This window comes from Panthera leo, chromosome C2 (genome assembly GCF_018350215.1).
Source record: "Panthera leo isolate Ple1 chromosome C2, P.leo_Ple1_pat1.1, whole genome shotgun sequence".
Lineage (NCBI taxonomy): Eukaryota > Metazoa > Chordata > Mammalia > Carnivora > Felidae > Panthera > Panthera leo.
The window spans coordinates 55,180,785-55,434,594 of NC_056687.1; the positions used below are offsets into that span (position 1 = coordinate 55,180,785).

The 253,810-nt window shown below is 36.7% G+C and overlaps 3 protein-coding genes across 14 annotated transcripts; 1 reads left to right on the forward strand and 2 right to left on the reverse strand.

Moving 5' to 3' along the window:
* Nucleotides 1-830: 830 nt before the first annotated feature.
* On the reverse strand, nucleotides 831-33,694 carry CIP2A (cellular inhibitor of PP2A). Of its 2 annotated transcripts, XM_042955187.1 has the most exons (21): nucleotides 33,510-33,694; nucleotides 29,075-29,222; nucleotides 26,769-26,881; nucleotides 25,817-25,911; nucleotides 25,214-25,310; nucleotides 23,975-24,097; nucleotides 23,682-23,827; nucleotides 20,069-20,144; nucleotides 18,242-18,460; nucleotides 16,804-16,963; nucleotides 15,142-15,283; nucleotides 13,939-14,038; nucleotides 12,331-12,449; nucleotides 9,180-9,375; nucleotides 8,390-8,464; nucleotides 8,183-8,293; nucleotides 5,682-5,878; nucleotides 3,397-3,510; nucleotides 3,076-3,158; nucleotides 2,140-2,279; nucleotides 831-1,142 (listed from the first exon to the last, which is right to left on the reverse strand). In XM_042955187.1, the coding sequence occupies exons 1-21, from the start codon at nucleotides 33,609-33,611 to the stop codon at nucleotides 972-974; spliced, it is 2,727 nt and encodes a 908-aa protein (XP_042811121.1). In that variant the 5' UTR covers nucleotides 33,612-33,694; the 3' UTR covers nucleotides 831-971. The 2 variants fall into 2 exon arrangements, with proteins under 2 accessions (XP_042811121.1, XP_042811122.1); XM_042955188.1 differs by lacking the exon at nucleotides 831-1,142 and having other exon boundaries at nucleotides 2,247-2,334.
* Nucleotides 33,695-33,713: 19 nt separating this feature from the next.
* On the forward strand, nucleotides 33,714-165,351 carry DZIP3 (DAZ interacting zinc finger protein 3). Of its 11 annotated transcripts, none has more exons than XR_006207127.1 (34): nucleotides 33,825-34,116; nucleotides 49,694-49,792; nucleotides 51,667-51,739; nucleotides 54,042-54,197; nucleotides 59,112-59,228; nucleotides 62,005-62,085; nucleotides 62,593-62,717; nucleotides 65,678-65,792; nucleotides 71,032-71,151; nucleotides 72,546-72,647; nucleotides 74,424-74,516; nucleotides 75,291-75,343; nucleotides 83,680-83,756; nucleotides 85,415-86,032; nucleotides 88,077-88,109; nucleotides 88,967-89,136; nucleotides 89,949-89,993; nucleotides 94,873-94,898; nucleotides 97,136-97,301; nucleotides 98,690-98,785; nucleotides 98,948-99,075; nucleotides 111,047-111,115; nucleotides 114,826-114,922; nucleotides 116,436-116,539; nucleotides 118,082-118,169; nucleotides 119,604-119,705; nucleotides 123,313-123,438; nucleotides 126,298-126,440; nucleotides 127,723-127,843; nucleotides 128,302-128,445; nucleotides 128,534-128,635; nucleotides 130,443-130,562; nucleotides 164,916-165,057; nucleotides 165,246-165,351. XR_006207127.1 is itself a non-coding variant. In XM_042955179.1 (34 exons), the coding sequence occupies exons 3-33, from the start codon at nucleotides 49,761-49,763 to the stop codon at nucleotides 130,551-130,553; spliced, it is 3,633 nt and encodes a 1,210-aa protein (XP_042811113.1). In that variant the 5' UTR covers nucleotides 33,825-34,116; nucleotides 34,233-34,384; nucleotides 49,694-49,760; the 3' UTR covers nucleotides 130,554-130,562; nucleotides 164,916-165,351. The 11 variants fall into 11 exon arrangements, 10 of the variants coding, with proteins under 10 accessions (XP_042811115.1, XP_042811113.1, XP_042811112.1 ...); XM_042955179.1 differs by adding an exon at nucleotides 34,233-34,384 and having other exon boundaries at nucleotides 164,916-165,351; XM_042955178.1 differs by adding an exon at nucleotides 34,233-34,374 and having other exon boundaries at nucleotides 164,916-165,351.
* A 42,286-nt stretch (nucleotides 165,352-207,637) lies between these two features.
* On the reverse strand, nucleotides 207,638-247,813 carry RETNLB (resistin like beta). The gene is made up of 8 exons (XM_042954344.1): nucleotides 247,732-247,813; nucleotides 246,813-247,031; nucleotides 227,519-227,684; nucleotides 222,697-222,753; nucleotides 217,082-217,170; nucleotides 209,437-209,588; nucleotides 208,641-208,700; nucleotides 207,638-208,036 (listed from the first exon to the last, which is right to left on the reverse strand). The coding sequence occupies exons 6-8, from the start codon at nucleotides 209,561-209,563 to the stop codon at nucleotides 207,909-207,911; spliced, it is 315 nt and encodes a 104-aa protein (XP_042810278.1). The 5' UTR covers nucleotides 209,564-209,588; nucleotides 217,082-217,170; nucleotides 222,697-222,753; nucleotides 227,519-227,684; nucleotides 246,813-247,031; nucleotides 247,732-247,813; the 3' UTR covers nucleotides 207,638-207,908.
* Between the last annotated feature and the right edge of the window lie 5,997 nt (nucleotides 247,814-253,810).

The following is a 253,810-nucleotide window of genomic DNA, read 5'->3' on the forward strand; positions in this document are numbered from 1 at the left end:
AGCAAAATTAATGGTTATAAAAAGTAGCAATAAAAATCAACCAAATATCGATATAAAAACTCTTCTGTTTTAAACACCACTTAGAACATTTGATTCAAATGAAGAGTACTGAAAAAATCCCTTTGTATTAAAGAAATACATGTATAAGGATATTTAAACTATGCCTTAAAATTAAATGGCCAAATTAAAAACTATTTCAATGAAAGGCAATATATTAAATGCAACTGACATTAGAATCAACAACATATAACAGATTTCTGAATATGTAGCAAGGGTGGAATCCAAGTTATCCTTATGTAAATCAAAAGAAATTCATAATTGATTGGAAATGATATGGGTATACCAACATAGTACATTTTAAAAAGATTAAAAATTAAGGCTATTCATAATTGTACAAACTATAGTGTTTTTTATGTGACAATGTATTCATTTAACACATCAGATATTTTCTAATTTTCATACATTATTTTTGAAACTATTCATTATATTTTTTCAAATTTAGAACTAATACCATATATCGTACTGTATTTTAAATGCAGTAACAAAATTATTTTAAATTCACTGAATTTTCTTTTGTGCTATTTAGAAAAAAATTTCCCTGGCAATAATATGCCTTCTCTTTTTATACTAGTAATTGTATTTTCAATTTATTAATCTTTAGGATTGTTAAATCAAGAAAGTTTGATTTAAAATCTAATTACAAATGAGAATAAATTAAAAATCAGAAGAAAAATGGAAAAACTTTACAAAAACAATAATGGAGGTCAAGAAAAATATTCTAATATAAGAATGAAAGATAGCTTTAAGCAATAAAAGCCAGAAATAGAAAGTAAAACTTTTAAGACCAAATAAAAATATTTATCAGATCACATTCTTTACTAAATTAATAATTAGACAATAATCTACTACTGTTCTGGGGTCACAAATTACCTTCTCTACCACACCTCCCCAGGAAGATAAATACATAACTTCTATATGCTGAGATTCACAGTTTCTGGACTTATTTTCCCACCACTTAAACTGTGGATCATTGCGATCATATGAGAGTGTTTGTTCAACTCCTCTTGCTGAAGTTTCACCAGCGACTCCTTCTCTTCCAAACGACCTTCTAATTGGGCCTTTTGAACCTCTAGGGAGGAAGCCTAAAGAATTGGAGAAAAGGGGAAGATTTGAGGAAAACAACTTAGCATGTCTTCCCTTCACAGGTATCTTAAGATGTTCTAATTTTCATTTGTAAAACAACCATGTCAAAGGACACATTACAAATATGTACTACATTTAGTTAAATTATATAGTAAGTTTAAGATAAGGAATTATAAATAATACAGATTGGAAAAACACATTCAATGTATCTTTTTAAGTCAATATTAGCAGCTGAAATTTTGCAGAAAATATTACACATTACAATTTGGAATCACTATTAAGATAACCACATTAAAGGAGAACCAGGAAATTGGTAAATGTGGCATTAAATTTTATGCCTCTTCTGTCATTTGTGCTCTGTGGTTGTTCAAATGGTCATTCAATCCTAGTCCTCATCTTCCTGGTAGCAGATGGGCCAGAAAGCACTATTCACAGCTACCACACATAAACAACCAGGACAGGTGGAATGAGACTAGACCAGATTCAGAATACTGCGTATGTCTACTGTTCCACTTAGCTTTGTGACTGACCTTGAGCAAGTAACTCAAGACTCACTTTCATTTGTAGGTTTAAAATACTTATTGATAATTATATATTAATATATGTGTTAGCAGGATTAAGAAAAATGTTTCAAGGGGTCCTTTGCAAATTATAAAGTTCTGAACAAATATGAACTACTCCTAAAAGAACGGAGATGCAGCCATATACAATTATACATGTGGATGTATTTGGCATCCAGAACTGGGAATCCCTTTAGGTATTCTTTGCCTACTTAAAAGGAGTTAAGTGCTGGCACAGAATATATATTTAATAAAGTTTTGGTGATTTTAGGAAATCACCTTTCACATTGTGAAGAGTCTTTATAATAAAACAATTGTCAATTTTGAGATTATAGTATCTTCTAAATGCAATTACTAAGTAGAACTTTAATTTACCCAAATTCATCTTTTTCACAAAATCAGACTTACTATAAATGAGAACTCAACAGATTCTTACCTTAATGCTCAATTCTTTTCTTATCTGTTCTGTTCTGTTTAATTCTTTTCTAAGGATATCAATGGTTTCTTCCTTATCTTCCCTTTCTTTTTGCAAAGCTTTAATCTTTTCTTCTTGTACTTTTGTTTTTTGTTGCATATCTTAAAAACAAACAGAGTCAGCTATATGCCCAGAAGTCCTATAACTGATGTTACCCTGAAAAAGTTTATTAGGCAGTACGTAATTAGGGCAAAAAAACGACAACTAGGAACATGAGGAAATATCTTGCTGGAAATAAAAGTTTTACAGTATTTGATTAATAAAAAACACCACCTAACTCATCCCCTATGCCAGTATTAAACAAAAAATGCCAAATCTCCATGTCTTTCCCTTTTCCTCTGTTCCTATTATATATATATATATATATATATGTGTGTGTATATATATATATATATATATATATACACACATACACACATATATAGTAATGAGGGGAAAGACAAACCTTAGAGCTCAAAGGTTAGAAGAGAGATGGAGAAAAGTATGAAAATTATATAGGCAGATGTCTGTATTCTAAGGCAAGTGAGTTAGAACAAAAATGTTTTTTTGTGGATTTCAGAGCTACTACTATTGAGAAGCTGGTAACTAAAAATTACCTAGCACTGCCACCTGCTGTTACATTCTTTTAAAACTCATTTTAAAAAGAATCCTTTCCTTAACTCCCAGATTAAAAAAATATATATATTGCTTTTTCAATTTAATCAGTCTAACTAAACTGCTCTGTAAAATGTTATGGCAAGAAAAGGGGAGCTGTTTAAAATGTGATTTAATGTTTAAAACAATGAGAGAAGTAGAAAATAATGAAAAAGCAAAATAAAAACCATTCATGCTTTGATTTTTCTTCCAACACAAGATATGTTAAAATATAGACAATTTATTAAATAAGAAGCTACTTACTTGCTAGCTTACATTCTCTGTCTACTAGTTGGTTCTGTACTTCTTTTCTCTGTTCTTCTTTCTCTATTAATTGGGCAATAGTCCTGAAGTTATAAAAATATAGAAGAAAACATCAAGGAAATATTTTTTTCTCTCCAAAAAGTATTTTATGAGACAGTTAATAAGAATAACAATCACCTTCACATTTTGCCAAAAATGTATTTTATATCTAAAATAAGTTATAATTCCATTAATTTATCTGTAAAAATAATGTTCTATATAAAGGGAATCATTGTTTTTGAAAAATCCAAAATAATTAGAATTAAGAACTAGGGATTTTACTTTTCATTTTGTTGCTTGAATGACTCATTCAACTTTTTCACTGTCTCAATTTGTTTATTTAGAGAATCACACGTGATCTGTAAATCTTTATTCTTCTTTTCGGTGGTTTCATTCCTGAAAAGACAAGATGAGTTGATATTTTTATGGAGGCAAACATATGATGAGGAAAACACTGTGTGTCCTTTTATTATTTCTTCAAATCAAACTGCATACACTGAAGGAAAGAAGAGGAATGTTATGAACAAGCAAGCCAAGAAGAAAGAATAGTAACTCAAAAAGACATTAAAGATATGTTTTGGGCGATGTTGGAGGTAATATTTACTATGAAAAGAAAATATGCAGGGCATTTACCTCATATTTATGGATATAGAGCTTTATTTTACAGATAACATTGCCTTACATAATTTGCTATATAGTTATCTTTATAGTTAGGTCCAGAAATTTTTTAAAAACTTCTCTAAAACGATGAAGTCTATTAAAACATAAAACTTAAGTCTGCCATCATTAGCCTCTTGGGCATAATATATGTTTAATTAAAAATGTCAAATTAACAAAGTGGTTGAGGACACAAAACTTCTCTGGTCTCTTTAGAGCTCTGCATCTAATAGTCCTGCTTATTTTGCCTGCAAAGTAAACACAGAAATACTTTCTAAAGTGATACTTTGACACCCAAGTATCTTAAGTATAAAATGTCCTTTTCACGTCATTAAGTACAAACTAGTGGCACTGGGCAAATCTGGCCAGAAGTATTTTATTTGTCCCACACAGTTTTAAAATTTTGAATTTGGGGGCACCTGGGTGACTAAGTCAATTAAGTGTCTGACTCCTGGTTTTGGCTCACATCATTATCTCACACTTCTTGAGGCCCAGCCTTGCTTCAGGCTCTGCACTCATAGCACAGAGCCTGCTCGGGATTTTCTCTCTCCCCCTCTCTCTCTGCCCATCCCCTGCTCACACACTCCATTTCTCTCCCAAAATAAGTAAACTTAAAAAAAATAAAATTCTAAATTTGAATGCCTTTAGGTAGTCTCTACCATTATAAATGATCTTTCCCCAGCCAGCTTCATTATTTGTTACCCACATGGCCCTTTAAGGCAGGAGTTTTACCTCTTGGCCCCTTACTCACTATCTGAACATCAGCAGTTCCTGGAAACCACGTATTTCTCTGGGACCACTGCTTACTTTTTCTCACACCCTGACTTAACAACAATAGTCCACTCTGTCAGGGCTGCCTAAAACAATCAAACTTTGGAGCAAGTTGTTGGGAGAAAATATCCCATTTGGGATATTTTAGCATCACAAATTTTCTAGATGCTATACATTTTCTACACTTCATTTTAGCTGATGGGCAAATGAGCACATGGACCTTGCAGAGTTAAAATTTTCTGTATCTCTGTATTAATAGCGTAGACAAAACATTTTTTCAAATCTTACCAATCTTAAAATGTAAGTTAAAACAAAGAACACGTTAACCAGAATGTTTTAATTTTTATTGTTTGGTAGAAAACACATAACTGTTCCTGGTCTTCTTTATATTTCAGAAGTTTTAAAACTGACCTAAAAGATAGAAAATTTCAACAAAGGAGTAAAACACAATCTCACATTTTGTTAGTGGGCATGTAAGTTACTGTAGCCTTTTTGGAAGGGAACTTGACAATCCATCAAAAATTTGAAGACACATACCCTTTAACCAACAATTCACCTATAAGAATTTATTCCACATATATAGTCATACATATAAGTAAACCATATTAAATGACATTAAGGAGAAATGCTGACAACAAATTAAGCGATGATTTAAACACTAACATCCGAGTTTCCATGCTATTAGGCTGAATACTATGCAATATTCAACACATTCGATCTGCAGAAATGGCCCATTAAATGGTTCAACTTATTACAAACTGTGGTAACTATGTACTGTTTCAGACCCTAGGGATTTGTCAGACTCGACTTTGTCAGACAAAGCAGACTCAACTTGTTCTTGTGGTGCTAACATCTCAGATGACTAATGACTGCATGAATACATGAAAAAAGTACAGTCAACTGGAAAAAAAAAAACAAAGAGACCTGAATTGTTTCTGACTTGGACCCGGAGTTTGAGTAAGCAATACTTCATTTACCTGTGATGTAAGTTTCCTGCCAACTACTTAACTTATGGAATTATCAGAACATAGGAATGCTTACAAAAGGATTTTAGGACCACAGGAAAAAAAAAAAAAAAAACGCTGTGTGTTCATTCTAGATTCTAACTTTACACAGAAATATTTACTTTATTCATTTACCTCTGAACAAGTTCCATGTAGGATTTTGTGAGTATTTCATGTTCTTCAGCCACAGACTCTAATTTTCTATTATGTTGGAAGAGATGCTCAATATCACTCTGGGCTCTTTCTGATTCAACCTGTTGTGCCTTCAGCAACACACCAAGCTCTTCATTTTTTCTCTCAACTTCTCTCAACATACCAGCAAGTGTCCGTGCCTAAAAACAAACAAAACAGAACAGAGGCTTTTCTACCATGTATATAATATGCTCAGTTTCTACAATTTAAAAGGTTTACCAAATATCTAATAGGCTAGCATCTATTGGGTTATATAAAGTTTTATTAGTCACACATACTTATTATTTAACTAGTTCTAACAAATCTGACACTGTTACAGTTTTTTACTTAATAGATTGTTCTGACCAGAACAATCTTGGTATGGTCAGATTCACAAAAATGAACACAATTATAACAGCATGAAGGTAGCTCTACATACATCACTCAATTAAAAGGGTAAGTGTGCTCCTTGGGGCTAGCCATCAACTCCAAACCATAAAATTTATACAAATCAGTTTTCTCCATTTTAGGTAGGAATTAAGAATAAGATCTTAACCATATCACAGATGTTTAAGAAAACGCTTAAAATCAACACAGAGAATACAATCTAAATTTAATATGAAAGTATTTGTGACATGAAACATTAAAGAAACAGAAAACTAGAATGAGAAGTGAACTCTCCCCACCATTCATTAGCCTGAGAAATACTCTTATTTTGAAATGCCAGATAAAAACCTAAGCCCTTCTATATTTTTATGACAGTCTATAAAACAGTTAATACCCCATTATTATTTTTATAAGTCTTTCCAGTAAAATGAGTAAAACATTAAATTCTCCAATAAAATGCAAGACATGTTCAACAGATATAGAATATAAGAATGCGCTATGGGAAGGGAGAGGACAAAATGATTTTAATATCACTAATTTTTTTGTTGGAATTTATGATAAATTCAACATGCTATTAGTCAAGACAAATGAATCTATGTCAAAAGAAAAGGAAAGCATATGGTTATATTTATTCATATTTTTAAAAATATCTGTACTTAAGACTCTAAAGGTATTCTATGTATCATTGATTTTAATGCTTCTCTCAAAAGTCAAATGACTTTATTATAATTCATTACAAATGATATCAAACTGTTGAGATTCCATCTGTGTCTGTTAGGAAATTTCATACTACTGCAGTAAGTTCTTACTCCTAATGATGCACACAGCACAATATTGAACTTTCTGAGCACCTGAGTATGGTGCTTGCTGGGGCCGGGAGATAAATAGTCTCTGACATCAAGGATCGAGGTGGGGTTATACAATTTTCACAAGTGTGGGAAGAAGAGGACCAGAGAAAGCTTCCTAAGAAATGGAGGTAAACTAAAACCTGAAGGATTATTAGGAGTTAGGCAGAGAAAGAGGAAAAGTGTTCCAGACATGGCAGAGCAAGTAAAAAGACAGGGAGACCTAAGAGTATGCCAAGTAACTGCAAAGTAACAGAACTGCGTAAGAAACTGCAAAGTAATCTAATATAGCTGACTGCAGAGAATGCACAGAAATGCCAGGAGATGCGGAATGAGTTAGAATCCTTGTGTGCCAAACTAAGGAATTTAAACTTTCTTCTGAGTAAAATGGATAGCCACTGCAGAGTATTTAACACAGAAGCAATAAAATCAGATTACCGCCTCAGGGCTCACTGTGGAGGAAGAAGGGAGAGTGGAACAAAATACAAGACAGATGACTTGGGATGCATGGGGAGGGTGGTTGAGAAGAGGGCTCCAGCCTGAAGGTAGGAAGTATAGGCTCTGCTATGTTTTCATATAAAAAAATGAAGGATTTGACCTTAGCAAATAGTGGCAAGAACAGAGAGAAGGCAGAAAAAAGTAACATTTAGAAGGTAGAATCAACTGGATTTGGTAAAGGACTCCTTACAGAAGGTAACTGTGTGACTTCCAGGTTTCTTGTCTGGAAAACCCTTCAGAACAACATACAAAAAAGAATAAATTTTTAAAAAGGTTGCTGAGTTCAGGACTGGTTATACAGAATGGGAAGTATTTGCTATTTTTTAAACAGAGCTATATAGGAAGCATTTACTACTGAGCAAAAAGGATCTTGGCTCAGCACATAAAATTGGCGGCATTAACATTCTGGTAATGACTGGAACCATAGACTACCTAATAACAGCAAAGGGCTTAGAACATATCATGGGGAAAAGCCAGTATTTTAGGGTTGAGTGGAGAAAAAGAAACTCATAAAGGATACAGAAAAAGAATAGCCATTAATTCAGAAAGAAAACCAGAAGTTGACGTTGTGACCAAAATTAAACAGGGGAGGGTTTCAAGATGGAGGGAACAGTCGTGTCAAATGCTGAGAACGGTTTACTTCAAATACAGGAACAAAAATAGAACCACAGTTTTGTACATGTACTACTTCATTTATTTTTCTACTTATCAGCTAGATCTTTGTATTGTCCACACCTCGGTCTCAGCTTGAGTTCTTTGGCAGCGGTACTGAGCAATCAGCCGATCAGCCTGGGCCAAGGCTAGAGCTTTTGCTTCCAAAAGATCTTGTAGCCTACTTTCTTTGGACTATAAGAAAACATACCATCAATCTTTATCACTTCCCAGAAAACACCTTTAATAAAGCTTAACAGTTACATATAGTTAAAACGAGCTTGTACTCACAGCTAATGTGGACAGTTTCATTTCATATACATCCATTATGTCAGATATTCTCACATCATTAATCTGATCCTTTACCTAAGTTTTAACAGTCAAAAATCAGAAAGCTTTCACATTCAACAAAATAAAAAAAATAAACGTCTAATGTGAAACTAAATCATTAAAATTTAATGAGTAACAATGTAAAAAAATACGAATGTCCTATCAGGTGGTTCACAAACATTTCACTAACCTGGTTATAGCAGAAGAGTATCTGGGTAGGATTTGATATGCTTGTGGGATATATTTCTTAGATGGGAGGTAATAGAGGGGTAAGGGTGGGCTGCCTGGGGAAGACTAGGGGGAAAAATGATTGCTGTGCTAAAATGTTATAATTTTATGGCTAATGTTTTTCTTTCTTTCCAAACTTTCTAGAATATTGTTATTTTCATATTAAAAGAAAGGTTTCGGGATGCCTGGGTGGCTCAATCAGTTAAGCGTCTGACTTCGGCTCAGGTCATGATCTCATGGTTCGTGGTTCCGAGCCCTGCATGGGGCTCTGTGCTGACAGCTTAGAGCCTGGAGCCTGCTTCAGATTCTGTGTCTCCCTCTCTCTCTCTGCCCCTTCCCTGCTCATGCTCTATTTCTCTCTGTCTCAAAAATAAATAAACGTTAAAAAAAAAAAATTAAAAGATAAGGTTTCATTGCTCAAATTTGCATCTAAAGTTGCTTAAATAAATATTATAATCAGGGCTGATATTTAGTTGTTATGTACCACGCAGAATCCCATTTATAACGCCTATTTGCCACTCACCACCATTCCAGCCTGTAGTTTCTCTATTAATTCCTCAATGTTCAATCCAGGAACTCTAGCTTTCAAAAGTGGAGGAGTTAAACATTTTACCGATCTTGGAACACTGTGATTTAATGATTGCAAGGGCATTCTCCTGGGCATGTGTTCTGTTTCCTGTTGTCTATAGGCATTGTTTGCTGCTATGCTTTCTCCAAGTCTGAATTGGAATCAAAAAGAAAAACAAATGATTACAAAAAATAGAGCAAAAGGCAAAGTTAGTATAGAATTAGGGAATCTCTAGAATGGATCTTTTTGGGAATATAAGCCTTCACATGTTTTTGAAATAATCTTGGAGTTTATGATGAAGCCAAATTTTGGAAAATATCCTAAAAATTTGCCAGAAGAAACTCTTTTCTAGTTACAACCCCTTATAATGACAATTCCACCTCTGGTTTGGAGGCACCGGAACTGGTCTTTGAGTGTGGATTAATTGTAAAAATTAAGTACAGTGATATTGCTATTGGTAAGAACATCCTTCTTACCATGGACAACATCACCCATCCTTTACCTATGTCCTTCAGTCTTGCCCTTTCTCGTCAGTACTTTCTCACCAACCTGACTATTCTGCCCCTTCTATTTACCATATCTTGTTCCTGCCTCAGGGCCTTTGTATGAGCTGTTCCTTTACCAGATCTGCATAGACTTGGCTCCTTCTTATCATCAGGTCTCAGTTCAAATTCACTTCCTCAGAAAGGTCCCTCCGTCCACAGTGAAGTGCACATTATGAAACTTAATTTTTTAAACTTGTATCCCAACTAGAATGTAAACCACATGACAGTGGCTCCTGGTCTAATTTACTGCAGTATCAAAAATGCCTATTAGAGGGGTGCCTGGGTGGCTCAGTCGGTTAAGCGGCCGACTTCAGCTCAGGTCATGATCTCGCGGTCCGTGAATTCAAGCCCCGCGTCGGGCTCTGTGCTGACAGCTCAGAGCCTGGAGCCTGTTTCAGATTCTGTGTCTCCCTCTCTCTGACCCTCCCCTGTTCATGCTCTGTCTCTCCCTGTCTCAAAAATAAATAAAACGTTAAAAAAAAAAAATTAAAAAAAAATGCCTATTAGAGGGCCTGCACATTGCTGGCCCTCACCAGATGTTTGTTAAATGTTTAAATAAAACAAACATACACCAAAAACCTACTTATGTACCCACCCACCCAGCATATGAATTCACCTTATTAAACTAAGATGATGTAAAGAGAGGCAAAAACAGACATAAATAAAACAAATGAATACCTTAAACAGTGTCAAAAGAGAAACATAGACAACACCAGTAAGAATGGGGCAGCCAAGATATAAAGTGGTAGATTTCACATACAGAGACAGAGGATAAGACTCCCACTTTCAGTGAAGCTGAAGCTTTCCATTCTGAAACACAGGGGCTTTCCTTTATATCAGATTACCAAAGCTGGAGCAACCAACCCACCACAAAATGAAGCAGCTTCACAGACCACTTTTTAAAAATTTTTTTTTTTAACATTTATTTATTTTTCAGAGAAAGAGAGAGAGAGCGAGAGAGAGAGCGAGCGCTTGAGAGGGGAAGGGCCAGAGAGAGTGGGAGACAACAGAATGTGAAGCAGGCTCCAGGCTCTGAGCTGTCAGCCCAGAGCCTGATGTGGGGCTCGAACTCACGAACCGCGAGATCATGACCTGAGCCAAAGTCAGACGCTTAACCAACTGAGCCACCCAGGCACCCCCAGACCACTTCTATCTTTAAATTGAGAAGCTCTCTATTTGTCCATTTATTTGTTTAAAAATATTCACTATAAAATGAAGACAATTTTGATTATGTGGTCTTGTTCTCCATAGTTCTTAATCTCTTAATTTAGGATTACTTAAATTATTAATTCTGAAAATGAGTTTGCTAAGTCAGTTAAAGAAAATAGCTGAGGTTAGCAAACTTTTTAAAAGACAATGCAGTAAGTATCTTAGGCTTAATAGTTACAACTACCTAATCCTGATGTCATAGCATGAATGTAGACACAGAAAATGCAGACAATATGAAAATGAATGGGTTATGTTCTTGTTGCAATAGAACTTTATCTACAGCCTGCCTGCTGGCTATAGTTTTCAGAACGCCAGCATACAGGAGTGTCTTACCTGCTTATCAACTTGCTTCAGTTTACAGGCGCTGCACTGACAGTGCAGATGTGGGGCTTGAACTAATGAACTGGAAGATCATGACCTGAGCTGAGACCAAGAGTCATATGCTTAACCGACTGAGCCACCAAGGTGCCCCAAGCCCCTTAAATTTTTTAAAATTAAAGTAGAACACAACTGGACATTTGGTTAACCATTTAGTTTACAGAGAGCCCGAAAATCTCAATTTTTTTCAAACATAACAGCAAATACTCTCTTAATGTTTGAAATTAATGAGTATAGCGGACAATTCTGCCTGACCATTATCTATTCCACTTTCTGAAAAAAAGCACAGGATTTTTCTTTAGGAACACTACCACCACACCCAACCTTTCAGTCCACATAGTTCTTTACGGCTGAACCCTTGGTATCTGTAAAACGATCCAGATCTGGTCAATGAGAGTGATGCTTAGACTTATCATTTATACAACTGGGAAAGTTCTTTGTTTTCTTTTCTGTTTTGTTTTTGTTGGTAGTTTTTTAGTCCTAAAAGCTATGTTCTTTATTAAGTGTTTAATCCTTTAGAGCAGGTTCTCATCATATCCTCTGGCAATTCTGTGGTTACCTACAACCCTTAAGCTGAGGAAGTTTTTCCTCAAATCTAACCTAAATGTCTTTTTACCTTTTTTTTTTTTAAGTACAGCTAACACAGGGAAACTTGTTCTATCTTGTAAGAAATAAACTGATAGGATGTAAAGCATGGTTCAGAAGCTGCTATGTTAATAGAGCAACTGAGAGACAGAGAGGCATAGTGCCTGGATAAAATATTTAACCACCTAAATGTAGTTTTTCTCTGAGTATACACCTGGTCTTTTCAGTTACTGGAATCAAGTTTTCTTTTAATCACTTGAAAAATTACTGACTGTTACAATGTCTTTAATTCACAAATTTTCTAATCTATCTGTATTGAGGACTACCAAAGAAACATAGCAGGATATTCCAGAACCACGAGAGATATACTGCAAATGACTACAACTCACACTAAGGCAGGAAAATCTGGCAGTGGAGCAGCTTCCAATAGTATTCCCAATCCACACTGTACTTGTTCTCTATTATCTGATGTTAAAGCAAAAGCCAAGGGTGTAATCAGGCGTGGATCCTAAGTAAATCAGAAACCAGAAAACAAGAAGCAGAAAGAATAATGTCAGGCTTTTTAGAGCAAGATGAGTAAATAGAGCTAAATCATAAAATAATTCTAGGCAAATTGTGAACAGTTTCTACGTGATGTTCGAATGTATTCATTAGCCTTTACCTAGTTATAGTTATCTACACAGTCAATATGAACACTAGCTTTAAAAATTTCTGGCAAAAGTTTTGAATGGTTTTGTTGTGCCTATGAAAATCATATTTTCAATATTTGGATGAATTTAAAATATCCATAGCTGACTGATTTTTGAATTTTGTTTGTCCAGCTACCCTTAAAAACAAAATCTGGCTATAAGAAATAATAACTAATCATTTCCAATTAAAGTCAAAAGAATAAAATTCAAATTAAAAAAATTCCAATTTAGTAACTGAAATAATTATACTTAAAGCATAAGTCTTTCATGTCAGCAAATATTTTTTATTAGTACTGTAAGCCCCAAATAATTTATTCTGAAAAACATCTCCTAAAGGACATAAAAATCAGTTTGATTCAACTTTTAAGGTGTTAACAGAGAAAAATACTAAAATATGAATCCTTTATAATTATCCACATTTTACTATGTTGAGTGTCTTGTAAGTACTCAGTTACAATTGAAGGCCACAGAACCATGTTAAGAGCTGGGCTTTATCTCCATAACCTTCATGGTAACTCTTTGTAACTGCTCCTATGGAGAGGGATCATTATTTTCATTCTGTAGTTACGGAAACTGAGGTTCAGAGAAGTGAAATAACTGCTCAAGTCCTCAAGTCCACACTAATAAATGGTGGAGTCAACATCTGAACTCCATCTCTTAAGCATTATGCTCTCAGAGTGTGTAAGTGGCACCTGTGTAAGGTTTCAGTTTTGGCTTCCATACAGGCCCGGAGCCATCTTTGTTAAATCATTATAGTAACTTAACTCACACATGTAAGTCAGGTTTTGTGGCTATCAAGGTAAACATTTAGAGCTCTTATTCAGCTACTACTATCATCAAAATTTGCGAGTTAGCTATTTTCTGCACACCCTCTCTCGTCCTGTTATCATTCACAATCAAGTCCTTTTCTTCCAGATGTGTCCTTTATCCTCTTAATATCCTACCTCATCAACCCCAACCAAAACCAAAAACTCCAAAACAAGTACCACCCCCTCTTCACTGCAATACTAGTAGAAATAAACAAACCTGAAGTAGGACACAAGAAAGGAAAAAGGCTGAGGAAGCACTACTATCATAAACAGCCCATACATTAGAATCAGAAGCATTTATGTTCAATTTCTGCAAAACTATGTAAAATCACCATATACTGGGAACATTACAGCTACTTAAGACAACTAACAATTGTCTTCTGATGGCCAATTCTAAGAGAAACATTTTCTAAAGATTAAGAATATTAAAACAGAAAATCACACATTAGGAAGCATTTATGTATGAATAAACTTCAATATTTGAAGAGTTTAAACTCACCTGCAGGATTTTGTAGAAGCTTACTTCCATGCCAGGAACCAATGGTTTAAGCTTGTTCATCAAATCAAGAGTTTTCAAAACTACATCAGCAGCAAGTTTGCTTTAAAAATAAGTCATATTTCAATTCGATAACTAAAAAACTGCTTAGAGATTTATTTCTGTCATAATTCTAAGAAAATTCTGAAAAACCAACACTTTTGTTTCTAAACCTCAGGAAGATGAAGTATTTTATTTATTTTGAGAGAGAGAGAACCCAAGGAGGCTCTGCACGCTGAGTCCGACATAGGCTTGATCTCATGAACTGCAAGATCATAACTTGAGCCGAAATCAAGAGTTGGACGCTTAACCAACTAAGCCACCTAGGCGTACCAAAGTATTGTTTCTTTTGGGAAGTAAAAATACAATAGAGACTAGCATCCTTATAACCCAAGTCCAAAAAAACAAATTGGCATTAATAGTCTAAGTTTAGACAGTGTTTGTTTTTCTAAACTCAAATACCAGCATGCTTCAATTTTCTGCTCCAAATTACTAGCAGCATTGACAACATGACCTATTTAATTCTTAGCTCTGTCATTGGAATATCAACAATAAAGGACAACCTTAAGTGGTGTAGAATACCTAATACACTAAATACCAATACACTAAACCATGTTTTCAGCCTTGTACCACAAGGCAGTATAAAAAAGTAAAAAAAGGTAATCCTTGTTCTTGAGGATCACAAATTATTGACAATTGTGACATTTATGGAAATCAGAACAAATCAGTATGTAGCATTTAGCAGGTCCTCACTAAAGACTTGTTAATGGACTTAATTCATGAGGGAGGAGGGGGATAAAATAATCTCATCACTATCAGAGAAAATCCACCTTTAAATGAAAGTCCTGACATGCCAGTGAAAAGAACAACCTTTGTTAGTACAAAAACTACTAATTTCCTCATAATAAAAAAATGACTCTTTTTCCATGCTTTTTGGTTAAAATGAACATAAAAATAATTCCTGAGGCAATGTCAAAAAAACCTCCTAAAAAGGAGTATAAAAGACCCTTAGATAATAACAAATTAAAACAACACAAAATGAACAATGGAAAACAAATCACATGTTAAGATTATCCTTTCTTTAGAAGCATATAAACTATGAATTGAATGTTTTTAAAATTATTAAAAAACTTTTAATTCTGTCCCATTTGGATTTCATATACGCACCACAAATCAGAATCTGCTACCTTTGTTCCAAACCCCAGATCAATCTTGCCATATGTAAATTGTTGTTCTATCAGAGTGGTACATTTGACAGTAGTCAGAATTTTTGCAACATGCATTTTTAGAGTATCATCTCCACACAGAGGTAAGTTTTGTTAAGGAATACAAACAAAAAATTTTCAAAAAACCGCTTATATTTGTATAGCACTTTATAGTATCTAGAGTGATTTCATACAAAGTATCTTGTCACTCCACTTCCATACAATTATTATTAGCTCAATGGCAGATTAGGAAACTAGACCTCAGAGAATTTAAGTGACTGGTAAGTGGCAAGAGATGGGACTGAGACCAAAAGTCTGTTACTCTGCTGGATGTTAGTATTAGCAGGTTATCACAATGGTTCAATATTTGCTGAACCAAGGGAAGTTATTTTTTCCTATTTTGTATACTACAAGTTAATTTGAATATCTATATTAAAAAGGGGTCGGCTTTGGCTCAGAATAGTACCAGTTTTGAGGTTTGCATATAACAGCTATCTCTAGGATCAAGCAACATAATTATGTGTCTCTACAGCAGTGGTTTTCAACTTTGGCTGCATGTTAGAATCACCTGGGCAGTTTGAACAATCAATCACAACACCTCCCCCTCCCCCCCCCCCCCCCCCCCCCCCCCCCCCCCGGGTTTCACATTACTCCAATTAAATTAGAATTGCTGGAAGGAAGTAAGGTTCAGGTGTATTTTTAAAACATTCTCCAGGTAATTCTAACACATAGCCAGGGCTGGGAATTACTGCGGTAAAGAAAAATTAAGAAGCAGCAGCTCAGAGAAGAGAGTAAACAGATGTGGAATTTGCTCTAGGGCAGGACAAAGTTGAGCAAATTCTTGTTGCTCTGAGATATAAAAAAGAAAACCTGACCAGGTATAATATAAGAGATATGGTTTAGATATAATGGCTCCTTATTGATAATAAAAAGCATTAATGAAATATTTTAAAAATGGAACTTCGGCTTCATATGGACGTAGAATCAGCTGATCTAAAAGAAAACAGCTAGCACAAGGAAAGACCTAAGAAAAATGCATGCAATATGGAAGTTAGGCAGTGACATTAACTGAACTCAAGCTTTTCTTCTTTAGAAATAAATGAATTTGTCTTGACAACATTTGTCTTTTTTATAACCAAGTGTGATGTCATCTTTATTAAAACATTCCTACAGACTTTAATTTTCAGTAAAAATTATAATATAAACTAAACTACTAATGACTCTACTGATGTTTGTTTATTCTCTGATTTGCTGCTACCAACGGTGGCACCACAAATCACCCAGGGACAGCAATTAGCACTAGAGTAACAGAGCGGTTCTGTTACTTTAGAATATATCTCCTAATCTCAAATTATGATAAAAATGTCCAAATTCAGTTTAAAAAGTATTCTAAAAATATTATTTAGTTCAAAAGTTTTACAAAGAAAAATAAGGAAAAAATAAAGTCTGGATAACTTTTTTCACATTCCTTATTGAGGATTAGTTCTAGAGTTTAAACTTCAGTAATTCTGAATAGATGTAAGCGTGAGAAGTGACAAAATTACAAATAAAGACAAAAATGCAGTAAATGTGATGCTAGAAAAAAATGAGCGGTTAGTTTCCATGTTTTAACAGCAAAGGATATTTAACAAAACTTCAGTGGCCTTGACCATCCTTTCGCATTTTTTTCTTAGTAAAGCTTCATTTAGATTTTGTTCTGTGAATTGAAGTTGATCAAGGATTGTAGGCAGCAGAAGGGTCACAAATCGGTCAGCTGAGGAGCAGTTAGCAGTATCTACAACATCCTGGAGAATTAACCACCACCAATGATTAAAAATCAAAATAAAGATGGAATAAAGAACACAGAGCTAGTCATCACTGAGCTGCAACACTCTCATCACATTTCTTATAATTACTTCAATAGTTGATTGACCTGTGTCTCCTATTTAAAATCTACCCAGTTTTGATGGCTATGATGACTTTTTTCTTAAATGGAACAGTAAGGTTTGGGGTTATTCAACTGCAAACAAGACTTAAAAAAAATTTTTTTTTTTTTAAATGTTTATTCTTGAGAGAAAGAATGAGTGGGGGAGGGATTGGGAGAGAGAGAATCCCAAGCAGGCTCCAGGCTTTGAGCTGTCAGCATAGACCCTGATGAGGGGCTTGAACTCATGAACCACAAGATCATGACCTGAGCTAAAGTCGGATGCTTAACCAACTGAGCCACCCAGGTGCCCTTCAACTGCAAAGAAGACTTTTAACTAGACTGTATCTGTGATTTCAAAACAAGAATCCTGAATTTGCCAAGTGAAATTACATAATTAAATAACAATCACTGGTCTTAATACTTTATAACCATAAATAATTCCCATCAAGGATCTTGAAAGGCTTTTTAAAACGCTAAAACTGATTAAGTCAAGACCAACATAAAACAGAAAGAATAATTTGTGCATAATCTTTGACAAATATATTTAATCACTCATATACATTTTTGTTTGTGCCTAGGATCCAGTCATGAAGGGAAACACTCCAGGAAGATACTGTGTTAGGCAGAATGGTATGAAAACAGGGAAAACAGTAGAGAATGCTAAATGACCTAGATAGTAGAAACTACCAGAATGTAATAGCCTCTACAGAAAGAATTTTTGTCTGTATCCTAAGCGCCTCGCATTGTCTGGCATGTTCCACTCCATCTGAGTGACTGAATCCAATGTTCTTATATTAATCCACTCAAAGGATAATAAAGATGGTCAACAGTATCCACTGAGACGGAGAAGCTGAATGTGACTACTGCAAAAGACATAGTCATACAACAATAAACCATACAAATCTCAGCTAATACCTTTACTTATTACACTGAAAGGAATACATATAAGTTATTCAGTGTGAGAAAAGAAAACACTAATGTCCCTGACTTTGCCCAAAAAAAGGAAATTTAGTAGGTCAATGGTAGGGAGCTTGTTAATTGAAAAGTTTTCATAAAGTATATAAACATTTTGAAATTTACTGTGAATATTTTCGAAAGTAAACTGTTCACTGAGAATCATAAAAATGAAGAGGCATTTTGGTTATCATTATATTACCTCAAATATTTCCTTGAACAACTCCAAAGCTAAAATAGAACAGTTTTCTGATCCGTCCAGAGGTTGGCTTGACCAACGAAGTAGAGCCACAGTAGGTTCTAAACATTTAGAACGGCTTCCCAGAATGGTGTTGCCAGATGGAGACTGCTCAAATATCATCTGAGTGAGCACATGGCGCAGCTGAGTCACTGAACAGAAGGCAAGAAGTAATTCTAAAACCTGTGCAATATAAAGTCTTCGTTAAATGTCAATTTCATTGGCCTGTAATGCACAAAGCAACCAAATGATGAAGCTGAAAATGACATATTTTTAAAGAAAATATTCTAAAACAAAAATTAAAAACAGCTTCCAATTTTTTTTACTATTCTTTTTCTTTCTTTCTTTTTTATTCTTTGGTGCAAAAAGGTGATTTTATTAAAGCAGGGGGACATGTGTGCAAGCAGGGGAGGGACAGAGGGAGAGGGGAGAGAAAGAATCCTAAGCAGGCTCCATACTGGGAGTGAGATCATTACCTGAACCGAAACCTAGAGCCAGACACTTAATTGACTGAGCCACCCAAGCTCCCTGAAATGACCATACTTTTAAGACAGCACTGTATTAATCAGGAGACCATATGCTATGGTTTGGTTTGACACTGTACTGTGTTCCAGTCCATCCTTATGACAGTATTGCACTGTTTTAACTATTACAGCTTTACGTTAAGTCTTAATATCTGGTAGTGTTAGAAATCCTCCAACTGTATTCACTTTTTCCAGGATGGCCCTGGTTATTTTTGGACTTTTGTATATCCATGTGAATTTTATAATTAGCTTCCCGATTTCCATATACACCAAAGACAAAAGAAATATAAAAACAAAAAAAACCCACTAAAGCCTGCTATGATTTTGCAAGTGTTTTAATCTATGAACTTAGTATATCTGTATTATTTAGGTCTTTTATAGCTCTCAATGTTTTGAATTTTTTAAAAATATTTATTTATTTTTGAGAGAGACAGACAGAGCACAAGTGGGGGAGGGGCAGAGAGAGATGGAGACAGAATCTGAAGCAGGCTCCAGGCTCTGAGCTGCCAGCACAGAGCCCAACACAGGGCTTGAACCCACAAACCATGAGTTCATGACCTGAGTCGAAGTCAGACGCTTAACCTAGTAAGCCACCCACGCGCTCCTATCTCTCAATGTGTTATAATTTCAGAGTAGAGACCTTGTGTGCGTTGTGTTGAATTTATCCCCTAAGCATCTGATGTTTTAAAAAATCAGAAAATAGGAGTGCATGGGTGGCTCAGTTAAGTGTTCCACTCCTGATTTCAGCTCAGGTGATGATCTGTTTGTGAGATTGAGCCTCATGTCAGGATCTGTGCTGACAGCATGGAGCCTGCTTGGGATTCTTTTGCTCTCCTTCTCTCTGCCCCTCCCTGGCTCACACACAAGTGTGTGCGCTCTCTCTCCCAAAACAAATAAACATTAAAAAAAAAACAAAACCAGGAAATCGTGTCATTTTTAAAGCTGCATTTTCTATGTAATGTTTTGTACATGTCTTTTGATGAGCTTATGGATATGTCTCTCTTAGCTATGTAGCTTAGGAGTGGAAATGCGGTGTCACAGGGTGTATGCATATTCACTAGGCACCGTGAAACAATTTTCCAAGGGGAATGTACCAGTGAATGAAGATTTGAGGGTTCTAGGGTATTGGTAATGCTCTATTTTCTGATCTAGGTAATAGTTATATGACTGTGTTCAGTTTGTAAAACTTCAGAGCTGCACATTTAAGATTTTTCTGCACATTACAGTTTTCAAAAATTTAAAACAAAAAAGTTATGTTTTTACACACCTTTGAAGAAGAATCAGGATCCTTTCCATTAAGAAGACCTAATACTTGATTGAGACATGAAGAAAAGTGCTCATACCTAGTTTAAAATATACATCAAATGATAAATATGAAATTGATACATCAAAAAAGATTTATATACAAGACAATTATAAAATTTAAGTGATTTCTTTCATCTATTTATTTTGAGCTTCTAATATAGAACAATCTTTGCAAAATTTATACTTGAATGATACATCCTGTATTTGGGAGAATGACTCTGTCAGAGAGCAATGGTTATATGACTGCTGCAAAGAGTTCAATTAGTCCTTCACAATGGTTATATGACTGTTCACTTTGTAAAACTTCAGAGCTGTGCAGTTAAGATTTTTCTGCACGTTACAGTTTTCAAAAGTTTAAATATTCAAAAGAATAAAGGCAGACAGAACATATTATGTAATGTAAAATGCAACATTATAATGGAGAAATGTATAGGATGCTGGGAGGATGAGTATCAAACCCATACTTGCTGTGGTAGGCCAGATCAGCTGAGGTTTCCCAGACTTGAGTCTCAAAAAACAAACAGGAATTAGACATCAGAAGGGGAAAGTATTCCAGCCTTCTAGCAGAAGTACTTCAGAGGGAATAGCACATGGTTACACAAAAGGCATTTCTAGCAAGTTGGGGATTCTATTTATCGTCTGAAATGCTTAGACAAAAGTACCTACAAAAACGTAAAGACACAGGGATAAGAGGTTACCAGAGACCAGATTTTTGATGGCTATGCTGGGAACCTGGATATTTACCTTGAATGCAATGGAAGATCACACACTTTAGCATTTTATTTTTTTTAATGTTTATTCATTTTTGAGAGAGCAAGTGAGCAAGCGTAGGGGACGGGCAGAGAGAAAGGGAGACACAGAATCTGAAGCAGGCTCGACGCGGGGCTCAAACTCACGAACCGTGAGATCATGACCTGAGCCGAAGTCAGATGCTTAACCGACTGAGCCACCCAGGCGCCCCAAGAACACAGACTTTAAAGGGAACATACGGTTGAAGGAAAGTTGAATCTAAGTAAAGGGAGGCAATAGAATGGGACACACTGAAGAGACAAGACACTTGAGAAAGAAGACAGAATGAGAGTTAATGCACAGAATAACAAGATGTGTGTTTATGAGCGAAACAGAATGACACCAAATAAGAATTGGTATAAACACAAGTAAATTGGTTCAGGAGCAAAAATTTGAAACAATTCCAATCAGGTAGGATTCAGGTTGTTGTTGCTATTGTTCTGTGAAACAAAGATAAGGTCATCTTCTGAGTGAAAAGTGTCAAGAGGAAAGTAGTAAATATTTGAAAGACCACTGTAGATGGGGTGCATGGGTGGCTCAGGTGGTTACACATCTGACTTCTGCTCAGGTCGTGATCTTGCAGTTTGTGGGTTCAAGTCCCCATGTCAGGCTCTGTGCTCACAGCTCAGAGCCTGGAGCCTGCTTCAGATTCTATGTCTCCCTCTCTCTCTGCGCCTCCCTGCTCATATTCTGTCTGTCTGTCTCTCTCTCTCAAAAATAAACATTAAGAAAGAAAAGAAAGAAAGAAAGAAAGAAAGAAAGAAAGAAAGAAGAAAGAAAGAAAGAAAGAAAGAAAGAAAGAAAGAAAGAAAGAAAGAAAAAGAAAAGTCCACTGTAGGAAATGTAAAACAAAGCTGGGAATAAATATAAATATGAGAGGTGCTGTCCAGATAGAGATAGTGAGTATATGGGATACAAACTCATAAAGTGTGATTTTCCCAGGTTTTGATTGGGAACCCGGCCATTAGACTTTGGGACAGATTCAGGAATAGTTTGCTAAATGGTATAGCAAATGAACAAGACAACACAATTAAATACAATTTCCTTTCCAGAGGTGATTCTGGAGTTCTAGGCTAGACAGAAAATAGATAGTGAAACTGAGAGATTTATGGAAGAAGAGATTAAGCAACCACTTACTAATGCTAAATCAGATTTTCTTTTGGTCCTCCTGCAGAGGTATATCCTGTTTACTTAGAAGTTGTTAAATAAGCACTATTTGATGGTCAGAATGGGTATACTGGGAGGACTCTTAGATAAAGAGAGAACAGGTAAAGGAAGGGCACTCTGGAAGGTTTTCTTATCCACCTATGCTTAAGAAAAAAAAAATGAAATGCTAACATGAATGCTTCTTGGTTCTGAAAAACATCAGTTAATCACATGGATAGTAATCAACCTTGCCCTAGTGGTTAGCTTTTTAAATTTTTTTTAATTTAAATGTTTTTATTTATTTTTGAGAGAGAAAGAGAGTGAGAACAGAGAGGCAGAGAGAGAGGGAGACACAGAAGCCTAAGTAGGCTCCAGGCTCTGAGCTGTCAGTACAGAGCCAGATGCGGGGCTTGAACTCAAGAACCATGAGATCATGACCTGAGCTGAAGTCAGATGCATAACTGACTGAGCCACCCAGGCGACCCAGCTTTTGTTTTTTCAACTTCTAGGTTCTATGTTCCTTAAAATTAGGGACTATGTCTTTATACAACTTCTGGATTCTACATTCCTCAAAGATTAGAGACTAGGTCTTCAAATCCCTGCCTCTGCTAATAATCCCTCCTCCCCCGATACTTAACCACAGGAGGGGCTCAATAATTGGTTTTCTCATTTGTGAACGACTAAATGAACTCTGAAGCAATCCCTACAACTTCCTAATTCATGATTACAAAGTAGCTAAGGCATTGGGAAAATTTAACTTCAGAAATTAAAAGGCCAGGGTGCCTGGGTGGCTCAGTTGGTTAAGCAATGGACTCTGGATTTGGCTCAGGTTAGGATCTCACAGTTGTGTGATCCAGCCCTGCTTTGGGCTCTGTGCTGACAGTGTGGAGCTGGCCTGGGATTCTCTCTCTCCCTCTCTCCTCTCTCTCTGTCTCTCTCTTCTGCCCCTACCCAGCTGTGTACATGCAAGTGCTCTCACTTTCTCTCTCCCTCTCTCAAAAATAAATAAATAAATATTTAAAAAATATTAATGACAGAATCAACATGTAACAAAAAGATGGGTCTGACTAGCAGTTATTTGAGATGTTTATTTAAGAAAAAAGATATAAAAAGGCCATGAGCTCTTTGGAAAACAGTTGCTAACTGATCTCAAAAGATAAATGATTACATGAAATGTCACTGAGATAGAATGGGCATAAAAAATGGGTTCTCATTTTACCTTAAGACACAACAGAGGCAAACAATAATGTTATCCATTTTTATGCAGAAAAGAAAAGACAAACACACTGACATGAATGTTCTTATGGTAACAGTATTCTTTCAAAGAATTCTAATGTCAATATTTAAAACTGGTGTTGGAAAAGATTAATCAAGATGTGTATATTTAAGAGAATGAGACAACTTTATTCATCTAAGCAACACACACACCTGCCCTGTTCTTACACTTTTACATTTCAGGCCCGAAAAGCAAAATGACTGGGAATAAAGCACATCAAAATATTTCAATTTTATTCCTTGTTCATCAGTAGAATCCAAGTTCACTAAATATGAAAAGGCAGTTTTATTAATAACAAACATATGTTGGTTGAAAAGAAAAAAAGAAATACCAATAAGTCTTAAAATTTGTCAGAGAGCCATACCTGGTAAGATAATCAGCAATTTTGGGATTCTTAAGGAGATCCATCAATAGATCAACTGAATACTTCCTAGTAAGTGTGCCATCACCGTTTATGAGAATATTAAATATTAGCTGAAAAGTCTGATGAATGTTTCGAGCATGGAACAGCTTAAAAACAAATTAGGAAAACTATATTATACAAAAAAATTTAAGTTGACACCATTCTAAAGTTTAACAAAGAGTCTCAATGACTTAAAATATCAGAGAATACAAATTCCAGAACTATTTCACAAATAATAAAAAAATCATATTTACCTTTTCCCCAACCTCTTCATTTAATGTCAAACTGGACAATATTGAAAGTGCAAACACAACCACAGTTAAACTACTATGGGCCAGGAAGCTTATAAGAGTTCGATAAAAAGATTTCACATTATTCTGAGAAAGAAAAAAGTTCAAAAATATATTAAAACAAAAATTAGTATTATATTTTGGTTTAGGATGTCTATCTTGAACAGAGTAGTAATCTTTTATTAAACATTATCAAACTTGATAGATCATTCAAAAAGTGAGGTGGCACATTTTCCATATTGCTTACAGTAATAAAAACAGGTACAATCTCAGTGGAAAGTTGAGTCCCATGTTAAGATATGGAACTATGAGGAAATGTTTATCTTTCCCAAACACTTCCATGGCTCAAGATAACCTTCTGTCTCCAAAGCACCTCCAGTACATGAACAAATGAGATACTGTTTAATTTAACAACAGGAAACAGGTGATACTGAGTACTGCACAGCAGGGAAACTGTTCACAAACTAAGAATCAAAGAACTTTCTTGATTTAACATATTTCTAACAGTGGTTCAGTTAACCTCATTTGTTCACCTTCAGTGATCACAAGGGCTGGTGATTACTGCTAGTCATTTATTCATGGATCTTTCTAGCGGAGTTGCCACTAATTTTGTGGAAATAGAAGACTGAGGTAAACGGAATTGCCAGTGATGTGCATCCTTCCTATTAGCACAAAATAATTTAGAATTTCTCTTATTACTTAATACAAGAAATAGTGGGATGCTATAGAGAAGGAAAACTTTTAGTACTCATTTATTAATACTTATCATTTTTTTTTTTAATTTTTTTTTTTTTAACGTTTATTTATTTTTGAGACAGAGAGAGACAGAGCATGAACGGGGGAGGGGCAGAGAGAGAGGGAGACACAGAATCTGAAACAGGCTCCAGGCTCTGAGCTGTCAGCACAGAGCCTGACGCGGGGCTCAAACTCACAGACCGTGAGATCATGACCTGAGCCGAAGTCGGATGCTCAACCGACCAAGCCACCCAGGCGCCCCAATACTTATCATCTTAAATACAACATGTGCAAAGGGTGGAATACTTCAAGTTAATTATGTGTCAATGTGATTGTTCCTTAATTCTGATGAGTCAGCTGGATGAGACATGAGAATTCTTATTAATCTATTTTTAATAAAAAAGATGGATACAATTTTAAGTTTAGAACCCACCACAAACAAGAAAGATTTTACGCAAAACTTCTTACCAAAGTCTTTATGTATGTTTGAACAGAAAGATTGTGTCGACAAAGATTTGCCAATAATCCTAGACAAGGCATTGTTAACTCATCTTCAGGAGACTGACTGTTGTTTTAAGGAAAATAATAAAAGATAAAAGCATTAAGTTCATTTTAAATTACTCTTTTATAGTAATTCACATTTAAACTCCTTTTTATATGCAAAAACAATGTGAACACAGTCAAGCTTTGAGTAGTATTTGGACCATTTATTTCATGTTTTGAAACTAAATGATCTTATTCAATTGTAGAACAGAAATATGGAAATAACAGAATGACCAGGTGCTATCTCATCGGTATATTCTCCTATCAAGATTAAATATAAGCATACAATTGTCAGGTTTGATAGTTTTCTGACCAAATCAATTCATTTTATAAATTTCTGTTATGAAGACTAAAGCTGCTTTATGCACTTGATCCTTGAAACTATCTAAAAGGAGTAAACAAGAATCAGAGTCTCACTCAATTTAAAAAGCTGGAAAAAATTATCTAAGAAAAACTGAACTATTCCACAGTTTTAGTTTGAAAATAAATCAACAAATTATTTGGTTACATGTTTGGTCGCATACTCACATATGATCTATCAGGAATGTAATTAACTCATCTATATTGGCACCAGAATGGAGAATTTTGATGTTATATGTTAATCTTTGTAGAAGTTGAATGCACTGAGAATAAAAAAAAAAAAAATAGTAATAAATATAAACATAAAAACATTTCATATGGACTCCTAATCATATTCTGAGTGTGTCACCATTTTAGGAAGCAGAGTTTAGAGCAAGAACTTTTCGATTTCTTAAATGGTTCATTTTTATTTTTAAACATAAAGTAGTGAGACTACTAAGAATTTTAGGGTTCATTTCCTGATTCCACACATTTCCACATAATCTATTTTAAACAGAGCATCTTGTCATCAACCTGGTTCACTTAACCATCTTAAACAAATATGCAAGCTGAAACATATATATTCCATCAATTCTAAGATATATTTTTTCATATTTTTGCCACTTTTAAAACTGCATGTCAATGTAATTGGTAATGTTTTCCTTTCTTGCAACTGATGGCACTTTAGGTTCAATAAAATATTATCTGTATGAGAACTTCGAGTCTATGCTAAATAAAACTAAATCTATATCTTCAATTTTTTTGTAGAATGTTTCCTCAACAGACTGAGACTAGATGCCAACTCATTTTGCAATTTTAATACGAATAGCTTACATCTCAAAATGCTGACATCTGTGTTTATAAGTCTGTCAAAGCAGTTATAATGTAGATTTGTTTCTCTTCAAAATAATGGTGGATGTGGATAAGCTTCCCTCCTCTAGAAACTTTTAAATTAGTAGTACATGTGTAATCAACCAGCTCTTAAATTTATTAATGGGGAGAACTGGGCCTATTCATGCAGTATTATGCCAGCACATACGCTATAAGCTAGCAATTTACAATAGATACTGTGAATTTTGATCTGCAAATAAGGAAGGAAAAAAGAAGTATTAAGTGAAAAGTACTGTGTGGGTGTATGTACCTGCAAAAACACTGAATCACCATGGCAAGTGCTGCCCCGACAAACCATTCCTGCTAGCACGCTATTCAGGTTGTATGTGTTCTGAAGACAGTCTCTGGTTTCATTGTCTACAGCTGTAAGTGAAGATAAAATGGCACCAAATATTTAAAAAAAAATTTTTTTTATGTTTTTTAATTTTTTTTTTTGAGAGAGAGAGAGCGAGCGAGCGAGCAGGGGAGGGGCTCCCTCTCTCAAGAGGGAGACACAGAATCTGAAGCAGACTCCAGGCTCTGAGCTAGCTGTCAGCACAGAACCTGATGCGGGGCTCGAACTCACAAACCATGAGATCATGACCTGAACCAAAGTCAGACGCTTAACCAACTGAGCCACCCAGGTGCCCCAAAATGGCACCAAATATTTTTATTCATGGTTCTCATGAATAAAAGAGAAATAATCTTTAAGTTTATTTTGTATTAAAGTTACTTATCAAGTATGATATGGCTATTTTACTTATAATTACTTTCCAATTCAAAAGTTTAATCAAAGAAATAGTATGAGCTGTAAAAGGGAAGGGGGTATAAGCTTTTCCTTTTCTGTCAATAAACAAATGATTTTTCTATGTAGACTAATTTAAGGGAAAAACTTGCTTTACATACTTGCAGAAATTTTGCAGTTAAAAGATTATCATCTCAATTTTTCTGTAACTTAAAGCTGCTCTAAGGAATAAAAGTCTATTAACTAAAAAGTAAAACTTAAAAAATAAAAAGACTGTAACTTTAAAAATTTCTAATATATTTAAATGTTGAAAATGACTGCCATTCTCACACAAAAGGTTGGTGGATATTAGAATTAGCATAGCTTTTTTGGAAAGTAATTTAGTAACGATCAAATTGAAAAATGACCTGAAAATTCTGAGAATTAACTCAACAGAAATATACTAATATTTGAGCAAAAAATCCATAAAATGTTCATTACACTATTGATTCTGATAGCAAAAAAAACTTGAAAAAGAGCATACATGAGTTCCCACCATTAGGAGCGTAGCTGAATAAATTATAGTACTCCACAGTGTGGCACAAGGCAGCTATTAGATAACAACATGGAAAGATAGCTAAGATATGTTAAGTGAAAAAAAAGAAAAATCTGATGCTCTACAACACCATTTTAAAAAAAAATAACCAAAATTATCTGTTATAGAATAGAAAAGATCTAGAAAGGGACACCTGGCTCAATCGGTTAAGTGCCGGACTTCGCCTCAGGTCATGATCTCATGGTTTGTGAGTTCGAGCCCCGTGTCTGGCTCTGTGCTAACAGCTCAGAACCTGGAGCCTGCTTCGGATTCTGTGTCTCCCTTTCTCCCTCTGCCCCTTCTCGGCTCACAATTTGTCCCTCTCTCTCTCGAAAATAAATACATGTTAAAAAAAAAAAAATTTAAAAAAAAAAAGAAAATATCTAGAAAGACACCTGTCAAACTCTTAAGAATGTTAGCCACCAACCTAGAAATGATGAGGAGGTGGTGATGAATAAAGACTCATTCTATTTTACTCTGTATCTGTACTAACTTGAGAGATACTGGGCCACAGTGGCTATTTAAATTTAGATTAATTGAAATTAAAGATTTAGTTCTTCAGTGTACTACTCACACTACAAACGCTCAATAGCCTTAATGTGGCTAATGGCTACTATAACAAACGATATACATATAGAATATTTCTATCATCACAGAAAGTCCTACTGGGCATGTTGGTCTATGTTAATATTTTTGGATCACTGAGATTTTTTTTCATAATAAGCATGTATTAATTTTATAATCACACTCAGAATTATTCCCCTCCACTCGCAAGCACACATTTAAAAAAAAAAGTACCCATTAAATGAAAATTTAAAAACTAAAGATAGAAGTAGAAAAAGCAACACCTGCATTTTTACCCTTAGCTCTGAGTTCAGTGTAGCCTATCGAAAAAGAGTGATTTTTTTTATCGCTAGCTATGACTTTTCTGAGTGATGTAGTTAGCCGAGGTAATATGTGCATGTATTTTTTTTTTTAATTCAAAAGTAGGCCAGCATTTCTCAAGGTATTGTTTTCTGTAGACCACTGAACCTTTGATATACTTCAGATTCTTTGTTCCAATAATTTTAAGAATGGATGCATACAATATTCTCTTTACAAGGGATCCATAATGCAAAATAGTTTTGAAAGGTCCCACAAGGAATAAATCTTTTGAATGCGAATCATTCTCCAAAAAATACTCTAACTAAATCCACCTTTTAAAAATATTAAATTCAACATCTTCTAAAAACTGGAAAAGAGAAACTAAACACATTACCTAGTTGAGACAGCAAGCTGATGATACTTAAGACCAGTGGCGCACTTATGCTTGGGTCTTCAAGTAGCTCCACAAGGCAGCTCAAGCATTCACTTGGTAGTATCTGATTTGGTGTAAACAATCGTGTGAGCTTCTGCCCAGAAATTACCTACAAAACAGTCATTAAAATGTGTTATTTAAGATTTGGCAATTTGCATCTCTTCTCCACTTCAAACAAGAACTCAGTTCTTCCAAAGTACCACTGCCTCACTTTTTCCCAATTTAGAAAAGTCATAAATGCTGTTCCCTCTGCCTGGAAAATTACCCATCTCTTCTCTCACTGGCTAATATAATCATTCAGATCTGAGTTTTAATCCGTTTCTGCCTGAAGCTAACCCTCTTCCACCAACTAGGTTAGGTTTGCCTATTACACTATCCTATTGTCTTTTATACTTTTATTTCACAAGCTGGCAAACTTTGACAACCCAGCAATACTTATCCTTACTACACAGAACACTCTATTAAGTCATAGGGTTTAAATCAACACTCTACTACCAACATATTTATTGAGTAAGTTCCAGTATATGCACTCCACCTATTTTTAAGGGAGGCAATGCAAAGTGAAAACTAGCTAAATCCAAAGGCTTACCCATGGGATTAACTATGTGATCACTCCTTTTGTTCCCTCCAAAGACAGTTGCTGAGCCCAGAAGTTAGAGATGACAAAAAACGAAGTTAAAAAAAATTATTTTAGGGGCACCTGGGTGGCTCAGTAGGTTAAGCGTCCGACTTCGGCTCAGGTCATGATCTCACAGTTCACGAATTTGAGCCCACGTGGGGCTCTTTGCTAACAGCTCAGACCCTGGAGCCTGCTTGGGATTCTGCGTCTCCCTCTCTCTCTGACCCTCCCCACTTGCGAGCATGCTCTCACTCTCAAAAATAAATTTTAAAAAAATTTAGAAAATTATTTCAAGTAGTCAGGTCAGGCACAAATTTTATTTTTGGTTATTCAACGTTTTTACTCCCCTCTTAAAACTCTATAAACCACCCTCTCCTTTTCCCCCTGAAAAGGTAAAGCTGAGATTGAAGGCCAAAAACAGTTGTCAGCCATGTATTTTCAAAATGCTTTTTGAATGTTATTAAAAGCCTATAGTATTGGGGCGCCTGGGTGGCTCAGTCGGTTGAACGGCCGACTTCAGCTCAGGTCATGATCTCGCGGTCAGTGAGTTCGAGCCCCGCATCGGGCTCTGTGCTGACAGCTCAGAGCCTGGAGCCTATTTCAGATTCTGTGTCTCCCTCTCTCTGACCCTCCCCCGTTCATGCTCTGTCTCTCTGTGTCTCAAAAATAAATAAACGTTAAAAAAAAATTAAAAAAAAAAAGCCTATTGTAAAAATAAGTATCTTTTCTATAAAGATAGAAAAAGTTATTTTAGAATTAGATAAAATCTGTTTTTTAAAAGGTCTAAGCAGGAATCCTTCCTTTCTATATCTCTCTTTTATTTCCTCACCCAGATGTCAGTTTTTCTTCTAAAGCTTTGCTGATAAGAAAGCTTCAGGATATTTATTCCTAAGCAATATTTTTGTTGTTGTTTATTTATTTATTTGAGGGAGAGAGAGTGCACAAGTAGGAGAGAGACAGAGAGAGGGAGAGAGAATCCCAAGCAGGATGCCCACTGTCAGTGCAGAGCCCAATGCAGGGCTCAGACCCACGAACCCGTGAGATCATGATCTGAGATGAAGTTGGTTGCTTAACTGACTAAGCCACCCAGGTGCCCCTGAAGAGTTTCAACATTAAAGTAAAAAACAAAAAACAAAAAACATTAAAGTAAATTTAAAAAGACAAAAAAATTTGGTAGATATTTGGGGGTAAGGAATCTTCTTATTGCCCTTTTGCTTACTTATATAAAGCTAGTCCTTTAGAAGATGAAGACATTTTCTGGTTTAAAAACTATTTGCCTCAGGACAAGACCTGTATTTCAACAGCATAAGTACTCCAACATGTAATATTTATTACAAGGTAAAACGTAAAAACCACTTTACAAATTTTCTTTACTTGGATGTTTTCATGCAAACAGATTTTAGTAATAACTAATTTTAGCACTTACTTTGGCCTAAGCATTGTTCTATGTACATATGTTAATTCTTTTCATCTTCATAAGAACTCTGTTAGGTGCTGTTTTGCAGATGAGTAAACTGAGGCATACACCAAGACGCAGCATAACTGAAATGCATTGTTCCTGAATCCATGCTCATAATCATTATGTAACATTAGCACTATAAAAAACCACCAAAAGTGAGACCAGCCCAGCTCTGCCAATCATAAAAAAATTCAAAGCTCAGGTCCTGCATGGGGCTACAAAGAAAAAATATAGAAGTACAAAATAGCAGAATCAATCATCTCCTTTCACATGATAGCCACTTCTTTGTATCCTCAGATGTTGCTCTCATGAAGTATGCACAAAGATATTCACCATTAGTATCACCCATCAAAATGGTTAAAATTTAGAAATCTGAAAACACTAAGGATCTGTGTGGATGAGTGACAGCAAATTTCACATATTGCTGGTAGGAGGGTAAAAATGGTGCAACCGGTGGAAAACTGCTTGGCAGTTTCAACAAAAAATGAACAAAGATCCACCAAAAGACCTAACAATTCCACTCCTAGGTATCTAAATGAGTGCATGTATCTCAAAAAAATATAAAAATGTTTATAACATATTTGCCCTGAATCCTACCCAGAACTGGAAACAACCCAACTGCCCATCATCAGAATGTAAGTAAGCTCTTGCCCATTTATACAGTGGAATTCCTACATAGTAATAAAAAAGAATGAAAGTACTGGCACATGTGCAACATGAATAGATTTTACAGATTTGTAGAGTAGAAGCCAGACACAAAAGCACATATTATAGGAGTCCACTTATCTGAACCTTATGAAACGGGACCACTGAAGAAACCTTATAGGGGACTGGAAATGTTCTGTGTCATGAAACAAGTGTACCTACTTGACTATATACGTATGATAAAAACTCAAGCTCTTCACTTAAGATCAGTGCACATTATGTGCTGTATGTATGTTATCTCTCTAAATGGCAAAAGAGTTTTCAGTAAACCCCTTAAAAGTTCCAGAATGCAGTATCAAGCAGTTTCTAAGCCTCAAATTTCTTTGAGTCTCCTTCAATTCACTGCAACATGGCTCTCAGATTCAAGGCATGTTTCTGATTAGTATTTAAAATGATGTACTCCTACTTCTTAAATAAAACTGCTTACTCTGTGGCTTCTGGAGCCCACTATCACATTTTTATATTCTAATTGAGAAGCAAAGCTTTAGCATTTAACAGCTAACACTTTATTCGTTTTGCAGAGATTTGTTGAGGTAATGAATGAAAAAAGAAAATGTACTTAGGAGATGGGCACCTGAAGCGATAAGAAGGAGCATCAGTGAAGCTGGAGGAAACAGGCACATTTAATGCATTCCAGTATCACAACAGTTATCCAGATTGATGTTGCTGTACTATTCACAATAGTCTTTTCTCTCCAGTAGTAATTTGCTAATCTTTGTAATTTAGACTTTATCTCATAAATATAATAGAATATATTTTAAAATTATGTTCAGTTCTATGTTAACAGAACCTGTGACAGATGGAATTAAAATAAGCTTTGGCTGAGCTTAATTTTTTTTTTTTTTTTTTATTAAACTGAGGTTATTGTTAGTTGGAATTCTGTGAATGTGCAAGAAATGAGATTAAAAGCCTAAAAACAAATAGGAACAGAGAAAGCTGTGAATAAGTGACCTAGCCATAAATTAGTGGGAACTAACAGAAAAAGTGAAAGCAATTTAGCAATTCAGGTTTGAAAACTGGGAACAATATATTTTGGTTAAAAAAATTATGATTAGTATTGTGATTGCTTTTTAACCCAAGGAAAGTTAAAAAAAATTTTTTTTTCAAATTCGAGTTCAACATGAGTTATAAGAGAAGCAGCAAGCAATTGGTTCAGATTGTAAACTGCCTAAGGGACAGGAATAAAACAAGTTTTAATCATCCCTCCCCATCACCTTCACTCTCGAGAATTGCTGTGTATTCTGCAAGAGCTCTGTTGCGATGGAAAAACCAAAGAAACGAAGGAAAAGAAATAGCTCCGAACTTTCTCCTCTACCAATCCCCAAAAGAGCCTAAATCCCCCAACATTTTGTCCCACCCTCCCTCTTCCTAGGACTTCGAGTATCAGTCACTCTTCCCTCTAGCTGCAGCCAGCTGAACGCGGATGGACTTGGGCGGAGTTAAGAGTGGGAATTCAAGGCTGACTTTCGCCTTCCTTACTAATACAAAAAGAGACCTAAGGGAGCGATGGGCAGACCTTACTTTGCAGGCTGGGGCCGCTACACCCCGGCCGCACCGTGAACTAAGGGTTTCTACAGGGAAGCTTATCGAGTCCCCATCCCGTAGTCCCTCACCTCCAAGTGCCGCAAAAGCTGGGTGGCATTCGCCTCCGACTTAACGGCTTTATACTGACTGATGGTCAGGAGCAAGGACTTCAGGCAGGCGGTGGAGTCCATTGGCACTCGCCACAACCCCACCTGGGAGCCACTACCACCCTGCCGGGACCGGCCTCCAACTTTCGCGGCCCTTTTTTTGATTTTTCAGCCCCACCCCCCTAAGTCCCGATGCTTCCGGTTCCGGTAGCGCTCCGGAAGTCCCTGGGTACCCTGGGAGAGCTGCTGTCAATGAAGAAAGGAGAAGCGGGAGGGTCTAGTGGGTCTGTGGGTTCTTCAAGGGGGTTGGAAGCTGTCCTTTCCCGAACTTCTTTTCCCATACCCTCAACCCACCGTCGCTTCGAAAAGCCGCGAGCTTTCAACTTCGAGATCCCGTGGAGACGATAAATCTCGCGAGAAATGCGATTGCGACTCAATTTGCGAAGGGGCGGTTAGGCGTAGGGGGGTCCGTGTTCATTAGAGTTCTCAGTTTTCGTTTGCTTCTTCGGCCTTCACGCTGGATGGCCGGTATTTCTTTGTGCACGAACCTCTGCCTGAGAAATGGTCGCTTCCCCGTAGTCTAGACACGGTGAGGAGCTCTGAGGAGAATCTTGGCCTCTAGATTTTGAGGGGGCCTGGGAGGGACCTCTTTTTAAATATTTTTCCTGCGTCCACCCTTTCTACCCAGAAATGTTTGTTTTTCAGAGTAAGCCTGGGGCCATTGGGATTCTGTGGCGAGGTGGTCATGCCCTTAAGGTAGTCGTCAAACTTATTCCAGAAAGCTAGCTCCTGGTGACTTCTGGGCCAGGTATTGCTGCGGAGAGTGTTCTCATTAGCGTCAGTTTTTGTAAGTGAAGGTATCTATTTTTATTTGGCATGATCAATTGCTTTCTAAGCCTCGGTGTCTTCTATGAAACACGGCACCGCCCTTTGCGTTTTTTGTAAGAGATAATATTGTGCGTGTGTATATAATGAAATGAGTTGCTGGCTTTGGAGCTTTTTTTGCTTGAAGTATGCTAATATTGAATTAAGCTTTAAAAACCAGTTTGGAAACAATTGGAAGAGCAAGGCGCATGTCGTTTTAATTAAATCATTCGTCATGGATCATGTTTTGTCAGTTCAAAAAAAAAGTGTTTTTACATTACATTTTTAAAAAGGATTTTTTGTATTAAAAGTTTTTAGTTTGAAAGCTTACAGTAATCCATCCAATTGAGACATACATGTAAAAATAATTAGGTAATTAATGTACATATTCATTCATTCTGTGAACAGTTATCGATTGTATAACGTGGGTTAGAAGTCGCAGGAGAACAAAGATGATGAAGTATCCCTGCTGCGAAGCAACTGTCTAATTGGGGAAATGTACTAAATAGGTAGTACGTATGGAATTCATATAAGTTAGAGGCACCATGCAGTTATGTTGACCAGTGAAGCCAGGCTTTATGTTTACGAACTCTGGTTCCACCTTTTACTCTGTGACCATAAGGCAGATTCTCTCTGCTTCAGTTTCTTAAAATCCGGCTAACGGTAGTACCTGTTCAATAAGTTAAATAAATCAGAAATCATTGAGAGCCTACAGTGTAACAGGTACTTGTCTAAGCACTAGCGATTTAAGTGAATAAAACCTATGTTATGGAAATTACGGTCTGATAGGAAAAAAACAGTTTGTAAGAGGTGAGATGGAGAAAAAATTTAGCAGAATTATTCTTGGAGAATAATGGTGGTTGGGAAGAAGGGAGTTGGGAGGTCAAGATAGAGCAAGCAATATTTGAGGAAGTGCTTCAAGGAGTTGAAGGAGACAGCCCTGCTCTCTAGGGGGAAAAGTAGATAGAAAAGCAAGGGCAGAGATCCTGAAGTGGGACCATGATGTGTGTCAGGAACACCAAGGATGCCACTATGACTAGGGTAGACAGCAAGGGTGAGAGTAGCAGTAAAGATGAGGTCATGTCAGGTGGTGCAAACCATTATAAAATGAGCTAATCAACTTACAAGAATTTAGAGCAGTTGCCTGGCATAATTACTTTCTCAGCAGGTGTTAGTTACATCTTAGTTCATTAGCAAATGCAGTGATAACCTTTTGGTTGGTGTTAGACTTTTCACTAATAATGACAAGTGTCTCATCTTCATACTCATTCTCAGCCAAGGGAAGAGGTCAAAGCTGCTATCTGTAAATGCCATCTTTCTTTACACTCTTTCATTTTAACATAAGTAATTATCCATCTTTCTTTACAATCTTTCATTTTAACATAAGTAATGATACAAATTTTGCATTCTCGTCTGTAAGATACTCATTTTAATATGTCTTTCTTAAAAAATCTTTTTCAAAAATTGATGTTGGAAGTATAGTAGGATGTACCATGATGGTAACTGTGAGAAGCCCTAACACATTTAGGCAGAGATACTTGCACATCCTAATATGAGAAACAGTCTTATTTTAGGCACCAAAAAATGGGGAGGAGGAGGAAATGGTGGTGATGATGGTGATGAAGCTCGGTCCAGATGACTGAAGACCTTATTCTTGATACTGAATTCAGTGGTGATCTTTGGCTTTTAACTGGGGCCTGATCTATTTAGGTTTGTGTTTTAGGTTGATTACTCTGGCAACTGGGCAGCCTGTGATTTTGATAAGGATAAGGGTAGGAGTAAGGAGAATATTTAATTTGCTGAGTCTTTGCAAAGGATTACCAGGGATAATTGGAGATAACAAAGAGGTGAAAAATTGGAGAAATAAGTAGGTGAAATAGGCAGGATTTAATGACTTATTTCAGATGTGAAGAGAAGCATGAAACTAGAAGGGACTCCAAGTTTCTAGTTGGGGTGACTGAGAAGATAGATACTGCTGAGATAGTTAATACTATTCAGGTTGTATTTCATGTTCAGTGAAATTTTATGTAGTTTATCTTCTAGTCTTGTATTAAGTTTGTTCCAGGGCATTGTATAATTTTTGTTAATGTGAGCGGGTTCTCTTTTTCTCCTTTAAAATTTTGTTATTGCTACTGTAAAAAAAAAAAAAGATGCTGATTTTGATACATCTTTTATCCAGACCCTGACTAAAATCTCTTATTAGTTTTTATAGAATTTTGTTTACTCTCTTAGACTTTCTCACTATATATCATCTATAAATAATAATTTCATCTTGTCCAGTATATGTTGTCTTTATTTCATTAGTGCAAAAACAAATTGGAATAATCATGGTGATACAGAACATCTTTGTCTTATGATTTAATTGAATGGGAATGACCAGTATTTTAACACTTAGTATAATTTGTGCTATTGGCTTGTAGTAGTCTTTCAAATGTTTAGATTGCCCTTTATACCTGTTGTACTTAAAGACTTGCCAAAGCGTCTACTTAAAAAAATTATCAAATACCTATGTTTATAGATCACATTTTCCACTTTGACATGATAATGCAATGTATTGTGTTGCTTTTTTGTTCTTGGGATAATAATAGCTAACACTTAGTGAGCATTTGTTAGAAGCCAGGCACTATTCTAAGAATTTTATACTTACTAATTAATCTTCATAACAACTTCATACTTTAGGTACTATTATCTCCATTTTACAGGTGAAAAAACTAAGGAGAGTGAAATAATTTGCCCAAGGTCATACAGATTATAGTAACAAAACTTGTATTTGCTATGATGCAAATATTTTATTCAGGATTTTGTATTTAAAATTTTTTCATTAATTTTTTCTTTTGGAATTTGTGAACTTTTGAAAAATGAATTGGATGCTTTCTAATCTTTTTTTCTGTGCTACAGAATGAGAATCACATAGGAATCAGGTGGTCCTTGTAGATTGTATACCACTGGCCTATAAAATCAAGTAGCTGATTTAGTGGTAGATCTTTTGAAAATATTTGAATTGGTAATATGGTTATAGATCTGATCATTTTTTCCACCTTTCCTTAGGTTTGGAAATAAAAATATTCTAATATAGCAACTATTTCTTTAAATTTAAAGAATTAAAAAAAATTTTTTTAATGTTTATTTATTTTGAGAGACAAAGTGCACGTGCGAGCAGGGGAGGGGCAGAGAGAGTGGGAGGCACAGAATTTGAGGCAGGCTCCAGGCTCTGAACTGTCAGCACAGAGCGCCATGCAGGGCTCGAACTCACAAATGGTGAGATCATGACCTGAGCCAAAGTTGGACGCTTAACCCGCTTAATCGACTGAGCCACCCAGGTGCCCTAGATTTAAAGAAATTTTGATATGAAGTTGCATCAGTATTCTAGTAATTTTCTTAATCTCTTCATTGTAGTTTTAAATTTCCTTTTTCATTTAAATGTTACCTATATTTTTCCTTATGGAAAGTTCCTTACTGGAACTTTCTAGGGGTTTATCTACTTCATTCAGCTTTTCAAGAACCAACTTTACTCTTTTCCTTTTTTGTCAGAATCACTAATTTTATATTTAGGTTTATTAATTCCATCCATATACATATTTTCCCTTATTTTTATTTTTTTTTAAGGTTCAAGGCTTAGCAGATTTACATATATATTCTTTATAAAGGACATTTATGCCCACAGATTTTAAAAGGATAGTAGCTAAAGTGAGCATCTGTATTTCACTTTTATTTTTTTTTAATATTTGTTTGTTTATTTATATTGAGACAGAGAAAGATAGAGGGAGAGGTATCTAGAATCCCAGGCAGGCTCCACACTCAGTGAGGAGCCTGATGTGGGGCTTGGATCTCACAACCATGAGATCATAATCTGAGCTAAAATCAAGAGTCAGACACTTAACCCACTGAGCCACCTAGGTGCTCCTGTATTTTACTTAAAAAAAGAAAAAAATCCAGTTAAATTAGTTTAACCAACACAGGTAAAAAGATTTTTAAATATGAATATTCCTTCATTCTCAAAGAGCTTAGATTCTGTTACACAAATCAGAGTAAGTGTTAAGAGAAATGGAGAGTACTATAGGAACACATTTTTTAGGGCAAAATATTAATATCTTCAAGGTTTGGCTTAAAATCCCTTTTCTCCATAGATTTTTTTATTGACATCCTTTGTATTTGCACAGACATTTTCCCTAATTTATAGTTCCAGAAACATATTAAAGGGAGTTAAAAAAAATTGCTTAGGATCTTAGAACTCAGTATTAGGGCTGTCTAGCTCCTTTATTTCTTTTAGAAAAACTTAGCATACCTTTAATTAAGAGTAAAATAGATTTTTTTAGAGAGAGAGTGCTAGCTGGGAAGAGGGGCAGAGGGAGGGAGAGAGAGAGGATCTCAAGCAGGCTCCATGCTCAGCACAGATCCCATGACCCTGGGATCGTGACTGGAGCCGAAACCAAGAGTTGGAACACTCAACTCACCGAACCATCCAGGCACCCCATAAAGTGGAATTTTTAAAAACGTTTATTTTTGTGAGAGCGAGAGAGAGCATGCACAAGCAGGGGAGTAGTAGAGAGGGAGAGAGAGATTCTTAAGCAGGATCCATGCCCAGCATAGAGCCTTATGGAGGGCTTGATTTCACGACTGTAAGATCATGACCTCAGCTGAGATCAAGAGTTGGATGCTTAACTGAGCCACCTAGGCCCTCCTGAAAATTTTTAACGTCTCATGACCAGAGCTTAAGTCCTGTTAGATAAATCAGACTGAATAAAGATATAAATTTGTGACAGAAGTGCAGAGGTTATAGAATACTGAATGTTGTAATATGAGAATTATACCAACAGTGTGAACACAGAGCTAATTGTTCATTCACTCACCATACATTTAATGAGTGCTTGAGTGGTAAGTACATTTCCAGGTACTGGGGTTATGGCAGTGAATCAGATAGATAAAAAATTTCTATCCAGGTGGAGCTTTTATTTTAACGGGAGACATAGACAACAAATAAGAACTATGAATAAAATATACGAATGTAGTAAGTGCTATGGAGGAAAATAAAGGGAAGAGGGAAAGGAAGTATCAGTCAAGATGGAGTGTTGGAATTTTAGACAGTGTGGCATATTGTTCAGTATTTTCTGCATAGCAAATCACCTTAAAACTCAGTGGTTATAAATCATGAGCATTTATTTCTTGCTCACCAGTCTTTGAGTTGACTGCAGTTAGTCTGATCTAGACCTGGCTTGGCTGAGTGGCTCTGCTTCAGCCATTTTGTGGGGAGAAGGCAGTATCTAGAGCTCAGTTTCAGTTATGTTTCGATATCTACTAGACGTCCAGGAGATGCTGAATGGGCTGTCGAATATATTATTTGTAGTTAAGGGAGAGGTCAAGGCTAAAGGTAAAAATTTAAAGCCTTGAACCTAAATGATAAAAGGTGAGTATGGATAGAAAAACTAAACCACAGGGTACTTAAATATTTAGAGGAAACAACAAAGAACACTGAGTAGTTGCCAGAAGACAGAGGCCCTGTCTTGATTCCATGGTTATCTGCAGGGATAGTTTTACAGTAGTATATGGGCTACTTTTGACCTGTAAAGAAGGGGTCAGGTTGGCAGAGAAGGCAGTCTTAATTTACACACAAACTCCGTCTTCTGCCTTCTGAGGACTTGCGGTATTCAGAGGAAAGGTGGCTTCATTCTTTAAATCAATATTGAGTGCTTGAAGTGTACCAGGTGCTGTTGTAGCCTCTGCAGATATATAGCAGAGGGATTAAAAAAAAATTCCTGACTTTGTGGGGCTTCTATTCAGTGGAGATGTGAGGCCAGATGTAAATTAGGAGATGATTAAGTATGCATAAATAGCAGGTAGAACAAAAGTTCTGTTGGCCCGGGTTCCAAAGATTCAAGGCAAAGAAATCTAGTGGTAGAAAATTGGCAGAGGTCTAGGCATGGACTCATTTGGATACCTTGTCTCTACTGTAGTTAAAACAATATTAAATATTCAAATATTCAAATATTAATATTAAATTGATTTTGCCCTTTATGCAGAGCCAGAAAACTAAGTCTGTAGAATTAATGTCAACTTTGATTTTTGAGAAATGTTACCCTCAACACAAAGGCAAAAAACCTGTTAAGCCAAAATTGCTCTCTTTTCAATTATTCTTCCTGTTTCTTTTCCCAGTCAAGTGTTAAAATTCAACTTACCTCTAAATGATTTGCCAAACCATAAAATTAACTTTTTCACTTTTCAAACAATTCCTGTTTTGTTTTGTTTTGTTTTTTTTCCCTGCACATTTCACAGAATTCAACTTTAGTTTAAGTACATGGTTTGGGTAATTTGGGTAAATGTTTTTTACCCCAATTTCACATCTAATTTCATATCTCAGTATCAGAAGGTTGCCTTTTTTTAAAACATAAATATTATCCATTGTTTCTGAATCCCAATTTTGCAGATAAAGGTAAGTGACATAATTTTATTTTAAATTAAGGTACAATAATCATTTTTAACTATAGTATTTATTGAAGACCTACTTTATACAGAGCCAAGTCCTTTGCATATCTCATTTTTAAATTTCCAGTCTTTCAGAAAGTAGATATTACTATGTTCATGAAAGATATTATTGTGTTCTGTTTCTTGAATTAAATTTGGAACTATTTTCTAAGATAGTGGCATCCAAAGTGGAATATGCACACCTTGGGATATGTGAAGCTATCAGGGTGTGGGAACAATTAGAAATTTTTACTTATTTTGATATCATTCTTTTTTATTTTATATTATAGTAATATCTGTATATAATTCATAAATGAATTGCTATTCATGTATTGTCAGTGTATTCTCAGACTTATTGCTTTAGATACATGGTGATCAAAAAAAATTTGGAGACTTCTCCAAAATTGTTAACCTTAACAGAGCATTTAAACACATATTAATTATTGTTCATTTTAGTAGCACGTGTAGTACTGGCATTTTTCTGAATTGTTTTCTTGAACAGATGGATTTTCTTAGCAAAAACTAATGAGAATAGTATATTATGAAATTATCAGATGTCATGATTATCTTTACAGTATCATTACTAGTCAGTAAGGTCACATAAATAGTTTTGTTTCTAAGTGTTTGTCTTTATGCATATTACTCGGTTTAGCTCAAAATTGAACACCACGCTTAAATAGTTAAATATTGCACTTAATGGGACCTAGTGGAAAGAATATGGAATTTGCAGTTAGTGACACTTGGGCCTGAATTTCTGCTTTTATTAATTTGTTAGCAATATGAACTCTAAATCCCTCAGTTGCTTGCTTTTTAAAATGAATTACAGTAATGTTTATTTCACAGTTGTGTGAGGATCAGATGTGTATTCACTGTACATAGGTACTCAGCCCAGAGCCAGACACATAGGAGCTGATGAAAATTAATCTTATTTTTGATGAAACCACAGTTAATTACACCCAATTAATTTTATGAGAGAAAATTCTTCATAACCAAAACCTTGACCTACCTTCTCAGCTAAACTCTTCTTACAAATATATGTCTTTCTGAGATAATGAGTCTTCTTACATTGGTGGATCAGTCTGGATTTGGGTATTGTAGGCCTTGTCATTGGTGGTGAGAGAGTCAAGTGCATATTATATACTCTACTTCCTGCTTGATTATCATCTCTACATGTGTCATGTGTCAACATTCTGTCTTGTTTCCTTTTTCTCATCATTGTCTAATAACAGTAATGATAACATTGCTGAAAATATTCTGCTTTGGAAAATTTGCTTAGTGGTAACATGCTCCTTCCAAGGGTTTCTAGCTGTGTTTCTGAACAGTGATTTTCGCAGTGTTACCTGTAAATAAAAGGAAACTGATGGGTATTTTAATATCTGGATTTTTTTCCCCAGGTAGATCCTAACCTGTGCGTATTCATTATAGGTTCATTATAGGTACATTCCAAATATTAAAAACAAATTAATATATGTTCTTTAGGTTTGCTAAGTCTTGAAGTAACTGGATAGGTCTGAGGGTCTGAGGAAAATTAAAAACCTTCTCCAAACAAACAAAAAACAAACCTACTCCTGACAAGATGCTGGTTGTGACAAGGATATTTCCTGTTTTGGCAGATTTATAAGGAAGGGTGCTGGGTGTACATTGCAGGGTTCTTCCTTTCTGATATAAGCTGCCAGACAGTGCTAATAATGATTTTTTTCAAGATGACAAGAGCTGAGGTATGACAGTGAATTCCCTGATCTTTTAGGGCAAGAATGCTCTTCAGTTTATGATAACTTTTGCAACGATTTTCCAACCATTATCCATGAGTCCTGGAATTTGCCTTAAACAAACTATTTTTTCTTTGGGGTAAAATAATGTTTTGGCTACTTGTGTCTAGCTAGGTATGTTCATTTTGTGGCCTTGCCAGGAAGTCAGATAAAAAAATGGAAGAAATTAATGGAAAATTAGAAAACCAAATAATCAATATATTTTGTTCACTCTTACAACAGTAACAAAATAATGGTATAACCTGTGTGAGTCTAACCTGATGGTCCTAGCCATTCTTGTCTACCTGGAGCTCACACTTGAGTAATAAAGACTTTCAGAGTGCTAGAGTCATAGAGCCTCTACTTTAAAAGCCACCAAGAATGGCTGTTGCTGCTTGCATAGTAAACATAATCAGATCAATAATATTTAAAATTTTGGTTATAAGGAAACTTCCAGTACTAATGTCTTGCCTTATTCCTAGAAAGCATCCTCTTCGTAATGTTTTAAGCCTTGAAGTAATTACTACTCATATGGAGCAAAACATCTCACATCTCTAAGGAATTTTTTGGAATTCTTTTGGGAAAATCTAGCAGAAGTGTTAACAAGCAGTGTCAGAGATCTGCTTTGCTAACAGACCCCTGAACTTCTGAAATACTTCTGTAATTCAGTGCTGATGTCATAAACCAACTTTTTTGTTCTTGTTTTGAGAGAGCGAGCGAGTGTGAGTGGGGGAGAGGGGCAGAGAGAGAGAGAGAGAGAGAGAGAGAGAGAGGAGAGAGAATCTCAGGCAGCCTCCACTTAGTGCAGAGCCAGACATAGGGCTTTATCTCATGACCTGGGATCATGACTTGAGCCGAAATTAATAGTTGAACACTCAGCCTACTGAGCCACCCAGGTGTACTGTAAATCCAGCTTTTTAAAATAGCTATCAAGATTTTACCAAGTTGCATGTTCAGGTTGTTTATTGCAGCATTGTTAGTAATAGCAAAAGAAAAAAAGGGAAGACCAGAGAGGAAGTGTTAATCAATAGTTGTCTGGTGAAATGATACATTTATACAATGGTATATCATACTGTTTAAGGAATATGACATGTGTCATATGTGCTGATGTGAAAAACCCAAGATGCCAAATGTGCAAACTAAGCTGCATTTGTGCCATGTGGGATATATTTGAAAAATGTGTTTTTTGTCCCAGCTCTCAAGCTCATTATTACCTTTCCTTTCCATATGGTAGCAATTCTCCATCAAGGTAGAGAATTGGAAGAAAAAACTGATTTTGCTACAAATTTAAACAAAATTTGTTGATGATAATGAAGGGATGATAGTAACACTTACATAGTAATTACTTGTGCTAGGTCTTGTTCTATTACATATTTTAAACATTTAATCTTGATGACCCTGTGAAGCAAGTACCATCTTTTTTGTTTTGTTTTGTTTTTTATTTATTTTTAAATTTACATCCAAGTTGGCATATAGTGCAACAATGATTTCAGGAGTAAATTCCTTGATGCTCCTTACCCATTTAGCCCATCCTCCCTCCCACCACCCCTCCAGTAACCCTCTGTTCTCCATATTTAAGAGTCTCTTATGTTTTGTCCCCTTCCCTGTTTTCGTATTATTTTTGCTTCACTTCCTTTATGTTCATCTGTCTTGTGTCTTAAAGTCCTCATGAGTGAAGTCATATGATACTTGTCTTTCTCTGACTAATTTCGCTTAGCATAATACCCTCTAGTTCCATCCATGTAGTTGAAAATGGCAAGATTTCATTCTTTTTGATTGCCGAGTAATACTCCATTGTGCATATACACCACATCTTTGTCCATTCATCCATCGATGGACATTTGGGCTCTTTCCATACTTTGGCTATTGTTGATAGTGCTGCTGTAAACGTTGGGGTGCACGTGTCCCTTCGAAACAGCATGCCTATATCCCTTGGATAAATGTCTAGTAGTGTAATTGCTGGGTCATAGGGTAGTTCTATTAATTTTTTGAGGAACCTAAAGTGGGTACCATCTTTATTTTCCAGATGAGGAAACTGAAGCACAGATGTTAATTAGTTTCAAGCAAGGTTGCATAGCTAATGTGTATCAAAGCAGTTCTGTATACCCTTGCAGGAGTATTCCAATATTTTTGCGCTCTTAACTACCAATGCTATGCAATCTCTCAACTTTTGACATTGATATGAAATCTAAATGAGGTACTTTATGTCATTTTTCTTTCTTGTAGACAAATGATTGTAAATATTACATAATACCAGGATAGTCTTAAGTGTTCTTCCTCAGAACAATCTGTTATGTGTTAATTAACCTTTGTATTTTTTTTAATGTTTGTTTATTTTTGAGAGAGAGAGTGGGAGAGGGGCAGAGAGAAAGGGAGACCAGGAATCCCAAGCAGGCTCCACACTGTCAGCACAGAGCCAGACGCAGGGCTCTATCTCGCAAACCGTTGGATCATGACCTGAGCCGAAATCAATAGTCAGACGCTTAACCAACCGAGCCACCCAGGCTCTTTTCATTTTAAATCATTTAGGTGGTTCTCAACTGGGGCATTTTGTCCCCCAGGGGACATTTGGCAGTGCTTGGAAACACTTTTGGTTTTCACAATGGACCTGAGAGGTGGGAGAGAGTTGCTTTTGGCACCTATGAGGTAGAAGTTAGCGGTGCTCCAAAACATCCTTAAAATGCAGAGTGTATCTTCCATAACAAAGCTTCATCTAGCCTAAAATGTCCATAGTGTCAAGATAGAGGAACCCAGATTTAGTGGGCACAAGAGAAGTTCTCACAACTGAATTTCTCTCTTGAAAAATATATTATTTTGTTTTCAAATTAATAGCATTGAGAAAAATGAGTTGAATTTTAATGTTTTTGCACACGATAACTCCCTTTTTCCATCTGGCATTGTGTGATCTGTAAGGGCCAGAACTGACAAGAGTAGTAAATCCATGGGACATCTATCTACCCACACACTGAAATGTGAACTTTTTGGCTAGTTAGAGCCTCTAACTTGGTCAGATGACTTACGATGAGCACTCGAGTAGATTTAAAAAACAGTGTGCTTTTATAATGTTGAGGTGACAAGTGCTGTAAGGTAAACATTTGAATGAATGATTAAACAATTAGAAACAAAACTGTGCCTGCTTTTTTGTGAATAAGCCACCTTTAAAAGTAGGGGGAGGTGGAATACTTTTGCGATTAAAAAAAGTTTGATACAATTTCAGTAGATAAGAGGGAAGGAGGGAGCTGGGAGCTCAGAGGGAGCAGTAAGAAAGGCATTTTACTGTTGGATAAGGATAAAGATGGCAGGACTTTGTTTTTTACCAGTAAAACAGCCTGTGGATAAGATCATTTTGCTTGGTGGATAAAGGTGTGCTAGAAATTGACACTGACCTTTAACTTGCCCTCTGATCAATTAGCTAGCACCTGAATAGGTTCCTGTGGACAAGCAATCCCTCAGTTCCAGGAAGGGAGGTAAATTTTTAGTTTCCTGCTGACAGGGAAAGCCTGTTGAGATGAACACACCAGGGGAAACCAGATTCATCCTTTATCCCATGTTAACCCTGATTTTGAAGGTTTCCTTCAGCCTCTTCTAGAATGGTAAGAACCTCTGGATTATTTTAGAAGCCGTGTGTTAATGTTTCGGGCTGGCTACTTCCTTTCTGTTGCTAGGCACTTACGCCTTCCTTCCCAGCAGAGGCTGTAAAGTGCCACCGTCACCGCGGCTGCTGCTATTGCAGTAGGGTTTGCCACACATGATCTGCTTAGCTCCTGGGGAAATGATGGGGTTGATGATATTCTCCTGGAAAACCTTTCACCACAGAGATTCATCTCAGGTTGTATTTCTAAGCAGACTAAAAAAGCCATTAGCTTTTCTTAATTCTTAATTCAGGCTCCAAATACCTTCTGATTTATTAATTAATACTATATCCTTTTCTTTTTCAAGCTGAGCACTGAATAGCTTAGCAGAGGCCTTCCATCTTCTCTACCTTGTTGCCAGAGGACTTTCTTCCCTTTTCAGCCTTGTGATCTGTGCAAACAACTGCCTGAAGGAGAGCTTATCAGAGGGGGAGGTATCTGTGTCTGGGCTTTTAAATTCTGGAAATGAGGGGGACTGCTTTGTCTAGAAAAGGTGTGCTTTTGTATAATCTGTGAGATAATGCCTAACTTTTTATTAAAATAAGCAGGGAGGTTATAGAAGCTATAAAAGAAAAGCAGTTTGATCACAGTCCTAGAATTCCCAAAGCCACGTCCTTTTTTATACAGCTTTATTGAAGAGATGAAACAGATCTGATCTAGTGTGAGAGAATAAAAACCTCTTCATCATTAGTGTTAGGTTAGATCTTTCATTGGTATTGAACGAAGAATGCAAATTTAAATTGACATATTTGCTTATTGAGTTTTTAAAAATAAGAGTAAAACTATAAAATAGGAGAACTGGATTCTGCATAGGTGAGATATACTGACAGTAAGACATTTTTGTTAGGGATGGGCAAGAAACTAAGAGGTGTTAGAAAACTGTCTTTTAAATGAGGAAATTTATTTTTTAACCTTTTTTTTAAAGTATAGTTTGCATTTAATGTTATGTTAGTTTCAGGTGTATAACATAATGATTCATTATGTCTATAGGTTATGCTATGCTCATCACAAGTGTAGCTGCCATCTGTCATGATATGTTATTATAGTATAATTCACTATATTTCTATGCTGTGCCTTTTATTCCTGTGACTTATTCCATAACTGGAAGCCTGTATCTCCTACTCCTCTTCATGCGTTTTGCCCATGTGTCTTATCCCCTTCCCTCTGGCAACCATCAGTTGTCTGTATTTATAGGTCTGATTCTGTTTTTTGTTTATTGATTTGTTTGAATGAAATAATGACTTATTTCATTTAGCTAATACCCTCTAGATCCACCCATGTTGTCACAAACAGCAAGATCTCGTCCTTTTCAAATATTGAATAATATTTCAGTGTATGTGTTTATGTATATATATCACATCTGTATCCATTCATCTATTGGTGGACACTTGGATTGATTCCATTTCTTGGCTATTGTAAATAATGCTGCAGGGGTGCAAAGATCTTTTCAAATTAATGTTTTTAATTTCTTTGAGTAAATACTTAGAATTATTGGGTCATATGGTATTTCTAATTTTAATTTTTTGAAGAACCTGCATACTGTTTTCCACAATGGCTACATCAATTTACACTCCCACCAACAGTGTATGAGGGTTCCTTGCGTCCACATCCTTGCCAACACTTGTTAGTAAACGAAGAAATTAGATGGGGGTGTGTGTGTGTGTGTAAATGTTTGCATTTGTGTTTTGATTAGAAAGTATCCATTGGATTGTTGAGAGAATTACCCTTACCTTTGTAACTTAGAGCTGGTGTGAGTCAAATATAGAAAATATCTACAGGCAGTATCATAATTAGGAATATTAGTTTTGCAGATGATCTCCCAGGACTTCTTTTAGTCAGGCACCAAATTGCCCCCTTCCCTATTCAGCTCACTAATGACAGGATACTCAGGCCTCAAGGCTTATGAAGGTTCAGGTCCAGCCGTTACTTCTTTTCTACATGTTTGGTTGGCTTTTTCTGGCTTTTAAGGGAGAGTCAGTATCATGTAAAATAGTGTTTCTTTGAGTAAATACAATCTGAATGAATAGGTGACTTGCAAATGATCTTGTGGAACATGTTTTCTTTATTTGGGAATTACCTATGCTGAACTGCATTTTAATAATGGGCCTTCAGAAGTTCTGCTGATCTAACTTACAGCTGTATATTATACATGCTATTAGTGGGGTTTGTTTTGTTTTATTTTAGTTCTAGTTAATATATAGTGTTCTATTAATTTCAGGTGTAGAGTATAGTGATTCAGCAATTCCATACATCACCTGGTGCTCATCACAACACGTGCACTCCTTAATCCTCATCACCTACGTAACCCCACCTACCTCCCCTCTGGTAACCATCAGTTCTCTGTAATTAAGAGTCTGTTTCTTGGTTTGTCTCTCTTTTTTTTCCCTTTGCTCATCTATTTCTTAAATTCCACATTTGAGTGAAGTCATGTGGTATTTGCCTTTCTCTTGGCATAATACTCTCTAGCTCCATCCATGTCATTGCAGATGGTAGGATTTCATTCTCTTTTATGGATGAATAATATTCCCTTGTATACAAATACCACCTCTTCTTTATCCATTCATCTATCAATGGACACTTAGGCTGCTTCCATAATTTGGCTATTGTAGGTAGTGCTGCTATAAACATCAGGGTGTAAATGTGACTAATTTTAGAAGAGTTACTCTTGGAATAATTGAATAGAGAGTTATATAAATAGATGTACAAATGGATATTCTTTTTATTTTCATTTGTGTGGCGGCAGTTTTTTTTTTTTCTTTCAGGTAACATCCACGACATTCATTGATATTTGAACCAGAGAGTGTACATCTCACCTCTCCTATTTTATGAAGACATAGAATCATGATTTTGGGGGAAGGTGGCTAAATGTTACCTTTAGAATAAGGAAAACAAAACAATTAGTGTTAATGAAGATTGCATTAAACAGAAACTCATGTACTCTGTGGAAAATAAATTAGCATAAACTTCTGGGGAAGCCATTTAGCAGTATGCACCAAGAGGCTTAAAATATTTGTCTTTTGACTGAGAAATTCTACTTATGAGAATTTCTTAGAATAATCATAAAGGTAAAATAGGAAACAATCTAAATGTCCATCTATAAATTAATGGTCTAGGAAACCCCAGTCAGCCAATTCTTATGTAACCATTGAGAATACATACTAGGAGTATAATATCACATGAAAGATGCTTTTGATATAGTGCTCAGTGGTGAAAACCATAATGTAGAACATCATTTATCCAGTATGATTACAAGTTGGTAAAATATACGTATGCTGGAAAAAGTAAAATATTAAAATGTAGGTAGTGACTTATCTTTGGATGGTCAAACTATGTAATTTTCATTTTCTTTTACAACTATTTCAACTATTACAACTATTTCTTTAATGATCATATATATTTTTATAGTGGGGGAAAAGAATGTAATCCTTCTACTTGACCATTAAAAATATTACTTTTCTTGCAGCTTTAAACATCAGTAGTAAAAGTCTGTAAACATTTGAATAAGACTTTTGCAAAACACATTCTGCAGCATGGATTCTCTACCAGAACAGTTTTTTATGAGGTAAGGGATAGGTTGACAAAAACCAACCATGTTTGTTGCATTTGAAGACACAACATTTGTCCTTTCCATATAACCTTGGGAAGCTAGTATAGATGAGACACGTTTATGCTTCAAGACAGTTTAGCAACTTTGATTAGTGGGGGATGTAGATGGGGGGAAATCTAATTTCAGGAAATTTCTCTTAAGTACTATACTCTGGCTAAACTCTAGTTCCAGCTTTGCTACTTTCTAGGTATATAACCTCTCTGGACATCAATTTACCCATCTTAAAGTGACTGCCATAGTGACTGTTGATGTACCTTCCTTTTCTAATATATCAGGAGCATGGTTTGATTCTGTTAATGTATATTGTTCTGTATTAAGTATTAATAATAAACGAATAAGATGAATGAGAGGAAGAGGGGTAGTCAGTGGTACAAACTGAGGAGTAGAGAGCTAGGAGGAGAACCAGCAGCCACAAAGAATGCAGAAGTTTCCACAGGAGGTTGGAGGGTATGATGGGCAATGTTAAATAATGCAGAAAGGCTAGGTAGAATGAAGAACTAAGACAAATCTGTTGACATAACAAGCAGGATTTCATTAGTAACCTTTAATAGAGCCATTTTAATATTGGGGAGGGAGTGAGGATTAGTTAAGCTTACATACCAAATTTGTTAGGAAAACTGGTGAATATAGCAGCCCACATCCTACACTTTGGATTAAGAAGCTCTGAAGTAGGTTGTTCAAAAGCTTCACAGGTGATTTTAATAAGCATCTGAGACTGAGAACTGTTGGCTTGAACTCCATGAAATGGAGTTAGCAAGTAGGGTATGCATTTGAGAACTTTATGTACTCTTCTACAAAAATTGAGAGGCTTCAGAATACTGGTGCACTATTTCTTATTCCTTGACAACACAAGAAAATTCCTTATGTTCCTTTTTGGAGTGGGGCTTAGAAGTGGATAAAAAGATAGTTAAGAGGTTTTTCTTTGCAATGACATTTTAAAGAGCACTGAGAACCATCTTGTGAAGTATTGTTTGTGTGTATAAATCATCTTTCATTGAAACTGTCACTATGTGGATAATACTGTACTGTTTATCTGTCCCAGTTTCCCCTGACAAAATCTGTTGGCATAGCGGAAGATGATAAATGATTGTCTATGAGATGAATACATAAATGTGAAGTAAAATGGGATAATTTTTATAAAGTATAATGCTGAGTAAATGAATTGATATGTTTCTCACCTCAGTTTTATCTCTGCTAGTGTATAGAATTCTTATGGGCCTAATATCATGGTTCTGTATGTAGGCAAAAGCAATAAATTTTTTCAGTTCTGTATGTAACACCATATATGTTTGCATTTTAAACCAATGCCAGAAGCAAAACTTGTCAAGTTATTCATTTTTACAAAAATAGTTGGTTTTTAAATACGATATTCTCCCTCAATTTTAAAAAATTATTTTGGAAAACTGGATGACTATAATACCAGGAAATTGAAACAAAATATAAAAGGATCTACATAAGATAGATCCTTTCCAAACCTTTATTATCTTAATAAATGCATGCACATATACACACACACAACATGAGGCTTCTTAAGATCCTTTTTTCTTTATACTGAAGCAGTGCTATAAAGTTTAAATTTCCCCATTATTTTGGTCTATTGTGTGTCTATTCAAGTAAAGCTTTTTACATCAGCCTTCAGTTCTGTTTATCACCATTTAGTAAGGGACAGCATAATTTTTTTCTTTAGCTTGAGTTATCAGTCTTTGCTATACATTGTTTATACTTTTGAACTTTCAGACAAATTCACTTGTTAGATTCTTTACTACTGCAGTTTAATTGTGTTCTTTGTAAGGAGACCCTCTGAATACACCTTTATTTTTCATTTAAAGTAGGGATCCTCCTGTGGAGGGGCAGATTAAGGAGGACATCAAGAATAAGGTAGAAAAATCAACTGATCAACTGGTAAGAGAAGATTTAATTTTCATTGTTAATTAGTAATGATTAATTAGGTATGACAACATAATTCTAAATCTAGTCAGTTAAAATATTTGTTAAAATTTGGGGGTGAGTCTACTTTCCTTCCTTTACAAGTAAAAGTATGGTCATAATGAAAGCTCTCTGATAATTGATATGTGTGTCTCAAAGTTATTAGAAGCACCAATTCTCACTAGAAGTTAAAATTAGTAGGTGATTGAATTGACTTTCCCAGAACATCCCAACAATCAATTTTAAGAATCTCTTATTTGTCTTTTAAAAGCAAAATCCAAACAAAATAAAAACTATACACATGAAGAGAAAACACACACACAGAATTTTATTTAGTAAGGCATTTCAGAGTTGTTTTGAAATTCTCTTTCCTGTTTTTATCTTTACTGTTAGAACTTCCAGTTCAAAATGAAAGAGAATAACTGAAGTGTACGTTAATATAAGGCTTATATTGGCAATGACAATAAATTTTGTCGTAGCTTAAAAAAGACATATATATGTATATACACATATATATATATATATGAAAACACACATCCACACACATACATAAATATCACATGTGCTTATATTTAACTAAGGTTGGATGAAGAGCTATTTGGTTCCTTTTAGTGCAATTTTAACCATATACATAGTTATATATGATTATTGATGTGCACTGTTAACAAAGCTTATAAGATTATCAAGTAATATAGGAAGAGAAAATATAAACATAAAATAATCATATTCACCTGCATGAGGTTATCGCTACCAAAGCTGTTGCAGAAAAATACAATACAAATACAAAATACAATATATGCAGATGTACATAGGGAAATATACTTGAACCAGGGAGATTAGATCCAGAATATATTTTTCTAACTACAGAACTGGAAATACAGAAATCAAATGCAGTAGAAACTTTGACCTGAATTTGGTTTAGAGGCTAAATTAATTTTACAAAAATGATTTGAGCATCAAATATTTTGATATCTGACTTAAAAGATGGAATTTATATAATTAATAACAACTAACTGAAATCATATTTATAGATAAAAATACTTAATAAGCGTGAAGCTTAGTATGCTCTATTAAAAATTTTTATTCATGCCATAATCTTGCTTATCAATTTGGTAATTAGTATAAGATGAGTTTGTGGTGTTTTTTGACTGCAGAATTGACCTTTAGTTTGAAATGTGTGCAGTACTAACAGTGGTTATTCTTTTTAAGGGTCTACCTATTGTGGAAGTTTTGTTTTTGTTTTTTTGAACTTTTTGAAAAATATCAAACCTACAGAAAAGTTGCAAGAATAATACAAAGGATACTTATATACCCTTCACTGAGATGTAGCAAACTGTTAACATTTTCCTTCATTTTTGGATATAATTTTCATACAATGAAATATTATAAAATGTAAGATTATTTGTTGGGTATTGATGGGAATGGAGGAATCCTAATTTAAGACTCAAATCCAGAAGGGGAGAGTAGGCAGATGGGACTCTATTGTGGACTTTACTGATTCCTAGTCACTTTCCTGGGTAATTCTAGTCTGTTGGAGACCTGATGGTCAAGGAATCACCCCCACCAGGGCATTTCAGTGACTCAAGTTTTGCATGGCTCCTTAGTAAGAAACTGTCAGTTCTGATTATCAGAGGTCAGCAACAACATATTCATATTCCATAAGTTTAAACAGTGTATAGGAACTGAGGTATCATGTTAAGATTTGAAGGAAGGCCATCATCCAGGCACATCTCCCTTTCTATCGCCCGCTCATTCCTCACAACTAATGTTAATAAATAATCCAGCAGGACTTGACTGTATAGCTATTGATTAACCATTAATTATGGCTTCATTAAGTTTGTAAGAATGAGTTCCTGTAGACCCAAGATTATTATGACTTACTCAGTTCTGACCAAATTAAGAGTCATTCTATTTTACTACTTTGTTTATAAGTATGATGTTTTCTAATTCACTACTCTATAAAAAATGGTATAAGTTTCACATCTTAAAATATCTACTTTCATTTATAACTTTCAAATGAATTTATGATGAATGTATTAAATTAATGTATTAAATGAATATATTAAAGCTTCCTTAGTTTTGGTCTTAGATTTCCTGTTATGTTTTAAGTTCCTTGAAAGCAGAGAGAATGTCTTATTCTTACTTGGATTTTCTATAGGTCTGTCACAGTGATCTACATATAGTATGTAAAGGCACTTTTTAAAAATATTTGGTCTTAATATTAGAGTAATATGAACATGTATAATTGTGGAAAGTTTTAATTAATAATGTCTTCTAGGATAAACAGGAAAAGGACACACCTACCGATCTTGTCTCTGTTAACCTACTAGTAGAGATGAAGAAGTTATTGAATGCAATTAATACTCTACCAAAAGGTGTGGTCCCTCACATTAAGAAGTTCTTACAAGAAAATTTTTCCTTCCAAATCATGCAGGTAAGATTATAATTTGTTCTTTGAGACAGAAGTGCAACTCTTTGTATAGGACTCTCCAGGGAAAACATACTATTTTCCTTTACTCTCACACTGCTACTACCCTCACAGCACTTTTGACACTAGATGTGTGGATTTATTCACACACCAATTCTCCTATACTAACTAGTCATCCTACAAGTCAATTCAATTCTAACACTATCTACCTAGAGTTAGTATCAGATCCCACAAGTTAAGGGCTCAGTCCCAGTCCCACAAATTTGCCCCAATTCAGACACCAGTCACAAGTCCTAGGTTGTCTCTAATACTTCTGACCAACTGGCTATAGATTGGGGCTCCCATGACCCCTTTTGGGTCCCACAATTTGCTAGTATAGCTAGCAAACACTTAATGTTTATCAATTTATTATATAATAAAGGCTATGATAAAGGATTTAGATGAGCCAAATGAAGAGATATATACGGCAAGGTCTGGAAGGGTTCCAAGTAGAGGAGCATCTACCTCTGTGGAGTTGGGATGTGCCACTGCTCCCCTGGCATGTGGATGTGTTCGCCAAGCTGGAAGTTCTTTGAACTGTATACTTCCAGGATTTTTTATGGAGGCTTTATCATATCATATCATATCATCATTGATAATTACTAATTCAGTGCCCAGCCCCTCTCCCTCTGGGAATGGGGGATAGGGCTAAAAGCTTCAAGCTTCTAATCATGGCTTGGTGTTTCTGGTGACCAGCCCTATCCAGGAGCCTGCTGAGTGTCATCTCATTAGAACAAAAGATACGCCTATCACCTAGGAAATTCCCAGGGCTTTAGGAGCTCTGTGTCAGGACCCAGAGTCAAAGACCAGAAATTATCAGGAACTAGGAGCAGAAATCATGTATGTATTTCTTATTACTTCACAGTGACTCTTTTCCTCCCTCCTTTCTTTCTCACAATAGTGTAGCTAAAGTCTTGAAATCTTCATCTTACTTTTTGCGAAGGGCCTTGACTTACAGACTTTTATTAATGAAATAAGTTAGTTGGTGCTAGCCTTTCAAGAATAATGGTGGGAATATGGGTTAGTAGCCAGTAAGCCATTGACTGTGAGGTCTAGTGTTTATTTTTATTCTACCAGTAACCCATAACATGCCACCCTGGGACAGGGAATTGCTTTCAGTTTTCCTAATTTGTAGAACGTTAACAACTTTTTCAAGAATGTAAGATGAAGAAAAATAATGTCCTAAACTTTTTTATTTATGAATAAAATAAATACTATAGAGAATATACTGTAGATTTTCATTTTGGAAATAGTTTTTTTAGATAATTTGTGAAACTTTCAGCATAAGATGGATATCAGTTCCTAAATGAATGGAGTTTTTCAAAGTTAAAGAAAATGTTCTACTCATTTCTTTGTAGCTTTTAATTGGGGCAATTCCATGGTTGCCTTTTCTGTGGAAGAATACATTATTAATTATTTCCATGAAACAAATCAATACTGTTATGATTAACAATTCAAACAAGCTCTACAAATATCCAAAGACTACATACAATTATAACCTTAACTGAGATAATTTTCCAGTATGAATTCTGGTTTGAAACTGATGGAATTATGCCACTATTTTCCTCTTATCTGTTGGAAATCACCCAGAAACAACAATCAGTAGCTTTTCTATATGCAAACAACAGCCAATTAGAAGATATAGATGAAAGAGTACTTATTTATAATAGCAATAAAAAAGGGAAAATACCTAGGAAAACACTCAAGAAATATATAAGATATAAACTAGTATTTCTCAAAATTTTTCCTATACCACCTACATGAGACTATCTGAACCCCATACTAAAGTCCTAAAGAATCAAAATCTCTGGGGGTAGGTCTGGGAATCTGCATTTTAGCAAGTATCTACACGTTGATTTTTTTCACATTAAGTTTAGAAATCAATACTTTATATTAAAACTAAATAGAGATTTATAAAATTCTAATAAAGGTAAGAAAAAAAGACCAAATGAAAAGCAATACATGTAAGAAGACACAATGTGATAAAGCTGTCTGTATCTCACATAATTCCAATAAAAATGACCAAGTATGTTGTTTTTGGTTTTGTTATTACTGAAAGCTAATTCTAAAGTTCAGATGGGAAATAAAAGAAAAAATAGCCAAGAAAATTAGAAAAGTGTAGGGGAGACAGGCTGGGAATTTGCCCACTTAGATATTGAAACTTAATGTGAAGCTCTCATAAGTATAAGATTGTATTACTTGCTCCTGATTCAGTTGGCAAGTCTAGAAAATAGAAGCAAATTCCAGAGTAGACTCAAATACATACAGAACTGTTACATATGAGAAGGTGAGTAAATTGATAATATTGAATGGAAACTGGACAAATTAATAATCCCAGTAGATTTTAACATGACTCTCTTAATAACTGATAGAACATGGACACAAAATAGGTAGAATGATAGCAAAGTTGATCTAATTGACGCACACACACACACACACACACACACAAAACATGAAACACGATACCCAACAGTGGCAGAATATACATACTTTTTAAGTGCATTTACAAAAATTGACCATGTGTTAGTCACAAAGCAAGTCTCATCAAAGAATCACAATATATAGAGCATATTCTCAAACTACTGTACAATTCATTTATAAATCAATACAGAAAGATTAACTAAAAAATCATTGTTCTTAAGAGTAACCCATGGGTCAGAAATCACAATGGAAATTAGGTAAATTTTTGAACTGAATAAAAAATGTATATCAAAACTTGTGTTATAAGTAAAATATGTGTTTCAAGGAATATTTATAATTTGAAATACATGTATTAGACAATGAAGCAAGGTTGAATATCAGTCATCTAAACATAAAATTCAGGAGATTAATGGAAGAACGGTAAATTAAAAACAAAGTCAAAAGAAGGAAGTAATAAAGATATCTAAGTTTATTGAAATAGAATAAAAAAGAAAGTCAATAAAGCCAAAACTTGTTTTTTTTAAAGATCAGTAAAATTGATAGCCCCCTGCTAAAAATCTTAAGAAAAGGGCAAAAATAACTTAAATCATGAATGAACATGAAAACATCAAAATTAATTCCACAGTCATCTAAAGGATGATAGAGAATTCTGCTACCTGCAGTGGCTGCTAGAGTTGATTTAGAGCAACCTTGCTTTGAGAAGTACTAGAAGAACTGGACAAAATCTTCCCTTAGTAATGCTTCTTTGTGCTTTTCTGGCAGATCACTTCATTCAACTAGGGATTGAGATGTTTCCAAGCTTCTGTTCTGTGAAGAAGGGTCTATTTATGTTTTCCCTTTTGTAGTAGATACTGTGAGTGTCCTGCACATAACTCCTGGCCCCTTGGACTCTTATTTCAGTATGCTCTGGACAATCCCCAGTTTTCCATGTGTCTATGCCTCAAGGCTTTTTTTTTTTCCCTGAAACTACAGAAGGCTGTACTCATGGCAGTTCAGAAATCCCAAGGAATTAATATTCTCATGTCACCCCATCACCACTCAATAAGCCTTGGGAGTTCTGCAAATATTCCAGTTTTCTCTCCCCTTGAGTTGAATAATACTGCAGCTTGTATTTTTCACTGGTTTACAGAGTCTCTCTGTTCTATTAACCCCAGCTGCCCACTGTGGGTAACTAACTTAATAACTTACCCATTAATTTAAAGCTTGTTTTTCCTTCCCTGAATCACATCTCTATTCTCCACCATTGTTCTCTGAACCTCCCAAATAAACTACTTGCAAACTGGAACCAAAACAGACACTCTTACTTTAAGGGTATATTTCTTCAGGGTCTGCACCAAAGGATGATGTGTTTACCAGGGTCCCTCATCCTTGATAGGTCATACACTCTGTTTTTTCCCCCAGCTTTGTAAGTTGGCTAAAAGCTACGCCTAACATCTTAGCCACAACTGAAAATGTCAATTGCCTTAAGGAGAAAAGTGGCTCCAAAAGTCAGTCTCATGTCTGAATGTTGGCTCCAGAGATTTTCAATGCCTTCGTAGCTTTCTGTTGCTTTCAAAAAATGGCTTTTACATTTTGTCCAGCTTTTTTAGTTCTAAAGGAGGTGGAACTTCAGTGTTAGGTTTTATATGCCTACTCAAATTCAAGAGCTACTGTTGAGTGACTGGTTGGATATATGAGTCTGGAATTAAGGGGATGGTTCTGAGCTGGAAATATAAGCTTGCAAACTGTCAGTACGTAGACACTACTTAAAAACATGACAGTGGGTTACTTTAGGGAATGTATGTGATGATGGGGAAGACGTTCATTAAATTGAGTGCTAGAGAGACGGAAATAAAGTCTCTAGTTATCTAGGAGAAAAACAGAGCAGTATCGTATACTAGAAACCAAGTTAAGAAAGTGTAGGTTAAACTTTCCACACAGATAATATATCATTAAACAGATAATGGAATTTAAGCCAAGCACTTGTAGGTACAAGGCTTGGGAAATGGATGCAAAGATAACACACAGTCCTCCTTTTCATTTCATCCATGGCAGTAACAAACTGTGATATAAGTCGTATATTAGCTTGGTTCCAATCAGATCGTAGCTTAAGATGCCTTGCCCTCATGTTGGTATTAATGCCAAGCATTCCTGCTTCCTGCAGGGTCAGGGCTGGAAGGAAGATTTTAGCTATGCTTAGAGGATAGAAGGTATGAGAATAAACTGGGATTACTAATAGAAGTGGTTGTGGCCAACCCCTCAGCAGGCTTAGGAATGCTTTTTAAGTGTTTTGAGGAAATAGTTACAGAGAACATTTGTCAGACTGAAAAATAAACAAGAAAACAATTGTATCTCGCTGGTGTGGATTTTTTCTTTAAATCCTCTCCAGATTTTCTACAACAAGCATGTATTATTTGTATAATAAAAATAAGTGTAGATATTTGCTTTAACTTAAATTTTGGACCAAATTATTTTCCACAGAGAGAAGTTGCAGCTAACAGTCAGAATGGGGAGGAAATTGTTCCTGTTTTAACTTTACGTTTCTTGATAACACAACTGGAAGCAGCACTTAGGAATGTTCAGGCTACTAATTATACTGTAAGTGTTTTCTTTTGAAAGTTTGAAATAATGGGTTTGGACAACATTTCTCAATGAGAGGGTAGCCAATGCATGCTTGTTTTAAGGTGTAGACCAGTTTGTATTTTCCTTTTACCTCTAGAGAAAAAGTATGCATAAATTTATTTCCTTCCTGTGTCTTGTACTTTTTGATGACTGCATGTCCATAATAAGCCTAATCTAGTCCCTTCCTTACTATAAAATTGTTTATCTTCAATAAAGAGAAACTCAATAAATAGTAAAATTGGACTTTCCCAATTGAAATAGTTATAAACTTGAGAAACTACTACTTGCTTTCCTCCTAGTTATTAATCAGCTCCTCTTCTGATAACTATATTTGTAAAAATTGGAACTTCTGTCATCTGTTATTGAGTACTCATGAGAGATAAAATTAACAAGATATATTTGTATGTTAGAAATAAATAGAAAATCTGAGGAAGAATAAACCTGGCATCAAAAATCAGAACCAATATGGGGCGCCTGGGTGGCTCACTCTGTTAAGTGTCCAACTTTAGTGCAGGTCATGATCTCGCCGTCTGTGAGTTCAGGCCCTGCGTCAGGCTCTGTGCTGACAGCTCAGAGCCTGGAGCCTGTTTCAGATTCTGTGTCTCCCTCTCTGCCCATGCCCTGCTCACACTCTCTCTCTCTGTCTCTGAAAAATGAATAAACCTTAAAAAAAAAATCAGAACCAATAGTATAAGAAAGTAAAAGGAAAAGTCAGTTGCTTGAATAATTTGGATCAGTAAACTAAATTTTGTACACATGTAGAAGATGGATTAGAGTTACTGTCAAGAAAGGACCACCCAGGTACCAACCAAGGTACCCAAAGACACCAAATCCCATATTATAAAGATGTGGAGAAATCATCTTTATTTAGGACTCTCGGGATGGGGGTTCTAAGTGGTGATATATACCACCCTAAAGGAATTGTACATGGAGTCAAAAGAGCCAACAAAAGGGAGTATGTATTAACAAGTATTCAGCAAGAACTTCTGGGATGCTGAAGATGTGCTGTTTCTCCCACTGACCAGGTTGCCAGGAAGTGAAATAAATGAGCATTAACAGATGCTGATTGCTTAGCCTACTGTACTTAGGCATTATTTCAATGATGAGTCTTATGTTAAGAAATGGAAGAGATCCCTCTCCTGGTAGCATTGTTGAGCAGAATTGGAATCATCATGATCAGAGCAGCCTACTGCTGTATCCTATAGCTCTCACTGTTCCTCAAGGCCACCAAGGCCACCAAGGATAGGTGGAACAATTTGGTAGGAGGTGGCAGTGGGGTGAGGGCAGGGGACAGTTGCCAATAATATCTCTATATCCATTGAGTTCCAGTACTTAGAATAATCCCTGCTAATAGTGGGGGGGATGGTAGGAAGGGAAGGGCAGAGTCATGTAGGTCAGAAACCTACCACTTACATCTGTAAATTCCTGAGTTCTTTACCTTTTATTTATGATTATAGCATTACCACAATTCCACATCTTATCCTGTTCTCAAAATGTTCTTTTTAGACTTGTGTGAGCCAAAGGCTCTGTTGTATTTATTTGTGAAACCAATTTTTTTAAAGTTATAAAATAATAGCTTACACTTATTTAGTGTTTGCTATATGACAGACACTGTTCTAAGCACTTTTTGTAAGGATTAGCTCATTTGCTCTTCATAACCACCATCCCTCCACCATTATTCCCATTTTATAGATTAGAAACTGAAGCAAAGAGGTTAAACAACTTGCTTAATTCAGCAGGTAGTAAGTAGTAGAGTCAGGATACAAATCCATGTAGTCTTGGCTTTAGAGTCCATTCTCTGAACTGCATTTTACCTCCTCTGCAGAAATGGAAATTTTAAGATGGAAACCGGTATGTGAACACAAACTCACTTGGTCCATTGAGCGCAAACATGCACGTCTATTTGCCCTGAGATTAATTTGAAGCCAAACTTCTAACACTAGCCAATTACCTCATAAATGTGTACTGTTGGCCATGAGAAGTATGCTAAGTAAGAGAATACAGTTAGATCAGTAAAGAAAAAGACTTCTGTCCTGCAGATGCTTATCATCCCTATGTACCTGCAAAAGATCTTGTTTATGGGACAGTCTTGTAAAAAGCTAATGTGACAAAAGACAGGGTTATGATCTTAAGTCAATAGAGAGCTTACGAACAGAATGTACAATATTGTTCTCCATGGACAATGTTTAAACTTTTTATTTGAGGTAACTTTAGATGCACAGAAGTTGCAAAAATATAGCTGTACAATACAGAAGTGCAGAAAGGTTTTTGAATACCTTTCATTCAGTTTTCCCCAATAGTTAGATGTTACATAACAGTATATATTATCAAAACCAGGAAGTTGGCGTTGGTACAGTGGGTGTTGTGTCCGGAGTCTCTAAGACCACCCTCCTGTTTTGAAGGACTTCAGGGACTCAGAATGTAGTTGTACTCACTGCTACATCTGTATGGAGATCCTTAGCCATTTGTAGCATGTGGGGGCAGGAGGGGGAAGGAGACAATAAATCCTGATGGCTTTCATTTTCTTTAATCACACTCTAGTGTTTTATTTTGAGATTATCAATTATCCTCTTTCTTCTTCAGGGTTGAATTATCAAATACATCTAATGTATTTACTATTTCTCTTATTAGATGATCGATAATATGATAATTTTTACTCTTTTTAATAACTACTGAGTAGCCTAGGATATTTAATTAAACTTACTATACTAAAAACTATTTTCGTCTAAAGAGCCAATTTTTTTCTTTTTAGGCACATCAGATTAATATTGGTTATTATCTGACATTATTATTTTTGTATGGAGTAGCACTCACTGAAAGAGGAAAGAAAGAGGTATGTAGTATGTATTATTGCCCATTGTAAGTGTTTTCACATACGATGACTTGATTTTAACAAAATGTTGATTTTAGAAATTCTCTAACTCTTAAAAACTGAGAACAAACTGAGGGTTGATGGCGGGGGGGGGGGGGGGGGAGGGAGGGAAGGGTAGGTGATGGGCATTGAAGAGGGCATCTTTTGGGATGAGCACTGGGTGTTGTATGGAAACCAATTTGACAATAAATTTCATATATTAAAAAAAAAGAAATTCTCTAAATGTTCATTTTGAAATGTTGGCTAGGGAAGATCTTAAGTTCTTTTGTGAATAGGTATTTTAATAACTGAGTATATTATCTATATGATCACATACACAGATGCTAGGATTAGAGATGTGAATAAATGACTGCATGACTGGATCAATATTAAAGCTGCCCTAATTTCTCCAGTTTGGAAAATAATTCTTGTAATAGAAAAAAAAAAATGCTTTTTACATCAGCCAAACCTAGTTTTATGTTACTACAGGATTATACAGAAGCAGAGAATAAATTTCTAGTGATGAAGATGGTGATCCAAGAAAATGAAATTTGTGAAAACTTTATGTCTTTAGTTTATTTTGGACGTGGTTTGCTTCGATGTGCCCAGAAGAGGTAAGGGTTTTAATAAATGGGTAAATCTTGTCTTTCAACTTTTAGCATTGTGACATGGATAGTTTTTGCACTATACTAGGTATGATGACATTTGTGCTCTTCTGGGTCTTCTTCACCTGTTCCTATAGAAATAATTTCTTTAATGTATTTGAGAATATTAAATATCAAATCTAACAGATCATGGCAGTAAAAGTCAGTGTAGCAAAGACATTAGGGACCATAGGCTTTGGAATCTGACAGACCTGGGTTTAAATCCATTTTGTACTATGTATCTAATCAATGACTCTAAGGAATGTAGTGTTGCTCAGCCTTATCTTTTTTTTTTTTTTTTCCAGCCTTATGTTTTTTATCTATAAAATGGAACTAATAATAGTGCCAACCTTATAGGGATGTTGCAAATGATTAAGTGCTCGGGCATCTGGGTGGCTCAGTCGGTTAAGCGTTAGATTCTTGATTTCAGATCAGGTTATGATTTCACAGTTTGTGAGATCAAGCCCTGCATTGGGCTCCATGGTAACAGCATGGAGCCTGCTTGGGATTCTCTCTCTCACTTTCTCTCTCTCTCTCTCACTCTCTCTCTTTCTCTCTCTCTCTCTTTCAAAATAAATAAATAAACTTTAAAAAAAATTAGTGCTAAGAACACAAAAATGGTAGGCTTAATAAATAAATGCTGGTTGTAGTTATTAATACTATCACCAGTTGAATAGGTGTTTAAGGTATAAATGAGCTTTTAAAGCATTGAAAGAGTCCAGATGCTATGTTTGGGGAACATTGGCGATTATATGTTTAGTGAAATTGTACGGGGGAACTGATATGGATTGTTTCCTTATTTGTACCCTTAGCCATTTGTAGCATAATTCATTAATTTTATTTGCTAAGAACGTATCATATTCTAGAGACTGTGCTAGCATCTCTAGATAGCATTGGGGATACAATGATGTGCAAAACAGTTCCTATCTTCATGTAACTGACACTATAGTGAATCTTGTAGACCTTAATCAAATAATCAGTTATACAACTAATTAATTTGGAAATATAATAAAGAGCTATGAAGGAAAATACAGTGAATAATTAAAGTTTTTACTGGGCCCCCAGTCTAGTTATGGGAATGAGAAGTCTTCTTGAGGAAATAATGTTTGAGATTTGAAAGATGAATTAGGCAGTTTAAATCCTTATGCAGTATTACTGCTATGTCCAACCATGGGATTCCCAGAAGAGTCATCTCTATGGTAGTTACCTGATTCTTTTGTAAGGTTTATCGTCTATCCTCTGGCATGTTTGTTTTTCACTGGGGTACCCAGAAGACTTCCTGCTTCCCATTTACTAACATGATGTCATCAATATAGTGGACTGGTGTGATGTTTTGCAGAATTTTAGGATGATCAAAATCTCTTTATATTGTAGAGAGAATTCTCATAGCTGTGAGACAAGACAGAGAATGTGTATTGCTGTCCTTTCCCCAGATGTGTGAACTATTCTTTAGTCTCTTTACTGATGGGTGTTGGAGAGAATCTGTTTTCCATATCACAGATAACTAGAAACCCCAGTCACATGACAGCATCATTGACTTTCATCCCTGGCCTATAGAAAACAACCACCACTGAACTGCCTGAAAACACTGCTTTAATAGTTAGAGTGTCCTCTGGGCCTTTCCAGGGAACTGTGTTTAGTGGTGGCTTCTCTGGTCTTAGGTAGTAAGTCCATTATAATATCCTTACCTCCTTGAACTTTCTTTAATACTCTGCCTTCAAATTTCCTGCATTTCCACCTTAATTACTATAGGTCAATGTTGGATCCAAGCTTCAAGTAGCCTTCTCAGCAGCATGGTGTCTCAGGTGTCCTAGCTAGGAAAGTAAATCTTGAATTGTGGAAGAGTCCTCCCATATCAACATACACTTCTCTATCCAGTTGTATATTTGTCTATTGGGTCAACACTCTTAAGATCCACTCCCACATATGTTTCTGCCAGTACATACTGGTCAAGTTCTGCAATTCTTAGGGTGAATAAGCTTTTTCTTTCAGGGCAGGAACTCTGTTTTCTTACATGGGCTCTGTTTATACCTGACCCTAGAGTTATTGCTCTATGGGCAGTAAGCACAGATGGGAGAGGATCTTGAGAAGGAAGGGCATCATCTTTTGAGATATGAACCTCAGATGATACTTGGTCAGTAAAGGGATTCTGATACTCCTTGTCAGCCAGAGGGTTGAAGGCAATTTAAGGGTTTTACTTAAATGTCTCCATTTCAGACCTCAGGGTCTACTTTTTCCCGATCAGAGCCCTGATTTTAGCATAATCCACTGAGGCAGTGTTTTTAGTTTTTGCTGCTGTTTTAACCTTATGATTAAATACTGGGCCTCATTTTCAGCACAGTTTGCCCTTATTAGAGTTGGTAAGGGTTCTTTAAATGTTACCGTAGAGGCCTTTTAGCTTTCACAGGGTGTCCTGAATTGGTAATAGTCCTGTCAAGGAGGTACATTTGGTCTCTTTTGCAGTTTGTTTCACCTTGTGACTAAATCTGGCCTGATTTTCAGCACATATTATCTTTATGGCTGCAGGAGAGAGTCTCTTTAAATGCTGCCATAGAGTCCTCTGTCTTTCACAGTGTGCCCTGAGTCAATAGTTGGCTGACCTGTGACTGTCATTCTCTTTCTTCAAGGCTTCCAAGACAGTAGACAAAAGCCAACCAACTCTACAATCCCTTTAATTACCAAGGCCCCCATACTGTTCAAGCTTGAGCTACTACATAATCTATTGCCTCCCCTTCCACCTGTATTTCATCCCAATCTACCACAGGTGAGAGTCCTAGTATTTGTATTTCTATAGCATGCCAGAGGTTATCATCACCCTACTTACCACCAAAAAAAAAAAAAAAAAAAAAAAAGAGTTGCTCATTGTCTTATTGGTAAACTATCTAAAGTCCCATTCAAACTAACCTTATTTTAAAATAAATGCCTTACAGATATAATGGAGGACTGCTAGAATTTCATAAAAGCTTACAAGAAATAGGAGATACAAATGATCATTGGTTTGACATAGATCCTGCGGAAGATGAAGATTTACCTACAACTTTTAAAGTAAGAAATTAAGAACAGCATTTCATCTGTGACTAATCAGAATCCTCTTCGATGAAGTGTGGTCTGTGCTAATTTTGTAGTATTCTATAGCAGCATGTTCTTTTATTGGAAATTAGCTTTTTGTATAAGAAACAACATTAATCCCATTACTTTGTGCAGAATGTATGATTCAACACGTAGAAGTGAGGTAGCTGTGTTAGCAAATAACAAGATTTGTTATTTAGAAACAAGAAGATTAAAAGCTATGCAGGTCCGGTACTTCATGCGGCTATAGCTAAATGTGGTAGTTAATTAACTTACTTTTTTTTCTAATTATACTTACCGTTATTTTGTTGTTGATTTAAATTTAAAAAGTACTAAGAAAACTTAAAAAAATTATTTCAGAAAATTTGAAAAATGTTTAAGTACTGAAAGATAAAATTTATCCATATTTCCTCAAAAGGAGAAACTAATACTAGTATTTTTATTTATGTTTTTCCAGACACACATGTATAAACACTTGTACCCTTTATTTTTAGTAAATTGGTATGTTATATACATTGATATATAGTTTAGAAATATATACTCTGAGTTTCCCAGTAATTAGATTATTCTACAGTATGATTTGTTTTCATGGTTCATCATAAAATCATGCTTTAATTTGCATAACCAGTTTCCTGCTGTTGAATATTCAGTTTATCCTAAACATTCCAGTTTTTCATTATTATGTAAAGTCATCTTTGTGCATCTCCCACATAATTCCCATAGGACACATTTCTGAAGGTGGAATTGTGAAGTAAGTCTTTAAAACACTTGTAAACATGTTGGTATTTGTCTTCATATATCCTCTTAGAAAGTTTGTACCAGTTTGTATTCTTAAGGCAAAGTATGAGGGTTACCATTTCCTCATACTTTCTGGGTATTCTTTACTTTTGGGGTAACTTTCATCCATCTTTTAAGTCATATTACAGTCACTTTTTAATTTGTTTAATATGAAAATAGCTACACTGAGTTTCTTTTGGTTAGTGTTTGAATGACATACGTCTTTTCAGACTTTTACTTTAAACCTTTCGGGATCTTTATGTTTGGGCTGACTTTAAAGCCAAATGCATTCCTCAAAGCAGATGTTTGTAAAGATACAAAATGCAACTTTCTAGTAAGCTGTAATAGGTCAAATTGTATATAGCTAATAATAGAGCCTCGAGATGTATGGGACAAAAGCTAATATAACTAGAAGGAGAGATAGAAAACTCTCCACTCTCAGAGTACTATTTTAATGTAGCTCTCACAGTAATCAATAGAATAAGCAGTTTTTGGCATTTATCAGGATAATCACATGACCTTAAACCTAGACTTAGTAATGATTTTATATATTATTTTTAACATTGAACTTCGCTGCTTGCCTAAAGCAGGCCCTACTTGGTCTTACTTTTCTCTTTTTCCTCCTCCTTTTAAAATATTTTTTGTTATTCAAACTTTTTTTAGTGAATTTTTTTATTTCATGCAAAATAATACATACATGTAGTTTGTCAAATATTAGAAGACTTAAACATTAACAGTCTGTGGTACATCAGCTTTAATTGTAGTTCCTAACTAGAGAAACCTTCTCCCAACTCTCTAGACATTTTTCTTTGATATTTACCTATATTTTTTGAAAAGATGTGCTGCTTTTTAAATATTTCTCCATGGTAGATATTATCTTTGACTACCCATGATGGCAGATGAGGAGGGTTTATTAGCTCTTATACCTCCCCTTTACACATACATTTCCCTTTCCCCAACCTACCAATAGTCAGTCATATGTTTTTATTAAATGTGCCTTAGGTTTTTCTTTTATTCCTTGGAATATCCTTCACTTCTATGTAGAATCGTCTGTTTCTTTGATCTCAAGCTTTCTTTTTAGGTTTACTCCCTTGTTTTGGTGGTACAGCTCCTTCAGCAGCTTCCTAGAAAAGGGTACTTGATTGGGAGGTAAATTTTTTGAGATCTTTCAAGTCTTCGAAATAATTTCTTTTTTGTACACTTTATTTGTATCTTGCCTGGGCATCCAATTGTAGGGTGCAAATTATTTTCCTTTATATTTTCAGTGTGTTTCTGTTACCTTCTTTGCTTCCAATAGTACTTTTCAGAAATCTGATGCTCTGGTTCTCAATCTTTTGCTGGTAACCTGTTTTGTTCTTTTCTTTCTGGGAATTTTTAGGATATTCTGTGTTCTCTAGTGTTCTGAGATTATATTTTGAAAATGTTCTGGTACATTCTAAAAATTTACTTATTTGATAATTTCTTCATTTCCATTTTTTCTTTCTGAAATGTTTATTATTCAGATACTTGACATCCTGAACTGAATCTCTGATTTTATTATTTTTTTCCTTATTTCTTACATTTTATTTTTTTGTACTATTTTCTAGGATATTTTCCTCAGCTTTAGCTTTCTGTGTAGGGCTGATATTCAGCCAGTGCACACTAGTGCTATTATATTAGTTATTATAATGTTAAAATATTTATATACAGCTTCCAAAAATATTTGCTGCCATGAGTTTTTTGGGCACCCAGCCACCATTCCAGCTGCTTTGGACTTTCTACCAGCCCTCACTCCCTTACTTTTTTAAAATCCAATAAAGGTTTAATGTCTGACAGAACAGAATGCTTCAATGACCCTGTTCTGGCTGTAGGCCAGTATGTTCTTAATTTGTTAAGATTGATGCCTGGCAACCCACTGAAAATCTTGCTTCTCAGACATTATGATTAGTTTATTTTTAGGGCAATTAGAGGGCGACCTGTACCCCTTTATCCTGGGTGAGTTCCACCAGAGGCCTTCCCTGCCCCAGTTGTTCCTGTCCTCATATATCCCTTTAGATAAACTCATCCTGGTGGGGCAATATAGCACCCTTAGAGATGCTGGCACCCTAGCCAGGGTGGTGTCCTTTGAAATGCTTGTTATTTTTTAACATTACCATTGTTCCTATCCTTCTATTGAAATTTTAATTTCAATGACTATTTCAGCTATTATCTACTAAGAGTTTTTGTTGTTACGTATTATGTTCTTTGGTTTTTTTTAAATGACCATCTGTTCTTGTTTCATAAATGCATAATATAACAGAGGTAAATGTCAGCCACATCATGGAAGGCCTTAATAAGCCAAGTATGGGGTTCAGACCCTATCTTGAGTTTAATGTGAAACCCCTGAAGACTTTTAAACAGTAGAATGATATAATCAAATTATAATAAAATGAGAAAATGGAGAACATGCACATATACACTTGTATACTGTATGTATCTGTATTTATACGTATATATGCGTATGTATATGTGGTCTCTCTGGGAGGTGATACTCAAGTTGGAACCAGCAGATTGAGACTAGAACTAGCTCTGTGAAGACTGGGGGAAGAACAATTCTAGGTAAATGGAATATAGTGTGGCTTTCACAAGCAAGTCTGAGGAACTGAAAAAGATAAAACTGTGTAAATTTTATAATGAGCAAGGCTGGAGATGAATTTCAAGAGATGGCTAGATATACTGGGTTCAGCAGCACGTTCTGCAGAACCTTGCAGTCCTTGGTAAGGGTTCCCCACTTTGTTTTAGGTACAGTGGGAAGCCATTGATGAGTTTTAAGCAAGTAACTGACATCTTTTGCTTCTGTGTAGAGAGTACCTTGGAGCAGAGTAGGTGGGGAAGAGGGGGGCAGTTAGGCAGCTGTTACAGTTAATAATCTAGGTAACAGCTGCCTAACTGTTAGGCAGCTCCAGTGGTAAAAATGGAGATAGAAATGGAAAAATTTGCAATGTATCTTGGAAGAAGACTCAGCAGTTACTTGTTGATATATTACATGCAAAAGGTGATGGAATCTATTATGCAGTGGCTGAGTTCAAGATTTCTGGCTTGAAGCTGAACAGATAGAGGTAGATGACATTGATGTGAGTCCTATGAGGGCTAAGTCTTAGCCTGCTAAGTTTACTACTGTTACCATTAACATACATAACTTCCATAGCAAGCTGGCTTAAAACAGGCATTTTGTAAATATGTTGAATGAATGAATGCCTAAGATGGGAGGCAAGACATAAGGAATAAAGAATAAGGAACAAAAGGATTAAAAAGGGAAAAAAACCTAATAAAATAGTTACAAATTGTAGTTAGTGTTCTAAAGAAGGCAAGGGGCTGGCGTAGAGAAGATGGAAAACACAGAGATACACACCCCTGTAGCTAGCTGCGTATATCCGTATGTATATATGCCTATAGGCATGTGTGGCATATATTTGGTGGGAGTATCAGTAGATCAATATTGAAGTACTAAGTTTAAGATCTGTGAAACTGCAGTAGTTATATATTTTCTGTGAGTCCTTTGTTGCTGCTGTTGTTGTTTTTAGCATTTCCACTTGGCCATTGGCTATGCTGACAGGATATACTACCCTCATACTGAAAGGTCCTTAAACGCCTCTCATTTCTTTCTCTCTCTTCTTGATACTAAAATGTTTTAGTTAATTTGGTCAAAATATCTTTATTCTTCAATATCAGCCATCAATTTAAAATTCTGAATGGCATCAAAAGAATGTTATGGTGACTAGATTTATCAAATAGTCTATGGAAGCTTATTAGTCATGTTGTATACTCTCAGTATATTAGAAATACTGCTATTTGAAATCTCGTAATACTGTCTCTCTAAGGGATAAGGATTAAGGACCTGGTCAAAGGACCTGTTTAACATAGACCTGGTAATGTGTTTCATCTACATTTAATCAGCATTTTTAAAATAGGAAATTTCATTCCAAGTTGTAACTCAACATTGGAAGCATATTTCTGTACGCTACTTCTGCCCATAATGGCCCCGAGTGGCATATTACACCACTCCAGGAGTCCCACTGCCAATATGGTGTTCTGGAGACCAGTTCTAGCAGACCCTCCTGGGCTCCCAGTGATTTGTTGTCTCTCTGTATGTATATCAGAGCAAGTAATTTTTAACAGGAACATGCTGGGTGTTGTGCCATGAGTTAGGATGGTGAACAGAGGTATAGACTCAAATAAAGACTTTTTCCTTTCTCCATGTTTATGTTCAGTAAAAAACCCAGTATTTCTAATTTAGGGCCTTCTCATGTATTGTTTACTTTGAATGAGGGAAATATGTTCTATACTGTTTTTTAAGAAAACATACAATGCCTTCAAAAAGGGAGATAATAAAACGGACATATTATTTAAGGTAAAATATTGGAAGTGTTGCAGTCTTGTTACTAATAATTCATAAAATTAAAAAAACCTTTTAATCTAGGATCTTCTTAATGATTTTATCAAGACAACTGAAAGTAATATAATGAAGCAGACCATTTGCAGTTATCTAGATTGTGAGCGATCTTGTGAAGCTGACATTTTAAAGAACACCAATTACAAGGTAATATAATTATTAACTGATTTTAAATTAATATAATTAAAAATTAAACTTTGATAAAAATTATTTTTATCATGCATCAAAATATTGTTTAAAAAGAGTACTTAGTTTAATTACAGTAGTAATTCATGCAGTTAAGAAGTTGAGTATCTCTGAGTACTTAGATTCATAGTGAGCAGGAATTATTTAAATCCTGTGAGTCAATAAAAAAATAATCGATTTTGCTAAGGATTTTGTAATATTCAAATGCCTGTAATCATACATGAAAAATATGTGAAATATTCTTTATAGTTAGAAATGTTATAGGTTGAAAATACTAGCATTTTACTAAGGAGAAAGGTTGTTACTCCTCAAGAATTATGTTACTAAGTGAGCGATCATTATCTGTTGTATGGGTCTTGGTCAAACAAAATGAAACCAACCTGGATTTGAAGAAATTTAACAAAGTACTTCAAGTCTAGTTCTCTCTGGATATATCAGAATGAGGCTGTGGGAAATCACAAGATAGGATAAGATGTGACCGTCAGTGCCAATCTGACACCACGTCTGTCATATAGTGGAATTCCAGTTGCAAGGCATGATGTATACAGCGAGTGATGGGGGAGAAATCCAAGATCTATTCATTAGAGTAATAGAAGTTTTGGGAAGTGGACCTGGGGAAGTGGAGTGCTCAACGTGGGGCAAGTTGGTCTTGGTTTAGGTGATATGGTGATAAAAATCTAAGGTTTGCCAGGGAGGCTTCCAGGGTTCCAATCACATGGACAGCATGTAGCAGCAGAACCTCCTGGCCAAAAAATTTATGCCATTCATGCAGTTTACCTATTTAAAGGATGCAGGGCTGTAGTTCCCAGGGAGCTCACACTGGGGAGGACAAGAAATTTAAACACTGGGATAATGCAGTAGCTATCACTAAGAGAACAAATCAGGTCTGGTGATTATTAGCAGAGATGCAGGAGAAAATGGTATGAAATTGGGGCTGGAGGAAAAGAGAAATGTAAAAATGGAGGTGAAGAAGAGGGGCAGAGAGCACGTTCCTCTGAAAAGATCACACATCAAATTTCGGATATTTTGTTGTATGCGGTATATGGAAGATGATTACATTGACTTCAAATTGACTGACTTTTCTTTCTATCCTAATGCACTGTCTTTAGTGATGGGAAAATGGACCTATGAAAAATGACCTATAAAGTTCTTTGATGACCAGTGATCTGTTGATAAATTTTGAATGCCATGTAAAATTCATTTAGTTATAGAATAGTTTGGAAAGTGACTTAAGGTATTCATGTATAAATAAATAAATGAATGAATGAAATGAATGAATGAGACTTATGGTAGTATTTTCTATATCTGTATGAACTACTATTTTCATGTCAACTGCTTACTTTTATCTTTTCCAGGGATTTTTTCAGTTAATGTGCAGTAAAAGCTGCTGTGTTTATTTCCATAAAATTTGTTGGAAAAAGTTCAAAAATTTAAAATATCCAGGTGAAAATGACCAGGTATTTGTTTTTCCTTCAAAGCTTCACAGCATTTCTTCCTTTATCCATTTCTCTTCATTTCTTCCTGTTCATATCCTTTTCTCCTTTTTCTTTCCCCTCTATTTTTCTTTGCCTGTTGTCTCGTGCTTTTCTCCTCATTATTCTTTGTTCATTATCACCATTTATTAAACACATCTTTGTTGGGGATACTCTGCTAATTGCTTTGTTTAGTGATTTTTATCAGTTTGTTTCCTTCCTTTTAGAAGTTTACAGTCCTAAAAATAGAAATATTGTTGCGTGTATTCACATAAAGAACATAGATTCAAAGGATATATATATTTGGTAAACCAAAAAAAAGGAAAGGGTACATACAATTTTAAGGATAGTTTCTATTTTAAGGAGCGGGGGACAATAATAAATGTTATAGCCTTCAATTTTTTATTTATTTGTTTATTTGTTTATTTATAGAGAGCGCAAGTGGGGGAAGGGGGCAGAGGGAGAGAGAAAAGAGAATCTCAAACAGGCTCCATGGTCAGCACAGAGCCTGATGTGGGCTTGATCCCATGATCTGAGCCGAAATCAAGAGTTGGATGCTCAACCAACTGAGCACCCCTATCTGTATTATTTGTTTTTACCTAAGGTAATATAATTAAATTAAATTCTTAAGAAAGTAGAATTCCAAAGCTCAGTTCTATATTGGTTACTCTTTAGTGAGCTAATGGCCATAGGTTGGGTCTGTACTGTTTCATTCTAGAGTGTCTATATTGTGCAAACAGCAGAAAACCCCTTATAAAGGAATTGTGGTATAGTACAAAGAATATTGTATATAGTGTTGAGTGATCTGGGTTCATGTGCAGATTGAGCCACCACTATTTTTTTTTTTTCATTAGGCTGGTGATTTAACGACTCTCAGACCCAGTTTTCTAAACCATTTGAAGTGAGAATAGTAATACCTACCTCTTAAGATTGTTGTGAGGATTGACAGATAAAAAAATATGAACTTGCATCGTACACTAAACATTATTGTATGAAGTTTTATGCTTATTTATTTATTTATTTATTTAAAGCAACATGTGAATAATTTTCACCTTCTTTGATTGTTAGGGCAATCAATATAGCTCAACTTCAAGAAGGAGAAGTAAAAGAACACTAAGTAACTTAACCAAGGGAAATAGTAAGGTCAGAGCCAGAGAAAGGACTCAACATTTTTATTCCTTTCCCTGGAATCCTCATATATCTGATAAAAATTCAGTATTCCTTTTTATACTTGTTTAATCAGTACATTTTACTTGAAGTTGCTTTCCCTGCGGGGCAGCAAATACGTTTTAGGCTGTAATATAGCTGCTTGAAGATTTTGAAGTAGAAATGATGAGAGAGAAAAGTGTGATCATGCATTTTAAATAGGAAATCAATTAATACACAAATTGGACTATCTTTATTTTTTTAAAGTTTTTATTTATTTGAGAGAGAGAGACAGTGTGAGTGGGAGAGGGGCAGAGATGGAGAGGGAATCCCACCCTGCACCGTCAGCATGGAACCTGATGTGGGGTTCGAACCCATGAACCATGAGATAAAGCCCTGAGCAGATACCAAAAGCCAGATGCCAACCTACTAAGCCACCCACGTGCCCTATGGACTCTCTTTAAACAGCTAACTCTCCAGTGTTTGTTCACATCTTTTATCATCTAGCAACATCTGCATTGAACTTTAATCAATTTTGTACATTAGTGATTTTTTAAATTTTTATTTGTATTTTTTCTGTTAATAATTTATTGTTTTTTCTATTGATAACTTTAGAGTTTTAGTGGGAGAAAATGTTTGAAGGAAGGATGTACAGGTGATATGGTAAGGATGCTGCAATGTGATGTACCTGGAATTGTTAAAATTTTGGTAAGTATCTTTTTTCTTATTTTTCTTCCCTTCACTGATATTTTTTACTGCAAACAGACTTGGGAATCATAATAGTATTCTAGTCATATTTTTTCTTTTGATGATGACAAGCTCCCTGACCTTTCTATTGCTTTGATTTCTCCAAAGCAATAGATTTGGACCTTAAGAACAACAAAAATATTTAAAAATAAAGATGCACACAGGGGGAGGGAGGGAGAGAAACAAAGCAGGCAATGACTGTACCAAGAGGGAAAGTCTGTCATAAATCAAAGATGATAATCTAATTCTGTGCCACCTAAGATTGAAATAATTTTAGACTTTCTGAACTTTTTTTAGTTTGTAAACATTTTCCCATGAAAATATCTGTAGAACATCACATATTGTTCCTATTACATACAACATAGTCAAATTGTATCTACTTAATTTTTTCTAGTTATGGAAGTGTCTTGTCACATCTTCAGTTTATAAGCTAATGGACCAAACTAATAAATATGTATTATTTCTTTTTTTGCATATATATTTTTTTGTGTTTTAGATTTGGCATTTAAATCCTATACTGATATAAAGTTGGACTGCTTTTTAAGATCCACTCGTTTGTTGTTTGATTAGGATTGTGTATGGTTCACCTTGTTACTTCTGTTTTACTTGTTTTAAAGTCTGTTTAGCTTCATTCTCATTGTCTTTTTTCAAATGGTAAGGCTAAGAAGTAACATTAAAGAATTTTGAAAATTGAACTACTTTAGGGCTATTTTTTTCTTTTTCCATCACTTGCAGTTTGAAGTTGTGAGAAAGGATGAATATATAACCATTGAAAATTTAGGAGCAAGGTAAGCTTGAAATAAACTCTTCTTTTTCCTGAGCATGTACATATTTTTCAGTTGCTGCTTTTTTTCTTTTTCTGTCAATTGTTGGAGCTCCATTAAGTTTGTGTATTAATTTCTTTTTTGGAGCTCTATTGAGTTTAAAAGAGTATTAGTTGTATGAAAAAAATTGAATTTGATTGACGTTTGTCTTCTCCTCTCTCCCTATGCTGTAGACAATTAAATTCTAAAGCAAGTAAGGGTTAATTATGTGAATGCTTTTCCTGTAGGTATAAAGATAATCTTTTCCTGAAAACAAAACATATTTTTCTTAAAGTCATTTAAATTAAGTTGTTATGATGTAAAAACTTTATCCTAGCTTTCAAAACTTATCCAGGCCTCCAAGCTTGATGGAATGATTAGAATCATCTTATTTCTTGGATGAGAAAACTGTAATGCAGAGGAAGATCTAGTGTTAGTTGGGAACTCATAGAGGTAGAGAGCATTATTGCTATTAAAATTAGAAATTTCAATAGGAAAAGTTCTCCTAATTCATTGATTCTGTTTTCTTCTGTTGAAAGTGTAAACGTCTACCATTTTTCAGACTACCAGGAATATGGCATTGATATCTAAGGCATCAGTTTTCCTTTATAAGATAATGAAACCCAAGTCTTTATCTCTGGCATAGGTTCCACTCCTAAAATTTAGATCTATCCACCGGCATACTAAATAGTTCCACTTTTAGTTTTATTTTTTAAATTTTTTTTTAAAGTTTATTTTGAGAGAAAGAGAGGAGAGAGAGAGTCCCAAGCAGGCTCCACACTGCCAGCGTGAATGAAACCTGATGCGGGACTCAAACTCACAAACTGTGAGATCATGACCTGAACCAAAATCAAGAATCAGATTAAGCCACCCAGGCACCCTTAAAAAGCTCCACTTTTATTTCCAGAAATAACTGTAGTTCAGCATGTCCATAACTGGACTTAGAATCTTCCTTCCCAGCACTGCTGTGTAATTTTTAAGTCCAGTCAATTCAGCTTCTTAAAAATATTGTAAATGCCTCCTTACTTCCACTCCTACATTTGCACTAAACTAAATCACATTATTATTTCTCACTTGGAATTCTGAAACGGCTTCTAAACTGGTCTTTTTGTCCCTAGCCTTACCTTCCTTCAGTCGGTTGTTTACATAGCCATCAAGAATACTTATCAAAAATGAAAATTGAACTGTATCACTTCTCTGTTTAAAAATCTTTCAGAGGCTTCTCATTGCTCTTAATTTAGTTCGGACTTCTTAGGTTGACTTTTCAGACACTCTGTCCCTGCTGCACTCACTAGTGTCATCTCTTGTCATTCTTTTCTTAGTGTATATGCACCAAGTATACCGAGCTTCTTTTAGTTCTTGAGTATACCATCTATTTTACCTTCAGGCCTTGCTTGGAATACTCTACTCCTTTGGTTTTGCCTGGTTAAAAGTTTTGGAAAGACATTAGACATTAGGTGTTTCTATCACGTGTTCCCTTTACTTCTATCAAAAAATTTAATATTGACCCTTGAACAGCATAGGGGCTAGAAGTACCAACCCCACCCCCACCATCCGCCAAAAATTTTCATGTAACTTTTGACTCCCCCAAAACTTAACAGGCTACTAATAGCCTGTTTTTGACTGGAAGACTTACTGATAGCTTAAATAGGCAATTAACACATATTTTGTATATGTTTTATATACTGAATTGACTGGATTTAAAAAAAGTTACAGAGAAGTATATTGAAATTTCTAAGCTAGAGAAAAGAAAATGTTATTAAGAAAATCGTAAGAAAGAGAAAATACATTTACAGTACTGCATTGTATGAAAAAGATCCATGTAGAAGTTTAAACCCATGTTCAATTCAAAGGTCAACTCTATGTACTAAGTTTTATTATACTTTCTTGTCTGTCTTCTCCATTTGACTATAACCTCACTGAAGGCAAGAACTTTATCTTGCTTACTAGCATATTTCTAGTGCATAGCGTAATGGCACATGGGTACCTGACATATAGCTGGTACCCAATGAATACATGACAGATGTAGAGGTTCCGAATTCCGTTATTCTGCAATAGGTAATGTACTTTTGTTTTGACAGTCAATTAACTTGTATATGGACTGTGAACTCTTTTTTGGGGGAGGCAGGTAGTGGCCCCAGTCTCCATTCAGTTCTTTTGCCTTCACCTGAGCTGCTTTGAGTCTGTTCCAAACATGTGGTTCAGCAGTCAGAGGTGTGGGTAGAAATATTTGGGGATCTCTTTCTCTTCTGGGATTCCCCCACTCTCTTCAATAGCCATGGTTCCCTGGCTTCAATTTTCTGGTTCCTACAGCCTAGGAGACTTGTTTTCTGCCAGGGTATAGTTAGCCCCAGGTTAAAAGCTCTAGGATTGGTGAATTTACTAACATTTCACCCAGCCCTTACCTCCTCTCCTCTGAGCACGTACCCTCTCAGCAGAATTGGTCTTTTACTTCTACTATCCAGTGCCACAGGGAGTACTTTTTGTAATTTGCCCAGGTTTTTTTATCTGTTATCTGTGGGAGAATCCTCTGGTAACTCGATCACAATACCAAAATTGGAAGAGCTACTTTATGGAGTTTTACGAATGAATAACAGAATCATTCTTTTTTAAACTTTAAAATGTTTTATGGTTATTAAAGTATAAGGAAAAGCTCACAAAATATAAATGCAGAATTTAAGGAATATCATAAAGCAAACACTGTCATAGCCCTACCCAAGATGGGATTTTGCCCGTACTCCAGAAGCACTCACTTGGGCCCTCTCTCCCTGACTCCTCATCTTCTCCCTAGGTAACCTATCCTGACCTTCACAGTAATCATTTCCTTGCTCTTTTTTATGAAAGTGCCAATTATAAATGCATTTCTAAACACTGAAGTTCTTTTTTTTAGGTCAGTTTTTCAAGCTGTAGTTTATATACAGTAAAATCCACTCTTTAGAACTATACATTTAAATGAGTTTCTTTGTATACATTTGGGTAACCACTACCATGATCAAGATACAGAATATTTTTATCTTCCCAAAAAGTTCCCCCCAAATGTCTTTGTAGTCATTCCCCGTGCCCAGCCTCTAGATGCTGGTAACCACTCATGTGATTTCTGTCCTGATGGTACTGCTTTTTACTGACTGTCCTTTAATAGGGAAGCCTTTTGCATTTGAACTTTTTCACTTAGCATAATATTTTTGAGATTCATCCATGTTATTGCATGTATCACTAGTTTTTTTTTATTAAAATGTTTATTCATTTTTGAGAGAGAGAGAGAGAATGAATGAATGAACGAACCAGAGAGGGGCAGAGAGAGAGGGAGACGCAGAGTTCAAAGTAGGTTCCAGGCTCTGAGCTGTCAGCACAGAGCCCAACACAGGGCTCAAACCCACAAACCATGAGATCATGACTGAGCTAAAGACGGACATTTAACTGACTGAGCCACCCAGGCACCCCAACACTAGTTTATTTTTGTTTATTGCTAAGTAGTCTTCCATTGTATAAATGTACCACAACTTATTTATTCATTCAACAGTTGAGGACATTTGAGTTGTTTCTGGCTTGGCTAGTATGATTAAAACTACTATAAATTTCACTTACATACTTTTTGTATAGACATATTCTTTCCTTTCTCTTGTATAAATTCCTAGGAGCAAGAGTGATGAGTCTTATGGTATATGTTTAATATTATAAAATACTGCCAAATGTTTTTCAAAGTTGCTATACATTTTCATTCTCACCAACAGTGGAGGAGAGTTCTAGTTTCTCTGCAGGTGTGTAATAGTATATTGTGGTTTTAATTTGCATTTGCCTAATAACTAATGAAGTTGAATATCTTTCCACATGTTTATACATGTGTTATTTCACCTATATATCTTCTTTGATGAATTGTCTAGTCTAATTTTTTGCCCATTTTTACATTGGATTGTTTATCTTTGAGTTATAAAATTTCATTGTGTATTCCAGGTACAAATTACCTAATATGTATTTTTAAAATATTTTATCCCAGGCCATGACTTGCCTTTTTATTTTCTAAAAGGTATCTTTCAAAAATCAAAAATTAAGTAATTTCAGTGAAGTCTTAACATTTCTTTTATGCTTAATGCTTTCTGTGTTTTAAGAAAATTTTTTCTGCCCCAAAATCACAAAGATTTTCTCCTATATTTTTTCTAACAGTTTTTTTAATAAAACTAAAAACAGTTTTACATTTAGATTTATAATCCACTTCTTTTTTAAAAATTTATTCATTTTTGAGAGGTAGAGAGAGGCAGAGAGTAAGGGAGAGAGAGAAGCTCTGTGCTGTCAGCTAGGAGCCTGACATAGGGCTTGGACTCACAAACTGTGAGCTGAAATCAAGAGCTGGACACTTATCCGACTGAGCCACCCAGGTGCCTCGGATTTATAATCCATTTCAAGTTAATTTTTGCATGTGGTATGACAATAAGGGTCAAGGTTCACTCTGTCCCATAGATAGATATAGATCTATCTATCTAAAATCTATAGACTATATATAGTCATTTTTGTATTCCATTCATTTGTATGTTTGTCCATTTAACAATACCATACTATCTTCAATACTATAGCTTTTTATTATCTTTTGAAATTAGGTGGTGTGATTTCAACTTTATTCTTATTTTTCAAAACTACTTTGTTCTAGATCCTTTGCTGTTCTTTATTAAAGCTAAGAAACATCTTATAATGTTTGCAAACTTTTTGCTGGGATTATGAGTGGGATTATGTTGAATCTATAGTCCAGTTTGGGGATGATTTGTGTCTTAACAGTATTGAGGCTTCCTATCCATGAATGTGGAGTGTAATTACATTTAATTATAACTTCTTTGATGTCTCACAGGAATGTTTGTAGTTTTCTGTGTATTTGTTTTTTTATGCTGTTGCAAATAATACTTTTGAAATTTTAACTTCTAGTTATTTGTATTATGTGGAATTGGTTTGTATATATTGGACATGTATCCTGTGACTTGGTATTTAATAATTCTAATATCATCTTATAGATTCTTTGAGGTTTTCAACAGATGATCATGTCATTTGTGGCTAAAAACAACTCTATTTCTTTTTTCCAGTTTATATACTTTTTGCTTATTTCTCTTACTGCACTGGCTAGGTCTTCTGGTACAATGTTAAATACAAGTGGTGAGAGTAGACATCGTTGCCTTTTCTAGATCTTAGGGAGAAGACTTCAGTTTTTCTCCATTTAGTGTGTTGTTAGCTATCAACTGTAGTTGCCCTTTTTCTGGTTGAATAAATTCTTTTGTTTTCCTAGTTCTCTTAAATTTTTTTTTATCATGAATGAGTATTGAATTAGTGCTTCTCTGCATGCATTGAGATGATCATATGGTTTTCTTCTTATTCTTTAATCTGTTAATATGCTGAATACATTAATGTATTTTCACATGCTGAATCAGCCTTATTTTCCTGGGGTAAAGAACAGTTGTTCGTGATCTATTTATTTTTTTCTATATTGCTGCTATTTTCTTCCTAGCTTTTAAAAGATATAACTGACATAGAACATTGTATAAGTTTAAGGTATAGAAAGTGATGATTTGATTTATGTATGTATTATAAAAAGATTCCCACAGTAAGGTTAATTAACTGTATGAGGTGATGAATATGTTAACTTTTTTCTTGTGTGTGTGTGTGTGATGAGAACTTTGAAGATCTTTCTTAGCAACTTTCGAGTATACAAAAAATATTAACTGTAGTCACCATGCTGTACACTGGAATTTGACCCCTTATTCATTTTCCCCACACCCTTATCCTTGGCAACCACCATTCCACTTTCTGTTTTTGTGAGTTTGGGGTTTTTTAGCTCCTACATTTATGTGGGATCATACAGTATTTGTCTTTCTCCGTCTGGCTTACTTCACTTAGTATAATGCTCTCCAGGTTCACCCATGTGGTCACAAATGGCAGGATTTCCTTTTTTTTATGGCTAAATAGTGTTCTAGTGCATGCGTGTGTGTGTGTGTGTGTATAAAAATCATATTTTGTTTATCCATGCATCTACTTATAGACATTTAGTTGTTTTCATATCCTGGCTATTGTAAATAATACTGCAGTGAACATGGACATGTAGATATCTCTTCAAGACAGAGATTTCATATCCTTTGGGTATACAATATATACCCAAAAGTGGGGTTGCTGGATTAATTGTATTTTTAATTTTTTTAAATATTTTTTAAAATTTATTAATTTATTAATTTATTTTAAGGTTTATTTTTTGAGAGAAAGACAAAGTGCAAGCAGGGGAGGGTCAGAGAGAGAGGGAGACACAGAATCCGAAGCAGGCTCCAGGCACTGAGCTGTCAGCACAGACTCTGATGTGGGGCTTGAACCTACAAACTGTGAGATCATGACCTGAGCCCAAGTCGGACACTGACTGAGCCACCTAGGTGCCCCATTTAATGTTTATTTTTGAGAGAGAGAAAGAGAGAAGGAGGGAGGGGGGAAGGAGCATGCGCAGGCGGGGGAGGAGCAGACAGAGAGGGAGAGAGAGAATCCCTAGCAGGCTCCAGGCTCTGAGCTGTCAGCACAGAGCCTGATGTGGAGCTGGAACTCATGAAAGAGATCATGACCTGAGCCAAAGTTGGATGCTCAACTGTCTGAGCCACCAAGGTGCCCCTACTTTTAATTTTTTGAGGAACCTCCATACTGTTTCTCCTGGTGACTGTATCACTTTGCGTTCCCACCAGCAGTGCACAGGGTTCCTTTTTCTCCATATCTGGCCAACACTTACTGTGTTTTCGGTAACAGACAATCTAACAAGTGTGAGATGATCTCTCATTGTAGTTTTGATTTGCATTTTCTGGATGATTACTAACGTTAGCATCTTTTCATGTACCTATTAGTCATTTTGTGTCTTCTTTGGATTAATATTCGCATGGTATATATCTTTTTGCATCTTTTTACCTCAACCTAAATACGTCTGTATTTAAAGAGAGTTTCTTATGGACAGCATAGGTCTTGCTTCTTTATATCCAACCTGACAATGCCTATCTGTTAAATTTGGGTGTTTATTCCATGTAGATTTGCTGTAGTTATTGATATGGCTGGATTTAAATCTACCATCTTCCTGGTTGTTTTCAGTTTTTCCCATCTGTTCCTTGTGTTTTATTTCCTGGGTTTGTTTGTTCTTTCTGTCTTTCTGTCTTTCACCCTCTCTCTCTCATGATTGCTCTAAGACTTATAATATATGTTTTTAACTTGTCAAAGTTCATTTTCCAATACTATACTATTGTATGTATAGTATAGGTATTGTATGAACCTTACAATAATGTTTCCATATCATTCCACCTTTGTGCATTTGTTGTCATGTTTTACTTCTGGATATAAATTCCATAATATATTGTTATTTATAAGTATAGTTCAATTTTTTTCTGTTTACACTGGTAGAAATACAGGTTATTTCTGAATTCTGACCATAACAACAGTGCTATGATGAACATGCCTGGATGTGTCTCCAGATGTATATGTACAGAAAGTTTTCCAGAATATATCCCTAGGAATAGAATCAGTAGGCCATCTGACCATATCTTCTACTTTTCTAGATTTTGCTGAATTGTTTCCCACAGTGGTTTTACCTGGTTACACTCCCACCAGCAGTATAGAATATTTTTTATTCAGTATCTTTGCCAATACTTCATATTGTTAGAGTTTAAAATGTTTCCATTGTAGTTTATGGTGGGCAGTGTCTTGGTGCTGGAGATAAAACACCTCTAACAACCTCCAACACCTAAATCTCTGTCCTCATTAAACTTAAAACATCCGGTTGGTATTGCCCCATTTTTGTTTTATTTTGTTTTCTGTGGGAGAGTTTATCTCAGTGCCAAGTCTCAAGTTTTTCATGACAACATTAGTGTTTAGTCTGTTTAATAAATTTTGCTACTTTTACCCCTCATTTTTTTTGGTTATTTGTATTGCTGTTATGCTAATTTCTTTGTTGCCTTTTTTTAAAAATCACTAGTCCTTACATGAGTTTTCTTCTTGGATTAGTGATTGATAAGATCTTATGTTGGAGGAAGGTCTGGGGGGAGTTATAGTTTTGCTGCTTTTTTACAGTATTTCTGTTGCCACACAGCCTTTTTTTTTTTTTTGGTATGAGATTTAGCAGTTCTATTTGTCTGGTAATTCCAACAAAATTGACAGTGTGGGGTTATCCTTGTTGGTGGGTTTTGTTTGTTCATTCCCTTTTTTCCTTTGCTTTTAAATTTTTCCAGAAGGAGGAGGAGAGGACAATATTCACTTATTTAGCCATGCTGATATCAGAAATCTTAAGTAACTTTGGTATTAATTGTAACTTAAGTTTTTTCTACTTGCAGTTATAAAAAGTTGATGTCTCTGAAAATTACTGATACTGATATAAGACCGAAGATCAGTTTAAAATTTAGTGCAAAAGGTACTGTTTTATTCTTATATGTCTCCTCTTGAAAAGTATATTAAAAGTTTTGACTTGCTCTGTACAGTATCATACCACTGACAACCATGTGTTTATGTTTGTCATTCACTGGGCTTATGTTTACACTAAGTAAGCATCACTTGGCATGGGCTGAAATTCATGGACGGAAAGATCAGCGGGTGTATGGGTCTTCCATTACCTTGGCATCATAGAGAAGTTTGCTGGGTCTTGTGTATAACTGTTGACTACACAGTGAGATTGGACTCCAGCAGGTGTTCCCTACCAAACCCTCCTCTCTTGTTGCATTCCCTGTTAATAGAGTGAAATGGAAGGCGTGACAATTTGGGACTCAAGGCCAAGTAGTCTAAACTTAAGTGCCAGCTGTTTAGGAATGCCAGCTGGTCAGCAATGCCACTTAGAGGCTTTTAGGGCTCGTAGTCCCATGGAAGAATAGTTTGATATCAGTCCTTGCTGGGGGGAATGAGTGTCCTTGATCCCAGCCAGCTTCTTACTAGGCTACCCAGAGAAAGTTCCCTGGGTCATTTGCTTTGTAACCTTGCTTGCTTCCACGGTATATGTCAAGTATATCAAACAAGAATATTAGTTTCTAAATTTCTTGAAACACAGAATCATGAAGGATAAAATAATAAAGCTACATTTTATGATAAATACATATTTTGATATTCATACAAAAAGTATACCATCATATATCAAGTTCTTACTACTTTAAATTCACCTCAGTCTACTTTCCTCCTTTGGAAGTGCTATTAAACCAGAAAAATCTCAAATAGTTCATTCTCATGCCTTATTCCATTTCATTGATGAATTATCTACTTAATCATTAATTTATCTTTTGAGAGGATAAGAATATCATCATCAGGCCAGTGTGCCTTAAACTTTAATGTATATTCAAATCATCTGTTATACATTGTTAAAATGTAGGTGCCAATTCAGTAGCTCTGGGTGGGGTGGGGGGAGGTGGTTGTTAAGATTCTGTCTTTCTAACAGGCTCCCATGGGGATGTCACTGCTGGTCTGTGGACTACACTGGGATATCAAGGCATTAGATCACTTTATGTTTTTTGATATAGTTCTCTATTGTCTGATATGGTTGCCACTAGCCATATGCAGCTATTTAAATTAATAAAACTTGGATATAATTTCAAATTCAGTTCATTTGTTAGAAAAGCAGCATTTCCAGTCTTCAGTGGCTCATAGGCACTACAAATCTAAAACATTTTTATCACAGAAAGTTCTACTGGGCAGTGCTGATTAAAATAAAGTTGCCTGAATAAAATATAATTAAACACTGGCAGTTACCATTCTTGAAAGTCTTCAGAATTTCCAAAGGCCTAAAGTTTTATGCCATTTGGTTGCCAAAGCTCGTTTACTTGAACAAAACCCTGGATGGTTGAAAGGCTTCTGTGGTGATTGGTCTTTGTGATTACTTTTGCTTGGGAACATATTGTTTTTGTTGGGATTTTTTTGATAGGTAGAAGCAGCATGCTTATTGAGCACTGGCTGTGGCAAAGCACTATACTGTATTTCATTGTTTTGGAATCGTCCCTGTCCTACAGGAGCTTAGGATGTAATGAGACAGACCACATAGAAAAAAAGCATTAATGTGGAATGTTTTGACTTCTCAAAATTCATTTTCAGATGAAATGCCTATCTTCAAACTTGATTATAATTATTTCTATCATCTGCTTCATATAATTATCATTTCTGGTACTGACATTGTCCGGCAAATATTTGATGAGGCTATGCCACCCCCTCTTTTGAAAAAAGAACTTCTTATACACAAGAATGTGCTGGAACCTTACTACAACCATCTTTGGACCAATCACCCTTTGGGTGGAGCATGGCATCTGCTTTATCCCCCAAACAAGGAGCTACCACAGTCCAAACAGTTTGACTTATATCTCCTATTAGCTCTCATAAAACATTTGAATGTATTCCCTGCACCCAAAAAAGGCTGGAATATGGAACCACCATCTTCTGATCTCTCTAAGTCTGCCGACATCTTGAGGCTGTGCAAACACAGGGATATCCTCCTTAGTGAGATTTTGATGAATGGTCTCACTGAGTCACAATTCAATTCAATTTGGAAAAAAGTTTCAGATATTCTTCTGCGTCTTGGGATGAAGCAAGAGGATATTGACAAAGTGAAGGAGAATCCCATTGAGAATATCTCCCTTGATTACCATCAACTGTCCATCTACCTAGGCATACCAGTACCAGAAATCATCCAGAGGATGTTATCCTGCTATCAACAAGGTACAAAATAATTATTTACTTCAGCTGGTAAACCTTCACTAAATGTCTGCCATGTGCCAGACACAGTGCTAAGGGCAGGAGATTCAGTGAGCTCACATCTTGGGAGGATAGACTCATCAAGAAACTACTAAAAATTATAGTACTAGAGATGTTCCAGAATACCATGGGAGATCCTACCCTGAGAGTCCAAAAAAGCTTTCTGGAGAGTGTAATATTTAAGGAATTCTTAAATGACATGTAAAAGTTAGCCCAGTGAAGAAGATGGAGAAGGACGTTTCAGAAGGAAACAAGAACAAAGGTATAGAAACATAAAAATATATTGTAATACAGGGAACTAAAAAGTTTGGCCTTACTGAGATCAAAATAGGGGAGAGGTAACAAAGAGAATACATTCAAGAGGATTTCCCTGGCCATGTTGAGGAGTTTTTGTTTTCAGAAAGGAATTGTTGAAGATTTTTAACTAAAGGAGTTTTATCACTACTATAAAATTAAGGATGCCTAAAACCATGAAATACAGGTACTGTATGTTTCAAGTATGGCCTTCTAGATAACATGGGTATATGTTTTCTCCTCCTTTCCAGCAGAACCATGACAATTAATTGAAAAGTTTGGCAACTATTCATTGGCCATGCCCATGAGTAATTTAAAAAATCAGGTAATGTTTAAGGTCAGCAGTAGCCATTGTCCAAATGTCCATGAAGGACATTGTCTCTTCATGTGGGAAAGACTTCAGACCTCCTCTCCCACATTCCTGGATAGCTTCTCAGTTGTCATCATGGGGAGTGGAGTTCAAGGCATGTCAGCATCACTGAAACCTTTACTTTGCTATCCCGGGTGACTTTTCCTGGTCCCAAGTTATTAGTCGTACTACCTAGTGAGCAACTGATGACCACACTGATGCTTTGTAAGCATACAACTTAGGGTTCTTGTAATTGTTGAGCTACTATTGTTGATAATTGCTAGGCCTCAATAACATTCCTTTTACTAAGGTCCTGGGATACTGTCGTGTTTTCCTGCTTAACCTTTAAGAGCCTTCTCTGAGTGTAAGAGGAGAGAATGCTGACTTCGATAATATGAGAAAGTCATGCAAGAACCCTTGACTTAAAATAAGAGGCTTTTTTTTTTACATTTACTTTATGAATACTTTATTATTTATTCATTTATTTATTTATTGAGAGAGCATGAGGAGGGGAGGGGAAAAGAGGGAGGGAGAGAGGGAGAATCGCAAGCAGGCTCCACTCCCAGTGCAGAGCCCGATTCGGAGCTTGATCTTACAACCACAAGATCATGACCTGAGCCAAAATCAAGAGTCAGAGGCTTAACTGTGCCACGTAGGCTCCTCACTTCATTAAGATTTGTATTAACAAATGAAAATAAAGGTAATATTTGGGAAATATTTAAGCACTAAATAAATTCAAAGCATTTCAAGTAATTCTCACTTAGACCCAAAAGCTTTAGTCCTAATTTAATAGAGGCTTTCCTATCATCTTCTCTTTCCTAGTAGTTATTACAGTTGTTTTCATTTGTTTAATATCCATTGTTCTCACTGAATCACTGTGAAGGTTCTTATTTCTTCACCATTCAATATCTAGAGCTTAATACAACCTTATGCATTGTACGTGCTTAATAAATATTAATGGACAAGGGAGAGGGAGGGCTGATCAGGATAATTCATATTGCTAAAAAAATCCTGACACTTTCAATGGAGGTTTGCTTCATAATTGACTATTGTTACTTTATGACCTTAGATTTTTAAAATTTTAAGAATCTGCTGCTTGTTTTAAAGTGCTTATATTCTAAGCATTATCTATTATGAACTATCAAAGTTTTGTTTTCTTTGCCTAAACATGAATTTATAAACTTTATGTTACAATTTAAAGATTATGCCTTGTTTAAACTAGATTTATCAGTGAAACTGGTTGTTTTTACAGTTATAAAAGTAATTGGTACAATGTAAAACTCTTCTGACTTTTCTTAGTCCAGTGAGATATTTGTTGGTTCTATTTCCAATTGTACATCTAAATTTTTTCTTTATGTATCATAGGAATTGCTCTACAGTCAATAACGGGCAGTCAACGTAAGTATGTTTAGAAACAAATTGCCTCGGTGACCTTTCAACTTGGAATAGCTAAGGGATACTTATAGGAATTTTACTTGGTCAAATAACTGTATGATAAACTATTATTTGTTACAAGCTTGGAAAATCATGTGACCAAACTACTACTGGTCAGCTGAATGTAGTATGAGCCTTTTTCCTCCACTTTGGTCTTAATGCTTGTCTCCAGGATTTACCCGAGCATAGTTTATTAACTTTTGACACACTGGACACTTCAACAGGCAAAAATGCCTACCTGCTTGCTCTACCTGCTCATATATGCTACTCTTCAGCTTATTTAGCTTTTATCTAATTATCCACTGCTAGGCTGTATACTTTTTGCCAGGTGGTGAGTTGCTAATCTTTTTAATTTCCATTTTTGTGCTGTGGTTCTTTAAATGCAATTCGTATTCTGCAATTAAAATTATACTTTAGAAAACACCACCATGGGTTTTGTTTGAAGTAAAATTATACTTAAACAATAAAAATATTTAAGTTAAAAATAAAAAAAGATATCACTATCCTAAAATTTTACTAGGTGCAGTATTAACAGGGTCAATGTCAGGATCCTCAAAAGACTTAGTATTTAGAATCAACTTAAGTTGTACAATATCTAATATTTAGAGTCTACTTAACAGTAAAGTATCTTAGCATTTGGGTTTGTACTGATTGGTTCTAAGCTAGTATCAGTACCTATTTGGTCACTGATAAATGGGCATTTCATTTTCACCTAGTAATTAAAGAGAATAAGATGTCTTTCTGTTCCCGGGATGGTGTTTTTTAGTGATATGAGGCTAAAACTAAATGCGTCCTGATTTTGAGTGTTATTTAACATTTAGGTATTGAAATAGAAGAGTTACAGAATGAGGAAGAAGAACTAAGTCCACCTCTCATGGAGTACAACATAAATGTGAAATCAAACCCTGAAATACAGTTAGCAGAAATGAATAAAGATGGAGCATCGATACCCAGTGAATCTTCAACAGAATCTACTAAAGATCTCCAGGAAGTATAAGCTCTCATTAATATTTAAATTAAAAGAACTTAATCAGGGCTTTTACTTTGTTACATGTGCTGTATTTACAGCATTCTAGACAATCTTAGTTTACATTTATCAGTGTTCACACAGAGCTTGAATTGGAATGGTTCTTTCTCCAGTACTTCTTCCAAAAATCTTTCCTGCCTTAACCTTTTATTTTGTCAGCATTTACCAAACACTTGTTATGTGTCAGGCACTATGCTAGATTTCTGAATGTTTCTTCGTCCTGAGTGATGGCAATAGAAGTGGGAAGTTAGTAGAAAGTAGAAGAAAACATAGTGGGGAAAGAAGAGAGAAAAGAGAAAAACGTGATATTTCAGTGTCATTTGCATGGGAGTAAAATTAAAGTCATGCAGGATGTAATCTCTGTATTTCTTTAATGTTAATTTTATATGGTCACTAAATTACTCCTGGCCTTAATTTTTCATCTTATTGACTTGAATGTGTTGATTTTTTGAAAGTCCCTCCCTTCCTCCTTTGTTGCTCATGCATGCACGCACATGTGCAAGTAAGGATCTGTGAGCTTTTTTCTGTAGCCTCCTCATTGATATTATGTTATTCCTTTAGAGATCAATGATCTCTCAAGAGCAGAAGACTGAGATTAAAATAAGAGTGAAACTGAAAATAGTTTTCTATAGAATCTAGAATAATGAGAATAATAGAATAATAATCTATAATATTAGAAGATGAAAGATTTCAGTGGTTAGAGGAAATATATTTTGCAAAATAACTTGTTGTGTGATTTGAATTGCATATTAATTAAATTATTTATTTCTTGTCAGGTTAAGAGTAAACCAAAGAAAAAGAAAAAGACTAAGAATAAAAAGGTAAGTGACTATTAGCATTATAATAGAGAGATGTCTGATTATGAACACTTAGGTTTACATATGGATTCGCTGTTAGAACTTAGTTCAAGTAGGTATATAGCATAAATGACTTATAAATGTCAATAGCTTAGGGGTGCCTGGGTGGCTCAATCAGTTAAGTGTCCGACTCTTCATTTCAGCTCAGGTCATGATCTCATGGTTCATGGGTTCCAGCCCCGCATTGGGCTCTGTGCTGATAGCGCAGAGCCTACTTGGGATTCTCTCTCTCTCCTCCTTTCTGTGTTCTTCCCCGGCTTGTGCTGTCTTTCTAAATAGATAGATATAAATATAAATATAAATATAAATATAAATATAAATATAAATATAAATATAAATATAAATATAAAATATATAAATAAACTTAAAAAAAATGTCAATAGCTTATTGAATATGTGGTTATATATGGTAGATCCTGAATGATTTAAGCTCCTAGTATGTCCTGCTTCACTTCCCTAAATCATAATTATACATTTAAATGTACAAATAAGAAACTGAGTTACTTGGAAATTTCATTAATTTCTGCATACCACTCTCATTTAAAAAATGCCTACTCAGGTTTTTATAAAAAGCTTCTCATCATATTTCCAGTGATATATTCAGAAACATTTTTCAAAGCCTTTAGAAGTGTTGATTTTCTTCCTGATATCCAAAATTCTGCCAACAGTGCAATAATGTACAAAAATGGTACAAATGCAAGAAGCTTCCTTCATGCTTTGTCTTTGCTTTTTGCCAATTACAAATGAACAACTTACTGTTACTATCTATGGCAGAGTTTTAGCAAAAAGTCTCTTAATTGCTTGGAAAATTACAAAGGCAAGTTGAGTCTTTTTTAGTTTTGTTTTTTTTAATTTTTTTTTTTAACTAAGGCTATATTTGTAGGGCAATTTTTGTTGTTGTTCAGAGCAAAATTGAGGGGAAGGTAAAGATTTTCCATATATCTCTGACCCCCACATATGAATAACCTCCTGCATTATCAACATCCCCCATCAGAGTGGTACATTTGTTACAATTGATGGAACTACACTGACACATCATAATCACCCAAAGTTCATACTTTATGTTTTAATTCACTCTTGATGTTTGTAGATTCCTATGGATTTGGACTCAAGAGTTTTTTGTTTGTTTCTTGGTTGGTTTTTTTCCTTTAAATCAACTATACAGCTAACTACTATGCTATGCAAACTTTATGGTAAAAAAGAAAAAAAAAAGTGTTGTTTTTCTGGCCTGAAACATACACTTAAAACCTAGATATATTCTGTAGATTATGTTATAAATTAATGCAATGAGAATATTTGACCAACTATACAATCTGGTAAGCCAATGTTATTTATTGGAAGTATACACAAATTTTAGTCATAAATGAAATTTTACACAAGGTAAATTTACAAAATGCTTAGGTGAAGAACAGAATACAGATTATTTATGCTGTGATCAATAAAATATCAATATAGTTTTCGTGTTTATCATAATCATTTATTATAATTTATAATTTCACTCAAAAGTTATTTTGAAAATTAAGATATGTTTTTAAAAGACATGAATAAGAAGACTTACTACTGGTCAGTTCTTATATAATAAAACACAGACTGATCTATTAGTTTAACTGATACTTTTTAATTCTTACCAAAACATTAGTAAATCCCAGGTCTAATACTACAGAAAGCTGGGCAAATAAATCTGCAACTGTCAGACTATAACTCTTGGTTCCAAAGGTATGTAGTTTGTCTCTTACAACAAATTAAAATATGATTGTTCAGATTTTCAATTCTAGTTAAATGGAAAACCCAACTTTTATGTCAAATTGAAATGAAACAGGTAATAAACACAATGGAAAATAAATGTAAACACGACTCAAAAATTCATATGCTAATAATATTAAAAATGTCTTCTTAGGGGTGCCTGGGTGGCTCAGTCGGTTAAGCATCCGACTTCGGCTCAGGTCATGGTCTCATGGTCCGTGAGTTCAAGCCCCACATCAGGCTCTGTGCTGACAGCTCAGAGCCTGGAGCCTATTTCAGATTCTGTGTCTCCCTCTCACTCTCACCCTCCCCATTCATGCTCTGTTTCTCTCTGTCTCAAAAATAAGTAAACATTAAAAAAAATTAAAAAATAAAAATGTCTTATTAAATGTCAAGAAGTTTTTTGTTATTGTTTATAACAACCTAAGTTTTAAAATTTTTTTTTTTTTAATGTTTGTTTATTTTTGAGACAGAGAGAGACTGACCATGAGCAGGGAAGGGGCAGAGAGAGAGGGAGACACAGAATGTGAAGCAGGCTCCAGGCTCTGAGCTGTCAGCACAGAGCCCGACGCGGGGCTCGAACTCACGAACTGTGAGATCATGACCTGAGCGGAAGTCAGACGCTTAACTGACTGAGCCACCCAGGCGCCCCTAAAATTTTTTTTTAATGCTTATTTATTTTTGAGAGAGAGAGAGAGGGAGAACATGAGTGGGGGAGGGGCAGAGAGAGAGAGAGAGAGAGAGAGAGAGAGGCACAGAATCAGAAGCAGGCTCCGGACTCTGAGCTGTCACCACAGAGCCCAATGCGGAGCTCGAACTCATGAAGTGTGAGATCATGACCTGAGCCAAAATCAGCCATTTCACCAACTAAGCCACCTAGGCACCCGACCTAAGTTTTTTCTAATTTATTTTTTTAGAAGAAGTTGAGATACTGTGAAAATAAGATAATTTTATGAAGATAAGATGTGGACATTAGAAGAGAGATCTCTCTTTTATCTAAATTTTAAAGTATGGGACCTAAAAATGCTGAAATTTTCGCGTATGACTATTTCATATATAGTAGTCCTATTAATATACTTCATTATTGTTGATACAAAGAATTGTCTAGTTACAGTGTAAGCAACCAGTTGTCTAGCTAAGTCCATCACATCCTCCAATGAGTTTTCCTCATGAAAAATTCTAGCATACAAAAAATTATCTTGTGTTATACAGAATAACAACAAAGTTTCTATGAATGAAATTGTGTCCTCTGTTAATTATTTGTCTTGTAATATCTCTGCCTAACATTAGCTGAAGTCCTGAAAAGATCTTTCAGGGACTCTGGAAGAAGATGATGAAAAAGAAATATTTGTATAGCAAATAGAGGAGACAGTACAGATAACTTCTAACCAGTATATATAGAGACATTGTAGTTACTTTTTCTTCAGTTAGGAATTTAGTATTTAGTTTCTAATATATCCAAATTATAAATAACTCTTTTGGGAGTTAATTAGCTCCTCCTTCCCACTCCTACCTCCCACCCAGGGGAATTAAGGGTTAAGAATACAAAAGGGAGGTAAAGCAGATGGCAGAAGAATAGAAGGCTTTGTGATGATGCCTTGGGGAAGGAAGGAAACATGGCAGGAAATAAATCTACCCCTTCAAATTGGATGTGCTGTCTATAGCAGGGAAGTTGCTGAGATGCATGTAAAACAGGTTGCTGCATGTGTTGACAAAAAGTTGTCATGGGAAGAACTAAAAAGAAGTTTCAGAAACTATGCAGCTACACTAGATGTTCATTATGAACAACCAAATAAATGTCTTTCAGTTCAGCTATTCAGGTATACTGGAACCAAGGTAGGAGTTGATAATTCTAAATTGTAGAATCAAATTGGCACAGGACATTGATCAGATGCTGAAATGCAAAATTCTCTTAGTTTACAGGCAATAAAGCAGAACAAATTTGTAAATACATCATGGAATCTATGGGGAAGGAGATCCAAAAGTTTCTTGTAAACAAGAGGTGGTGGTAGAAGTTAATACTGTAATTTATATAAAAGTAATTAATACTGTTAATAGGGTAATGTATGAGAGCAATTAATACTACTAATATGTGTTGAGTGTCATTGATATTACCTTTACCTACTATGTAGCTTTTATAGTTTTACTTTAATGAACATAAAATTTAGGGTTTTTTAACATTTCCTTCCAATTGTGATCTCCTTGACACTTCCTTTTCTATAAGATTTCTTAATATATCAATCTGCTTTCACCTTGTATGTAGATTTTCAAGAACTCTTATAGTTAGTACAGTATTCCATAAAGGAGAATTATACATGTCCTGTCCCAAGATTACCAGTAGGTACAAACTCAACCCCAATATTTACTTTCAATATCTGAATCAGTGATTTTTAAGTTATTTCATGATTCAATGGTAGATTACAAAATCAATGTAGCAGGTCACAACTACCATTTTATAAAATAAATAGAATTAGTAAGAGTAAAAAAAGTTTCAGAGTTCATTATGTATTGTCTTAGTTTGGGCTGCTATAACAAACTACCATAGACTGGGTGCTTTAAGCAAGCAAGAAACATTTTTCACATGTTTGAAGTCTGGGAAGTCAAAGATAAAGGTGCCAACAGATTCGGTGTCTGGTGAGGGCCCTCTTAGTTTGCAGATGGCTAACTTCTTACTGTGTCATCACAGCAAGTAGAGAGAGAGCACACAGAAGAGCAAGAGATCTAGCTCTCTGGTCTCTTCTTAAAAGGGCACTGATTCTATCATGAGGACTTCATAGCATCATCTAAACCTAATTACTTTCCTAATTAATTTCCCCCTTAATTGGGGGTTAGGGTTTCTGCATATGAATTTGGGAGAAGCATAAACTTGCAGTCTATAACATATATAATCTGGGTAAAGATTATTTAGTGTGACTTCAATTTCAGTTTTATACTCATGGATAAATATCTCTGAATCAAAGTGCATTTACATCATGATGTAAAATATATTTCTTATTTTGGTTGTGGTCAAAAAAGGTTGAGAAACACCTAAATGCAGTCACATCACTGTGCTGTACTGGCATAGTTGATATAGATTACTAATTCTTGATGCTGTTTTTCAGAATAAGGAATCAAAAGAAGAACAAGTGTAAGTATTTATTTAATTTTTAAATCTTTCCTAGTATTCTCAAAGTGTGTTTTGCCAGTATGACACAGCCTTGCCTTGGGAAATGTTCTGAAAGAAGAAAGTACAGTTACTTTTCTTAATAACTTGTCACTTAAGAGTAACAAAAAGTTAAATTATCATTTACTTTGGGAGAATAGAATCTCTCACCATTTTTCTATAAGGCTACTCAAGAGTCAAAGACTAATTTGGATCCAGCATAAAATCTTCTACAATATAGTCTAGATTGTGGTTAGCCAAATCTAAATATAAGTAAGAATTAACCTTAAAGAACAGATCAGTGTTTGTCCTAATGACCTCTTTTACCAAAGAGTTTGTTTTGTTTTGGTTTGTTTAATTAACGCATAGGTGATGGTGGTTTTTAATTCCAGTTGTTTACCGTGAATTTTGAACCTACTGGAAACCTTTTAATGTCTAAAGATCACTGTGTTATACAACTATGTGACTGATGACAGTGCAGTAGTGGATGGAAGTAAGGGAGATAGTAATGAAGAGGCTCATTATACCCAACAGAAAGTTTAATTGAAAGTTGGTAACTTTGGAGAACTCACTGTGAGGACATAAATTATTAAGATATCTTTAAAATGGTAGCAAGAACATATTTTAACTTGAAAGTCATCACTTGTAGTTGATATTTTCTCATTGATAATGGATGTGATCTACTTGCTAATAGTTCATCATCCAAGGATGAATTTTCACTTTCTCTGTCAAAGAGTTGAGCCACTAGAGTGATAGTTTTTTTGTTTGTTCTACTTTTTTCAAACCATGTCTAGAAGCCATAAAAATAACTTACTAAAGAATCATACAGTGCTATCCATCATTTTGCTTATTTTACCTATAGTGTAGGCACAAACTGAATGATCATCAGATCACCCAGGAAGCTTTGTTTTTGTGTGAGAATTTTCACATATACACAAAGGTAAAAATAATATATCACGTTAATATATGTACCTAATCATCCCAGTTCAACAATTACACTGTTTTTCCACATTTGCTTCACTTTTTTCCCTTAACATTTTGTTCTTTGTTGGTGTTTTCAGTCCCAAATATCATGTAATTTTACCTCTACATGCTTCAGTTTGCATCTCTTACTGATAAGAACATTTTCCTATATTATTACAGTGTCATTATTAAACTTTAAACATTTAGGAATAATCTTCTATAGCTTTTCAAAAATACAGATTCATCTATGTATTTACAGTTGTCAGGATACCTGGAAAAATATAATTTTAAAAAGCTCTTCAGGTAATTTGGAAAATTGGGTTTGGGAACCAGTGGTCTACACAAGCATTTGATTTCATTGAACTTTCCAAAATGTTTGAGTCATTCTAGAATACCTCAGTGATACCTAATGAGTGTTTTATAGTGTTTTACAAGTTACTCTACAAGCATGAGATGCCATGTTGTTTTCTAGGTCTCCGTGGCCTAAAAGAAGTAATAACGTATCCTAGAGTTACCGATTTTCTATTCACTAATCACGTCATTTATATTGTGTTATAAGTAAAAGTACTATTTCTTGTTACCATTTAATGAGATTGGGAAGGAAATTTATAGCCACTCACTACACCAAGTTGAAAGGATAGTAGCATGCATTTACATTTTAGACATAGGTATAAAAATGAGTTAATTATCATTGCACTTACAGCATTTTCATTCTTTTTTTTTAGTGGTTTCTAGTTACTGAAATCCATGTTACCACTACAGTTTTTTTTTAAGTCCTGTTACCAAAGAATCTCCATTTTTAAATCTACTTTATGTTGATATTTGCAGCCCACTATTTAAATGTACACTGGACCTAAGCAATGAAATTGATTAAACCAACCTACTTTTCAAGAATGCTGTGATGATAAAATAATATAGCAGATGTAGAAATGCTTGTCAGTATTTCCCAAAGTATTCTTTCCCAAAGTAACTGATGTTAATAATTATAATTTGAAATATGAACTCTATGGTCTCATAATTCTTGAAAACACTGGGATGAACCGAATAGGTACCTTGATTGAGTGCTGTCTTATATATGATAAGTAAATTCATTATGAATCATCAAGAGAAATACACAGTATAAGCACGGTCTAAACTTGCTTTGGCCATGAACCCTCCTTTCTCATGAGACTAATATAATATTAATTAGGGAAACAATGGCTTAGATGAGAAACCCTATACACCATTATAAAATATTACATTGATTGTCATCACTGTAGCCCAAATATGGTAGGAAAGGAAGAGCCATTGAAGAAAGAGCAAGCACATCTACACCCAGTCAGTAAATTTATGAAAGATGATGCAAGTGATATTCAAGAGGATTCTGCAACAGAAGACAAGTTCTATAGTCTGGATGAATTACATATTCTGGACATGATAGAGCAGGTAAGCCTGACTGGAGAGGGTACAGATCTGCCTTACTTCTTCTAGAAACCATCGTTAACCACTGTTAGCCTAGTGTTTTATGCTGTGCTTGTGAGGGGCAATAAAAAACAAGAAGGGAGGGTCAGAGGGATAGAGGGAAAAAGAGCCTTAGGAGCTGAAGCTTTTCACTTTGGCTCTGAAACCATTTCCTGGATTTAACTATTGGGCAGTGTTGATTATAAATGCATTCCTTGCAAAAAAAAACTTGGATTAATATTCATGAGAAAAATAGTTTTGTTTAAAAAAAGGTACTTGCATTTTTAAAAAATTAAACTGGTTATAGACATGAAATGTCTACAAAAATATTAACATACAACAGGTTTTTTCCCCCCTCTGGTTCCTTTCCTTGTAGCGGTCACTGCTGGGAATGACCTTCCTATATATGAAGGTACATGTGAACATGATTTAAGTGCTCAGCAGAACACTAAATCCGACAAAGCAAAAGACAGATTTTTTTTAGTCACTTGATTTAAATGAGAATTCTATACTAAGGTAATTTTATAACCTGTTCCATAGTACATAGGAATATTGATTGTCTAAGGGTACAGTTAGTAAAAATGATTCTCTGACTGATAGTACAACATTCATATAATTGTCATTATCTTCTTTTTCCCATTGCAATTAGAATATTAGAATATTAGTATATTTTATTTGAAATGACCTATTCTTAGCTTTGGATGTCAGACTAAAGTTTAAATATGAGGCCTTTGGTTTTCATTCAGTAGCTATGAGAACTCCAAAATATAATAAAAATGTCACACACATTTTGGAAAATGTTAATGCCCTCATATATTCAAAAAAACATTTAGCACATGCTTTTTGTCAGAGCTATGCTAAGACATGGTTCCTGTGATTGTAGTGTTTACAATCTGGTGGATAAGTTAAATATTAAACTAAGGTAGTACTGAGTAATAATTAAGTGTTTGGGAATAAAGACTGCCTGAGTTGGAATTCAGGCTTCTCTACTTTCTGTGTAACCTTGGATGAGGTACTTCACAGTTTTATCATCTCTAAAATGGGAGTAAGTGTCTACCTCAGATGATCTTTACACAATAAAAGTTACCAAAAGTAACCAAAAAGTTACCAAAAAAAAAAAAAATCCCTTAAAAATATGGTAAGCATGCAGATAATGTTATCCACTAGTAGCAGCAGTAGACGCATACCCATGGTACTATTTAGTGAATGCTGTAATTGGGGAGAGGTGGGTTTATCTGAACTAATCACAGAAGTGATGTTTGTATTGAGACATAAGCATGAGTAGGAGTTAGATGGCAACTTTAAATCTCCTTTAAAGTCTTAGAGCACTTTTTAGAGGAAAATAAGTCATGTGTATTCCATTTGCTCATTAGGGCTCAACCAGCAAAGTAACCACAGAATATGGAGAAACTGAGAAGGAGAAGCTTGCTCGGCAAAGGCAGCTTTATAAATTGCATTATCAGTGTGAAGTAAGTACTTTTGCCATTATATCTGAAGCAAGTCAGAGGTAGTTCAGTTGTTCAGTTCAATGATAGTTTCTTTTTTTTTTTTAAAGAACACATTTTCTTTTTTCTTTCAATATCTGGTGATTTGAACAGAATTAACTATGAAATAATTTTCATTTTCATCAGGATTTCAAAAGACAGTTGAAAACAGTGACTTTTCGGTGGCAAGAAAACCAAATGCAGATTAAGAAGAAAGACAAAATCATTTCATCTCTTAACCAACAAGTGGCTTTTGGAATCAATAAGGTTTCCAAGTAAGTGCAAATCTGTTGTTCACAGGTAATTCTGGATTTGCTCCGTAATGAATGCCATCTTTAAAAGATAATCCTTGTGTAGCCACTAGGTGGCATTGTGACTACACATTAAGAATAGCTGACTACAGCTCTGTACTTGCTTAAAAACCAACTATATATTTGTCTTGCCAGCTGGATTGAAAAATAAGCAACGGCTCACTCTGTATATCAAGCTTTACATGTATTGGCTGAACAAGTATAATTATAATAGAATTACATGAGAAAGATAATTAACTTTCAGATCATGATTCTAATTTGTAAAAATATGACCAATGATTTGCTGTTTCTTTATAGCATATGATGAATACATTCCTCAAAGACACTGTGAAATCACTTGAATCCTTTTTTATATTGGTCTCTCAGAGATTTTGTGTTCCAAGACCAAGAGATTGAAAATGAATCAAATTCCTGAAGATTGCTCCTTCCCAACAATCTCATTTCCCTTAACAATCTTTTTTATTTGTATGTACTTTTTTTTTAATTTTAATTTTTTTTTTTAAATTTACATCCAAATTAGTTAGCATATAGTGCAACAATGATTTCAGGAGTAGATTCCTTAGTGTCCTTACCCATTTAGCCCATCCCCCCTCCCACACCCCCTACAGTAACCCTCTGTTTGTTCGCCATATTTATGAGTCTCTTATGCTTTGTCCCCTCCCTGTTTTTATATTCTTTTTGTTTCCCCTTCCCTTGTGTTCATCTGTTTTGTCTCTTAAAGTCCTCATATGAGTGAAGTCATATGATATTTGTCTTTCTCTGACTGACTGATTTCACTTAGCATAATACCCTCCAGTTCCATCCATGTAGTTGAAAATGGCAAGATTTCATTCTTTTTGATTGCTGAGTAATACTCCATTGTATATATATAGCACATCTTCTTTATCCATTCATCCATCGATGGACATTTGGGCTCTTTCCATACTTTGGCTATTGTTGATAGTGTTGCTGTAAACATTGGGGTGCATGTGTTCCTTCGAAACAGCACACCTGTATCCCTTGGATAAATACCCAGTAGTGCAATTGCTGGGTTGTAGGGTAGTTCTATTTTTAGTTTTTTGAGGAACCTCCATACTGTTTTCCAGAGTGGCTGCACCAGCTTGCATTCCCATCCCTTAACAATCTTAAGTATTAAATATCTAAGACTTAAAAATTCTGACTTAATAGGAGAAAATGAGTGGCCTTGCTTTACTCTTTTTATACTAATCACTATATCCAACCAGTATCATTTGGAATAATAACATGATTTATAACACATTATTTTAATAAATAGTAATGCAAAAGATACCAGTTGTCCACGAAGTCTAATTTGAAATCCATTAGTTGCTAGAGCTAGTAGGGAGAATAGACAAGTTCTAGGGAATATCTTAGAGTAAGGAGTCTACAATACTAATTATGGAGTTGCAGAAATATTTGGCAGATTTAAGTCTTAAATTTTCTCCCACATATTATGTCATTCATCCTTGAAGGAATTTTTAGGAAGAACTGGATGCCTAGCATTGGCAACATAGTATCAGTTACAAACACTTTGTAACTTATCCCTGCTGGAGTTAGATCCTTCAAGTTTAAGGAGGTGAAGACCTAAGGTAGCTTGGACAAATCTAAACTGGCTACAGTCACTTAAGAACCCACACTTCAGGGTTCAAAACTTTGTATTTTAGCTTAGAAGGCAATGACCAATCCAGATATGTGTTATATAGTATCAGAGATCAGAAAAGTAATGTCATCCATGCAGATGAGCCGTCTCTCTCCTTTAGCATCTGAGGATATCCTTCCTCAACTCTGATAGCTGACCCAGGTGCCCTTGTATGCTTGACCATTTTAGGGGACGCATATATCTTCATACAATGAACCCTCCATGTAGAATATTCAACATTTATCAAGGGCCTACTGTGTGAGAAGAATTCGGGAAGGCACATGTAGAAGATACCAACACATGTCAGACATTGCTAGCTAATGGAGAGTAGAGATTAATGTGAAGGGTTTAAAATTACTTATAACAGAGGGACTTCTAGTTCTACTAAGAAGTAGCTCTATTCCTTGCCATTCATCCTTTTTACTACTAAACTACCCAAGATATAATACAACAAACAAGCATAGGAAGCTCTAAAAGGTAGAAGAAAGCAGACTGTCAAGAAGCTTTGGTACTTGAGGAATGATATGACATGAATTTTCCTTATTTCCTCCTGTATATCCTAGACAGAGTTTGCAGAAATCACCAACCTCGAATAGCCAATAGGCAGAGGTGGTGGGGGGAAGCCCAAGAAAAGCCTGTTTGCTCTAGCCAAAGGATCAAGAAAAGGAAAATACAACAACAGAAAACTTTTTTGGCACTATCCAACTTACTCTAGTCAAGCACCAATGGTCCCATACCACCCCTTGGAACCAGGTAGTGTGATAGCAGATAGCACAAACCAGATTTCTTTACTGAGGTAGTATCGCAGCTGGTCTTCCATTCCCCACGGGGCAGAAGTAGGTAGTGTTACAGTTCCTCTGCCAGGATAGTGTCAATGTAATCTAGCAGCAATCTAAGCCTCTGCCTCTACTCAGCATCAATGAAACTTAAGGTAATCTAACTTGGGACTACTCAATATGGGTTTTACTTCTACTCTCATGGGGAGCTGAGTTTCCACCCTTGGTGCTAGCTGGCACTCTATTCTCTCCCCTCACCCCAGGTGGTGCCAGAGGGGCCCAACAGGGAGCCCCTGCTCTCCATCCTGTAGAAACAAAGTGATATGAGTCATCCCTCTGCTTTCTCCTTCCTTAGTGTCAGTAGGGCCCAGCAGGAAGCTGGTCTTATACCCTGCTGAGGCAAAGAGCAGAGTAAGTTGGTGCCTCCCTTTCATGGGAAATGTCATGGATTGAGGGGACTGAACTTCCACACCACCCATCTGCATCGAGGCAGTGTGTCAGTGTCCACAATTTTGGTGGGATGTTGTAAGTAGGGCCAGATGAGAAGCTAAACATACACACCCACTCAGCCCTCACAGTACACAGCAACAGGGGGTCTTCCTGCTAAAAAAAGATTAACTAGAATCCAGAGTCTCATAATACCCAGAATATCTAGGCTACAATAGAAAATCCTCATTATACCAAGAATGAGGACAATTAGAACATGAAAAAGAAAAGCTAGTCAACAAATGATAACATTAAGACGATTCAGATTTGAGAATTACCTGACAAAGATTTTAAAGTGACCATCATAACAATGCTTCAACAAGAAAATTGAAATCTCTTTAAACAGATGAGAACCTAGAAAGTCTTACAAAAAATATATAATAAAGGATGGAAATTATAAAACTAAAAAATACAATAACAAAACCTTGCTGGGGACACCTGGGTGGCTCAGTAGATAAGCTTCCGACTTTGGCTCAGGTCATGATCTCACTGTATGTGAGTTCGACCCCCGCTTTGGGCTCTGTGCTGACAGCTTAGAACCTGGAGCCTGCTTCAGATTCTCTGTCTCCCTCTCTCTCTGCCCCTCCCCTGTTCATGCTCTGTCTCTTTCTCTCTCTCAAAAGTAAATAAAGATCTAAAAAAAAATTAAAAAAAAAACCTTGCTGGATATAATCACTAGTAAAGATGACAGAGGATTGAACTGGTAAACTTGAGGAAATACAAAAGACATTACCCAATCTAACAGCATAGAGGAGATAAACTAGGGAAAAGATAAAAAGAGGACAGAGTCTCAGTGACTTGTGGGACAATAATAAAATAAGTTCTTGTCAGAATCTCAGAAGGAGAGAAGAGAGTGTGGCGGGGGGAAGGGAGAAGCATTAAAAGAAATGAGGTGAAATACCTAAATTTACAAATTCAAGAAGCTGAATGAACCCAAAGTAGTATAAACTGAAAGAAATCCATGCCAAGACACATCATAACTAAACTGCAAAAAAACTAAAGACAAAAATCTTGAAAGCAACCAGAGAAAACACACATGGGAACATTAATTCAAATGAGTCAAATTTCTTATCTGAAACCATGGAGGCCAGAAGGAAGTGGTACATTATTTAAGTACTGGAAGAAAAAAAAACTGAAAGAAAACAACTATCTTGAATCCTATATCCAGCAAAAATATCCTTTAGGATTGAAGGGAAATAAAGACAAGTCTCAAAGAAAAACTAGAAGAATCCATTGCTACTAAACCTATGATTAAGGAATAGCTAAAGGAAGGTGTATAACCATAAAGGAAATGATAATAGAAACTTAGAACTTCCAAAAGGAAAGAAGAACATCCAAGTGAGTAAAGGGAGGGGTAAATAATAAGAGTCCATCCTATTTTCATTAATTTTTTAAATCATATTTGATGTTTGAATCAAAAATTATAATACCATCTTAGGTGAAGTTTATGTAGAGGAAGTACAGCAATTATATTTTAAAACTGTAGAGGATAAAGAGACCTATATGAAAGTAAAGAAAATATCAATACCAGTAGATTACCATATACATATTGTAATACCAGGTGCAACCACTAAAGAAAGCTACAGAGATATATGTATTCAGATACACTATAAATAAGTCAAGATGGAATCCTAAAAAAAAAAAAAAAAATGTTAACCCACAAGAAGGTAAGAAAAAAGAAACAGGAAACAAACAAAAAATAATGGCAGACTTAAGCCCTAACATCACTGATTACCTTACATGTAAATGATCTAAATACATCAATTAAAAGACTATGGCAGAGTGTATTTTAAAAACAAAACTGTTGGCACAAAAACAGACACATAGACCAATGGAATAGAATAGAAACCCCAGAACTAGACCCACAAACGTATGGCCAACTCATCTTTGACAAAGCAGGAAAGAACATCCAATGGAAAAAAGACAGTCTCTTTAACAAATGGTGCTGGGAGAACTGGACAGCAACATGCAGAAGGTTGAAACTAGACCACTTTCTCACACCATTCACAAAAATAAACTCAAAATGGATAAAGGACCTGAATGTGAGACAGGAAACCATCAAAACCCTAGAGGAGAAAGCAGGAAAAGACCTCTCTGACCTCAGCCGTAGCAATCTCTTACTCGACACATCCCCAAAGGCAAGGGAATTAAAAGCAAAAATGAATTACTGGGACCTTATGAAGATAAAAAGCTTCTGCACAGCAAAGGAAACAACCAACAAAACTAAAAGGCAACCAACGGAGTGGGAAAAGATATTTGCAAATGACATATCGGACAAAGGGCTAGTAACCAAAATCTGTAAAGAGCTCACCAAACTCCACACCCAAAAAACAAATAACCCAGTGAAGAAATGGGCAGAAAACAGGAATAGACACTTCTCTAAAGAAGACATCTGGATGGCCAACAGGCACATGAAAAGATGCTCAACATCGCTCCTTATCAGGAAAATACAAATCAAAACCACACTCAGATATCACCTCACACTGGTCAGAGTGGCCAAAATGAACAAATCAGGAGACTATAGATGCTGGAGAGGATGTGGAGAAACGGGAACCCTCTTGCACTGTTGGTGGGAATGCAAATTGGTGCAGCCACTCTGGAAAGCAGTGTGGAGGTTCCTCAGAAAATTAAAAATAGACCTACCCTATGACCCAGCAATAGCACTGCTAGGAATTTACCCCAGGGATACAGGAGTACTGATGCATAGGGGCACTTGTACCCCAATGTTTATAGCAGCACTCTCAACAATAGCCAAATTATGGAAAGAGCCTAAATGTCCATCAACTGATGAATGGATGAAGAAATTAGGGTTTATATACACAGTGGAGTACTACATGGCAATGAGAAAGAACGAAATATGGCCCTTTGTAGCAACGTGGATGGGACTGGAGAGTGTGATGCTAAGTGAAATAAGCCATACAGAGAAAGGTACCATATGTTTTCACTCTTATGTGGATCCTGAGAAACTTAAACAGAAACCCATGGGGGAGGGGAAGGAAAAAAAAAAGAGGTTAGAGTGGGAGAGAGCCAAAGCATAAGAGACTGTTAAAAACTGAGAACAAACTGAGGGTTGATGGCGGGTAGGAGGGAGGGGAGGGTGGGTGATGGGTATTGAGGAGGGGACCTTTTGGGATGAGCACTGGGTGTTGTATGGAAACCAATTTGACAATAAATTTCATATATTGAAAAAAAAATTAAAATAAAAAAAACTAATCCAACAATACATTGTTTACAAGAATCTTCAGTTTCAGCAACTGAAATAGATTGAGAATAAAAGGATGGTAAAATATATACAATGTAGGGGCGCCTGGGTGGCGCAGTCGGTTAAGCGTCCGACTTCAGCCAGGTCACGATCTCGCGGTCCGTGAGTTCGAGCCCCGCGTCAGGCTCTGGGCTGATGGCTCGGAGCCTGGAGCCTGTTTCCGATTCTGTGTCTCCCTCTCTCTCTGCCCCTCCCCCGTTCATGCTCTGTCTCTCTCTGTCCCAAAAAAAATAAATAAAAAACGTTGAAAAAAAAAATTTTTAAAAAAATATATACAATGTAAACAATAAAAAAAGAAAGCAGGAATGGCTGTATTAATAGCAAAATGGACTTCAGAGCAAAGAAAGTTCTGGAGACAAAGAAGAACATTAAATAATGATGAAAGGATCAATCTGCCAAGAAGACATAACAACCTAAAGATGTATGTGCCAAACAACAGAGCCTCAAAATACATGAGGCAAAATTTGATAGAACTGTAAGGAGAAATAGAAAAACCTGCTATTAGAGTTGTTGATTTCAGCATCCTACTCTAAGCAATTTATAGAACAACTAGATAGAATCAGCAAAGATAAAGAATTTCTACAACCCAATCAACCAAATAGGATCTAATCAATATTTATAGGACACTTCACTAGACAATAGCAGAATACATATGTTTGCAAGTGGCCATAGGAAAATATACCATAATAGAACATATGCTGGCCCATAAAACCTCAAAAAATTTGAGAGAGTTGAAATCATGCAAATCATGCACTCAGATCAAAATGGAGTCAAACTAGAAATTAATAACAAATGCCCCTGTGCATCAGCACTCCTGTATCCCTTGGGTAAATTCCTAGCGGTGATATTGCTGGTTCATAGGGTAGATCTATTTTTAATTTTTTGAGGAACCTCCACACTGTTTTCCAGAAGGGCTGCACCAGTTTGCATTCCCACCAACAGTGCAAGAGGGTTCCCGTTTCTCCACATCCTCTCCAGCATCTGTAGTCTCCTGATTTGTTCATTTTAGCTACTCTGACTGGCGTGAGGTGGTATCACAGTGTGGTTTTGATTTGTATTTCCCTGATGAGGAGTGATGTTGAGCATCTTTTCATGTGCCTGTTGGCCATCTGAATGTCTTCTTTACAGAAGTGTCTATTCATGTTTTCTGCCCATTTCTTCACTGGATTACTTGTTTTCCGGGTGTGGAGTTTGGTGAGTTCTTTATAGATTTTGGATACTAGCCCTTTGTCCGATATGTCATTTGCAAATATCTTTTCCCACTCCGTTGGTTGCCTTTTAGTTTTGTTGATTGCTGATGCATAGGGGCACTATAAACACCCCAATATTTATAGCAGCACTTTCAACAATAGCCAAATTATGGAAAGAACCTAAATGTCCATTAACTGATGAACGGATAAAGAAGATGTGGTTTATATACACAATGGAATACTACTTGGCAATGAGAAAGAATGAAATACGGCCTTTTGTAGCAACGTGGATGGAACTGCTGGAGACTGTTATGCTAAGTGAAATAAGTCATACAGAGAAAGACTGATACCGTATGTTTTCACTCTTATGTGGATCCTGAGAAACTTAACAGAAGACCATGGGGGAAGGGAAGGGAAAAAGAAAAGTTAGGGAGAAAGCCAAAGCATAAGAGACTCTTAAAAACTGAGAATAGGGGCACCTGGGTGGCTCATTCGGTTGGGCGTCCGACTTCAGCTCAGGTCACGATCTCGCGGTCCGTGAGTTCGAGCCCCGCGTCGGGCTCTGGGCTGATGGCTCAGAGCCTGGAGCCTGTTTCAGATTCTGTGTCTCCCTCTCTCTCTGCCCCTCCCCCGTTCATGCTCTGTCTCTGTCTCGAAAATAAATAAACGTTAAAAAAATTTTTTTTTAAATATAAAAACTGAGAATAAACTGAGGGTTGATGGGGGGTGGGAAGGAGGGGAGGGTGGGTGATGGGCATTGAGGAGGGCACCTGTTGGGATGAGCACTGGGTGTTGTATGGAAATCAATTTGACAATAAATTTCATATTAAAAATATAAAGATAACAGGAAAATCTGCTGGAAACTACACAAAACACTTCTAATTAATCCGTGGGTCAAAAAAGAGTTCTTAAGGGAAATAAAAGTATGTTGAGCTGAATTAACATCAAAATACAATAGATCAAAATTTGTGGGAAACAGCTAAAGCAATTCTGGGAAGATTTATAGTACCAACTGTACACATTAGAAAAAAGGAAAAGTCTCAATCTAATCTAAGCTCCCTCCTGAAGAATCTGGAGGAAGGAAAGAAAAAAAAAACCCAAAACAAGCAGATGAAATTAATAAATATTAGAAGTAATGAAATTGCAAACAGAAAAACAATAAAGAAAATTCATGAATTAAAAATCTGTTTCTCTGCAAATATCAAAACTGATAGACCTCTACCAAAACTGACAAAGAAAAGAAGACACATATCACCACCATCAGGAATGAAACCATGGTAACACTACAGACTTTGCAGACAGAATTACGCTGAGTGAAAAAGCAAATCCCCAAAGCTTATGTACTATTTGATTCCATTCCTATATCATTCTTGAAATGACAAAATTTCCAAATTAAAAATTTTTTAAATGTTTATTTTTTTATTTACCAAAAAAATTTTTTTTTAACATTTATTTATTTTTGAGAGACAAAGCATGACTAGGGGAGGGGTAGAGAGAGAGGGAGACACAGAATCAGAAGCAGTTTCCAGGCTTGGAGATGTCAGCACAGAGCCTGACTCAGGGCTCGAACCCACGAACCGTGAGATCATGACCTGAGCCAAAGTCAGACGCTTAACAAACTGAGCCACCCAGGCGCCCCTAAATGTTTATTTTTTTGAGAGAGAGCTAGCAAGCATGCGTGAGGGAAGGGCAGAGAGAGAGGAGACACAGAATCTGAAGTAGCCTCTAGGCTTTGAGCTGTCAGCACAGAGCCTGACGTGGGGCCAGGACTCACGAGGCATGAGATCATGACCTGAGTTGAACTCAGATGCTTAACTGACTGAGCTACCCAGGTACCCCTCAAAATTTTTGAAATGACACAATGATGAAAATGGAAAACATTAGTGATCCAAGGTTATAAGGAGGAAATGGGAATGGGAGCAAAATGAGGTTTGTGATAAAACTGTTCAGTGTCTTGACTGTATCACTATTCAGAATACTGGTTATTATACTGTAGTTCTTCAAGACATTAACATTTGAAGAACATGAGTAAAGGGTGCATGGGATCTCTCTCTATTATTTCTTGCACCTGTATATTAATCTATGATGATCTCAAAAGGCTTAATTTAAAAAAAAAAAAGTACAGTTGACACTTGAACATGGATTTGAACTATGTGGGTCTGCTTGTATGCAAAATTTTTAAATATGGGACAGTACCATAAATGTATTTTGTCTTTATGATCTTAGTAACATTTTCTTTTTATTGTAAGAGTACAGTATATAATACATATAACATACAATATATGTATTAATTGACTATGTTATCAGTAAGGCTGGTCAGCAGTAAGCTATTAGTAAAGTTGTTGGGGAGTCAGAAGTTATATACACAGATTTTCAACTGCGTTTGTCAGGGATAGCTATCAGCATCCTAACTCCTATGTTGTTCAAGGGCCAGCTGTACATGTAAATAACTGTCAAGTGGAGCTATACTTAGTAGGGATTTTGTAGGGTAAAAAGAGTACTTTTGATTGTTGTGATAAGGAAGAACTTCATTGAAGATAGTATTGAACCTCGACTACATAGAATGAGATGGGAGAAAACACAGGGCATGTAGGCTGAGCGGAAACATGAGCAAGCACAGTGTGTGTTCTCATATAGCTTTTAAGCCTTTGCTTTATTCACTTGAACATGTCCCAAAAGTATATGATAAATGTATAAGTATTTTTAAATTATAAAATGTTGATTTCTTTTACTTTAGAACATGATACTTATTAGAAAGCAAAGAAATCTTTTTTCTTTGGCCTAATTCAATGTCAGTCCTACACTAAATGTTTGGTAAATGTTTGTTGATGATAATTGCAGAATTAGCAGAAAGATTTATATAATAGCAACATATTTTGCACAAATTACAATAAGCACTTAATAAATGTTAAGTAACGCTGTCAGTAAAACCCATATAAGAAACATGATAGCCAGCCAGAGTAACTTGAGATCTGTCAGAAAAGAACATCTAATCCTGCTCTAATGTTATTCATGAGAAAATAGGACTAAGAAGTTATGACTGCTTGAACATAGATAGCTGTTTCCTATCCAAGCTGGATGATAGAAACTATGCCTACCTTATCCTCTATTATTTGAGAATCCAGGTCTTCTGAATTCCCCACCAAGCTCTGTCAACTCTTTATTGCCCTCTAAACTATAGTTAGGTAAAATATTGACAAAATGGAGGCGTACAAAGGAAAGGAGGATGTCAATTTAAAAAATCTTATTACCTCTTTTTCAACTCTCTACATACTCCCGCATACCTTGCTTGAGTAACAAAGCTTGTCTTTCTCATTCTTTACTTGAGAACATGATCTTTTTTGTATAGAAACAGACCTGATTTCTTTTCATTGCATTTTTAGTTCAATAGAACATTGATTATAAGTCTCTATAGCTTCTAACAAGCTTGGAGTAAAGGTGAGTGGGTAATCTCTGAAATTTAATAGTAAGCAATGCAACCAACATTTAAAGTCATTGTTTTAGGGCACCTGGGTGGCTCAGGCGGTTAAGCATCTGACTTCAGCTCAGGTCATGATCTCATGGTCTATGAGTTCTAGCCCTGTGTGGGGCTCTGTACTGAGAGCTCAGAGCCTGGAGCCTGCTTCGGATTCTGTGTTACTCTCTCCCTCTACTCCTCCCTGGCTCGTGCTGTCTCTTTCTCTCTCAAAAATAAATAAACGTTAAAATATATATTTAAAAATAATAAAAAAGTCATTGTTTTAAGGCTATCATTCCAATAATTTATATTAACCAGAATTCCTATGTATCTCAAGTGTCTCAACATATCAGAGACTTAACGAGAAATGGACTTTTGCTGTAAATGTCTTCATATTGTAGCAAATTAATGGGTTAGTGTAAAAACTTAGTTGTGAGGAGAAGAAATACAGCAACAAAATGAAGGAGTATCAGAGATGGTTTGTGAACATACATCAACTAAAAAGTATTACTTTTCACTTCTCGTAGTAGCTTCTTGCATATTAATATTTAAGCTAACTGCAAATGATGTTTTCTGATTTATTTTTACCCAGTCTTCCCATGATTAGGTGATGTCGGTGACTCCCCTGTTATAATTTACTATTTTAATTAAAATTCTTATTTGCACACAGCCTCTTTATTTTTATATTTAATATCAGGTTTCTTTCAGACTTTAACCCTTTAATAGTTTGTATGAATTTGTATGACTTGACATAATAACTTTGTAATCAAGTTAAAGTTACCAGTTCTATCACGGGCCTAGAAAATTAAAACATACCATTGGTGTTTTCTAGTGGGTAAACTAAGGTACAAAGAGCTAAAGACATTTTTCTGAGTCTTTGAAGTGGGGGTACAATTCTCTTTAGCACTATTCTAATTGATGGGGTTCGACCTTAGTACTTTCTTTGGGAAGTCAGTAAATCAGACATTGGAAGATAAATTGCAGAAGGTCTAGTTGTAGGAGTCTATTTTCAGGCTTAATATTTGTGGTTCAAAATGGTCATATTTAGTCCCTCCTCAGCTACAAGTAGAGCTGTTCTGACTGTATTAATGACAATTTCTAATATTTATGACTTACATTTTTTCTTAGATTACAGCGTCAGAGCCACGCTAAAGATAATGAAATTAAGAATCTTAAGGAGCAACTTTCCATGAAAAGGTACAAACTTGGTTGTTGATTTGGTTTAGTGTATGTGCATCTCTGAAACTCTTAGGTATTCCACTCAGCATGTTCTGGCCAGGGTAGCCGTATAATTTATTATCCAAACTGGGGCACTTTAGAGCATAAAATTGAGCATTAGCATTATTAATAATTACACTGGGACAACAGTTATAAATTGGAAGTGCCCTAGGCAAATTGGGACATATATTTGCCTTAGTTCTGGCCCTAGAAAACTGCTGAGGGAGATTAGATGAGCAAAGTTGTAGTGCCGCAATAAGCTTGCCAGGGACTAGAGCTTATGTGTTCTTATCGCTTAATAGTGCTAGGTGTGACTGTTTTATGAAACTGGCTGAGTTTTATTCTCATTGACATATTTTTGCCTATAGGTAACTTTTTGGGAACTTAGATTCAGTAAACATAGCATAAAATTCACTGTGTTAAGTTATACAATTCATTGACTTTTAGGATGTTCACAGAGGTATACAACCATCACCTTTGTATGATTTCAGAACATTCTTATCCCCCTAAAGAAATTCTGGATACATTAGAAATCACTCCTCTTCCCCTCCCCCAGCTTCTGGCAGTCATTAATCTATCATTTGTTGCTCTGGATTTGCCTTATTCTGGACATTTCATATAATTGTATAATAAATACCCTCTTATGATTAACTTCTTTAACTTAATGTTCTCCAGGTTCATCCATATTGTAGCATGTTATCAGTACTCATTCCTTTTTATGGGTAAATAATATTCTATTGTAGGGATATACTAAAATTTGTTGACCTTTTCATCAGCAGATGAACATTTGTTTCCTTTTTTTCACTATTATGAATAATACTGTTATGAACATCTGTAAGTGAATTTTTGTATGAACATAAGGTTTTCAGTTCCCTTGGGTGTATACCTAAGAGTGGAATTGCCGAGACATGTAGTAAACTCTGGTTAAATTTTTGAGGAACTACCAAACTATTTTCCAAGTAACTGCACATTTTACAATCCCACCAGCAATGCATGTGGGTTCTGCTTTCTCCACATCCTCACAGATACTTGTTAGATTATCTGTCTTCATTTTACTCATTGTAGTGGATGTGAAGTAGTTGATCATGGTGGTTTTTTATTTGCATTTTCTTAATGATTAAATATGTTGAATATTTCTCATGTGCCTGTTGGCTATTTGTGTATCTACTTGGAGAAATGTCTATTCAAATCCTTAGGCCATTTTTTAAATTTTATTTATTTATTTATTTATTTATTTATTTATTTATTTATTTATTATTTTTTAATATATGAAATTGTCAAATTGGCTTCCATACAACACCCAGTGCTCTTCCCAAAAGATGCCCTCTTCAATGCCCATCACCTCCCCACCCTCCCACCCCCCATCAACCCTCAGTTTGTTCTCAGTTTTTAAGAGTCTCTTATGCTTTGGCTCTCTCCCACTCTAACCTCTTTTTTTTTTTTCCCCTTCCCCTCCCCCATGGGTTTCTGTTAAGTTTCTCAGGATCCACATAAGAGTGAAAACATATGGTATCTGTCTTTCTCTGTATGGCTTATTTCACTTAGCATCACACTCTCCAGTTCCATCCACGTTGCTACAAAAGGCCATATTTCATTCTTTCTCATTGCCACGTAGTATTCCATTGTGTATATAAACCCCAATTTCTTTATCCATTCATCATTTGATGGACATTTAGGCTCTTTCCATAATTTGGCTATTGTTGAAAGTGCTGCTATAAACATTGGGGTACAAGTGCCCCTATGCATTAAATTGGGTTGTCTTTTGTTGAGTTTTCAGAGTTCTACACATGTTCTGGATATAAGTCCTTAATCAGATACATGATTTGCAAATATTTTCTCCCATCCTGTGAGTTGTCTTTTTACGTTCTTGATAATGTGCTTTAAAACACAAAAGTTTTTAATTTTTTCTCTTGTTTTTGTAGGCAATTTTGTACAATATTCAATGGCATAATAATTCACTTTGGTTGAATTAATATATGTCCTTGAATATTTTTTTTCCCTGAAAACACTGTAGCCTTAGTGGTATTAACAATACAGTGTATTGTTTTATCAAGCTTCTCATTAATGTTTGTTAAGTATGCAAGTATCCAAGTGTTTCTAATAATTAAACAATGAGGATAGCCTTTGGAAACATCCCTATTACAAATTCCATTTGTTTCCTTTAAAGTCATAATTTAGGTTGTGTGCTCTAGAGTTTGGGGCTCAGGTGGGGCGCCTGGGTGGCTCAGTCGGTTGAGCGACTGACTTCGGCTCAGGTCATATCTCATGGTTTGTGAGTTTGAGCCCCGTGTCGGTATCTGTGCTGACAGCTCAGAGCCTAGAGCCTGCTTCTGATTCTGTGTCTCCCTCTCTCTGTGCCCCTCCCCCACTCATGCTCTGTCTCTCTCTGTCTCAGAAAGAAATAAACATTAAACAAAAATTTTAGAATTTGGGGCTCAGGTGTAGGAATCTGAAATGGGATGGGAAAAAGTCAAACCTTATAGGTAGTCTTTCTCCATAATGTCCTTCATAAATAATGTCCTCATCATCTCCCTCTCTCCCTCTCAAGCTGTAGGATTTGTTTTCATTCTAAGGTGTTGAATGTGAGGACTGAGGCAACCAGTACAATATTTTAATGCAGTGATGGCAGGGATAATAAAAACCTTTTGTAGTTGCTATTTGGGGATACAGAAAGGTTATAGAAACTTTATGTGAAATTTATAAATAATAATAGCTTACATTTATTTAGTACTTAATGTGTATTAAACACAAAATATTTTTATGTATGTTATCTGAATGAATTTTCACAACAGGTCTTTGAGGTAATTACTACAGTATTCTCCATTTTCACATGCAAAGAAACTGAGGTATAGAGAAGTTAAGTAACTTGCCCAAGGTTTCACATTTATTAAGTTTCAGAAATCAGATTCATCGTCGGACAACTTTATTTCAGAGCCAAGTTTTATTTTTTTTATCATTAAAAAAAAGTTTTTAATGTTTATTTATTTTTAAGAGAGAGAGAGAGAGAGAAAGTGTGAGCAGAGGAATAGCAGAGAGAGAGGGAGACACAGAATCCGAAACAGGCTCCAGGCTTTGAACTGTCAGCACATAGCATGAACGGGGCTCAAACCCACTAACTGCAAGATCATTACCGGAGCCAAAGTCGGATGCTTAACCAACTGAGCCACTCAGGTGCCTCTCAGAGCCAAGTTTTAAATCATAGCCCCTATATTGACAACTTTAAAACTTCTGCACTCTTAATAGTAAAGGATAACAGTAAGGGTTAAGTAAATGTCTTCTCTTGCTTTAAAAAAAAAAAATTTTTAACATTTACTTATTATGAGAGACACAGAGCATGTGCAGGGGAGGGGCAGAGAGAGAGGAAGACACAGAATCTGAGGCAGGCTCCAGGCTCTGAGTGGTCAGCACAGAGCCCGACGCAGGGCTTGAACTCACGACCCTTGAGATCATGACCTGAGCCGAAGGGCTCGAACTCACGAACCTTGAGATCATGACCCGAGCTGAAGTCAGACGCTTAACCACTGAGCCACCGAGGCGCCCCTCTTCTCTTAGTTTTATATGCTGTAAAAGTTTACAAGAAATTATTTCTTACTCATTGAATAGTTTTGTATCTTTCTCCCTCCTGAATAAGGTAGAAAAGTCTATCCTTGCTGCAGTGTTGTTAATTCTTTAATGGTCATATATTTCAGATCTCAGTGGGAAATGGAGAAGCATAATCTGGAAAGCACAATTAAAACATACTTAAACAAACTGAATGCAGAAACTAGCAGAGCTTTAACAGCTGAGGTAATACATAAATACATAAATACATAAATAAGGAGAGAGAGAGAGATGGGGTTGGGGAGGGAAGTTTTCCTTGTATACTAGTATACTAAAGAATTGAAAAAAAAAACCTTATTTCTGAATAAACAAATAAGTCATCTTAGGACCAGCCAGAAAACATAACTCCAACTTTTGTGCTCTTTGACTCATTGCAATTTTATACATGATTACTTCATTGTTGATGACTTTATGTTGTTTTCCTCCCCCAGATGACTTCAGAAGATTGGTCTGCTTCAGTATATATAGGAAATACACACATTTTGGGAAAATTCTCATGAAGCCAGGTCACTAAGCCAAGTTTATAAGAATAACATTTTACTGCTGCTGGAGATAATATCTCCTTTCTTTGTTAGTTCCTATGTAGATCTTCCCAAAACACATATACATCATACACTCCCAATTTCAAAACCAACTTACCTTCTAGACCCCCAGAATGTCACTCACAGTTTGTTCTAAGTTAACTTAGAACACCACAACTAGGGTCTCTTCTAAAAGATATGTGATTGATTATCTGTATGGATGTAATTTTTATTTATAGATATTCAAACTTGATATAAAATGTTTTATATCAAACGCTCTAAAAATTTTTAGAGAGTTCACTAACATTAAAAGGATTATATATCTTCCTACCTCTGTCATGGGTGAGCTCTATTCTTTAGCAGAATAATTGGGAATCTGGAGGTCAACAATCAAGGAATGATACCTGAACCAAAAATAATCTGGAGAGTAAAATGCTAGCTATAACTGAAAAACCAAACCCTCAGATTACTTTAAGAGCTCAAGTTTGTATATTTTGTTTCTCACTGCTTTTACTCAGAAAGTTTCTTTCTGCTTGCATGATTAATTTTATAAACCCTTAATGCTGTCCAAGAATATAATCTACTTTCAGTGAATATTGAGTGATTACTGAGAAAAAACAGAGGCCAAGTAACCATGCAACAGTAATGGTGCCGAAGGAATTCCTGCTGTGGGGGAGACATGGGACCCATTGACCTCCCAAAGTCCATTTGGACTGCATGCTCCTCCTGTGTGGTCTTATTATTTTCTGATCCCTTCCTCAATTAACAAAACAAAACAAATAGCAGGATTCTTTTGAGTTTTCTTAAACTTTGCTGCATAGTAGAGTTACCTGAGAACTTTAAAAAATCCTAGCACTCAGGCTCTACCTGGTATCAATTAAATTAGAATTTCTGGGACCAAGGCACCATTTTTTTTTAAAGTTTCTCAGATGATACCAGGGTATGTTCAAGCTTGAAAAACTAATGTTCTGGAATGGTTACCAACTCAGTAACCATTGACTAAAAAAGTTAGAGTTGCAGAATTAGAGTTTTTCTAATGTATTATGGATGGTCAAGAGGCTCAGGTGCTGGAAGAGATTGAAAAATAGCTTCACCTTTACTAGAAATGATTTAGAAAACAACGTGTTCATTTACAAGGACACCTTCAACTTCTTTGTCTTTCTCTCAAAAATCTGTAGGTGTACTTCTTACAGTGTCGTAGAGATTTTGGTCTGCTCCACCTAGAGCAGACTGAAAAGGAATGCCTCAGTCAGCTTGCCAGGGTGACTCACATGGCGGCAAGGTAACATTTTACTCTTCCTTAATGCTTCTTTATCTCAGAGATACTAACAAGAGGCTTTGAGGTCAAACATAATCTGTGTTTTACATGTAAGACACCAGAGTCTTTGGAGTAAACAAACCCTTATTTTTTTTAAACCTCAAAATTCATTTAGTCACTTTGATACTTTTGCTTGGTTGCTTTTCCCGAAGCACTGAGAAATCTGAGCACAGTAATAGCTGCGGACAAATTTTTCCCTTCCCCTGAAGTGAAGTAGATGAAAAATCTCAGAAACATGCATCCAGACTAGATATTTACAAAACGGGGTGGATTCTAAGTGGAAAACCTTTTTTCTAATAGATTTCTCTTCTAATGCTTGATTTTATATACTTTTGGAATACATTGAGGGAAAGATCAGTATTAACACCTGAAATCCTAAGTTAAAGCCAATTTCTTGCTGTGTGATAATAAGTGATTTTTTAAATTTGGGGCAGGTTGCATGAGACTGTCCTTAAATTTATAATTTTATGGAGTATACCTTCATGCTTAAAGAATTAACTAAATTAGAATTTCTGGGACCAAGGCATCATTATTTTTTTAATGATGATCATTTTAATGATCATCATTATTCTCCAGTTCTAAAGAATCAGAATCTCTGATGTTTAGCAAGATTCCCAGGATATACTGATGTGCATTCGGGTCCGGGAAGCACTGTTGTAAGTGATCAGTCTATCTTTGCTTGCTAGAGGGAGAAGGGGCACTCTATAAACTAAAATATTATCAAGCCTCTTTGTATAAGATGATCTCAGTGATAACTTATTCTGCTTTTAAAACTGGTGTGCTGGGTGACACTGGGGTGGGGATATTTTAATAGAGCCTTTTGAAAGGCCTCATGAAATCTCTTCTAGAGATGGCAGACCTTCCACACCTCAAAGCTGTTCCTACTTAAGTCATCTGGTGGGCATGTTTGGCAGAGCTGCTGTGTTTGTGTAGTTTATGCACTGCATCGAGGCAGCAGTCTAATTCATCCTCGCAGAAGAGGTAGTTCTTTCTGATTTGCCCTCCCATAAGGGTATCTTTTAGGAATTTGCACAAGAGCTGATAGGCCACATATGGCCCTGGGATGTCAGGGCTACTGTGAAGATAGTCTAAAACCTGCTTCCAAGAGGACTCAGCATCTGGAAGGATGCTCTTGCTTTTGATGGCTAGGGCATTTCCCTGTTCGGCCTTCTCTGCTTCCTTACTTCAACAGAGGGATTCCTGCGTAAAGATTTCATATGTCCTAAAAAATATTGCCACGATAGAAAAACACTTGGTGTTGTGGAAGCAGAAGTTGTATTTGCTCTTGAAAAAGAAAATATATTCCCCGTCTTTGTTTTATTTTTAATAACCAAACCCTTCCATACAACTTTGTGCCCATTTGAGGTAATTGTTGGTGTCGGAGGTAATTTTGTTGCTGTTTTATATTATTTACATACATGCTAAAGAATATAATGGAAATTTTTAGAGACCTATGTGGTATATAAAAAGAAAGAATTTTCTCTTGTGTCTCCTTTCCTACATCAGTAACCTGGAATCACTTCAATTAAAGGCTGCAGTAGAGAGTTGGAATGCCATTGTAACAGACGTTAGAAAGAAGATTGCATTCCTCAGGGTAAGTGCTGAAGTATCTTTAGAGTAAATTGAATGTTGTAGGAGGTATATACATAAAGAAAACATGTAACATTAACAACAATTACTGGAGAAATTTAAGGAAGAACATGTTTTTTTTCAGTTATTACAATTTATGCCTTTTTAAGGTTTAAGATCGACATTTCCATGTAGTTGATTGTAGACAGAATCGTAGGCTAATACATGTGGGTTTTTCAGGTCTTTCAAGTCCTTCGTACAATAAAGGAACTCAAAAATTGTGCTTCACACCTAATTTTCCTAGAATTCCAAAGCTGATTCTGCTCTAATCAAAAATAATTGTCATAACTTGGTCTGAGTAATTCTGTGTTTATATAATTAAAAGGACAATCAAGCAGACCTGTCTTGGTTTTCAGTCTTAGATTTTATGTTCTTATTCCATAATGCGAAATATTTATTCATTATTTAATAGAATTAGGACTATGCTTAACGTAATCTAAAGAGGTAACCTACTGAATATTTAATAATTTCTTCATTTGGCCTTAGGATATTTTTGTATTTATATCTTCAGGTAAATATATAATGTTCAGTGTTTTGTGATTTCACAACACTGCTAGCAAAACAATGACATTTAATTGTGACAACTGCCTCAGAGCATTACCTATTTGTCCAGCTTTTCCGGTGGCCGTCTTGACTGTTTCTTTCCAAGACTCTTGTTATGAGGTCTTCAGTGATGCTTAGCATTTCTGTTGGGTTTACTCACTGGCCTCACAAGAGCAGCTACATCTTTGTCTTCTTTCATGCACAGGTCTTCTGTGTGAAGTTTCTAATGTTTTATTTCTTTTCTGGTCTCTGTGGGTTGTTTACAAAATAATACTGTGAAGTAACAATGCCAAAAACTTTTGAGAGTATGTAGTTAAGCTTCAGAGATTGGAGTCTTAGTTTTGGCAAAATCCATGACGATAAAACAAAGGTATATATAATACTAGAGAAAACTAGAGGTATAACTCTGAGATAAACAAAATGTGGATATTTAATGAGTATTCCATAAAATTTCCCCTCCAGTTTTTAAAGTGAACATTTGCCAAGTAGCTCAACTCTTCGTTACAAATACTGTTTTCCCATATTTATCAGCCCGATATTACTTACAGCTTCTTAAATCTTTAGACACTATTCACTTTATATCAGTGATTCCCATTTTGGGGCTGAAAATTATGGAAATACTGAAGAATTATCATAGGATCTGTGAATTATGTGTCTTTGTATCTTGCCAGTACATTTGGGGATAGTGTGTTATAGAATTACTTTATGTCAAAAATCGTTTTTATGTTATTTCTGACATAATTGGTTGAGAATCACTGTTGTGTGTTTTATTATTCAAAACTGCATCGAGTATTCCCATATGCTATTTCTTTGAGGTTTATTTTGCGCTAAAATATTGTTTCTCTTGTTCTACTAGACACAGTACAATGAACAAATTAACAAGGTGAAGCAAGGGTTTGCCTTGAGTACCCTACCTCCAATCCAGCTTCCTCCACCACCACCTAATCCTGACATACTGGTAAGAAATGGGACATTTTGAAAAATTGCCATCTTCATCTTGATGAAGTGCTAAGGGCTATATGTTTAATGTGTGTTCAAACTAGAATAGGCACATACTGTGCATATTGTTTGTAATTATGTCTATTCCTGCTATATTATTTCCAGATGATATAACTAGTTGACTGGCTTAGCCACGCCAATACATAGGTGTATCACTGGATTTTAGTGATGTATTTGGTAGCTAAAGAGGTAATGTATTCTCATTCATCCTGTCAATCTCACCTGTAAGGTAAGAAAAAACTGATGGATGGGCAGAATTCCCAATGCTCTCAGGTTACCCCTAGATGACTAAACCATCTCAGTATAGTACCCTAGCAGTTTAGACTTCACCCCTCCACTTCTACTTTGAACATTCTGTTCCTTAGCTTTTATCCCTATTCTACCTTTAGTAGCTTCCATTTATGCCCCTTTCCTGCTTATTGCTGGGAATCAGTGAGTCTCAATCAGCTATCTCTCTGTTGGACTATTTATATTATCCTTCTGGGAAACATAGTACCTTAACCCAATAAATTCACACAGCTTTTCAAAAGACCTTTCAGGAAAGAGCCATTAGGTGATCATTTTTATTATCAAAACACATCTGGGAATAGGAAAAGGAGTAAGGTGTGAGATATTTAGTGGCCAGTCACTTTCAACCCCAGCACTTCTGCTTGTAGTAGAACTTTGAAAATGTTATTTCTGTAAATAGTTGAGTGTATCAGAGAACTTGAAAATTATGTGAATTGTGTGGAGTTACACTGTGTTTCAAAAACAGAATCCAAAGCTAAAAGCATTATATGGTGTACACCATGGTCTTTAGAATGCAGTATTGCCTTTTATATTTTTAGTTCAGTTTTTATAGGAGCACTACATTATGAACATTATTATTCTAGGCTTGGAACTTCATCATACTCAATTACCCCGATAAGAAATATTATATGCAAATGATGGAGAAATCCAAAGAGTCCTTGTAGTTCTACAGGAAGTAACACATATGCTTGTATGATTTCTAGAAACTGCTTTCTGCCCATTTTCAAACTACCACCTATAGGTTGTAGTTAAACTCTCCGATAACTCTAAATATAAAATGGCTCCAGAGACTCCGAAGCCACATACAGAGTTTTCTTTGAAGTTTCTTGAAACCAGATCAGCACAAGCTGTCTGATACCAGTGATAACTCCATAGCTGACATATGTAGTTAAACTTTGACCTCTAGATCCTCATCACTTTGAAGGCTTTCTTATGTCTGATGGGGCTTAACCCAGGTTTAGTCAAGGGAAAACCCCACTGGCAGTTAAGCTCTGTGCGTCCTTCTGCTAACATCTGAGAGGTACATGTGTATCTTTTGTGCTTCCTAACTAGCATCACCGCTGTGTTTGATCAAAACTAACAGTTGTGTTCAAGTGCAAGCATCAGCGACCACTAAACATTAGTAGAACAGTTTGAGAGTGCAAATGCTAGAAATGTAACGATGCTATTTGCCGTAAGTTAAGATTATTCAATGGAAACATACTAGAGATCTGGGTTTAAGTCCTAACTCTCTGAATAACTATGTTATTCTTGGAAAAATCAGCTATGCTGGACTTTGTTTTTTCCATGTATAACACCAGGAAATTATACTAGATGACCTGGTTACTAAAATACATCTATGGGTATGTATGTAAGTGATGAATCACTAGATTATATTCCTTAAACTAATATGCACTATATGTTAACTAGAATTTAAATAAAAACTTGAAATATACATACATACATACATACATACATACATACATACAAAGAGTTCATCTATCTCTGAGATCCTAGTATTATAAAGAATAGTCAACAGGCTTTAAATGTATAGTAGTCTAACCTGAGAAATCTGAAATAAGGGGTACTCTTCCCAGTTTAACCCAGTATTTTTTATATGTTTTTATTATATCTTGGGTTTTGTACCCTGGCTATCTAATTCTCCCAAGTAGTATTAGGTAGTGGCTGTCTGCAAAGAGAGCAGGAATACTGACTCATACCCACCATCCGTTCATTCTTTAAAAACTTTACATTATGAAAATTGAAACACAAAAATAGAATAGTATAATGAACCTCTGTGAACTAAGAGAGCCAACATTTTGTTAATCTTGTTTCATGTCATCCTCTTCTTCCTACTGGGATATTTTAAAGTACATATCATATAATCTCATCCATGTATACTTCATCCTAAAAGATGAGGATATTATTATTATTGGATATAATGATAACACCATTTTTTTACCTAAGAAAATTAAAAAATTTAATATCTAATATCCATTAGATATTATTATTAGATATAATGGTATCACCATTTTTTTACCTAAGAAAATTAAAAATTTTAATATCTAAAATCCAGTTAAAATTTATATTTCCCAATTGCCTTAAAAATGTCTTTTTCTTACCTAATTTGCAATATTTCCAATTTGATTATAATTACTCTTTTAATAACTTATTTTTAAAAACAATTCAAATAAAGTTTAAACTTCGCATGTGGCTCATTGTTCTTTAAATCTCTAGCAGCTACCCTCCCCCCTCTCTTTTACTCATGTCATTTATTTGTTAAAAAAGTTCAAATTCCCACATTATTGATTTAATTGATTGCATCCTTGTGATGTCATTGTACATGTTCTGTTTTCTATAAACTGTTGATTAGATCTAGACGGTTGCTTAAAATCAGGTTCAGTATTTTTAGCAAGAGTACCTTATAGACAATGATATACACAATGTCTTTCCTTTAGTGCTATTAAATAAGAATCCGGTGTAAACCTCATGTATTCATTTTATTGTTCCCTATCAATCTATGATCTGTGTTGATGTTCATTTTTTTTTCCAATTCAAAAAATATTTGAATTTCTGTTTATGCCAGTGCTAGACTTGGCACATAGTAGAAACTTAATCTGTCCTCTTCTGTAGTCTAGTCAGTAAGGTATCCATCCCATTGCTAGATGCTAAGAAGGGCTAGCTTTCCACAGCCCCCTGGAAGGTGCAGTAACACCTATAAGCGTGTCTACAAGTCATTGTAAGGGGGTTTATGCCCCAGGCCCACTGCACTTCAGCTTTCTGCTCTCATTGGAGCTAACCATAAAGTCAAAATCCATCAGGTGATACAAGTTCCCTGCAATGCGTAACCAAGGAAAGTAATATTTTCTATAGTCAGCTTTGGTCCTTTATAATTTCTGAGTATCAGTATTATTCATCAATGTGGACAGTACTCATTGAGGAGCCACTTAGCATAGTCCTATATTATTATAGTTGGGAGGGAACTTTAAAAATTACTTAACCTAATAACCCTCTGCTTTATAGATTAGTAACTTGGCATCCCTGGTTACCCAGCCAGGTAGAAAGAGAGACTAGAACTCACTTCTCTTCTCTCTCTGCTCTTTTGTATATTCACTACCCTTAGCTTTTCCAAAAATGCATACATTTAACTGTTATGACAACACCAATTCTAATGCTAGTGCTTTGTATCTAGATTTCAAACTGTTTTCCCCCAAACATTGCTCTATGAATTTAGATCATTGCCTATTTAATATATAAATGTATTGGGTTTTTGTTTTTTTTAACCTTTTCTATTTTAGATGCAGCAGTTCTTGGGAAGACCTCTTATGAAAGAATCTTTCTTTAGACCCATACTCACTGTTCCTCAGATGCCTGCTGTTTGCCCTGGAGTCATCTCTGCACCTGGCCAACCTAGAGCTCCGCTGGTACAGATCCCTTTTTGGTGGAATAGTTGTTATCACCACAGTAGACTTCGTGAATGAATGTGTTCTGTTTATTTGATAGGTGGTGATGGTGGTGGTAGTAGTGGAGGGGAGGATAGCTGAATGACAGGTGAATGAATAGTTCCATTTGAAGTGTTGTGCTAAGAGCATTCCATATATTATTTTGTTAGCTGATACTGGTTTAGCTTCTGGAGACAAAGATAAATACCTTTTTATAGTAGACAGTCCTTATAGGATTTTATAGTTTTGCTTCTATAATAGCAACAATATAGGGTAGATTAATATTTTTAATAGATAATTTATATTTAGCATGTTTGATGGGTAATTAGAAAGCAAAGAAGCCAATTCATAACAAAGTTATGCCACAAAGCTAAAGAAAAACTTTATTTATACAAACATACACACACATATGTATAGTAGCACACAAACAGAATATAATTTGCATCACCTTGGAATATACTATAAAGTGATGAATCGTCCTCCTAGCTACAACTAGCCAGATAAGCCTTATCCAAACCTGAAGAGGCAATAGAGAAAATTTAAATGACCAGGATTATTAGTTGTAATCTTGGCAAAGGTAAATGTTTTTTAATAAAAAAAAATCTTGTCCCAGAAGATTGATGTTAATTAACTAAGGAAAATTCTCTAATCTTGACTTTCCATAAGCACATTCTTATCAGTTTTTTATACCTATAAATAGTCTCCCTTTGAAATATATAGTCAGATGGACTCTTTATTTTTGCAGAGGCTGACTCTGCTAATGAATATGTACATAGACCTTAACATGTTAACTGAGTACCACATCTCTTTATTCCCCATGATATCACAGTGTTGTTCATGTGGTTTGCTCCCCCATCATTATATTAAAGATAGTTTTGTGTGTGTGTACATACACACACACACACACACACACACACACACACCCTTATTGAAAACTTTGAAGTACCTCAACCTAATAAGATTATTTTCTGATTCCTGGGGAAAAGGTTGACACTAAGGCAAACCCAGATGTCTGGGCAGTTTTCTCCTCTAAGTAGGCTTTGTAGGAGTTACTTCAGTAGCTGTTAGTAATTGCTAATCTTTCATGAGTAATCTTATATTTGAAAATAACCTGTAAAGCCTTAGGTAAAAGTTGTCATGTTTATAATTATCCTAGTAATCAGCTAAAAGTGTTCACTTCCTGATATTAATTAGAATCTTAAAGTTTCTAAGAAGAAATGCCATAACATATGGCAAAACTGATGGTTTCATGGCTCAGAGGTGTCACTACAACTTGCATACCACCTTTGTCTGTAACATTCATGAGACATGGGGCAGACATTCTAGTAGTGGTCTCATCTTTATTTCTTTGAAAATTCAACTATAGCATAAACTACTTTTATAATTAGAAAAATCATAAAAAATGGAAATGCAAGCTAGTGCAGCCACTCTGGAAAATAGTATGCAGGTTCCTCAAAAAACTAAAAATAGAACTACCCTATGACCCAGTAATTGCACTACTAGGCATTTATCCACGGGATACAGGTGTGCTGTTTTGAAGGGACACATGCACCCCCATGTTTATAGCAGCACTATCAACAATAGACAAAGTATGGAAAGAGCCCAAATGTCCATCGATGGATGAATGGATAAAGAAGATGTGGGGTGTGTGTGTGTATACACACACACACACACAATGGAGTATTACTCAGCAATCAAAAAGAATGAAATCTTGCCATTTGCAACTATGTGGATGGAACTGGAGGGTATTATGCTCAGTGAAATTAGTCAGAGAAAGACAAATATCATATGACTTCACTCATATGAGGACTTTAAGAGACAAAACAGATGAACATAAGGGAACAAAAAGAATATAAAAGCAGGGAGGGACAAAGCATAAGAGACTCATAAATATGGAGAACAAACAGAGGGTTACTGCAGGGGGTGTGGGAGGGGGGATGGGCTAAATGGGTAAGGGGCACTAAGGAATCTACTCCTGAAATCATTGTTGTACTATATGCTAACTAATTTGGATGTAAGTAAAAAAAAATTTTTTTTAAATCATAAAGCAAATAACAGAAATATACAAAGTAGAAAGTAAAATTATTTTGCAGTTAAATCCTAGGAAATAATCAGTTTACAGATTGTTTATAACTTGAGCCCTTTTCTATGCATATGTATTTTTTTAATTTAATATAAAAATGAGCCCTACCATAAATACTATACCACAGACTTTTTAAAAAAATGAAACATAATGGGGCACTTGGGTGGCTTAGTTGGTTAAGTGTCCGACTCTTGATTTCGGCTCGGGTCATGATCTCACAATTGTGAGATCGAGCCCTGCATCAGACTCAGCACTGGGCATGGAGTCTGCTTAGGATTCTTTCTCTCTCCCTCTTCCTCTCCCCTGCTCATGCATGCATGTGCATGTTCCCCCTCTCTCTCAAAAAAACCAAAACCAAATGAAACCAAACAAAAACCTTTCATGGGCATGTCTTCTTCTCAGATATATAGATATGTTTCTAAGGACCTGATTAAATATGCTATAATTCACTCATTCCCCTGTTAGCACACTAGTTGTTTCTTTACTATTCTAAAATACAGCAGTAAATACTCTGTATTTCTGTAATTTCTTCAATTACGGAGACACACATGTCTCCTTTTCAAAATAAGGGTAATTAAAAACAAGAAGTATTATTGTGCTAGTTAAATTTTTTAAAAAATTCTAAAAAGGGAATGTATAGGTCGATATTCTTCCTCTTCATTCTACCCATTTTCTGAGGTATGGAAATACCATGTTGTCATGGAATGTTACTTCCTAATAACTAAAGCTGATGGGTTATAACTCTGCGTTCCTTTCAGATGACTGGTATAGCCTGGACTGTACCGGCGCCTGTGGGAGACGCTGGGCCTCCTCCCAGTGCAGGTCTGGGAAGTGACCCCCCCATGATGAATTGGGAGAGGATTATAGACAGGCTGAAAACTGCTTTTCCACAACAAACCAGGTACCTTAATTTTTATTTAGTTGTGAGTACAGATCATACTCTACGTTTTCCACCACCATAATTAGGGGAATGAAACAAACATACACACAAATATATTTCTTTTCCATTGCCTTGGTAAGGAAAATGAAATTTAAAGGGATAGTGTTCAATATAAATGCTAAGCCTCTTCACTAAATATATTAGTCTTAAATTATGACAGAATAGATTTTTAAATTTAGGTTTGCTCATTTACTAAAAAGTATAACTAGTCATAAGCCTATCCAATTTTAATGCCACCAGTTACAATAATTAATAACCTCTTTCCAAAATGAATTTTGATTGTATGCTTATATATAAGCCCAAACATCAGGTTTTACTTTCCTATTTCCTTAATTTTATTTAGGGCTCTTAGTTTTTGTTAGGGAACACAGTTAAATGCAAGAAATAATTATTTTGCTGTGGTTTTCACAGTTCTGACTTTAGCAGAAAGATATTTTTCTTCTCCAGAAATGAAGTTTTTTATCCTTTTGTATTTAAGGAAATAATTCCAGTTTTTAACCAGTATTTTCATTTGAAGGCTAACACTTTTATTTAATGAACATATTGTTATGCTTCAGAATTACAGTTTTCTAAATATAGTGAACAATGAAAATAGAACTGTAATACAGTTATAAGTATATGTACATATAAAATGTATAAAATGAATAGTAATCCAAGGTAGTTTACCAGGCTGATGACCTGACACTTCATTTGGGAAAGAAAATATTTCATCCTATTCTATCCTACCAAAAATGTATACAGACTTTGAGTCAACGGAATATGGGATTTGAAAAGGAATGTATTGATTGTGTGATAAAGAAACCTACATTATTTTAATGTGTCTTCTAGCTTCTCTGTTCAGTTTTAATTTTGTAAAACTCAGAAACAAAACAAAGATTAAATATTAACACAGAAAAGAGACCTATAGTAACCCAAGTTAAAAGGAGTACTTTAGTCCTGAGTAAGAGCAGTTAGAGACATGATATAAAGAGCTTAGTACATAAGTAAGTAGATAACCTCAATTTTCATACAGTAAGTTTTCAAAAACAGTTAAAGTTCTTTTTTGGAAAGAATAAATATTAAATAAACTTGAGTTTTCATTTTGGTTTAAGATAAATTTAGGTAGACTTTAGATCAGAGACCTAAAGGGCCACATCTCTATTCTACATACCCATCATATGATAGGATTTTGTAACTTGTATGGAGGGCATGCCCTCAAGGCAGTAGGAAAAATCACCACTGCTCTTTATTTGACCTCTTCCAGAAAGGAGCTTACGGATTTCTTACGGAAATTGAAGGACATTCGTGGGAAATCCTTATCTGGACTGACATTTGATGAAATTGTGTACAAGATTTCCCAATTTATTGACCCCAAGAGATCACAGGTAAAAAACAAAAACAAAAACAAACCTGTATCAGGTAGTTAGCAGTCTTAATTATCTTCATGTCTGTTCCAATAGCCTGTAATCACATTAAACATCTATTAAAAATTGAACTTCAACTTAAATGGTATAGGAAGTCTTTTTGAAATACTACCTGATCATTCTCGAATAAAAATGATCCTCTTGGAATTGATTCTAGGTTACTTTGACTCTAAAGGAAGACATTATTTCTAATTTTTGTAAAGACTTGTTTTAATTAAAAGGGCATATAGAGTTGTTTTTAACTTGGCTTTGAGTATACAAGTAATATTACTAACATTTTATTTCAGGATTTTTCACAAATCTAATTGACCTTTATCCTTTTGCTAATTCTCACTGTACCCTATTTTCTATGCTATCCTACCAATTCTTCCTGTTTTTGAACACTTCTGAAAAAAAAAGTATAATATTCTTACTTTCAGAGTCAAGGAAAATCTGTGCCAAATGGTAACTGTGTTTCACCCAGCCACACTCCTCCACAGTCTAATGCCGCCCAGCCCCCCAAACCAGCCTGGAGGCCCCTTAGTTCACAAGGGCCTGCCACATGGGAAGGAGACAATAATTTGGTGAGAATGAGACTGTTGATTCTAAATACATTTAAATTTGGGAGAAAGAAAGGAGCTGAATTGGGCCTTCTGTGTGTATTTTCCCTAGGATGAAGAGGAGGAAGAAAAGGAGCCTTGTGTGATTTGTCATGAGAATCTCTCTCCAGAAAACCTCTCAGTTTTGCCTTGTGCTCACAAATTCCATTCTCAGGTAACCCTTTAAACTTATCTTTTTAAATATTTTGCCATTTAATCAACTAAGCAAGATTCATACTGCCTTACTTGAAGTCATTTATATGTATCATGGCTATAGCTGTGTTACGAATTCCATGGGAAAGAACTCCAGGCTTTGGAGAACCACACAGAAACATTGATGCCTGTTTTCCCCATACCTAGCCCCACTTTGCACCGTGCTTTCTCAGATCTCTACATACCTTACACGAAAAGACAGACAGTGATGAAATTGAAATAATACAGAGTAGTTTCAAATAGAACTGGAGGGAATGTTGATTGACACAGCAACTGTGTCACTTCATCTCAATTTGCTATAAATAACATATAGTGTCCTTTGTTCCCATTTACTGATGACCCCTTCCCTTAGAAAGCAAAAGACTCACCTTAACCGTCTTTCCGGGCCTTGTATTTGCTTTTTAGGTGCTCAAGTTTCAGTTTTGATATTAGAAAAATCTGAGACTGGCATATCTTTTGTTGATTCTTGGCATTTGTATAGATTAGTTTCTGGTGTTGCTGTGCAAATGCTATCGATATACAATTTATGATCCAAGTCTAATGGCGCAAAGATGTAATTTGACCCAGGAAAAGATAATCTTACATACAGTCTTCTCAGGGAAGTGAACAGTAAGTAGCCGGCTCATTCAAGCCGTATATGTATAACGTGACACATAGTTTGTATCTACTCTGATATGAAGAAGTGGACACAGAACGGCTACTCCCAAAAGACCAGGAAAGATACTGAGCCATTTGAAGCTTCCATTTAGAAAATAAATGTTTAATGAAACTTCTTATTCTTTGCCATTGTCTGTAGAATAGAAAGCAGGTGACCCACTGAGGTTACTTTTCTAGGGTTATTACAGTTAGTGAGCCTAATATATAGTGCCTATTCTTTTTCCTGTTTGTTTTTAATTTACATCCAAGTTAGTTAGCATATGGTGCAACAATGATTTCAGGGGTAGATTCCTTAATGCCCCTTACACATTTAGCCCATCCCCCCTCCCACAACCCCTCCAGTAACCCTCTGTTTGTTCTCCACATTTAAGAGTCTCTTATGTTTTGTCCCCCTCCCTGTTTTTATATTATTTTTGCTTCCCTTCCCTTATGTTCATCTGTTCTGTGTCTTAAAGTCCTCGTATGAGCGAAGTCATATGATATTTTTCTTTCTCTGACTAATTTCACTGAGCATAAAACCCTCCAGCTCCATCCACGTAGTTGCAAATGGTATAGTGCCTATTCTTAATCTTCTCTCATCTGACCGGCTCTCATTATTTATACAGGTAAAATTGATTTGTTTTTGGAGAGTTTTTACTCAAGCGAATGACTTAACAGATAGTTCATAGCTAAAGAATACTTCATTTTCACCAAAAAGACATCTGAAAAGTATATCCATCATCTAGGGATTTTAAATTCAAAACACCATTAGCACTTGGTACAAGGTATTAGTCACTTTTGTATTTTTTTCTGGATTATAAAGGAGAACAATATATAATTAACTAGAGGAAAAATATGTGGCAGGTTTCCTCAGCCTCTTTGTTAGGAAGAATTGGTACTCATCCTGAAAATTGGGTTTGGAGAAAGGATCCTAATAAACTGGCTGAAAAGTGTACCAGCTATATTGCTTAGTGAATCAGAGAAGGTGCCATTATTGCAGCAATTGGCTTGGCAATCTACTAGATAAGGTTTTAAGATCCACCAGAAGACAGGTTGGCTGGTAACTGATTATATAGTGTAGCAGTTACCTCTGTTAGTCTGAGAGTCTGACATGAATATTTTTGCTCCTTTAGTGCATTAGACCTTGGCTGATGCAACAGGGGACGTGCCCAACCTGTAGACTCCATGTTTTGTTACCAGAAGAATTTCCTGGTCACCCCAGCCGGCACTTACCCAAGATCTGATCCAAGAAGGTGACTATGCAAAAGAAGTTCAGTTATCATATTCCAGAATTTAGTTTTGCCTTATTATTATGAGCTGATAGTGTGAGTGGTGTGAAGAAGTGTGTTCTTTAGCTAGCTTCTTTTGCACGATACTAATCTCATCAAAGCTGCAGCCAAAGAGGACAGGATAAATCTTCAGGACTTGGAACTGAACTGAAAGGGCTTAAATTTTAAAAGTTATATTATATTTGCCCTTATCTTAGTAAGCATTTTCTTCTGATGGAAACATCACTGTTAACATAAATCTTGGGATGTTTTTTCTTGTCTTTTTCCTTCTTATTCCACTTACCCTTTACTGAAAATATGCTGCATTTTAATTTTCTGAAATTAAAAGGAAAAGTGGAATAGAAAACAAGTACAAAAATTCCACAGATTTTGTTCCTTTTGAGTTTTAAAACTGCTTACAAATTCTGTAACTGAATTATTTAAATTTTATCCCTATCTTCCCTGTTCTTGTCTAGCCTCTTAAGTGTGTACCCACAAAGAGATTACGAGCTACTTGAGGGTGGGGACCATACAGTAGTGTATTGGAGCTTAGCTAATAATAGTTTGTAAGAGATGACTGTTGAATTGTTAGGAATTTTGTGAGCCAGTTACCAAATTGTTGGTAGCTTGAAATGGGACATAGGAGTATTTATACCATAGGGATCCATAAATATTATAAGTAAAGGATTCTCTTCCCAAGAAGGGTTTTGTTAAACGTGTACCAGCCCACCACTGAAACCATGTCCAATCCTCCTCTGTGTTCTCAATGCCTTGCACAGTAGGGTAAGCATAAATATTCCCAGAATCTGAAACAGGAAAGGAGTTAATGTGTAAATTAAGTCACTTGCTCAGTTAAATAATTGAGATCTTATGTTCATTTGTAAACATTGTCATTGGACCTTACACTTGTAGGATTCTTTTTTTCTGCCTTAAAACTTTCTTAATATCACTTTTGTCTTGCTGCAGGGTATGAGGGACTGTTTATATGTAGCTGCTTCTTAGAACAAAGTTAATATCCACTGGGCTAAGCTGCTGCCTAAAGTTTGTCACTAAGAACTTTTATTCTTAGAGGTCAAAACCCTATTTTGAAAATAGTATTGTGTAAATGTTGTAAGTGTTATACATGTCTCTAGTTAAATATAAAGAATTCAGTTACCATGTAAGATGTTACCTGGTTCATATTTAAATAGTTTCCATAAATTAATGAAATTGAGACTGTGAATGTGTGTTTTGACTCAGCTATTTTCTCTGTATATTTCAGTGTAAATGTATCTTGAAGTTACTTTAAATCTGGTTAATTATCTATTTCTGTAATTGTATGCTAAATGTTTTCTTCTGTAATGATAATAGACTGGAAAATGTAGAAGAAAATATCCAAAAATGAAGGCAGTCTTCTAGACACTTAAAATGCCAAGAATCTCTCAATTGAAAAATTCAGAAATTATAAGGCCTTTAAAAATTGTCTAACACCTTGAGGTCATATGGCAAATTATCTTGTAAAAAATGTTTCTTAGTTTGTTTACAACTACGATTTCACTGCATGTGGAAAAGATTTTATCTTTTAATCAGTCCCAATGTATCCTGAAACTGTTTTAAATCTATTTAAAACATCTATATCTGCTTAACTGTGATTTTTTTTTTCTGTTATGACAAAGAATAGGAAAATACCCAAGATGGTAGTCATTGAGACTTATAGAATGTCAGAATGATCCTCTAAGACTATCACCTCATTTTATAAGTACATCTTGCCTAAGATCATATGGATAAGTAGCATCTGGGCCAGTCCTAATTCTTGAAGGTGCTGGCACTTGGTCACAGGCATTCTTCACAAAATCAGTCTGTAAGAATTTCTTGGTGCTGACTCGGCCATCCTTGGGTCTAAGGATGGGGCCAGAGAACTCACCACAGTAGCTGTTATGTAGTGAGAATGTAATAGGATTGTACTTTTGAGAGTCATGTCCAATTCTACAGGTGCTGAAGGTAATGGTATTTTTTTCTTTTTGATAAGTATAATCAAACAATGAAGACAACTGTCAGGGACTTTCTATGTAAACAATACTCACTGTCAATCCTGGGGCTCCTGAGAGATCTAGAATCCCATCCTTCTCGGGGAATACAATGAGGGAAGTGGCAACATTTACATCAAAAACAATCTGTAAACATCTAGTAATATCATTACAGCTGCTGTCAGAAGATATGTCTTGTAATGTTTCCCTTCAAATTTATTTTGTCTATAATTATAACATTTTCCAGCTATTTTGAGATACTTTCAAAATGCCTGTTACCTCATTTGATCCACTGATAATTCTAAAGTGGTTGTTTAGTAGATATTCCTTATTTTACAGATGATGAAACTGAGGCCCAAGTAAGAAAAATAATCCAAGGTCATAGCTACAAAATGACATTTTAATTTGAATGCAGATCTTCTGTCCCTTGGTGTTCTCTTTTAGTACTTCACAAATACATCTCCACTTTGGATTGACTTTGTACAAACAAGAAAAGTGGTTTCTTCTTCTTTGTAAATAATATTCATCAAAATAAAATGAAACAAATGGTAAACCTACTAATTTTTTTTGGACTAGGAACATGGTATTGAGTTTATAAAAATACATAATAGTTGTAGGACATGGTGAGAAAAAGTTAGTTTGATTTTTCCTTCAGGTACCTTGGTTTGCTCGGGATGGTTCCAATTAATTAATTCCTACTGTTTTGACATAATTAATAGTGCCCCAATCATGATGAATTATATCTTATGGTTAATTCAGGGAAGGTAGGTTTATTATTTTTACCAGATTCAAATTTAACAAGAATCCTCTATACTTATAAAATGTTCCTGGCATATTCTATCATATAGCCTCTTGGGTAAGACTTCTAGGACTCTAGTAGCTAAGGAATAGCTGGTGTATAGCCAGATAATAATAACAAATACTAATTTAAAGATACCTGATTTCTGATTTTCTTGAGTAGGCAGTTTTCAGAGTTAATGGACTCTAGTTAAGTATGGATCCTGGACCACATCGCATTTACCTGGTGTGTTTATAAAAGATACATATTCCAAGAGGCCATCTGGGAATCTGTATTTGGATTGAGCACTGCAATATTTAGATATTCTAAAGCATGCTAAAATTTGTCTACTATTGGAATAGTAGAAAGTGGCTTTCTCAGGCAGATCTATGTTTGAATTGAACTCTCATCTTTGGCATGTTATATAATCATGAAAAAATTGCTTTTCTCAATGAAAACTTATGTCAAATGGGGAAAAGACTACTTGCCTGACAGAGTTAGTGTTCTAAAGTAGCAAACTTTCCATTAGTCATTCAACCTGTTGGAATTTGCTCCTTGATAAAATTCTTAAAGATTTTTTTTAATCTTCAACTACCCTTATTGAATGAATGGAAGAGAGAAAGTTCAGGGAAGAGAGAAGATGGCAGAGTAGGAGGAACCTGAGCTCACCTCATCCCACAGGCCACCAACATAGCAGATGTATTTATACAGCTAACTCTGAAAACATCCTGAAGACTGGTAGAACAGATCTCCCACAGTCCATTGTAGAGAGGAGATCACATTGAAAAAGGTATGAAGAGTGGAAACCAAAACCCTGGTGAGAGTAACCACAAATGGGAGGGATACCACCAGAATGGAGAAGCGAAAAGGACGAGACCTCATACCAGGCACTCCAGGCACAGGGGACCCACACTGGGAAGACCAGTCCCCTTATGTGGCCTTGCAAACCAGCGGTGTTTAACTTCAGGAGCATTTAAAATAAGCAGGGCTTTAAAAACATACTTTAAAGATCAGCCACCTTAAGTCTAGGAGAGCAGGAGGACAATAGGAAAATGAGTCCCTGCCCTTAAAGAATCAGCTTAGTAACTCAAGACAGCACAGAAGCAGCAATTTGAAAAGTGCCTGGGGTATATGTGAAGGAGATTGATTTACTAATTTCAGAATGTGCACTGGAAGGCCAGGGATCTTTAGATTTCTCTGGGGGGTGCGGTGGGGGGGTGGGGTGGAGAACCAGCAGGCACCATTTCTCTTCTCCAGACAGGAAAACCAGATACTTGTGTGAGTCATTGTTAACACTCTCCACCTATCTTGCTAGCACTACATGCCCTGCCCCTGGATTGCCCCACAGACCCACCCTCCTCAGTAGGCATCCAGCCCCCTGCAAGTCTGACCAGCACCACTCCAAAGTGAGGAGAAGGGGGATAACCCCACACACCAGTGTGCCTGCAGTTTCACCAATTGAGCCTCTTAGCTGGCTGCACAGGGAGCAAGCTCAACTGCTTTTGCACCTGCTGTGGCAAAGAGGGTAACTGCAGATGCTTAGTCTGATTGCAGCCTACCAATGAAAGCCTTTCAGTTGGCCTTGTAGGAAGCAAGCCTTACCTTTTGGTGTGCCTGCAACTGGCAGAGAGGCTAATTTCAGTTACCTTGACTGCCAGTCTTGCCCACCACAATGGCCTAGACAGTCCTGTTATCAGCAGAGGGACCAAACCCTGCCCAGTGTGCTTATAGCAGGCAGTGGGTCATTACAGCAGTCTGAGATAACAAGTGGCTTAGCCACAACAACAGGGCACAAGCAGCCCACAGAAGAGACACCACTGCAGCTCTCAGTTCCGGTGACTAGGGATTGTCACCAGGGATTGTGCTACAGGGCACCACAGGACCTCTTCTACACAAGGCCACCACTTTCAAGACAAGGAGATGTAGCTGACTTACCTAATACATGGAAACAAAGTTAAGCAAATGAGATAGAGGAATATGTACCAAATGAAAGAATAAAACAGTATCAGAAAAAAAGAGCTAAATTAAACTGTGATAAGCAATATGCCTGATAAAGAATTGAAAGTAATGGTCATAAAGCTACTCCCTGGACTTGAGGAAAGAATGGATGAACTCAACGAGAACTTCAAGTAGAAAACAAAAAAGTAACAGGTGAAAAATTCAATAATAAATTAAAAATGCACTAGAGGGAATAACAGCAGATTAGAGGATGCAGAGGAATGAATCAGCAATCTGAAAGAGGATGATTGAAAGTAACCAAGCTAATAGCAAAAAGGGAAAAAATTAAAAAATGAGAATAGCTTAAGGGGAACTCTGCAACATCATTAAGCATAATAACATTTATAGGGATCCCAGAAGAAGAAAGAGCAGGAGGCAGAAAATTTGAAGAAATACTGAAAACTTACCTAATCTGGGGAAGGAAACAGATATGCAGATCCAGGAATCACAGAGAGTTCCTAACAAAATGAACCCAAGGAGATCCACACCAAGACACAAAGTAATCAAAATGGCAAAAAGCAATCATAAAGAGGGAATTTTTAGATTAGGAAGAGTAAATAGTTACGCACAAAGGAAAACCCATAAGGCTTCTAGCTGATTCTCAGCAGCTTTGCAGGCCAGAATGGAGCGGCATGATATATTCAAAGTACTGCAAGGAAGAAATTGCCTGAAACTAATAATACTTTACCCTGGGGAGGAGCCAAGATGGCAGAACAGCATAGAAGTTTTTTGTGTGTCTCATGTCCATGAAATACAGCCAGACCAACACTAAACCATCCTGCACACCTAGAAAACTGATCTGAGGATTAATACAACAATCTGCACAACTTGAACCACAGAATTCAGAATGCAGCATGGAGAGGTGAACTTAGGGAGAGAAAAGCTGTGGAGGGCGGGGAGCCGCTTTTGCATGTGGAGAGAGGACGGAGATGGGGGTGGGGGGAAGAATATGGGAAAAGCACCCTTTCCCAAAAGTAGCTGGAGAGAAAGAGGAAAATTGGAAACAGCTGCAGGGACTGAACTAAAAAGGGAGAAAGGAGAAAAGAGAGGGTTTAGATTCCATTAAGACTAAACAGGGTGAGTGCAGAGTCTAAAACTCCACAGCTCGATACCTGGCGGTGCTCTGGTGGGAAGGGTGAATCCCCAGGAGCAGAGTGGGGTCCGGGAGATTCTTGGGCCACACGAGGAGAAGTGGTTCCACTGCTGGAAGGACATTTAGTAGAAGCTGTGAGGCCACCTGGGCGCAGCAGACCTCAGAGAACGGCCACATTCACTGGTGCTGGAACAAGGTCATTGGGGATGAAGCCTGGTGCCAGATGTGTGTTGTGATTTTCCATAATCCCTGAGGAGCTGCTGCTACACTGTTTCGTGAACTTTTTGGGGGGCTGTCTGGCACCTGGCTGCAGTCTCTGGGCATCGGCAGCAGCATGGTTCTCCAAGCGTTCCTGGGTGTGGCCAGCACCTGGCCATTGCTCGATGAGACCCTCTGCAGAGGGGCGGAATGGGTCAAAGCCACAGTCCCTCAGAAGTGGGGGTCCAGGGAAGGCAGCCGCATCTGAGACAAAACTCGGGAGGGAGGTGCTGCCTGGGGCTTCGTCATGGACAGTGTGGAAGTGAGGAGTGGACAGAATCTGAAGATGAAGGACGGGTGCACAATTACTGATCAGGGAGAAGAGAGTTCCAGTACTAGAGACTGAGTAGCTGGGTGACGCCATTTTCACCACTTCCACGCATGCGTATACTCACCTACAAGCACCACAGCAATCCATCCCAGTAGGCTATCAGTGCCATCTAGTGGAGAAGGAAGCCATTACACTAAGCCCTGCCCAACTGGGCCAACCTCGCTCTTCAAGAACACAAGTCTCACCACCTGCTTAGTTTACGGACTGTAAAGCACTTCACAGTTTGACTTCTAGAGGAAAACAAAGTAATTTCAGTTGTATTTCAATCTGTTAGGTCCATCTATTCGATTTTCTTTCTTTCTCTCCTCTCTTTCATTTCTTTTCTTGAATACAGAAAGAAAAAGTTCATTTTTATTTTCAATTTTTATTAAAAATATTTTTATTTTTTCTACTATATTTTTTACTTTTGTGTAAATTTTTTCAAATTCTATTTTACCTCCATCATTTTATTTTAGTCTACTTCATTGTATTCATTTTTTTCAAATTTTCAAATGATTTCCTTTTTTTTCCTTTTTTCTCTAATCTATCAAGCCACTTTCAATACCCAGACCAAAACACACCTAGGACCTAGCATCATTTATTCATTTTTGTGTGTGTGTGTATTTGTTTTTAATTTTAATATTTTAATATTTTTATAATTTTAATTTTAATTTTTTCTACCTCCTTAATTCCTTTTCTACGTTCAAAATGATGAAACGAAGGAATTCACCCCAAAAGAAAGAGCAGGAAGAAATGACAGCCAGGGGCTTAACCAATACAGATATAAGCAAGGTGTCTGAACCAGAATTTAGAATCATGATAATAAGAATACTAGCTGGAGTTGACAATAGATTAGAATCGCTTTCTGCAGAGAAAAAAGAAGTAAAAGCTAGTCAGGATGAAATAAAAAATGCGATAACTGAGCTGCAATCTCAAATGGATGCTGCAGAGGCAAGGATGGAGGAGGCAGAACAGAGAATCAGCGATATAGAGGACAAACTTATGGAGAATAATGAAACAGAAAAAAAGAGGGAGATTAAGGCAAAAGAGCATGATTTAAGAATTAAATCAATGACTCATTAAAAAAGAACAACATCAGGATCATAGGCATCCCAGAAAAGGAAGAGAAATAGGGGTAGAAGGGTTATATGAGCAAATCATAGCAGAAAACTTTCCTAACCTGGGGAAAGACACAGACATCAAAATCCAGGAAACACAGAGGATCCCCATTACATTCAACAGAAACTGACCATCGACAAGGCATAGCAGAGTCAAATTCACAAAACACTCAGGCAAGGAGAGAATCATGAAAGCAGCAAGAGAAAAAAAGTCCTTAACCTACAAGGGAAGACAGATCAGGCTTGCAGCAGACCTATCCATAGAAACTTGGCAGGCCAGAAAGGAGTGGCAAGATATATTCAACGTGCTGAATCAGAAAAATATGCAACCAAGAATTCGTTATCCATCAAGGCTGTCATTCAAAATAGAAGCAGAGATAAAGTTTCCCAGACAAACAAAAGTTAAAGGAGTTTGTGACACTAAACCAGCCCTACAAGAAATTTTAGGGGGGACTCTCTGAGGGGAGAAAAGATGAAAAAAAAAATAGATGATAGATAGATAGATACCAAAAGCAACAAAGATTAGAAAGGATCCGAGAACACCACCAGGAACTCCAACTCTACAAGCAACATAATGGCAATAAATTGTTATCTTTCAGTACTCACTCTAAATGTCAATGGACTCAATGCTCCAATCAAAAGACATAGGGTAATAGAATGGATAAGAAAACAAGATCCATCTTTATGCTATTTACAAGAGACCCACTTTAGACCTAAAGACACCTTCAGATTGAAAGTAAGGGGATGGAGAACCATCTATCATCTTTCAACAAAAGAAAGCCAGAGTAGCCATACTTCTATCAGACAATCGAGACTTTACAATAAAGTCTGTATCAAGAGATGAAGAAGGGCATTATATCATAATTAAGGGTCTATCCTCCAAGAAGACCTAACAATTGTAAACATTTATGCACCAAATGTGGAGGCACCCAAATATATAAATCCATTAATCACAAACATAAACTCACTGATAGTAATACCATAATAGTAGGAGACTTCAACACCCCACTCACAGCAATCAACAGATAATCTAATCAAATAATCAACAAGGAAACCATGGCTTTGACTGACACACTGGACCAGATGGACTTAATGGATATATTCAGAACATTTCATCCTAAAGCACCTCTCCAGTGCACATGGAACATTCTCCAGAATAGACCACATACTGGGACACAAATCAGTCCTCAGCAAGTACAAAAAGATCAAGATTATACCGTGCATATTTTCAGACCACAACACTATGAAACTCGAAATCTACCACAAGAAAAAATTTGGAAAGGTAACAAATACTTGGAGACTAAGAACATCCTACTAAAGAGTGAATGGGCCAACTAAGAAGTTAAAGAGGAGATTAAAAAGTATATGGAAGCCAATGAAAATGATAACACCACAACCCAAAACGTATGGGACACAGCAAAGGCGGTCATAAGAGGAATGTATATGGCAATGCAGGCCTTCCTAAAGAAGGAAGAAAGATCTCAGATACACAACCTAACCTTAAGCCTTAAAGAGCTGGAAAAAGAACAGCAAATAAAACCCAAAACCAGCAGAAGACAGGAAATAATAAAGATTAGAGCAGAAATTAATGCGAATAAACCCGAATTAAAAAAAACCAAAAAACAAAAGCAAAACAAAAACAGTAGAACAGATCAGTGAAACCAGAAGCTAGCTCTTTGAAAGAATTAACAAAATTGATAAACCCCTAGCCAGTTTGATCGAAAAGAAAAAGGAAAGGACCCAAATAAATAAAATCAAGAACAAAAGAGGAGAGATCACAACCAACACAGCAGTAATAAAAACAATAAGAGAATATTATGAGGAATTATATGCCAATAAAATGGACAATCTGGAAGAAATGGACAAATTCCTAGAAACATATACACTACTGAAACAAGAATAAATAGAAAATTTGAACAGACCCATAACCAGCAAAGAAATCGAATGAGTAATAAAAATTTCCCAAAAAACAAGAGTCTAGGGCCAGATGGCTCCCTGGGGCAATTCTACCATTTAAGGAAGAGTTAACACCTATTCTCTTGAAGCTGTTCCAAAAAAATAGAAATGGAAGGAAAACTTCCAAACTCTTTCTATGAGGCCAGCATTACCTTGATTCTAAAACCAGACAGAGACCCCACTAAAAAGGAGAACTATAGACCAATTTCCCTGATAAACATGGATGCAAAAATCCTCAACAAGATATTAGCCAACCGGATCAAACAATATATTAAAAAAAATTATTCACCATGACCAAGTGGGATTTATACCTGGGATGCAGGGCTGATTCAATATCTACAAAACAATTAATGTGATTCATCACATCAATAAAAGAAATTTGACAAAATACAGCATCCTTTCTTGATAAAAGCCCTCAAGAAAGTAGGGATAGAAGGATCATACCTCGAGATCATAAAAGCCATATATTAATGACCCAACGCTAATATCATCCTCAATGGGGAAAAACAGATTTTCTCATAAGGTCAGGAACAAGACAGGGATGTCCACTCTCACCACTGTTATTCAACATAATATTGGAAGTCTTAGCCTCAGCAATCAGACAACACAAAGAAATAAAAGGCATCCAGATCAGCCAGGAGGAGGTCAAACTTTCACTCTTTGCAGATGACATGATACTCTATGTGGAAAACCCAAAAGATTTCATCAAAAAACTGCTAGATCTGATTCATGAATTCAGCAAAGTTGCAGGATATAAAATCAATGCACAGAAATCAGTTTCATTCCTATTCACCAACAATGAAGCAACAGAAAGAGATCAAGGATTGATCCCATTTATAATTCACCAAAAACCATAAAATACCTAGGAATAAATCTAACCAAAGAGGTGAAAAATCTATACACTGAAAACTATTAAAAGCTTATGAAAGAAATTGAAGAAGACACCAAAAAATGGAAAAAGATTCCATGCTCCTGGATAGGAAGAACAAATATTGTTAAAATGTCAATACTACCCAAAGCAATCTACATATTCAGTACAATCCCTATCCAAATAACATGAGCATTCTTCACAGTGCTAGAACAAAGAATACCTAAAATTTGTATGGAGCCAGAAAAGACCCTGAATAGCCAAAGCGATATTGAAAAAGAAAACCAAAGCAGGAGGCATCACAATCCTGGACTTCAACCTATGCTACAAAGTTGTAATCATCAAGACAGCATGATACTGGCACAAGAACAGACACTCAGATCATTGGGACAGAATGGAGAATCCAGAAATGGACCCACAAATGTATGGCCAGTCTTTGACAAAGCAGGAAAGAATATCCAATGGAATAAAGACAGTCTCCTCAGCAAGTGGTGCTGGGAAAACTGGACAGCAATATGCAGAAAAATGAACCTGGACCACTTTCTTACACCAGGCACAAAAATAAACTCAAAATGGATGAAAGACCTAAATGTAAGACAGAATGCCAACAAAATCCTTGAGGAGAAAGCAGGCAAAAACCTCTTTGACCTTGGCCGCAGCAACTTCTTACACAACACATCTCCAGAAGCAAGGGAAACAAAAGCAAAAATGAACTACTGGGACCTCATCAAAAAATCTTCCGCACAGCAAAGGAAACAATCAGCAAAACTAAAAGGCAACCGACAGAATGGGAGAAGATATTTGCAAACGACCTAACAAGTAAAGGGTTAGTATCCAAAATCTATAAAGAATTATCAAACTCAACACCCCAAAAACAAATAATCCAGTGAAGAAATGGGCAAAAGACATGAATAGACATTTCACCAAAGAAGACACCCAGATGGCCAACCAACACATGAAAAAATGCCCAACATCACTCATCATCAGGGAAATAGAACTCAAAACCAGAATTAGATACCACCTCGCACCTGTCAGAATGGCTAACATTAACAAATCAGGCAACAACAGATGTTGGCAAGGATGTGGAGAAAGAGGATCTCTTTTGCCCTACTGGTGTGAATGCAAACTGGTGCAGCCACTCTGGAAAACTGTATGGGGGTTTCTCAATAAAATTAAAAATGGAATTACCCTATGACCCAGCAATTGCACTACTAGGTATTTGTCCAAGGGATACAGGTGTGCTGTTTTGAAGGGACACATGCACCCCAATGTTTATAGCAGCACTATCAACAGTAACCAAAGTATGGAAACAGCCCGAATGTTCATCGATGGATGAATGGATAAAGAAGATATGGCATATATATACAATGGAGTATTACTCGGCAATCAAAAAGAATGAAATCTTGCCATTTTCAGCTACATGGATGGAACTAGAGGGTATTATGCTAAGCGAAATTAATCAGAGAAAAACAAATATCATGTGACTTCACTCATATGAGGACTTTAAGACACAGAACAGATGAACATAAGGGAAACAAAAAATATAAAAACAGGGAGGGGGACAAAACATAGGAGACTTTAAATATGGAGAACAAACAGAGGGTTACTAGAGGGCTTGTGGAGGGGGGATGGGCTAAATGGGTAAAGGACATTAAGGAATCTACTCCTAAAATCATTGTTGTACTATATGCTAATTTAGATCTAAATTTTAAAAAAATAAATTAAAAAAAAATAAAAAGAATACTTTACCCAGCAAGGTTATCATTCAGAATAGGAGAGATAAAGACTTTCCCAAACAAAAGAGTTCATCATCACTAAACTAGCCTTACAAGAAATGTGAAAGACAATTCTTTCAGTAGAAAATAAAGGCCATAATCAGGACTAAAACAAAAATTATGAAAGGAAAATTCATGACTAAAAGCAAACATGTAGTAAAGGAAGTAGTTTAATCACTTATAAAGGTAGTATGGATTTAAAACCCAAAAGCAGTAAAATCTATATCCTCAAAAAAAAAAAAAAACCAGTTGAGGGATATGATACACAAAAAGTTATAAACTATTACAACAAATAACATGAAACATGGAGGGGGGACTAAAAATTTATGCCTTTAGAGTGTGTTCAAACTTAAGCAACCACCAACTTAACATAGACTGCTGTACACATAAGATGTTATATACAAATCTAATGGTAACCCCAAATCAAAAACCTATAATAGATACACAAAAATAAAGAGAAATGAATCCAAGCATAACACTAAAGAAATCCATCAAGACACAAGAGAAGAGAGCAATAGAAGAAGGAGGGAACAGAGGAGAACTACACAAACAACAAGGAAACAATTAACAAAATGGCAATATGTACATACTTATTAATAATTACTTTAAATGGACTAAATGCTCCAATCAAAAGACCTAGGGGGGCTGACTAGATTTAAAAAATTAGATGTGTTTTTATGCTGCCTAGAAGAGACTCACTTAAGACCTAAAGACATGTAGGCTGGAAATGAAGGGCTGAAAAAACATACCATACAAATAGAAGGAAAAATAAGGAAGAAAGGGGAGCAATACTTAGACATAACATACTTTAAAACAAAGACTAGTAAGAGACAAAGAACACTATATAATAAGGGATCAATACAATAAGAGGATATAACAGTTATAAATATCTATGTATCTAACATAGGAGCACCTAAATACATAAACCAAATATTAACAGACATAAAGGGAGAAATTGACAATAATACAATAGTAGTAGGGGACTTTAACAACCCATTTACATTAATAGATCATTCAGACAGAAAATTAACAAGGAAAGTGTCTTTGAATGGCATATTAGACCAGATGGACCTAACAAATATATACAGAATAGCCCATCCAAAAATAGCAGAATACACATTCTTTCCACGTGTATATGGAACATTATCCAGGATAGATCACTTTAGACCACAAAAAAGTCAATAAATTTAAGAAGATTGCAATCATATTAAGCAACTTTTCCAACCACAATGGTATGAAACAAATCAATTACAAGAAGAATATCTGGAAAACATAAAAGGACATGGAGGCTAAACAAGCTACTAAACAATGAATGGGTTAACCACGAATAAAAAAGGAAATTTAGAAAAAAATACATGGAGACCAGTGCAAATGAAAACACAATGGTCTTGGGCACCTGGTTGGCTCAGTTGGTTAAGCTACTGACTTTGGCTCAGGTCTTGATCTCTTGGTTCATGAATTCGAGTCCCTCATCGGGCTCTGTGCTGACAGCTCAGAGCCTGAAGCTTGTTTAAGATTCTGTCTCTCCCCCTCTCTCTACCCCTCCTATGCTCTTGCTCTGTCTCTCAATAATAAATAAACATTTAAAAAATTTAAAAAAAGAAATAAAACAAAATGGTCTGAAATCTTGGAGATGCAGCAAAAGCAATTCTAAGAGGAAAGCTTATCGTGATATGGGCCTACCTTAAAAAAATAAAATAAAAAACAAAAAACCTCAAACACCTAATCTTACACCTGAAGCATTAGGAAGAGAACAATGAACAAAGACCAAAGCTATTACAAGGAAGGAAAATTAAGATTAGAGTTGAAATAAATGAAATAGAGACTAAAAACAATATATAGATAAGACAATGAAACCAGGAGCTGGTTCTTTGAGGAGATAAACTAAATGATAAACCTTCATCAAACTCATCAAGGGAAAAAGAGGACTTGAGGCATGTGGGCGGCTCAGTTGGTTAAGTGTCTGACTTCAGCTCAGGTCATATCTCATGGTTTGTGAGTTCAAGGCCCATGTTGGGCTCTGTGCTGACAGCTCAGATCCTGGAACCAGCTTCAGATTCTGTGTCTTCCTCTCTCTCTGCCCCTCCTCTGCTCACATGTGCTCACTCTCTCACAAAAATAAACATTTGGGGTGCCTGGGTGGCTCAGTTGGTTAAGCGTCTGACTTTGCCTCAGGTGATCATCTCACAGTTCATGAGTTAGAGCCCTGCACTGAGCTTCTTGCCAGCAGTGCTGAAACCTGCTTGGGATTCTCACTCTCTCCTCTCCCTCTGCTCCTCCCCTGTTCACACTTTTTCTGTCTCTCAAAATAAACTTTAAAAGATCTTTTAAAAAATTAAAAGTAAATAAATAAACATTAAAAAAATTTAAAAAGGAGGACTCAGAATCAGAAACAAAGAAGAGAAAATAACCAACACCACAGAAATACAAGGAATTAATTATAAGAGAATATCATAAAATTTGTATGTCAACAAATTGGACAACCTACAAAAAAAAGGGGGGGGGGTAAATTCTTAGAAGTATAGAATCTTCCAAAACTAAATCAGGAAGAAACAAAAAATTTGAACAGACTAATTACCTATGATAAAACTGAACAGTGCTCAAAAAACTCCCAACAAAGTCCTGGACCAGATCACTTCATAGGTGAATTCTACCAAACATTTAAAGAAGAGTTAATACCTATTCTTCTCAAGCTATTCCTAAAAGAAGAAGGAAAATTTCCAAATTTATTCTTATAAAATCAACATCATCCTAATACCAAAACCTGACAAAGGCAACTATTAAAAAACAAACAAACAAACCCTACAGGCTGGGGCGCCTAAGTGGCTCAGTCAGTTAAGTGTCCAACTCTTGATTTTGGCTCAGGTCATGATCTCATGGTTCATGAGATCGAGCCCCACATTGGGCTCTGTGCTAACAGGGATTCTCTCTCTCCCTCTTTCTCTTTCCCTCCCCTACTCATGTTTGCACGCTCTCTCTCTCTCAAAATAAATAAATGAACTTAAAAAAAACTTACAGGCCAATATCAATATCTCTGATGAACATAGATGCAAAAATCCTCAACAAAATATATCAACTAAATTCAGCAATACATTTTTTATTTTTTCCAACGTTTTTTTTTTTTTTTTTTTTTTTTAATTTTATTTTATTTTTGGGACAGAGAGAGACAGAGCATGAATGGGGGAGGGGCAGAGAGAGAGGGAGACACAGAATCGGAAACAGGCTCCAGGCTCCGAGCCATCAGCCCAGAGCCTGACGCGGGGCTCGAACTCACGGGCCGCGAGATCGTGACCTGGCTGAAGTCGGTCGCTTAACCGACTACGCCACCCAGGCGCCCCAGCAATACATTTTTTAAATCATTCACCACAATCAAGTAGGATTTATTCTAGGGATTCAAGGGTAGTTCAGTATTCACAAATCAATTGATGTGATGTATCACATTAAGAAAAGATAAAAACTGTATGATCATTTCCATAGATGCAGAAAAAACATTTGAAAAATACATTCATTTATGATGAAGTTTCTGAACAAAGTGGATTTAAAGGGAACATAGCTCCACATAATAAAGGTCATATATGAAAAACAGCTAACATCGTACCCAATGGAGAAAAACTAAAAACTTTTCCTCCAAGATCAGGAACAAGAAAAGGATGTCTATTCACTCCCACCACTTTATTCTACATAGCACTAGAAGTCCTAGCTGTGGAAATCAGACAAGAAAAATAAAAGGCATCCAAATTAAAAAGTGAAACTGTCACTATTTGTAACTGACTTGATAATCTCTCTATAAAACCCTAAAGACTCCACCTAAAAGCTATTAGAAATAAAGTAGTCAGTAAATTTGCAGAATACAAAATAAACATACAGAATCTGTTACATTTCTATATACTAATAACAAAGTAGCAGAAAAAGAAATTTTTAAAAAAGCAATCCCATTTGCAATTGCACCACAAAATATAAAATACCGAGGAATAAACTTAATCAAGGAGGTGAAAACCCATACTCTGAAAACCATAAAATACTCATGAAAAATTGAAGATGATATAAACAAATGGAAATATATTCCATGCCAATGGCTTTAAGAAGAATTAATATTGTTAACGTGTCCACAATGTCCAAAGCTATCTGCAAATTCAGTGCAATCTTGATTAAAACACCAACAACACTTTTCACAGAACTAAAATTATACTGAAATTTGTATGAAGCCAAAAAAAGCTACTCAAATAGCTAAAACAATGTCATTAAAGAACAAAGCTAGAGGTACCACAATCCCAGGTTTCAAGATATAAACTACAAAGCTATAAAAAAGCAGTATGGTACAAAAATAGACACAAAGATCAACAGAATAGAGATCCCAGATATAAACCCATGTTTATATGGTCAATCTACAATAAAGTAGGCAAGAATATACAGTGGGAGAAAGTCCCTTCAATAAACGGTACTGGGAAAACTGGACCATATGCTTTAATACCCTACACAAAAATAAATTCAAAATGGTTTAAAGACCTAAATGTGAGATCTGAAACCATAAAACTTCTAGATACAAATATATGCAATAATCTCTCATTGCCTTAGCAACGTTTTTCTAGATATGTCTCCAGGTAAAGGAAACAAAAGCAACAACAAACTATTGTGACTACCACAAAATAAAACTCTTTTGCATAGCTAAGGAAACCGTCAACAAAATGAAAAGACAACCTACTGAATGAGAGAAGATCTTCACAAATGATTTATCTGATAAGGGGTTAATAACCAAAATGTATAAAGAACACAAAATTTGATATCAAAAAAGTAATTTTATCAAAAAATGGGCAGAAGATCTTAATAGATATTTTTCCACAGAAATACAGATGGCCAACAGACCCACAAGAAGAAAGATGCTCAACATTGCTGATTATCAGCAAAATGCAAATCAAAACCACAATGAGATATCACCTTATACTGTCAGAATGGCTATTGTCAAAAAGACAAGAAATAATACATGTTAGTGAGGAGGTGGAGAAAAAGAAAATCTTGTGCACACTTGGTGGGAATGCAAATTGGTACAGCCACTGTGGAAAACAGTATGGAGATTTATCAAAATATTAAAAACAGAAATGTTACATGATTCAGTAATTTCTCTACTGGGTATTTACCCAAAGAATACAAAAACACTAATTTGAAAAGATATGTGCATCCCTGTGTTTATGGCAGCATTATTTATAATAACAAGTTATGGAAGCAACCTATGTCTATAAATAGATGAATGAATAAAGATTCAGTGTGGGGTGTGTGTGTGTGTGTGTGTGTGTGTGTGTGTGTATGTGTACGCGCGTGCATGTGCATGCGCGAGCTGGAATATTGCTCAGCCATAAAAAAGGTGAAACCTTGTCATTTGTGACAACATAGATAGACCTAGAGGGTATTACACTATGTGCAACAAGTCATATAGAAAAAGACAAATGCTATATGATTTCACTTACATGTGGGACCTAAAAAACAAAACAAATGAATGAACAAACAAACAAAAAGACTCTTAAAAACAGGGAACAAACTGGTGGCTGCCAGAGAAGAAGGGGTGGGTGATATAAAGGAGATTAAGAGGTACAAATTTCCAGTTATAAAATAAGTAAGTCATGGAGATGAAAAGTAGAGCATAGGGAATATAGCCAATAATATTGTAATAACATTGTATGGTGACAGATAGTGATGACAATGATCATGGTAAGTTGTGAGTAATGTATAGAATTCTTGAACCAGTGTTATACACCTGAAACTAATACAAAATTGTATGCTAATTACACCTCAATAAAAAATAAAACAAAGGGAGAAGATAATACAATTAGTCCTACTTCCAGGCCCAGGTGATAACCACAGACTTCCAGAAGATTTTTCCACGGCTGACTGGCTGTACATCAGATTGGCTGGACTCACCACCAATGTCCAGACTACTGCTCTGCACCTCAAGTTCTGGATGAACGTGTATGAGCTATAGTATGGCTGGCAGATAAAGCCTTAAACCTTCATGAGCATAGTGGCCAACCTCCTTTCTGAGAAATAGTTTGGCCAGTACTACACTGACCTAGTAATTGCCCAATTAGTTCCCAAAATCTTTAAGCCCTTCATTGCCCTTTAGACCTCATCAGCTACCCCACGGTGACTGACGACTTTCTGGTCATCAGCATATGCGATAAACAAATGTATGGGATATATGAGTCCCTGTGGGAGCCAAACATGAATCTAGAGCACCTGTTTGAATTCATATAACAAGCCATGCTTAAAGCTATGGACCAGAATGCAGTGTCAGACATAGGAGTCATTGTTCACGTCATTGAAAAGGACAAAATCACCACCACAACACTGAAAGGGACTTACCCTCAGTACCCAGAGCCCACTTTAAAAAATTAGGTTTTCATTCACACACACAAAAACACTTCTTACATCACACAAAAAATTTACTCAAAATGATTAAACACTTGAAGACCTGAAACCATAAAACTCTAAGAAAACAAAGGCAGTAATGTCCTTGACATCAGTTTTGTCAATGAGTTTTTTGATCTGACACCAAAAGTAAAAACAAGTGGGACTACATCAAACTAAAAAGCTACTGTACAGCAAAGGAAGCAAAGTATATTAAAAAAAAAAAAAAGGTACTGCACAACAAAATGAAAAGGCAACAAACCGAAGGGGAGAAGATCACTTGCAAATCATGTATCTGATAAAGAACTATTCAAAACAAAGAAATTCTACAACTCAACAACTATAAACAAACTAAACAATATATCTGAATAGACATTTTTCCAAACAAGACATACAGATAGCCAACAGGTACATAAAGTTATGCTCAACATCGCTAATTATCAGGGAAATGCAAATCAAAACCACAGTGAGGTAGTTCATACATATAGGAATGGCTGGTATCAAAAAGACAAGAAATAACAAGTGCAGGCATTCATATAGAGAAAAGAGAACACTTGTGCACTGTTGGTAGGAATGTAAATTGATGCAACCACTATGGAAAACAGTGTGGAATTTCTTCAAAAAATTCAAAGTAGAACTACCATATGATCCAGCAATTCCACTCCTGGGTTTTGTCTTAAAAAAAATGAAAACACTGATTTGAAAAAATATATGCATCTCATGTTTATTGAATCATTATTTACAATAGCCAAGACATGGAAAAAACCTAAGTGTCCACCAATGAATGAATGAATAAGAAGGGATTCATGCACACGTGCGCACATGTGCACATGCGTGCACACACACACACAGTGAAATATTATTCAGCTATAAAAAAGAATGAAATCTTGGCACTTGTGACTCAATGAATGGACGTTGAAGGCATAATGCTTCATGCAATTAGAGAAAGGCAAATACCATATGATCTCTTTCATGTGGAATCTTAACAAAAGTAAGCTCAAATGCTTTTTCTGCATCTATTGACAGGGTCATATGGTTCTTATCTTTTCTCTTATTAATGTGATGTATCACATTGATTGATTTGCAAATATTGAACCAGCCCTGAAGCTCAGGAATGATTCCCACTTGATCATGGTGAATAATTCTTTTTATATGCTGTTGAATTTGATTTACTAGTATCTTGTTGAGAATTTTTGCATCCGTATTCATCAGGGATATTGGCCTGTAGTTCTCTTTTTCTTCTGGGTCTCTGGTTTGGGAATTAAAATAATGCTGGCCTCATAGAATGAGTCTGGAAGTTTTCCTTCCCTTTCTTTTTTTGGAACAGCTTGAGAAGGATAGGTATTATCTCTGCTTTAAATGTCTGGTAGAATTCCCCAGGGAAGCCATCTGGTCCTGGACTCTTTTCTTGGGAGATTTTTGATAACTGATTCAATTTCTTCACTAGTTATGGGTCTGTTCAAATTTTCTATTTCTTCCCGTTTGAGTTTTGGAAGTGTGTGGGTGTTTAGGAATTTGTCCATTTCTTCCAGGTTGTCCAGTTTGTTGGCATATAATTTTTCATAGTATTCCCTGATAATTGCTTGTATTTCTGAGGGACTGGTTGTAATAATTACATTTTCATTTGTGATTTTATCTATTTGGCTCCTCTCTTTTCTTCTTGAGAAGCCTGGCTAGAGGTTTATCAATTTTGTTTATTTTTTCAAAAAAACCAACTCATTGATCTGCTCTACTGTTTTTTTGTTTGTTTTTTAGATTCTATATTGTTTATTTCTGCTCTGATCTTTATTATTTCTCTTCTTCTGCTAGGTTTGTGGTGTCTTTGCTGTTATGCTTCTAGTTACTTTAGGTGTGCTGTTAGATTTTGTATTTGGGATTTTACTTGTTTATTGAGATAGGCTTGAACTGCAATGTATTTTCCTCTCAGGACTGCCTTTGCTGCATAATAAAGCATCCTTTCTTAATAAAAACCCTTGAGAAAGTTGGGATAGAAGGAACATTCATAAACATCATAAAAGCCATCTGTGAAAAGCCCACAGCTAATATCATCCTAAATGGGGAAAAACAGAGCTTTTTCCCTGAGATCAGGAACATGACAGGGATGTTCACTCTCACTGCTGTTGTTTAACATAGTGTTGGAAGTTCTAGCATCGGCAGTCAGACAACAAAAGGAAATCAAAGGCATCAAAATTGGCAAAGATGAAGTCAAGCTTTCACTTTTTGCAGATGACATGATACTCTGCATGGAAAACCTGATAGACTCCACCAAAAGTCTGCTGGAACTGATACATGAATTCAGCAAAGTCGCAGGATACAAAATCAATGTACAGAAATCAGTTGCATTTTTATACACCAATAATGAAACAACAGAAAGAGAAATAAAGAAACTGATCCCATTCACAACTGCACCAAGAATCATAAACTACCTAGGAATAAACCTAACCAAAGACGTAAAAGATCTGTATGCTGAAAACTATAGAAAGGTTATGAAGGAAATTGAAGAAGATACAAAGAAATGAAAAAATATTCCATGCTCATGGATTGGAATAAATATTGTTAAAATGTCAATACTACCCAAAGCAATCTACACATTCAATGCAATCCCAATCAAAATTGCACAAGCATTCTTCTTGAAGCTAGAAAAAACAATCCTAAAATTTGTATGGAACCACAAAAGACCCCAAATAGCCAAAGTAATATTGAAGAAGAAAACCAAAGTGGGAGGCATCACAATCCCAGACTTTAGCCTCTACTACAAAGCTGTAATCATCAAGACAATATGGTATTGGCTCAAAAACAGACACATAGACCAATGGAATAGAATAGAGACTCCAGAATTGGACCCACAAATGTATGGCCAACTAATCTTTGACAGAGCAGGAAATAATATCCAATGGGAAAAAAAGTCTTTAACAAATGGTGCTGGGAGAACTGGACAGCAACATGCAGAAAAATGAAACTAGACCACCTTCTTACACAATTCACAAGAATAAACTCAAAATGGACAAAGGACCTGAATGTGAGACACGAAACCATCAAAACCCTAGAGGAGAAAGCAGGGAAAAACCTCTTTGACTTCAGCCGCAGCAATTTCTTACAGGACACATCTCCAAAGGCAAGGGAATTAAAAGCAAAAATGAACTATTGGGACCTCATCAAGATAAAAAGCTTCTGCACTGCAAAGGAAACAATCAATGAAACCAAAAGGCAACCGATGGAATGGGAAAATATCTGCAAATGACATATCGGATAAAGGGCTAGTATCCAAAATCTATAAAGAACTCACCAAACTCCACACCCAAAAAACAAATAATCCAGTGAAGAAATGGGCAGAAGACATGAATAGACACTTTTCTAAAGAAGGCATCCAGATGGCCAACAGGCACATGAAAAGATGCTCACATCACTCCTCATCAGGGAAATACAAGTCAAAACCACACTAAGATGTGGTTATACAAATTAAAACCTCACGCTGGTCAGAGTGGCTAAAATGAACAAATCAGGAGACTATAGATGCTGGAGAGGATGCGGAGAAATGGGAACCCTCTTGCACTGTTGGTGGGAATGCAAACTGGTACAGCCACTCTGGAAAACAGTGTGGAGGTTCCTCAAAAAATTAAAAATGGATCTACCCTATGACCCAGCAATATCACCGCTAGGAATTTACCCAAGGGATATACGAATGCTGATGCATAGGGGCACTTGTACCCCAATGTTTATAGCAGCACTTTCAATAATAGCCAAATTATGGAAAGAGCCTAAATGTCCATTAACTGATGAATGGATAAAGAAGATGTGGTTTATATATACAATGGAATATTATGTGGCAATGAGAAAGCATGAAATCTGGCCATGTGTAACAACATGGATGGAACTGGAGGGTATTGTGCTAAGTGAAATAAGTCCGGCAAAGAAAGACAGATACCATATGTTTTCATTCATATGTGGTTCCTGAGAAACTTAACAGAAGACCATGGGGGAGAGGAAGGGAAAAAAAGTTAGAGAGGGAAGGAGGCAAACCATAAGAGACTCTTAAATACTGAGAACAAACTGAGGGTTGATGGGGGTGGGGCGAGAGGGGAAAGTGGGTGATGGACATTGAGGAGGGCACCTGTTGGGATGAGCACTGGGTGTTGTATGGAAGCCAATTTGGCAATAAATTATAAAAAAAATTAAATTAAAAAAAACATAAAGAAGTAGGCTCATAGATACAGAGAACATACTGGTAGTTGCATGTGTATGTGGTGGGGGAGGGGTATCAAAATGGGTGAAGGCCATCAAAAGGTACAAATTTCATTACAAAATAAGTCATAGGGGTGAAATGTACAGCATGGTTACTATAGTTAATAAACTGCATTCCCATTTGTAAATTGCTAAGAGAATAGAATTTGAAAGTTCTCATCACAAGAAAAAAGGTAACTATGAATGGTGACAGATGTTAACTAGACTTACTGTGATTTCATATTATATACAGATAGCAAATCATTACATTATATGCCTGAAACTAATGTTACATGTCAATTATATTTCAATAGAAAATTTAAAAAATTCTCTTAAAAAAAGATGAAGAAAATATGACCATTAGTTTTACATCCAGTTTCACATAGCAATAGATTGTTAAGAAGTAATTTTATTACATAAAATATTAAACCCCATTACATTTCATTGATCCATTTGAACTACATGAACTTTAATAATTTTTAATACTGCCTAGCAAGGTTGAAAACTGACAACGATCTAGGAAACTGAAAGTTTTGAAGGTTTGTAGGAAAGATGCCATTTCCACTGAGGAGACAAGAACACTGAGGAAGTGGTTTACCCAAGTTTGCACAACTATTAAGCAGTAGGGCCATGATTCTAATCCAGATTCCTGACATCAGAATAAGTGTTCCCTCTTTATAACATCAAACTACCTTTTTAAACAACAAATGGCCAGGAAAAATCACATATTAGGCCACAAAAACAAGTCTCAATAAATTTAAGATTAAAATCTTAACACCTTTTCTGACTACAACTAATATAAAACTAGAAATCAACTCTAAGAAAAAAACTGAAAAAACAAAAAAATCCCACAGAGACTAAACAAAATGCTACTGAACAATCATTGGGTCAGCGAAGAAATCAAAAAGGAAATAACATACCATGAGACAAATGAAAATGAAAACAATACTCCAAAACCTATGGGATACAGCAAATGCAATTCTAAGAAGATTAGTGATACAGATCCACCTTAAATAACAACAACAACAAAAATCTCAAATAAACAATCTAATCTTACATCTAAAGGAAGTAGAAAAAGAACAAAGACCAAAGTTAGTAGAAGGAAGGAAATAATAAAGATAAAAGCAGAAATAAATAACAGAGATTTAAAAAATAGAAAAGATTAATGAAACTAAGAACTGATTCTTTGAAAAGATAAACAAATTGATAAACATTTAGCCAGAGTCAAAACAAAAGGGGGGGGTGGCAAATAAAGTTAGAAATGAAAGAGAAGTTACAACTAATATAACAGAAATACAAAAGATTATTAAAAAACTACTCGAAACGATTATATGCTAACAAGTTGGACAACCGAGAAGAAATGGATAGAGTCCTAAAAGCGTAAAATCTTCTAAGACTAAATCAGGAAGAACTAGAAATTTTGAACAGACCAATTACTAGTAATGAAATTGAATCAGTAATCAAAAAACTCAGAAACAAAAGTCCAGGACCAGACAGCTACACAGGTAAATACTACTGAACATTTAAAGAAGAATTAATGCCTATCTTTAAACTATTCCAAAAAATTTGAAGAGGAAAGAATGTTTCCAAGCCTATTCTGTGAAGCCAGCTGTACCCTGATACCTAAACCAAAGACCATACAAAAAAACAATTATGGGCCAATATCCCTGATTAACATGGATGCAAAAATTGGCCACAAAATATTAGCAAATGGAACCCAACAATACAGTAAAAGGATTATACTCCATGATCAAGTGGGATTTATTCCAGGGATACAAGCCTGGTTCAATATCCGCAAATCAATGAACGTGCTACACACACCTTTTTAACAAAATAAAGAATAACAATCATATGATCATCTAAATAAAAGCAGAAAAAGCATTTGACAAAGTACAACATCCATTCATGATAAAATTCTCAACAAAATGGAGATGGGGGAGTATACCTCAACATAATAAAGGCTATGTATGACAAACCCACAGCTAACATCATATTCAGTGGTGAAGAGTTGAAAGCTTTTCCCCTAAGATCAAAAACAAGACAAGGATGTCCACTCTCACCTATTTTATTCAACATAGTATTGGAAGTCCTAGTCATAGCAATTAGCCAACAATAATAGATAAATAAATAAATAAATAAATAGCATCCAAATTGGAAAGGAAAAAGTGAAACTGTCACTATCAGCAGATAACAGGTTACTATACATAAAAAAAACTCCTAAGGATTACACACCCACACCCACACACAATTAGAACTATTAAATGAATACAGTACAGCTACAGGATACAAAAGCAATATACAGAAATCTGTTACATTTCTACACACTAACAATAAACTACCAGAAAAAGAAAGAAAACAGTCCATTAACAATCGCATCAAAAGGAATAAAACACCTAGGAATAAATTTAAATTAAGAAGGTGAAAAACCTAGACTCTGAAACTGTAAGTCATTGATGAAATAAATTGAAGATGACACAAATGAATGGTAAGATATACTGTGCTCATGGATTAAAATAATGTGGTTAAAATGTCCATATTATCTAAATCAATCTACAGATTCAATGCAATCTCTGTCAAAATACCAATAGCATTTTTCACAGAACTAGGGCAAATAATCCTAAAATTTGTATAGAACCATAAAAGACCTTGAGTAGCCAAAGAAATGTTGGGAAAGAAGAACAAAGCTGAAAGCGTCTTGTTCTTGGATTTGAAAACAATTTGGTACCGGCCCAAAAGCCAATACATAGATTAATGGAACAGAATACAAAGCCCAGAAATGAATTCGTGCTTATATGGTCAATTATAACAATGGAGTCAAGAACATACAATGAGGGAAAAGACAGTCTGTTCAATAAATGATGCTGGGAAAACTGAACCACTTTCATACATCATATATATAAAAATAAACTCAAAATAGATTAAAGACTAAAATATAAGATCTGAAATCACAAAACTCCTAGAACATAAACACTAAGTTTGACATTGGTCTTAATATTTTTGGATCTGTCTCTTCAGGCAACGACAACAAAAGAAAAAATAAACTAATAGAACTACATCAAACTAAAAAGCTTTTCCACAGTGAAGGAAACCATCATCAACAAAATGAAAAGGCAGCCTTCTCCCAAATGAATGACAGAAGATATTTGGAAATGCTATATCTGATAAGGGGTTAACATTCAAAAAATATAAAGAACTCCTAAAACTCAATATAAAAAATCCAATTAAAAATGGGCAAAGGAGCTGGATAGACATTTTCCCAAAGATGTGTAGATGGCCAACTGGCACATGAAAAATCTTTAACATCACTAACCATCAGGGAAATGCAAATCAAATGTCACCATGAGATATCACCTCATACCTGTCAAAATTGTTATTTCTTGTCCTTTTGATAATGACCAGTGTTGGTGAGGACGTGGTGAATGGATAACTAGACATATTGTGGTGACCATTTCTTAATGTATATAAATATTGAATCATTATGCTGTATACCTGAAACTAGTACAATATTGTATATCAATCAGTACACACACACACGACTTGAAAATCACCAGGTTGTTTCTTTGGATAAATGCAGAAGTAAAACAACTTTAGAATAATATTATCACAGGGAGTTATTCTAACTCAGAATAAAGTCAAAATTATAGTATTTTTACTTCAAAGTTGATGGTATTTGATCAGCACTTTTAAAAGGCAATGTACAAATGCTTCACCTTTTAATTTCAAAAAAATCATATTCCATTTTATAACATGTATCTATGGGTTGTATCATTTTCTTAAACCATGAAATTTTACAACCACTATTAGGATTCCAATATTGCAATAACACACTTCTGCATTGTGAATAATCTCTCTGTCAATGTGCTATCTCAGCTTAGATAAAATGGCAAGGGTGTAAAAAACTAGCATCATATGCCTTGATTTCTGTCTTGAAACACTATTATATGACAAAAAAGTAAGGCTAATTATAAGCTGTAGTTATGAAGTTTGTATTGTTTTAGTCCAAGAAAAACCATTTTAATGCTAAAAGCCTACCACAAAGCCATTTTTCAGCAACTAAAGGTGATTCACTTTAACTGTAATTTCAATTAAGTCTACTGTTTTAATTATGAACACATTTATAAAATTATCAAATCATTACAAAATAAACCTAAACAAAAGTTCAAAGCCAACATACATTTATTGGATACTTTTTTTTTTTTTAGATAGCCAGTGCCTGTCACTGCTCTCAGCCCAACTCTGTAAGTCAAGAGTTGATAATAAGCTCTTTGAGGGCACGACAGTAGCACAGGTCATTACATCAGATTATGGTCATGAGTGTTTATTGAATATAGAATGAGAGTACTATTTTTGGTTTTGAGTATATCAAGAGGCAAAAGACAAGGTTCCTGGCAGGAAGTAGATGAATCTTAAGTGGAAAACAAGCATCTCAAGTTCTCAAAGATAGCTAGTATTATAATGCAACACACATTTGGTGCCAAATGAAGGACACAGACAAGCGCTATTATAAGAATTTGGTCATTGTGAGCTGGGAGAATCAGAGTTTCTTGTTGTAAATGTTGAAATGAATTAGCTCTTACTGATTTTCAATCATATTAGGACCTTACCTTAGGTACTATACACATGGAATATTCTTTAGGCTACATGTTTCACTCATCTTTCAGTTCTCTGCTTCAGTGTGATCTCAGAGTAGCTTTCTTGGACTCCCATGATGAAAACAGACCTCTTCTCTACCACAGATACCATTTTCGCCTTTTCACCTAAAACTCAGTTGTTTACTTGTTTATTATCTTTTTCATAATATAAGATTCATGAGAACAGAAATCTTCGTGTCTATCTTGTTTATTATTATTTGTCTTTTGCCTAAATCATTATCTGCCATAACATAGGTATTCAGCAAATATTGAGTAAATGGGCCTTGTGAATCAAATGAAACTTCTAAAATAGGACAGAATAGCCATTCTAGGGAAAGACAATGGCTTGAAAAACAAGTGCAACCTAGAGAGTCTTTCAATCATGGTCTATAGGTGATTTTATATAGTCTACCTAAAAATTTCAGTAAAATATGGGATACTTATAATATCATTGATACTGCAAATGATTGGGCTTGCCACTATTTTTATAATCCCTGGTCAGTTTGAAGCCAGTGAGCCTTCTCCTGGGTCCTTCAATTATCCCTGAGTACACAGAATAAAACTTGTGAAAGAGGACTTGGTTAGATCCCTAGAAATAAAATTTTATAAGGTATAAGACAAAGGTGTTGCTGAGATGTTCATAATGATTGGCTTATTTTTCAGGATTTCCATGAACGAAAAAGGCTGAAAATTATGAAAGATGAAAGTGAAATCAAGGGATAATTTATTAAGATCAATTAAAACATTTTTCTTTTTCTTTTTCTTAATAATTTATTGTCGAGTTAGCTAACCTACAGTGTAGTTTTGGCTTCAGGAGCAGATTTCCGTGATTCATCACTTATATAAAACCCAGTATTCATTCTAACAAGTGCCCTCCTCAATGCCCATCACTCATTTTCCCTGCCTCCCCAACCCCCCACCCTCATCAACCCTCAGTTTGTTCTCTGTATTTATGAGTCTCTTATGGTTTGCTTCCCTCTCTGTTTGTAACTTATTTTTCTTTTCCTTCCTCTATGGTCTTCTGTTATGTTTTCACTCATATGTGGAACTTGAGAAACTTATCTTTCTCTGACCGATTTACTTCACTTAGCATAATACCCTCCAGTTCTATCCATGTGGTTGCAAATGGAAAGATTTCATTTTTTTTCATCGCAGAGTAGTATCCATTATGTGTGGGTAAGTATATATACATATATATATATGTATATATACATACACATATATATGTATATGTATGTATACACACACACACACACACACACACACACACACATCTTTATCCATTCATGTTGATGGACATTTGGGCTCTTTTCATAATTCCATAATTTGGCTATTGTTGATAGTACTGCTATAAACATTGGGGTACATGTGCCCCTATGAATCAGCATTCCTGTATCCTTTGGATAAATTCCTAGTAGTGCTATTGCTGGGTCATAAGGTAGTTCTATTTTCATTTTCTTGAGGCACTTCCACACTGTTTTCCAGAGTGGCTGCACCAGTTTGCATTTCCACCAACAGTATAACAGAGTTCCCATTTCTCTACATCCTAACATGTTTTTTTTTTTTCCTGAGTTGTTAATTTTAACCACTCTGACCAGTGTGAAGTGGTATCTCAATGTGGTTTTGATTTGCATTTCCCTGATGATGAGCGATGTTGAGTATATTTTCATGTGTCTGTTAGCCTTCTGGATGTCTTCTTTGGAAAAGTGTCTATTCACATCTTCTGCCCATTTCTTCACTGGATTGTATGTTTTTCAGGTGTTGAGTTTGGTAAGTTCTTTATAGATATTGAATACTACCCCTTATCTGATATGTCATTTGAAAATGTCTTCTCCCATTCTGTTGGTTGCCTTTTAGTTTTATTGATTGTTTCCTTTGCTGTGCAAAAGCTTTTTATCTTGATGAGGTCCCAATAGTTCATTTTTGCTTTTATTTCCCTTGCCTTCAGAGACATGTCAAGTAAGAAGTTGTGGCCAAGGTCAGAGAGGTTGTTGCCTGTTATCTGCTCTAGGATTTTGATGGTTTCCTGTCTCACATTTAGGTCTTTCATCCATTTTGAGTTTATTTTTGTGTATGGTGTGAGAAAGTGGTCCAGGTTCATTCTTCTGCACCTTGCTCTCCAGTTCTCCCAGCACTATTTGCTATGGAGACTGTCTTTTTTTCCATTGGATACTCTTTCCTGCTTTGTCAAGATTAGTTGGCCATACATTTGTGGGACACTTTCTGGATTCTCCATTCTATTCCATTTGTCTATGTATCTGTTTTTGTGCCAATACCGTACTGTCTTGATGATTACAGCTTTGTAGTACAGGCTTAAGTCTGGGATTGTGATGCCTCCTGCTTTGGTTTTCTTTTTCAACATTACTTTGGCTATTTGGGGTATTTTGTGGTTCTATACAAATCTTAGGATTGTTTTTTCTAGCTTCAAGAAGAATGCTTGTGCAATTTTGATTGGGATTGCATTGAATGTGTAGATTGTGTTGGGTGGTATTGACATTTTAACAATATTTATTCTTCCAATCCATGAGCATGGAATTTTTTCCATTTCTTTGTGTCTTTTCAATTTCTTTCATAAGCTTTCTATAGTTTTAAGTGTACATATCTTTTACCTGTTTGATTAGGTTTATTCCTAGGTATTTTATGGTTCTTGGTGCAATTGTAAATGGGATCAATTGCTTGATACCTCTTTCTGTTGTTTCATTATTAATGTATAGAAATGCAATGATTTCTTTACATTGATTTTATATCCTGTGACTTTGCTGAATTCATTTATCAGTTCTAGCAGTTTTTTGGTGGAGTCATTCAGGTTTTTCATGCAGAGTATCATGTCATCTGCAAAAAGTGAAAGTTTGATTTCTTCTTTGCCCATTTGGATGCCTTTTATTTTATTTTTTGTCTGATTGCTAAAGCTAGGACTTCCAACACTATGTTAAATAACAGTGGTAAGAGTGGACATCCCTGTTGTGTTCCTGGTCTCAGGGGAAAAAGCTCTCAGTTTTTCCCTATTGAGGATGATATTAGCTATGGGCCTTTCATATATGGCTTTTATGATAAGATATGTTCTTCTATCCCAACTTTCTTAAAGGTTTTTATCAAGAAAAGGTGGTGTATTTTATCCAATGCTTTTTCTGCATCTATTGACAGGATCATATGGTACTAATCCTTTCTTTTATTAATGTGATGTATCACATTGATTTGCAAATAATGAATCAGCCCTGCATCCCAGGAATGAATCCCACTTGATCATAGTGAATAATTCTTTTAATATACTGCTGAATTCGTTTTGCTAGTATTTATTGAGAAGTTTTGCATCGATATTCATCAGGGATTTGGCCTGTAATTCTCCTTTTTAACGGGGTCTTTGTCTGGTTTGGGAATCAAGGTAATGTTGCCTTCATAGAATAAGTCTGAAAGCTTTCCTTCCATTTTTGTCTTTTGGACTATCTTGAGAAGAATAGGTGTTCACTCTGCTTTAAATGTCTAATAGAATTCCCTTGTGAAGCCATCTGACCCAGGACTCTTATTTGTTGGGAGATTTTTGATAATGGATTCGTTTTCTTCACTGGTTCTGGGTCTCCTCAAAATTTCTATTTCTTCCCTTTTGAGTTTTGGTAGTGTGTGAGTGTCTAGGAATTTGTCCATTTCTTCCAGATTGTCCAGGTTGTTGGCATATAATTTTTCATAGTATTATCTAATAATTGTTTTTGTTTCTGTGGTGTTGGTTGTGATCTCTCCTCTTTCACTCATGATTTTATCTATTTGGGCTCTCTTTTCTTTTTGAGAAGTCTGGCAAGGGGTTTATCAATTTTGTTTATTCTTTCAAAATACCAGCTTTTAGATTCATTGATCTATTCTACTGTGGGTTTTGGGGTTCTATATTGCTTATTTCTGCTCTAATCTTTGTTTCTCTTCTTCTGCTGGCTTTGGGCTTTCTTTGCTGCTGTGTTTCTAGTTCCTTTAGATGTGAGGATAGATTCTGTATTTGGGACGTTTCTTGCTTCTTCAGATAGTTCTGGACTGCAATGTATTTTCTTCTTAGGACTGCCTTTGCTGCATCCCAAAGGGTTTGGATTGTTGTGTTTTCATTTTCATTGCTTCCAAATATTTTTTTAATTTCTTATTTAATTTCCTGGTTGACCCATTCATTCTTTACTAAGATGTTCTTTAACCTCCATGTATTTGTAGACTTTCCAAATTTTTTCTTTTCGTTGTTTTCAAGTTTCAAATATGCATGGTATGATCGCAATCCTTTTATATTTGTTGAGGGCTGTTTTGTGACCCAGCATGTGATCTGTTTTGGGGAATGTTCCATGTGCACTTGAGAAGAATGTGTATTCTGCTGCTTTTGTATGAAAAGTTCTGAATATATCTGTTAAGTCCATCTGGTCCAATATGTCATTCAGAGCCATTGTTTCCTTATTGATTTTCTGCCTAGATGATCTGTTCATTGTTGTAAGTGGAGTATTAAAGTCTCCTACAATCACAGTATTGTTATCTATACATTTATTTATGTTTGTGATTGGTTTATATATTTGGGTGTTCACATTGGGGGCATAAACATTTATAATTGTTAGCTCTTCTTGATGGATAGACCCCTTAATTATGATATAATGCCCTTCTTTGTCTCTTGTTACCATCTTTGTTTTAAAATCTAGTTTGTCTGATATAAGTATGGCTACTTCAGCTTTCTTTTGACATCCAGTAGCATGACAGATAATTCTCCATCTCCTCACTTTCAATATGCAGGTGTCCTCAGGTCTAAAATGAGTCCCTTGTAGGTAGCATATAGATGGATCTTGTTTTTGTTTTTGTTTTTAATCCATTCTGATACCCTATGTCTTTTGATTGGGGCATTTAATCCATTTATATTCAGAGTGATTATTGAAACATGGATTTAGTGCCATTGTGTTATCTGTCGGTTCCGTGCTTGTGGTGATATCTCTGGATCTTTGTCGTCTGCTGCTTTCTATTCACAGAGTCCCCCTTAGGATCTCCCATAAGACTAGTTTTGTGGTCATGAGTTCCTTTAGCTTTTGTTTGTCTGGGAGGCCTTTATCTCTCCTTCTATTCTGAATGACAGCTGTGCTGGATAAAGGATTCTTAGCTGCATATATTTCCTATTCAGCACATTGAATATTTCCTGCTACTCCCTTCTGGCCTGCCAAGTTTCAGTGGACAGATCTGTTGCTACCCTTATGTGTCTACCCTTGTAGGTTAAGGCCTGTTTGCCCCTAGCTGCTTTCAGAATTCTCTCATTATCTTTGGATTTTGTCAGTTTTACTGTGATATGTCATGGTGTTTACCTGTTTATGTTGATTTTGAAGGAAGTTCTCTGTACTTTCTTGACTTGGATGTCTGTGTCCTTTCCCAGATTAGGGACGTTCTCAGCTATAGTTTTTTCAAATAAACCTGCAGTGCTTTCTCTCTCTTCTTCTTCTGGAACTCCTAGAATATAGATATTATTTCATTTCATTGAATAACTTAGGTCTCTAATTCTCCCCTCATGGTCTAGTAATTTCCTTTCTCTCTTTTTCTGAGCTTCATCATTTTCCATAATTTTATTTTCTATTTCACCTATTCTGACCTCTGCTTCTCTATCTTTGCTGCCACTGCATCTAGTTTATTTTACATCTCATTCACATCATTTCTTAATTCATCATGACTATTTCTGAGGTCCTTGACCTCTGCAGCAATAGATTCTCTGCTGTATTCTATGCTTTTTTCAAGCCCAGCTATTAGTCTTAGGACTACTGTTCTAAATTCTTGCTCAGATATATTGTTTATATCTGTTTTGAGCAATCCTCTGGCTGTCACTTCTTCCTGGAATTTCTTTTGAGGAGAATCCTTCCATTTCATCATTTTGGCTCATTTTCTGTCCTTTATGTAATAGCTTGTTTTGTTTCCTGCACCTACAAGTGCTACTATATTAAAAAGATGTCATACACTGTCCAGGGCCTGGCACTTCAGGAAGTGTTTTTTGTGTGTTGCATGCACTGTTTTTGCATCTTTAGTTAAAACTTTTTTTCAAAACCACAGTTTGACAAACAGTTTGCTCAGATTTCTCCTCAATTACTGCTTAACAAGTAGGTATCTGCCAGTCTTCTCTTCCCTACCAGGCCTGAGTAGATAAAATCCCACAGAACTGTCAAAAATCCACTGAAAGAATTACAAACCTGACTGCTCTTTATTAATTGTCAGCATCAATGCTGCCCAGTCTATGTCATGAGATCATTCCTGGTTTAGTCTAGGTTAGCAAGTGTCTCCATTTTTTCCTTTGAGATAGTTAGAACATCCTGTCTGCTTCCTTAGTGTTCTGAATGGTTAAGCCTCATCAAAGGCTGATTTATGATGGTAAGGGGTGGCCACCAGAGAGTAAGGCTAAACACCAACATATTACAGCTTTCACAGAATTTTACTAAAAAATTTTTTAATAGTATTTTTTAAATGTTTATTTATTTTTGAGAGAAAGAGAATGCTAACAGGGGAGGGGAAGAGAGAGAGAGGAGAGAGAAAATCCCAAGCAGGCTCCACACTGCCAGCACAGTGTCCGACGTGGGGCTCGATCCCATAAACCATGAGATCATGACCAGAGCCTAAATCAAGAGTCAGAAGCTTAACCAACTGAGCTACCCCAAGCACCCCAATAGTATTTTTTTATTAAGAAAGTAATGCATGCTGAATCACAAATATTAAACTATAGAAATGTAAGAGAAAAAATGCCACCCATAGTTCCAGCCCCTAGCATATTTTCTATTCTAACTTTTATGTGTATATGCTTTTAAATCTGCAAAATATCAGTATGTGAACATAACAGTAATAAAAATGTTAATGATCACTTTCAATTCCTTGCTTTAGTAAATCTGTTATTGAACTAATTTTTTCTAGTCCTGATCTATATGCAAATGTTATTTTTATCATTTTCCATAGGAAGAAGAATCTTTGTTACTGTATAAACACAAGGATGAAACCAATAAATCCAGATTTATAATTCTTGTGCCTTGGAGAATCATCCTTAGACCTCCGATTTTAGTCTTTGACATGGGGAAAATATTTTTTCAATTTTCTTAAGGTAAATGGTTATTGGCAAGAAATTGATGTTTCCCAGATCTAAATATATTCAGTCTAATGGTTTTATAATAATGGGGTTTGCTCTTTGTCTTATAAAGTTTCTTATCTTCTCATTTCCCTTTTTTAGTATCTTTTCAAATTCTTATTTAAATTCCAGTTAGTTAACATATAGTGCAATATTGGTTTCAGGAGTAGAATTCAGTGATTCATCAATTTTAGTATCTTTTGGACATAAGCAAGCCTTCTTTTTCCTTCTGGAATTGATTTAAAATGAATTAAAATACGATATAAGCAAGGTTTGGATTTTTCTTTGTATTTAATAAATTTCATTTATGCATCTTGCCAAAATTCTTTGTTACTTTTAATTTAGAAAAAGTAATGAAATTTACTCCTTCTAAAATTGGTGTTTCATTTCTAAGGCATTATCAAATGTCTATATTTGACAGAGTATAAATTCAAAGTATTTTTTCCTCAGAAATAATTATTTTAAAATGTTATAACTGCATGTTAGTTAATGGTGGGGATTGGAATTAATAAATAACAACAACTTAAAGAACTCAACATACCAGACAAAAAATCCTTAGAGAAGCAGGAGTGACATTTTTCATATATTTAGAATTTAATGTTTATAAAATTAGAAATTCCTTTAAAATGAAATAAAAATGCATTTTAAATCTTCTACATCTGGTTTTGCTGGAGAAGTTGGTATCACTAACGGTTTAGTTTTGAAAAACCATAAAATCTGGATAAAAAATGTTTTCAAGACATCTAATTAAAAGCATTGGAGAATAATGAGGATAGTTAGGAGTTGAGGAGCCATGATTCCAGGGAGAAAGCAAAGCTGTATTTTTTCCTGGAGGAATTTGTATGCATAGATAACTGAGAAGTAACTAACTACATATTGCTCAAGAAAGTATCAGATAAGGGAGACAAACAATAAAGTGGAGTTCATGGCTAATGACAACCAGAACCTAAGAAACCATACCAGTGTCTTACAGGCAAAACTGTAGAGAGGTGAGACTGACGTTATTGCATTTCCCCCCCCTTGAAGCAATGGCCAATTCCTTAGCTGTACATGTGCCAGACAAGAATCCAGAAATCAAAAAGAAATGAGTTGCTGAGATTTTATGCATTGGAGAAAATGTATAAGGCAAAAACACCTCTTAGATGTGAGGGCAATCTGGCTGCAACATCTGTCACCCTATTGATCATCAGGGTTGATCTGGCTGATCAGGCTGGGTAGGCAGGTGTTCCCTTTCTCCCTCACTGCTCCATGTGCATCCCTCCAGAAGCTGTATACTTGGTCAAAGAGGATGGCCTTCTCTGATAAAGAAGGACCTTTCTTTGGTTAAAGATGTACAAGTAACTGCACTCCCCTGCTAGAATCTCCAAACAAGCTCTTGGGGTCCATTTGTAGGAGAATATATGGTAGTCAAGCTTCCAAGACTCCAGACACATCCAAATGAGGCACTGCAGGTGGCAGTCTGCCTTTTTTTAAAAGTAGGGGGGGAGGGGGAATCTTTTTTCTGTCCATTCACGGAATACTCTAGCCACCCAAATTGTGGGATTGTTCCTCTCCCATACACAAACACACACCAAGCAATTTTTCCATTTTCTGGTGGACACACATTTGGTGTCCTACAAAGTTAATTTAATCTGATACTATCTACCCGGAGATAATTACCTGGAGATAACATCAGATCCTACAGGTTAAGGGCTCAGTTCCACAAGACTGCCTTCCCACTTAAAGTGTCAGTCACAGGTCCAGTTAGTCACCTGAGCTTCAACCAGCCAGGTATAAATCAGAGGTTTCCATTACCCTGGGGTTTGATTCTATGCTAAAATAACTCACAGAACTAAGGAAAACAGTTTGCTTACTAGGTTGTTGGTTTATTATAAAAGGATAATACCCAGGAACAGCCTGATGGAAAAGATGCATAGGGCAAGGTAGTAGAAAGGGGGACAGAACTTCCATGCCCTCTCTAGGTGAGTTACCCTCTCAGAACTTCCATATGCTCACCAACTGAGGAGCTCTGTTAACCTTGTGGTTCAGGACTCTCATGGAGGCTTCAATACATAGACATGATTGATTAAAATTGGTCATTAGTGACTATGTCAAACTCCAGCCCTTCTCACTCCTTGAATGGTCCAACTCTCTAATCAAATGGTTGGTACCCCTGGCAACTAGTCCTCATTCTTATCTTTAGGGGCTTTCCAAAAGTTATCTCATTAATATAAAGCAAGGTATAGTTGAAAGAGGCTTGTTATGAATAAAAAGACACCTTTATCATTCTTATCACTTAAGAAATTCTAAGGGTTTTAAGGGCTCTGTGCTAGGAATTAGGATAAAGACCAAGTATATAATTTATATGATAAATCACAATATCTCAAAACTGAAGTTCAGGGCTCACAAACAATCTAGGCATTCCCTTGAGAATCCTAAGAATACAGCGTAAGGACAAACCAGAAATAGATCAGACTTGATTGGATCAAAGCGATCTGCTTATGTTCTGTCTTCTAGAAAATAAAATCTCTAGAAGATAACCATAATTTGGAGTATCCTTAATTTTTTTTTTTATACATAATAACTGCCATTCCATACACACACAAAAATTACCAACCATGCTAAGAAACAGAACTAAATGACTGGAAAACTAGAAAAACAACAGGCAACAGAAACAGACCCACAAGTATTCCAGATGTCATTTGAGACAAAACTTTAAAATAACTATGACTAGTATATTCAGGAAGACAGATGAAAAGAAGATAAATTAGAATTTAAGTAAAATTTCAAAACTAAAAAAAAATTAAGTTTAATCTACTATTAAAGGGTTTAATTTAATAGAACAGCAGAGGAGAGGACTGGTGAATAGGAAGATACAACAGTAAAAAATATCTAGGCTGAAGCTTAGAAAGCAAAAAAAACATAGAAAATGCAGAAAAGTATAAAAGTGAAAAAATCTAACATATATGTAATTGGATTTAAAAAAGGAAAAAAGAGTGAGAATGGGTCATAAATCTCATTTAAAGAGATTTTAACTAAGAATTTTCTAAAATCACACACACACACACACAAAAGTCCTAGGTTGAGGCAGCTATTCAAACCCCACGTAACATTTAGAAGATGAAGAAGGGGGTACCTGGATGGCTCAGCTGGTTAAGCGTCCAACTTCGTCTCAGGTCATGATCTCACAGTCCGTGGGTTTGAGCCCTGTGTTGGGTTCTGTGGGGACAGTTCAGATCCTGGAGCCTGATTCAGATTCTTTGTCTCCCTCTCTTTCTTCCCCTTCCCCCACTCATGCTTGCTCACTCTCACTCTCAAAAATAAATAAACATGAAAAAAAAATAGAAGGTGAAGAAAAAGGAAGAAAGGGGGAGGGAAAAGGAGAGGGAGGGGAACGAAAAAATTGCTGCTGCCACATTTCAGGTATATCATAGAAAAACTGCTGGAAAAATAAGACATCTTAAAATATTAAGGGATTTTAAAAAGACAATAAAACTGAGAGCTAATTTGATACAGAAACACTGGAAGCCAGAAGATAAAGCACTAATATGTTTAAATGTTGAAAGATAGTAACTGCCAATTCCAAATTCCATTTCCAGTTAACATATCCTTTAAAACTGAGGATGAATCATTATCTCTGAGGCAAATGTAAACTGAATTTGTTGCCTAAGATGTTCATTTACTAAAGAGAAGTTTGTTTTTTTTTTTTAATTTTATATAGAGAAAGAGCATGAGTAGGGGAGAGTGGCAGAGGGAAGGGGGGGAGAAGGAGAAGGAAGGAGGGGGGAAAGGAGAGAGAGAGGGAGAGTGAGAGGGAAGGAGAGAGAGAGAGGAGGAGAGGGAGAGGGAAGGAAAGAGAGAGGGGGGAAGAGGGAGAGGGAGAGTGTGAGAGAGAGAATCTTATGTAGGCTCCACATAGTGCAGAGCCTGAAACAGACTCGATCCCATGGCCCTGAGATCATGACCTGAGCTGAAATCAAGAGTCATACACTCAGCCCACTGAGCCACCTAGGTACCCCTCTAAAGAAACTTATTTAGGCAGAAGAAAAATATTCCTAAATGGAAGACTGTTAATGCAGGAAGGAATAAAGAGCACCCACAGGAGAAAACAAACAAATACAGTTGACCCTTGGATAATGGGTAGTTAAGAACATTGATGCAGTCAAAAATCCACATGTAACATTTGACTTCCCAAAACTTAACTAATAATCTACTTTTTACCAGAAAATTTCCCAATAACATAAACAGCCAATTAACACATATTTGGCATGTTGTATTGTATTACATACTGTATTATTACAATAAAGTAAGCTAGAGAAATATTCAAGAAAATCAAAAGAAAGAGAAAATACATATGCAATATTAGACTGTATTTATCAAAAATAAATGTGAGTGGACCCGTGTAGTTCAAACCCATGTTGTTCAAGGGTCAGCTATAAACTCAGACTGATAATAAAATAGATACAATACAAAATACAATGTAAATACAACAAAAATGCCGAGTTTGTTAATGAGTTAAATATTATAAGACTCTTGCATTACTCAGAAAGTAGTAAAGTACTAGCTAGATACAAACTAGTCAGGATGCATGTTATCTCCAGGGTAACTGCCTAAAATTATTTAAAAGAAAGAACATATTACCGTCAACCCAATAGAAAAGAAAATGGAATAAAAAATACTTGATTAAGAGGAAGGAACAAAAGAGGAACAAAGCAAAAAAGACAAATATAAAACACATAGAAATATCGTAGATTTAAATGGCAAATATATTAGTAGTTACATTAACTAGCAGTAACCTTAATTTTCTGAGAGGCAAGGATTGCAGGCTGAGATTATAAACATAAGACAAAAGAAACAAAGAAAAACAATAACAATTTTCTATTTTGAAAGGAATTACTTTAAATGTAAGAACATAGAAATGTAGAAATTAAAAATATATTAAAAATCATATGCAAACACTAACTTAAATATGTTTGGCATGATGAATATAAAATAGACCTTAAGAAATATTACTAGGGTTAGAGATAAGATACAATGATAAAAGGCTTATTTCAAGGGAAATATAACAATCCTCAATTTGGGTAGATCTAATAACAAAGCCTTTGTGTAACTAACATAACTACAAGTAGAAATAGATAAATCCATAATCCTATTGGGATATTTCCTATACCTGTCTCAATAAGTAACAGAATAAGCAGACCTTATTGACCTATATGGAATACTACTGCCATCAACTGCAGAATACATTTTCTCTTTAGCTACACATGAAAGGCTGACCAAAGCGGACCATATGCTGTGCCACAAAGCAACTGTCAACAACTTTCAAAAAGTTGTAATAATGTAGAGTATATTCTCTGACCATAATATTGAGTTAGAAATAAATATCAAAAGTAAACATAAGGACTTCCAGTTTCTGGTCCAACATGTAAAGAGCCTGGAAATTATCACTCCCAGCCTGATAACAAGGAAAACCTGAATAAACCGAAAATCAACAACTCTTCCTAGATCCATCAGAGAATTGAAGTCATGGGAAAACTTTTCTAAAAATGGGAGACAGGAGAATAGAGAGAATCACAGCTTATTAGAAGACGACACTACTGGAACCAGAGAGAGTAAATCACTAACAGGGCAAATGGCTAATTGTTGAAGACTATGCGAACGAGCTTCAGAAATTAACATTACTGGGGCCCCAGCATAACAGAGAGCCCCCCTGTGAATTTTGTGAGGTTTATCTCCAAGACCCCTACCGAGTTATCAGGGTGAAGATAAGAAGTACAAGGGGATTTTTCTCTTAGGACACCAGAAGGTCTAACCATGTAGGAATAGATTAATAAACCATATTTCATTACAATTAAGATTTTTTTAATGTTTACTATAAAAACATTGACTTGTGGGACATCTGGCTACAATGACATGAATCCTCTTTGTGGAGTGAATCCTCTCTACAAAACCAAAGTATAGAATATACTAAATTTTACCCCTCCAATTTTTGTCTCTGGAAATTAAAACAAATCTAAGACTAGGTTGTAGTGTTTGAACAAATTCACTAAATATTTCAAACCATAAACTTACAGTGGATGAATTTAATGGCATGTAAATTATACCTCAAGAAAAAATTTTTTAAGACCTATTAAGAGAACAAAAAGGGAAGTCATGATCTGGGATAAGTTATTTGAAATACATGTATAAGACAAGGACTCCTACTCATATAACATAAAGAACTTCTATAAATAAGAGAAGTAAACTTTAATATAAACAAAAGAGAAAAACAGATACCTCATAAGTGAGGATATCTAAATAGCCAAAAGCACATGAAAAATGGTCATCATTAATTCTCAGAAAGCTAAAAAATAGAACTACAAATGAAAATAAGCAAAAACCTAAATTACCAGATTTTAACAAGAATGTCAAACAAACGGACCTCTCATTGAGTTTGCCTATAGGAATATAAATTGACATAAGCCTTTTAGAAAACTGATTTGCAAGATCTCCCTAAGCTAAGAATAGACCTGCTCTACTATCATCATGTTCATTCTAGTAATCCGCACAACATAAATGTTGTGTATGTATGTACACCAAAATACATGTAAATGAAAGTTCAACAGTAATATTCATAGTAGCTCTGAACTGGAAATAACCTTACCAATAAGAGAATGGGTAAATTATTGTAAATTCTTACAATAGAGTACTATAAAGAAGGGGAGAAGAGAGGACTGTTTTTCCTCATAACAATATGGATAAATAATGCAGACATAACTTTTAATGAAGTAATACAGATAAAAATGCATACATACTATATGATTCCCTTTATAGAAAATTTAAGAAGATAAGATAAACTAACACTTGATGAAAAGGACAAGTGCAGGGATGGACATGAGGAAAGAGTCTAGAATTTATGCAATGTTCTATGTATCTTGAACTTACATTTAAGATGTATGTACTTTGCCATATTTATGTCATATTTTAATAACAACAGACAGTAGTTCAAATGGCAACATAGGAAGACCCGGACTTACCTCTCCACAGACACATCAAATTTACATTTATTTATAGAGGAGCTCCCCCTGAAGAAGAACTGAGGTTTGACTGAACAGATTCTGCACAGCAAAAGATAGACCAGAGAGAGAACAGCAAGAGAGATGGAGACATGGTAACAAAGGTAACCACCACTCCTGATGCTACAAATTGCAGTAGGGAGGAATAGTACTGAGGGATGGTGAGAAGATTCATCTGCTCTGAGGCACAGAAAAAAGCCACAGTTTAATAAAAGAATATAGAATATATAAGATCCAGCACTAGAACTCTTTGAAACAGCAGGGGAGCTGCTAGAACTGCCTCCAGTGGAAGGGGCTGGTGAGCACCATGGTTTACACTCCTTCTCAACCTCGATAGTGCAAACAAGAGCATGATTTAGATGCTGTAGCTGGCCTACTACCTCACTAAGCCCCAGAACCCTAGTCTACAGAAGCCCAAAATAATCTGGGGCATAGAAAATAAAGCCACAGTTTAAAAGAGGAACTAGGATATAACCCACTTTAGCTTTAAGTGTCCTATTAGGGCACCCTTTGTGTGGAGAGCAGTGAGACCACCCTAGCCTATGCCCACTTCAGTTTAAGCTAACCTGCCACAGCACTCCCCATGCAGATAGCCCCAGGGCTGCCTTGGCCCAAACCCAATGCAGCTCTGGCCATCCCACCAGAGCAACCCCAGCACAGAGTTCCCTAAGATCCCCAGCCCACACCAGTTACAGCTCCAGCCAGCCAAAGTCACCAGGCACACACAGTCTACACAGGGGATTACCATAGATAATACCATTCCTTCAAGTTTAGGAAAAGTAGCTGCTCTACCTAATTCATAGAAACAAGCACTGAAAGTTAAGCAAAACGAGGAGACAGAAATATGCTCCAGATGAAAGAACAAGATGAAACCTCAGAAAAAGAGCTAAATGAAATAGAGGTAACCAATCAACCTGATAAAGAGTGCAAAGTAATGGTCCTGAAGACGTTCACTGGACTGGAGAAAAGAGAGGATGAACTTAGTGAAAACTTCAACAAAGAGAAAATTTTTAAAAGAACCAATTAGAGTTGAAAAACACAATAACTGAAATTGAAAAATACACTAAAGGGAATCAACAATAGTTAGAGGATGCAGAAAACCAGATCAGCAGTCTGAAAGATGGGGTAATGGAGAGCAAGCACTCAAGCTAAACAGCAAAAAGAAAAAAATGATAAAATTAAATGAGAATACAATAAAGGTTCTCTGGGACAACATCAAGTAAACACACATTTTGCATTATAGGGGTCCCAGAGAAAGAAATAAAAGAAAGGGGCAGAAAATTTTGTAGAAATAGCAGAAATCTTCCCTAACCTGTGGAAGGATATAGACATCCAGGTTGAGAAAACAGTTCCAAACAAGATGAACCCAAGGAAGCCCACACCAAAACACATAATAATTAAAATTTTAAAGATTAAAGATAAAGAGAGGATTTTAAAAGCAGCAAGAGATAAGCAATTAGTTACATAAAAGAGAAACCCCTTGGGCTATATGTTGATTTTTCAGAAGAAAATTTGAAGGCCAGAAGAGCTTGGCAAGATACATTCAAAGTGCTTAAAGAAAAACAACCTGCAACCAGGATACTCTATCTGACAACATTATCATTCAGAATTGAAGGAGAAACAAAGAGTTTCCCACACTAACAAAAGTTAAAGGAGTTCATCACCAAGAAACAAACCTTACAAGGAATATTAATGGGACTCCTTTAAGTGGAAAAGGCAATAATTAAAAGAAAACTATGAGTAAAATGATATAAAATATGACAACATATATGTAAAAGGTGGAGTGGGGGAGTAAAAAAAGAATTTCCTGTATAATATATTTGAACTTAAGTGACCCTCAACTCAGTATAGACTGCCATATACTTAGGATGTTATACATGAAGCTTAAGATAACTACAAACCCAAAACCTATAATAGATACACAAAAAATAAAGAGAAAGAAAGCCAAGCATAACACTAAAGAAAGCCATCAATCACAAGAATAGTGAGGAAGAGTAGAAGAGACATACAAAAACAAGCAGAAAGCAATTAACAAAATGGCAAAAAGTATATACCCATCAATAATTACTTTCAATGTAAAAGGACTAAATCAAAAGACATTGTGTGGTGGAATGTTTTTTTTTTTTTTTTAAAGGATCCACCTATATGCTGCCTATAAGAGACTCACTTCAGATTTAAAGTCATATATAGACTGAAAGTGAAAGGATGGAAAAACATATTCCATACAAATGGAAGTGAAAAAAAAAGAAGCTGGGATGGCAATACTTATATAAGACAAATTGACTTCGTTTTTAAAAAAAGACTGTAGGGGCTCCTGGGTGGCTCAGTTGGTTAAGCGTCCGACTTCAGCTCAGGTCATGATCTTGCAGTTTATGGGTTTGAGCCCCGTGTTGGGTTCTGTGCTGACAGCTCAGAGCCTGGAGCCTGCTTTGGATTCTGTGTCTCACTCTCTTTCTGCCTCTCCCCTGCTCACGCTCTGTCTCTGTCTCAAAAATAAATAAAACATTAAAAGAATTTTTTTTAAATAAAAAAAGAGTCAAAAGAAACAAAGAAGGGCATTATATAACGATAAAGGGATCGATCCAACAAGAGGATATAGCCGTTGTAAATATCTATGTACTCAACATTGGGGTACTGTAATACATAAAACAAATATTAACAGACCTGAAGGGAAAATTGAGAGTAAGACAATAATAGTAGAGGACTTTAACACCTCACTTTTACATCAGTGGATAGATCATCTAGGCAGAAAATCAATAAGAAAACCAGTTTCTTTGAAGGACACCTTAGACCAAATGGACTTAACAAATGTATACAGAAGATTCCATCCCCAAACTGCGGAATACACATTATTTTCAAGTGCATGTGAAACATTCTCTATGTTGGGCTACAAAACAAATCATAATAAATTTAAGAACACTGAAATCATATCGAGCATCTTTTCTGACCACAATGATATGAAACCAGAAATCAACTACAAGGAAAAATACTGGAAAAACACTAATGTGTAAAGGCCAAACATACTACTAAACAACAAGTTGATCAATGAAGTCATCAAAATAAATACACAAAGTAAAAAAATATACGAAGACAAATGAAGATGGAAACACAATGGCAAAAAATATTTGGGATGCAACAAAAGCAGTTCTAACAAGGAAATTTATAGTGATACATGCCTACCTCAAGAAATAAGAAAAATCTCAAATGAAGAATCTAATATTACACCTAAAGGAACTTGAAAAAGAAGAACATAGGCTCCTGGGTGGCTCAGTTAAATGTCCAACTCTTGGTTTCAGCTCAGGTCATGATCTCTCAGTTTTGTGAGTTTGAGTCTGCATTGAGCTCCGTGCTGACAGTGCAGAGTCTGCTTGGGATTCTCTGTCTTCCTCTCTCTCTGCCTCCCCCCCACCCACCCTGTCTCAGTCTCTCTCAAAATAAATAAATAAACTGGAAAAAAAAATAAGAAGAACAAAGCCCAGAGTTAGTAGAAGAAAGGAAATAATACAGACCGGAATATAAATAAATAAAATATAGACTAACAGTAGAAAAAGTAGTGAAACCAGGAGCTGGTTATTTGAGAAGATAAAAAAAAAAATGGATGAACTGAGGGCGGGGGGAAATAATAAAATCAGAAATGAAAGAGGAGTAGTAACCATCAATACTACAGAAATACAAAGGATTATAAGAGATTACTATGAAAAATTATATGCCAACAAATCGGACAACTGAAAAGAAATGGATAAAGTCCTAGAAACATACTATTTTCCCAAACTGATCATAAAGAAATAGAAAATCTGAACAGACTGATTACTAGTAACAAAATCAAATCAGGAATCAAAAAAGCAACAAACAAAAGTCCAGGACCAGATGGATTCATAGGTGAGTTACAAAAAGTTAATACATATTTTCTCAAACTGTCCAAAAATAGAAAAAGAAAGCCTCCAAATACATTCTACAAGACCAGCATTACACTGATTCCAAAAACAGACAAAGACATTACAAAACCAAACAAAACTAAAAAAAAAAACAAAAAAACTCTAGGCCAATATCCCTGTTGAACATAGATGCAAAATTCTGCACAAAATATTAGCAAACTGAATTCAACAATACATTAAAAGGAAAATTCACAATCAAGTGTGACTTATTCTAGAGATCAAAGGATAGTTCAATATGTGTGAATCAATTAATGTGATACACCACATTAACAAAATGAAAGGTAAAAATCATAATCATCTCAATAGATTCAAAAAAAGCATTTGATAAAATTTAACATTGCTTCATAAAAATTATAATGGGTTTAGAGGAAACATACCTCAACAAAATAAAGACAAACCCACAGCTAATATCATATTCAGTGGTTAAAAACAGCTTTTCCTCTAAGATAAGAAAAAATACAAGGAGGTCCACTCTCACTACTTTTATTCAACATGGTACTGGAAGTCATAGTGACAGCAATCGGACAAGACAAAGGCATCTTAATTGGTAAGGAATATGTAACACTGTTACTATTTGCAGATGACATGATACTATACATAAATAAAAAAGCCTAAAGACTGCCAAAAAAACTTAGAAATAATAATTCAGTAAATTTGCAAGATACAAAATTAATATACAGTAATGTGTTTTGTTTATATACACCAATAATAAAGTAACAGAAAGAGAAGTTTTTAAAAATCCCACTTTATAATTACACAAGAACAAAATTCTTAGGATAAACTTAATGAAGGAGGTGAAAGACTACTCTGAAAACTGTAAAACATTGATGAAAGAAACCGAAGAGGACACAAACAAATGGAAAGATAGTCTATGCTCATAGACTGGAAGAATTAATATTGTTAAAATGTCCATACTGCTAAAAGCAATCTGCAGATTCAATGAATTCCCTAGCAAAATACCAATAGTATTTTTCACATATTTAGAACAAATAACTACTAAAATTTGTATGGAAGAGCACCTGGGTGACTCAGTCGGTTGAGTGTCCAACTTCAGTCCATGCCATGACTTCAAAGCTTGTGAGTTCCACACTGGGTTCCATGCTGACAGCTCAGAGCCTGGAGTCTGCTTTGGATTCTGCATCTCCCTCTCTCTCCCTGCCCTTCCCCACTTGTGCTTTCTCTCACAAAAATAAATAAACATTAAAAAATAAAAAATAAAATTTGTATGGAACCTTTAAAAAAAACTCAAATAACCAAAGCAATCTTGAGAAAGAAGAACAAAGCTGGAGATATCACAATCCCAGATTTCAAGATATACTACAATGCTATAATAAAACAGTGTGTATGGTACTGGAATTAGAACAGACACATAGATAAATGGAACAAAATAGAGATCCTAGAAATAAATTCATGCTTATATGGTCAATCTACAACAAAGGAGGCAAGAACATACAGTGAATTTATAGTTAAAAACTTTCCCACCAAGAGAAGTCCAGGTCCAGATGATTTCACTTGGGAATTTTACCAAACATTTAAGAAATGGTACCATTTGTACACAATAGCTTCCATAAAACTGAAGAGGAATGAGTCCTTCTGAACTTTTCCGGTAAGGCAAGAATTACTTTGATACTAAAGTCAGATGAAGACACTCCAAGAAATTATAGACAAATATCCCTTAATGCAAAAGTCTTAACATTTTAAGAAATTTAATGCAACAGTATATAAAAAGGATAATGTATCATGATCAAATGGGGTTTATTATAGGAATGCAATGTTGAGTTAGCATTTTAAAAGTCAGTGTAATTCATCTTAATAGCAGACAAGAAGAAAAGTCATTATCACCTTAATTCACAAAAAGCATTTGACAAAAGCCGACATCCATTCCTTATTAAAAAAAAACTCAACTAGGAATAGAAAGAGACATACTCAATTTGATAAAGACCATCCGTTAAAAAACAAACAAACAAACAAACAAACAAACAAACAAACACCTATAGCTGACACTGTTTGAAAGACTAAATGTTTTCCCACTATGCTCAGGAGAAAGGTAAAGATATCTGCAGTCACACCTATTCAACATTGTATTGGATGTTCTAGCAGTGAAATAAGGTATGAAAAAAAGAAAGGCATTCAATTTGGAAAAGTAGAAGTAAAATTTTCTTTATATACAGATGACATTTTCCAATTTTTTTTTTTTTTTGAGAGAGAGAAAGCGTGAGCAGAGAAGGGGCAGAGAGAGAGAGGGGGGGGAGAAGCAGAATCTGAAGCAGACTTCAGGCTCTGAGCTGTCAGCACAGAGCCCAACACGGAGCTCAAACCCACGAAACATGAGATCATGACCTGAGCTTCAGTGGAATCCTTACCCAGCTGAGCCACCCAGGCGCCCTGACATTTTCTGTATAGAAAATCTGAAGGAATCTACAAATATACGAATCTAGGAGTTTAAAAAGGTTGCAGAATGTAAAGTAAATAAAGATTCATTATATTTCTATGCAATAGCAATGAACAATTACAAGTCAAATTTAAAAAGCAGTATCTTTATAATAAAATCAAAATATATTAAATACTTAGGAGTAAATCTGACAAAAGATGTGCAAGATCTTTACACTAAAAGCTAAAGACACTGCTGAGAGAACCTAAGAACACCTAAAAATATGAAGAGAAATACCATCTTCATGGATTGGAACACTCCATATTGTTAAGATACCAATTTTTTCCAAATTAATCTATAAACTCAACACAATCTTGACTGAATTTCCAAATAAAGTTTACAATCAGCTTGTAAATTTCTACCAAAAAAAAAAGCCTTTGAGAATTTTAAAGGATTTAAAATAGCCAAAACAACATTGAAAAAAGAAGAACAAAGCTGGAGAACCTCCACCACCTGAACTCTACATTAATTTTAAAGCTATAGTAATCAAGACAGAGAAGCATCAGTCAATACAGAAAAATATTTCAGTGGGAAAATAATAGAGTACAGAAATAAACCCATACATATAGGACAACTGTTTTTTGACAAAAATTCAATTCAGTAGACAAAGGATAGTGTTTTCAACAAATGGTATTGAAACAAATATCCATATTAAAAATAAACTTTGATCCATACCTTATGCCTGGATTATAGAGCTCAATGTAAAATATAAAACTGTAAAAATTCGAGAAGAAAATATAAAAGAAAACTTTTGTGCCCTTGGGTTAGACAAAGTTTTCTTAGATGGAATGCCAAAAGCACAATCCACAAAAGGAGAAATTAATTGGACTTCAATGGAAAGAAAGATGCTCTTTGAAAGATGATGTTAAGAGAATAAAAAGGTAAGCCATAGATAGGAATATATATATATATATATATATATATATATATATATATATATATAGCACAGACCTCATTATGTATGTTTTGAGAGAGAGAGAACATGCAAGCAGGGGAGAAGCAGAGAGAGAGAGAGAGAGAGAGAGAGAGAGAGAGACAGAGAGAGAGAGAGAGAGAGAGACAGAGAGAGAGAGAGAGAGAGAGAGAGAGAGAGAGAGAGAATCTCAACCAGGCTCCACATGCCTCACAAGCCTGACATGGGGCTTGATCCTATAACCCTGGGATCATAACCTGAGCCAAAATCAAGAGTTGGATGCTCAACCAACTGAGCCACCCAGGTGCCCCACAAGAAAATATTTTTAAGTCACATAAATTACATTTATCCGGTATGTATAGTGAACCCTCAAAATGCAATAGGAAAAGAGCTCCACAAAAAGGGCAAAAAAATTAGAACAGATCATACACACACACAGACAAATTCCACGTAAATATATGAAAAGATGCTCATTAGCCATTAGGGAAATGGTAGTAAAACCACTAGGAGATTCCAGTATACATTAATTAGAGTGTCTAAAATTTAAAATATTGAGCATATCAAATGTTGACATGTGTGGAGTATATGAAACTCTCATATACTTCTTTTCAGAATATAAAATGCCACTTTGGAAAACACTTTGGAATTTTCTTATAAAGTTAAACACACATCTTCTATACGACCCAGCATATTTATCCAAGAGAAATGAAGACTTATGGCCATATGAAGGCTTATACGTAAAATTCATAGAAACTTTGTTTGGGTTTTCCAGCTTAGAGGTAATACAAACACACCTGTCTGAGCTGTTTTTACTCACAACACCAATAATGTTGTTGTTGTTGTTTTTTCCCCACATCAACAATGAGTTTGCCAACCCTCTGGATACCAACTGGGTATCCTACAATTTGGTTCAATTCTGAAACTATCTAGAGTTAGCACAGACCTCACAGGTTAGGGCTCAGGCTCACAAGACTTCACAAACTTCAGATTCCAGTCACAAGTCCCTGTTACTATTTCTGACTGACTGTACCAAAGGGGTTCTCATGTCCATCTCCTCAGGATTGATAATTAGCTAGAATTGCTCACAGAACTGGGAAAAGCACTTTACTTACTGTTATCAGTTTATTATAAACAACTCAAAAACAGCTAAATGGAAGAGATGAATAGGGCAAGGTATGAGGGAAGGGACATGAAGCTTCCATGACTTTTCTGGGTATATAACCTTTCAAAGATCTTGATATGCTTACTAACTTGGAAGCTTTCTGAACTTCATCGTTTAGGAGGTTTTATGGAGGTTCCCTTACACAGGCATGATTGATTTGGTGATTGGTAATTAGTTCAATCTCTAGTCCCTCTCCATTCCCTGGAGATAGGAGTGGGTGGGGCTGAATGTTCCAAAATGCCTTGGTCTCTCTGGTGACCAGCTTCCATTTAAGGACCTTTTAGCCAAGAGTCATCTCATTAACATCCCAAAGATACTTATCCCTCAGAGAATTCCAAGGATTTTAGGGTCTCTGTGTCAAGAACCAGGGACAAAAACCAAATATATATTTCTTCCTATATCACAACCCCTCACCAGATAAATGGGTAAATAACAAAAAGAACAAACATTAAATACATGCGACAATTTGGATGAATCTCAAAATAATTATTGAAAGAAGGCAGACTAATAAAGGACTATACCTTATATGATTCCATTTGCACAAAATTCTAGAAAAGGCAAACTTATCTATACTGATAGCAGATCAGTGGTTACCTGGAAGTGGGGAGTGACAGGAAAGAGTTACTACAATGAAGCACAAAGAAATATTTTGGGGGTGGCAGATAAGTTCATTACCTTGACTGTAGTGATAGTTTCACAAATATACAAATATATCAATATTCATCAAATTGTAGGCTTTAAATATGTACAGCTGGTTGCCAATTATATCTCAAGCTGTGTTTTTCTTTTTTTTAAGTGAGCACTAAATTTCACATAGAAGTATGGTCATTACATTCAAAAGAGATTGCATTTGTCAACTGGAGTAAAGACACTAAAATAAGGTCTTACCTGACACCACCACCCAGGTGGGCGACTCTTGGCTCCTCCAGGTTTCTACTCAACCTATCCAGGTAGCTTTGAGTTTGGATATTTGTCTACATTCCATTCTGATGATACCTGTGGAATGATCCTGGATACGGCAATCACCTTATTTCTACCTACCACTTTGGAAATTTTGCTGCCACTTAAAAAAATCTAATATATCCTTGGAAGCCAGTGGGAGAGGAGCAATGGAAACCAGAGAGGAGAGGGTAATGCAACATAGAATGACTTTTGCATTCTATGCATTCTAAAGATGCACAATGTCCACTAGCTACACAACCTTGGGCAAACCACTTTACCTCTCTGAGCCACAATTTTTTCATTTTAAAAATGTTTAACAATTCCTACCTGGCAGTGTTGTCTTGAAGGTATATATAAAAGAATGAAACAATACCTGGCTGAAGGAGGAACTCAAAGAATGCTTCTCTCCTTTCTGCTGTTACTTGGACCTGCCTCCTTAAATCAGTGATTCTGATTCCATCATCATCATCATGCATTCAGGGCCAGCTTAAGCCGCAGGTGTAAACTATAAATGAGGGTCTAAGCTAGTAGTTCTCAAGCATGGCTATGCATTAGAATCACCTGGGGAGATAAAACCCTGATGCCTGGATTCCACTCCTACAGGCTTTGATGAGAGTCTGTGGAACAGCTGAGCACTGGGATTTTATTTTATTTTTTTTAATGTTTATTTATTTTTGAGAGAGAGACAGAGAGTTTGAGTGGGGGAGAGGCAGAGAGAAAGAGGGAGACACAGAATCAGAAGCAGGCTCCAGGCTCTGAGCTGTCAGCACAGCTGACAGGGGCCCAAACTCATGAGCCGAAGAGGTCATGACCTTAGCCGAAGTCAGATGCTTAACCGACTGAGCCACCCAGGTGCCCCTGAGCACTGGTATTTTGAAAGCTTCCCAAGAGATGTTAATATGGGGTCAAGGCTTCTCTAATGCTGCTCAGATTTTAAATGTTTATTTTCAGAGAGAGAGAGAAAGGAAGACAGAGAGAAGGAAAGAAAGGGTGCACATGAGTCGGGGAGGGGCAAAGAGTGAGGGAGGGATGGGGGCACATGAGTGGGGGAGGACTGAGAGAGAGGGAGAGAATCTCAAGCAGGGTCCATACTCAGTGCAGAGCCAGATGCAGGGCTCGATCTCACGACAGTGACATCATGACTGTTAGATCATGACCTAAGCCAAAATCAAGAGTTGGTTGCTTAAAGGGCTGAGCCACCCAGGTGCCCCATTGCTGCTTAAAGTTTAACTTGCATAGAGTTATTGGCGATTTGTTTAAATTCAGATTCTAATTTCATAGTCTAAGATTCTGCATTTCTAATAAGCTCCTAGCAAATGTTGATGCTTTTAGTGGTGGAATGACACTTGGAGTAAAAAGGCTAAACCCAGGGTGAGCATCAGAATCACCTAAGAGCTCTTTTTAAAGCTGGGGTTGCCCAGGTCCTGCACTTCTATAGATTAACCAGATGAGTCTGATGCACTTCTCTTACAGAGAACCATGGATCTAGTCTCACCCTTTACACGTGAAGACACTATCCCCAAGAATCTGTGTGACCTCTGTCCTAATACAGCTTTCTCCCAGGAAAGTTCATTAGTGAACAAAACATATTTTCAACGGGAACATTTTCCCCAGTTGTGTGTAGGCCCCCAGTACTGATTGGGGTCTGCAATCTGCAGCTTGTCCGGAGCGTGACGATTTCATTAACACACAGCTCAGAACCTAGCCAACGAGCAGCCTGTGTGATGAATGGGGTCCCGGGTTCTACTTGAAGCATTATCACATAATATATCAGTTTTATGTCAAATGAACTGATGGTTTTATGGCCTTTCCATTCAATTTGATAGGCCCCTTGTCACGCGCTCTTTTTAATATGGCTAGAGGGCATTTTTTGGTGGTGATGACATAGTGATTTATAAAACCCACTTCATGCATCAGCCACATATATGTAAATCAGAAACATTTGTTTCTGAGAAAAATTGTCATTGCTTTCTTATGATAAATAGGTGCATATTCAATGAGCAGGCATTCATCAAGACACAGATTTGAATTCACTTGTATTCCATATGACCAACCAATTAGCACCCTACCTAGGAAATAGTCTTGTTCAGCAGAATCTTTCCAAATGGGGGAAATACAGCAACTGAGCTTGATGCTAACTTGCCCCTCATATTGCTGGAGGAAAGTGGCCAAGGGTTCAGCTGGAGGTATGAGAGCATCAGCTTGGAGGTGGAAGAAGAAAGGAAACATTTTTTTTAAAATTTCTATGTTCCAGGTTTGTTAATTGTCTCCACCTTATTTAGTCCTCAAATATGCTGCAAGGTAGGACTTATTATCTACAGCTTAAAGATTAAAAAAAAAAACTAGAATGAAAAGACCTATCTAAAACTTGAAGCCAGGTCCATGTGACTCAAAAGCCATGCCCCTTCTGCTCCTCTCTCTACAAGTTTGTCACAGAGCAAGAGAGGCACCTGCAGGTCAGCAGAAGCGAATGATATCACTGCGATACCAGCTTTGCTGAGACCAGAAGTCAGTTCTCAGCAAGTGTACCTGTCATCTGCTTCCTGTGCCCAGCTTTGAATCTGTAGAGAAACCATATCAGAAGTGCTAATGCTGTAGCATAAAATGATTAAAATATGAAACACCAAAAAAGTTCTCTTTAATTGATGGATGAAATCAAATCTGTTAAATATTCTTAGCTGCTTGTGTGAAATGATATTGAAACCAAATTTAAAACTTCCTAGAAATAACCGGCAACAGAAATACATGGAATGAATTTGGAAGTAATATATTTTATTTCTTGAATATCTGTGAAATTTGTTGGAAGTTTACTTGCAACATCGCCTCCACAGACTTCTTAAAATATTATACCTATGAAAGAGCCAGCTCATTTAAAAAAATAATAATTAAGTCTATAAAACTTCCGACATTTGTAAGTCACAAACACGGTGTGAGCCTCATGACATTTCTGTGATGTTGGCAGGTATTATTTGATCCATTTTTAGATGGGGACATCAAGGCTCCAAGACCCATAAATTAAGATACTACCCTCAAAAATAGTCACAACGCAGTAATCTACTCTTCTGCTTTCCCAAGTCTCCATATCAAAGCAGAGAAACATTTACTGCAATGATTATAGTTATAAATATATTCTTTCCCTTTTGGAGAAGTGAGAAATTTGTTGACCTAAATATTTAACTGGGTAATTCCTGCATAATTTGATGTCCTGAATATTATCCTGAATTGCGTATTTCAAATATCTGTTTTCTTCATTCCATTCTTTCTCTCTAAATATAAAACTAAAGGTGGATCTTTACTACACAGAAAAAAACAGAGGCATCTGATCTCCAAATTTAGTCAAAGAATATATATAAAGTGAATAAGATACCCCACAAAACACAGGAGAAATGGAGGAGAGAGATCATGGGTCCAGATTCTGCTGCAAAAAAGGGAGGGACCAAATAGGATATATAGCTGAGAGGACTGGCTTAGGGAAAAGATACTGGGACTTCCTTGATGTCAAGGGTATTTGGTGCTTTTATCCCAAGTGTTCCCCCTCAGAGTACTTCTTAAAGGGAGTGAGTTCCAGTTGTATAGAGAGTAGGGCAATAATCTGAAGAAATAATGCAAAGTAGACAAGAAAGAAGAAAAACGCTTCAGGCAGTAAAGTGGTCTGGAGCATGGCAGGAGCGTGACCCTATGGCGTCCCTAGGTGGTCTTGGTGAGGAACTTCATTCCAGAGTTACTAGGAGCAATCTGGAAGCCATTTTTGTGACTGGAAACCACCAGTCATTTGGGAATATGCTGTTGTATGAGACACTAGGCTTCCATTCCTCTCTCCCCTTGCCATTCATTGTTGGCCAAACGGATGAATTAATACAGCTACCACTAATAATATAAATAATAATGCTAGCCTGATCCCCATGACATATTTGTGAAGTGGGATAATTATCCCCATTTTACAGATGAGGAAAGAAGTTTAGAGAAGGAGGGAAATTTCCCCATTGTCTCTTGCCTGGAGCTTGAACCTAGTACATTAAACAGGCAGTTCTGAGGTTGGAGCCAGACTGGAGAAATACTCAGTTACTATTTTCTCTATATAAACCTTTTTTTTTTTTTAATTCACAGTCCTAGTAGACACCTGTTTGATAGCAAATACCCTCTTGATTGGCAAGGGTGAAGAAACAAGCCTATCTACACACAGATGGCTAATAGGAGTTATGAAGCATAATGTTAAAATATACAGGAAAACCTGGTAGACCAACCTAGGTGAGAAAGCTTCAGATAGGAGCAGATAACATCTCTGGGTGCATATATGCACCAAAATACCTACATTCTCAGTAGAAGGTAGATCTGCTCCCTTGGGAGCTCTTTCCTAGCCTCTTGTCAAGGTTTAATCTCCTGGGTACTTACTTTTACAACACCTTGTCCACCCCATTCCTAACACCTGACTTGTATTTGTTTTGTGTCTGCAAATAGAGCTGTTGTTCGTCTGGTTCTCCTCTGGTTTATATAGGGTAACAGAGTTGTTACTGAAGCACTAAAGCAATGCTTGTTAAATTGAAATGGAAAAAAATTGTTAGAGAATTTTGGATACTGTGGAAAAATTTGTATAATCATTAAGAGAAAAGGTAATAGGTTAGGAAATTGTGTGAGATTATGATCTAGTTTTTGTAAAAAAAATGTTTTATATGCATAGCAACACACTGGAAATGTACATTCTAAATATAACAGCGGTTTTCTGGATGGTAGATTACAGATGCTTTCATTTTCTTTCTTTCTTTCTTTCTTTCTTTCTTTCTTTCTTTCTTTCTTTCTTTCTTTTTGCTTGACTGTAGTTTTTTGTTTTTAGTGATTGCCATGTTTTACTTATGCAGAAGGAAAATATCAATAATAGACTGTTTTTAGACTCTACAGAGGAGGACCAAGACTGCTTCCAATGTGAAGACTGAATGACAGGTAAGCCACACAGCACGACTGATCGGACCCCTGTCCACATGAGTCTCAGAGAAGGCAGCAGGCTAAGCACCGGGCAGGTTAGGAAGATGCTGGAAAGGAGTGAGGACAAAGAAAAGGAGGTAATAGAATGAAAAGAGGGAAAGGGTCAATGAGGGAGGGAGGAATCCAGTCCTTTGAAAACATAAATAACCAAGGGACAGAGTCAACTCTTCTTAGTAATTCTTAATGGTTACAGAGATGATAGTCCTGTTTAATTCGTCTTTACATCATTAAATAAAGTGAGCTAAAGGCAGGGTGACCATGTCCTATGACATACTGGCCTTGTTAAGTAGCACAAGTCAATTTTTTATCAAAAGATCCTGCAGTTCTAGAATGTGATTCACACATCATATAGAAACTTGTGGTTTCTCAGTATTTCTTAATTAAAATTCTGAAACCAGGGGAAATAACTTTCAAAACCATGCTTTTTCCTAACATTTAGGTGTTTGCTATTTAATTCTCTCATTGGCTATAGAGCATGTTTTGGTGGTGATTTTGAGCAGAGACGTGAGAACAAACACAAAGGAGAATGGTTAGTTCTGGGTCACTAAAGCAAATGGTGGTTCTTCTCATTTGCTTGCCTCTAACCCCACTGCAAAGGAAAAAAAAAAGTCCAAGAAGAGGCAAACACAGTCATTTCCTTTGAAACAAGAGTCATACAGGCCATTCATATAAACTATCATTAATAAATAGAAAAACTTCTACAAATATTTTGAAAAGTGTTTAAAAAGTAATAGAAGCACTGAGAGTAGAAGTATGAATCCCACCTTCATTCATCACGTGAGACCTGGGCCCATGTGCCCATAAGTCCATCTAATTGTTGAGAAAATAGTAAGAGCTGCTGCTTAATTGAAACCCTACTATGTGAAAGGATTTACGAGTCACCTTACCTCAACTGTGTCTCATCCTCTCAACATCTTTCAGGTTGTGAAATCAATGATTGATCAGTCATCACTGGAGAAAATTTCACAAGTGGATAAAGGTAAAAATAAATCTACTCTCACCACAAATTTTATCACCCACAGACCCAGATTGGTTTATAAACAATTTAACGTTGAGCTTTATTTTTAATGAGTATGTGGTATTCCATTTTATGTATGTTTTAAATGTATTCAGCTAATTTATTAATGGACATTTAGGTTTATATTTCTCACTAGTTTAGTTTTTTAAAATTTTTATATACTCTTTCAAAACCAGGAATAGGAGAATATTTGTTAACGTAGTAAAGAATACTTATCTTAAAACATTAGAATGTATTTATGGGGACACAATAGATTTCTTGTAAAATCAAGAGCAAAACAAACATGACTATTCCATTGTTATTCAATATTTTTCTGCTTAATGCAATAAAATATATAAACAGAAAAGTGGTCCATTAAAAAGCAGGTGAGATCATCATTATTTACAGATGATACAATTACATATCTAGGAAACATAAAAGCGTCAGCTGAAAAACTCTTAGGATAAGTGAGCAAAGATATACAAGATAAATATTTGAAAATCAATGATTTTTTCTATCTGTTAGTCATAACCAGTTATATGATATAATAGAAAATAAATTCTATTTCTAATAGCAATAAAACAAAATATTTAGCACTAACCATAAAAAGAATTGTGCAGAAATTGTATGTGAAGAATGCTATAAACTTTCATTCAGAGATATAGAGGCTTGGAAAAAACGGAAAGGTATACCATGCTCAAGAATGAAAAGATGAAATCTTGGCAAGGCATGAATTCTCCCCAAATTACTTTATAGGTTTAATACAGTTTCATTCAAAAGATAAAATGGGTTGGACCAACTTGAGAAGTAATTCTAGAGTTCATCAGGAAGAATAAATCTTTGAGTATAAGGCACCTGGGTGGCTCACTCGGTTGATCCTCTGTCATGATTTAATGGTTCATGGGTTCGGGCCCCGTGTGGGGCTCTGTGCTGATGGCTCAGAGACTGGAGCTCGCTTAGGATTCTGTGTCCCTCTCTCTCTGCCTCTCCTTTGCTTGTGCTCTCTCTCTGTCTTTCTCTCAAAAATAAATGAACATTAAAAAAATTAAAAATAAAAAAACACAAAATTTTTGAGTGTAGCTATCTTGAAAAAAAGTGAGGTAATAAGGGGGCACTGGCCCCATCCAATAACAAAGCTTACTGCATGGTTCAATAATTTTAAAAGAGTGCCAATGTTACTGTATTTGACAAGACGCCTCAATAGAGCATGATAAACAAGTTGGAAATAGACTTTAGTTACAAGGACTTACATGTAAGATGGTGCATTAACATATACATTCTATTAACATATAAGATAAGTTGCATGTAACAGAAACCTGCTTCTTAGGGTTTGACCACTCACAGCATGAGGGCATTGCTTCTCTTATTAAAACAAGCTGGCCAAGGATGGGTGGAAATTCAAGGATGATGCGGTTACTTAAGAGAACTTCTTCCTTCCTCCTCACCATGCTTGGAGTGTGTTTTTCATCCTGAGGTTGCGAAACTGGCTGCTATACTTCCCTCATGAAGCCTGCAAGCTTCTGCAGTCACTGTGGATGCCTGTGATGCCCCATGAAGATCCCTCCTCAGCCACCACTGCAGTATTCCAATGTGGCATGATTACAAAGGCTGACAGTCCCCAGAAGCTGCTGTTGGTAAACTGGCGACCTGGGAGAGCCAATGATGTAATTCCAGTTTGAATGCTGGCAGGCTTGAGGCCCGGCCATGCCAATCTGCAAGAAGACTAACTGTTTAGTTGGAAACAGCCAGTTAGCCAGGATCAAAGGTGGGTGCGTCTGATTCTCACTATTTTAAATAATGTTAAAGGAACAATCTTATATATATTTTGGGGCTCTTGTTTCCTCAGGAAAATTTTCTATAAAATGTACTCTTTTTGAAAGGACTTTTGAAAATTATATTGTCCAATTGTCATTCTGGAAAGGACAGAATCAGTTCCACTCCCAACAGCAGCATGTGAAAGTGCCCTTTTCCTTACACATTCACATGAACACTGGGTAACACTATTCTTTTAATCTCTGCCAGTCTGATAAATGAAAATGTTATCTTACTTTAATTTGCATTTAATTACCAGTGAGGCTGAAAGCGACTGTCAAGGCAGGTATTTTCCCATTTTATAGGAAATAAATGCAGCATCCTTGTATGTCCCTCAATGATAAGGAATCACGGTGAATGAAGTAGCATGAATCACAACAAACTGTTCACTTAGACATTTATTATGTGCCTTTTACGGGCTTAATGGTTAAAAGGTTTTCTTCTCCACAAGTGAAAATCTAGACAGGAGAGATTTTCCTTTCTTCATCACTTCCAGAAAGTCCCATTTTCTTTGGATTCTAACACAGATACAGTCACTTAGGGATGTCTTGCATCAAAAGAGGGCTGACTGGCACCCAACAGGTGCTTTCCTATGGTGAGCCCAAGCTTCAGCCCCACATTTTACCCCTCAACAATAGGGACCAGAAGTGCAGGGAGTTTCAGTAGCTTGTTCAAAGCCAAAAAATGTTTTAGTGGCAGAGCCAGGACTAGCTCTTGTGCCTTCTTCTTTCTTCTTGTCACTGTAACATTGTCTCCTGTGACTTACGTCACCTCAGATCTGGACCGAAATGATGCCTTTTGTTTCTGAACTTGTTCTCAGTTTTCCACTTTAATTACTGCCCTTGGGTTGATGATAGCTCTCCAAGTCAATTTTTAACACTTGCAGAAAGATCCTTGCAGAGCTGTGCCTAACGTTGTGTGGCCAGGACTAGTAACCTTCAGTAAACACCTGCTTGGGGGAAGCCTTGTCTATGTCAGCAGTTCTGCTACAGTTCTATCTTTTCCAGACTGAAATCCCTCACAAATCTCCCAGCAGCTTGCTTTTTAGAATATCAAAAATCAAGGCACATTTCCAGTTATCTTGTCTCAGAAATGGTGTGCCTTCGTTGACTGTATAAAACACTTTTTAATCAAAACATTAGGAAATTATTTGTTATATGTTGTTAGTTTATTTTGAATTCAAAGGAAAACAGCCTTTCTCCTTCTGCTGGGGCATTTCTTTAATAGTCACTAGGTGATTTGGAGTGTGCTCAATTTGGTCTGAGCTTCATTTGGTGATCTAAAAAAATTTTTTAAAACATCATTAAAGCCTATAGTATTTGTCCTTAGAGAGCAAGCAATGTTTTTAAATTCCTCATTCTTTTCCAGCCACTAACTAGACAGCTTAATCTAAAATGAAAAAGAATTTTTTTTGCTATAACCAACACTAATGAACAATTCCAATTTTCTTCTAAAATGTAAAGCCTACATTTAAACCACCATGGAATGTTAAATTCTTGAAGAAGGAGAAAAGAGAAGGCTAAAACTACCAATGAAAAGTTTTCTTTTTTTTTTTTTTTTAACATTTATTCATTTTTGAGACAGAGAGAGACAGAGCATGAATGGGGGAAGGTCAGAGAGAGAGGGAGACACAGAATCTGAAACAGGCTCCAGGCTCTGAGCTGTCAGCACAGAGCCCGACGCAGGGCTCAAACTCACGGACGGCGAGATCGTGACCTGAGCCAAAGTCGGATGCCCAACTGACTGAGCCACCCAGGCACCCCAAGTTTTCTTTTTTTTTAATCCTGCTAATTACAATTGATTTTCATGAGGGAAGAAAAAGAAATACTATCCCCTTTAAAACCACCCAAAGCCAGCAAAACAAACTATGACCAGAGAATTTCCTGTTGATGGCTCTCTTATTTCCTGAGAATTATACGATAATTAGAATTGGCTGAATTATTCGACAGAGGTTGTTGCCAGATAAAATACCTGGGCTGATTTAGAGTGGTCAGCACTTCTTCAACAGACATGATTATCAGCGTTAATTCTGGGACCTCTGCTATCCACGAGGCCCCAGCAGATAACACCATTATTCTTAGCTCTCAGCTCAGGTGTAAGTCTCACTCATGGAGCACTTAGATTTATAGGTGATGTAATTTAGAATTCTAGGCTCGTAAGTTAATGCTTCAGAAATGTCTTCTTTATCTTTTCTGGAATGATAAATGGATGGATCCCTGGCCAAGCTCCCCATCTCCTTGCTTAATCACTTTGCTTTTGATGAAGGCCTTATTCTGCCAGATTCACTACTGTTTGCAGTATAAAAAGTGATGATTTGGTATAGACAAGAAAGTGATTAATGTCAATGGCAGATAGTAACGTTACTGAAGTGGTACCTTTAGCAAGATAATAATACTCTAGAGCACTTACTATGTACTAGGCTCTGAAATGGTACTTTGGAAAAGTCACTTTATAAATATTAATTCTTTTAATGTTTATTTTTGAAAGAGAGACAGAGCATGAGCCAGGGAGAAGCAGAGAGAGAGGGAAACACAGAATCCGAAGCAGCCTCCAGGCTAGCTGTCAGCACAGAGCCTGATGTGGGGCTTGAACCCACAAACCATGAAATCGTGACCTGAGCCGAACTCAGACGCTCAACCAACTGAGCCACCCAGGTGCCGCCAGTTTACAAGTATTTTAGCTGCATAAACAATTGAAGCTAATATTTATGTAATGTTTTTATATATGTCATCTATTCAATCTTTCAACATCCTTATGAGGTATGTATTATTCCCATTTCATGCATGAGGAAACGGGCATAGAGAGATTATACAACTATCTCAAGTTCATGCTTTTTCTTAACATTTAGGTGTTTGCTTTTCAATCCTTATTAGCTATCGAGGACATTTTAGTAGTGATTCTGAGCAGAGACACATGAGAAAAAACAGGACTATGGTTAGTTCCAGGTCACTAAGGCAAAAAATGGTTCTTCTCTCTGGCTTGCCTGTGTACAGCCCCATCACAAAACAAAACAAAACAAAACAAAACACAACACAAAACAAACCACAAAATGTCCAAGAAGAGGCAAAATGTCTCACTTCCTTTGAAACAGGAGTCATACAGACCATTTAGGTTTTTACTAATAAATGGAAAATCTTTCACAAGTATTTTGCAAAATGTTTTAAAAGAGTAATAGAGGCACTGAAAGTAGAAGCATGAATGTCACCTTCACTCACCACATGAGACCTGGGCCCATGTGCCCATGAGGTCCTTCTAATTGGTGAGTAAACAATAAGAGCTGCTGCTGATTGAGAACTTACTATGTGAGAGGTTTTACCGGTCGCCTAACCTCAACGGTTTCTCACCCTCTCAGCATGTTTCAGGTGGTTAAATCAGCGCTTCTCTTGTATCTGGGGCAGCCCTTCCACCTAGCGTTTACTGCATTATTTTGAAATTATATTTTTATCACCCTGATTACTCCATGAATAACCAAGAGCAGCAGCCGTATCACCATCATTGTTGTGTACCTAATACTTGCCACAATGTCTGGTACACCACAGACACTAAATAAGTGTTTGGTAAAAAATATTTGATTTTGGGGTGCCTGGGTGGCTCAGTCGGTTAAGCATCCGACTTCAGCTCAGGTCACGATCTCATGGTTCATGAGTTCGAGCCCCGTGTCAAGCTCTGTGCTGACAGCTCAGAGCCTGGAGTCTGCTTCGGATTTTGTGTCTCCCTCTCTCTACCCCTCCCCAGCTCGCACTCTGTCTTTCTCAAAAATAAACATTTTTTAACAAGTTTGATTGTAATCAACAAATATTTTAAAAACTCACAATGGCTTTTTGATTTGAACTTTCAATTATTCCCCACAAAAGAAAAAGTGAAGTTGAGGAAACAATCTCTTTTGGGCCAAACTTTTCCTTGTCTAGGATGTAAAACTCCAACCAATCCTCTTTCCGGTGTCCTCTCATTGCTTTTGTTCCTCCCTCAGATGGGAAGGACTCTGATCACTGGGGCTGGGAGAGCTGATTTCCTACGGCTTGCTTAGCACTTTCAAATCCTCATTATGTGAGATGGTGGGCCTTCCAAAGGTCTGACTGAACTGGTGACAAGCTAATGGCTTATGCTGAAGAATATGAACCAGGTTGTGGCCAGGTCTCTGCATGAAAAGGAGAAACAACCTACTTGCCTCAGGTGAGGTGTGACCAGCAGCAAACAGAAATAAGGGTGTGAGCTGTGACCGAAGCAACCCTGGTGCCCCGAACCTCACCATCCTCAGGGGAACTGCTGGTTCATATTCCTCTTTGCATCCCTGAAGCCTAGAAATTTGCTCAGAACAAAGTTCAATAAAGGCTTTTGGAATAATGAGGGGGCTGGGCTTATGGGGTTTCTATCTTGGTTCCCAGAGCATAAGTCTCTTGAGTTGAATTGAGAACACTTGGGATCCAGGAGATGTGGCTGGGGGCATCCTCCATGATCACAAACTGGGGTGTGCAAGAAGTTCTATATTTCTTTATGTTCTCTAAGTCAACTTAATTTTGACTCATAGCCCTCATTCTTCCAGGCTTGTAGGAAATTCAACTTCACTCTTTATTGGGGCTATCCACTTTATAATGGAGTAAACATCTGAAGCCAACAAATGGAGAAATCCCCTTTGATCATCAATCATTTACCAGAGACCAGAGCTGTCCCAAATCTATGGTCCCATTGGGGACACCAATTCTGCTGTTTCATGTTCAGGGTACAAAGCTCTCTAGATGCTAGTCTCCTTGATAAATGTGGGGTCTTTATTTTTTGAGGTGTTTTCACCTCATTCAGGTGGAATGAGGAAGGGGAAGTAAGGACAGTCCTACTACTAGGAACGACCTTAGGCCTCTTTCCAATTGTTAGACCAGGGAAGTGTATTCTCCTTGTCCTTAGTATGAGAAAATGTCCTTCTCTTCCTGCCCACTCAATAACACCTTGACTGGCTCACATTGGAAGAGCCATGGGTTCTTTAGTGGGTGCTGGAAGATTCATGTACTTGGCACTGCATACTTCTGTCTAGCCAAAGGCCTTGAAGCAAGGATTAACAAAACCTGTCCAACAGCTTGAAATGAGGGAGAAAGGGAAAACATGGAGAAAATAAAAAGAAGTAATTATTTTAGTTCTTAATTACCATTTCTTAGAGCAAGGAAAGACATAGAGGCAGAAAAATGCAGAGACCATATGTATTACCTGGGCACCAGGCAGAGGGAATTGGGATTGAGAAGACATAAAATGAGGGTTAGTTAGGGTTTCCTGATTGGAGTTGAGATTTATTTAAGCATCACAAGAGCAATGTCTTAGCTGTCTTATTCTAGAGTAGGTGGCAGCAACAAGCAGTGGTCCAGTCTAATGGCACATTGGTAGTGCAGATCGTTTCCCATAGGACATTGAGGAGAAATAGCCATAGCCATAAGTAAAACCAATGATGAGGTTATACTGCATGGAGTATGGGGCAGAGACAATAGACCTTTTAAATTTGGGAAGAGAGGAATTCTTAACTGCCTACCCTACCTCAAGTCCTGCTAACCCCTTTTCACTTGTGGCTATCCTATCTCTACCTTTGGGAGTTCAAAAAGTATAATGTAAGGGGCACCTGGGTGGCTCAGTCATTTAAGTATCTGACTTTGGCTCAAGTCATGATCTCACAGTTCTTGGGTTTGAGCCCCGTGTCAGGCTCTGTCCTGAGAGCTCAGAGCCTGGAACCTGTGTTGGATTCTGTGTCTCCCTCCCTCTCTGATGCTCCCCTGCTTGTGTGCTCTCTCTTGCTCTCTCTCAAAATAAATAAACATTAAAAATTTTTTTAAAAAAGTATCATGTAAGAAGGGGGCAAGAAGCCAGAGGACAGAGAGATAGACTTTCAGATAAACAGGTGGCAAAATATCTTTGAAAAAAAGAGACAAAACAGACATTAATAGACAGAAGGAGAAGAAAAGGACAGAAACTAGAGATCTATCTACATCACGCTCCATGGAAACAAGGATAACATAAGGGGATTTGGGGATAGTGACTCAGACTCACTGGTCTGGTGCAATGAGATGGTGGGAGGGGAAACAGGTGCTTGGGATTTGGGGTAGTAGCCTGAGCTGGAGGCAGGGGAGTCTTTAAGACAATTTTTCAGAGACCTCACCTACTTCAGTCCCTACAAGAGGTCACTGTGTCCAAGGTTATTCTAGAGACATCTGGGTCATGAATTCCATGAAGAGTGAGAACAATCCATGCTAGACTTGCTGGTGTCTGGGATCTGGGCATGGATTTGTGGTAGAGTCTAGGGAGCTGAATATGGGTGGGAGATCCCAGGTCACTTACTATGGGAATCATTTACTGTACTATACTCTCACCCACAGCCATTCCTGAGATGTTCTGGGCCCCTTCTAGGGCCACCAGCTCAAGGAAGATGAAAATGAGTACTCGAAGAAAGAGTTTCATCTTTTATATCCTGGAATAGAACAGGAAATGAAGAGTAAAAAATAAGAAGATGCCTTAGGATTGGGGATATGGATACTCCTGAAAAAATAGGGACTGAAAAGCCTTGCAGCCAGGTTATAGCAGGTTGAGGTCTCAGGAGACAGCTGGAAGAAGAAAAAAACAGTGGGAAAAAAGTACAATGTCACTGACCAGGCATTGGTAAAGAGGTACAGCATTTGGGCTGGCCTGTTAGAGGGATCCTCATTCTGATGTGATGGTTGGTGGAAGCCACTTCTGAATAGCCAAAAGATGAACATTGGCTCTAAAGTTCCCCTTCAGGCAGAGCAGTTCCCTTTTCTCCCAAGCTCATTCCTAATGTTTTCAGAAATTCCTACTCAAGCCAGCCCTGTCTTTCGACACAGCTTGCACAACCCCCTCAAGACTCTTCTATAATTCAGGGCAGGAACAACTTGTCCATTGGTCTCCCTATGGTCTGAGTTATCAAGCTAAGCTAATGCTCCAGGTTGAGTAAGGTCATCTTCTGGGATCACTACCTTGGATATCATTTGACTTGCATATATGCCATGGGCAGCTCACTGTTCTCTGCTTTGACACAAATGTGAATCTATGTGGAGCCTAAATTGCTAGGCAGAGTCTATTGTTTAGCCTGTTCAAATTTTACTTACATAGGAGCTTGGCATATCTAACTATGAAGCACAGAGCATCCCTTGTCTCAAGCATAAGTATATGATTACAGTTCGTTTTGGTTGTCTTTCATATCTTTCCTTCAAGTCTGTAATACTCCAACTATCTCTAGCTTATAATTTTGCTTATTTTTCATTTCACAGTAGTCAACGGAAAGTGATCCCTTGGTCAGTCTGCAGGAAAACCTCAACTATGATACAGCTATACAATTATTTCAACAAGGCTTGAAGACAAAGACCTGTAGCATCACAAAGAATTAAACCATATGATAAAGCATTTATAACAAAACATGAAGCAAAAAGCATCCATCTAAGACAGTGTACTACAAGACTTTTTACCAAGGCTTCCCTCAAGCCCAGTGCTTTTTGTTCACTGACATGCTTTGTTATTGTCAGATGGTTCTAATTACGTCCTATGGTCATTTTGGCTGCTCCCATCTAAACCATGGTCTGGTCACTGAACTCAGAATTACCCAAGGGATGGAGACTTAATGTTCAGTTTCATAGTGGTAATGTTTTCATCGGCCTCAGACATTTTTAGGTATGAGGTGAATCCCAAACAGACAAATTTTTGCACCAGAGCCCATTTTTATCTGAAAGGCTAGCTATGGTTATGATTTACAACCAGGTGGTGGTTTCAGAGGCTCAATATCTGGGAGCTTATTACTTATTACTGCTCAATTACCTCATATACAATCATTATTCCAAAGCAATTAGGCTAGAAGCCAGTCAAAAATTTACCTGTCACAACAAGTTCATAATAGACAAAGAGACCTAAACACTATTATTTTACCTAAACATCCTTATTGATGGGGTTGGTAATATTTTATTCTCTGTGGCACTTATTACTCCCATGCACAAAAGGAACATTATATTAATGCTTTTATACCCTTAAAGATAAGCATTCAGGCCATCAGATGGCAGGTGCTTTCTTAAATTTTGTTTCAGTTTTTTAATTGTCATGGCAACTTAGCCAGTCTAATTTCTGATTAGTCACCATTTTAAGACATTAGGTCAATACCCAATAAGTATTGACATTTCCAAACTCAAGAATATGCTTTAAACATACTTGAGCCCGGGTGACCTTTCAAGCTCATATGTTCAGGTGTGCTTTCCTTTGCTGTGTCCAGAAGATGGTACAACCCCAGCTCTATACTTCAATCATCCCTCTGTGCAAGAGGGCTAATGGGTATGGTGAAGAGTGATATAGGATATGTCAGTGGATATGCTAGGTGCAATATACATTGGGCCCTGATAAACATTTTTAGGTCTGGGTAATGGTTCATTGTCATTCTAATCAGGCCCAATCCACCATACACTCTGACAGTCTGCATTTATCTGAGTCAAGAATACTTGGCATTTTGGGGGACTCAAATCATAAATTTATTTAGAAGGCACTCGAAACCATAGTCCAGCCCTTGGTGCTCATCAGCCTACTTTTGGGGGTCAATGAAGAGAAACAACGCAGGGTGAAACTTTCCAACTCTGTTGGTTACAGACTGTTCTGTCATCATATGGCCATCTTCCAGTTGTTCCCTTTAAACATAAGTTGATGGGTTTTTAAGTGATCACAGAGATCTACCCTACCAAAGAACCAGACTTACTGGAGGCTGGGGTATAGGAGGTCTCTCCAAATTCCTGTAAAGGTAAGGGCAAGATCCTTGTGAAAAGATCCCATCCACCTTAAATGTGCTCTAATGCCTATGGTGTTTTAGATTATAAAAAGGGAGAGGATTTGGTCAGACTTTTGCCCCCCACATATTACCTAACTCATGGCTAAAGAGCTGTGCTATTTGCTATTCAGCTGAAGAGCTGAAGAGCTGGATTCCCCCATGAGGTTCCTATTCAACTCATTATCTTTTAAGGTGCAGTTTATTTCTTCCTCCATCCTGGGAATTTGTGTAAGTACATGCCTTGCTGCTACCAGCAAGACTCCAGCCTTGATCAGGAAGAATTATTTGGGAGATATTTGGCAGAAATATCCAGGCATAGCCTGACTCACAGTTGCTTGCATTATTCGTAACAATGGGGAAATTTCAAGCCTTTGATTCACTGATATTCTTTAAGAGGATCACTTTGAATTATTTGTCAGGCTATTCACAGATCTCCATTTATTTAGGATCAGTTGCCGCAGATTTATTTTGTTCCTTTGAGGTGATGTTTCTGAGTCTTCATGTTCTTTGTAGTTTTGTGTTGGTGCCTGTGCATTGGAAGAAACAGCCACCTCTCCCAGTTTTTATGGACTGGTTTTGACAGGTTCAGAAGACCTTCACCAATCAGCGCTGATAGAGATTCTGCGTGTTTCTCAAACCTTTTCTATGGATATGTCTTCTCTGGACTTATGCATGTAAATTCCTAATTTTAGGGATTTATTGGTTTCTTTTCAGGAGCCCATAATTTCTTGCTCCTTCTGGTGTCCATTCCTCTTTCTTTTTTCCTATAGAGAAATCTCAAGTTCTTGTGGTTTATTTTTTTTCCTCAAGCTTGTGGCACTGTGCTGGGCACAGCAAGCCATCCTTCTCTTTTCCTTTGTTCTTAGCTGCTGGTTTCATCAGTGCTCTGGGTGAGGTGAGACAGAAACCAGCCCTTTGGGCGGCATGCTGAAAGTCCAAGACATTGGATGCACACTTCTCTCCCTGGCCTGCAGGGAGAAATTGCAGGCTAAGGCCATCTCTCTTGATGCTGAGGCTGTGCTGGCTTGGGAGAGGGGCTGATGTGCAAAAAGTGAAGTTGCTCTTATGTGTTTCAATGCAGGTATTAAAGGTTCCATGCTCATCTGGAGTACTGCAACTTCTTAACTGGATTTTAGACTTCTCACAAAGATATTGTGGTGTGTATATCATTCTCAAACTGGTGTCTCTGTGGAGAAATGAGGGCTGAAACTTCCTGTTCCACCGTCCTCCTGACCACTCCTTACATTTAAAATTTTATAGGGACTGTGTTCCTACCGTATAAGACCACCCCCTCTCACTGGGGACGAAAAAGCAAAGACAATCAACTCTTTATATACCTTTTTTTTAAATTTAGTTACATAGATTAGCTCTAGTAGGATGTTCAGGGCCAAGATACATGTTTGTATAAGCATCTTGAAAATTTGGTGTTTTATTCTTTAGTTTGTCTAACTATGACATTAATATAGTTGAATATATTTATACTCTGTCCAGATAAGGAAGTAGCTTATTCTTAAGTAGTCTGACTGATATCCCTCCCAGCATGAGAAAGAAAGAAGATGGCTACCTGACTTAAGTGTCCATTCTGGACTTCTCCCTCTGTCCACCTAAAATGAAATTTTGATGCCTGATATTTCACAGATACTTTGCTTCCTTCTGAAGCAGACAAATTGAAAACAGACTGCCTATAGATGTTAGCAGATGTAGGGGGACCTGGGTAGCCCAGTCAGTTGAACATCCAACTCTTGATTTTGGCTCAGGTCATGATCCCAGGGTTGTGGGATTGAACCCCACCTTGGGCTCTGCGCTGACAGCATGGAGCCTCCTTGGGATTCTTTCTCCTTCTCTTTCTGCCCCTCCCCCATTTGCAGACTGGTGGGCATGTGCCCTCTCCCTCTCTCTCTCAAAATAAATAAATAAACATTAAAAAACTTCTATTTTGAAACAGTTTGGACTTACAGAAAAGTTACAAAAATAATAAAGTTCTCCTACACCCTTCACTCAGGTTCCTCAAATGTTAACATCTTGTATAATCAGAATTATGAAAACTAAGAAATAAACATTGATATAATACTATTAAATAAACTACAGATTATTTTTCCTCAGATTTTTCCAGTTTTGTTTGTTTGTTTATTTGTTGTTGTTGTTAATATCCTGTTTTTCTCAGGATCCAGTCTAGAATCCCATACTATATTTGTCATGCCACCTTAGTATCCTTCAGTTTGTGACAATTCCTCAGCCCTTTTTTACTTTGACATTGCTAAGACTACAGGCCAATTCTTTTGATCACCATCCCTCAATTTGGGGTTTTCTGATGCTTTCTCATGATTAGACGGAGGTTATGCATTTTTGGCAAGAATACCACAGAAGTAATGTACACGTCACTATATCTTGTCAGGGTGTACTGGTGATGTTCACTTTAATCACTGAGTTAAGGTGATGTCTTCCAGGTTTATCTGCTGTACAGTCATGATTTTTCCCTTGGTAACTAATAGTATTTGAGGGGAAATACTTTGAGACTACAGAAACAGTCCAGCTTCTTCTTATGGCTGTACCTGCCTCAGGTAAACAACAGCTTAAATTCCATTTCTCCCTCAGAAGATGTTGCTCCTCGGATTTGGGCTAGTTTTTCTGTTCTGCCCTCCAGTGGGTTCCAAAAAAAGTCATGAACTTGCCATTTGTCCACTTTTTGTCTTATTGTAGGTGTGAGAGTGATGTTCATTCTAGTTCTGTATAAGTCAAAACCAGAATGCTATATCCTTTCTTCTTTTTATAAGAAAAAGATTAGCCTCTAGGGTGTAATTTTCAACTTATACAAGAGTTTAGGAGAGCCATTGCTTATTTAGAAAAAAAGTAAAAGAGATTTAAATACTTTCTGACTGCTATATGCTTTTATCATGAGAAACGGTGTAAAGTGGAAAGAGTACTGGATTGGGAAATCAAAGATCTGACTGCTGGTGTTTGCTGTCCCACTAACATTCTCTTTGACCTTGATCAAACCCCTCACCCTTCAATTATCACCTGAAAAAAGATACAGGATGGACTGGATGGTGGCTGGGAGGCTTCCTGGGTACACAGTTTTCCATGATAATAGCTCACGTGCTTCTGATAGCTCCAAGGTAGTACCACTTAATGAGTGTTTTCTACGTGCCAATCACTGTGCTAGGTATTTAGCACAGGAACCTCATTTAATCATTAAGACAACCCTATGAGGAAGGTAATATTTTCTCCATTTTACAGAAAAGGGAACTCAGATTCCTAGAGTAGGTTTTGAAAAAAAGACGAGATGTGAAGGTCCATCTGTCTAATTAAAGCCAATGCTCTGTACACAGTATGTGCTTCCTATCTCTGAAATAAAACACTAAAATAGAGTAGTCAGTCTAGGATCTTGTTTGTACTTCATTCAAATTCAAGAGCATGCAATGATATATAAGGACAGATATGAAACTCCTATACTGTGTAAAATTCTATCCTAAGCACTCGGAAAGATGGATATGACATGGTATTTGCTGTGCATAAAACTCAAAATATAGTAGGAGAAATGAGATATAATACACAAAGAGATAGTCAACAATTATAGGAGGCAATCCACAAGTGCAAAATGAAGGTGTAGACAGATATTGGAAACAAGAGGAAGTCGTGGTCATTGTGGGCTGAGGTTGGTCATAAACAGCTTCAGTAGGGATGAGGTTTTTGCTCCTGGCCTTCAAGGGCAGGTAGGCTTTCTATAGACTGGGGTTGGGTTTGGGGGGATGGAAAAGTGGGCTGTGGCAGTGGGGTGGTAGTTGGGGTAGAGGAAATGGATTATACAAAGGTATAGAGGAAAAAGAAGTACAGAGAGTGGATTAGGGCTACCAGGAATAGACACATTTGAGTAGAATGAAGGTCCTCAGAGGATCAGCAGCAGCAAATAAGGTTGGAAGAGTAGACAGGAGTTGCTTGTGGGGGACACTGGAGCAAAGCTGAGGATGGTAAGCTTGGTACACAGGCAATGGAATGGGTGGGGGGCAGTGAAATTTTTTTGAGTGATTTGAAAAGAGATGATTTCAGGAGAGAACATTGTGCAGATGGGCACAGTGGGTTGCAGCAGGTAGGGCAGGATTAGAAAGAGCAGAGGCTAATATGGAGGTCCATGTTGGGACACAGCCTGGCGTAGGGGAGAGGCAGCTTCAGAATCACACAGAACAGGATTAGAGTCTCTCAACTCTGACTTCCCAGCTGTGTTACTTTGGGCAGATTTCTCAGTGCCCTCAGCCTCAGTTGCTACTGTAAAATGTAGATAATACTTTTACCACAGAAATGTTTATTGACCCACTCAAAACATTTGCTGAGACCCCCATGTGTCAGATAAGGAATAGAGAGGTATCAGGGATCATCCCAACATATTTGGCCTGAGTAATGAGTACAGTGCATCTGCCATTCTTGTTGACATTTAAACGATATACTTTGTGTAAAACTCCTGTCATAGTGCTTTGTAAATAGTGGCATGTCAGTATGTGCTAACTCTCCTCAAAAATCTAAGGGCCTGGGCTTAGTTTGTGGCAATGCAATATAAATGAAGCCATCAGCATGAGCTTTCATCAACAGAGAGAGCAGTCAGGGCTAAAATATATGATTATCTAGAATATGTAAGTTCTATGAAGGTTCTAAATGCCTTGTACTCCCTTAGGTATAAAAGGGTGGAGGAGGGACAGATTTATTACTGGTAATTATATCTGTCAGAATTGTAACAGGAGATAGATGCACACCCAAGCTGAGTAACTGAGGAGAATCCAATGAAATGTCAGGAGAAGGAACAGATCATGAAACCAGGAGAGAGAACAACATAGAAATTAACCCCCTGACAGTAACTCTGGCTTTGGTAAAACACAATGACCCAGTGTGGAAGGAACCTAGCTATACATTCTTTTCCCCAATGGAAACTAAAACCAAAAACATTAGCTACCATCCAGGGCTCTCCATAAAACTTAACGAGGAGAAAAAAGGAAGACAAGAAACAATTAACTAATGTAAAACATAACTTCTAATTTCTCTGCCTCTGTAGCTAGGTCACAGGCTGTGGTTGACAGCTACAGCGTCTTTCCTCCACTACCCATTCCATGGTCTCTGCCCTCTCACAGAACCTCAGCAGGGGCTAATAACGCCAAAGACACAAACACAGAGAGAGGAAGGGACTATCTTTACTATTGGTAAAGCAGGGATGTTACAGGTAAAGGGGACTTGAGAAGTCATGGCTTGAAGGAAAGGAGGTGGAGGTTTCCTGGTGGGGGTCATGGTTTTATGGTCTTCATGGTCCCCAGACTCAGATCTCACCTCCTTCACTTAGATGAGGAGGCAGCAATGGGCAGTGTACACCCTACAGGATTGCACTGCTGGAGCAGACATCCCAGGAGCCACAGGCTTGGGCACAGGAGCAAGCCTTCCCCAATTATCTTTTGCCTCCTCCCTTTGGGTGGGGCAGAAACATCATGGGGTTAGATTGGAAGGGGGAAATGGAAGACACAGAAGAGGAAGGAGGTGATATGGCAGGGTACTGGATGAAAGAAAAGATTGGAGTGGGGCAGTTAAAGAAGACGGAAAGAAGTGGAAAGAAATCATCCCTTGGCAGGGATGGATGAAAATGATGGATATAGGCGTTATGATCCAACCCAGTGACATTATAATCCTGAGTTTGGAGATAATCTGCTGGTACAGTAATGTGTTGGCAGCCTGAGTGCAGGTATGAGAAAGGGCATGGGATGAGCAAGCACTCCCATCTTCATATAATTACTTACATGAGAGGCAGGAGGACAGGTTTTTTCATTAGTGATGCTGCTACAAAAGAGCTATTTCATGCAGTCTGGGGGTTTACATTATGTAGGAGAGACAAAGAGCTAGGACAGGATGCACACTGGCTAGCCCCCTGCCCCCAATCCCACATCACCCTTCTGTTTATGCAAAGGAGTCAGTGTATCCAGGATTGAGCCACTTAATAGTTGTGTACTGCTGGATAAATTACAGAGCTTGTCTAAGCCTCCGTTTTCTCTTCTGTATAATGGAAATAGCACTATTACCTCATAAAGTTGTAGTGAGCAGTTAATAAAATAATAACAGAATGCCTAACAGTGCCTAGCACATGCTAAGTGCTAAAGAATGTTAGATGTAGGCTTCATCACTGAGTCACTAGCAGCTCTAAGAACCCATTAGGCATGGAGAAGGTAGGGAGTTTGGGGATGAATCTTCCAGTTAGAAGTTGCCATCTGGAGATGGGCTAGGAAATGGAGTAGAGTCAAATAGCAGGATTGAGAATTTGGGATATAACTGCCCCCACCCCCATTGCTACCTCCATTATAAGTCAGCCAGCTCGCCCAGAGCTGCTCTTACCTTTTCATATGCTGAAGCATCAGCAGCACTGAGAACACCTGAGCTCATGAGTTGGAAGGCGGGATGAGGAGCAGGTGAGCAGAAGGCTTCATCCTGACGGAAGACAGCATCCTGCCATGAGAAAAAATTGGAGAGAAGATGAAAAAAATTTGGGGGTCTAGAGGGGAGAGGTGGGAAAGGACTGTAGGGAAGCAGCTGGACTAGGGAGAGGCAGAGATGTCAGGGAAGAGAGCTATACATCAGGCTCACACAGCCAGGTTTAAGGAAGGGCTGCCAAGGTTGGGAGGGCAAGAATGTTTTTCAACATGGCAGCATGTGATGAGGGTATTCCCTCCCCTCCACCAACAAACAGAGGCAGTAAAGGCAGCTGGAAAGGGTCAAGCTTTCAGGAAGAAGCTGAAAAAATCTCCATTGTGTCCGGAGAACAACCAGCTGCCTTTTCTCTGATTCTCTGCTGGGGAAGTCTTTCCATCTTTCTCTTTTCCCTACCCCACTCTTTTTGGCAGTCCCACAAGCCTGGCCACTGGCTTGTCAGGAATTGCCAAGTTTGTTGACATCTCTCATTATAGACCTTTTGTTCATTCCTTCAACAGGAAGAGACAGAAAGATGTGATCTTAGGACTCTAGTTGTCATCTACTCAGACACTATTACATTATCCTTGACTAATTCCATCCGTGGGACACTAACAAAAATCCCAACTGGTAGAAGCTTAGAATTGGAATGGAACCTCCATGAATGCAGTAATTTTTGCCTATTTTAGCCACCACTGAATCCCACTGCCAATCACACAGCAGAACTCAATAAATTCTCATAAAAATGAATGAATACAAACGTTGATTATTTACTTATGAAGAAATGAGATTCTACACTTTGTTCAGATTCTCTGTTCTGGCAGCTTCAGACTATTTCCCTCTTTCTTCTTTACCATCCTTGTGGTTTCTCCTCAAAGATCACAAGATGGTTGACTAACTTCATGGTCACAGCTCCAGATCTCACCTCACACCCAAATCCAAAGCAACAAAATTGTCATGGACACTTTTGAGTCTCTGTTTTTCATCTAGGAAGCAAACTCTTTTTCAAAAGACCCAAGAAGAGTTCTTTTCTGTCTTCTTGGACGGATATGGGTCACATTCCCCAACTCCACCCCATGCAAAGGTGTCTAGGAAAGAGAATACTTGGCCAAGAGGAGAAGTTTCATTATTGACTTAAATAATAATTTATCCTTCAGGACTGGGAACATTACCATTCTGAATGAAACCAGGATGATGTTCACACAGATGAAGGGGAAATTGGCCACTCAGTGGGCAACCATATCAGCCAGTACAACAAAATCCACTTCTGCTTCTACTGTTGCTAACCTCTCTGACTTCCACCTTCATTCTCTGACTTTTTCTTTAGAAGACATACCCTCTGATATTTCTTCTACAGGCACCTTGAGCATGAGACCCAGGGGCCAATGAAACAATGTCTGTCCCTCAGTGACCAATGCTGAGGTACAGGAAGCTGGATAGAAAGCAAGAAAGGGAGCTGACTCAAACTTGATAGTAGGCTAATTTGTTTGTCCATTGCAACTCCTCCATGGGCCAGGTTCTGTTCTAAGCAATGTGGATTCAATGATATCCAAGTTAGACAAAATGTCATCTTTCATGGATTACATGTTTCAAGGGGGAAGATAATATACTAACAGATGAACACATATTTTTAAGCCAGGACTAGAAAGCATTAAAAAAAAATAAAGGACAGGGGTGCCTGGGTGGCTCAGTTGGTTAAGCTTCTGACTTCGGCTCAGGTCATGATCTCACGGGATGTGAGTTCAAGCCCCATGTCAGGCTCTGTGCTGACAGCTCGGAGCCTGGAGCCTGCTTTGGATTCTGTATCTCCCTCTCTCTCTGACCCTCCCCCATTCATGCTCTGTCTCTCTCTGTCTCAAAAATAAATAAACATTAAAAAATATTTAAAAAACAACAACAAAAAATAAAGGACAAGATATAGAGCATTCTGGAAAGCTTCTCTGAAATAGATTGACCTTGTGTGTGAAGAACCATGTAACTATGGCAAAGGAGGGACATGAAGTGGAAAGGCCTAAGGAGGGAGGGTGACCATTGCTTATAGGAACACCAAGAACTCAGATGTGGCCAGGGTGAAGGATCCAAAATGAAGTTGGAAATATAGCCAATGGCTAGATGCAGATAATGTTGGCCATGATAAACATTTGGGATTTTATTTTCTGTGTAATGAGAAGTCACTAGAATGTGTAATTTGGGCAAAAATTTGACATAATTTTCATTTATATTTTAAAAGACTCATTCTACTTGCCATAAGTAGGGGCATTAAGTTATTATTACACTGATTAATAGCACACAATTGAACAAACATTTATAACAAATTTTGAAAAGTAACAAACACCAATGGTATATTTTAGAAATGTATTTCTTAAATGAGAGAAATGGAGCTGATTTTTCTTTCAGTAATTTATTTATCCATGAATAAATAATCCTAGAGAGATGAAATTTAGAGCCAATATATTTCTTTTTCTTTTCATATTTATAAGCTTTGAGATAATTTCTTCATAATTAAGTATGTAGGAAGGGAAAATTTTTATTGTAGTAATATCATTCAATTTTTTTGAATTCTTTTGAGTTACTTGTTAAAAGTCATACTGAAGTTTATTATTAAAATTATTTTCGGTGGTCTACCAATCGATAACTGGATGATACCCTCTTTCAATATTGTGTCAAACACTGAAAGTCCTGCAACTTGTGAAAGGACTTGTTACCCAGTCACTGGATCACTCAACATTGGTGCCAGTATTTTGGACCATTCCATTCTGCAGATATTTATATCCCAGGATGATGAATTATGGTAAGGTTCAATGGCAGATAAATGCTGTATTTTTGTTTTGTTATGGGGGAGAAAGACAATGGCAAATTCATCACTTTGATCAAAATAGATCTCTGACACATAAGTTTAGGAAACAGTATATACACAAGCCAGAAATCTAGAAATTTATTCTTTTAAAACCATTCTTATCTGCCTCCACCTTGGAAAATCTGCCTGCACTTAGTTTGGAACCCACACTCTTTTATTCAGTGAGCCTCATAGGAGCATGCATGTTATTTACTTTCTCTGTGCCAAGCAAAATGTCTGGCATAATCATTGTCCTTTTGTTAAACAATGAGGGAACTAGGAGGCTGGAATATTAATCTCAAATTTCCCCAGTCTCCCCATATTTTTACTAATCCTTGCTGAGATGGAGTAATTGGGACGCTGGAGAAATTTTCTGGCTAGAGGAATTCTAAGCCCAGGGCAGTAATATCAAAAATACAAACACAGAGAGATGCAAAGAGTTGTCTTTACTACCCAAGAAGCAGGCTGTAACAAATGAAAGGGACAGTTTGAGTCAGGTTTCCTGTTTGATGTGTAGTTTCATTACTGTGATGGTCACACAGTTGGGTTCTCATCCTCCTCCCCCTCAGGTCAGGTGGCAGCAGCGGGAAGTGGTCCAGTCTATAGTGCTGCACTGGCATTGGCATGTGGTTTCTCCCTGGATATCCCAGGAACCACAGCCATAGCCACAAGCACAGCTGGTGACAACCATTCCTATATGGACACATGAGACACAGATGTCAGAACCCTTGGATTTTGAGAGGAGGGAGGTGTACACCTACCATTTTTCATATCTGTGCAGCCCAGGGGTAGATCTAAGTTTTGTGGGACTGCAAACTAATTTGATTTTGAGAGCCCTCTTTAAGGAAAAAAATTAAAAAATCACTAAAACAAACTTAGGTATATGGCCATGGAAGAGGCCTGTGAAAATGAGGGGCCTGGGCATTTCTTTCCTTAGATTCATGATATATTTACCTCTATGCTGGCCCTACTCACCAGACAAGGGAATAGATTGGGAAAGGGAGATGAAGGACAGGGGGAATGGTAGGTAACAGATCATAACAGGACAAGGAGGGGAGGGAGCGCTGATATGTGAGCTCATGAAAGGGAGGTGGGAAGGGGAGAGACATAAACCCAAGAGCCCTCAGTAGCATCATTAAGGGAAATAAGAATGGGTAAGAGATCACTGGGAACCAGAGGTTACAACTCACCTCCAGGTTAATACAATCATGAGGCAAGGAAAGGTATAGGTGCTGGGGGATGGATGGGGTGGGCACAGGGCATCTTACTCACCATTCCTTCTCATGAAGTTACTTACCTGCAGGGCAGGAAGACAGTCTGCCTGAGTTAAAGATACTGGTACATGAAATCTTCTTTGCTGGGGCAGGATTTATTTATTTTTTTAATTTTTTTTAATGTTTATTTATTTTTGAGACAGAGAGAGACAGAGCATGAACGGGAGAGGGTCAGAGAGAGGGAGAAACAGAATCTGAAACAGGCTCCAGGCTCTGAGTGGTCAGCACACAGCCTGACGCGGGGCTCGAACTCATGGACCCCGAGATCATGACCTGAGCCTCAGTCGGACGCTTAACCGACTGAGCCACCCAGGCGCCCCTACTGGGGTAGGATTTAATTCTGAACAGGAGAGAAGAAGGGGTACTGCCCATGATAGCTGTCTCCGATAGTCCCCTTCCAAATCTCCTTTTACCTCAGAAGTGTCACTGTGTCCATAATCATGCTACTCACTAGGTTTTAAAGTTCAGTTTTCTCATTTATAAAATGAAAGTAATAGTTGTACTTATTTCATAAAGTGAAAATTGAGGTTATCTATGTAAATTTTTGCACTATACCTCGTTTGTAATGAGTGTCCATAAATTATAATTATATTCTTCCTCATTACCATCATCATCAAGCTCATTATCATCAGAGAAACCTCAAATTTTAGCTAGCAGTCCAAAATGATATGGGAGTAGAAAAAGCCATGGGCAGGAAGATTAAGCTTGAGTGGACTTAATAGAAGCTAGGATCTAGGGATGGGACCAAGAAGAAGTTAGGTTTAGGAATAGGTGGCATGATCAGGGGTTCTCTCCCACTCTCTGCCCTCAGTCAGTTACCTAAGCCAGTGAGAGCTTCCTTTATTTTTGTATCCATGATGGAGTCCAAAGAACACTGAGCATACCTTGGGATCATCAGCTGGAGAAGGAGGATGAGAATGAGAAGGAAGTAAGACGTAAGCTTCATCCTGTAGAACAGCAATGTCCTGGGGCTGGGAGGAAAGATAGAAAGCTGAGATCTCTGAGCTCCAGTATGGTCGAGAAGGAAGGGAACACGTGAACAGTCTCAAGAGAGAACAGATAGGAGAAAATCAGTGCCAGTATGGAAGACTCTGGATCTCTCCAAGCTGTTTGAAGAACCAGGGAGGGTGGCTGCAGAGCAAATTAACTCACAGATGAGTTCAGAAGAGGTCTACAAAGACTGGCCAGGAAAGGATGTTTTATACCTTATGGTAACTGACTTAGGCACCCCTCAACACATAAGAAAGCACAGACAAACAAACACACTCCCCAGTACACTTTCAAAGAACTGCTTGCTTGAGTGTGACACACAACTGTGATAAACATCAGTGCATCCATGATAAGCAACAGCTGCCTTTGTTCTGGTTCTCTGCCAAGGGGAGTCCTGTTTACTTGTTTTTGTCCTTCCTTCCTTCCTTCCTTCCTTCCTTCCTTCCTTCCTTCCTGTGAAAGCAACTTTCTGCTATTGTACTAAATTGGGTGGCACTTCTGCCCTGAAAACCTAATCTTGTTTACCTAATCTTGGATGTTTTCATCCTGAGATTTCCTATTCCTATACCTTTGTCCTATACTGAGGGCCTTTGCCCTGTTTACCTAATCTTGTTTACCTAATCTTGGACGCATTCATCCTGTGGCTTTCTATTTCTTTATGCCTTGTTAACCCATTGGTGCAAGCTCAGGGAATTCCTAAGCTTATTCCCCACAGGAAGGGAGGTCGGGGTAAAACCATTCTCTTTGGGAGGCTTTGCCTTTCTGTTTTAGAAGCAAATTTTCCCCTAGAAACTCAAGCAGATTTCCCCTTGTATTTCATTGTTCAGTTCTGGGTCATATGACCTCCTTTTACATCATTAGTGGCTGAGAAATTAAGTAGATCTCTACAATCCCTTATTTTAGACCATTGGACCTATATATGATACAGTCTCCACAGTGGAGCACATGGTCACCAGGATTGAATCCCATGATTCAAAAGCTAGATGAAGTAGCAGAGAATGGCTGTTGGATGACCACTATTGGAGGCTGTCAGGTGGGAAAGCCTGGATCTACTTCTGCTGTGACCAGCCTCACTGTCCCTTTTCCTAAAGATGCCCCCTGAGGAACAGCTACTTCTACATATCTCTCTCAGGAAACTTTGAGGATGGGGCTCAATGGTGCCAGCAAAAAGGCAAGGATGCTTCCTTAATTCACTGATAAGAGTTGAGGAAATAAAGGAATAATACAGAACACAAAAGAGCACAGGCTTGGATTTGGTATAAAAGTTGGGTAGATTAGTTCATTTGTTAATTCAACAACTATAGAGCTTCTCTATACTAATTCTAGTTCTGGTGACTCAGCAGTGGGCAATGCAGGCAAGGTTTTTGCCCTCTTGAGACTACACTCTAAGGTGTAAGATAACTCTACAATATGTCAGATATTGAAAAATTCCCTGAAGGAAAGAAATGAAGGCAAGGCAGTTGGATGTGCTTCTGTGTTGTATATAATGCAATGTGTTCAGGGAAGACACCTCAGAAAAGATGACTTATAAGCAATGAGCTGCAGACGTGTGGGGTAAGCCATAGAAAAAGCTGGGACAAATGTTTTGGGCTAAGGGCCAGCAAGTATAAAGAGCCTAAGGCAGGGGGGTGGGTGGTTGGTGTGTTGAAGGAATACAACAAAAGCAGTGTGTCTGAAGAGAGCAAAGTGAGTAAAGGCAAGAGAAGTGAGAAAAGTGGTCAAAAACACAACTGGCGCCAGGCTGGTTATAGAGCACTTATCAACCAACATAAGGGCTCTGGGTTTATTGCAAATTTGATGAGAAATTACTGGAGCATTTTGCTTAGGGATGATATGACTTATTTATATAAGATCACTTATATTTTATAAATCTTACTAAGGCCACTGCTGTGGAAGAAAATAGGTAAGCAAGGAAACCAAATAGCAAGCTCTTGTAGAGTTCCAGATCTCAGATGGCAGTAAAGGAAGGAGTGAGAGCTGGGTAGACTTTGGTTATATATAGCAGGTGGAGCCTCTTAAGGTTTACTGATGCACTGGGTGTGGGGCAAAGGAGGAATAGAGTAGTGAAAGGTCAAGGTTATGTTCTGAATGACTTGTTGAAGAGTGATGCCATTTACTAAAATGGGGACCCCTGGAGAAAGCATGGATAATGGCAAGAACATTAAATCATATTTGATCATGGTCAATTTAATATGCCTATTAGACATCCAGGTGGAGCGGTGGCATGGGAGTTGGGTATATACTTCTGGGGTCTGGGGGAAAGGTGAGAGTTGAAGATATAAATTTGAGACTTATCAATCCACAGATGAAAATAATAGCATAGACAATTTAAGAAGAGAAGTGAAAACTTTTTTAAAGGAGCCAGGTAAAGAAAGTGATAGACTGGGAAGTAGATGACCAGAAGAACATGGATTAAAGATGAGTTGAACTGCATTGACTACTGGGTTTGTTAAGAATGGCAAGGAAAGAAAAGAGAACAGGATCACAAGAGAATGTGATTGGTTTACAGTGAGCCTGGGCAACAGAGACAGTGACCGTGCCCTTTGGGCAACACTTGTAGTTAGTGGCAAGCCTAGCATATTTGACACCTGGAGGGGATCACTCTAACACTCCTCTTCTCTACATAACAAAATTATTTCTAGTAACAACTATGTAATGATCAGTAATAATCATTATTTCTTGATTCATTCTTTGGTTTTAAAACCAACAAAAACTATGAAAAAGACCAAATGTCAATTTTAAAGCTACTGTTTATATTCAGCATAGTATTTTTGTGCACTATCAGACAAAAAATATTATACCACTCAGTTTGTATTCACTTTTTAAATTAAAAAAAATTTTAATGTTTATTATTTTTGAGAGAGAGAGAGAGAGAGAGAGGGAAAGGGAATGAGCAGGGAAGGGGCAGAAAGAGCCTTAATGCATGCCCTCAAACTCACAAATCATGAGATCAGGACCTGTTGGACACTCAGCTGACTAAGCCACCCAGGTGCCCTGAATTTAAAATTTTAAATGCAATTAAACCCCATATAATCATATAGAGTGACCAAATAGATGTAATTTAAATCTGCTAATTTTTCTTTTTTTTTTTTTTTTTTAATTTTTTTTTAACGTGTATTTATTTTTGAGACAGAGAGAGACAGAGCATGAACGGGGGAGGGTCAGAGAGAGGGAGACACAGAATCTGAAACAGGCTCCAGGCTCTGAGCTGTCAGCACATAGCCCGACGGGGGGCTCAAATTCACGGACCGCGAGATCATGACCTGAGCAGAAGTCGGACGCTTAACCGACTGAGCCACCCAGGCGTCCCATAAATCTGCTAATTTTTCTTTACAATCACTGGGCTATCATTGCTTACTTAAATTATACTGTTTAACTGCAGGAATACAGAGCAAGATAGGAGTTTTAAATACAAAGGCAAATTTGAATGTTTCTGAAGTGTTATGAACTTATTTTAAAAATTGAAATGAAGACATATAACAAACCCCTAGGTTAGTAGAAGGAAGAACAAAGATGAGAATAGAAATAAATGAAATAGAGACAAAAAAAATTTAAAAAAATGATTGATGAAATTAAGAGCTAATTTTTTGAAAAAATAAACAATATTGATAAGCTTGACACATCAGAGAGAGAGAGAGAGAGAGAGAGAGAGAGAGAGAGAGAAGACCTAAATAAATATAATTAGAAATGAAAGAGGAGAATAAATTAATAAGAAGTAAATAATAGAGCTTCTCTTTTTATTAAGTTTTTCTCATTCTTTAACATTTTCTGTTTTTAGTGATTTATAATAAACTTACTTGGACATGTTTACAGTTTATAAATTGCATTTGAATGTATGTTTAACTTTTAAAAACTCACGGTGCATCTGAATAAAATAGTAGGAGACCAGAAAAACCAATAACCACAGGAAGTCTGCAGGTCTCTCAAACACAAGTTTCTAGCTCTATTTTTGGCTAGAGTTGGTTCTCTGATGAGGCATGGAAGTGTTGCTATTTCATCTTATGGATTCATATACTTTAGACAGTACATGAAAAACCATTCAGGTTGATTTTAGATGTAAAAACTGAAATGTGGATAAAAATCGAGAGGCTGACTCTGGAAAACAGTATGGAGGTTCCTCAAAAAGTTAGAAATAGAACTACCCTATGATCCAGCAATTGCATTACTAGATATTCACCCCAAGAATACAAATACACTAATTCAGAGGGATATATGCACCCCAATATTTATAGCAGCATTATCCACAATAGCCAAATTACAGAGTCCACCCAAGCATCCATAGACAGATGAATAGATAAAGAATATATATTATCCAGCCATAAAAAAAAAATGAAATCTTGCCATTTGCAACAACATGGATGGAGCTGGGGAGCATAATACTAAGTGAAATAAATCAATCAGAGAAAGACAAATACCATATGATTTCACTTATATGTGGAATTTAAGAAACAAAACAAATGAGCATAGGGAAAAATGAGAGGCAAAACAAGAAACAGACTCTTAACTATAGAGAACAAACTGATGGTCACCAGAGGCAAGGTTGTTGGGGGGATGGGTTAAATAGGTGATAGAGATTAAAGAGTGCATTGGTTGTGATGAGCACCGGATATTGTATGTGTTGAATCACTAAATTGTACACTTGAAATTAATATTTGACTGTATGTTAAGTAACTGGAGTTTAAATAAAAACTTTAAAAAATTGAGAGGCTGACCCACCCTGAATAGAGATTAGTGATGGGTTTGCTTGGAGATAGGGCAATACATCCCTCAAAAATTATCTTCGGAATCTGCTCACATGTTACATAGGTACCTGATTAGACTGTAGAGTTCTGCACCATCAAGCAGAGAAAAAAACTGGTTCTATAAAACTTGATGATTTAATTCTTTCAATTAGCTGTGAAAGCATAAAGTCTCTTCACTAATCAAGGTTCTAATCAGGTTCAAGTCAGTAATAAGAAAAAAATTTGCATTCCAGTGTCCAAAAAGAGTATCCCAGAGTGGCTTACTGAATTTATTTGTCCAAAGGACCAATAATTGGGCCATCCAGGTCCTTTGGATGCTGGAAATGTCTAATAGACAATAGCATGTTGTTGGCATTTGTTGTTAAGTTATTTGCGGTAATGCTAGGCTAACTGTTGGGTATGGACAACAGCAGAGGTGAGAAATACGAGGTGGAGATGACTGCAGAAAGGGACACTGGGGAGGAGATAATAAAAGAAGAGGATCTGGAGGAGAGAATAGAGAAGAGGTAATGAAAAGAAAGAAGGTAAGCATGGTGGAAATTAGAGGAGGCACAGACCTGGAAGTAGACAGAGTTTTGGTGAAGTTGTTTAAAGGTGACATAGGTCAAGGTCAAGTCTGCATTATTAGATTCACCCTGGGATCACCTGTCATGGAGCTATCCTAGTTTGCTCTCTTCTCCACTTGTTATTTTATTTCTCTGTCTCTGCATGCTAGCTAAAGAGAAGCAATAGAAGATTCCAGCGTTTTGATTCAGGAAGGGGGTGGGTCCAGGGGGAGACTGACAGGAGCCCCTGTAAAAGAAAAGAGACCTGTAGAAACTGCCAACCACCCAAGAGGAGGCAGTAAAAGGTAGAGGGCTATTGAAAAGTCTTTTGGTGGGGTGCCTGGGTGGCTCAGTTGGTTAAGCATCTGACTCTTGGTTTCTGCTCAGGTCATGATCTCCTAGTTGGTGAGTTCAAGCCTTGCCTCAGCGACTCTGTGCTGACAGTGTGGAGCCTGCTTGGGATTCTCTCTCTGTCTCTTCCCTGCTCTCTCTCTCAAAATAAATAAATAAATAAAATTTAAAAATTTTTTTAAAAAAGAAAGATCTCTTGGTAGTATCACTCCTGCTATAATTCTAAGAGTACATGCTCAGCCATTTGACTCTCCAATCAATGCTTTTGTGAAAGAACCTCAGATTGTCTGTCGGTGAAATGGCGCGTAGGGTGAGGCAAGATCCACCATAACTCCTGAAGTTTAGGAACCATGTACCCTTTAATTTTTTAAAGTTGTAAGAGGGTCGCTGAGCTGATCCAGGACAAACTGAGAAGCCTGAGCATGTCTCTCTCTATATACATGTGTATGTAGATAGACAGATAAAATCTTATTAAAAATAGATTTACATATATTTTAATGACATGATTATGGTTGTGCTGCATGGTAATTGGTGATACATGGTAAGCAGCTGACAGACATGACATACACAATAAATATGGCTTTCCAGAGCCTTACCAGGTTTCTGGTTTTTGCATTCTATTCATTTGGCCACCTATAATAAATGTTTATATTGAGAGCATTTCCTGATACCAGGCTCTGTCTAATTCCTATCATAATCTCTAAATTAAGTCTAACTGGTAAATCATCTTCCTGTACCCAGGAACTGAACATGGGATTGGGAAACATCTGGTTGTTTACTGATCCACTCTACTTTTGAGATTTCTGGAATTTGAACTCGTCACTGGGAGAAGGAAAGGAAATTTATAAAGGGGACAAAGAGGCTCCTGAAAGTATTGAGACTCCAACACACTGACTTTGAAGTTCAAACTCCTTAGAGTCTTGTGTTTAGAATGAGATTTCAGGACTTAAGCAATCCTTTAGCTTTGAGAAAAAAGCCATGTTTTCTGGCTTATTCTTAGTGGTGAGACAAGCTTAATGACACAAATGTTAAAGTGTGAGGCTCTCACTGTGGATACATCATAAGTTCATAGTCTAAATAATTAAATATCATTAGGTGTCTCTTCCCTTCCAAGTTGTTTCTCTTCCCTAACATTTGATGCCTTACTAGATTTTAAGTTGCTTGGGAGCAAGAATCATTACTTAATGCTTCTCTATATCTTCGGTGCCCAAACAGTATCTGGCACATGGCAGATGTCAATGGTTGTTTGTTGGCTGGTTGAATAAATGAATGGATGAATGTTGGCCTACAAATTTATTCTACCTTTTTATGTGGTTCTATTTCACTTCAAGTTGAGGACCAAACTAGAGTCTCTTGGGCTATTGAAATATAACATGCTGTTGAAATATGTCGTGAGGGTTCAGGATCTTTTGTTAATTTTTTAAGGATAACCACTGAGTTTTGGTGGAAAAGGGTCAACCCTGGCATATCCCAAATGCAGTAATGGGTTGCCCAATCTCCCTGGTTCTTATACCCCATGTTCTCCTCATTTAGTTCTACACTGACATCCAGCCAATATTGATTTTCTAAACCTCTCTGATCCATCTCTGTTCATTAAATTAATTCTAACTTTTTTTTCTTCACCTCTGTGTACCTTCTCTTGAGCACATATCTTTTTTTCCCTTTCTTCTCTCTCTGCCTCTCCCCTTTCCTTTCCTTTCCTCCCCTCCCCTCCCCTTTTCTCCCCTCCCCTCTCCTCCCCTCCCCTTCCCTTCCCCACCAGACCTGGTCTCTTGACTCATGAGACATAATTGTTTTATGACTTTTAAGTGCTCACATTTGTAGTAAACTACTTACCTATAGGGAAAAGAGACTGATATAATGATAATTAAGGGGAACACATTCCGTTAAGACTCCTTCTTCTCCATTTTTTTTTCTTGATATTCCTAGAGAGAGACAAGCAATAGACTGGGTTGGTGAGAGAATACAGATGGCTGGTAAAAATGGGAAAAATGTTTAACATTACTGACAATGATATACAAATTGATATAATTATGAATGTCAGTATTTACCTCTCAGACTCAGAAGGGTTAAGGAAAAGGGAGAAACAGGGATTTCTTATATTTCTCTGCTGAGAACAGAATATTAACTTTTTTATAGGAGGTCATTTAGCAAAATATCTCAAAATTTTAAAATATATATTTCTTTTGACATAGCAATTCTACTTTATGGACTTAACCTTAAAGAAATAAATAGAGGCACCTGGGTGGCTCAGTTGGTTAAGGGTCCGACTTCGGCTCAAGTCATGAACTCGCGGTTTGTGAGTTTGAGCCCCACATCAGGCTCTGTGCTGACAGCTCAGAGCCTGGAATCTGCTTCGGATTCTGTGTCTCCCTCTCTCTCTGCCCCTTCCCTGCTCATGCTCTGTCTTTGTCTCTCAAAAATAAATAAATGTTAAAAAAAAAAGAAATAATCAGAGATGTGCACAAAGATTTATATGAAAAAGTTCACTACATGATTATTTATAGTAGTAAAAATATATATAATACATAAATAAATTATGGCCCATTAAATATGATATATTAGGCACATTATGAGGAAATGCTTAGGACATACTGTTGGGTTATAAAAATCAGGGAACAAAACAGTATGTATTTTTTGACCTGATGTAAAGATGTATACAAAAATGTTAGGCATACATGCACTTATATTAATAGTCATTCTCCTGGGATGGAGGGATTAAGAGTGATTTTATTTCTTTACTTGTAATTATTGATACATTCTGCTTTTTCCATGATTGTACTGTTTTACTATTTAAAATCACTTTATTTTTTATGATTTTATTATTATTCTTTTAATGTTTTATTCTCACATTAGATAACATACAGTGTAGTCTTGGTTTCAGGAGTAGAATCCAGTGATTCACAACTTACATAAAACACCCAGTGCTCATCCCAGCAAGTGCCCTCCTCAATTCCCATCACCCATTTTCCCCACCTCCATCAACCCTCAGTTCTCTGTATTTAAGAGTCTCTTATGGTTTGCCTCATTTTAAAAGTTGTCTGTGGCAGATGGAGGTGAAAAAAGCAGCAATTCCTACATACATGTCTCTTTGACTTCGCTGTGCCTCCTAGCAAGAGATGGTTTATTTCCCCACCTCCTAACTCTGATCTGGACTTGTGACTTGCTTTGACCAATGGATGCACCAGAAATAATGTACAACTTCTGAGGTTAGGCCATAAGAAGCCTGTGGCTTCCACTTTGTTCCCTTGAAGTGCTGCCCCCAAACCACCATGTAAGGAAACCAGTCTAGCCTACTAGAAGATAAGAAACCTCACCGAGGAGAACCAAGGTCCCCCAGTCAATAGCCAGGACCAACTGCCAGACATCAGTGAAGAAGTCAGAGACTCTCTCCAGCTGAATGCAGCAAAATAGGTGGGCCCAGGTGAGTCTAGCAGAAAAACCTCAGCCCACAGAAGCATGAGAAATAATAAATTGTTGCTTCAAGCACTGAGTTTTGGGGTGAATTGCTACTCAGAAATAGATGTGAAACAGCATTATAACCTTTAATTTTAAAAAATGAAGTCATAGGCTGGCTATGGTTGTCAATCTAGCTTTCAAGGATCTTAAAAATATTGCCTCAGAAATGTAAATAGAAGCATTATGGCTGTCACAGTATAGTTTATGTTTTGGAAGAAAGACTGATGAGAAGAGACTGTGGTGGTTTGCAATGGGTCAGGAAATAGGTAGTGAGTATGGCTTTTTATATGTGTGGCTTTTCCTCATTGAAAGAGCACAATGTCTCTAGAGTATCTGTAGATGGCTCCAAATGGACCCCTAGCTGGATGTCAGCAAATCCTTGGATCCTCCTTCCTGTGAGTGCTGCAGAAGGGAGTGCTTGGCCAAATTCCCACGTGTCTTTCAGAACTTTCTTACCCAGTGGAACCTCCAGGGGTAGAGGAGAAGGACAGTGCCATAATATTTTTGAAGATATTCTCAAAACCTTTATTTCTTATCCAGAGAAATAAGGATTTTAAACAGAAATGGTACAAAAATCTGTTGACCACTTTTTCTGATGTCTATATGAGAAAGTTTCCATGATATCTTCCCAATATTTCAGCCCCTAGTCATCCACATATCATTATAGGAATGAAAACTTGAAGATAAGTCTCATGAGTCTGTCTCAGATGTCAGCCTGAGTTCAGCAGTAGAGTGTTAGAGCTACCAGGGCCCTTGGAGATGATCTAATTCTATGGCATCATTCAAAGAACAACACAGTCTAAGACTAAGACAACTATTGTGGCTTAATTCAGGTCACCAATGAGTGACTTTGCGGCACAGAGCTGGGAGCAAACCTAGGTCTCTCTGCTCCCGTGCTTTGTACTCTGTGTGATGTTGGACTACTTCTTCAAGCCTAAATGAAATCAGAGATGTGGGATGAGACACTGTTTTTGTTAATTTTAGGTACATTTCACATTTCAGCGGGATTATTGGTTGTAAAACAGGGAAGTCCAGAAAGTTATACAGCCAAAATGTTTTATGCAATAATATAATTAAACCATAAAAAATAGCAAAGTGATTCCTTTCTCTGGATGCAAGGATGCTCGCGACCACCAAGAATGAATGCTGTTTGGATTCAGTGGCACAGGTTGTGTTCTCTTCAGCAAAACTGCTTCCAAAGCCAGATGTCTGGTGATGGCTGCTGACTCTCTCCTCTTCCTCCTGGGTAATGGATATTTATTATAATACTAAGCAGGAGCATGTGGGGATTGGTGAAAAGAAACCTGACAACATCTAATTTCAATATTCGATATTTTGCAGTTTGTCTCCCCCAAGCATAACCCTCATGAATGTCATACTCACTGACATATTCCTCTACAATCAGTCCCCAGTATTATTTTGTGTCTTCCATACTGAGCTCTGGCCAAGAGCCCTGAACTGGGAATGAGGCTTCAAAGCTGCATCAGCAAATACAAGAATGATGATCTATTGTCACATGCCCAAACCTGGCAGTTATGCCCATAAATCAGAGTCCAGGAGTTAGTTCTGCTCTGAGGTCTCCTCCTTCTTTCTGCTATACTTCCACCTTGGAATTAAGAATTTCTGGCTCAGAATTAAGGGAAGAATTTAAACCACTGGATCTTTCTGGAGTTTTCTGATGCCAACAGAGGCATCTGGGGTGTAACCCCAGCACTCCCTTTTGGCATCAAGTTTGGGCCAAGGCTCCATGATGTCTGAGCTTGCTTCAGTCCTGACAGGCTTTAGTGTTTTTGGTCCTCTGAGTTCTCATTTATCTCACTCTTCCGCCAGCAAGATGATAAGTTATGCTTACACAAATCTGGCAGGGGCCCAGCGTATTTGGGGGCTGTTATTTTTTGTTGGTGTGGAGCCCTGTCTACTTGCTCTTTGTGGGGTCTGGCCTGGAGGTCTGGTGCTAGGATTAGAGGTCTGGGCAATAGGTGGATCAAGAGCTGGAAAACCTGATAAGTGAATGCAACCTTTGTTTTTGGAGAAATTTTTCATTAAGGTCAAAGGCATGCATGGCATTTAGAGCAGGAGTCAGAACCCAGGAAGTCAGGAGTTGAGTAGACCCTGAGACAAAGTGAGGGGTAGAAGCATAATTGGGAGCAAAGGAAGAAGGTCTAATAATGCAAAGGATGCAAATTTTGGCTAAAGGGCTCTGTCTGCCTGATACTTTGTAAAAATGAAGTTAGTCGTCCACATTTAACTGTAGGATATTTCACATTCACATCCAGATTTCCATCTCCTCTTGAAGCACCATGTAAGCTCAGGTAAAATAAGACTATCCCATCTAGAGTTTTCCCTCCAACCACTTAATTTACCCCAGAGGAAAATACTCATTTCAGGTTTGCATTTCTTGGTCCTCAACTTCCATTTTCTTCACAAAGCATTTGCTAGAGTACAAAAGACACACTATTCTTTTCTCTGAGTTTTCTTCTTGAGGAATGGTTATTGTTTAAATCAAGGACACTACTTGAGAAAACAGAATTCTATCCAACATTCCTGATGCTGTCTCTTTCTATTTCATATTATGATTTTCTAGTTGCCAAAGTCTTTCACATGAATCCTACACTCGAGCCTGTTTTGGGGGGAGAAATAATATATAAAAGCCCATGCTTGGTCTTGGTGTCATCATTTTAAGGAGCTAACACAGGTTTTCCAAGAAATTTCTTTTTCTTTTTTTTTCTTTTTCTTTTTCTTTCTTTTTCTTTTTCTTTCTTTTTCTTTTCCTTCCTTCCTTCCTTCCTTCCTTCCTTCCTTCCTTCCTTCCTTCCTTCCTTTGTTTCTTTCTTTCTAAGGACTCCTTTTGTGTTCTGGTCCAAGATAGAGGTATAGGAAGTCCCTAAACTCACCTCCTCCACAGACATGCAAAATCTACACCTATTTATAGAGAAATTGCTCCTAAAGAACTGAGGGCTGATTGAACATCTTCTGCACAACAAAAGATAGAGAGACCACACAGAGAAGAGCAAGAGAGATGAAGACAAGGTAATGAAGGGAACCCCCATACTCAATGTTGCCAGCTGCAATGGGGAGAAATAGTACTGAGAGAAAATGAACAAATTTGTCTGCCCAGAGGCACAGAAGAAAAGCTGCAGTTTAAAAGAACAAATGCTATATAAAGTAACCAGCACTCGAGTCCTGCTAAATGGTGGGGGAGCCGCTGGAACTCTCCCCTCACCGCCAGGGTGGGACTTGCATTGCAAGTCACAACTCCCCCAAGTGCCTGGCCCTCCCTATTTCCTTTCCTTGAGCCTTCCCCCTAATAAAAATCCCAGGGTTTTGAATCCCACCTTGGCAGCTGCAGCTCAGAGGACTCAAAATAGCACAAAAAGCTTTATTATTTTTCCAATGTGGAAGGATGCTGGCATAATAAACACAAACCCTTGAGAGTGTTACTGAATTAATAAGCAGTTTTTGGTTTTTATGTATTTATATTTACATCTCACATGTTTGCACTTCTTTTCAACCCTCCTGCTGTCAACCCTCCTCCAGACTTCTGTCATCTTTCTCCAGGGTCCTTGATCCCCCAAGGGTCTCCCTGAAAGTGTCCTTGCTCCCTCTACTTCATTCCCCAGATGGTACCCAGGGAATGCTTCCTAAATGCAAATCTGTAACCAACAAATCCTTTCCTAATTCTTTTAGTGAATGAGCAGGCCTTGGTAGGATAAAATTATTATGAATTTCTGTTCTTTTTCCCCTGGACCTTCAAACCTGCATTTCTGTACCTACTTGTTCTCCATTCCTGGATGAAATCTCGGGCAGATTCTGCAGCTCTTTTGACTACTCTAGGAATAACCAAATAGGCCTTTTGCTTTTGCAGGTAAAAGCTAGTTCCATCAAATTATTTCCCAACCCCGCCCCCCCAACTAGGCCCACATAAGTTTGGAAGCCTCCCTGTGGGAGGGGCCTTTGCACTTACCTTCCCAGTCAGATTCTGTTCTACTCACCTTCAAGTCACATAAATGTCACTTCCACAGGGGAGATTTTTCTGTTTTCATCTTAACCTTCAACAAATGGTAAATATACAGTTATTTCTATGAATCGTTGTTTAATGTTTTCCTCCTCCACTAGACTATAATCCCCATGAGAGCAGAGAATATGTTTATTTTATTGGTGGCCCAGATCCTGGGCCCTTAATAATATTCACTCAATAAATATTTATTTTGATAAATAAATATGAAAAGTGTTTCTTAATGGGTACTGGAAAATATGACAACTATCTTGGAAGTGTAAAGGATGTTTAAAAGGGGCCCTTTGGGGTGCCTGGGTGGCTCAGTCGGTTAAGCGTCCGACTTCAGCTCAGGTCACGATCTCACAGTCCGTGAGTTCGAGCCCCGCGTCGGGCTCTGGGCTGATGGCTCAGAGCTTGGAGCCTGCTTCTGATTCTGTGTCTCCCTCTCTCTCTGCCCCTCCCCCGTTCATGCTCTGTCTCTCTCTGTCTCAAAAATAAATAAACGTTAAAAAAAAAATTAAAAAAAAAAGGGGGGGGCCCTTTTTGGGACACCTGGGTGGCTCAGTTAAACATCCAACTTTGGCTCATGTCATGATCTCAGTCTGAGTTTAAGCCCCGGGTCCGGCTCTGTGCTGACAGCTCAGAGCCTGGGGCCTGCTTTGGATTCTGTGTCTCCCTCTCTGCCTCTCCACAGCTTGCTCTCTGTCTCTCTCTCAAAGATAAACATAAATTTTTTTAAAAAAGGGGTCCTTTTTTTACTGAAGTAGAGTTGACACACAATGTTACATTAGTTTCAAGTGTATAACATAGTGATTCAACAGCTCTATATGTTATGTTCACCACAAGTGTAGTTACAACCTGTCACCATATAACACTATTACTATATCATTGACTATATTCCCTGTGCTGTACCTTTCATCCTGTGACTTATTCATTTCATCACTGGAAGTCTGTACCTTCCACGCCCCTTAACCCATATGCCCATCCCCAACCCCCTCCCCTATAACAACAACCAGTTTGTTCTCTGTATCTGTGGGTCTGATTCTGCTTTTTTGGCTTATTCATTTGTTTTGTTTCTTAGATTCCATATATAAGTGAAATCCTATGGTATTTGTCTTTCTCTTATTTCACTTAGCATAATACCCTCCAGGCCCATCCACGTTCTGACAAGTGGTAATATCTCATCCTTTTTATGACTAATATTCCATTACACACACACACACACACACACACACACACACACCCCACACACACACACACAGCTGTGTCTTCTTTATCCATTCTTCTAAACATGGACTCCATTATCTTAGCTATTATACATGATAATGCAATAAACATAGGGGTACATATATCTTTTCAAATTAGCGTTTTTGTTTTCTTGGGTAAATACCCAGAATTCAATTTTTAAACAAACTACATACTGCTTTTCACAGTGGCCGCACCATTTTACATTCCCACCAACAGTACACAGTTTGCTTTTTTCTATATATCTTTGCCAATACCTGTTATTTCTTATGATTTTTTAAAGTTTATTTATTTTGAGAGAGAGAGAGTAAGTGGGGAGGGACAGAGAGAGAGGAGGAGAGAGAATCCCAAGCAGGCTCCACACTGTCAGTGCAGAGTCCAATGTGGGGCTTGAACTCATGACAGTGAGATCATGACCTGAGCTGAAATCAAGAGCTGGACGCTTGATTGAGCCACTCAGGCACCCCTCTTTCTTACCTTTTTGATACTATCCATTCTCACCAGTGTGAGGAAGTATGTCATTGTGGTTTTGATTTGTATTTCCTTGATGATGAGTGATGTTAAACATCTTTGCTTGTGTCTTTTGGCCACTTGTATGTCTTCTTTGGAAAAATGTCTGTTTAGGTTCTTATATGACTGTTTCTTTTGGTATTGAGTTGTATAAGTTCTTTATTTTGGATAAGAATTCCAATATCAATATATTGATATATATTTGATCTATTTCTATCTTTATGTCTGTTAATATTTGCTGCATATATTTAGGTGCTGTTATGTTGCATAGGTATTTACAATTGTTATATCCTCTTTTTGGATTGATCTCTTTATCATTATATAGTGCCCTTTGTCTCTTGTTATAGTCTTTGTTTTAAAATCTATTTTGTCTGATATAATTATTGCTACTGTAGCTTTTTTTTTTTGCTTCCATTTGCATGGAATATCTTTTTCCATTATTTTACTTTTTGTCTGTGTGTGTATTTAGGTCTGAAGCAAGTCTCTTGTAGGCAGTGTATAGATAACTCTTCTTTTTTTAACCAGTCATCCTATTTCTTTTGACTAGAACATGTAGTCCATTTACATTTAAAATCATCATTGATAGGTATATACTTATTGCCATTTTATTTATTGTTTTCTGGTTGTTTTTTCTAGGGCTTCTCTCTTCCTTTCTTCTTCACTTGCTCTCTTCACTTGTGGTTTGATGGCTTTCTTTAGTGTTATACTTGAATTTCTTTCTCTATTTTTGTGTATCTATTACAGGTTTTTGATTTGTGCTCACCACTGGTTTCATACATAATATCCTATGTGTATAGCAGTCTATATTAAGCTCATGGTCACTTAAATTTGAATACATACTAAAAGCACTAAATTTTTACTCCCTTCTCCATGTTTTATGTATATGATGTAATATTTTACATATTTTCATTTTGTGTATCTCTTGACTAATTTTGTAGATATAATTGATTTTATTACTTTTACATTCTAAATACACTGGCTTTATCAGTGATTTATCTACTACCTTTACTACATGTTTAATTTGATTTGTGAATTTTTTCCTTTTATAATTTTCTTACTTTTAGTTTGGCCCTTTCTTTGCACTTAAATAATTCACTTTAACTTTTTTTTTTTTGTAAGGCTCGTTTCATGGTAATAAAATCCTTTAACTTCTGTTTGTTTGGAAAACTCTTTATCTCTCCTTCAGTTTTGAATGACAACCTTGCTGGATAGAATATCCTGGACTGTAGGGTTTTTTTTTTTTCTTTTCAGTACTTTGAATATACCCTGCCACTCTCTTCTGGCCTGTGAAGTTTTTCCTGAAAAATTAGCTGACAACCTTATGGGATTCCCCTTGCATTTAACTGTTTCCTTTTGATGATTTTAAAACTCTATTATTATTTTTTGCCATTTTGATTATTATGTGTGTTGGTACTGACCTCCTTGGGTTAATCTTGTTAGGAGCTCTCTGTGATTCCTGGGATCTGTGTGTCTGTTTCCTTCTTCAGATTAGGGAAATTTTCAGTATTATTTCAAGTAAGTTTCTTCCCCCTTCTCTCTTTTCTCCTTCTGGGATCCCTATAATGTGAATGTTTTGTGCTTGATGATGTTACAGAGTTCCCTTAACCTATTCTCATTTTTTATTATTCTTTTTTTTTTCTTTTTGCTGTTCAGCTTGGTTGCTTTCGATTACCCTGTCTTCCAATTGCTGATCCATTCTTTCACATTTTCTAATCTGTTGATTTGCTCTCAGTATAGTTTTTTCATTTCAGCTATTGAATTCTTCAGCTCTGGCTGCTCTTTTTTATGTTTTCTATGTCTTTGCTGAGGTACTCATTGAGTCTATCTATTCTTTCCTCAAGTTTAGTGAGTATTTTTATGACCGTTACTTTGAACCCTTTATCAGGAATATTGCTTATCTCTGTTTCATTTAGCTTTTTTACTGTGATTTTGTTTTATTCTTTCATTTGGAACATATTCCTCTGTCTCCTCATTTTTTCTAACTCTCTGTGTTTGTTTCTATGTATTAGGCAAGTCAGCTATGTCTCCTGATCTTGAAAATAAATAATCGTCTTATGTAGAAAAAGTCATGTGGTACCCTGTAGTGCAATCCCCCTGGTCACCAGGACCAGGTACTACAGGGTGTTCCCTCTGTGAACTGTGTGTGTCTTCCTGTTGTGGCTGAGCTGTGACTGCTTTGCCTGCTGTGGGCACACTGGGCAGGGTTTTCTCTCTGCATTGTTGAGAAGAGTGGCTGCAGCTGGTTGCAGGTTGGTGGGCAGGGCTAGCAGTCAGCCTTGCTGTCTGAATTAGCCTCTGTGCTACAGTTTTATGTGCATTGAAGGGCAGGCCTTGCTCCCTGCACAGCCAGTTAAGAGGCCCAGCTGTGGGAACTATAGATGCATTGGTGTGTGTGTTATCTCCCTTTCACTTGGGGCAGGAGTTACTTTGGAGTGGTGCTGGTCCCAGTCAGGGATGTCTGCCAGGTGTGGTGGAACAGGAGCTGCTTTGGTGGGATGCTTGAAGAGGTGGGTGGGTTGGGTGGTGTGGGTACATCATGTGGGGGCAGGGCACATGATGCTAGCAAGATAGGTGGAGATTGTTAGTGCTGGCTCCTGCTAGTGTTTGGCTATCTGGGCTGGGGGAGGGGGAAATGGCACCTGCCAGCACTTTTGCTCCTGGAGAAATCTCCTGCAGATCCCTGTCCCTCCAGCACACATTCTAAGATTACTCAATAGCTCACTATATACATATATGCCAGGTGCTTTTCAAACTGCTACTTATGTGCTGTGTCGTGGGCTTAGCTATTTGGTATGCTGGCTCTTTAAAGGGCGGGAACTGGGTTTTCTTATCATCCTCCTGCTCTCCCAGAGTTAAGTCCTGCTGAAAGCTCCTGGAGTTAAGCTCTACTGGTTTTCAGAGCCAGGTTTATGGGGACTTGTCTTCCCAGTGCAGGTCCCTAGGTTGGGTGGTATCCAGTGTGGGGTATGATCCCCTCACTCCTCTATGCTTTCAATGTCCCTTCTGTTTGTGATTAGTCACACCCAGGGTTTGGTTCCCAACAACATCTCCACACCTCCTACCCTTTTCGATGTGGCATTCTCTCTATGACTAGCTGTAGAAGGTGTTTTCTGCTAGTCTTCAGGTCATTTTCAGAGTAAGTTGTACAGGTGTAGCTGTTGCCTTGGTGTGTGCATGGGATGAGGTGAACTCAGGATCCTCCTACTCCACAATGTTTCTGGTTCCCTCCTTTAATGAAATTATATAAAAGTTTATTTTGAATGCAGAAGTAGAACAGTGAAAATAGCAGACAAACTGCATATCAAAAGGGGAACAACATTGCTTGAGGTGGGAACTAATTAGAAGAATGTTTTATTTGCTGATATACATATTCTTTCTTTGCTATTTCAAGTCTTAGAAAATAAAATAATGAACTATTTATGCTCAATAACTATTGTCTTCCAAATTTCAACCAGGGCAGGTCTTGTGTTGAGATATAGGTACTGAAAAAGAGATGGGGGTTAGAGAATCTACTCTGGAAGCAATAGCCTCAGAAACTACAAGAGATTCCAGATTAGTTTCAAGTGATCTCATATGCTTTCATCCGTGTGAAAGCCTTTTCTGATTGCTTCAAAGGAATTACCATTAGCACAACATTTGAATATAAAGTTCAGTGTCGTCTCTTCCCCCCCCCCCCAAAAAATATTTTGGAATCTCTTTCCATAACTGGGACATCACCATTTCTGCATCTCTCACTTAGCTGAATATCACACAGTCCCCTTGAGGATTGTTATTAAAACAATTAACAATTTACGAAATCACAGAATTTTGAAAAAAAAGGATATAGGCCAATTTTCCTCTTGATTTAAAATTATTCACAAATAGAGTTTTTGGATCAGCTGGAGCTTCCTCAGCACTCGGTCACATTTACCACTATGTTTGTACCACAAGTCAACTTATTCTAGAAGATCTTGGTTTGGTCACATCACTCTTTATAAACATAGAAAGCCTCTCTAACTCTCACCACAAAGATGATTTACTATTACTTATGATAAACACGTAATATTTGCATACTGTGACGTATTTAAGTAAATCACATTAAGATAGGTGGACAGCATTCTCAGATGATAATTGTAACATATTTAAACAAATAGAACATGTAATTCTTGCACTGTTCCTGTAAAAAAAATCATTTCTTCATCCAAAACTAGGTTTGGTTACTAACTGTCTGTGATGATGGAAATATTCTGTAATACCTGTACTGTTTAATACACAATACATAAATTCAGAGAAAAGTGAGCCAGCCTTGAATGCTTCATTCATTCATTCATTCATTAGCTGAGAGTCTTGTTTGGCTCAGGCACTGGACACACAATGTCAGGCAAGACACTGCCCCTACCCATAAGTTACATGAGTTGATAACTCATCAGACAAGTGGGATACTATACAATGAGTTGGTTGCAGGGTACTGAAAAAAGGGCACAGAGAGACAGACATCTAACCCAGATGAGTAAAGGGGGTTGGTGATTTACAACTTGGAGCATGTTATGCACTTCAATTAATTTTTCATAGTAGATAGGCCTCATTCTCATTTTTTAAATGAGGGAACTTAGTTTCAAAAAGCTCTGTGATTTACACCCCCCCCATGAAATCTATCCAACCAGATTTTGTTGCAAAATTCATATGCTTTCTATTATCCAAAAATGCTAATCAGCAGCTCTTCAAAGAAGATTTTCAAAACCACCTAATTTCTATACTTTTTACTACAAAAATAAAGAAGGGATTTTTGAGTAAGATTAAGGGTGAGGCAACTACTACAGTATTCTATATTAAATTAAATCCACAAATGATTAATGGTATATGCAGAAGTATATCATTTATAATTGATTAAATTTTATGTTTGTGGTTATTCTATCAAAAAATAGTGGACATTATACATTATGAATGTGGTTAGGAGGCAGTAATTCAACTTAAGTAATTTCTACTCATAGAATATTTCTTGGGAAGTTTAAGGAACCAAGTTTTTTCATATGTCTTCATGAGAACACTTCAGTATAGTCTTTTTGTATTTCCTCATGAAAGCACTTGCTTTGACGTTACACCTTAGTCTCTGGTGTCATTCCCTAAATCAGTTGTTCCTTTTTTTTTTTTTTTTTTTTTCAATTTTTCCATCTGCTGTTTAAACCTCACCCTACATTTGGGAAACTGCACATAACTTGTTCATCACATAACTCACTAAATGAGACTGAACACTTTGCCCAGATGATTTTTTTAAGAAGTGGGTGAAATGTTCAATTTATCAATATATTTCATTTTTGTCAGGGAAGCATCCTTCTCATCAAATTAGGCTTGTGTGTTGCTCATTATAAAATGTCACCAGAAATTGTGTGAATGGACTGAATCTTTACCAAGGATTCAGCCATGATTGATTGTGGATTGACCGGGAGTCTAAGGCAAAATGGAAAATACCCTTTACAATATTTGCTGAATGAAAAATTTTAATCTCCATCCCAATTTTCTCAGTTGTTTTTTTTTTCAGTAAAACCAATGCTGACATGCAACAATTGCTTATATATATTGAAAATTTTGAATTTTACAATTTCTCAATTGTAAGGCTTCTCTAAATTCTTGATATTCAGGACATAAAATATGAGGACAGATTCACTCAGATTTTAGCTAAGTATTCTCCCTTTATACCTATACTACTGAAAAGTGAGTTTGTGGGGCTCAATTCTTGAGTTTTGCAAAGCTACATGATGGAAGAGTTTATTAAAACAAACATCTTTCTTCAATGAATTCTTAGAAACAGGGAAATTAAGCAAGAATCTAAAGGTAAGTAGAAACCACAGATAGTTAAAACAATCTTTGAATGGCAGAAATCAAGTTTCTAAGAAAGGAAGGTGGGAGGAAAGGGATAGATAAAGAACAAACATTTTTATTTTTGGCACCTGTATGCTCAGAAAAGGAAGAAAAAAGCAGATTAAATTTGTGACAGTTTCATTGTCTGTTGGGCCACAAAGTCAGTACTAGGCCTACCAGAGAATACAAGCTACCTTTATTATCATCTTTCATGGCTCAATATGCTGTATGGGTTCAGCTACATGGCTCTCATTTGGGGTTGCTCATGCAATTGCAGCCAGATGTTGGCATCAAAGATTGAACTGGGCTAGGTTCTCAATAGGGCTTGCTTGCATTGCTGGCCATTGACTGGGAGCTTAGATGGAGCTGTTAACTGCAACACTGCATGTTCTTCTTCATGAGCTTGCCCTTTTCTCAGCATGGTAGCTGGATTTAGAAATAGAGTTTTACAGGAGAAAGTATTCTAAGAGGCTCAGGAGGAAGCTGCAAGGCTTCCTATGACTAGTCTTGAACATGCATAAGATCACTTCCACCACTTCCTATTATAATCAAATAAGTCACTGAGGTCAAACCAGATTCAAGAAGGTGGAAACTTATGGTAAATGGCAAGGTCACAACACAGAAGAACATGCTGATTAAACAGAGCAAAGAAGAAGTGGATAGTAGGAAGACAGATTTTATTATATCCATCTTTGGAAAATACAATTTGTCACAGTCTTCTATCTCAACACAATTCACGTCATTCTCACAAGCAAAATATAATTACTCCCATGTCCCATCAGCTCCCAATCCAGATCTTGTCATGATATCAAATTCAAGGGAGGATAAGACTCCTCAGCTCTGGATACAGCTCTTAAGCACAGTTCTTTGGGAATAGTTCTTTTCTAGCTTCTGTATCTTCTCCTCTACTTTGCTTCTGCCTGCTAGCAGCTATATACCTAACCACCCCCCCAGAGTAGTAGTGCAGGTAGAGAGAAAGGAGAAGGGGTACAGAATGTTGACATCTAGAACTGCCCTAAGAAAGCTTTGTCCTCCTTGGGCCTGGCAGATGTTTAACACTGCCTCTTTCTCTGTGTGCGCTTTGTGGAGTCTCCAGTCTCTTATTTTGGGCCCCTTCAAGTACCACTCTTGTGTCTGGGCTGTCCACTCCTCATATACTCAGTCTGTCAGTATCTTATTGTCTTCCTCACCAGTCCTTTTGGGCAGGAGTGAAAATGAGTGGCTTCTGATGTAGTTGAATTAAATAATACTTCTTCTTAGCCCATGTGATTTAACCAAAAATGATAAGGAGGCATATGTATTTAAGAACAAAGATAAAGTGTAACCAACCACCTTCTCTTCCATTTTCCCACCTCTGGTCTCATGGTAGAATGGTTTCACTGAAGGAACATTATTTCCTTTGGGAGAACATGCGGCTCACTGGGCATTCAGGAAGTGTTAATGGTTTATCCTTGCCCACAGCTCAACTCTACAGGGCCTGATATCTCCTAACTTCTGGAGAGGTAGAGAAGTGGGTTTGGGTTTCAAAGAAGCATGAAAGAGAAGTGAATGTCATTAATTGTATTGGCTCTGGTATATATCCAGGACTCAGGACTTTTACAGGTTTCCCCATCTTCTATTTCCCTAGTTCCTAATCAACAAAACCACGTCTTCACTGAACAACACTCTCAAGGATCAGAGCAAAGATTGGGCTCACTTCTCATCACATTATTCCTCAAGGCCCAGGCAGAAGACTAGGATCCAATTATTAAATATTCAGTTACTTCATTTAATGGAAGTAATTTAATAAATTAGACAAAGTGGAATTTTAAGCCGAAAATACTAAACCAAACAAAGATGGCTAATTTAAGTTATATTCATAAAAATGCAATCCATCAAGAAGATAAAATAGTGATGAAAGTTTTACATAGTGATTAACCTAGCATAAAAATATACCATGTTTTTTAAATGTTTATTTGTTTTTGAGAGACAGACAGATTGTGAGCAGGGGGAGGGCCAGAGAGAGAGGGAGACGCAGAATTTGAGGTAGGCTCCAGGCTCTGAGCTTTTAGCACAGAGCCCAATGTGGGGTTCCAACTCATGAACTGTGAGATCATGACCTGAGCCGAAGTTGGAGGCTTAACTGACTGAGCCACCCAGGTGCCCCTCATTTTTTGATTTTTTAGAAGTTTCTTAATTTTTCTTTATTCTGAGAAAGAGAGAGTGCACACAAGTGGGGGAGGGGCAGAGAGAGAGGGAGAGAGACAGAATTCCAAGCAGACACTGCACTCAGACAGTGCAGAGCCCAATAAAGCAGAGCCTCATGTGAGGCTTGAACTCATGAACCATGAGATTGTGCCCAGAGCAAAAATCAAGGGTTGGATGCTTAACCAACTGAGCTACCCAGGTGCCCCTCCATCAACTCATTTTTAAGTCCTTCCTCAAATACTAGTTTCTCAGTGGGATCTTCTTGTCACAAGGATTAAGCACAACATCTTACATATACCTTTGTCCTGGGCTTATTTCATTGTGCTTTCGGGTATAACTGATTATTTCCACATCTGCTTTCTGATAGATTATAAAGGCAGCAGCAATCTCATCTTTGTATTCCCAGTATTTACCCCAATTCAGGGTGGCTATGGGTGCTCAGAGAACAACTGTTGAAGAATAGTATGGCAATGAAGGTAGAACCCCCTTTATCAGTGTAGAGCAGGGACAGCAATAAGAACATTCTCTCATCTGTGAAGATTCATTAACACAGCTGAGGCACAACTGGGGAGAAGACGGTCTTCTCAGTGGCTAGCCCTTTGATCCCACAGCAGAACCATTTTATGGAGATGATTTAATTGCTCTTAAAATATACTTGGGAGTGCCTGGCTGGCTCAGTCAGTAGAGCATGCAACTCTTGCTCGGGGTTGTAAGTTCAAGCCCCATGTTGGGTATAAAGATTACTTAAAAAAAAAAAGTACACTTACCTGAAGTGCTCTATCACTTCCCATCTGTGAAGGAAATGGTATCAGAGAGCAAAGTTAAAAGCAACTGAGTGGAGAACATAGGGGGTTCAAGACATTTCAAGAGTGAGGTTGACAAGGAGAGGGTAAATACAGGCCCAGCCACAAAACATAGTGTTATTCCCCTACTGACTAAAATACAGCTTCCAGACAACCACTCAGGTGCGTGGGCGCAGACAGCCTCCACCTCATGTGCCTGTGTGGTTTGAGGTGCTCCCACCCACACTCGCTTTCTGGGAGCTGTCCTGTGCAGCTGAGAGTCAGCTGACCCAACAGCATTGCTGCCCCCTGAGACAATGGAGCAGAGAGTGGTCTGTCTGTCTAGGTGCTAGGCTTAGATCCTTCCTGTCACCCGGTCACTATGAAACTGGAATAGGGTTGGGGGAATGTCTCCAGAAGACTTACTAGCCACATTCAGCACACTGGTTTTGGAAAGGCCTCTGAGAAGCAACTTGTCACTGTGAGCAGGCAATATACTTGTTTACATAATCTGTTCCATGTCTCACTCAGACCCCAGGTATGAGCACCCCCTTTACCTACACACCTCCCGATTCTATAATGGTGGTGACAGATGGGAATTCTTATGAAAAATTCTACCAAGAAACTCGTATAAAACAAAAAGAAAATGAACAGGGGAGCGTGAGAGCAAAAGGCAAATGTGTATAAATTTAAATTAATTGATTCATCTAAGAAGTATTTGGAGGGCCTACAGGTGATGAATTCTTCCTAACTTGCTCTGGGAAGGCTTTTCAGAAACAAAGTCTAATGGAACCACCTCATGCAATGGTAAGGAGTTGGTAGTTTGATGTAGTCAAAGGGAAACAAGCTGGTGAAGAACCAGCCATAGCCAAATCATATCCTTGGGAGGAGTTTGTTCCTTGTCATTTTCCATTCTTGTATGGAAAAAGCCCTAAGAAATAATAGCATGAAGTGGTCCCTTCTGAGGTGATATTTAAAAATCAATCCAGTATAAATCGATCCAATCCTGAAGCCCACATTGTCTGTCTTTGACAGCTAAAAGGTAATTTAAAAGATTTAATAATTTAATCAGTCTCTCAGTGGACCATGTAAGAGGGAAAGACTATTTTACTTTATTTTTTTAAAGGCCATTTTTTAACTTTATTTATTTATTTTGAGAGACAGAGACAGTGTGAGTTGGTGAGGGGCAGAGAGCATCCCAAGCAGGCTCCACACTTGTCAGCGCAGAGCCCACCTCGGGGTTTGATCTCACAAACCTCAAGATCATAACCAGAGCCAAAATCAAGAGTCAGTCACTCAACTGACTGAACCACCGAGGCACCCTTTAGAAAAGTCTATTTGAAAGCAAAGCAAGCATCTTTAAAAATCTTTCACTGTCACTCTCTCCTCTACATCTTTCACCCAAAGTATCTTCTCCCTTCGGGTCTCTCTCTTTCTGCATTCAATCCTCCCAAACTCCTCCCTTCCCCAACTCTTGATACTTCCCCTAAATGAACACAACTGTAGTCCCATTGTCCCTCTATCAATACCATTAATATAATATCATCCATTTATTTAGAGCCAAGGAGTACTTAGGAGGTAATTCAAAACACAAAATCCTTAGAATCCTTAAGAAAGGATTAATATGTGAAAGCTCATGAATTAATCATTTGTTCATTACTAAAATACCTACATTTTGAAACTAAAAAGAAAACAAGAAACCTTGATGAGGAGTCATACCGTAAAATGCACAAACAAGAGAATAAAATTGCCCGACATTTTCCCTTAACATCAGTTTTGGGATTACTTTGCAAGGTGGACCTTGTATAAGAGTATAAATCTGATAAGGCACTGTGCTATAGATAAGGCTGGATTCGAACAAGTAGCTGAGAGATAAAGTTTAACTTGAGCCTTCACCATTCGGCTGGATGACAATACAGACAGTGATGATATGGTCACTCTATTGTTTTTGTTCACTACATTTATACCAGTACCATCTGAAGTCAGGTTAATTTATAATGTACTTGATAAAATAATGGATGAAAATTTCAGCAGGAGATTCATTGAGCTTGCTGTTGGGTGGAACATACTTGCAGATGTGAGGAAAGTTGGAGTTAAATATATAAGGGGCAAAACTCCCCAAGTGGATGTTCACATGGCTACTGAGAATCCCGAATGTGGAAGCAACATACTTTGCCTCAAAGTCTGCCTTTCTATGTTCTACAGAGGTATAAAAATCATAAATTTAAAAGACTTACATGTGAATTTTTTAAAGTATTTTTTCACAAAGATATGTTTTCTTGGCCAGGAAAAGTTGATGATTGGAGTTTTTAAACTGAAGGATGAATTGGTATTTTTTTCTTCATTAGTGAACTAAAAAGTCATCATGGCAAAGGGTAAAAGTAGGAAAGGTACATGAATTTATTTCTCACTTTAGGGATAAGTAGTCACTCACAAATTTAGCTTATTCAGCAGATGATTTTTCAAAGCCGAACCTTCAATACATAACTTCAGTGCACTGCAAAGGTATAGGGGCATAAGACAAAACAAATTCAAACCGGAAAACATTGAACAGTTACATAAGAATTTTGCCAATAGAGAAAATGGATTATTTGGAACTCTTACTTCATTTACAGGGTTGGATTTAAAAATGGTACTATCATTAGTCATCCTTCTTGGCTGAAAAGTACTTCTTTGAAGGATTAAAAGAGAATGATTGATGGATAAAAAATGAGCAACTCCGTTAGCCCATCATATGACACAGGAAATTGACTTCTCCATAAAAATGTACACATCCAAATTTCTGTTACCAGTTGCCTGAAATCCTTGTTCTTCAGAATCCTGGTCATCACCCCACAGTGATTTTCCTGACCTTGTTTACAAGCACTGAAGTGAACACTGTCATGTACCAGTGTCTAGGGCTTCTGAAACAACATGTCAGTCTGGGGGGCTTAAACAACAGAAATTTATTTCATCACATTTTTGGAGCTAAAGGTCAAGGTGTTGGCACAGCTGATTTCTTCTGAGCCCCCCCCCACCCCTTAGTTTGCAAACGGCTGTCCTCTTCTTGTCTTTACATAGTGTCCCTTCAGTGTATGTCTCTGTCCTAATCTCTTCTCATAAAGACACCAGTCATATTGGATTAGGGGCCATTCATATGACCTCATTTTCCTCAATTCCTCATTTTACTTAATTACCTCTCTAAAAGGCCAATTCATTCTATTTATCAGCATATTAAAAGAAAAAGGCATCATGACCAAGTATGACTTATCTCCAGAATATAAGCATCACTCAATATTAAGGAATTTGTTAATTTACCATATTAATAGATCAGAGGGAAAAATCATTTCACTATCTCCAAACATATTGAAAGATCTTTGGGAAAAAAAAAGATGGACATCCACTGCTGATAAAAACTCTCAACAAAATAGTAAAAATGATGAAAAGCATATACTTTGGTACTTATAGTAATAATTTTATTTAATGGAGAAACTCTAGAGGCTTTCCCAGTAAAGTCAGGAACAAGGCAACTTATGAACAAGTAATAGAACATTATTTCTATTGCTATTTAGCAATATATTGGAAGCTTTAAACTAGCAATATTATATTTCTTAATGTGGGTCACTACAAGGGTAATGATTTTATAATCATTCTCTAAATTGTACATGTGTGCTTTGTACACTCTTTTGAATATGCATTATACAATAAAAGGTAAAGAATATAACATTAGAAAACCATATATACATACATTTAAAAAAGCTATCTGATATAATTTATGTCCATTTGTACATTTAAGATTTGTGGCTGAAGGACATAAAACCAGGCATTTTCAGCAAATGAAAGGAAGCCCTGTAGATGTAAAACATACAGCATGAGATGTAAAATGGTTCTGTGGCCTTTTTATTGCTGGTGATAAAAATCTAAATCAATGGCTGTTGATGTATTGTCAAGAAAAACAGCACAAATATTTTAAGATTTAAGTATGAAACTTTCATCTGCCAAAGACAGGCAGTGAAAGTTAAATTCAGGTTTCAGCTTCAACATTTAAAGAGCTTGGAGGTCACATTACTCCAAGCTGCCAAGAAAATCAACACCTTTTCTTGGAGCCATCGGTGAACTGAGTTTACAGTACAAAACACTGCCCTGAAATCTGGAGAGGGGTAAATCCAGCGTGACGGTAAAATTTGCTTACCTAGAGTAGAGGCCACTAATGGCATAAAGTGATAGAAATATTTAAATGGTAGTTTTAATGGATTGCTAGAAGTTGACTATGGATTAATATGAGAGCGAGTAACTCCTGATGGTCTAAGTTTTAGTGGGTACTCCTAAACACACTTTTGTGTACTTTACATCCAGGGACCCCAACATGTTCTCATAGTAAAGATCTGAGAAAGATAACCCTTTTGGCTTTGGCAAGGAGAGTAGAAGAATAATTTGCGTGAAATACACCTGTCTAGAATCTTCCTCCTAACAAAAGTCTACTTTTCATGGGGACAAAACCAAAAAACAAAACAAAACAAAAACCTTTAGCAAAACCGGTTCCAGAACTCTGGCAGAAAGACATTCCTCTCACTCCAGTCCCATCTAGCCCCCCTGCCTCACCTAAGGAAGGTGGCAGGGGCTTGGGTGGGGAGAGCTATACAAGAAGAATCACTTGTGAAAGTCACAAGCCAGAGATGCAGCTCACTGAAAGGCTGAGACTTAATTGGAGGGTTATAGAATGCCCCTCACCAACACCTTACCACCACACCAACAGGGCTCCAAAAGAACGGCAGTAGATTACAGCTGAAAGACCTAGGAGACGCAGATTCCATTGGAAGTGGAGTACTTAGGGAAGCTGGAGTCAACATGGGAGACAGAAGTGGGGACACTAAAGAAATCGGATGCTCTGTCAGCTACAGAAAACATTAAATAACGCCCAACTCCTAGTCGAGTTCACATAAATCCTCACATTGATTTGCCTCACACACATTTGCCTAAAAAGACAAATCATCAGAACCAGATTCAAATATGACAAAGATGTTGGAATTATTAGAAAATTATAAAATAATTATGGTGAATACGTTAAAGGTTTTAATGGAAAATGTAGACAACATGCAAGAACAGATGGATGGATAATTTAAGCAGAGGATGAAAATTCTAAGAATCAACAGAAAATGCTAGAAAAACTTGACATAGCTGAATAAACAATCGGTGTGCCTGAAGACAGGTTACTAGAAAATTCCCAAGAGGAAATGTATGTAAAGAGAATATGGAAGAAAATGAAACAGAATGTTAAAGAACTGTAAGACAAGAAGAAAGAGAAGAAGGAATCGAATATTTGAAATAATGTCATGGAGAAGTTTCCAAAATTAATGACAGACACCAAGTCACAAATTCAGGACGCCCAGAGAACACAAAGCATGATAAATATCAAGAACTACACCTAGCTATATGGTAGTCAGACTGCAGAGAACCAAAGACAACTTGAAAATCTTTTTTTTTTTAATTTTTTTTTAATGTTTATTTGAGACAGAGAGAGACAGAGCATGAGTGGAGGAGGGGCAGAGAGAGAGGGAGACACAGAATCCAAAGCAGGCTCCAGGCTCTGAGCTGTCAGCACAGAGCCGGACGTGGGGCTCGAACTCACAAACCGTGAGATCATGACCTGAGCTGAAGTCGGTCACTCAACCGACTGAGCACCCAGGCACCCTCAACTTGAAAATCTTAAAAGGAGCCGGGAGGAAGAAAGCAAACAAAAACCCACCTTACCTATGGAAGAACAAAGATGAGAATGACAGTAGACTTGTCAGAAAACAGGCAAGCCAGAGGAAAATATAATGAAATACTGAAAGTGTTGAAAAAAAAGCCTTCAACCTGGAATTCTATACGTGGTGAAATTATACTTTAAAAGCGAAGGAGAAATGAAGACTTTCTCAGACAAATAAATATGTGGTAAATTCATCACCAGCAGACCTACTGTGCAAGGAATGTGAAGAGACTTTTTTCCAGGCAGAAGGAAAACCATATGGGTCAGAAACTTGGATTTACATAAAGAAAGGAAGAGTTTTAGAGAAGGAATAAAAAACATTTCCTGGATGCCCAGTGAGTTGTATGTTCTCCTAAAGGAAACAATGAAACCATTCTACCATGAGAGGAGAGGTGGGAAAATGGGAGGGAAGGTAGTTGGTTATACTTTATCTTTACTCTTAAATAAATATGTCTCCTTATCATTTTTGGTTGAATCATGTGGGCTGAGAAAAAGTGTTATTTAATTCACCTACATCAGAAGCCACTCATTTTCACTCCTGCTCAAAAAGACTGGTGAGGAGGGCAGTAAGTGTATGTGAGTGTGTGAAGAGTGGACAGCCCAGACACAAGAGTGGTAGTCCAAGGTAAAATACAGTATATTTTTATTCTTCTTTTAAATGTTTATTTATTTTGAGAGAGAGAGGGGCAAAGAGAGAAAGAGAGAGAATCCCAAGTAGGCTCCATGTTGCTGTCAGTGCAGAGCCTGATATGGGGCTCTATTCTACAAACTGTGAGACCATGACTTGAGCTGTTAAATCAAGAGTTGGATGCTTGACTTACTGAGCCACCCAGTGCCCAAAATATTTTTTTATTCTTAATTGATCTAAAACATAAGTATTTAGAACAATGATAGTAATAATGTATTGGGTATTTATAACACTATGGGGAAATAAATGGATGACAGTAATGTCACAAGGGGTGAGAAAGGGGAACTGGGAACATTCTTGTTCTAAGTTTCCTGCACTACACATGAAGTGGAATAGTTCTTTTAAAGGCAGATTTAAACTGAGAACAAACTGAGGGTTGATGGGGGGTGGGAGGGAGGGGAGGGTGGGTGATGGGTATTGAGGAGGGCACCTTTTGGGATGAGCACTGGGTGTTGTATGGAAACCAATTTGACAATAAATTTCATATATTGAAAAAAATAAAGGCAGATTTAGTTAAAAATGTATATTACAAACTCCAGGGTAAACAATACATTTATTTTTAAAAAGTATAACTGGCATGCTAAGAGAGGAGTGAAATTGAAAATACTTACAAAACACTCAATTTGAAGCACTGAAGGCAGAAATAGAAATCTCCGGCAATTAATAGGAAACAGCTCCAAAATTGGCTGATATTAATCCGTGTATCTCAATAATCACTTTAAAAGTGATTGGTTTAAAGGCACTCACAAAAAGACAGAGACTGTCAGGGTAGACTAAGAAGCAATACCCAACTATATGTGGTCTAGGAGAAATCATTTTAAATATAAAGACACCAATAGATCAGGGTAAGAGTTGGAGAAAGATACACCATGAAGGCACTTATAATTGTGACAAAGGTACCAGTGTAATGTAGGACTATAGGGGAATCTGGGTGTGAGGCATGTGAAAAGTCTCTGTGCTATTTTTGTCCTACTTCTATAAATCTAAAAGTCTTCAAAAATTAAGTTTACAAAAAATAGGCATATAATAAATTATTTGAGTGAGAAACAAAGCAAAAGCGTTAAATGTAAAATTAAAGTTAAAAATAAAATACTCTTGAATTTAAAAAAAAAAAAGGAGTTGCTCTAAAATGTGCATCTTAAAGATCACAGCATCTCAGGGCACCTAGGTGGCTAAGTTGGTTGACTTCGGCTCAGGTCATGATCTTACAGCTCCGACCATGTCAGGCTCTGTGCTGACAGCTCAGAGCCTGGAGTCAGCTTCCTCTGTCTCTCTCTGCCCCTCTCCCGCTCATGCTCACTCGCTCGTGCTCTCTCTCTCTCTCTCTAAAAAATAAATAAACATTAGAGAAAATATTTTTAAAAAAAGATCACAGCATCTCTTTAGCTTGTTGGGCTAAATATATATATAATTCAAAAACCAGTCTTCCATAAAATCTGCTTATTGTTCACCAAGAACTGATACTAATTTACCCATTTCTATACATCTGAATTTCAGGAAAGATAAAATTCAAAAGTATGTAACAAAATGAAGTCCATTATAACATTTAAATGTAAGACAATAAGTCACTGTATAATTTAGGACTGTCTAGGTTTAGTACTTTGATTTAGCACTAAATCCATTCTGTTAGCAAATGAACACTGGGCAGCTCCCATGTTAATGGAACTGTTTCGGGCATTATGGAGAACCACAAAAATTTACAAGAGAAATAGTCTGTGCCCTAAGAAGTTTACACAATACAATTTAAAGGCCTTTATATACAACTTCTATAATATTTATCCTTTCCTACAAATCCAGGTTCTTTTTATACTAATAGAGTCACTAAATAAGTTGGAGACTTTGCCTCACAAGGTTTTGTTAGACAATGAGTTTGTGCGTTCACCTGTAAGGGAGAAACAGTATTGATTTCCTCTAACCACGTGATAGCTCAGCTGACATTGAGCTATTAATACAGCTGTTTAATTTTAAAAAGTTTATCTACATTTGCTTACCTAAAACTATTTTCTCATTTTTCTTTTGGACATAATTAATTCAGTGTTGTTCAAATACGTGGAAAATACGTTCTAAAACAGCTGTGAAATGCCAATATTTACCCTTAGCCACAATTCTCCAAATGATTTGTTAGCCTTTTATATTGTCTGGATGGTTCTAAGTGCTTCAGTCTGGCAACTTTTTGATATCAAATGAGGACATGGATTATGAGCAAAGTGATATCCCTATGCTGTGATCTCTTTCACGCAAATAGTTTTGCTTTTATTAATAATGGGGCAATATTGAGCTTATTGTAGAATTATTGATTGCTAGCAATTTGTTTTGATATTTCTAATAAAAGTCTTCACTGATAGAAGAATGATGACAAACAGGAACAACGTGTGTGAATATTTACTAGAACACTTAGCAAGGGGTGGCTCTCAAGTATTTAAATGAAAATAGGCAAAAGAGCCTTTTTAAAAATTTAAGTCTTTCTATAGTGAGAACAGGCTAAAGTGGAAAGAGTTTGTACCAATGTATGCAAAGCACTTCAATAAGACTAAATGAATAGTAACTGTACACATAACACTTATATGCTCCTTCCTTCTCTCCTCTTTTTGTCTAGAAATGTAGATGCTTAAAAATCATCATCATTAGTGTTGTTGTTTGCTAACTTTGTAGAGCTTTCTTGGAAATGATGCCAGTTAAGACTCAGTGGTGGCAAGAGGAGGGTGAGGGGCAGAGTGGTGGTTTCCCACAGGAAATCCATCTTGCAGCTTGTAGTAAAACTGATTTCAAGGGCAGGTTAATGAGATTACAGCTTGCTAATCATCCTGAAACCCATCCTTTGCCATTTCCAAACAAGATGGCAATTATCAGGCAGCTTTATCTCATAACACCAAAAGATCTGAGGCCTATCTTTCAATACTGCTGTTGCAAATGTACTTACACATACAGTTCACAGAGTTTCAGAAACTGAATGGGTCTGGTAGGATGGAACACCAACCCCACTCGAGTGAAAACCATGCAAGCTCTTTTGGAGTATTCACTGTAGATGAAATCATAGGGAAAATCCCTTCTCTCAAAGTATACTTGCTATTCAATGTAGCAAATACGTAAGAGAATAGTGTGAAATCTTTGAGCTGGGCACTTTGAGGAATACAAAGATAAATAAGTAAGACCTGCAAGCTGTTGGCCATAGCTAAAGAGAAGAGATTAAATGATTGGCAGTGGGAGATGGAACAATTGTTATAATGTAGAAAAATGAAGCTTTTGCTTCCCCCCCCCATCCTTAGCTATCAGATGACATTTTGTCTAGCTCTACAAATACCCAGGTGACTACACTGCCCACAGCTCTCTACTACAGAGCCACATCCAAACCCAATATCACCTGTCTCCAGAAAAGCCTTCCATCTCAAACTGCTCCTCCCTCTCCATAGCTAACCAGGCACAAAATCACTAAAGGAAACACCAGTTACTTTATCCCAGCTTACAGAATTATTCAGCCACATCTATGCATCCATGCTGAGTTCTACAGAGCAGTTTCCACTGGGACTTGTAAGACCAAAACTGACGACTCTCATCCTGGGGTTAACAGCAAAATTCTTGCTGAGTCTTTGAGGCAGTGGTTCTGGATGCGTAGGGTAGTGGGTTGGGGAAATCTCCGAATGGTGTTCCTTTGACTTTTGAAATCTCTTAGTCAAATTAAGACAATGAAAATCATACTTGTGCTTAATAGGCAAGCCTGTTAAATCATGTCTTGCCCCACACTTCCCACAGATGGCAATCTATATTTGTTGAATGAATAAATGCATGAATGAATGAATACAAAGAGCAACTGGGCTACCTCTAGGAACAGCAATCATAATATTTGTTGTTATCCTCTCCTGCATTCTAGGCTGTTTTGAAGTAAAAGGAAAAGCATGTATTTCCTGTGGGAAATTTATACCGGATATCCAACTAAATGATGGAATGTCATTCAGGACTGCTGGTTATAATGGTTACTTTTTAAAATCAACAGGTATTTGCAGAGCACTTCCTATGTGCAATCACTCTCTAGATACTGGGGAAGCAGCGCTGAAGAAGACGGACATGGGGCCTGACTTCCTGGAGCCTAGAGACTTGTGGAGGAAAGTAGACCATAAACAAAAACATAAGCAAAATAATTTCCATTCTAATGTGTTGCACAGGAAATAGGATATAATAGAGTAGAGTGTACCTGGGGAGATGAGTGTCCTACTTCAGCTAGAGTTCTAAAGGAAGGCTGTTCTGAATATTTAAATTTGAGCTGAGCCACTGAGGAGGAGATAAAAGAAGCTTTATAAGGAAACATTTTACCCTCTCCAAGCAGTGCAAAGGCTGGAGGTAATAAGGAGCTTATCTTGATCAAGGGGGTAAAAAAAAAAAAAAAAGGTTAGTGAGGCTCTAGAGGAGGGTTGGCACATTTTTTTCTCTCATGGGTCTAACAGTGACTATTTTAGGCTTTTCAGACCATATGTTCTCTGTGGAAAGTACTCGACTCTGCTTTGCAACACAAAAGCAGCCATAGATGTCTATAAACAAGGGAGTATGGCTGTGTGCTAACAAAACTTTATTTGGAAAAACAAGTGATGGGGAGATTGCCCTGTGGGTTGTAATTTGCTCTGCTCTATAGAGCAAGAGGAAAAATGTTACGTTGAACTTGGAACTCTGTGCACAGTCCAGACAGTGTGGGGCTTGAAGGCATAGTAAGGATTTGCAATTTTATTCAGAGGGCAATATAAAGCCATTGAGAGCTCCCATGAAGCAGGGAGTGACTTGGTCTAATTCAATTTTTTAAATGTTATTCTGGATGATGTATGGGCAATAGATCATAAGAGTCATCAGTGTAGAAGTGGACAGGCAGCGGTCTAGGCAAGAGATCATGATGCTCCGTCTATAGGGGGCAGCAGAAAGATGAATTAATAATTAATTAATGAATTAATAATTCTTCTCAAGTCAGGATATGAAAATAGATTGGATGTGAGGGTAAGAGACATGCCAAGGTCTGCCAAGGATGAGTTCTAGGTTTCCGGGTGATGATAGCGCTGTTATCAAAATGTGGCAGATGGAGAAGGAATCAAAAGTTCAGTTTCAGGAACATGTAGTTTGACGTGTCTGTGAGACAGAAGAAGGATTCTTCTGAAGGATGACTGAATCACTACAAGAAAAGATGTACCATTTAGGTCAAAGAGAAGCAAGGCCAGTTCCCAGTCATTCCCACTAGAGTGACTCTAGAGGGAGTGTCCCACAGCCCCTTCTAGAGGGGCCGGGGTGAGAAGCTGCATGAGCAAATGTAACTCAGGACATTTGTTGAAGTGGCCACAACCATTACTTCCTGTGCCAAAATAGACGACGACCTCCTTCTTCAGTAAGTTGAGTGTCTCCACATCATGTCTGTTTCTGCAATAAGCAAGCCTACCGGGGAGTGAAAGGGGACTGATTGCAGGCAGATAAAAATAGTGTACAGAGACACAGGATGTTAATTGTGACCAGCAAACAAAGTTTGCAGGCTAGTTGTGACCTACAAATGTGCTGCTACACGTGTTTCTCTGCTAAGCTTTGACCACATCCTAAAACACAGTTCAACGTGTCAATATTTCAGAGCTAGTCTGTTTGCTCGATTAATCCAGTCATAGGCATAAGGGGGAAAAAAAAGTAACCATGTTTTACCGCTTTTGCTCAGTTCAATTTGAACTGGGTGCTCCTAGGAATACTACTGCAGAAAATAAGCACAGAAATAGGGAACAGGGTAATGAACCATGGGGTCAGAACACATGCTACTTGTCTCCTAATCCAATCCACAGTAGTAGGTGAAGTTTTAATGGGTGTTTTTTGGTCAAATATGTCTAAGAAGCATAAACTTTGAAATAGACTTATGGCAGAATAACTTTTTTAAAATTAATGTTTTATTTATTTATTTTTGAGAGAGAGAGTGAGCACAAGCAGGGGAGGGGCAGAGAGAGAGGCATATGGAATCGGAAGCAGGCTCCGGGCCCTGAGCTGTCAGCACAGAGCCCAACACAGGGCTGGAGCTCACGAACCGTGAGATCATGACCTGAGCTGAAGTCTGACGCTGAAGCGACTGAGCCACCCAGGCACCCCTGTGGCAGAACATCTGAAGGCTAATAATTAATATCTTTCATGGTAATATTCAGTATGAAATCCCAGAAGGAAAATACTGTATTTGGTGTCTTCAAACTTGTTGAAAACATACCATGATGTGGTAAACACACACACATACATACTTTAGATATATCAATTATATATTTTCAATAGAGTCATCATCCTATCTTATAACTCAGTTTAGATTACGCTGTGTTACCAATGACAGAATACCATTGTAGCTACTTAAACAATGAGGGGTTATTTTCCTTAAAGAGCAAGAAAGAGCAGAAGTAGGTTTGTGGCTTTATTCAGGGGCTCACAAACGTCAGAACAAACTCATAAAAATTCTCTTGACCTTTATCTCTCAGGTGCAAGCTAACTTCTGCCGCTACAAGTACCACAGCTGCGTACAAGAAAAGAAAGAGGGAATCGGGAGGTAGCAAGGGGATATCAGCTTCATCCTTGCCTTTTAACAAGGAAAAAAACCAGATTTTTCAGAATTCTTGTAGCAGACCCTGCCTTGAGTCTCATTATCTTATTAACATCAAGCTATTTGACCACACGTAACTGTTGCAGAGCGTGGGAGAGCAGGTGGAAGCTCTACGAAAGCAGCGAACAGGATTCTTAGAATTGGTTTAGACATGCGTGTTATTTCACCTGGCCTTGGCACATCATTGCTTCAAACAAATGAGACCGCAAGGGGGAAGTTGGATCTTGGCTAGGCAACTAATAAGGTCTGCTATATAGACTGTGTTAGAAAACACACTTGGTGTAACTCATTCATCATTTACAAATTGTAATGCACACTCTAATATACTGCCCACATTCCCCTTCAGGAATAAAGCACTGCTCACCCGCTGCTAGGAAGACTGCTAGAAGACAGGCCTCAAGCTATCAACTCCCTTTAGGTATCGCTCTGACTGAAGACAGTCACCTCACCACGGACTCACCCCCTTCCCTGGGGCCATCATCATGAGACTATAGAGGCCCTACTGACTCCTCTGCCCCTTCATGCCCCCCCTACCCCATTCTCTTACCTCTTTCCCTCTCTCCCCTCGGTTCTTCCCAGACTCGGAACACCATTGGAAGGTCTTCTGTTCTTCAGAGCTAGAGGCCAGCTAAAGCTTCAGTGGAGATCACATTGCAACTTGACCTTTCCCTCTTCCCGAGCCAGCTTTCCCCTCTTATCTTCTGCTAGTAAACCTCCTCCATGCTAATGTCCGTCTCAGAGCCTCCTTCCTGGAGAACCCAACGTGCTTCAAAAACAAAATAGGAAATTAAATGTACTCAAAACATGTACTCTATTTTAGTTTTAAAGTTTATTTGGAATTTTTTAAAGACATAATTTTTTTTTAAAAATCAGAGTTACTAAAGTGAAAATGCAATTTTTAAGACTGCCACATGTCAATGAAATTCTTTGTCATTTCAACAATGGCAAATATGAAAATATTTACCATTTGCACCAACTGTTCACGTCTCTAATTGAAAGACATATGGTTTTGTTTATACAAATGTATTTTTTGGAAACAGCTTTACTTTTCTGAATATAAAATGAATTACTCCTCATTGTAAAATCACAAAAACAAAAATACATTAAAAAAGAAAATAATTCACTTATAATCTTATCACGTATCTGTTATTTATCTCTGAGTGATATCCGTCCAGACTTTTCAAAGGAGTAAACAGCTGTTTCTTTGACATTCGTTTCCTTTAGTCTCAAGGAAAGTCTGAAGATCTGACCCATGTGCCATCCTCCTTGCAATATTAACTGAAACAATTTTAAGAATTTAACTAGAGCATATCTGTATTAAAAAATAATCTGGCCAAGGAATAGGTACAGGACCAAATCATACCGTGCTGTTTTGACCAAGTAATCAGTAATTGGTATTTATGAGACAGAGCTGACGCAGAGAAATGGAGCTGGTGGTACACACCTGAGAGAGCAGGCTGCCTTACCAGGAATAAAAGCTTAAAGGATCCAGAGCGAATGCTTCCCTGAGCTGTGGTAGTGTGCACACTTTGAGCTGCATTTCTTATGACCATGCGTTTTCTCTAAGCATCCTGTGAGGAACGTTGCAAGCCATGCCTGGGAGGTACAAGACCACGGCTTGCTGTTCTGTGTGCTGCACTGCATCCTGTTTGTTTAAAAACTAAATACATTTGGTGCTGGGTCAATGTCCTATGAGTTTGCTTAGGCTGAAATGTACAACGACCTCAGCTAGCAGAAACAGACCTTTTTATTATCACACAAACAATTCAGGACTACCTTCTCACTGTAAAAGATTCAAATAATAGAGAACTTTGTAAACTCTCCACTTCAATTTCCCTCCTCTCTTGTTTTCAGTCACTAATTTCCTTATTTTGCATAGGTCTCTTCAGGTTTTCCACTACTTTTCAAGTCAGTTTTGGTAATTTGTGTCGTTCTAGGAATTTATCCATTTCTTCTAAGTGTTAAATTTGTAGGCATATAAAGTTGTTTATGTTTCCTTATAATCCTTTTAATTCCTGTAAGGTGTGTACTTACACGTACCAATTTTATGGGTCTTAACCAAGAACCAGTTTTGGGTTCCACTGATATTTTCTAATGTTTTTCTGTTTCTGTTCCATTGGTTTCTGCTCTGATCTTTATTATTTCCTTCTATCTACTCTAAGTTTGATTTCTGCCTTCTTGCTTGTCAAGGTAGAAGGTACGTTTTGATTTAGATTTTTCATCTTTAACTATGTAAGCATTTTATGACCTATATTTCCTTCTAAGCATTGCTTTAGCTACAACTCCTTCTTTTTGATATATTGTATTGTTATTTTTACTCAGTTTAAAGTATTGTACAATTTCCCTTGGGAGTTCTTCTTTGACCCTCAGTTATTTGGAAGTCTGTGGTTTATTTTCCAAATCTTTGGGGATTTTCAAATACCTTTCTACTTTATATTTCTAATTTATTTCTGTTATGATAAAAAGCACTTTGTGTTATTTCAAACCTTTTAATGTTTTGAAGACTTGCTTTAGGGAATACCGTATAGTCTATCCTGAATATTGTTTCATGGTGCTTGGAAATAAAGTATTTTGCTGCTGCCATGTGGAGAGTATTCTTTAAATGTCAGATCCCTTCTCTTTTGTACTGCTGGTGGGAATGCAAACTGGTGCAGCCACTCTGGAAAACAGTATGGAGGTTCCTCAAAAAATTAAAAATAGAACTACCCTATGATCCAGCAATTGCACTACTAGGTATTTATCCAAGGGATACAGGTGTGCTGTTTTGAAGGGACACATGCACCCCCATGTTTATAGCAGCACTATCAACAATAGCCAAAGTGTGGAAAGAGCCCAAATGTCCATCAATGGATGAATGGATAAAGAAGATGTGGTATGTATATACAATGGAGTATTACTCGGCAATCAGAAAGAATGAAATCTTGCCATTTGCAACTCCGTGGATGGAACTAGAGGGTATTATGCTAAGTGAAATTAGTCAGTCAGAGAAAGACAAATACCATGTGACTTCACTCAAATGAGGACTTTAAGAGGATGTAAATTAAAAAAAAAATAAATGTCAGATCCTTTTGGTCAATGGTGTTCTTCAAGGTCTATATCCTTATTCATTTTCTCTCTGCTTTTATCAATTGCTGAGACAGGAGTAACTAAATCTCCAACTATGGCTGTTGTATTTTCTATTTCTCCTTAAATTCTGTCAGTTTTTGCTTCATTTTTGGGCTCTGTTGTTATTAGTATGTATTTATAATGATTATATCTTTCAGATGTATTGACCTTTTATCACTATGAAATGTTATGAACAAAACCATCCCTTGTAATAATCTTTGTATTGAGGCCTATTTCATCTCATGTAAGGCTAGCCACTCCAACTCTATTATGATTACCATAGGCAGGCATTTTTTTCCATCCTTTTATATTCACGTAATTCTATCTTTGAATTTTAAGTATTTCTTTTGTAGACAGAAAGATCTTGTTTTTAGGGTTTGTTTGTTTGTTTGTTTGTTTGTTTTTATCCATTCCACCTCTGCCTTTTGAGTGGAGTGTTCAGCTCATTCCTGTTTAATGTAATTATTGATACAGTTGATTTATACCTACTATTGTGCTATTTGTTTTCTACCTAGCTCATTTCTTTTTTGTTCCTCTGTTCTTCCACTATCTTTTGTGTTAAACAAAACTTTTTGGATGCTATTTTAATTCCCAAATATTTTAGATGTATTGAGATTTTTTGTTATTGTTAGTTGCTCTAGGGGTTAAAATATTCATCTTTAACTTTCACAATTCACTTAAAGCTAACACAGACTTAATTTCAATGAAATATAGCCTACTGGCACAACTCCATTTCATCTCTCCCCACTCCTTTGTGTTGTTGTCACATACATAAAACCTTCATGCATATTATAAACCTAATAATACTGTGTTAGAATTATGAGCTTAAATAATGTTCTGATGTTAAAGAAATTGAGGAAGGAAAAGAAAAAATTTTACATGCCCATGCAGTCTTCACTTGCTCACATATTTCTGGTGACCTCCATTCCTTCCTGCAGATCAGAGTTACCATCTGGTGTCATTTCCCCTTGGCTTGAAGGACTTCCCTAGTTTTTCCCTCTAAGTCAGGTCTGCTAACAGTTGATTCTATCCATTTTTGTTCATCTGAGGCTGTCTTTATTTTGCTTTTGTTCTTTTAATGATAATTTCACTAGGTTATAGAATTCTTGGTTGACTTTTTTTTCTCAGCACATTAAAAATGTCACTCCTTCTTCTTGTGGCCTCCACTTTTTTTTTTTTATAAGAAGTTAACTATTAATCACATTGTTGTCCCCTTCTATACAATGAGTTGTTTTTCTCTTGCTACGTTCAGGATTTCTCTTTTCTTTGGTTTTCAGGAATTTGAATGTAATGTGTATAGTTGCACTTTCTTTTATGTGTGTATCTACTTGGTGTTCACTGAGCTTCTTGAGTCTGGAAATAAATGTTTTTCATCAAAATGGGAAGTTTTCAGCCATTGTATTTTAAAATAATTTTCTCCTTTCTCTCCTCTCTTTGAATGGGTCCTAATAAATATATGCTGGAATTCTTGAAATTGTCCTACAGATCTCTGAGACTATTCCTTTTTTTTTTCAATCTCTTCTACTTTTCTTTGGATTAGATAATTTCTATTGTGATATATCTTTTAATTAAGGCCTCTACTGTTTCAAATCTGCTGTTGAACTCACCTAGTGAAGTTTTAAATTTCAGTTATTATACTTTCCAATTTTAGAATTTCCATTTGGTTCTTTCATCTTGGTTTCCAAAAGCCCATTTCTACTGACTGCTTTTTTTCCCCCTTGAGTATGGCTTGCACTCTTCTGTTTCTTGTAAATCTTGTAATGGTTATGTGAAAATAAAGATTTTAGATAATATATTATAGCCCTTATGCATTCTGTTTCATTTTTCTAAGGCTCACTGCATTGTGGGGTTTTGTTGTTTCCTTCTTTGTTTGTTTTAGTAAATTGCCTGAACTTAAATTGCAGATTCTCTCTTCCTCTGAAGCTGACAATGTGTCTGCTCAGGTTTTTTGTTTTGCTTTGTTTTTATTTCTTAGCATTCCTTCCTTGTACTCCCCCATTCCCCTGTCTGCATAGTTTAGTGGCCCACCATGATTTGAGCAGACATGTTAATTTTCTAAGGCTTCCTTGTTTGAAGTATGTGTGTGTTGAAGAGCACCTTCAAAGTTGTAGGTACCTCTCATATCTACCTTGGCTTTCATTTTTCTCTGGTCCTTCTTAGGTCTCCCCAACACCATGCATCCATGGTTAAGTGACAGGCAGGGATGAGTGGAGAGTTTCTCTCAGCACTATTATGGCTTTCACTGTTAAATTTTGTCTGGAAGATCATTGTTCTAAACCAGGCCTGCAATCTTGGACTTGCAAAGTTGTGGGCTTTCCCCATTCATTCTGAAATGAGGCTCCACTTTTAGACAGCAACGTTGGGGCTTTCACACCCATCCTTCCCCTTCCCCTTGCTCTTCTCTTCCCCTCCCCCTCACCCTAAATCATTCTGCCACCCTGGTTTTAAAGCTGTTGGTTTTTAGGCCAATAAGCTACAAAGCAACAAAAGATGAAGAAGACAGGGAAAGAGAGCAGCTGAGGCCAGAAGACCATGGACTGCTACCATTCTTACCTGAAACTGTAGTAATTTTCTAGGAACAAGCATTTCTTAATTTTCAGATGGTGGTTTTAGGCATTTTCCCCCTTTATACTTGCTTTTATCCTTAGTTTTGTTTTACTTTGGAAGAACCAACTTAATATTATTTAGGATATCTCAAGTATTATTTTAGGGTCAATAAAATTGTCCTAAAGAATATAGTTAAAAATCTTGAAATTAATTGCTCTTATTTACACTTCTGTACTGTGGAGAATAAACCTACTTATAAAATTATAAAGTCCATGTCTGACAGGACAGATAATACCTATCTAAAATTAAGTTCATTCTCAGCACCCCTTATTCACATATTTATCCCTCCAGATCCATGCTCTTGTTCTCCACTCCTCTTTGACCCACGGGAGGTTGACTTCTATGGACTACTTCATGAGGGCTGCTTTTCTCTCTGACATCATTGGGTTTGACTGAGGAAAATGGGTGGGAGATTGGAGGGCAGAGAAGAAAAAAATGAGCATGTTTTTCCACAACTCCCTTCTTGCTTGGTCATAACCAGCAATGGATGTGTGTTTTGTTTTGTTTTTAATTTTTTTTTAACGTTTATTTTTGAGACAGAGGGAGACAGAGCATGAACGGGGGAGGGTCAGAGAGAGGGAGACACAGAATCTGAAACAGGCTCCAGGCTCTGAGCGGTCAGCACAGAGCCCGACGCGGGGCTCGAACTCATGGACCGCGAGATCATGGCCTGAGCCGAAGTCTGACGCTTAACCGACTGAGCCACCCAGGCGCCCCCGTTTTGTTTTGTTTTGTTTTGTTTTAACCAAAAGCCATACTTTTGTCAGGCAACCCTTTCTTACAGCTATTTACTTCACTAGGTTGCAGTAGTGGGTATTTCTCTAATACCTTCAAGCCTAGGAGTTGTCATGGCTTTCTCTGTTGTTAACCTGGATGTGTTTCACCATCCCTTGTTCTTCTCATTAGGCCAGGTTGCACCTCTGCAAACAATTCCTTCATTAAACTCATTCAATTAACCCTTTTGGTGGTTGCATCTGTTTCCAGCCAGGACACGGACCAGTGCACCACTTCTTGGTGTTCTTGCTCCCATTCTGTGTTTCTAGCTCTTAGGGTCCTCCCACTAGAGCTTACCTTCTAGAAGTGTCTTCATCTCAAATCTCTTCTTTTGATCGAAATTTAGTCTACCATATGTCTTATTTGGTGGAAGATCCATTAGAACTAGTCCTACCGGGAAGGTTATTCCGAGGATGCTAACTGTGTTATCTGTCCTGGGACATCTGAATTTTAAAGGCTTAGCCCTTTATAATTTCAGGCAAAACATTTCTAGACATGTAAATTCATATATAGGTGGTAAAGTTGATATTATCTGTGGTGTCCCTCAAGTAAGCCAGGCTCTGAATGTGGGAGGAGGTCAGAAGAGCCAGTTAAACAAGAAGAAAAGTTGCTTGATCCAGTGTTTCCTAAAATACATACCTCAGAGCAATCGTCTTGCAAAAGGCTTTGAAAAAATAATAAAATAAAAGGATGTTTCTCTCATGAAATAATTTTTTGAAATACTGAGTATATCCTCCTCTTGAGAAGAGAAATTGTATATTAGCTCACTAAAGCTATAAAAGTTGTATTGGGTAAATAAACTGGATTTACTTTGAGCCGGTTGTGTTTCAAGTAAGAACAAAATTTTTCAGAATGCTCTGACTTTACTAATAGCCCTCTCTCCAGGGCATTACATAGAAATTTTTGTAATGGGGCACATTGTTTTCTTCTAGAAAATTTGAATACTTAAGCCTTTCACATGTAGGAAGATGGACTGTATCTCCTATTAGCCATTACTGGTTGTTCCTGAATTTTATTTACTCTTTTATTTTAGCCTTTGATTTTCCAAGAATTCTGGTC

Excerpts from the sequence above, each read along its gene's own strand:
- CIP2A (XM_042955187.1), bottom strand. The coding sequence starts at position 33,611 with ATGGACTCCACCGCCTGCCTGAAGTCCTTGCTCCTGACCATCAGTCAG. Across the intron at positions 20,145-23,681 it reads ATTGCTGATTATCTTACCAG|GTATGAGCACTTTTCTTCAT; the intron begins GTATGGCTCTCT and ends ATTTTAAACTAG. Across the intron at positions 12,450-13,938 it reads GCTTCTACAAAATCCTGCAG|GATCCACGCCTGATTACACC; the intron begins GTGAGTTTAAAC and ends TGATTTACTTAG.
- DZIP3 (XM_042955181.1), top strand. The coding sequence starts at position 49,761 with ATGGATTCTCTACCAGAACAGTTTTTTATGAG. Across the intron at positions 83,757-85,414 it reads TTTAAAATTTAGTGCAAAAG|ATGAAATGCCTATCTTCAAA; the intron begins GTACTGTTTTAT and ends ATTCATTTTCAG. Across the intron at positions 114,923-116,435 it reads GCAGAGCTTTAACAGCTGAG|GTGTACTTCTTACAGTGTCG; the intron begins GTAATACATAAA and ends AAAAATCTGTAG.
- RETNLB (XM_042954344.1), bottom strand. The coding sequence starts at position 209,563 with ATGAAGCTTACGTCTTACTTCCTTCTCATTCTCATCCTCCTTCTCCAG. Across the intron at positions 208,701-209,436 it reads GGAAGCTCTCACTGGCTTAG|CAAAGAAGATTTCATGTACC; the intron begins GTAACTGACTGA and ends ATCCTGCCCCAG. Across the intron at positions 208,037-208,640 it reads ACTGTCTTCCTGCCCTGCAG|GAATGGTTGTCACCAGCTGT; the intron begins GTAAGTAACTTC and ends GTGTCCATATAG.